The sequence below is a fragment of the Triturus cristatus genome, chromosome 8, assembly GCF_964204655.1.
Source record: "Triturus cristatus chromosome 8, aTriCri1.1, whole genome shotgun sequence".
NCBI classification, from domain to species: Eukaryota; Metazoa; Chordata; class Amphibia; order Caudata; family Salamandridae; genus Triturus; species Triturus cristatus.
In genome coordinates, this window is record NC_140591.1 from 855,847,303 (window position 1) to 856,123,637 (window position 276,335).

At 44.9% G+C, this 276,335-nt stretch overlaps 2 protein-coding genes across 3 annotated transcripts in view; one reads left to right on the forward strand and one right to left on the reverse strand.

The window, feature by feature from the left end:
- Positions 1–10,392, forward strand: part of DCBLD2 (discoidin, CUB and LCCL domain containing 2) — a 354,867-nt gene extending 344,475 nt beyond the window's left edge. Inside the window, exon 15 of the mRNA XM_085622359.1 lies at positions 9,398–10,392. Within this exon, the coding sequence (XP_085478485.1) occupies positions 9,398–9,840 (443 nt within the window). The 3' untranslated portion in view covers positions 9,841–10,392. The remainder of the gene's footprint in view (positions 1–9,397) is intronic.
- Positions 10,393–57,876: 47,484 nt separating this feature from the next.
- LOC146805169 (uncharacterized) lies at positions 57,877–240,308 on the reverse strand. Of its 2 annotated transcripts, none has more exons than XM_085622361.1 (9): positions 240,137–240,308; positions 225,403–226,092; positions 223,994–224,111; positions 181,815–181,933; positions 162,538–162,639; positions 124,592–124,827; positions 90,059–90,122; positions 89,206–89,268; positions 57,877–61,221 (listed from the first exon to the last, which is right to left on the reverse strand). In XM_085622361.1, the coding sequence occupies exons 2-9, from the start codon at positions 226,039–226,041 to the stop codon at positions 61,030–61,032; spliced, it is 1,533 nt and encodes a 510-aa protein (XP_085478487.1). In that variant the 5' UTR covers positions 226,042–226,092; positions 240,137–240,308; the 3' UTR covers positions 57,877–61,029. The 2 variants fall into 2 exon arrangements, with proteins under 2 accessions (XP_085478487.1, XP_085478486.1); XM_085622360.1 differs by having other exon boundaries at positions 225,316–226,092; positions 240,137–240,284.
- Between the last annotated feature and the right edge of the window lie 36,027 nt (positions 240,309–276,335).

The window sequence follows — 276,335 nt, forward strand, 5'->3', positions numbered from 1 at the left end:
CACCACTGTGATGTGCTACATCAACAAACAGGGAGAAGTAGGGTCGTATTGTCTCTGCAGAGAAGCTGTGCGACTCTGGTTCTGGGCTCAGGACCATCCGATTTGTGGAATTGCAAATCATCTTGTCCGTCGTTCTGCAGTCTCCTGTATCCAATATGGGGAGCGTTGGGGGATGCGTTTCAGTTAGATTGGGGCTCTTAGCTTCTTTCCGCATTCCTCCCATACCCTTGATTCCTCAGGTTCTGAGGAAGGTTCGTCCAGACCGGGCCCAAGTCATAGTGATCACCCCGGATTGTCCGAGAAGGGCGTGGAACACAGACCTACTTCACCTCTCATCGCACCCTCCACTTCATCCGTCTCACTGTCAGTGTAGACCTCCTCTCGCAGTCGCAGAGTAGGTTCTACACCCCCACCTCCAGAGCCTGCACCTTCATGCCTGGAAATGGAACAGGCAACCTGAGTTCTCGCTCTCTCCCACCGGATGTGTTGAATGTTATATTATCGATCAGAAGACACTCCACCAAATCTGTTTATTCTGGTAGGTGGGCTCTGTTTGTTTAATGTTGTGGAGAGGGATCAATTGATCTTTTGCAGGCCCATTTATCTGATATTCTGAGTTTTGCTCTTTCCTTGGCTCAACAGGGTTGTGCAGTAGCGACTTAAAGGCTACTTGTCTGCCTTGACAGCCTTTCAATGCTTACCAGACCAACCCTCTTTGTTTAAGTCTCCCATAGTCATGAGAATCATTAAGGGTCTTACTAACCGGTTTCCTCCCACTACATTTATCATGCCTCAATGGATTTGGAATTTAGTTCTTACTTTCCTGATGGGGTCCCCCTTTGAGCCACTGCATAGTTGCCTGGTGAGACTTCTAGCACTTAAGACAGTTTTTCTGATTGTGATTACTTCTGCCAGGAGGGTGAGTGAGCTACAGTCTTAGTTCTAAGCCTCCTTTTACCTCAATTCATGTGGATAAGATTGTTCTTAGGACCAGAGAGGCTTTCTTGCCTAAGGTGGTCACTCCGTTCCTCCTAGGTCAATCTATCACTTTACCCACTTTCTATCCTCCCCCTCACCCTTCTAATGAGGAGAGACTTTACCGCCTGGACCCTAAGAGGACAGTCAGCTTCTACCTGGACAGGTCTAAAGGCTTCAAGCTGGACAACCAACTCTTCATTGGGTATGTGAGAAAAATGAAGGGCAAGACTGTCCACAAGCGAACGCTGTCCAGGTGGATCATCCTCTGCATCAAGATCTGCTACGCCTAGACCCAAAAGGAGCCTCCTGAAAGTATTCATTCCACCAGAGCTAAGTTGTCTTCTTCGGCTTTGACTTGAGGTGTCCCTGTTGTCGACCTCTGCAAGGCAGCAATTTGGGCCTCCCTCCACACTTTTGCGAAGCATTACTGCTTGGACTCAGAGGTGAGGAGGGACGACCAAGTAGCACGTTCTGTGCTGCTAGATTTTTTGGGTATAAGTAGGTGGGCACCCTCCTCCGAGAGAGGACCTGCTTGGGGACTCAATTCAAAAGGTGAGGAATCTACAGGCAGATGTATCCATCAGTAGAACTAGTTGCATACCTTCGGTAATGCTTTTTTTAATGGATACAGTATCTGCCTTTTGATTCCTCACTGATTGCCTGCCAACTTATACTGAAAAGATCTTTGGCATGAAATTCTTGTATTTCATTGTTAATCAAAATTATGTGATTTTACATTTTTCTTTTCTTCTGTGTATACTTGAGGAAATGTTTTAAACCATGTATACTTGTGAAAGGTTGTCGGTTCACCCGTTCGCCTCGAAGGCATGGAAAAAATGGGTGGAACTGACGTCAGCATGCCGACGAGGTCTTCTTATGGCTCCGATGATGTCGCGCGGAGTCGTTTGCGGAGCCATTCCATTGTGGCGTCCTCGTCGACGTCGGAGAGCTATGACATTTTTTTCGGTGGAATGCTGCGCATGGGGTAATTCAAAAGGTGAGGAATCCACAGGCAGACACTGTATCCACCGGAAAAAGCTTAACCAAATGTAAGTAACTTGTTCATCCTTACGAAACCTCCTTACTGCCTTTAATCGGGGAAATATGGGTAGTTCATTGTGGTAAGGTACAGACTAAGTGGTCCAGCGAAAGACTGAATGAAAGCAGGAGAGCAGTAAAGAACTTCTCCAGTGTTAGAATATTACATTGGGCCTGATTGATAAAGTGTATCTCTGTGTGCAGTTGTGACTGATTCTTGGAGAAAATAAAACCCATATAAAAGAGTAAGACACATCCACCTCGCAGCAGATGCAAGTTTCTAATGAGCCAAAGAACAGGGCACGTAAAGGGTAGCAGATGTCCTATAGCCACAGGAACATTAACATGGGATAGCATGGTATAATAGCAGAAAATTTTATTTTTTGGCAATTTATCCTTTTTTCATTCTATATATCGGGCTCCAAACATTCTAGAGAAAACCCATCTATCCGGTGTAGGTACCATCAATTAATCCTTATAATCCAAATCTCTCACGCGACATTTTGGCATCTTTTAGCAAATCCAAAACCATCGCTCAAATAAAATGTATATTTCTCGCATTAAAAAACAATTTTGAATACAACCTTAATAGTCCTAATGCTCCAGTTGTCAGCATTTTTTTTTAAAGCAGATTTTCTAAATTATTTTCATTAAATTATATAAGTGCATTGGCGTAGCAGCATATATATATGACACTTCCGGACAAGAAATCTGTAGCTTTGCTGTCTCACAGTTTGTACATAGTGCAATAAATCTTTACTCATATCCCAGCTGATAAAATGACATTGGGCATGCTTCCTCTTTCCTATTCAAACTATTTAAACCGATATCATCTTACAAACATGTATGTGTCTATGGTAATTTGACTTTATTTGGTGTCTGGTGTATGCTGTTAACTCCTATGTGTTACTCCATGCTTATCCAGGCACAGGATAATTTTCTTCGAGAGCATGGTAGGCATTTCTCATCACTGGGCCAACTTCCTGGTAACATTTTTATTTTGTTGTCGTGTGTGCTGCCAGTCTACCATTAAGATGTCTGATCATTTTCTACATTGGAGTATCCTTGCTTGCAAGAGTGTTTTCTCAGATTGTATGACTAGGTGTGCCATTGGTCAACGCTAGTGGGTCGCAGTATCACTTAACTTATGCAAGTTTTATGGGAGAACCGCTCATCGTGGTTTCTGTCAATAGATGCCTGTACCATTACTTCCCAAGTGTAGCCGTATTCTCGGTTTCCTTTGCAGCATTCTATGTGCAATATTGTTCTCCCCAATTCAGATCAGTAAACCACTTTCTTTTCCCATCTTTTGATCTCTGGGGCTCCCACAGGCGTCCATGTTTTTGGTATGCATTGTTTGGCTAACACCACTGCTAAATCGCTCAATCTGTTACTCAGTTTCTTCAGTCTAGATTAGAGGCCCAACAGACACTTCTCTGGACTGTCAGGTGGAGGTCTCCAAGCTATTTCCTCAATGACTGATGTGACTGATGTATGTTGCCACAATAGGCAATGAGCAAATCATGGGGTAGAAGCCTGGTTTCCCTTTCCCATGTATTGGACAATATACAGCTGTATCCCAGTATATTTTGCCCACTCTCTTCAGGTGAAGTATGCCCTATGTAATATACAAAATTACAATAGTTTGAATCTAGCATTTCCACAAACCGTAGGGTAATAAGATACAGTTCTGACCTTTTACACTTGGATATCTGTTCACGTCCTCAGACCGTTTACCCCTTAAGACCTCTAAATCCCCCTTAGTGCATTCAATAAGTGAACAATATAATAATGTAACTGCTTTATTTCCTATGGCCAATATACTTTGCATATTAAAATTGCTGGGGTCCAAGAACTTCTCTCCCTTCCCCATGTTGTATGTAGTACGCCTATTATCGTCTCAGAAGTAATTGTCTGATTGACACCCCATTTGTTTGTCCTATTTTGAAACAATTATTTGATTGTGCCAGCTTAGTACCAGTCCCTCAATGTTCTAAATTAAGCTTCCTTCAAAAACAGCAGCATTTTTCTCCATTCCGGTCCATTTATCCCAGGTGGTCAGTTAACCATAATAAGTTTCCTTTAAATATTTTTATTGGTTTTAAGTACTGGTGGCGTAAGATTTACATTCCTACAAAATGAAGTATTGAAATAGCAAAACACGAGGGCTAGCAAGGTTGCAATCAATAGGATATTTATTTATTTATTTCACTTATAAAGCGCACAAATCACCCCATAAGGGTGTCTCAGCGCTAGGACCGCATAAGAGAACTAAGGAGACCGGATTAAAAGAGTGAAGTCTTCAACAATTTCCTTAAGGCCAGGTAGTCAGTGCATTGACGCAGGCAAATGGGGAGGTCGTTCCAAAGGCGTGGGCCAAGGTGATAGAAGGCCTTACCACCTTGACGAGACTTTTTAAAGCGTGGAATTAAAATCAGAGCTTTATCGCCTGATCTGAGGGGGGTCTAAGGGACACATAGTTAACAAATTTGTCATTGAGATAACTAGGACCTAATCTATATACTGCTTTGTAGGCCATACAGCTTACCTTGAAATTAATCCATTTGCGTATGGGTACCCAATGCAGTTCCTTCAGCAAAGGGAGTGAGGCTGTTCTTGGGGGGGCATTGGTCACCAAGCGAGCCGCGGTGTTATTGACAACCTGTAATCTGTTTGTCTTTTTCGTTGGCTGAGATCAGCGCGTTACAGTAGTCTAAACGGCTTAAAGTCAATGCTTGAATAAGGGTTTTTTTCGAAGATAGTGGAAGGAAAGGGAAGACTCTGAGCATGCTAAGATGGTAGTCGAGACATGGTCTCTCAGGGTAAGTTTTTGGTCCAGTCGGACCCCAAGATTTTTCACCACTAGTTTAGGACAAGGGGTGGGGCCTAGTTCCTCTGGCCACCATCTAGGCGACCACCTGACATTGGCATCACCAAATAGCATTATCTCGGACTTGGTGGCGTTCAATTGGAGAAAATTTGTTTTCATCCATTCCGCTGTTGATTTCATTCCTTCGCAGAAGAGTTCTTGGGTGTTTAGGTCTGATTTATCTAGTGGAAGGAGTAACTGGGTGTCATCAGCGTATGATATAGGGATAAAGCCCAATTTTCTCAGCAGACTCGCCAGGGGAGCAACATAAACGTTGAACAGAGTGGGGCTTAAACAGGATCCCTGGGGTGCTCCTTAGGTGACTTTGGTGGTTCTGGAGTGGTATGGGCCTAGGTTGATGGTCTGTGTTCTGTCTTATAGGAAGTTGGTTAGCCATTTCAGTGCTTTCCCTGTAATGCCTATTTCACCCAGTCTTCTGAGAAAAATCTGGTTGGATATGGTGTCGAATGCTGCGGAAAGGTCAAGCAGCACTAAAAGCACCGCCTGGCCCTTATCCAGCAGCATCCTGATGTTGTCCGTCACTGCTACTAAGGTGGACTCAGTGCTGTATCTTGGGCGAAAACCAGATTGTGAAGAATCTAGGCTGTTCGTGGATTCAATGAATTTGGAGAGATGTGTGTTGATGTGTTTTTCTAAACTTTTAGCGTGGAGGGGAAGAAGCGAGATAGGTCGATAATTTGTAACGTCTTCCGGTGAGATTTTGAGATTCTTTTTAATCGGGAGTATCTGTGCAGCTTTCCATTCAGGAGGGAGAGCTCCTTTCTTCTTAGAGCTATTGAGAATATTACAAATGGGGTCTGCAAGGTGGTAGTTAGTTTGGCCGGTATCAGGTCTAACGGGGACCCTGATTTAATGCTTTTTAAGAGAGCTTCTTTGTCTTCTATGGTACGTAGAGGAAAGTTTTCTAATGAGTTGGTGGCTGGTGGGATGTGTGGGGGATTGATTCGTGATTTAAATTGGGGATTAGTGGTTGAAGTGATTTTGTTATAGATTGAATCTATATTCTGTGTGAAATGGCTAGCGATACTATCGCATAACGTTTGGGATGGGACAGGTGCCGAGTCACAGGCCAAAGGGTTGGTGAAGGTTTTTAGAATCTGATAAAGGCATTTTTGAGAGCTCCCAGCTTGTTCGAGAGAGGCTGCGATATGGGTTTTCCTCGCATTTTTTAGATTGCGGTGGTAGTGGTTCAAAGCCACTTTGAATTTTTCTCTATCTGAGGCGTTTTGAGAGCTACTCCATGTTTTCACAGTGCAGGCGGCACCCGTCTGCACTTTTACAGGGGACAAGAGATGCCCTTGCAGGCGGGTGCAGTCAGTAACTGCACCCGCCTGCAAGGGGATGTCTGGGGGGGTTCATAGGACCCCCTTTACCCTGTGCAGAGGGCTGCTGTCAGGAGGTGCACTGACAGTGTGCCACCTTTTAAATTACACACCATCAGTGCGCCTTCTGAGGGCTTCTATGCCTCTGCGCCTGTAATATGGCGAGGGTGCAGTGTCAAAGGAATTCCCTCATTTGCACAAGGTACGCCCCTATGCAAATGAGGGAACAGCCTCTGAAGGTAGCGCTGGCGCTTTAAGTGCACCAGCGCTATTGGTACTAATAAAGGGGAAGCCCAAGCGTCTGCTCCCCCTTCTATAATACCAAAGTGCCCCAGGCCATGCAAAGCAGGCGCAAACACCTGTTCTCCACCCCCCTTCCCCCGGGCACATATTGTAATCCAGTCAGGGCACGAGTTGGAGGTACACGCGGGTGGACAGCGTCCACCCGCTATTTTCACAGGGTGAACACCGTCCACCCTGCCAAGAAGTTGGGCCCCACTAAATGTGCTGAAGTCGTCCTGCATAATTTTCAAACACCGGGACACTTTCAGCAGCACATGCACCTTGTCTGCTTTCCATCTGCAACAAGCAACAACGTGCATGCGGGGAGGGGCTCTTATTTTAGACTCCTGCTGGGCCCATGACAAAGGCCGAATTTGAGGGGTCTTAGGCCTCCTTTTGCTCGAGTCTCCTGGCTGGGAGCAGTCAGGAGCATCACACCTAGAAGCAAATGCTGCAGAGCGGAAATAAAGGTTAGCACTTCACACATACTTAACAGAGGCAGCTTTTCATGCTGCTCAGGCTCTGTTTCTCTCCCAGTATTTACACAAAATAAATGTAATTATATAGCGCTTACTACCCCTTAGGAGGCGTTGAAATAATTGAAGTACCACTATTTTTTCTTGTATGGATTGTCCGAGCGCTTTACATCACACGTACATATTAAAGTCGTGGCTTGTGATGCCACTTACTATGATGCCATATGTAATGTCATGTGCCGTGATTTCAGGCATCATGATGTCACACGCCGTGATGTCACTTGCATACTGCCTAACTAGGTTAGTCCCCCCCACTTCTTTTTTTTTTTTTTTAGGACTTGTGCCCTGAATCCGGCCCTAGAGGGGGACATCTAAAGTAGTCTCGTCCTAGGAGTTAAGGATGTGTCAATAGCGACATCAGCGCTTTTAAATGGTTTTTATGATTTTATGGTCTCTTTAGACTTATTAATTAATTTTAAAAAATCCCACTCTGTCGATTGGCTCGGGGAGAGCAAAAAGGGCGAAATTCTTCTGTAATGGGCAGGAATTAACCAAAGTTCAGTCCTTCCCTTATTTGGGGATTGCATTCGACGATAGATCATCTTGGGTTATACAACGCGCTCAGAAAAAGAACAATTTAGCCAGAGCTACTGGCGCATTGCTGGGCTTTGCAAAACGCATAGGGTGTAAACTGCTTCCTGCTCTATTAAAAATTTATAGCGCAAAGTGTTTGCCCATGGCACTTTATGGAAGCGAGGTCTGGGGTTACAAGGCTGCTCCTAGCATTCAAGTAGTCGAAAATAATTTCTTTCGGAAATTGTTGTCTCTCCCTCCCTCTGCTCCTATTTTTAACATTCATGAGGACTTGGGGATGGGATATGTTGCTGACCAAATAGCTGTTGCACCGCTATTAGGTTGGTTGAGGGTTTGGGCACAACAGCCACCAAACCTAAACCAACAAATTATCGAAGATTGTCTGTCCTTGGAAAAAGCCCTGTCTATCCCGTGGCTACTTTACATTAAAAACAATATGAAATCACTTGGCTGTCTGGATTTGTTCACCAGCCCTTGTGTTTTAAGTAAAGAACAAATTAAGGCCATTAAGCATCAGTTTTTGTCCAGAGCAATGTTGTCAAGGGAAGGTGAGGAACTGGGGAAACCGTTAGTTAGGAGGTTTGTTATGTTAAGTTCAGGGAGTGAGATTCAGCCCTATTTAACCTTCATTAACAAACCTTTCCACATGTTTTTGCTAATAAGGTTTAAGCATGGTTTGCTCCCTTGGCTCTTGGCTTACCCAAAAGGATTTTTTAAAGAGGGAACTTTGGGGCCCTGTCCTTGTGACAACATTTCTGAACAAAACTTGTTGCATATGTTATTTTTTTGTAAATTTTACTCTTCTCAGCGCAAAAAATTTATTCTGCCGATCTTGAAGAATTGTCAATTTAAGCAAGCGAGGCCTGCACTGATCTATTTACAAATGTTGGACTCTCCTTTGACTTGTTTCGGGGTTGCTTGTTTTATTGTGGGTGCTTTAAGAGCTAGAAACAGGGCCCTGCTTATATAGTCATCCACTAATGAGCATTGCTCTTAATATGTTGTTGTGGACAGAGCCTTTTTAGAAGACATGATTTTTTAGAATGTTTATTATCGAATGAATGAATTAATTGAAAAACATACTTTTATTGTATATTGCGCCAAACAGTATTGTATTTAATTTTTGTGTTAATTATTTTCTGTAATTGCATTTGCCTGTATCATGAATTTCTGTCCTGTGCTTTGATGGTTTTAATATTTTAACCGAATAAAGCAAATTTTGACTTTGACTTTGACTTTGAATAGCGACACATTTGAAACATAATTAGCCTCATGAGTTCCCCTAACAAAACTCCTATAGTAAGCTCTTTTGGTATGAATACATTAGCCATCCTATTCCATGACTCCTTCCTGATATTTTCATTGCTGCCTCTATTCGCATTTTGCTGGTAAATCTTGCACAGATGAAGAATCCGCAAAGAGGACAGTATCCTTTACAATGAAGTGTTCCATGCCATTGGATATGCCGGATCCGATCAATACAATGGTCTCAGCAGGTTGTTTGCCATCCTCGCTCTCTATTCAGACCTGTGAGCGCCTCGGAGTATCTGGGCGCCTTATGGAAAATCATATGTGGCCGGTGCTTTAATTCACTAGTGAGTGGTTGTACATAAGTAGTGTTTGATAGCAGAAAAAATATTCCTGAGTTTCATCCTCCGGGAGATTTACTTTCAAAGACAAACTATGGGTGAAAATCCACATCAGAGTCTATGTATCTGAAAGTACCTAACTTTAGTAGTCTCAATTGCTTAAACAATGTATTGACTGTTTAATTTTTATACACGTGCTTATTTAAATTTCTACATTTTTTTGCACAGAGTATGCCCAACCTCTCGTCGGAGGAGCAGTAAGCACGCTCCATCAGCGGTCCACATTCAAGCCAGCAGATGGAAAGGATCCGGCTTACGCGGACCTGGATCCCTACAACTCGCCACAGGATGAAATCTACCACGAATATGCGGAACCACTGCCTGCCAATGGACCAGAGTACGCCACCCCCATCATTGTGGACATGTCTGCGCATTCAGCTGGACCTATATGTATGCCATCGACGTCCACCTTCAAGGCGCCAGGGAACCAGGCTCTACCTTCGGTGGGCACCTTCAATAAACTTTTATCAAGGACTGACAGCTCACCCTCCGCGCAGGCGCTCTATGACACTCCTAAAGGGACGCAGGGAACAGGTCCCGGAAGTGAAATGGTGTATCAGGTGCCTCAGAATGTGCCACAAACAGCAGAGACGAAGGGAGAGTCGTCGTAGGACCTGCACGCTTAGTGGGAACAGGAACATTGTCTGAACCAGTTGTAAAGAACAAACCTTTCCCTCTTCTCCCACGGGACTGGCATTTTCACTTTGCAGCTGGATTCTTTCTGAATAGTAGTGTCAAAAGTCATTGGGTCACTGTAATGAAGGTGGGTGGAGAAAAATGTGATAACTCAAGTCGGAGAAAAGTGGTTTCTTATCATTGTTTGTGAATGTTCCAACACTTGCTTTTGTCCTTTGGAAATCTTGCCTAATCTGTCCTGCCACAAAGGCTTCTTGAACTTCAGGAGTTTTGAATTGTATATCGGTCCTGTGTTGCTCGTCAAGGCAACCAATGAGAATTTAACAGAAAATGATCACTATAATTTAGTAATGTTATTTTTACAGGTGCTTTTCAAACCAAGTATCAAAGAAACAACATTTTCTTTTTAAACAGGCCTTTGATTCCTACTATCAAGTTCCGTAAATCATCATGGATGGCTTGACTGTCACTAAGGTAGCATGCCAACGTTCTTGCATTGCTTCCCTTCCTGTCAAAAAGAAAGAAAATACGAATTATCCTCACCTAACCGTTAAATATCTGTGATCATGGCCCTTTATTAGTCAACTGAATTGAACACTGAGCATCAGCCTTAATAACAATGGGACCCAGCCCTGTTTCTCTCCTGACCCCCCTCCCTGGCCACAAGAGCAAGGCAGCCTCTGTGCTCATTATAAAGATAACATGCACCTTTCAGCATGTTGATTTCATTACCAACTCCAGTAATAGAAGGGCTTTTATTTGTGTACAGGAGCTAAGTTGATAACGGATAACTAGCTTGACTCATTAATCAGCAGTATTAATTCCTATTGTTGAATTAGTCATTTAATACATTTGATTTAATAATTAATAGCACCGCTATTCTAGATTTACCATGCAGTCCCTGGGCAAGATTGAGCATTTTACTCCTGTGCTCGTCGATTTATGGTACTTAATACAGTGGGAGAATCCTAGTAGGCTAGAGTAGTGCGCTGCCTTTGCTGCGCCATGGCATAAAAATATTCCAAAGGAAGCCGAACCCCTTCTTTTATGCACATATATGATTTTGCTGCTGCAGGGAAATAATACACCTGGGTACCTTCCCAGGCCCTACAGCGTTGGAAAATATAATGAGTTAATTTTCAGGACTGCCTATAAAAGCAATACTTAATAGCCACTATATTTTTTTCAATTAATCTTTCAAATCATTTAGCCCCTCCAGCTAAAACATCAAGGCAGTGAATACTACTCAAGGGAGGTGCCAACGGCTAAAATTAATTTAAACCCTTCCGTCCCTAAAACTCCAGTGTGTTTGGATCTCTTTAGCTGAGCTTTGGTAATTGAAGGGAGCCATCGCTGATTTCCAGTCGGAGTGGCGGTAGCATCCAGGATAATGTATTGCGGACCCTATCGTGAAGACCTTCGGTCCAACCACACGCAGGACCTCTAGCTGTATCCTGGTGTGCACAAGAGTTCAAATGGAGCCTGTTGTGCTCCGGGAAAAGTGGTTACCTGCTCAGCCAGCCATGTACCTTAGCTCTGGCAGTCGCAATTTTAGTGTTGTCTTTGGCTTAAGGGTCAAACGAAAAATTCCTCAACAGGACAAGAGTAGTAGCTCCCCACTCTCAGCGAAAAGTAATAAATAACTTCAAAATAAAAATATTTTCTATATACTTAAACATTCTTAGATTCCTTCCACTGCAGTAGAGCCCGAGTTGGACATTTCAGGACTAAAGTAAAGAATGTAACAGTACAATTTGCCTTTTTTACGCGTAGATATGTGTACTTTTATATAAACCGTTTCACCACAACAGCTTGTTTATATAGCACCGTCAGAATTAATTTATATTATTTTATTGCAGAATGTCTTAAGAACGTTCTTTATACTATTCCACATAGGCATGATGACACTGTTAAGAATGCTGTAAAACATACAAATGTGACATCAGTGTGTACACTGTAGCCCAGTTTTATGGACTTTTAAATGTAGAGTTAGTTTGTGGCATTGAAATGCATATTTTATCTTGCTCATATTTTAAACACCAAAAGTTGCTAAAGCTGATATAAAAGTTATTTAATGTGCAGTTTTCTGAATTTCTGAATTAAGAAATCAAAATAGGCAAATGTAAAACCTCTTGCGGCTTTGCCCTCTATGGGACATTTATTGGACCACTAAAGCCAGCCATGTAGCCACTGAAAATCAGCAAGTGCATTGAGCTGCTGCAGCTGTTTTTGCATCATGAAAGCCTTAAGACTAGCAAAATGTGAGTTTCGACTTTACTGCTTCTCATAGTCTTGCATATATAGAAAAATTCTGTGGAGCTGTGACATATGTTTATCGTTTTACACACAGGCACAATGTATTTGTTTAAAGGAAGGCCACAGCATTTTCTTCAAATGACTCATTAACCCTTTCCCCGCTCATGACGGAACCACTCCGTCATGAGCCACGGTTGCGCTGTGCTCATGACGGAGTGGTTCCGTCATGCTGCGGCCGTTGGCGGCCGCTCCTCCCACGCGGCGCTAATTCCCCGCCTGTGCGGGCGATTAGCGCAGTTGGCGGAGACGTGACGGAACCACTCCGTCATGAGCACAGCTCAACCGTGACTCGTGACGGAGTGGTTCCGTCACGAGCACAGCGCCACCGCACCTGCCCCCAAACCCCCCCAGCGCCGCGGCGGAATTCCTGCCGCGGCGAAGGGGTTAAGTGGATTAAGTTATCTGTTGTGTTTGATACATAGGTTTTCTCACTGCAGTTTGGCTTTAGGCCTACGTATTATATCAAAGTGAAGAGAAATTAATTATTTTCTTTTTTTGTTTTTTTAATGAAAAGACTGTCCAACGATGGGGTTTGTTGTGTTTTTGCACATGAAATAGTTGGTTCCTTATTAAATGTGAGACGTGTTTAGTGGCACGAAGCCGTGACGCGGATTTGCTCTCTGAAAAGAATAACTACACATAAATATAATTATGCAGTAATCAGACAAAGCTAAAAGTATTATTTGAACAGAACATATTCCAGTGGTGCTAAGTAAATTGTAGACTTGCTCTTAAATGAATAACATGTCATTGCCTTTGACTAGCTTTTCCCTCTCTATTCACCCTCACCCCCAACCAGCCTTACTTCTGTATATCCTAGCCAACCTGCCAATCTTCTTATCACAATAGTGTTTGGGCTCAACAAAACATGAAAATCCATTTAATGCAACCTAGCTGGACTATTAGTTCTATGCCTTAAAAGCCTTAAATTGTGTCTTGGGTTGCACATAAATCAATACTGCCTGTCATCGTTTCTCTCAGACAAATTCAAATAGTAAAAAAATAGATACAGGGAAAACATTTGAGCAATGCACGAAAGATTGCAATAAAACCTGGGACAAAGAGATGTGTGTTTGATAGCGTGAGATTAGAAAATATGATAATTCATGAAGGAAAAAGAAGAGGATGGAATAAGTCCTGGAGCGTTAATAAATTCGTGTTGAATGATGCATGAAAATGTATATTCAGATCATAAGCACAGCCTTTTTAATTTGCAGTGGTGGTCAAAACGGTCAAGCTCAAGGCAAGAAGTGTGGATTTCACTTTTCCTTCGTAAGTAGAGCATGTGGATTGTATTTTCAGACTCTTAGGAACAGAAAGCCCACGTGTGATACTCTGCTTCAAGAGTAACTTGCTGTACATGCAATGGCAACCTGCACTACTTTACAGATGTCTTTTATACTCAAAGTTTGTGACAAATCAAGCAAACCTTATTTAGAGAGCTGCTTTCTTTAAAAAGCCTGAACACTGGTCATTTACTTGAGTTGAGCAACAGGCAATGAGTTTCCATTTTTCTGTGCCAGTTCATTCTGTATTGAACACGTTTGGAATCATGTGTTGCTGCAAGGGATTTAGAGTGTCAAAGTATAATGTTGCTCAGTGGAAAGTGATAAGATTAATGGCAAAACATGGTTTTGTGTAACCAGACCTACACTGAAGTGTTGTTTAACTGTTATGTTCTCTTTCAAAGCTCTACTGGACTGCAAATGTGCATCAGTAACTGATTATTTTAAATGGACCTCACTTTAGTGAATGACAGTACAATAAGCTGTAGCCACTCTAATATTAATCTTTTTTCCACTTCATTCTTAGATCAAGGTCCACGTTTTGACCAGTTGTAACAGATAATCACTAAATATGGATGTGGTATCTTAGGCTATAAACCTATCGAACAGAAAAGGAAAAACAAACCTTAAAGTATTGATTCCTTTTGACCACTTTATTCAGTTTTTGGGGGCTGTTAGAGTACAGCTGAGTTCCATAAGGTGTATATTTCAGAGCAGCGCTATATTTAGAGATAGCCTTTAGTTACTTTTACAGTGTAGCGGAACTCTCTCCCATTCCAAACTTGTAGAAATTGTTCAAATTAAATCGACTAGTGTATGTGTTTCTCCATGTGTTTTGACTCGCCTCCTGTGAATGCACCAAGGTTCCTTGTTTTCTGTCCATCGGTTAAAACATGAACCTGCTTCACAACCTGTTTTTCCAAGTCTGTACCTCAATTGCTTTTTTGCATTTAATAATGTTTACAAGCATATCCCCCTTTGGACCTAACAGTGGTATAAGTACTGAGTTATGTGGCACTGGATAGTACAGTGCACTAAATGCTATGGGCAGTATTTAGAATGCAATGTTGTGCAGCTTACGAGCATAATGTTTCTCGCAAATCCCCATGAAACCGTTTTCCAGGAGCTCATTTGTGTACTGCATCAGAGTTACCTTGAAGGCTTTCCACAGGCCCCACCAAGAAATACACTGTAACAGCAAGCAATATTCATAGGAGGGGTATTTGGCTTAATCGTCAGGTGTGGTACTGTGGTCTGCACACAAGGCTCTGACAACATAGTTGTTTTAACTTTGCTGCTGACTTTGTAAGAACCGTGGTAAGAGACCTTTATCCTGAAGTAGCGTGCATATCCTAAGTGTAATTCAGCTTAGATGTTCACCTAATTATTGGCTTATACTGTGGGTGAGATTTGTTCCTCGAATGATCACAATAAAATCACACCAAACCATTTGCAGCCTCTTGATAACCATATCTAGTTTTTCCAGTGCAGGGGGGGATACTTGTGCATACCAATTATTCAAGTTGGAGCCACTCCTAATATTAGAAGATGTCCACAAAGAAATCACCTTGGAGAGCTACCCTTCATCTGTTAGTTGTCGATAAAGAGGTACGCTTTAGTATTGTTCTTGTATTAGGCAGATCATGCTATTCCCAAGTTTCTCATCAAGGTTTCTTTACCATTTACAAACAAAACGTAAAAGCACACGAAGGTTGCACCTCTTTAGCAGTCTTCACTATGTCTCCCTGTCCTTTTTCACATCTCAACAACAAAAAGGGAGATATACAAACAACCTTCTGTGTCTCGAAGCATCATTTTCTGGCATCAGAACTGAGTAATACAATACTCTTTGATATCAGAGAGAATTTCAGGAGCCTCAAGCCAAGGATCTTTTTCTGTGTTTGTCTTCAGATTCTATCATCTCTAGCCCAAGTATTATATCAAAGCTCCTCCACAAAGGATTTTGGCTCAAATAATGGTTTTGCTGTTTGAGACACTGGCTGGGCAAGGCACTTCCCAGGCACCAATTTTCTTAACTTGTTGACCATGCTAATTGGAGTTCAGTTCCACATAAAAAATCGGGATAGCCACTAGTTTCCTTAAAGATGTCTGCCGAAGGAGTTGATGCAAGATCCTGCCCTTTGATCAGGATGTTACCTGATGGTGCTCACCAAAGGGATTTTGGGTTGTTGCAAGTCGGATGCCAGTGCATTCATCTGTATCCTCAAACCTCGGCAACTGTCTATTCAGATTCTCCTCTCTAGAACGGTCCCTCTCAAACCTTTAACACATTCTCGCTTGCAGTTGGGCCCTGGTTAAAGATTACAGTTCATCAGTTTGATAATGACTTTCAGAACGGCTAGGAAATTTCGTCCTTGTGATATCTTTTGGGATTAAAGAAATACCATTCTTTATTATTTCATTTTCTCATTTGGTTATTTATTGCCTGCAGAGGATAAAGATCTAATGGTCTAACGTAAGCAAATGGTTTTAAAACTACAGAGAATAAAGGTAGACAGACTCTTGATTCTTTGTTCTCCTTTCTGATCAAAATTGATGGGCTCTGCACTTCCTCCAGCACCAATTTCTTCGTGTTTGGTAATTCCAGGGCTCTGGTAAGCACAGACCAAGAAGTAAAACATTCAAGTTCTAGAATCATAATTCTGGATAGTAAAATCTTCAAATAATGATTTTCGACTATAAAACCAACACCTCTGTAATACATACAAGGTATTAAGACCACTGGGTTCTAACCAAGTCTGCCAATTACCTCTTGCTTCTACAGCAAGGTCAGAATAAAATAGTGACAAGCTGAGTTATTGATTTCTCTGAAATTACTCCTGAGAGAAAAGATATTTGTCTGGAGTGCAGCTTCCTTGCATAAACCAGGAAAACTAGTGATTTCTGGGCCCATACAGCTTTTAAGCCACATACAGTTTTTCGCTTCACAATAGTGAGATTTGCTCTATTCCATTTCTCGTATATTGCCATCCTGATTGTTATTCACTCATGCTGGTGGTCATCTTTTTGCTTCAGTCTGGTATCCCAGCCCTTACTTGATGTAAGACATGGTTCTCTGTAGTTAGTCACAGACACTAGTTCACTAGGAAACCCCTTTTACATATTTGTTATTACTAACATTTGTGGTTTTTTTGTGTGGTTCCAGAAGTCTCACTTGAATAGGGAATCCATGTGCACTCCATAAGGAAAACAGTCTTTCCAAAGAATTTCTATTGAATACTTCAGCAATGGCTAATGCGAAATCTGCTCATGGTGCACTCCTTAGCGTGTTGATTTGAAGCCTGAATTCACACTATGCTGCCTTCACCTTCAGATATCCTCTGATCGATAAACTGTACTCATACGGTAGGAATAATAGAGCGATCTATACAAGTGTCTCTTGTAATCCTAGTACATAGGGTGCAGGTATTATCAGCCACATTTTATCGTTATGGTCTAGCTACCATCACCATTTTAGAAGTGAACAGTGGGGAGAGAATGCATTGAGGAATGGCAAGTAAAACACTTCTTTATTTTTTATTAATTTTTATGGAACAGTGAAATACTTTTTTCGAGATTTTACTAAATATCATTTGAGTCAAGATAAGGGATGGCTAACTTTGACCGTGCTTTAAGCCCACTTGTTCACTTTTTGCACTTTGTATTTCACAAATTGGTGTATTGTTCTTTGAGACCAATGGACTACACACAATCTTTTGTTTTGTAAAAGCTTCTGTATATAGAGTGGTTGTGTGCAAAATGTTCTTTTTTATACACGGAAGAGAGAGTGCTTTGTCTTACGTAAAATCCTTACACACCATGTATGTCTGGTGAGCTGACAAATAAGGCAGTAGTTATAAATGTTTTTATTAGTGTTTTAATAAATCAAATGTTGGTCTAAAAACAAATGTTATGTTTGAGCTTCCTGCACGGTTCAGATTTAGAGAAAGCAATTGTAAGTTGTGTTTGAACTGCATGGGCAGTGTTAGGACTGACATTTTCACACCACAGCTATTTGACTGGTGCTGAAATAAGATTTGCAACGCTTTGTAAGAGGTAAGAATGTTAAAAACAATGTCTATGTTGTTGGGTATGGTTAGTAGATCATGTTGGTAAAACTCTGTATGTATAATAATTATGTACATTTTTACACACAATCTAAATTATGTGGACGGTCGACAGAACATTTCATTTTCTTTGTTGGATGTGAAAAAGCCTTGGGCATCTGTTTTTGCAGAATGTAGTTTTCTCTTACCTTGGTATGTACTGTAGACACTATGTATTTGTATATTTTGCTAGAACTAGGATGTATAAAGAGAGTGAAAAGATGTTTTATGTTTATAAATGTGTTAAATAAATTGTTTACAAAATGTTTTGCTTGAATGTATTATAAGACGCTAAGCATGAAGCTTTTTTATGGAGCAATTGTTTATTAAAGCCTGCCAAGTACAGTACACCACTGTTCACCTACACCAATGGCCGGCAGCAGTAAGGAATATATTCATAGCACATATAAGATAGCTGTTTGCCTACAACCCTTGGGCAGGCAGCGTAAATCACGCAGTTTGGACAAGAAAAACAACCCATCAAACACCCCCCATCCCCCTACATCATTCAGCATTATATGGTGAGTGGCATGGGCCTCATTGGCCAATACATAAAAGGCACGGGGAAACAGAGGAGTATTTCACAACGTCTCGTCTGTGATAGGGGTCTCATGAAGAATCTAGCATAGTACCTGTTGGTAGTACGGGCAAGTAAATTCTCTAAACTCAGAGGAATGCATTTGGATTAGGGGGGGCCATCTGTCTGGATAGGAGGTGCAGCTCGGATCTATTGACAAGGACAGTTTCTCCATCCCCAGGATGAACCATAGATTGTGTAACCAAGAGATCTATCTGGAATCCTATTGGCACCCCAGAGTGAGAGGATCACCTGGTGTGCCTCCCACAGAGATAGTGCCATTTGTCTCCTCCAGGTGGAGCGTAGAGGGTAGTTCAAGGGGTTCAGGAGTCCAAGAATAGTGTGTGCTGGGAATCTTGGGATAGAAGTGGTAAAGGCGGTGTCAATGTCGGTTAGCACTTGGTCCCAGTACCGTGAGTTTTGGACAATGCCATAGGAAGTGGAGAAGGGTCCTGGTGTTTCGCATCTCTGCCAGCACTCATCTGAGCACCCTTTTTCCACTTGTGGAGTCTTGCCGGAGTCTGGTACCAATAAGAGGCAATTTTATATGTAGTGTCGGTGCTGGCCATATTGTGTATCATGTGGTGTACCCTATAGAAAATATCCTCCCATTATGTGATAAAGCCCTAATCCAACTCTGCTTCACATCGTGTCTGCCTCTTTGACCTTGCAGAGGAAATCTTGCTCAGAAGGGCATACAGTTCAGTTATGAGACGCTTATTGTATGGTAGTAGTGAAGTAGCAATGGAACCGCTAGTCCTCCATCGCGTTTCTGGCAGTATAGAACCTGCTGGCTAAGGGAAGGTTTTCTGCCGTCCCACACTAATTTGTTTAATATCCAATTGAAGGGAGAGTAGGTCATTGAGTGGAGGGTTCAGCAGTAGTGTCTGGAACATTAAGAGTATACGTGGAAGAACGGTCATTTTAACTGCCACTATCCGGCCTGTCCAAGAGAGTCGAAGCAGGTTCCTTGTAGACAGGTTCCCGTGTATCTGGGAGGTAAGAGCAGAATAATTATAAGCTAGAGTCTTGCAGAGAGTTCGAGACCACTTGATGTCTAAGTAGGGTATGGAGTCTTTCGCCCACTTGAAGGGTAAACTGGAGCGCAGGGCACGTTCTTGAGGAGGAGTGACTGATACGTTCAAAATCTAGGATTTTTGCAAGTTTACTTTGAAACTTGAGATCTCCCTGAAACACTAGAGTTCTTCAACCAGCGCAGAAAGCGAGGACATAGGGTCAGTAATCGACAGGATAACATTCATCGGCGTAAAGGCTGATGAGGTGGTCTCCTCCAGAGGGAATCCCAGTAATGGCCGGGCTATCCCATAGCCGTCTGCCACAGACTCGTACAGAGCAAAAAGAAGAGAGGACAAGGGGCATCCTTGGTGTGTACCCCATAGTATGTGAAATGTAGGGGATGAGAGACCATTAACCCTCACTGAAGCTCGGAGGTGTTAGACGCAACTGACCCATCTGTAAAATGTGTCACCAAGACCAACCTTTCACAGAGTCTCGAAGATAGGGCCAGTGACCGCAGCCAAACTCCTTTGCATCAATAGAAAGAAGCAGTTTCTACTTCCTTGACCTATAGGTAGGAGGCGTTTGGTATTATCGCTGCATTGGTGTGCTTGGATGAATCCCGCTTGGTCAGACTCTATTAGGCCCGGCATGAGTGGGTTCAGGCAGTGCACCAGGATGCTGCTGAACAGTTTGGTTTCTATATTTAAGAGGGAAATGGGTCTATATGACCCACAGAGGGTCAGATCCTTCCCCGGCTTCAGAATAACGGAAATGGCAGCCTCTACCACGGAGTCAGTGAGGGAGCCAGAGTCTGCAACGGAGTTGTAGAGACGGGTAAGCAAGGGAGATATCTTGTGGTAGAAAACTTTATAGAATTGGGCAAGAAAACCATTGGGTCGTGGTGATTTCATCAGTTTTAGGTGAGCGATCTCCAAGATCACTGCCTCGATTCGTAAGGGATGGTTCAGAGCCTCTGCAGCTGGGAGGAAAGCAAGGATGACCTCACGAAGGTAGTCAGAGGAGTCCCTCCTGCGGCCATCAGAAGTAGAGTACAGAGAATCATAAAAGGCCTGGAGAGCTGAGGCAATTTCTGCATCTCAGCGGACTCTGTAGAGAGGCCTGTGCATATCGCCTTTACTGTCGCAGTATGAATTTTACTACAGAGTTGATGCGCTAACATCCTCCCGCAGCGGTTACTTCTGAAGTAAAATTTGTGGTTAAGAGGTATCTGAGCATATTTCGCTTGGTCAAAGCGTTTCAGAAAGATCCTCACCTTTTCAAGCTCCCGCCATATTCTGGGAGGCCCTGTCCACTTGTGGATAGCCTTCAGTTCCGCGACCGATTTATCTAAAAGCTGTTGTTTGTCCTGGCATATATGGTTTTCATCCACGGAGAATGCTATGAGTTCTCCCCTCTGCACCAACTTCAAAGCTACTCAAACTGACGGCTGGGATATCTACTTACTGTCGTTAGCATGGCTATAGTCCATTATGATCCTTTGGAGGGAATCAACCATGGCATGGGACTGCAACAAGGAGTCTCTAAGATGCCAGCATGAAGACTGTAGTTGGGTGACATCTAGCGGAAGAGACAAAGAGGGGGGGGGGGTGCATGGTCATAAAGCACGGAGGGGCATGACCTCCTCTGAGACAAGAACTGCAAGGGTCGGAGTGGCAAGGAAATGATCAATGCATGCATATTTTTTGTGTGCTGTTGAATAAACGTATAATCCCTGTCTGATAGGTGCAGCTGGCGCCAGATGTCCTGCAGTCCACAGCATGCTATCCACTGCAACCCTTGCACGGAGATGGCCCCTGTTAGGTCAGAGCGCTGTCCCGAGTGATCCATGTCATGTCCATGACCAAGTTCATGTTCCCTCTTATCAGGATAGCAGCGTCAGGGGATCTGAGGGCAAGTGCCATGGAGCTAGCAATAAGATTCCTGGTGCTTGTTAGAGGCATAAATGTTCACCTGGGTGAAGTGGAAGGTGCCCAGTTAAAGCTGGGCTGCAAGGAGGCGTCCCTTAACCTCAGTAAATGTGGATAAGATTTCCCCTCTGAACCCTCGAGGGGTGGAGAATTACCCTGCCACCCTTATTTAAAGGGACAGGAAGACCAGAGCTGGCCTGGGAACCTGTGGGATTGCATTCTGGGTACATCTTTGGAGAGCAGGTGGGTCTCCTGTAGGAGACATATGTCGCTTCCGGACTGCTCTGAAAGTGAGATCATTTGGTGGGATTGTTTAGGCCTCATACATTGAGGCTAGTAACCTTAAGATCTTGGAAAAGAGGGCAAGGAGGAGGGAAGCTGTGAGGACTTCTCTACCAGATTGACAAGGCATACAGCTAAGAAACATCCCCAGCCAGGCTGAGCCCTGAGATCATACAGTGGAGAGCCCAAAGTCAGACCAGTACGGAGGAGCAGAAAAAAAACTGTATAAAAAAAAATAGCCTTTGAAAACATACAGAGGACATATAACACTAATAACAAGAAAAGTCTCTTATGGAATGGTGCAGGTCAGAGAGCATTAACCAGGCAGGTGTGGGTATATCAGTCATATTTACAAAAGTAGAAAATGTCTCTGAGGAGGGGGAACTGTTAACCCCTTCGATGCGCATGATGGAGCGGTTCCGTCATGCCCATCGGTTGCGCTGTGCGGATGACGGAACCGCTCCGTCATGGCCCCGCCCACGCACGAACCCTTCAGCACAGCGCAGTAATCCGCGCCACGCTGAAGGGGTTAAGGTGAAGCATATCCAAAAAAGAGCGTCCCATCCCCGCCATCATTTTACCTCCCTGCCGAAGAGACTGAAATAGTTGTGCAAGAGTCCCCTTGGCTTCATTGCACTTCTGGTTTGTAAGTGTCCACAGACAGTGTTTTATGGACAGATTGCCTCTCCAGTGCTAAAGTTTCTGGGTCGGGAATTGTATTAGCAGGAGAGCCTTTGGTGCCCTGCGACCGGGAGGGTTTACATTCTGCGCAAGCCTGGGAGCTGGGTTGGCGTTTATTTATCGAGGGGTCAGCAAGGCTGAGCACTCTGTAGGCTTCTGTAAGGGATCTGATTTGGTACAGATTGCTGTTGAGTCAAAAAATTATCCAGAAAGGATGGCCCCATGAGCCTCCCATAGATATTCAGTAATTAAACGAAAGTCTTGGTGCTTCTGAAGGGTTAAGGCCGCCAGGTCTTGCTATAACGCAGGTGTGTGCCATCAGAAATGAATTGGGTGGGTCTCTCGAGCTTTACCCAGGAAGCTCTCCTTCAGCTGAAAATCTTGTATGCAAAGCAGGATATCCGAAGGAGGGGCTTCGTCTGATTTCTGCAGATCTGCATGGTGGACCTGGTCCAACTTTCTTTGTCCTCTGAAGCCCCCAAGATGTGCTGAAAGAGGGCCCCAACATACTCTCCAAGGTCGGCTCCTTCTGCATGGGTGGGCACCCCTTTGATGCGTATATTATTACATCAGGAGCAGTTTTCTAAGTCCTCTACATGGGCTTTGAGTTCTGGGTATTGTTCTGTTATTTGAGGCGGAGAACCTCCTGCTGAAGGCAGTTCACCTCCTTGACCCGTCCGGACTCTTGCTCCTCCAGGGCAGAGACTCTACCGCCTCCAAGTCATGGCAAACCTCACCTAGATCAGCTGAGAGGGCGTTCTTCACTGCTTGCAGGTCATCTTGTAGCGACGTGAATAAAGCCTTCAGGAAGGACCTAGTCACCGGTCCCTCCGCGCCTTGTTGCCCGCTGCTCCTGCAGCAGGCTTAGTCAGCATCTCCCTAAGGGAGCGGTCTTTCTTCGTCCTGGCAGAGGACATGATGGGGACCTGTTACCAGGAGGAAGTCAGAGAGGATATCAGCCAGCAATGGTCTCCCTGAGGGTGGGGTGCATAAGACAGGACCCCCTGGTCCGGTGGACCACCTGCCCCTCCCCAGATAACAAAGCTGGTATAGTCAAGGGCGAGCATTCACCCAAACCTTGCGCCACAATTGCCTGCAGGTAGTGGGTCGATTTCCCCTAGGCCAAGAACCAAGCCAGTTCAAACAGCAAGCAGTGAGCAGCCTAGGTTCAGCCGCTAAGTGTGCGTGAGGCCGCGAGGACGCGTTCCACACAGGGTCCCGGACAGTGGGGCCTGGGCTGAAAAAAAGGACACCAGCAGGACTGACATCCACGTTGGCAGGCGGGGGTAGGCAGCGATGTAGATGAAGGGGCCACAAGCCTCTAGTTGCCCCACAGATACACCAGTGCGGAGCATGAAGCTTCTTCCTCCCCATGGCATGCAGCGGGGGTGGACCACCAGCCTCCATTCCTCCCCCAACCCAACGAGAATGGGCTGTAATCCACTGGGGGAACCTGACTACCTCAGCCTCGCGTAGTAGGGCCTGGAGGCCAGCCACTCCCTCATGGCTGGTGCCAAGGTGGGTAGACACTTGCAGCAGGTTCACATGGTAGGTGTGCCAGGGTTGCTTGTGTAGCCCACTCCTTTGAAGGCATTGCGGGCTACGATAATGGGTCTGTCCGGGCACTGAGCCCAAGGGGACAGTCTGAAGGGCCGCAATTACAGCCCAGGACAGCAGTCTCCATCTTGCCTTCGAGTGCTGCTCTCATCTCCTCCAGGCATCATACAGCAGGTTGGCTTCCACAGCTGACGGGGCCTACAGCTTTCCCCACTGTGTCCCCCAGTAGCCGCCACTCCGATACGGCCAAGGGGATGGTGTAAAGCTGGCAGGAAGGGTGCTTATTGATGCAAAGGAAGTGGAGGAGATGTAGAGACTAGAAAATGCATTTAACCGTCCGCCATCTTGGCCACGATCACCCGAAAGCTTTTTTTTAAAATGTATCCATGAAAGGCAGAGGAGAAAATCAGAATTCACAAATATAGTAAGTGAGAAAGGGTAGTAGGGTCGCATACAAACACACTGTAAGTAATATCCGTAATATTCAGCTAATGCTGGGTACTAACTTCCTTAAGAGAGATCAGGGTAGACTGCAGATTTCAGTTTCATTTAGTTAATGTAACTTAAAAGCCAGAAATCCTCCACATCGGCACCTGAAATAACATCATTGTGATGCCATAAAGCACCCACCACAGTACCCTGCCTATTCTTGTTGATGTATTTTCTTTGGTGCATTGTGTCTCACCTTAAGCATTCAGGATTCATGGTCTGCAGAGATGGTGAGGGCCATATGTCTATCACTGACATTCACAAAATCTGCCTTTGGTCCTTGAGTTCTGTCCGCAAGTCGAGGTCATTGAAACTTGTCAGAGTATGCACCCCCAGGCCAATAAAGAGAGGGAGGCCAAACTTGTTATGGCCAGGTCCAGATACGACCACCAGAGTAAGAGAAAGTCCCAAACTCATTTGTGGTCGCCCGAGCCCAACCTTCAAAGCCGTAGCAGGAGAGGAGACTCAAGCGTAAGAAGCAGATGAGGCACAGTAACGATATAAAACCACAAGAAATTAAGTTCCAGAGACGCTCTCTGACCCACAACAGAGTTGATTTCTTTGGAACTATTTGGTAATGATTCTGATCCATTGGATGTGCCAAAAACCGACAATGACGGTTAGTCAGACCAAAATCTGACCCCTAATCCTGATGGATACCAGATTCTTGAAGAGGCCAGTGCCATAGACACATCTGCTAATTTGGAGACCTTAAACCATATGGATCCCCCACTTCCAGAAGTTGTCTCCAATAACATATTGGTTAGGAAGTTTCTAGTTTCCTCCATGGAAACTAATTATATTGAATGAAGTGCTCCAGACTTCCACTAAGTCGAACCTCTTGCACCTTTTAATGATGCTCTACTGGGTTCAGTCAATTAAATTAACAAGCATAGCTAAGCAGTTGCTGGCCGATAAGGGAGCAGTAAGCATTAGGACCTGCGAAGGACACAACAGTTCCAGGACAAGGATGACGGAGACTATCACAGGGAGATAAATGAACCCTACCCCCACAGGAAGGCCCAATAGTAATTGGGCTCAGCAAATTAGAGGCATTGCACAGGAAACCCCAAGGATGGTACACAGCGGGGAATGTAGAATCTAGAGGAGAATAGATTCCAACCCCTATCCATGCAACTCAGGGAAAATTATCCCAAAGGCCGTGTCATCAGGGCTAAATAGCCAGTCACTGAATGACCTAAAATCAGCAGCGCACAATGATGTCAGAAGCCCTACACTTGCTGTCAATGTCCATATGGTAAATATACCCAAGCTCCCTTCTTTTTTTAAGTTATGAAGTGCTGGACTCACTTAAGAACAAAGTTATTCATTGGATATGCCATGTGAGGGGGTTGCAGGTCAGTCATTAGGGAGGACATCCTTAGTGCTAAAAAAAACGGACTAATTATAACCAAAAGCTTGACAGCATTGAAATAACCATGGCTGATAGAAAGCTAACCAATAGTCTGGTGGCTCTTGATGCCAGGACCATCCCTCTCCTGGGTTCCAATATTCAATTCAAATAACAATGGGCGGCCTACGGGTGCATAAACACTTTGTGCCATTTCCAACACCAAGCAGTAGAAAAGTTTACACTAGGGGACATAGATTGACTGTTCACATCATGCAAATTGTCCATATCCACCTGCTTCTTACACCAAAATCCCTTCTGTGATATTAAAGGGGCTAGTGCTGAGAGCCAGATGCCCACATCACCACCTGCTTCTCTCAGTGCAGGCATTGACACTAGAGTGAACATCTTTCCCTGTACTCCTGGACTGGCCAAGCTATATAAAAACATGGGAACTGCTCCTAGTAACATCGAGCAAACCCTCTTGGTTGATCCCATTCCATCATTGGACACAGACCCGGAGGCTTCTGCCCCTAGAATATTTATATCTTTACCTGACCCAGCTGTAGGGGCATGGATAGTCTCCTGGAACTTGCCGGTCTAAGGTCTAATCTCACCGTTTCCTGTTTGTTTGGCCGCTGGATTTAGTCTTCTCTTGCTGGTGCTGCCAGCTGCTGCCAGTTTCCCTGGTGGGACGACGGTTCCAGGGACAGCCCGCTTTTCACTCCACTGACGACGCCATCAAACTGGGAGAGGACTGCAACTCCCAGGGTGCAACTTAGCCCAAACAGCTGCCGCGAGTGAGGGCGAGGCGTGCCCATTGTGCATAAAGCGCTGCCTCTCCCCCAGCGGCGTGGGAGCCTAATTTCACAGTTTCCTGTTTGTTTGGCTGCAGAATTTCTATTTCTCTTGCTGGTGCTGCCAGCTGCTGCCAGTTTCCCTGGTGGGACGAGGGTCCCAGGGCCAGCCCGCTTTTCGCTCCACTGATGACGCCATTGCAACTTAGCCCAAACAGCTGCTGTGAGTGAGGGGGAGGCGGGTCCATTGCGCACAAAGCACTGCCTATCCACCCACGGCGCGGGACGCATGTGGAACGAAGCACGGACCAAGGGCGGGCCCGTCTGAGCCCGTCAGAGAGAGTAAAAGGCTGGGCAACCCCCCTAAGAGCTTGATTCTGGGACCCCTAACATACAGTTTTTGGTATTACTGTGTAAAACTATAATTATTGTCAAACATGAGTAAGCTGAAAAATAACAAAGGTCGGACTGCTGTAGGGACCTTAGATGCCTTTTTGCAGAGAGCAGAGTCAGTTCTTATGCACAAAATACAGCTAACCGAACGAAGGTTGTCTCTAGACCCTCCACCTCCTCAGAGTAGACTTTCCCTGACGCCCGCACTTATGGAATCATTTGTGGTGATTAATAATGAGCCATCCCTTTCACCGATTAGCACCCCGGCTCGAGCTGTGCCAGACCAAGCTATAGATATAGTTTCTTCCTCATCCTCTGATTCTGAGCTTAGCCCTGTTAGGCCTAGTCACCACTAGAGGGCAAAGGTTAAATGCGGGTTAGAACATACTGCACAACCCCTCCAAAAAAATAAAGGAAAGGTAAAAACGTACAAAAGCAGAGTAAACCTGTTCAGCGAACTATTGAGAAGAAGGCGAAAATCGCCACTGGCACGGGCGAACACAGTGAGGAACCATTCAATTTTGTAAAACAGAACGAGACAGATAAGCCTGCCGATGGTATGCAAGATGAGAACTTTTGGGGTAGACTTGAGATAAAGATGACAACCGATCATGTTAAAAATAACCAACGTAGAAGCTAGGCTAGCTAAGGTGGAGGAGCTGGTTAGCAGTAAACATTTAGCTATACTGGCAAATAGTATTAATCCAAGGGAATGTCCTCTGCCTAGTAGGGAGGCAGACATCGGAGTCGGACCATCCTCTAGCTCCACCGTTACTAGACAAACACAACACAGGAGTAACAACATTAAAACTAATACAGCTAATACCCCGTTCGCACCTGGCTATGTCCCCCTAAGGATGATCTTATTACAGTAGTCCCTAATAATTCTGTTGGTATAGAAAGAGGGGCACATATTGCCGGGAAGCATGATGGAAATAAAGAAACAGCACAGAAAGGTATAAACTTCCAGGAACAGCAAGATAAGCCCCATAGCCCACCGGTAAACTTAAATTTACCCCCAGAAACAACCCGTATACGGTAGTTTTGGCAAATGTTCCTCCTTTACATCAGAATGTCTTTGAACATTGGTCGACTCTAAAGAACAAGTCCCTTCAATATTTAACTATGAGGACTGGTTTAAAAAATCCCCTTTTTTCAGACTTTAAAATGGTGTGAAAAGATCGGGTGGGTCGTTCCTTCTGATAAGTCAGTGTGTGGAGATTGCGTTGTAATAACGTTCAGGTCAACCCTCTTGGTGCACATAATTTTAGAGAGGGGTAATAACGGGCTTGTCAATCTCAACGACATAAACATACTACCACGGGGATATTTTTATCGACCATTAAACATTCCAAAACGCCAAGGGTTCACATTTGAAGGAGACAGTCATATGGGAACTAGGCAGTTTAGACACTCCATTACAGTATATAAATCGTTTTGATGCCCTGTACTCCCTCGAAGACATTGATTGACTTGATCTTGGGATTTCTGCCTATCATAACTGTGTAACTTCTAGGCACGTTAATGGGGGTAATTTTAACGGGTAACGATGATGTCCCCGTTAAACGTTCTGTTGATAGTGATAGGTATGAGGTTTGTGGGCCTATGGACACGAAGACAGAGTCTCAGGCTGATCTCCAGGGTAATTCAAATGACTTCTTTCCATCTAGACATTTAAACAAGGTCTCTGCTAAAAGCAAGGGCGCCGAAGTACGAGGGCCTACGGCTTCAAAGAATGAGACACAGATCAATCATTAAACACCCTTTCTCCACTTAGACATCCTAATGAGGGTTTACTGGGGACAGCAATCCACCCTCATAATTGCTCCGTTGATGTAAAATCTACTATTTGTAACATTGTTTTGTGGAATATTGCAGGGATCTGTTCTAAGCTAAATATCCAATTGTGGTGGGAATTCATATTACAATTTGAGGTTCTGTGTTTCCAGGAGACATGGACCAAGGAAGTGATTCACCTGAATGGGTATAGGACATACTATATCCCAGCAGTCGAGTGTCGGCGTGGTAGGGCTAAGGGTGGATTGTGTATGTATATATCGAATAGCATGAACATGAAGAAAATAACAATGCTTGCCAATGATGATTATCATCAACTAATCAGATTGGATTTAGACTCAACATGTTCAATAGCTTTGGTTAACTTTTATAATAATATTCCTCCAGGACAAGTGGAAACTGTCATAAAAAACATGACACAATCGTTGAAACTATTGGGTAAAAGTAAGACGAAAGACATAATGTTAATACTCGCTGGGGATTTTAACTGTACGCTATGTGAAAATGCTGGGGATAATTTATGTGGAGTCCTAAGGGAAGAAGGAGCATGCTTATCTCATTTTAGGCATACTGTTTTGGGCGAGCAGCTAAATGAGTTTATTTTCAGTTTTGATTTAGGCTTTGTAAATGAATTATGCCCAATACCTGCCCCTTTGCCTTGGACGTTTAATGGCAGGGGACTTTGTTCCACTATCGATTACTTTTTAATATCAAGTAATCATGCACATAGCTTGCACTCCTTCTATGTCTCAGAGAACTCAGTTAGTGATCATTTTCCTCTTTGTCTGGCTATTACATTACCCTCTATTAAAATCTTTTGATATAATAATAATGATCAATTGCTAGAAAATATAGCCATTGGGAGTATTAGTGGGTACTCCCTCCGTTGGGCTATCGCAGATCAAGTAGCGCTGATCCACCTAGTGAGGAGTAAATGTAAAGAAGACATAGAGACATGCCGGAGTGAAAAAGTTGCCCCTGATAACATCTTAGCTTCATTTCTGGTAATTACCAACGTAATAAGAGAGTCTCATCAGACGTAAAAAGAGCAATGGATCCCAGAATGGGTTGTTTGACTCAAGGTGTACTCAAGCATATTCTCAGCTAAAAAAAGAGCTGCATAAAACTCCGAGAAATATGCTGGATATAAGGTCAGCTAGAGGGGCATATAAACCAGCATTAAGGGACAGGAAAATTACATTGAAGAAGGAGGCATGGGAGGCATTATATTCAGCCTCATAGCTAAAGACAGTGCAGCATTCTGGAAGGCAATCAGGGCACCATTTTTATCCAGAGAGGCTGCTCCGACGATCGAGATAGCCATAACCGAGGAAAAGTGGATTACGCACTTTGCTGAGGTATATAATGGTGAGGGAAATTCTGATACAATGGATAATAACGTCCAGGAGGTTCATGGTACAAATCACTCCTCTCATCACAAGGAATTAATGTTTACCCTAGAGGAAGTGGAGCGGGCCCTCCATGCGAGTCAGGGTGGCAAGACTCCTGGACCAGATGGGGTCCCCGTAGATATGTTTAAATCAAACATTCCCCTGTGGGGGCCGCTATTGGTACAGGTGCTCAACGCCAGCTGTAGCACTAACTTTCTAACCACAAGGGGTAGAATCTACTATTGTGCCCATTTTCAAAAAGGGGGACAGACAAGATCTGGGGTGCTACAGGCCAATTTCCCTGTTGGATTCCATAACGAAGGTAGCAGGCAGAGTTATATTGGAACGTCTTCAGGATTGGGCTGATAACTCTGTTCTGTCGGACCTTCAATATGGTTTTCGGGCCGGTGTGGGGACTGTAGAGTAGGGCTTGAATCATTCTCTTTTGGTGGGGAAGTACACAAGGGCTAAGAAAGGGAACCTATTTTTAGCATTCGTGGACCTCACAGCCGCTTTTGACTGTGTGGTCCGCACTAAACTATGGTCAATATTAGTAGTTATGGGGGTTGATGGAAATATTATTTATTTTCGTAAACATTTTTATAGTGATGCCAAGGCACGTGTGCGCTATGGTCTGAAGGGCGAGTGCTCTGCTGCCTTTCCGATCAGGAGCGGAGTCAGGCAGGGTTATGTCTTGGCCCCGTTCCTTTTTAATTTGTATATAAATGGATTGGGGGAGGCTCTCCTTACAGATAATCAAGACTTCCCCCAAGCAGCCGGTCGCCCAATACCAGCCCTCTTGTATGCAGACGATGCAGTGCTGATGTCTCTCCTCCAGCGCCTTCTGGATAGTTTTTCCCTGTTTATGAAAGATCTAGGTCTAGGGGTAAACTCATCCAAAACCATTATTATGCGCTGTGGTAATGGTATCAAGAAACATAAGGATATGTTTGTTGCAGGACAAAAGATTGGGGCCACTAAGAAATTCTCATACTTGGGCATTCTCTTTGCCCATAATGACACCTGGGCACAAGCAGTAGCAGCAAAAAAAACTGGTACTTCTACATACTACATCTGCCCTAACTGTCTTTTGCCCGAAAACTGGGCAAAAGACCCCCCCCGAGGAGCTCATTAAAATATATAAGGCAAAGTGTGTTTTACACAGTAGTTTATGGGAGCGGGGTTTGGGGGTTTGTTCCCAATTCAGAGAGTAGAACATTCCTCCTTAAAATATATTTTATCTGTCCCGAATGGTACCTCAGCTTGCATCTGTCATGCAGAGTTAGGACTCATTTATCTTTGATCTTATCAGGATTGAGCCTGTCCTATTATGCCACAGGCTCTGGACTAAAGGGGAGGCCAAACTGAATAGAGATATCCTCTTAGATATCCTCTTAGACATATTAAAACTGGAGGGTGCAATGAGGATACCATTGGCTAAGATATGTTTATAATATTTTTTTAATGATCTTGGCCATATAGAGTGTTTTACCAACCCTATTACTCTAGGGGCAATATCAAGGAAGGAATTAAGAAAATATGGTATTCTGCTACTAGATACCCTTAGAATGTCCTCTGAGATCCTAAAACCCACAGTCCTGCATAATGGTTTTAATTACTTTTAATATTCAACCCTATTTAACCTTTGTTCCTGGGTCATACAACAGGTTTTTATTAACTTGATTTAGGTTGGGGGTCTTTCATCGACTTGTTAATTTTCCCACTATGAACGAATGGTCTCGAGACCTCCAGCGTTGCCCGTGTGATAACACTTCCCCCTCAATCTACGATTCATGATACTCTTTTTTTGCAAATTTTACTCTGTTGTAAGGAGCATGTTTCTAGTACCCATTTTAAAACAGTATGGGCTCCGCCAATGTCGTCCTGCTTTCCTGGTACTACAATACCTAGAAAATGAGAATAGTGCTTTTAAGATAGCAATTTTTCTGAAAGGTTTTGAGCCAAAGGAAACACATGCTTACCTGATTGTTTTTAATAAGATGAGGGCTTCTGTAAGTTTAATACTGTATTAACTTTTTTGAATTGGAGTTTATGTAATACTTGTTATGAATTTTAATGTATGAAATGTCTAATGTATTTCTAATTGTGTCAGGTGCCATAGCAACATACTTGGCCCCAATAAGAAAATGGTCACAAGTAGCCCTCCAGTTGAAGGCTCTTACACTAGAATTGGGGCTATGGGTGGTCAATGGTAGAACTAAATCTGACAACAGAATAAATTGCACTAGTCGCATTGACTATGTCCTGGTCGACATGAGGCTGTGGCAAAATGTAAAGATATGTTAATCAGGGAAAGACTTGAGAGCAACCACTCTCCCTTATGCCTTAGTATGTTTATATGATTAGGAAAGCGTCCATCTGACCTTTTCCAATCTTGAACTACAAAGGATATTGTATTATCCAATGACAAGCGCCACCTAAAGTGGTGCCACTTTCTGCTACAACATGGCACTCTAGATCACATCCACCATGATTTACAAGCAAACAGACAACCTAGATGGCATTCTAGCAGGTGGTGGGGACGTAAAGGAAGTAACAAGCCGTTACATGCTTTTTCGAGCACATAGCTTTGATCCTTCCTAGAATCCTCTACATCTGCTAGAAAGAAAGCATGCAACTCTAACTTATGGTTCAATAAAGAGTGCAGGGTGCACAGAAAACCGCAGACCCTAGCTATAAGATCTAAACATCAGGGTCTAGTAAGTGTTGCGAGTAAGGCCTACAAGAAGACACAACTTAATGCAACAAGAGATTGGAATGAGGAGAGGTGGAGGGACCTTGTAAAAACGTGCTCAAGTAGGGACTCAATCAAATTCTGGTCCTTGGTTTCGGGGGGTAGCCCCACCAGATCCCAACCAACTAACTATATTACTGCCTGTCTGGACTAATCACTTCAAAAATCTGTATAACGAGGAAACCCAGACCCGGCAGAAGGTACCCCCTATTCTACTTTCACCTTTAGGGCAGGTGGATCTATTCAATCTAAGAGAAATTATTACTTCCATAGATGCCATAGTGTGATGCAAAGACTCAGGGCCTGACGGCATACCAGGGAATATTTTCCTTCACAAAAAATAAATTTGGACCAAATATTTACACATGCCGTTAATTGCAATAGCAATGGGGGCTTCTGTCCTTCGATAATCTCAGGGTTAAGTTTGTGCATGCACATCTTACCTTCTAGTGAACTAAATGCCTGCAATTCCTCTGCTGAGCAGGTTATCTTACTTCCATTTGGCTCAAAACGAGCAGAGGTCCTGCCCCCTGGTCCCAGCTGGGCGCGGACAGGCTTCCCTTTGGTGCGCCTTTGCTTTTTCCGATGTTGTGTGTGTGCGCTGCACTTTACTGCACACGTACAAAGAGGGAAAAGGGTTAAAGTCAGTCTATGAATAGTATTTTGTACTGGAAGGCTATCCTTACAGTACAAAACCTATGCTAGACTCATGGAGACAATCTTGCACTATGGTACAAAGGAGTCTCTGTGGTGCACGGCAGCTGATTTCAGCACCAGCGCTAGGAAGACTGGAGGAGAGTGCAATATTTTTGTAAATATGGCGCTTTCCTCCTCTCTCCTTTTCACACAGCGCAGCAATTGTGGCTGCCGCACACGCACGTTTAGGATGTTCCAGATGCTGTGTACACAGAACCCCTCTGACCACTCAAAAAATATTACGTACAGGTAACTATAGTTGGCTTGCATGCACAAACAACACTACTACGATGATAATACAGTTACAAACATCCCTGACCCCTATGGGCTTTTAAAAAAATATTTAATGCATGGAGTACCCATTGGCCTTGGGTTATGTTAATAATATTAAAAACCTTACTTTTATCAGTTTGGTTAAATGCAAGACCGAGAATCCCACATGACCCATGTAAGCAAGAGCAGCTCATGGCTGGGTTTCCTTTTAAAAGTTAAATGATATAGAAATCATGTATAGAAATATTGGTATACCCGCTTAACCACCTACATTGTAGTTTGGAGGTTTCCCAGCCGTTAATATCCAAGGCGGCCTCCTCTTAAAGGGAATTCAACCTGCCGTTCTCGTTGGCCAAACCCCTAGCCCTGCCTCCAATGCAACTACAACACTGTTCCTAATTCTTTCTCATTATTCCACTTTCACGATAAGTGATAATATACTCCCATCTAGTGGCCAACCAGAATATAAAATATCTTCGGAAATAATTTGCTAGTTTATCACAGATGATTTTAAAGAAAAGTTTTAAGCTTTATACTCGTTGCATCAATATACATGGCTGCAGGGCTTTAAGTGGGATGAATAAACTGGGGGGGGGGGGCTCACAAGGGGCGTGGCCAATGTAATTAAGGGCAGGGCTTAAAATCACCCAAGCTAAAAATCTGTCCTTAGCATAGTGTGCCGCCCGACTTGTATTTTGCAGCTTCTGTCGTTGCATCCAGATATATGATACAGCAAGTAACATCATACCTACAACAATTCAGGACTATTGGCTTTGTCTATGGTTGTTAGTTGCATAAGATAAATCAGCAGCAACTATGGCTCGTTATATGTAATATTGAAAAAGCTTCCACTTAAAGCCCTGGTGACTATGCCAATGTTGCTGCTCCTGAGTTTTCAAAAGAGAAGGGAAATCCAGAGAGAAAATAACTCTTTAAAGGATTTCCCTTCCCCTGCAACGCTCACTTGGCAGGACGGCATGCCGTAACCTCTCTTAAACAGTGTGAGCATGCGCACACCGATGTGCCTGCTGTCACTTCCGTCTGCTAAAAAACGGACGGACCGATAAAAGATCCCTTTTGATTACCCCTCCCCCCCCCGCCCCCCAAAAAATGCTGGTGCTCAGCATCGGTGACACCCGACCCACTTAAAGCCCTGCTGGAAATCTCTGGGACAAGCGGCGCAAGGCAGCTTCCGGCATCCAAACTAATCACTCTGCTACATCCTTCTGCCTGCGGTGGCTTGCCACGAATCAGCTGTTCCCCCCCCCCCCCCCCCCCAGCAATCTCGACGCTCTCGATCAGCCGGCGATTGACGCTGATCCAAGAATTGCTGGTTTCATCGGTCCCTACTATTCTAGGGAACCAGTGCCGCCGTCAAAGAAAACATCTGGCCAGATCCTCACCGTCACAGCAGTATACCTCACAGTCGGGTATGACAGGACACGGCGGGAAAGCTGCGAAAACGAGGGGCACTCAACCTGCTACGGCCATAGCAACGTACAGCCCCCCCAGCCCTCACCCCCCCCCCCCCCCGCGGAGACAAAAATGTCCCTAGAAAATCGTACCAGCGGCAAAATAGTGGATGAGCGCATCGACAGGGGGGAACAGTGGCCAAAACTGAAACCATCAAGAAAGCACCACAGACAAACCCCTGTGATGTAGAAGACTGTCAGCCGTTGTTTACTAAACACTTCGGTCCCACTGGGCTGGGTTTGCAAGTGACGGAGGGTCAGGAGAAGAGAAATGAGGAGCAAACTGTTGCCGATACCACATCTATCCCCGCAGTGGAAGCAGCGCCCAACCTAATGGCAAACCCTGGCCCGTGGAAGCAGGTTCGTGTTCAGTAGATTCATCGCTGGTCAGCAGAAGTAATTAAATAACTTTCTCACCGCGAGAATTTACTTCTAATGGCAATCCAGAATAAATAAATATTCTGCTCACCACAGGAATGCTGTGAAAACAGCTAACTCCATCAGGGTAAGAAAGTATTACCTAGAACGGATCACTTGCGCCATCGCATCACCCCTCTTGATGTGGTTAATCCTTACCCGTGTCGTTGATAGGGTCCCTACACTTAACTGAGAAGAACCGGTTAATCAGGAAGACTCCTGCACTTCAAGTGCGTTACAAGTGCAGCTGGTCCCCAGAACTCCCATCCTGAAGAGACCCCTTACCACGAGAGGGTGGATAAGTCATTGACAACTTAAGGAGGGAGAGTCCCGGCAGACACACAAATTAAATATTCTTATGTCTCCTCTTTTTGAAAAACTGTTATGCAAAATAAGAGATACTCACTTCGGCTGAAGTGGGTACAGTTTAAATAATTGGTCTGTGGGTTGTTGCTACGAAAATAACAGCCTAAACTGTATCATGGTTTATTTTCTCATTTTCTGTACAGTATTTAAATCACACAAGACTAAATTATTCCTTGCCAAATGTATATCAATGGATACAAATGAGTTCCTTGTGAACGTTTTCTTGCTTAATAAACCCTGGCACAGAGCATGCCTTGGATGCGAGAGATTCTGTCCATACAGACTCTGATCAGGACCTCACAAACGGTGAGAAAATAACTAAAACCAGTCAGGCAGTAACTAGAAACAGGAACCCTCATGGGGATATGGACATCAGGAATAAAGCAGCAAACACCCTATCACTACGGGCTAGATCTCCGGACATGCATGCAAAGTTCTACTCTCTGACAGATGAGTCAGTAATCTTGGACGCGAGCATATCAGCATCTAGTGAAGGAGAAGGGGCTAATTGGAACAGTAGCTCCGGGCCTGAATATTCATTAAAGGTACAAGGACAAAGGAAATCTTTAACAAAAAACAGGAGGAGGAAAGGCCTACATGAGACCTCCGACGGTGGCAGTATCGGAGATCTGAAACGGGACTATTCGACCTCACAGCTAACTACTCTAACAAATCAAACAGCCAGATCTGAAGGCAATCTCACGATGTCAAACAATGGAGAGGTCTCAGAGATTGGGAAACGGAACGATCCCTCCCTATCAATGATATTGCAATCAATCAAGAGCTTCCAGGAGGAGGTGAAGACGAACAGTCAGAGAGATCATTTGGTCTAAACAAAAAAAAAAAATAACTGTAGGGGGCAGTCAGGAAAGTAGGCAGAACATGCGTGGAGATAGCCGAAAGAATAGCTTCAGTTGAAGTCTGGACCGAAAACCTGGAAAAAGAAGTTGTGGCCCTAAAGACACAGAGCAATGCGCATGAAGGGATTGTTGAAGACATGATGTGGAAAATAGAAGATCAAGAAAATAGGCAACGCCATAACAAACTTAAATTTTTGGGTATTCCAGAGGGAGGTGAAGGGAAAGATCCCAGGAAATGCATGGTTTCCCTACTGAGAGGTGCCATTCTGGACCTGAGCTCTTACGACTGGGTCTAGGAAATTCAGAGAACCCACAGGTTTCCTTTAACGCCCCCAAAGGGTTCTTTGAATACCCCTGAGCAGCCACGGTCAATGTTGTTCTTATTTTGGAAATTTTCTGTTACGATAGGCCCTCTATGACCTAACTGGACCAACAGCTAAGAAGGCGCATGAAGGAGTGACCTTTTTCACCAGGCCGGATTTCGCACATGACAGCGTTGAACGGAGGTGGAGACTTAGGCAGCTTTTTTCCTCTTTTCAGCAGCTGGGGGTAGAAGTCTACCTTCAGAATCCAGCCCAATTAAAAGTTGTCTTCAGATGGTAACACGCAGCTTTATTTCAGAAATCCAAGCCCAATCATATCTAAAGGATATTTATGGTAGACCCAAGAACAGGGTCTAATAGGTCATTTAATATAGTACTATGGCACTTTGGTTTATGACTGTGGTGGTATCTCAATATGGTGGTTTACTCAATATGACTCACTGTAGTTCGGCAGATAAGTGAAATAAGTGATATACTGTTTTGGGGGTGGCAGGTGGGAAAGATTGGAGGAGTGGTGATGATGCGATTACGTGGATGACATCCACATGGCTTGGACCGAGCCAGGTCACCTCAGATATACGTGGTGGAAGGCGGGTGGGGGTAGGGGGGTAACGGGGGGTGGCAGGTGGGAGAGGTGTCATATAATTTTTCCTTAAGCATATTAGGTGTAAGGAATGGTCTATATACCTTTACCTCTAAGTGATGGGTAAAATCCGTATATAGCCACTATTAACATCAGTGGCCTTAATAACCCCAGGAAAAGATGAAATATTGCGACAGGGTTAAGTCTACTGAATGCAGATATCATATGTGTACAGGAGACTCATATAGAAGGGGCCCAATTGCCTCTTTTGAATTCACTAGGATACAGGCCGGTTGGGGGGGACGACACAGAACACCCGGTCAAGAGGGGTGGCAATTCTGACACGCAATACTAATCTGGAATTTATCCGAACATTTGCCGACCAATTAGGCCGATGGGTTATAATGTCGGAAAAGTACTGGAGAATCCTGTACTATCTGCTCGATCTATGGCAGTATCCTTGATGATCCAGGAGTGTTCGAGCAGGTAAACAGCGAACTTGTTGCCTGGCCTTTCCCTGTTGTTCTCTGTGGAGATTTTAATATAAACATACTTGCAATTCAGAAATTGAGCTCTGAAACAAACTGGACGTATCCTGGCAGGGAATCTAAAGTGTTTCAGGCACTTAGGGTGTTATGTAAAGATCATGGGCTAAGTAATTGTTGAAGCAAAATTAATCGGATCCTGGCTTTACTTTCTTTTCCATACCACAAAAAGTTCATGTCTGACTTGATTTTATGTTAGTCATCTATTCCCTGCTTCATGAGTGCATGATAGAGAAAGCCCCACGTATACTTTCAGACCACAACCCCTTAGTGGTTGAGATCAATGAAGATGGCTTTAAACCCAAGAAAAAAATCTGGCGCTTTGAGCGAGCCTTCCTATTTAATGAAGAATACTGTAATCATATGAGGAACTAGATCCCGCTGTTCCTGAAAGAAAATATAGGGAGTGCTGAAATAGATATTGTATGGGATACACTGAAAGCTGGCATACAAGGGGAAACTCTCAGATTCTCTCTGAACCTTAATTAAAAAAAAGCCGGCAGCAAATATACAATCTACAAATCAGGCTGAATCAAGCAGAGGAGGATTTAGTTAAAACTCTACAACAGGGTGAGGACTTGGAGGAAGCTCAGGCAAAGGTGGCAGTAGCAAAATCCTGTATCCTGGAAATAATAGCTAAAAACGCTGCAGATAGACTTATTTACTTGGCGAGAGAAAGCATATGAATGCAGTGAACAGATAGGGCACCACTTTGCGATGCACATTTCAGCAGTACTATCAAAACCTATATCAGGATGTTTTAAAGGGGATCCCTAGAGAGATCAAGAAATATCTGGACTCAACCACGGGAGAGCAATTTTCCTCAGAAGAATAACAGCTAGATGATCTCTCACAATGGATAGAAATATTACTATGCATTAATAGCCTTCCTAATGGCAAGGCTACAGGCATGGAGAGCATACCTGCTGAATTGTATAAAAAATTCTCGCAGCAACTTAAAGAATGCATGACTCAGCTGTTTGTTCATGTGTTTAAGGGGGTAGGCCTCCGAACTCCTGGTCCTCAGCAAAAATAGTCATCTTTCTTTAAAAAAAAAATAAGCCAGCAAAGGATCCTAGCTCCTATCGCCCGATAACTTTGATCAATAGTGAAAGCAAGATCTATTCCAAAATCCTGGCCTCCCGTCTAGCACCAATTATCTACAAGGTAATCTCAAACCGCCAGCATGGATTCATTCCAGGACAGGGGAAAATTGACCATATAAGGAGGGTTATCACGCTTTTAGATGCCATGTCAACACTTAAGGACCCAATGGCTTTAATTCTATTGGATGTGGAAAAAGCCTTTGACAGAGTCTCTTGGCAAGCTTTAAGGGAGGCCCTGTCAAGGGTAGGAATCAAGAAGGGCTTTTCGCAGGCCATTAAAATGCTCTGTTACCATCCAACGGCCAGGGTCTTTGTCAATGGAGAAATATCAGACTCTTTTGTAATAACTAGAGGGACCTGACAAGGATGCCCGAGCTCACCTCTTTTGTTGGTTGTATATATTGACCCTTTTATACGCAAGTTGGAAAACAATAGGGCCATTAGGTCTATTCTGACACATGATTGGGAAACAAAAGTGTTGGCATATGCTGACGACATTGGCCTTGTGACCCCTGACCCTAGAACCGCTCTTCAGGAATTAGAAAAGGAAGCAGAGAGGTTTTGGAGACTCTCCGGTTATGCTCCTAATCGCTATAAAACACAAGTGGTGGTCAATGGGGATATAACGATAAATGTCTTCAGAGTGGTAAAGTACGCCACCTATCTAGGGATCAATATTTCTTTAAACATTGATGACATGGTCAAGGAAAATGTAGAACCCCTATTAGTCAAAACTAAACAGACAGATGCATATTGTTTAATCTGAACAAATCCTATCGTGGGGAGATGTAATATAGTCAAAAGGCTATTTTTTTCCAAGATTTTATATCTCTTTTGCGCAATTCCATTAGAGTTTTAAAATAAATGGCTGAAGATTTTAGAAGATCTATTCTCTCGATTTGTATGGGCAACCAAGAAGGGCTTTTACATTTCTTCCATTGCCCAGGGAAAGAGGGGGATGTGCTTTACTTAATCTCAGACTTTACTATGGGGCCACCACACTATTGCATAGCCTGGTGCTGTTGAAAGAGAAACCGTTTGAAAGGAAGATTGAAGAGGTTCCGACCCCCCTCAAACTTATATGGGGGAAGAGGCCTGGGGGTGGCTGTGGCGATATTTAAATGATAACCATTATTAAAAAAGTTTGTTTTAAGACATTACTGGGGGTTTTTAAAGTGTGGAAACAGTCCGAAGATTAATTGGTTTTGGCAGGCTCAATTTTTATACACCGCTAACAACCCAAATCTACCATGAAGTTTTAAGGACCAAAACGACTAAAAGATGGGGGGGAGGCGGGTTTGACTAAACTATGGTCCTTCTTTTCTCTAGAGGGTTTTGTCTCCTTTGAGGATCTTAAACAGATGTTTGAGATAGATTGGAGGGATTTCTTCAAATAAGGGACTTTTTATTTAAGAAAGGAGGCAGACCAATAGGATTCTCCAGAAATGTTATAGTAGAGAAATTGGTAGAAAATAGGGATTTGTCAATACGGGTTATCTACAATCTCTTTAACTCATTGATGAAAGATGATTTGGAAAATTGGTATTTCGGAAGAAATATTCCAGCAATCATTTAAAATGGCACAGAATATTCTAATTCCTGCTTGGCTACAAACGCAATATTACAAGACCTGTTTTTCTCTCTATTACACACCAGTAGATAGTTATAGTTAGGACCGTGTTTCCATAGGAAATCCGCAACATTCTATTTGGAATAACTTTGGCGCCGATTGACGAATCCTCGCGAAATTCTCAAAATAGGTGGGGCGCTCCGCTCCGCTCCTTCCCTGAAAGTCTCGGGGGGGATTCATCAAGCGGGGGCTGAGAAAAAGGGGGGTCCCAAAACGCGTTTTCCCCATGCATTTTTCCATAGGACCTTTAGTCCGAGCTACAACCCGAACGGCTGAACAGAATTACTTGAAATTTGGCAGAGAGGTAGCCCTCAGGTCAGGGATGTGCCTTTTGAAGGTCTTGTGTAAATCTCTTCAGTATTTCCTGAGAAAATAGCATTTAAATCAATATATATATCTATAGGCGCGCTCCGAGCGCGTACCGCAAGCTTACCGTACGCGCACGCCGCCGTGCGCGAGCGCGATTCTGATTGGTTGTTAGATCTTAGTAAACATTCGAATCGGTCGAAACCAGGAAGTGTCGGCCGCCATTTTGTATCTCGCAGTCTGAGGGGGGGAAAAACAAAGGTGGAGAACGTGAAAAGGGGGCAGGGTGGACAGTTCCTGACCCCCTAGCCTTTGTCAGGGGGTCCCAGAAGGACCCCCAAGGGCAAAAATTAATTGTAATTTTTTTTTCCAAAAATCGCGGAATGCGCGTAGCTTACGCGCACGGCGTAAACGGAAAAATTCCGCGAACTTCGCGTAACGATTCCGCGACTACGTGTACCGTACGCACACGGCAACATTTTTTTTTTCAAAAAGGAGAGATTAAAAAAAATTGTGAGGTAAGGTTGGCTCTTAAAAGAGCCGTTGTGTTAATACAGGGATAGAGGAAAGAAAGAATGGGAATATTATGAACGTCTACAAACGTGCTGGTCTATCTTATTGTTAATAAGGGAAACACTGGTCTCCCCAAAAACAATAAGACCACAACACGTTGTACACCTCATTGAAACCCTCCGAAATTGAGGGTTAATGTCCAGAGGAGCTGAAGAAGGTGATGCTCCCACTTCAGAGGAAGGGCTCAGCTGAGCTGTCGATGTACTCGGCTGAGCTTCTGAGGTTGGGCTCCGGTGACTTACTGAAGAGTTTTCTTCAGTATGTCGAGCAAAGGTCCTGGGATGTTTATCCCTAATGTGTCTCATCATAGAGTGATTTCCAAAGGAATACTTCTTCCTTGGATTTCCTCTAGATAAAACACGGTCACAAAGTGTGCAAGTGACCAATGGAGCATTCACCTTTTTCTGCCCCTCTGGAAAAGTAAAATACTCCCACACAAAAGAATCCTTTTGTTTCCTCCTTCTCTGTCTGATGATGGTGCTGCTAGGCTCACTCTCAGAAGAGGACTGCTGCTCTGCCATTGTATCTCAATGTCAATTCAGCTCCTTCTCCTAGGGGATCTCAAGCAGTAATGAGGGGAATGGGTGTGGTGTTGGAAGTTTCTGGAACTGAAAGTAGTTTAAACCAATGAAAAGTGTTCTTTGTGGATCACATGACCTACCGTGCGCGATGTCATCAGTGATGTCACTGACCAGGTCATGAATGATGCAATATGTGACATCAGCAGTGCATTGCGGGCGTGCGAGTTATAGTTAGCAGAACTAACTATGACGGAGGAATTTCTATGGTTTTGTACGAGTGAAATGGCCAGCTAACTATAATACCCCTGAAACCTATGGTTTTTTCTGTGAATATATATATATTCACTGAAAAAACCATAGGTTTCACACACGTTATAGTTGGGAATTAGCATTTAAAAAACCTTGCAAATTCACTTAAAAAGCCATAGGTTTCACACATGTTATTAGTTAGGTGGACATTTCACTCGTAAAAAACCAATGAAATTCCCCCGTTATAGTTAGGTCAGATAACTATAACTCGCGCGCCCGCAATGCAGTGCTCATGACGTCACATATTACATCACTCATGACATGGTCAGTGGCATCACTCATGACATCACTGATGACACCATCCTTGTGATAGAGTGGCGGTCGCGCGAGTTATAGTTATCTGTCCTTGCATTGCCCTGCATGGCTTGGTAACTCCAGAGAATTGCAAGGCGCTGCCTTACGTTACTCGTGCCGTGAAGGAGTTACATGGGTGCATTATGGGCATTCCCATGTATCAACCCATATATTTTGGCGCATTCCCAGATTTTCCAAGACTGGTAAACCTGGGAATGAATCAAAATAGTACACCTTCCCTGTGCAAGGTGCAACGAGTAAAATATCTTTATTCCTCCTCCTTGTATGCTCGTTCTAAGTGCTGCTTTCTGCAGCACACTTAGAGCAAAATGCCTCGCCGACAATGCAGGCACCCTTGCACCATGATGCATGGTTGCCTGCGTTGGCGCTCAAAAGCACTCCGTGTTTTAAGTTTATTGTTTAGTTAATTAAAATATTAACAATTATGGCATGAAATAAAACAGATGAGAGTAAACATTTATCCAATAAGACAATTAAATTAGCTTCACATTAAGCAGAATTATTTGTGAGGGGACTGGACCAATGCAAGAATACATTGTTGAAAATGAATATTTAATGCTATCAAAAATAAAATCACAAGCATCAACCACTGTTTCTTCCTCTATTACAGGGATGACCTAGTCCCTTACAGAGCCTGATAACATTTTACGGTCGTTTATAAGACCTATAAAACCTTGATTAAACCTTGTAAACTGTTTATGCCTCATGTTCAGCTCTGGGACAGCCTGGGTTTCCATTATTGTAAAGTGCATATTGCTATCTGAGATTGCCACAAGGAATCGGACCTCCTTTCTTAACAAAACATTCTTGAGTTGTGGCATTTTCCTTTTATCCTGGGAAGTCTAAAGTGCCTTAGTGCATTATATTATCATGTAGTTACTAATCCCTTGCATAACCTGATAAAACTTCACAGTCAATTGTATGACCTGTAAAACTTATTTTAGACATTAAAAGCTGTTGGTGTCTTGTGATCGATTCAGACATAGCGGTCACCTAATTATTGCATTAAAACAGTGCTGATAATAAATTAAAGCCTAATGTTATGGAGCGTGCACCGGTGGCAAACAAGATGAGCGACAGCTAGTTTTTCTCCGCGGGAGCATAGGAATTTTCCTTCAGTCGGGTGGTTCTGGCTTGCGTTTGTGTCTCGGTGGCATAAACAAGCATCAGAAATGGCAGGGAGCAGCAAGGTATGTTTTTTGAACCTCTAACTGTTTTTTTTCTCATAAGTTTGGCCTGCAACTCCTGTCCTACAGGAATCATAGCCGCCGTTTTGAGTGGTCCACAGTCTGTCTTCAGAAATATGGCACAAAGTTTTTTCTTATAACTTTCTTTAAAAATCTTTTTTCTTTCTCATTCAATGGCATACACAGCTGTTATCCTTTTTTTGTCCTGTGGAGTAGCTCATCTCCCCTTCTAACGTGAATTTTCGACTACCTAGCTGCTATTCATGGCCATTTCCATTGCTGGTCATCTTGGTTACATTAACTATTAATCCTCGCTGGGTGACACTATAACACAGAGTCTCATTATGGATACTGCGCATTCCCCTAAGACTTTGTCTTTTTCTGTTTCAGGTGCTATGGCTCGTAAGGAGTCTGGAGGCAGCGCCAATAAAAGAGAATAGAAAGACCCTTCACCTACGAAATCTCCATTACCTCTAACAGTGAAAGATATTATGGAAAAGTTAAAGAATATGAAACCTTTCAACATATTGAGGATAAGTGGTCTGTTCTGGATTCAAGACTCACTGAGGTGGAAGAACGGGTTAGTGACGCTCAGGATATTGCTGCTAAAGTCTCTTATCTGTCTAAGGAAGTTACACAGCTTAAGCGACTGGCTGACTATTTGGAGAATCAAAACCCTCACAATAACCTACGCATTTACAGTATTCCGGAAGGATCAGAAGGTCAAGATATGATTACATTTCTTAAGTTACTCATCCCCAAAACTGTTGGGTTGAAATCTCCGGTGGAGCTGAACATTCAAAGAGCCCATAGGATCGGCCCCTCTCCCTCTGGAACATCGAACAGACCTAGAGGGATGATTGCTTTTTTTCCCTCAAAATTCTGATCTTATGCAAGTCCTTTTGATGGCCAAACAACGTAAGCGGATGTTCTGGTCGGGGCAAAACTTTTTTTTTAGCCAGGATGTGTCCAAGGTCACTGCAGTGAGACAAAAAGTTTTTGGACATGAGACCAGTTGTGAGATCCATGAATGCACAGTATGGGCTTATCCATCCATGTTTCTTCAAGGTCACCTACAAAGACAGGACGACTACCGTCGAAGAGCCCAAGGATATTAAGCAATTCATCCATGAGCATAAGGGAGAAAATATGGAGCTCAGCAAAACTTGATCTTTGTAATTTTTAATCTTGTTTTTGATGTCTCTTTACAGGTTCTACATTCCCTTGGTCTGTTGGATCGCATTGTGATGGATGTTGTCGTCCTTCCACTTTCAGTCTTAACATTTTGTGTATGCAGTACCAAGTCTTTTATCACGTGGCAGGTTTGTCCTGTGTCCCTTGTTTATTTGGATATGTGATATTCTCTCCTTTATTAGTTCTACACTAAGCCACTGTTCCTGACCTCATTTGTTGTTATTGATAATCCTCATGGCCTCCCTTTCAGGCTGGACATCTTATCTTGCCCCAACACTCTAAACTTGTATTTTTCCTGTTTCTCATTCTTTTCAAGGAATATGACTAAAGTATTTTGACTTTTTGTCATCTTTTTGCTTTTCTATACACCAGGGAGTTTTTTTTTTCTCCCTACTGTCCTGTGTTTTCTCTCCTATTCTCTTCTTTTACTTTATATTTACTAACCATGGCTCTATTCTAGCTTTTGCTCATACCCTCATATTCCTGTTTATTCCTTCAATCTACTTTACCTTTTACTTACTTACTTTCCTGGAACATAAAAAGACTTTGAAATCTTGTTAAAAACCAGAAGGTGCTGACTCACTTCTCTAAGTTGAACTGCCAGATTGCTTTTTTTACATGAGTCACATCTTAAAGATGGTGACATTGATTATATGTGCAGGCAATGGGCGAGTTATGTCTACAGTTCCTCTGCTGTTAATAAGAATGGTGTTTTAATTTTAGTTCACAAATCTCTGAATATTCACGTGATCGATGATGCAGGGAGGTGGTTACTATTGAATGTCAAAATTAATGATACTGCTTTTTCACTATGTAATGTTTACGGCCCTACATGTGTGGATCTACATTTTTGGGACAGTTTGTCTCCTCTCTTATCCAATTGTCCTTCAGACAACTTTATAGTGGGGGTGGGATTGTAATCACTTAATGGACCTCTTTATAGACCGCAGATCTCAGGTTAGATATATCCCTAATATAATGCAGGAATCTTTCCAGGGGACTATTTCCTCTAGAGGTTTAATTGACGGCTGGCGAACTGTTCACCCAGACGTGTTAAAGTTCACTTATTTTTCTCTTGTGCGTGCCTCACAATCCAGAATAGATTACTTATTTGTCACACAAATATTCTCCAAACGGTTTCAAATGTTGAGATTGATTCTATTCCGATTTTTGACCATGCCCCTATTAATTTAGACTTAGATACTCCTAACAATAACCCCCGGTCTAATAGGTGGAGATTTAACAATGTATTACTGCAAGTTAAACAGTTTACAGGTGCATTTACAGATTTCACACCAAAAAAATTGCTGGTAATATTGATTCCCAGATAAATTATATTTGGGATGCATTTAATGCGACTGCCAGGGGTACCATTATAGACTACGTTGCAGTGAAGAAAAGGAAATCAACTAAGGATTCTGTACAATTGCTTAAACAAATCAAAGCTTTGGAGCATGATTATTTTTCCTCTAAAACAACAGATACTCTGCCTAAATTAATTCGAGCTGAATTACAATATAACAAACAATCTTGTAATGATGCTTGTGGTATTTTACTTAAAAGTAATGCAAAAATGTTTGGTCGTCGTAATAAAGCAGGGAAAATGTTGGATAACTATTTGACAATTAAAAAACAAATCTAAAATTCATATTATCACAGACAAAGATGGTTTTAATCACACCACTGATACAAAACTTTTAGACTGTTTTACATAATACTGTACTAACCTTTATTCAGTAGAGTCTAATCTTCCAACGGACCAATTAGATACTTGTTTCCAATCTATCCCTAAGTCGACGAATCATATACTAGGCCTCTCTGCACTGAATGCTGACATAACTGAGACAGAGCTCTGGGAATTTGAAGAACAGCATTTCTAAGACAAAACTCCTGGTTTTGATGGTTTTTCTGTTCATCTTTACTCTCATTTTGCACCTCTCCTTCTTCCAAAACTAGTTCTTTTAATTTCCTATTTTGTCACTCACGATTATACACAAGGAACTTTTTCGCAAGCGATGCTTTGCCTGCTTCCCAAGAAAGGTAAAAACCTATCAACGTGTTGGAACGATAGGCCCATCTCTCTTATTACCACGAATTGCAAGATATTTGAAAAGGCCTTTGCAACACGCATCAAGCAGTTTATTCCAGATTTAATAGACATTCATCAATCAGGATTTGTGAAAGGGCGTTTTATTTCAGATAACTCCGGATCTTTCCTCAACTTTATCCATATGGCTTCTAAATCTGATATACCTTGTGCGGCTATAACTTTAGATGCTGAAAAAGCTTTTGATCACGTTATTTGGGATTTTATGTTTGGCGCTTTAAAATGACATCGTTTCAGTCCACACGTTGTTAGATGTATCCATCTTTTATAATCTCAGCCGTCCACCTCAATTTATGTTACTGGTAAACAATCCTCATATTTCCCTCTTTTCAGAGGTACAAGACAAGGCTTATGCGTCGCTTGGGAAATCTGATTTAAGGATTATCTTGTGTGATGCAACGGCAAAGCAATCCTATAATAAATTTGTCTCCAAGTCTCAAGAGGTGGTGTTGCATCACCTTCACCTGACAGTATCAATGCTGCACAAATTGGGCTTTTCCTTCAACGTATTAAAGTCTCACCTGGAGCCTGTTCATAGGGTAAGTAGTTGCCATTAGCCCTCAGATATTTCCAGTTTCCTGGTTTTAGCTCTGCTATATTGCTGGACGCTTTGTCAGTCACGCACTCTGGCACACTAGGGCTCTATAGTGGTGCCTCTGCAAGCAGTGCGTTCAATACAGCTGTGATTTCTGGCACTCCATAATGATCTTGGGAGGGACACTCCAGGGGATTTGATGTGCAGGAGAGCCTAGTTCAAGGGAAGCCCTTCTAACCTCCATAAGCAGTGATCACAGTGGTAAAGGACTCTTCACTCAAGCGGGGAGAGGGCTTTTGGAGGAGCTGGAGATCAGAGGCCTTTAGTCTCTGGAAGAGCAGATGCTACATATCAATCTACGGAAGCTGTGAGCAACATGGCTGCCAATCAAGGCCTTCGTGCAATCCCTTTATAGGCAGTCCATGAAAATGTTGGCTGGCAACATGGCCCTAATGTGGTATATCATCAAGCCAGGAGAAGTGGGGGGGTAACAGGTTACTTGCTTTCTGTAATGCTTTCTGGTGGATAATATAACCGCAGATTCCTCACCTTTAAAATATCAACAGGTACCAGTCTGGGTCCGGAAAGCATTCATAGCAGTGCTCTTGCATGGTGGTAGATGGTGCTGTGCAGGTCAACAGTGATTAATTCAAAAGGGGAAATTGGGTTAGCGCTCACTTGTCCAATGCACCGGTCGCACATCGGTGAGATCGACTACTTCGATTAGCTGTTTTAATGTCACCTCTGCTGCCTCTGTGTATTCTTTTCTGATCCCTGGCAATTCTGTCAGTAGGTCACTTACCTCTGTTTTTGCGGGCAGAATTATAGTAAACCTCTTATCTTTTAGCCTTGCCCTGAGCACTTGTATTAAATAGTGCTTGAACATTTTAATCTGTGTGTGAGGTTTTTTACTGGGGGTTAGGTGATCTCAAACAACGCTACTTGGGCTGCACTGCGGTTTATTAAAGACTCTTTCTGTCTGCTATTTGCATTTTCGCTTTTGCTTTGTCCCACTAGAGCCGCCATGTTAACCATGATACATTGTATTCTCTGTGATGTGCTCTGCTTACATATTACTTCTTTCTAAATGTACGTATGTGTCTTTTCGTCTCATTTTCCTATGGTCCTCCAATTTACACCTTACCTGCCAGCATTTGAAGATGTCAGGCGCGCAGTTTAGAGGGAACCATGTATGAGACCGGTTATTTCTTTCTTGGTGGGGCAGACCGGACTCCATTAAGATGATGTTAACGCCTATGATATTGTACATAATTTTCATGAATTCCAATTCGTATCCCAGACCTCTATTTTAAAAAGACAGATTCTCTTCTTTCAAAATTTTCATGGAAAGGTAGACCATCCCGAATAGCTTTATCCAGTTTAAAAAGAGGTAAATCTGATGGTGGCTTTAACTTCTCTAATTTCTGGCAATATCATTATGCCTTCTTAAAACAATCAGTTGACTGGCTTACTCACGCTCATACCCCTCACACTCCTCTGTGGGTGTCACTAGAAAAATCCAAAATCGCCCCTTTTGATATCAAAGAATTATTATTGTTTATGACACAAATCTCTTAATTACGTATCCCAGTTATTGCGCATTTTGACACCCTTACTTCCAGCTATTCATATTTCCATTACTAATTTTGAACAACAATCTTTTTGGCATAACCGTCTTATGCAAATCAATAATCATTGTATTTACTGGAAAACCTGGAGGGTTAGGGGAGTATGTTGGATATCTCAACTCTTTGACAACAACCAGATGTTATCAGTTTCTGGTGTTCCAAAAATGTTTTCCTTACCCACTACATTTCATAAACAAAATATGAACGTCTCTGTACCTCTATTAATGAACAAGTTACTTACCTCCGGTAACGATATATCTGTAAGAAACATTAGTTATGTAGATTCCTCACCTTAGAATATCACCAGGCGTAAGGCTGGATCCGGAAAGGTTTTTCGTCAGCAATACCCTTTGCGCGTCGCTAGGCGTCGTCTGCGGCTCGGCGTCCGTCGTCTGCGTCGTGCGCCGGAATGACGTCGGAGTACTTAGACGCCGCCCTTGCGCACTGACGTCAGTCCTTGTACATAGCTTTCCGCGCCAGGAACGCAGAGCCATGCAAGAGAGGGCTTTTGGAGGAGCTGGAGATCAGAGGCCTTTAGTCTCTGGAAGAGCAGATGCTACATATCAAATCTACGGAAGCTGTTGCCAAAAAAGTCGTATATCGTTGCTGAAGGTAAGTAACTTGTTCATCTGAAAGAAACACGTTAGTTAGATTCCTCACCTTAGAATAGATACCCCAGCAATACCAACCCCGGTGGTGGGTCTGCGAACCAAGATCACACCAGAAAGTCCTGGAGAACAGAACGGCCAAAGAAGCCGTCTCTCCGGACTTGGCTGTCCAGGCAATAATGCTTGGCAAACGTGTGCAGCTAGGCCCACGTTGCTGCCTGACAGATGTCCTGCAAGGGGACTCCCCGACCCAGGGCAGTTGTCGCCGCTGTGGCCCGAGTGGAATGGGCCATCAGCCCCACAGGAGGTTCCTTTTTAGCCAAGGAATAACAAGCTTTGATACACAATGCGACCCACCGAGAAATGGTTCGCTTGTGTACCGCCCTCCCCTTCTTAGCGCCCACGTAGCCCACAAAGAGCTGGTCATCCACCCGGAACTGCTTGGTGCGGTCCAAATAAAAGGACAGCGCCCGTTTTGGGTCCAGACGGTGGAGCCTCTCTTCCTCTTTCGAAGGATGCGGAAAGAAGGTGGGCAACGTGACAGACTGCCCGATGTGGAAGGCAGTCACCACCTTAGGAAGAAAGGAAGGACGAGTCCGGAGAACAACTTTGTCCGGATGGACAGAAAGAAAAGGAGGCTTAGAAGATAGAGCCTGGAGCTCACTCACCCTTCTAGCATAGGTGATGGCAACCAGGAAAGCAGTCTTACGAGTGAGAAGACGAAGGGGACAATTATGAAGTGGCTCAAAGGGAGCGCACATCAGATATGTCAAAACCAGGTTCAAATCTGGGGCATTACGAAAGGGACAGGAGGAAACATGTGAGTAATGCCCTTGAGGAAGCGAGAAACAACAGGGGATTTGAAAAGAGAAGGCTGATCAGGAAGCCGAGATAGCTGAAAGATAACCTTTAAGAGTGCCCAGAGCAGAGCCCTGCTGGGCCATGGAAAGAAGAAAGAGGAGAACCTCAGAAAGAGGGGCGGAAAGGGGATCCACAGCCTTTGCTGTGCACCATGCCACAAATTTTTTCCACCTGTAGGCATATACCGATTTTGTGGAGGGACGCCTGCCTGCCAGAATCACATCGCAGACTTCAGGAGGCTAGTCAAATGGCATAAACTGTCGCCGCTCAATCTCCACGCATGGAGGTGGAGACTGGACAGGTTCGGGTGGAGGACCGTCCCCTGCTGCTGCGACAGAAGGTCCTCCTGAAGAGGCAGTCGTATCGGGGGATCGATCGACAGACTGAGTAGCTCGGGATACCAGTACCTCCTTGCCCAGTCTGGAGCCACCAAGATGACTTGGGCCAGGTCGCGCCTGATCTTCTTCAGCACTCTGGGCAGAAGTGGTATAGGCGGAAAGGCGTACAACAGACCGCAACTCCACTCGCGACGAAAGGCATCCCCGAGCGAGTGCCGCCTTGGAAACTCCAACGCGCAGAACTGCTGACATTGCGCGTTCTCTTCGGTGGCGAATAGATCTAACCAAGGCTCTCCCCACTGCCGAAAGAGGCCTTGCGCCACGTCCGAGTTTAGACGCCATTCGTGATCCATCATGCACCGGCGGCTGAGTTCGTCTGCTCTGGCGTTCAGAGAGCCTGCCAGATGTTGACCCAACAGGGTGATGCCCTGATGTTCCAGCCAAGTCCAGAGGCGCAGAGCCTCCTGACAAAGGGTCCACGACCCCACCCCGCCCTGTTTTTGCAATACCACATGGCGGTGGTGTTGTCCGTGAACACCTGCACTACACTTTCCCGGACAACGGGAAGGAATGCCTTCAGTGCAAGTCGGATCGCTCTCAGCTCCAAAAGGTTGATATGGAGCCGAGACTCTGCCGGAGACCAGAATCCTCTGATCTCCGCCTCTCCCATGTGGGCCCCCCCATCCCAGGAGGGACGCATCCGTCACTACTACGTGCTCCGGTTGGGGGTAGGGAGAGGGATCTGCCACTGACCCAATCGCGGTCCGTGAGCCACCACTGCAACTGTCTCGCAGTGCCCTCCGAGATCAAGACATGGTCAGACAGGTTGCCCCGATGCTGGGCCCACTGAAACTTCAGGTCCCACTGAAGAGCCCGCATTCGCCACCTGGCGTGATGCACTAACAGGATGCAGGAGGCCATCAGACCCAGAAGCTGCAGCACCAACCTGACCGAAACCCGGGATAGAGGCCGAAAGATGGGAAGCAGAGCCTGAATATCCCAGACTCGCTGTTCCGGAGGATAAGCACGGAACTGCGCCGAGTCCAGAACCGCCCCGATAAAGAGGAGTATTTGGGAGGGACTCGGATGCGACTTCGGCACATTGATGGAGAACCCCAGCAAATGCAGGAGGTTGGCCGTAGTCTGGAGGTGGGAGACTATTTTCTGGGGCAAGCCCGCCTTCAACAACCAGTCGTCGAGATAGGGGGAAGACTGGAACCCCCGATCTGCGCAGATGAGCCGCGACCACCGCCATCACTTTCGTGAACACCCGAGGGGCAGTGGTGAGGCCGAAGGGGAGCACGGTAAACTGAAAATGCTCCTGACCCACCGTGAACCGCAGGTAACGCCGGTGGGCCGGCAGGACGGGGATGTGAAAGTAAGCGTCCTGCAAGTCCAACGCTACCATCCAGTCTCCAGGGTCCAGGGCAGCCAGAACCTGAGCTAAGGTAAGCATCTTGAACCTTTCCTTCCGGACGAAAGGCGTTGACGCTCCTGAGGTCCAAGATAGGGCGTAGGCCCCCTTTGCCCTTCTCGGGAACCAGAAAGTAGTGGGAATAACCACCACGTCCTACTTCTGGACCAGAAACGTGCTCGACCGCCCCTTTGACCAAGAGGGCCGCAACTTCCTCCCATAGAAGATTCAAGTGATCCCCCGACATGCGGTGGCACTGCGGTGGCATGGCTGGAGGGGTTGTCTCGAAGGGGAGGGAGTAGCCCCTTCGGACGATTTGCAGCACCCACCTGTCCAAAGTGATGGAACGCCAGTGGAGCAGGTGATGGCGAACTCTGCCTCCCACTGGCGTGGAATGGGCCTGAAAGCACGGACTAGGAAGGCTTTGAGGCGGATGCTGCTGGGTTGGATGTGGATGGACCGGCACGTTGTCCCCCTGTACCGCTTCGGCGGAATCCACGTCCACGACTGCGTGGAGGTTGCTTCTATGGCCTGTGGCTAGGCGTACGTGAGGGGGCGCTCCTTCCTTGGCCACGAAAGGGGCGAAAAGCGGAAGTTGGCGGGCGCGGGCCGAGAGACCCAAGGACTTGGCTGTAGCCCTGGAGTCCTTAAAGCGCTCCAGCGCACTATCTGCTTTGTCGCCAAAGAGGCGACTGCCATCAAAGGGCATGTCCATGAGGGTGCTCTGGACATCCCCAGAAAAAGTCGTGGACCGCAGCCAGGCGTGACGACGGAGCGCCACTGTGGACGACATTGCCCTGCCCAGCGAGTCCATCGTGTCCCAACCACATTGGATGGCATACCGCGCTGCGTCCCGCCCCTCGGCCAGAGCCGTGTCCGGGTCTCCTCCGGACACAGGGGCAGCACATCCTCCACCGTATCCCACAGAGAGTGGGAGTAACGGTCCAAGAGACAAGTGGTGTTAATAGACCGCAGCCCTAAACTAAGGGAGGAGAACAGCTTTTTACCAAACTGCTCCAGTCTCTTGGATTTCCGAACCAGGGGAGCGGACGGGAAGGAGGTCTGGGAAGTAGAGGCCTGGATAACCAGGCTCTCAGGCGTGGGGTATTCGGACAGAAAACTGGGGTCGCCCGGTGGAGGGCGGTGGCGCCGGGCCACGTTCCGGTCCACAGGAGGTACTGTGGAGGGCTTGGACCCAGTGCCCTTCAGAACGTCCATCAGTGCTTCGCTAAACAGCAGCAGAGGCTCCGAGGAGCTTGCTGACGGTTGGAGCACTTCAGTGAGGAGGTTAGTCCTCACGGCCACAGTAGGTAGCTCCAGCCCCAGGGCTTCGGCCGCCTTACGCAACGCCGTAGAAAAGGTAGCACCTTCCTCCGAAGCCACGGTCGGAGGAGAGATGAAGCCAGTGTCAGGGGAGGTGTCAAGGCCACTGGCATCCCCCAGCTCATCTGCCCAGTCCTGTGATAACTGACCCTGGCGGGTCAGAGGGTCATCAGACCCCTCCCAGTCGCCACCGTCATCCTATTCCTGATACACAGGGAAAATGATCGGAGCCGGGCGGAAGATGAAATGGTCACCCATCGGCGTCTGATGCGGTGCCGGGCCCGGACTGAACCAGGGAACGGCGTCATCCGGAGACGGTGCCGGGGGTGGGACCGGTGTCGACGCAGGTGGAGGAGGCATCGTGAGGTCGACCGGCAACGACCGAGATCCAGGCGTGGATCTCTCGGGAACCTGCGGCGTCGGGACCGAAGTCGACGACGGCGCTGGAGCTGCCGGCTCGCTAGGCCTCCCAGTCGAGCCCGCGGGGCCCGAAGGCACGCCGGCAGGTGTCGACGGCGGAGCCAGGCCCCTCATGGCCGAGAGGAAGGCACTGATCTCCGCCGGAGTCGCATCAGTCCCAGGGACCGGCGGGTATGGGGACAGACGCGGCTCCGGCGGAGCCACTGGGGTGGTACCACCCAGACCCTCGACCGAGTCGCGCGACCAGCGAGGGGAGTCCGAAGAGCGATGTCGTCTCTTGGACTTCTTACTATGCTTCGACTTACCCGAAGACTTGGAACCTGAGGAGTGATGGTGGCTGCGGCTCCACGACCGGTCCTTTGACCTCCTCCTCGACCGAGAACGACGTGGAGCCGAGTGCCGGAGCTCGAGAAGCTTGCAGGACCGCTCCTGCCTAGCTTTCGAGGTCAAGGCCCGGCAGTCGAGGCACGACTCCGCATCGTGGTCGGCCCCAAGACAGTACAGGCACCGGCGGTGGTGGTCCGTTATCGACATCAGTCGGTGACAGGAGTCACAGGCTTTGAAACCAGGCATCCTACCGGCACCAGTTTGAGTCGACGTGAATAGACAAAAGAGTCCAAAAAGTGACTAAAAGGGTAAGCTCTTCCCGGATCGGCACTGTTTGGCGCGGCAAAAAAGAAGAACTGACGTCAGCGCGCGAGGGCGGCGTCTAAGTACTCCGACGATGTAATTCCAGCGCACGACGCAGACGACAGACGCGGAGCCGCAGACGACACCTAGCGACGCGCAAAGTGTACTGCTGACAAAAAATCTTTCCGGATCCAGCCTGACACCTGGGGATATTCTAAGGTGAGGAATCTAACTAACGTGTTTCTTTCTGATAAGTCCATATTGAAACTACTCCAGCTGTACTCACCCAAATCTGATGTGCTATTTCCACTATTATCTGTCAATCCCAATGCCTATTTCATTTATAAAAATTATACGCTTTTCTAAAGATAGGCCTAAATAAAAAACTGAATTGTCACGGGAAACAGATTTATTGTAATGTAGGTCTACTGATCTGTGGAACAGAATTTGGATGAAAAATTCACAAATTCACTAGAGCTGCAAATACTCTACAAACCCTTTACTTCATTTATCATCGCTTATTGTTCAACCCAACATGAATGAAACGTTTCTCTAAAGACTTAGATCAGTTTTGTTGGTTCTGCAATTGCTTGAAAGCAGATTTAAAGCATATGTTATTGGACTGTCCCACTTTTTTGGAAACTGGTTTGGCACAAATTTAACACGATTTTTAAAGTCAGTATCCTTTTCTTGCTTTTCAATATTTTCTTAGATAGTATCACCCCTGATTGGTCTGTATTAGCTCAAGGTCACAAATCTGTTCACTGTTGCCTTTCATCTCATAACCTCTGATTGAAAACACGCACATAATGTAAATTTTCAATCATGGTGGTCCGCTGTATGTTTCAACCACAGACTAGATACTAGTTATCTAATTAGATACCAATTATGTCTCCCCCATTTTCATACCTACAAAGAGAAACTTGTTATGTCTTCTAATTACTAACTTTTTATCCAAATGTAGTTTACTTGCACATAAGAACATGTCCTTTCCTGCTAAAGTGCAGAAACTGCCATAAATTAGTATGTATAGTACCTATCTGTCTTTAGTCATGGATGTACTATTGTATTAGATGATGTTTGCTCATTTTTATAATGTGTTTACAATTAGCTTACTGTACAAATTATTTGATAACATATTTCCATCAATTTGACTCCCCCCCCCCCCCACACTTCCCTTATGTACTGTTATTTTTCATTACATTGTTCCACAGAAGTTGATGTATTTAAAAAAAATATATTTTCAAGTTCTAATTTTCTTCCACATTATCTGTTGTATATTTATCTTTGCATATTTTTTAATTGTTGTTCTTTATGTCATGATTTCTCATATCATTACTGAATTGCTGTTAAATGTAAAATTAAGGGACACACCAAAGTGCACGACATGGAGTTTAGATTGATTGAGGGGAATCAGAAGGAATAGCAAGTATGAATTAGGTGATGCTGAAACAGATGAGTGTGTAGGAAGGAGTAAAATAAAAAAATGTCTTCCTCCTCAACATTTATTTATTTTTAGAACTTCTCATAGTGACCAGAAAACAGATAGTCCAGGGTGTTACGTTATTTTCCGTAAGTGAAAGAATTCCAGACACATCCTCATAATACTGACTATCTCACGAAAAAAGTAGCAACACTTTGGTAAGGGCAGCCGTGAAGTGGCTGGGGCCTCAGCAGGCATTTGTATCTGTGGCAGAGAAAAAAACTACATGTGCTAAAGGCGCCCTGTACCATCTGAGTGGGACACAAGATTTGTTTTCACATATTTGTTGCTTGTGGTTATGCCATCAGGACCCAAACATTGGCCTAAAGATATTCATTAAAAAGAGCAGACCATGATGAACCAACCCAAAAGTATCAGAGAGAGAGAGGGTAAGGTCATGATAGGGAGTCTCATGGAATTCCCCATGCATTAGACTAAAGAATTTTCATATTAACATTGAAAGTATGATTGGGAAACACATCAATGGGTCTGTACTGTACCATGTGGCACCTAAACAAAATCTATAAAATCTGAGAAGTATGTGTACTATGAAGTAATTTGGGCAAACAATATAAAAAAATAAATGTTTACTTACATTGCTTCATTCATTCATTACATTGCTTTCAAACTCAAGTAAATACTGGAACCTCCTTGAGGCCCAGAGCCCAAATATATCATTGCTATATTTGGCTCGATCAACGGAGCCTTCGCACAAGGCAAGTGCAGATGTAGCAGATACGGGGACATGAGTATGCATTGGATCAGGCAAAAAAATATATATATATGTATAGCAATACAAATGGGGGCCAAATAATAATGAGCCAAAATTGAGAAAATGGAGCAAATCAAGCTGAAAATTTGAAGAAAACTGGTTCAAAACGGCATACCGAGTTTCTTCCATCTCTTTTGGAATGAGGAATAAAGGGATTCAGGCAGTGTAAACTGTGTGTGTGGAAAAGGGCAGGGGTGATTAAACCTGTCTTACAGAACCATTCTACAACCTGCATATCTTACTGAGATGGCCAAACAGTTAACATGACTGCATGGTTTGTATGAAAAGATTTTCTATTAAGCATGGTGTCACAGGGCTGACATTCTGTACATTTATAGAAAAACCTAAATGAAGAGGACAATGTAATAATATATATAACAATATACAATGCCATCAGGTACAGGCAAAGCAGCAGAAATAATTTTCTCTAGGAACACGACCTAGAATGATACTCATCCAAACTGTAAGAAGAATACACACAGTCATCAAGGAAAGGAAGTACTGTTTCTCTTTATTTGGTTAGATAGCAACTGCAGACTTAGTTGGGGCATACGGGAGTACTTAATGACCCAATGTCCAAACTTTCAAAAGGAAGTCACCTGAGCCTCTCCATTTGCTACACTGATATAATGGTGAGATTAAGAAAATCTGATGATTTATTACAACAATATGGCTTACTACATTACATAATTTCCACACTTCAGATCACTCAAAAGGCTGCAGCCCACGTCATCTTGGTCCATTATTGTCACACTTCTACACTGCCCCAATTTGTAATGCTTTGCTGGTTATAAACTGCCATACGCTCTTTCTTCAAGTGATTAGACTTTGCCACAGAGCAGTGAAAGGGAAAGGACCTCTCACCTGCAACAGGATTTTATGCTAAAGAACGGTCCCTTTCCCTCTATAGTCATCTTCCACCAATATTGCCACATAGCCTCATGTTTGCAACTCTCATCTTGGCGGTCTTTCATTCTCATTTCTGGTTGCCAAATATTAGAGCTTGCTACGTCTTTCATTTCTCCTTCTGTAGAATCATCTTACTTTTATAAATAGTCTGAGCCTCTATATTGAGCTTCCATCAAATCCTCTTCCAGGTGATTTTATTCCAGTCTGCCTAGCGCTATTACATCCTTTCTAAGGATTTGCGCACACTACGAATGCGTAGTCACTATATTGCATGTTCAGGAACCCGACATGAGAAATCCACTGTCCCTTGTAGGAATGAAGCACTTGATGACCCTTTCAGCTTGATGGATCAGGATCATGGAACATTGACCAGTCAACCAACTCAAGAGGTCAGACATTTTTAGCATCTGTCTGGCAGACCTATAGGACCTCTATCTGTAATCCCTAAACTTTTCCTAGCATCATTAAAGGCTTGGCAAGGATACCAGCCCAACTGGAGTATTGATTCTGAAAGAACATGCCTATCACAGTCACAGGATGACACAGATTCAAAATACTGAATATGATGTATGAAGCGGTACAGCCTTACCACCATCGGCCAAGCAAGGGCTCTCATATGTCATGTAAGAAGTACAAACCTCTCCGTAGGTCTGTCTTAGTGCATAATGACTACATCCATTTCACAGTTTTATTGCAATTAGGTTTGGAATTCCATATTAGGGTTTTGGGGACGAACTTTGAAGACCTGGACAGCCAACCTTACAGGCATGTCATGCTGCGTAGCAGAACTTGTTTAGAGAGTACTTCAGGACGTTGATCTATTTATTTACGCTCATAAATTGCCAGAACTATAGGTAAGTGTCCTTGGTTGGAAGTACAGAGGTTAATAAGATTAGCCCCTTACACCTGAAAAGAACATGTGCATTGAGTAAGAAAGAGTCTCATCCACAGCAACTTCTAATTTTATGTACAGGCTTTCAGACACAGAGGTGAGTTAGGGCTTTTCAAGATCTCCATGCCATTCCAGAACAGCCAGAAAACTTTTAGGTTGGACACACCATTTTCAGTTCAGCAATGAGAAGTGCCCAATCCTACTACTCGAGGCACTGCACCCAACAGTGTTCACAATGGGATTCTTGCTTCTGGTCAAGCAAAGCCCAAGTTAGCCATTTGGTGTTTCAGGCCCACATAACAGTGCAACACCTCTGGCTCATAGTCAGATGAGGTACAAGAAAGGTTCCTGTAAGTCCTAACCGTCACAAGAGAACCTCAAAGATCAATATGCTTCAAAGTATAGTAGACAGAGAGGCTCTGGCACCAGAGGTGTTATCAGTATTTGAAACACCAACAAGTATAAAGTTGCACATGCGATATATAGGTAGGTAGGTAGGTAGCAGGCAGCGATAAACAGAAAAAGGCATTGGCGTTTCCAGACTAGAGGTACTACCAGGAAGATTAAACATAAACAAAAACTGGGTAGCTACATTTTCAAATTGCGGTGGACAATTTGGCTCAAGAACAGCATCTGGTACTACCACCATGGACGAGACTCCATATATCACATTGCCCTGGAGGCTGGTGGTAAAGGGAATTTGTAGAGTGCTAATTTATGGTCCATCAATCTCCATTTTCACTTTTGAAGCAAAACAAGAGGAGGGGCTTTTGCGTGAATTTACCTTTGAAGCAATTAATGTGGCTTGATTGCTCTTTTTTCACCAAATTTGCATTTGTTTTATCAAGCCTTCATCTGGGAATGATCCTGGAGAAAATAATCATAATTTTTCATTTGACATATTGCCACCACCCCTCTCTGATACTGGAGAATTCAGAACTGAAAATCCACTGTATACAGTGAGGATGATCATGAGGCTATGCTCAGGCTGTAGTGACTCCACACATTTTGATAATGTACTCGATACCTAGCCTACAGAGGGATTTTCAAACAATTACGGATAATTTCACAGTATTTTAACACATCTATCTAAATGTATTTAATCATTAGAGGGGATTCGTGGGGAGGGCCAGCAATTTGCAAACATAACTGTCAGCAGTTAACCTGAATTCATAGGCAAAGGATGCTCACTTTGTAAGGTTCATGTGCCGACTATCCCTGATCTTGCAATCTGTGAAACGGAAATGCTTAAAAAATTCAAAGTCCATTTAAGGAAATAAACCTTGTGTCAAAAACACCTGCATGCCTGAAAAAAGTAAATAAACAATGCCTCACTACCACCCCAGAAAAAAGGCTATCCTAAAACTGCATGAAGATAAGAAACTAAGTAAACCAATGCAAAAGACATTTGTGTGATGGGTAGTAACGCATCAAGGATACCACAAGTTGCAGCAAGAATACAAAATTATTCAAAGGCAATTAGAGTCCAAGAAATGTTAATAAATCTTAATTTAAATTAGAACCTTCTATAAATTTAAACAGATGCATATCAGAAAACATGATAAAAAAGCTTACAGTTAATAATTCACAGAACTTTCAATGTTTCATAAACACTACATCCTTTGGGACCAGATAAAGAGATCTTCTCGTTAAAGCACAAGGTGTGCACAGTAACCTAAAATGTAGGAACAAAATTAAAGTGCAGAAGAATGCTGTATAAGCAATTAAAGTAGTATGCTGCATTGCCATAAACAAGTTTGCACACAAACATTTAACTCCCAAAGAAACAAAGGCACAATAAATCATTTCTGATTAAAATATATGAATGCTGCTGAAGGGTTTTCAGCCTAGAGTCTTTTGTAAACGTTGTATAATTTTCTCTCTCTCCATGAATATCTCCATTCGGCGCAAAATTCTTTCAAGTTTTCTGCGAAGACGTGGCTCTTCAAATTCATCCATGGGTTTTGAGGCAGCTATAGTTTCTTTTGAGGACTTCAAGCAGCATATTTCGGATTGGGTTTTCATTAAGTTCTCCTAGGACATATAAAAACATGAAGACACTATTTGCATTGGGATCTCAAATAGCAGTTTACTTGATTCATAATAGAGAGAAAAAAAAATATATAAGCTGCAACAATGATTTTCAGGTATGGGTGTCCTAAAAAAACCAATGTGCTTTTAGGAAACCCGCGCCACTACCTTTAGGATAAGGGCTGTACATACTGCTTGATTAAGAATCAATTTTTAACTATTACATTGCTGTAATTTACCCATCAACCAAGCCTCCCTTACCCGGTTTGTGCTTTCATTTGAGTGCCCACTCTCAACAGGAAAAGAAGTACAAATCCCATTCTTATTAACACAAACATTGGTCTTAAAAGCAGTAATGCAGGGCAATGTAATGTTTAAAAATTATTCACAGCGCAGATGGTTGCCCGCTTTGGGAAGAGTGGCTGCACCAGTCCATGTATGGCCTGGCTAGATAGGGCTGCATACAATGAAGGCAGCAAGCTTGCAACCGAAAGTCCATATATAAAAGTCATAAACGCTAAGTTTTGAAATATAGCTTTCTACCATAGTTGTGCTGTTTCATTACCCTGTTTCTGGATTTACTATGGTCTAACCCAGGGGTCTTCAAACTGTGGGGCGCGACCCCCAGGGGGGCCGTGGAGCGATGCAAAGGGGGTCGCGCCTTCCCAGTCACACTTCTGCCCAAGCGCTTCAGCCCCTCCTCTCACCCCCCCCCGTCCTGTGTCTCAGCCCGGGTGCTGCAGTGCAACTCGAGCTGCTGGGGGCTGGGCAGTGTCTGGAGTCTTATCTCCGGCGCACTGAGTTTTTCACAGGTCTTTAAAGACCATTTGCATATTTACATGCCTTTGTAAACTGGTTACAGAGGCTTAGTTTTTTAGGTCTCGCCTGAGTCAGCGCTTTAGCGCTGCTCTGGCGAGAGCTATAGAAAACGGGGATCTGGAAGTGCAAACGAGTGCTTTTCAGGCCTCCAACTACAGTGCATGTGCGCCGGGCGCGCGCACCATTTGGCAGCCTGAAAAGCACTTCGTGATCACTTTCACGGCCGCTTTGATGTCCTCAGTGAGCCGCGCGGCCACTGAGGACATCAAAGCGCCCGCGAAAGTGATCACCATTTGCCACCCCCTCCCTGCTTGTTATTTGTGTCGGCCGCCACTGGTATGAACATATTTCATTGCTCTTGGTCCTAAAGTGACGATTTCTCTAAATAGCTGCAAGCCGCGCATCTGACCGAGTTTAACTTGTAAAAATCATAAGTACAGGGGCTCAGAGATTTTCTTAGGGTCCCTTTCTAGCACTGCTAAACGCCAGGTTTGGTGAATTTCGAGGCTGCATAGGCTTAGTTCTACCTTATGTCTTTCTCTTCCACTACCTTAAACTGCCTCTATTCACTAGTGCAGATTGCTTGTCCCTGATTTGTGCCTTTGTCACTACTTTCCCTTCTCCTCTGCCCCTTATCTGCATTTTTGTCTATTGCTGGATGTCTGATGGTGAAAAAGAGGCCCTGTTCCCAAAAAACAGTAAAGGCAGACGCTGCCATCTAAACACCGGCCGTTAAACTAAATATAATTATTTTTCTTGTCCAATTTTTGTACAACATTTTCTCAGAAATTGGGATTACGTTTAGGTGCGGGGAGCTCCTTGGTGTAGACAGACAGATACGTCTTCACATTATAGATACGCTACCCTTCAGAAGGCGCTTATCCGGCACATGAAATGACCCTCTTTTCTACGACCGAGGCGATTCATGTGGCAAAATTGTCGTCTACTCTACGACGGAGGGAAAAATATATCTTGTTCTGCTGTGAGATGAGCTGTCCTCTTGCTATGGGACAGTTTTACCCTAGAAGCAAAAAAAATCTGCTTCGGAAAAAGAAAATCTTTCACCGAGCAGATGGCATTTGATAAGTCAAGGTTTTGCCATTTGTTTTAGTGCTTAAAATAAACATTATTTATAAGCCCACTTAGATTGTGATGTTACTTAATGAGGAATATGCATCATTGATTTGACTAGCTTAAGAGATCATTTAGAACTTGCCCGTTAACAAGCTTTAATCTGATGAGCGCACAATGACTTTGTTTAAAATTATCTTTTCGCTGCTGATCAATGGCAATAATTGTTTTGCTCCAATCGCCATTGAAATTCGCTAATTACTTTGAAGGGCAGCCTCACTTTATTAGATGGTTAAACGTGCACCTTGGAGGGAAAACATTCAAACTGTTGTTTTTTAAAATAAAAATGCACAGCTCAGCAGTAATGTGTAGGCCGGACAGTTTGCTCTGTTTTAAAAATCTACAAATGAAATTGCATTTTTTTCTTTTATGCATCAATTGATGATGCACGCCACTAAAGAAGCTGCAGTCATCTGCAGCAACATGAAGGGCTGCTATTGTACTGTACTTTTCTGCCTATTGTCTTCGAATAGTACTTGATACTACAAAAAGAGAATATTTTAGAAGTAAAGCCTGCTTGCTACACAGGATGATAGCAGCATGTATGGGTTAGGTACCTATACCCTAAGAATTAAATTTGGCACATACAGTCATGCGTCACAATTCCAACTAAATGTAAGAACTGCACCAGCTCAGCCTCCTCCATAGCAATCATGTCCATGATGCATAAGGCTAAAAACCAAAACTGGGCTTTGGCTCAAATGACCAGCAGAACTGAGCCGAAAACACTAAGAAACAAAACACCTTGTCCTGACTGGATTTAGTTTAACCAACCGAATATTTTCACACACTTTTGTGAATTGAAACAACAAAAATGGGGCTTTACGAATTGCCTGTTATTCAAAAAAACTTTTTGTTTATTTCACATTCTTTTTTTGTGAGATAAAGACAGAGCAACTGTACATAATACAAACATATATACTCAATATAAATGACAATACATTAAATAGCACCCTAGAAAATTTAAACATTCAATCATCTAACACACTTGGCCAATCCATTCATACCAAAAAACTGACTCATACTAAACTAAACTAAACTAAATGGTCCTTGCACCACTACTCCCTTTTGGGCGTAGATTGTTGTTCGTGTTTCAAACGTATTAAGACATTTATTTTCTTAATGAGCACTTCAAATCCCACATAAACATCAAGGGCAAGACTTTTGTGTGGAGTGTGTGAAGGACCAACTGGTCTACGCGTTTCAAACCTCGATCATTGTGAGGTTCTCATCAGGACCAATGTATTCTCAAGAATAAACGTTATCGTGTGGAATTGACCAGCTTTATGTCCAAGGACGATTCAATCAGCTAATGCCGGACTTTCCGCTTCGTTCCAAAGAGTTGATTTGACAAACGTTCAAGTGTTCTGTTTGTATTAAGCTCTCAGTCAACTGCTCACATCAGAGACCGTTGCCTTTCCTCACTGTAGGCAAAGGCATCTTTTTCTGCCATCGCACAACTGTCTCATAGGGTGAAATCAAAAACGTGTTTACACAAAGGACAACCAGTGAAAGACAAATAGACGAACATATAATTCACACACCACACTTGTCTAATAACAACAAAAGTTATCACAATCCCGTGGTAACTTACTCAGTAATACCACAGATATAGCCTCGCGAGCCCGCGCCCGCACAAGATGCTAAAAACCAAAACTGGGCTTTGGCTCAAATGACCAGCAGAACTGAGCCGAAAACACTAAGAAACAAAACACCTTGTCCTGACTGGATTTAGTTTAACCAACCGAATATTTTCACACACTTTTGTGAATTGAAACAACAAAAATGGGGCTTTACGAATTGCCTGTTATTCAAAAAAACTTTTTGTTTATTTCACATTCTTTTTTTGTGTGATAAAGACAGAGCAACTGTACATAATACAAACATATATACTCAATATAAATGACAATACATTAAATAGCACCCTAGAAAATTTAAACATTCAATCATCTAACACACTTGGCCAATCCATTCATACCAAAAAACTGACTCATACTAAACTAAACTAAACGGTCCTTGCACCACTACTCCCTTTTGGGCGTAGATTGTTGTTCGTGTATCAAACGTATTAAGACATTTATTTTCTTAATGAGCACTTCAAATCCCACAAACATCAAGGGCAAGACTTTTGTGTGGAGTGTGTGAAGGACCAACTGGTCTACGCGTTTCAAACCTCGATCATTGTGAGGTTCTCATCAGGACCAATGTATTCTCAAGAATAAACGTTATCGTGTGGAATTGACCAGCTTTATGTCCAAGGACGATTCAATCAGCTAATGCCGGACTTTCCGCAGTCCGGCATTAGCTGATTGAATCGTCCTTGGACATAAAGCTGGTCAATTCCACACGATAACGTTTATTCTTGAGAATACATTGGTCCTGATGAGAACCTCACAATGATCGAGGTTTGAAACGCGTAGACCAGTTGGTCCTTCACACACTCCACACAAAAGTCTTGCCCTTGATGTTTATGTGGGATTTGAAGTGCTCATTAAGAAAATAAATGTCTTAATACGTTTGAAACACGAACAACAATCTACGCCCAAAAGGGAGTAGTGGTGCAAGGACCATTTAGTTTAGTTTAGTTTAGTATGAGTCAGTTTTTTGGTATGAATGGATTGGCCAAGTGTGTTAGATGATTGAATGTTTAAATTTTCTAGGGTGCTATTTAATGTATTGTCATTTATATTGAGTATATATGTTTGTATTATGTACAGTTGCTCTGTCTTTATCACACAAAAAAAGAATGTGAAATAAACAAAAAGTTTTTTTGAATAACAGGCAATTCGTAAAGCCCCATTTTTGTTGTTTCAATTCACAAAAGTGTGTGAAAATATTCGGTTGGTTAAACTAAATCCAGTCAGGACAAGGTGTTTTGTTTCTTAGTGTTTTCGGCTCAGTTCTGCTGGTCATTTGAGCCAAAGCCCAGTTTTGGTTTTTAGCATCTTGTGCGGGCGCGGGCTCGCGAGGCTATATCTGTGGTATTACTGAGTAAGTTACCACGGGATTGTGATAACTTTTGTTGTTATTAGACAAGTGTGGTGTGTGAATTATATGTTCGTCTATTTGTCTTTCACTGGTTGTCCTTTGTGTAAACACGTTTTTGATTTCACCCTATGAGACAGTTGTGCGATGGCAGAAAAAGATGCCTTCGCCTACAGTGAGGAAAGGCACCGGTCTCTGATGTGAGCAGTTGACTGAGAGCTTAATACAAACAGAACACTTGAACGTTTGTCAAATCAACTCTTTGGAACGAAGCGGAAAGTCCGGCATTAGCTGATTGAATCGTCCTTGGACATAAAGCTGGTCAATTCCACACGATAACGTTTATTCTTGAGAATACATTGGTCCTGATGAGAACCTCACAATGATCGAGGTTTGAAACGCGTAGACCAGTTGGTCCTTCACACACTCCACACAAAAGTCTTGCCCTTGATGTTTATGTGGGATTTGAAGTGCTCATTAAGAAAATAAATGTCTTAATACGTTTGAAACACGAACAACAATCTACGCCCAAAAGGGAGTAGTGGTGCAAGGACCATTTAGTTTAGTTTAGTATGAGTCAGTTTTTTGGTATGAATGGATTGGCCAAGTGTGTTAGATGATTGAATGTTTAAATTTTCTAGGGTGCTATTTAATGTATTGTCATTTATATTGAGTATATATGTTTGTATTATGTACAGTTGCTCTGTCTTTATCACACAAAAAAAGAATGTGAAATAAACAAAAAGGTTTTTTGAATAACAGGTGTTGGACTTGGCCCTTCTGGCAGGTTCACCCCTGAACTTTTTTTTGCTTTTTACTGGTGATATTTGGTTTCTGCGCACTTTCCCTGTGTCCCAGAGGAAAGTGCGTGCGCATTCTGAGTGCATGTGGTGAGATAGGCCTGCCCTCCCATAGGAATGCATGGGGAATGTATGTGTCCCTAGTAGTTCCTGATGCGTGGGGTGTGCAGGCCCGAGTTTGGTATGTGCGGACTCGTGGGAGTGAATGCTGCGCGATGATGTGTGCGGCGTGCATGTACCTAGTGTGGAAGTGCCACTTCTAGAAGTGGGCACTTCTGTGTGCAGTGCGTCTGGCGTGTGATTGGCTGGAGCTGGCTGGTGAGCCTGGCTCCAGGAGTCTGGTTGGGTCTGCCCCAGTGGTGAGTGTGAGATTAGCATGCTGATGGCTGGGGAGGAGTGCACCTTGGACCTGAATAGGGCAGGGTTTTCCCCACACACTGCTGGCTCCGCCCCCTGTGGTGCGACTGACGACCCTAGCCCTGCCAGTGAATAGAGTGAGGGGCTGAGCACATCAAGGGTGCTCCCTAACCAGCTGCGACTGGTTTTCCCCCTCACCCTGAACCCAGAACAAAGGGATGTGGTGTATAAAAAGGGGCTGTGTCCCCTTACAAAATGGTCTTGTTCTAACTCGAATCTACCAGGGGCGTGCTGCTGCTGGGGCCCAGGGGAAGGCTTGCCTCCCTGGGCCCTGCCCAGCCCCTGGATGCCAGATGGACTTACTGGACCTTTTTCCTTTGCTGGGAGCTGCTGTGCTCCAGCTTCTGATGCCCAGGACTGCTTACAACTTATCCCTTTGCCAAGGCTTGTTACAGCCTGCCTAGCGCTTGGGGAGCGCTGTGTCTCCAAACTGCTGAGGAGCGCTTATGATTATGGAGGAGCGCTCCCCTGGTTTCCCCGAGCGCCCCTCTGCCGCCTGCGGTGCTGCGAAGTCCTTGGAGGGAATCCCCGGCGTAGGGATTCCCCCTCGTCGTGTCCTGTCACGGGTGCCCACCCCGCTAGTTGTGAGCCAACGCGGGTGCCACCCCACTTATGTTCATATTATTTCGGGTGCCCACCCCGCTGAACTGCTTTGTTTTATTGCGGGTGCCCACCCCGCGATTCTTGGAGATCACCGCTGCGGCCCGAGTCGCGGCCAAAAACGGAAGTCAGGCGAGAATGTGCCTGGCGGCGGGCGGGACTTCCGGTTTTGCGAAGGAAGTCCCGCGCACGCCGCCGCCTGAGAAGCTGCCCGGAGTGAAGGTGAAGGTGCCTGCCTGTGTGGGGCTCCCATGGCTGAGGGAGAGCCCCGCGGGCACCAGCAAGTGGAGACTGAAGGCGGAGGGGGCTCGAGGCACATTGCCGGTGCCTGCCCCCACCGCGTGCGAAGAGCGGAGACCGGAGTCCTGCCGCTGAACAGCCCAGGTGAGTTGGGCTCGCATTCAAGGGTGCCGGGCAGAGGTACACGGTCAGAGCGGCCCCGTTTGCGCAGCGGGCCGCTCCAACGTGGGGGACTGATTTGTTTTAGAGCGCTCCTGCGCTCCCACGACGGGTGCCAGTTCCTCGTGTGGGAACATGATTATTCTAGAGCCCAGAGAGGCTCCAATTTGGGGACATGCTTAGTTTAAAGCGCCCGTGCGCTCTACGTTTCAGGGGGCCATTTGATATTTAGAAGTCCCAGGGGGACTTGGGGACATGTTGTTTCTAGAGCCTAGAGGGCTCCCACGTTGTGACATTGTGTCATGGGCCATTTGAGAGCCCAGGCCCCTATTTACCTTCCACAGCTGCGCAGCACTTAGTGCCAGCTGCAGCGTTTAGGCCCTGCTTTGTCCCCAGCTGCCCAGCAAGTAGTGGGCAGCTGCTACGTTTAGGTTCTGGTGCGTCCTGGACTCTAATGTGATTGAGGTGTTATTGCGATTCATGCGAATGTGCTTTTGGGTGCTAGGAAATGTATTGTATATAGCATGTTTTGCGCACCCTGTGTCTGATACCTCTAAATGTGGTTATTTCTGCCTAGAAGGTTGTTTTACCTGCTTAGGTTGATGGTAGGGAGAATGTACTTCCCTGTGCGATGTGCGCCCCTAGTATAGTTATAGCTAGGTGGTTAGGTCTAATGAGTTAGACCAATGAGAATTGCATAATGTGATTTATGCCCCTGTGATAGATACAGGATAGGTTTTATACCTGATGCTAGTGTGATGACGCTGAGGTCATTATTGCGCCAGTAGAGACTGGTTGTGTTCTACAGTTACTTTGTGTTATGTTCTACGTTTACTATTGGTGATTTGTGCTATGTTCTAAGTGCTAATTCCTGACAGTGGTCCACGTGGCCCTGTCCCCTGTATATATAATCCCTTGTACATTCTGCCCGTGCCTGTTGGCACATTGTAAAGTGTGTGTTTTTATCTAATGTGTTGTGTATAATACAAAGGTTATTTTTATAGAATACCTTGTGTGGAGTTTCCTTTGTGGTGGGCCTTGGGTGTTGTTGCTGGGTGCGCGCGCAAACGCTTTACACATCGCCTCAGGGATAAGCCTGACTGCTCGTGCCAAGCTACCAAGGGGGTGAGCAGGGGTTATCTTTGGCGTGTAACTCCCCAGCCCTGACTAGAGTGGTGGTTTCTGTCTGGCTTTGGCGCGAGCCCTAGCCAACCAGAAATCCCATTTCTAACAACAGGCAATTCGTAAAGCCCCATTTTTGTTGTTGTTTCAATTCACAAAAGTGTGTGAAAATATTCGGTTGGTTAAACTAAATCCAGTCAGGACAAGGTGTTTTGTTTCTTCATGATGCATAAGGCGGCATCTCATTCACACGTGTTTCACCCTAATTCACCATGCAATCAAATACCTTTCTCAGGACTTTGTCCCCATTAATGCAGACATTAATCACAACGATTCTCCCCGGCCCCCATATGGACATGCTGTTCTAGAACACATAGCAATACAAAAAGATGATGGACGGAATGTTAGATATTCACCCCCAGTCACAGATCTGGGTTGAATCCATCGTTTTTTTGCTCACCATGCCAACTCCAGTGTGGGCCCGCCCATATACAAATCAGTCTTGACCCTGCTCCCCATGGGAGCAGTCCAGTCTGAGCTGCCAGGCCAGGTCCTCCCTGGCCCAGATAACAAGCCTCCTAGGACCAGTTTCGGGGTATCACACCTCCACAGCCAGGTTAGCTTGAATCCAATGGCATAGTGTACATGGGATCCATGTGTGGGCATACGATTCCCACTTAGGGTGACTATAACGTTTTGCACATGTCTGTGCCCAAACTGGAATGGCATGGTTAGCAAAAAACATGATGGATTTAGGCCCAGATCTCTATAATGGGGGTGAATGTTTGCCAATGTTCAGCATACCATAGATCATCTTTTTGTGTTGTTATAGTCGCCCTATTAAAATTCCAATGCAGCATTTCTAATTGTGCAATACTTCTGTGTTTTTTTTTTTAAACACAAACTTTATTGAGTACTGCGGATGTCTCAGGTATATTCATACAATCAAGTATACATTTTAGTTACTTTGTTTATGACTAGATGTTTACATCCGATAATCATTGTACGCCATTTGCATTATACATAACAATTACTAACACTAACGGGTGTGCAAACAGTACATTGACAGGAATATGGTCTAAGTATAGGACAGTAAACTGTATCAATGTGCATAGTGTCATAGTTATCAGTACCCGTAACCCCCCCTCCCAACAGATACCCATCCCAAAAAGAACAAGCATTTGCAATGCAATTGGTCTCGCAATTACGCAAGTTTAAGCTATTGGCATTGTAAATGATGCTGCCACACACTGCTGCACGCCACACACTGCTGCACGCCGCACACTGCTGCACGCCGCACACTGCTGCACGCCGCACACTGCTGCACGCCGCACACTGCTGCACGCCGCACACTGCTACACGCCACACACTGCTACACGCCACACACTGCTACACGCCACACACTGCTGCACGCCGCACACTGCTGCACGCCACACACTGCTGCACGCCGCACACTGCTGCACGCCGCACACTGCTGCACGCCGCACACTGCTGCACGCCGCACACTGCTGCACGCCGCACACTGCTGCACGCCGCACACTGCTGCACGCCGCACACTGCTGCACGCCACACACTGCTGCACGCCACACACTGCTGCACGCCACACACTGCTGCACGCCGCACAATGCTACACGAAACTGCTGCACGCCACACTGCTGCACGCCACACACTGCTGCACGCCGCACACTGCTGCACGCCGCACACTGCTGCATAACACTGCTGCACGACACTGCTGCACGACACTGCTGCACGTAGCACACTGCTGCACGTAGCACACTGTTGCACGTAGCACACTGTTGCACGTAGCACACTGCTGCACGTAGCACACTGCTGCACGTAGCACACTGCTGCACGTAGCACACTGCTGCACGTAGCACACTGCTGCACGCAGCTGCACGCCCCACAGTGCTGCATGCCTCACACTGCTACACGAAACACTGCTGCACGCCACACTGCTGCACGCCACACACTGCTGCACGCCTCACACTGCTACATGAAACACTGCTGCACGCCACACACTGCTGCACGCCTCACACTGCTACATGAAACACTGCTGCACGCCTCACACTGCTGCACGCCTCACACTGCTGCACGCCTCACACTGCTGCACGCCTCACACTGCTGCACGCCTCACACTGCTGCACGCCTCACACTGCTGCACGCCTCACACTGCTGCACGCCACAAACTGCTGCACGCCACAAACTGCTGCACGCCACACATTGCTGCACGCCACACACTGCTGCACGCCACACACTGCTGCACGCCACACACTGCTGCACGCCACACACTGCTGCACGCCACACACTGCTGCACGCCACACACTGCTGCACGCCACACACTGCTGCACGCCACACACTGCTTTTATGCAAGTTTATGCTACTGACATTGTAAATGACAATGCCTTTTATTTGTTTTAAAACCAAAACATAAATAAAAGGCATTGTAATTTTACAATGCCAATAGCTCAAACTCTTATAAATGCGAGACCTATTGCATTGCAAATGCTTGTTTCTGGGTTCCAGTACCCCCTGGGTCCCCACTCGGCCTATTCCATACATTTGTATTTTACATTTACTGCTGTGGTGTGAGAATGCATTTAATGAAAAAGAATATAAAGTAGGGTTGCCAAAAGAAAAATGCCTGCCCTGTTTTGTTTAAAGAGCCTGCAAAGACCTCCTCTTGACACTAAATAGACTTAGAAATAAAAAAGTATGTATGCATTCGTTATGTGACTTTTCTGTCTTGGTTCCCTTTCATTATCAGTCATGTATCATTCAGGAAGCCCTAGAACACAATTAAAAGTGCTTTCTATTTATATTTGCTGTTCGAAGTATGCACAGATAAGTGCTGACAATACAGCTTTAGGTGACTGCTTATTTGTGTACTGACTTGGCCATCAAAATAATCTGCTGGCAACCCTGACCATAGGACTGTAAGTTTGTTGCAGGATCAGCACATTATTTCCTTCACCCTCAATCCCCGATTAATGCCGCAATAGTTTAACTTAGATCTTGCACTCTACGCCGCCGCCAATAACCCGATGAGTTACTTCATGGGTGTGGGAATGCACCCTGCATTCAGACAACTCATTCCTCATTCTCGCCCTTCACTTTCACGCTCACCCTGCACTCACAGCGATCTCAATGCACCCACACTGATCACCATGCACTCACACCATTCACCCGCTTACCCTGCACTCACACTGATCATCATGCACTAACACCATTCCCCCGCTCACCCTGCACTCACAGTGATCACTCTGCACTCACAATGCACTTGCGCTGTTCACCCTGTACCTCACCCTGCAGTCACACGAGCACACTACTCAACCTGCACTCGTGACACTTCACTCAACTGTCCCCCTCACTGCTCAATATGCAACTCACTCAAACAAGCCCATCAGTAATCATACATTCATTCATCCCATTCTGAACTTGCATCCGCACCCAAATACATACGCCACATCACTCACCCTGCAGTCACTCCTCTAGCCCTACACTCAAACTGTTGCATCGCTCACCATACACTCACATGGGCACTCTTGTCACCTACACAGTGCAGAGGGTTAATGTGCCTGCTACAAAGAATATGTACCATGCAGATCACAGAAATGAGTGTGAGTAAACTATGAGTAGCGCTATAAAAAATGAAATGTTTGTCAGAAAGGTGCTGCAGAGAGATGAGGTGCATTGTTGGTGAGTGACAGTGAAGGAATTCATGGAGAAGGAGGAAACGGGGGTGGGGCATCAAAAAACACGATTGCACAGTGTGCGACCAGTGTTAGTACCAGCCCTGGCTGTGAGTGTTAGCACCCCCCTCCGAAGTTCTGGTCTAGTGACTCCCCTGCTTCTGCCTATTATTATTTTCATTTGTAGTGCACTACGGTAACCAAAAGGTGTCCTGGGGGTAATAGCCATCTGCTGCCTGAAGGCAAATGAGAAACACACAGAAGGAGAAGGAGAACCAGCCAAATGCCTCATAATTCCAGTAGCTCTGCCTACAGGTTTAGAATTTTTTGTCAGGAGGGGGTCCTTACGCCTCAAAATGTTGACAGGGGGGTCTCGGCATCCAAAAGTTTGAAGACCTCTGGTCTAACCTGATGCCAGTGAAAATATGGGTCCTTGAAGGATGACACGTGTGCAGTTCTTATTTTGAAATGTTCACCTGAGGATTACAAAGAGACGACTACAGCAGTGCTCAATTCACTGAGTAACCAGACTGGCAGGAAAAGAGAAATATTGAAGGCGAGAAGGGGTTTGATGAGTGACATCCTGCCATTAAGAAGTTTGGACCAGGGGAGGAGCCTAGCGCGCAACCAAGATGGCCGCGTAGGTGCGAGGCTCCCGAGGACCTCCGCGACCTCCTACATCTATCCTGTCTTTCTCCTGATTTGGTTGAGGGGACTTTATTGGTGACACTGAGCTGAGGTGGCGCCCGTTTTCCGTTTTGGAATTGGACCCTGGGAACCGTGATGGGCATCGCTTGAAGTTTGCGGCCCGCTTTCACTTCTGACCCCGGACTCGAGTTGAGGGGCGATCCAGTGGCAAAGTGAACAACAACGGCACGACGGACCTGGAGGGGCGCGCACTCCACACTTTCACTTTCGCTTTTGAGCCAACTCGCCATCATCGTTTGCGAGGTCTCGGCGCTTCCGCGAGGTGTGGTGGTTGGCCTGCTGGGGACACTGCCTATTTTGCCGGGACCCGGCCTATCTTTCTGGGGCGACCGCTGGGGTCTTCGGTATTAAACTGTTCGCCTGCCGCTTCTGGACTCGTGGGACACAAACTGCAGTGGGATGGCGACGAAGCAAGATGGAGAGAGGCTGAAGGCCAAGTCGACCCGACGCGGGGCCTCTACCCAGGCTAACGTCATGGACCGCTACACCTTGCCGAGGTGTTCTTGCAGGAAACACATACCATTGGTAATTCCTTCCGTGCCATGAATAGGCGGGGCTTTCGCCTCTTGGCTCACTCGGGCTTCACTTCTGGCTCAAGGGGTGTAGGCATACTGGTTAGAACCTCTCTTCCATTGGAGGTTGATGAGGTGCTCCATGATGACAGGGGGCGATACACGGCTCTGGTGGGCAGATGGGAGGGCAAAGTGATTGTGTTGGTATCTGTATATGTCCCGCCGTGTTTGCAGACGACTACTTTTGCGGACCTGGGGCGCCTTCTCCTTGGGCTGCCGGAGGGGGTACTAGTGGTGGGAGGGGATTTTAATGCAGTGGTTTCCGGAGCAGAGGATCGTTACCCTCCGCGGGACCTCCCCTGGGCCCAAACCTGGTTAGCTGGCCTCTTGGACACCCTGGGTTTAGTGGATTGTTGGCGGCTAAAACATCCTGCACAGACACAGTACACTTTTCACTCCGGGGCCCACGGTAGCCTCTCGAGACTTGATTATGTTCTAATGCCATCGGCCCAGGCGGGGAGGATCGGGGAGGTGCGACATCTTGCCCGGGGAATTTCGGATCACTCCCCCCTTTTGTTACACTTTGATATTGTCCTGGGTGCAGAGGGGAGGGTGGCCCCGATCAACTCCTGGTACCTGCGTAATCCCACTATTCGTGCAGGTCTGATTAACTCTCTTGAGCATTACTTTAAAGACAATGTGGGCTCGGTGTCATCTGCTGTTTCCCTGTGGGAGGCTTTCAAAACGGTACTCCGGGGAGAGGCCCTATCCCTCATCTCGAACTCCAAGAGGAGCGAGCGGGAGGAGGTGGTTCGTATTGAGTCTGAGATCTCTGAGCTGGAGGGTGAATTGGATGGGGGTGTTACGGAAGACAAATTGCATGTTCTTGGCCTCAAACAAGCGGATTACAAGGCTCTGGTCACTGAAGCTGCCAAGAGTATGAGTAGGGAGCAACAGGGGCGTCTGTATGATATGGGGGACAAGGCTGGGAAGCTCATCGCGTGGCTGGACAAAAAGGAGAGAGCGAGTCGTGTGGTGCCGCAGGTTCAGAGAGTGGATGGTGTGTGTGTTACTGATCCCGTAGAAATTGTTGACTGCTTCGCGGAGCATTTCCGCAGGGTGTACTCTCCGGTCTCCGATCGCTCGGAGGAGGATTCCCGCGTCATGCTCAGAGACATTGTGTTGCCGTCCCTTTCGGACGATGACAAATTGTTGATGGATGCGCCCCCGACGTCTGAGGAGATCGCCCTAGCCATACGTTCAGTTGCTTCCGGCAAGGCCATGGGTCCTAATGGCCTCCCCATCGAATTGTATAAGCTGCGTCCGGACACGTTAGCGCCCCACCTTCGCGACATGTTTATCGCGGCCCGTGCAGCGGGTTCCCTCCCGCTGGACCAACGTCTTGCCACCATCGTGGTTATTCATAAAGAGGGGAAGCCGCGGGATCAGGTCACGTCCTACAGGCCCATATCGCTTCTGAATGCGGAACCCAAAATCCTAGCCAAGGTGTTGGCTACTCGATTGGCTAGTGTGGTCTGTGATCTGATACATCAGGATCAGTCCGGCTTCATCCCCCATCGTAATACTCCACTTAATCTGCGGCGTTTGCATGGGGTGCTCGCGAGGGTTCCCTTTATACGTGAGCCGGCCATTTTGGCGTCCTTGGACGCAACTATGGCTTTTGATACGCTGGAGTGGCCGTATATTTGGGCAGCGCTGGAAAAGTTTGGGTTTGGCCCGGGATTCATTGGTTGGGTGAAATTGCTGTATTGTAGACCGTTGGCTCAGGTAGTGGTAAACGGTAGAGTGTCAGCTCCCTTTGAATTGGGCAGGGGCACGCGTCAGGGTTGTCCGCTATCCCCTCTCCTCTTTGCACTCTCCTTAGAGCCCCTGGCGGAATGGTTGCGATGGCACCCTTCGATTCGTGGACTCCGATGGACTCCGGAATATGAGGATCGTGTTTCTCTCTATGCGGACGATATGCTTTTGTACCTTGCCTCCCCCCGTGAATCGCTGATTGTGTTGGTGGATGTACTACGCTCCTTCGGCTGCAACTCTGGTTTGGTCATCAACTGGGCTAAGTCCTGCGTATATGTCCTCTCTGGGGAGGCCCCCATCCTTCCGCGGGGTTGCCCTATTCCGGTTGCCCAGCAGGGCTTTAAGTATTTGGGTATTTTTGTCACTCTGGATCCAGTGGCCCGGTATACGCAGAATCTACTCCCCCCTCTCCAGCGTTTGAAGGCGGATGTGACGCGTTGGCGGCAGTTGCCGCTTTCGCTGCTTGGCCGGGCGGCGCTGTTTAAAATGATGTCGTTACCGCGGTAACGACATCATATGCCTTGCAAAACACGATGGATGTCGTGCCTGCTAGTTTTTTTCGGGAGGTTGAGGGTCTCCAGCGCCGATTGTTTTGGGATGGGAGGCCGCGGATTGCTCTCGCCAAGCTAACGCTCCCGTGGTATGACGGGGGGGTCGCTCTCCCTGACATCAAACGTTATTATTGGGCCTCCCAGCTGGCGGCGATAAACCACGGGCTCTATGGGCCGGCCCTTAACCCGGCCTTTGAGATGGACAAACTGTTATTGCCGGGCAGCGACTACAATCGTGCGCTCTATTCCAGGTCGATTGACGCGTGCTTGACAGGCCCGACACGGGTTGCGATACGGGTGTGGCATGCGGCAAGCGCGGCGATGGGGTGGAGGGATCGGTTGACCCGGGTGACGCCATTATATGCCTCCGAGCGGTTGGGTTGTTTGTGGTCGACGAAGGGCTTTGAGAAGTGGGACATGATTGGCATCAGCAGAGTAGGTGACCTCTGGACGAAAGAGGGATTTAAAACGTTTGATGTGCTGAAAGCTGAGTACCAGTTACACGATAGGGAGTACTTCCGATATGTACAGGTTCGGCACGCGTTACGTTCTGTATTCCCGGAGGTCGCGTCTATCCCGGTGTGTTCCCCATTGGAAGATAGAGTGCTAGACGGGTACGTGCCGGATAGCACTATCTCACTGATCTACAAGAAGCTAATTAACGATCGATCGGGGTTGTTAACCGCCCTTCGTGATGCATGGGTTGCTGATGGACTGGAGCTGGATGACGAGGATTGGGTGTCGGCGGTGGCCTCCCCGAAAGAGGTGGCCATACCGGCCCGCCTTCGTTTCGTCCAGCTTAAGATACTTCATAGAGTGTACGTCACGGGACCTGGCCTGATGCGTATGGGTTATGCGGTGGATGGGATGTGTAAGCGTGGGTGTGGTATGACAGGGACTTTCCTCCATGTTCTGTGGGAATGTCCGGAGGTGACTCGGTTCTGGCGTGGTGTGCATGCTGTATTGCAAGCAGTCAAGCATGTTGCGTTGTTCCCAGAGGCGAGGAGGTGTCTGTTGAATGTATGGGAGCCGACTGATTACACGGTGGCGCAAATGTGGTGGGTGACGTTGGGATATATGGTGGCCAAGTGTGACATTGCACGTTTGTGGGGCTCCCAGAGGCCGCCCACGGTTTTGGCCTGGAAGGAAAATATGGACTGGTGCATGTTTCGAGAGAAGACGGTGTACGTGGCGAGAGGCAAGCCTGGGAAATGGGAAAAGGTGTGGGGTCCCTGGAACTCCTATCGCGGAGGAATTTGCACCCCGCCCCTCGTGCGGGATTTGGATGAGGCCTTGTCTCCTTAGTCTGGGCATTCCTGTGATCCTGTTCTACTGTGATAACCTTGTCTCTACCGCCTGCCCTCCTCCCCCCCTTCTTTTACTGTACTCCTATGGGTCCCTCCCTGCTGTGGGGAGCACATTTTGCTACTTAGATTTTCGCTGCCTTGTGGGTTTGTTTGTTGATTGTTTTTCTTTATCATCTTAAAATGAAACCGCTATCTGTGATGTCGCGACCTCTCAAAGCCGCCGGCGACACTACTCTGAAACCTGATAATTTATTGTCGGCAGCTTTTTGCTTATATTTGTGTGGCTATGATTATGTTGTTTGTTGGCGGCCGGCCTGGAGGTTGTAGGCCCGTGTCTGTATATCTTTGAAATTTGTAATAAAGGTTTCAAAAAAAAAAAAAAAAGAAGTTTGGACCACAGAAATAGGGAGGGGACTCCAGGCCTCCCATGACGCAACTCAAAGATGTGTGGAGCAGCAGCAGGAACATGGGCTGAAGGAAGAGTAGATAGATAGCCGTGGAACTGAGCAGGGTTACTGAATCGTCCCAAAACATTCCCAAAACCATTTGAAAACGTAGATCTAGGTGCTTTAATAATAATAACGGAACATGAGACCTTCCTAGGCTATGTAGTTCTTACAGTCCAGTATTCATGTTGCATTCTGGCATTTTAAGTCCTACAGAATCAAAGCAAAACCATAGGCTTCACGAGATACTCATGCATTGCCTTGATGCACCTCTTTTCTTTTTTAAATATGGCAGGCCTTCCTACGTTTTACTAGTGATATCTTGGCATTTTTGATAAATATGCCCTTATCACTCTCCAGGAAACGTGGCTTTAGTTAGATTTTGATGTAACTACTTCTGTAGTATATTCTTGTGCTGCTACCCCCGTTGCAGAAGGCTGACTGGCAGTTTCACAAAGATCTCTGTATAAAATGCATTTGCGCGTCCTGTCTTAAAACATTGAAGAATAATAATGAATCTAATGTTGGTTTGGCATCACATTTGGGCAGCCTCTACTGCCAATGCTTACAGTACAACAAAATAGACTTTGATGTTGAGTGCTACTAATTGTGCCATTTAAAAAAGTTTTTAGTTGTTGATTATGTTACATTTTGTCAGTTTTAATGAATTATGTTAAAGAGTACGGTGATTTATGCCAATAAACTTGAAAAACTTCAAAGCTCTGAGAAAAATCATTTTGTAATTTTGAGTTCATCATATTGTTATTCCTCTGGGGTAGGGCATTTGCACAGCCTCTAATTGACGGCAACGGTTATCGATATACTTTGTTCCTGGATTTTACTTGACTAACGACAAAGATTGCTTGTCGGGTACCAGTACAGACAACCTGCAGTTTTTGATGGTAGTAACTATTAGTTCACGGTGTTTGCTTTAATCTCACTGGAAGGTTGCAGCTTTCACTGAGGCCCTCTTCTGGCTTCTCTTTACAGCGACTGAACACTTTACTAATCGATTCCTTTTGAAATCCGAGCATCTGCATTAGGGGTATCTCTGACCCAGAAGGTGCTGGGGCTTAGCATTTTATGTGTACATGTTATTTTAGTCATTTTTTAATTACAAATATTAAAGACGATGTACTGTATTACACATGTCACTCATGTATTGTGGTTATCACGTGTTCACTCTGGCAATAAGGGGGCAACTGTGGGTGGATGTGAGAAAGTACCCTCTTTCTGCATGGTTGCCCCCACTTTTTGCTGAAGTGCTGATGTACTTCGACTGAGTGTGCCCTGGGCTCCTGCTAACCAGGTACCCAGGACCTATGTTCTTTCCCTAAAACTGCATTGAAGCTTAAACCCAATTGGCATCTCTGGCCACAGGTCAGCACCTGGTAAATGGTACCACAGGTACCCAGGGTACGGTGACCGGAGAAGGACTCTAAGGGCTGCAGCACTCATTGTGCCACCCTTAGAGGTCCTGTACCTTCACACTCACACACTGCCTTTGCAGGCTGCGTGTTTTGGTGCAGAACAAAGTGAAGAGTTGACACGGAACACATCCCTGTGTGCCATGCCTACAACCCACTGCCCTGGCATAGATAAGTCACCCCTCTAGCTGGGTGAACTATACCAGTGGTGCGGGTACAGGTGCATGAGTCTTGTACCCCTACATTATCTAAGTCCATTCTTAGGCATTGTAAGTGCAGTGCTGCCATTAAGAGTATATGGTGCTGGAGTTTGTCATTACAAACTCCACAGCACCATAATGGCTACACTGAAAACTGAGAAGTTTGGTATCAAACTTCTCAGCACATTAAATCCACACTGATGCCAGTGTGGAACTTCATGAAAAATGCACACAGAGGGCACCTTAGAGATGCCCCCTGAAAACTAACCTACCACTAGTGTCGATGCTGAGTGGCTGCTTTCAGCTGCCACCACCAGACAGGTTTCTGGACCCCTGGGTCGAGAGCCTGCTGTTCTCAGGGGCCTGAAACAATACACATCCTGGGACGAGTTGCCAAGCCTCATCCCCCAGGATGGGCAGGGTCCAGGAAGGGGAAGCTTCAAAGGCTTGCCGCCTTTGTGAGCTTCCCCAGACCACTTGCTGCTGTCAGCAACTGGTCCCCACTGGTTCTGACCCCTACTTTGGGCAGGAGAACCGGCAGGAAAAACAAGTGAGGAAGAGAGGTGTGCCCACTCTGCCAAACCCATCCCTCAGGTGGGGGAGGCGAGGTGAAGCACAACTCTCAGTCCCCACCATCTTGCAGAGGGGGGGCACTCAGCCAACCACGGAAAGGCTTATGCCCCCCTACCACCGGAGGGTGGCATAATAGGGTGTGTACCCACCCAACCTTTTACCTACCTGTAACGCTCCTAAATCTAGTATTAAGGGGACCCCTGAACCTTGCTTCCTCAGACCAGACCAAACTAAAAGAAAAGAAGGAGGACCGAACAGCCGTGCTAAGCTAACAAGAGGAAGACGCCCACTGACTTAGCCCCAGGCCTACCACCCTGTGCCTACCACCCTGCCTCCACCTCGAACTTGCTCATGCAAAATCCTGGTGTGTCCTGCAGCCAGCAACCTCGAAAACCCAGGAGGACTGCCTGCCTTCATCCACAAAGATTGTGTCTCCTGTGAAAACCAGATATGTTCCTCTCCAACCTCTGGCTCCAGCAGGACACCGCGAATCCGCACCACTATGCACCCGCTGCCCATGGCCCGAGCGGGCAAACACCACGAGGAGGTCTCCCTGGCAATCCTGACCCGAGGTCCGGCGACCCCTGACCTGCCTCAAGCCTCCAGCCTACGCCTGCAGCCTCAAACCAGAAGGTCCCCCCAACCGCGACCAGGAGCTGGTAAGATCCGAGCCTAAAAGGTACCCTTGCACCCGACGCCCCACGGCCTTGGGTGGCCAAACCGATGGTGCCTAACCAACCCCCAACATCCCAACTCACCTCTCGCAGTGGTGGTCGCACCCAGAAGACCTTAGTTCCCAAGCCTGCAGTGCCTTTGCAAACTGGAGGTTCCCCACTGCAAACAACAGGGTGCCCGAGTCGAAACAGCACACTGCACCCAGCCACCCTAGTGCTGCTGAGAGTGCACATTTGGTGCTACTTTGTTTCCCCATTTGCCCTGAGCTAAAGTCCAGGAGCTTTGCTCCCACAACCAAGTGCCCTGCTCGTCAGCAGCCACCAACCGGAGGTCCCCGAACCCCCATTGGATAACATTGGGCCTCAGCACCCAGCTGCCCTAGTGCCGCTGAGGGTGTAACAAGAGTGCATCCCTGTCCCTGGGGGACCCCTGAGTCTACCTCCGTAACCTCAACTCCCACTACCGAATACTTACCCTAAAACCGATAATACTATTTTCCTCCAGAGGATAACATTGACTGTTTTTCTTGGAACAAGTTCTTAAGTGTTGAGTTTGAAAACCTAAAGAAATTCCTTAAAATTGTACTAACTAGCAAAACGATTTTACTTACCCGTTTATAGAAAATGTCCCAGTGTAGTATCCAGTACATTTACAATTGCAATCCAAACTGTTACATTCTGTATATTTACTGCAAAGTACTTATCGCTTACCTGTGCCAAGCTTGCTTGGTTCTAGGAAAATAATTTAACTAAAATAATATTTTTATGCAAAAACAATTGGTCTGAAGTTCAGTCCTTGAGTGTGTGAATTCATTTGCTGACTGAGTGTGTACAACAAATTCTTAACACTGTCCTCTGATAAAGCCTTACTGCTCGACCACACTACCACAAATAAAGAGTAAGGTGTTATCCAACTTTACCTCTGCCTACCTTTGGGGTTCCACTGGACTCTGTGCACACTATACCTCACTTTGGTACAGTATACACAGGGCCAGCTTCCTACATTGGTGGATCAGCGGTGGGATACAAAACTTTGCATTTGTTGAACTACTTGGTTACCACCTGATCACACAACAGAAATCTTAAATGGTCTTTAGAATTCAGATTTTTTCAAATTGGCATTTTTGCAAAATTACTAAAAAGCCTTGTTAGGGCCTTGGTTAAGTCCCTTTAGAATTCCAGAAAAATAAAAAAAGTTACTTTAGCTAGGGGTAGAGGGGTTAGAAATCTTTTTTAATAATGTCTCAAAACAAGAACCCAGCTATTACTGAAGGTAACCACAATGTCATAGAGGAAATGGTTGAGGAGCTCGACCTCACCCCTTACCCTCACTTGTCTTTCAAGGAGGTAAGGTCCCTATGCAAAATTAAAAATCTAACCATGGAATTCCATGGTATAGTATATACAGAGTCCGCTTCCTACAGTGGACGTCAAAGCAAGAATGTGACTCCCAATGTTTTGCTCTACCCAATTTGTTGATGTAACCTGAATATTGTTCACTGTATTCAACAGACAACACAGTCTCAAACTAGTGATGTGGCCCTCCCTAAAGATCCTTCCCACAGTAGAAGCAAGACTGATGCGACAGGAGGACTAACAAGGACATTTTCAAGCCATCCTTGGGATGGCGGCTTTTTGACAATGGGGGGTACGAGACAGAACTGCATTTGAAATCAGAAGGGCCTATTGCAAACGTTAAAGTCAGACCGGTTGGTCCCTGACGAGAGGGTGTTTGAGGATAACCTTGATTATTTAAAAGAAATAATGAACAAAAAGGGAACGAAGTTTAGTTTACAGCAATGGAAAGTTTCCCTTAGTAGCTAAGAAGCCTGCAAACAACACAAAGAATCGCACATGAAGGTTATTAGTACAATCTTCAGTGGGCATTTACAAAGAGACACTAAAGTGAAATCTCCTAAGCAATCTGTCACAACTCCTAAGGCCCAAAAACGAATCCTAAGTTTTAGTCCCAAAGAAAAAGCAACAGCAAACATTAGGGCCATTTGTGCTCAAACTACAGGAGGTAGTCAAGTAAGCGTTGGAATTATTCTGCCCATTTTGCGTTTAACAAATAGTAATTGCACAATAGACCTTCTTCTTGAGTTTTGTGTCACACATGATATCAAGGTTTTTCATCTACAGGAATAGGAGGGCTCCTAGGTTCTCCTGGAGTAGACACAGCGTGTAAATAAATTATAAAACTACCAGTGCCGATATAATGAATGGTCAACCGGACGTTTTGATGCCATACAATCACGATCATGTCATGCCCCTTTCAACATGTTATAACATCAAAATCAATACGTTCTTGCATGATACATTTGGTAGAATAACTTTCATTAGTCATGGAGTGTACCTGGTCATGGTTATGCTAAATGGTGACAACTAAATATTACTAGGTGGCCGTATCCACGGACTGCTAATCTGTGAATATGTTTTTTATTTCTCATCCTTTTTAAGAGAGCGGTGCCTCACGCCCTGAGCTGTGGCCAGGTGAGGTGAGGAGTGCACCCGAACAATTACAGGCAAGCGTAAACTTGTTATACTTGTATATATAAATAATGTCCACGATATAGGTATAAGATACACCCTTAGATATCTAGCAATGTAATATTGATGTAATCGTGGAGCTTTTTACCACAGTACTTGTTTTCATATTCTCTTTACTTTTATCTTTGTTTTCACTGATTTCACTGTGTTACAAATCTGATGTCAGTGTATGTCTTGGTTTCTCTTCGAGGTTCTGTCCAAATTCCTGTGACATCTTAAAATAAGAATGGAGCCACAGGAAAATGTAGGTTGTATCAAATCCAACCACATCATTTGAGAATCTTGTACATATTTTCTTCTTCTTTTTTCAGTAGCGATATATTACCTAGGTCCCGAGGAATGCCGAGATCACATTTTGATCTATAAGGCTGAAACATGTAGACTTGTTTTTTTCGGACTAATGTAGTGATTTGGTTTATGCTGCATACGCACTGGTTTTAGTTTTGACACCAGGATAGATCAGTATAAAGGTGGTTTTCTTCCTGGTAGCCAATTTTAAGTCACTTTATCACTGCACGCACTGCAACCATCACCTAAAACATCTATAGTGCTTCACTTCGAGTGGATTTAGTAAATCCTAGCTCTGATCACCTAACACATCCCTGAGCTCCTCCGTCCCAGGGAGGGGGTTGTAGCCCTTGGTTGCACTAGGTTTTGCAACTAAGAGGAGGTCCAAGATGATAGACTTGGAGCCAGCCTCCTTATATTACAGTTCCCTGACTAATGAGGTTATCCACCATTTGACCTTGCATATATAAGGAGTTGAAAAAGGAGGGGCCTATGATCAGAAGGTCACAGGCTTTAAGGAAAGGAAATGGAACAAAAGGAGACAGAGGTCCTTCGAGGGCTGTTTGATGCTATGGAGCTTCTCCGTGTCCTGGGCGTCCATGTTGTTAGAAATGGCAGCAAGGGCCAAGTAATACAAAGCAAAGGTGGTCCAAGTATAGATGGAGAGAAGGATGAGAATAGTAATTACCTTTTTGATGACCATATCCTTGCAGGCAGTCCCCTAGGACAGGACAAAACATTCATCTATGTACCTTTGATGCATGGGGATGCCCACAGTTTAGATAGGGACGTCCCAACCTTTATGGAGGACCCTGAGAAATGTACCCAGCCCCTTCAGAGCATCATAATATTTTATAAGCCATCCTATCCAGACATCCTTGCATTGATGTCTGTAATACCGTCACATGACTTAATGGCAGAAAGTAAAAAAGGAAAGTGCAATGGCCCATTCAGCTGCCAAACCAAGAGAAACAAGATACTGGGGCTGCCGCAGACATGGTGAAAATGTTTAGGCAGGTCATCCTAACAGCCCTAGAAAGCTTGGACCCCAAAAAGACTGAGTGAACTTGGGAGAATGTGCTCTAACGGCTAGAGCGGTCGACCTTGAAGCTGGGGAACCGGGTTAGAGTCTTGGCAGGGATGCTCAACATCTTGTAATTCTGGTTAAATGACTTAATCTCCCCATGCATAACAAAAAAAATGAACGTGTCCATCTGTAACACAACTAATGCCCATGTAAGCCACTCTGATACCTTCGGTTCAAGTTTGCGCTATATAAAACTCCAACACCCCCCCCCCCCCCCCCCCAAAAAAAAGATTACTACTTGAAAGCAGGGCTAAGGCACGTCAAACTCTACATACAGTACATGGTTAAATAAAGTACTTCAGAGATATTCAGGGATAGAGGACAGAGCCTATAAAGGTCAAGCTGCTATAGTGGCGGCATTTCTTAATGGATTACAGCAGAAAACAAGAACCATTGATGGAGGTGCTCACAGGCTGACGAGGGAAGAACCTGTAGGAGGCCCTATATTATGCTGAGCCATTGCACTGCTGGCCCAGAACTGATGCAGCTTGAAAGCACTTTTAAATTACTCAGCCTCTAAGTGAGTATGGGAAGAGGGCTACCCCAAAAAGCCTGAAGAGATTTAGCAAAGAATTAAGGATAGCAATTGAGGTGTGGAATTAACGAAGGCCAGCACTGCAGAGTGAGACTTGACTTGGCCTGGGGTTCTCTCCAAATCTAGAGAGGGTTGCTGGATTCCCCCAACAACCACAATATTATTATGCAGCCTTGTTGTGGCTGCAGAGGATTGGGACATGGGAAGTGGTACTGTCCAAACTGGCATGGCCATCTTGAGCAGTCCCTTCTGAATCCACATGGGCCTTCTCAAAATCTAACGTCTGGTCTTGGGAATGCTTTCAACCCTCAAGGATCTTACCGCCAAATATCTATTATTGCTCTTGTCAAATATAAAGTACATCAGCAAATTGTGGATTGCATCATCAAGGGGAATGCTCTGGCAGGCTGGGCAGCTAAGGCAGCTCATTTCTTTCCCTCATGTTGTTGGATTCCTTTCTTCTGTATCCTCTGGAGACCAAACACTGCCTATTGGTTGATCTTGTGAAATTCGGAATCTCTAGATGGACCATAGTCCGAGGTCTCTTCTCAGTGTTATCAGCTTCTGATGCCTTGTGGACTTCCCACACTGGTAAAGGAGTGGCCCGGAGTTTCTTTCAGGTCTTACTTAAAGTACCATTCAGTGGCATATGTGAACCAAGAGGAAAGGGCTCGGTATTTTAGCTTCACTGGCATGTCTCCTCTTTTCTTGCAATAACTACACAGTACTGCAATTTCTGCCTTTAGCCCTGGACAAGCAATTTGAGTAGAGCAGGGAGCGCATTTTGGGACCCATTACTAAACATACAGATTGATGTTACTCAAATGGAAAGGTGCATTAAGCATCAGTGTGCCTTAGTTGTTGGATATCTGTTCACTAGGTGGGTGGAGCCGTACCATAGTGTACATGCAGATACTAGGGAAGGAGCCAAACTATTGTTGAAGGAATATATTTCAAGATATGGAATCCTAATACAGGTGGTCAGAGAGTATGTGACACATTTCACAGGCCAAGTAGTTAAGTAGGTTGGTAAAGTACTAAACATTACTCAAATTCAACCATCTCTACCACAGCCAGTAGTCGTGTAATGTTAAAATGGATTTTTGAAAAACAATGGTGAAGACAGGTGCAGAAATAAACCTGAAATGCCTCAATGCTCTTCCCACAGCCCTCAAAAATATGTTAAGTACAACAAATAGGATGTGCCTTAAAACCCATGAAGTAGTGATATACAGACCCATGATCTCGCAAGAGACATTGGTTAGTAATTTGCTTTTGGAGGATGTGATAATACTGGACTATTGTAAAGCATTGTTGAAGAATATTTGAGCTATTCATTCCCTGATATCAGCAGCTTTCCAATAGCCACCCACTGAGTTTTGCTATTAACTACAGCCTGGACACTGAGTCAGTGTGAAGTTCCACAAATGGGAGTCATTCTAGTAAGAAAGGTTTAATGGACCATTCGGGTGCTGCTAGTTGACAATACTGCAGTGAACTGCCAGAGAAAATTGGGTGCACACTCCTAACCAAAAGTGAACTTCGGAGTCTTCTGAAGGAAGACCAGGAGTGCAGTGCAAGTGCCTGTAAACCCTCCCCTCCACGTGCAGTCTTTACAGACAGGCTATGCAATAATGGAAAGTAATCCTCCATATATCACCTGCACTCGACAAAGAAAAATACAGGAGACAACAAGAAAAGTGGAAAGGATCGGTAAAGTACTGTATGTTGTGACGTTTACGATAGTAGTAATCGCCAGGGGACTTATATATGTTCTAATGGACAGGATATGAGATACCAACTCAATACCTATCTGCAACTGGGAGATGGATATGGAAAAATACTAAAAGTAAGCCAGTGCTTTGTTTATGCTCATGCGTCAGCCAATACTGAGGAAGGGTGGACAGAACAGGCCATTAATTCTAGCTTGTTCTGTAACAGGGAATGTCATTCTGTCTGCTTACCAATACAACCAAACCTTCCCAAAGAACTATGTAAGGGATGGTATGTGCGTTGATTTGGTTACCCAAAACGATTAAAAAATAACAGGTTTGGAAAGAGTAAAAACAAATAGACCTTTTTGTTTGGGCTACAATGTTTCTGTTCAGTTCCCGGGTTGGGCACATTAAAAAGAAGGGCTCTTTTTTTCAAGAATAATAGGAGCTTCTTTTAACTGACATTTATTCCATTTCAAAGTGCTCCCGATGTTAACAGATAAGGAAACTAAGACTGATCGAAATTTTCCATGGATCACACTCTGAGTCAAGAGGAGGAGCCAAAATAAATGTTAGTCGATTTGCTTAATGTGCACAGACTCGCATGAATTTCCCACCCTAGAACTACCACTTCCTGCCTAAGCCACTACATGTAGATTATCAGAAAAGTGGATAATTGCAGCCTTTGTTAGGATACACATCCTATATTAGAACAACCCTGGCCTAATCAGAGAGATTTATCAGAGTTCTGATGTGAGAACACCCTCCCCAATGACTTTTCCCAATATGGACAAATGTACGTTTGTTAAACGACAAGTAGATTTCGAATGCATCTGCATAGATTGAACCAGTATATTTTTATAAAATTCCACACCCCTGATCCAGTCCACCTCTGCTGAAAAATGAAGTACCAATGGAAGAATTCTGAGCACAAGTGCTACTTGCACTTATATATATATGCATTTAGGTTTTTGCACAAAACAAGTGTGCAGCATAGGCCTGTTTCATATGAAAACATTGTGAAATAAATAGCTTATAATTACACACAAAATGTCCACCTCAGTAAAGTACACTAGGCCGCTCTGGTTCTATGAATCATATCAAATTTTCCAATTGCCTTTAGCCACAGAGGCAAGCAAAATCCCAGCCCTTGAGAAAACACACACTGCTCCATTACCATGCTGTTCCTAAAGCTAGGGTATCCGTTGCTTGGGCATAAATCAGAAGGTTCCTAGTCATCCTGCTTAGCAGAGATAACAGCACAAATGTGAAGAAAGTTGGATATTCCATGCCCAAGCCATCCCATGAAGCATCTCAGAAAATCTGAGCTATCACTATAACTGATGAAAACATTAAATAATTATGATACATTTACTTTAAAAGTTAAAGGTTTTTTCATTTTAATATCATGACACTTAAGATAATATTAAGCCTGTGGTTTGGGTTACATTTTATTGGGACAGTTTGGAGAGAAGATTAAATGAATAATCAAATTCTGTTATACCATAAAGAGACTAGTCTGGAACACCCACTCTAACAGACCTCACCCGTACTCCAGCCTCTGGTATATACATTTACATTGATCACAGTAATGCTTCAGTTTGCATACTCATTGTTCGCAGAGCTTTACCTACCTCTGCATTGACCACTTCCTGTTGGAGGTTTTTAATTCGACATTTTAATCCATCCACATCCTCCTGCAAGGGAAAAAATTGAACATTTCCAACATTAAGGAAATAATTGCAAGCAAAATTCTTTATTGGCAGGGATTTTCTTAAAAGATAATGCTAATTAGGTAGCCCTTATTTTGTTTATGTTTGCACAGTTCCAATCTTGGAGTGGGCCGTCTGGAAAGGAAAGAAATAAAAAGTGACGTGGAGAGTTGGGGGGGGGCGGGCGGACAATGGAGAAGCTGGTGTGTGTGTGGAGGAAAGTAAACACTGCCAAGTAGCAAGACTAATGGAGAACAATTTAAGGGAAGAAACGGATTGGGGGGCTCAATCTGAAGAAAAACTGACAAAAAGCAGGGTAGGTTAGGGAGGGAAGCAATGGATGAGTTGGAGGCTATAGTGAGAGAACATGGGGGGAAGCAGCATACGGGAAGGTAGTTTGAAAGCACATACTCCCATGGAGTGCTAAAGTTGAAAGAAAAAAGTAATTTCCTAAATACGAAAAGTGGAAGGATACAAGTCATCGAATCAAAAGGACAGTAAAGAAGCTTTGTTCCATCGGAGGGGTAAATACAAGAAGAAGAAAAACTATCCAATAAGATGCAAGCAAATGAGTTTGACTAGAAAGCCAAATAATGGTAAACAGTAGGTTGACCTAGAGTGCACTGTAAGCATTGTTGACAATAGGTGTTTACCAACAGATAGCTTGAAGCAGTCTGTAGGTGAAAGCTCAAACTGCAGTGGGGTCCCGGTGTAACAGCATTTTGCAGAGCACACAATCCCAACCCCCCTGGACCATTCAACATGAAACATGTACCTGTGCTCGCAGTAGGGTGCATTCTGCCACCTTCACCCGATTATTGTACGCCTCCAACTTCTGACTGAAATAAATACATAAAAACATAATTTATTTCCCTTATTTCATGATTAAGCTACAAATCTTACTGAGTGTTATAAGGAGATTTGCTTCCATCCTCACAAAAAACCTTTATTTTGGAATTTGTACGAATTCATAAAAGATTATAAACATATAGTGCACAAGTATATAAAATCAACAATCAAATAGCCTTCTAATTTTGACTGCTACAGTTAAAAAAAACGGAACAATTAACTAAAAGGTGAATCAGTCAGTAATTGTAAAAACAAAAAAGCTGGCAAATATAATATCTTTCAAAGTGGAGTATAAAAAACACAAAAAATGATGAAATTAAGGGTATCCAGTGGAGAATCTAAATCGCAGCCACAAGGGCCTACACTTTTGACCGTAATCCATCTATTTGGGACCTTCAATAGCCAATGCAATAAAATTAACCTAAACCTTGTTAACAAGAAACCATGATTACGAAGGGTAACAAATATAAGATAAGGTTCAGTGATACACATTGCTTTTAAGGGCCTATACGCACGTATGGAAGGTTTCGGCAATTTAAATCTTTCTCCATCTGCTTGGCGCAGGGTGAGAAATGTTTAGCGGGTCCAGATCAAATTTTGAGATCTTTTCAGGGATAACAAATAAATCATGATGGCCCATGGAAGCAAATGAGGTCTCTCGATGTATTTGAGCCATGGGATCAACTGTGCTTTACCAAGGGACAGACAATCTGTCAGCAAATCACAATTCAGGTTTTGTCTCGGGCCTTGATCAGATTGCGGCCCATCTCAAATGAGGATGAAAAGCTAATATATCAGAAAGGTAACTTAATCCCAGTTCTTGATGTAATATGTAACTCAGAATATATTGTGGCACACTTAGGAGGCGTCTGGAGAATATATTTTCCATGGTTTGTAACAAAAAGACATCAATATAAGCAGATATACCTACTATATGCTTCTGCAGTCACACATTTGGACTGGTACGTTTTCATCAAAGCTTTCAAAGGATTTTTGCCCAAACGGGAGGCAAAATAAGAAACCAAGTCAATAGACTTCATAAGCAGATTTTACTTACCTCTTCAAAGGGGAGATCAGGTACCAGCACAGTCAAATACCGGTCACACCTAGCTATGAAAAAGAGTTGGCCCTACAAAAACTTGTCCTTTGACAAGTTATCTAGACCTAGTAGACCTAGGCCGGATCACCAGGTGATGCATCGATTTCTTACTGCTCCGGGAGGTCATGCATAGTTTCTCCGGACACACGGCCTCGGTTCCTTACTGAAGCCGAGCGTTGATGTAGAATTGGCGCACAGGTGCGATGCGTGGAAAATCCAGACACGGTGGAGTTGATGCAGTGGTGGCGAAACAGGTGCTGTGTCGATTCTCCCAGCCACAAACAGGTGATGCATTGATTTCTTCATTCGCACAAGGTCGGAGAGGGAGTATCGGACGTCAGAGACACTGTGCTCTGGAGTCAGGATGTGGAGGTTCTCTCAGCCACGGACAGGCACTGTGTCAATCTTTTTTGCCGCACCGCGGCGGTGCGTTGGTTTTTCAACAGCATGGCAAGCTTGCTGAGGGAAAAACGGAGCTGAAGGGCAAAGCGTGGATTTTGAGCTCTTCTTGCAGCAGAAGCTATCTCCACGGGCCCAGAACTGGAATTGGCACCACTTGGCAGGTCAGAACTCCCAACAGAGAAATTCAATGGCTGCAGGTGAAGTCTGTGATGGCCCTGAGACTTCTTAACAGGAGGCAAGCATGCACAAGCCCTTGGAGAATCTTCTCAAGCAGGATACCAAAACAAAAGTCCAGTCCTCGTCCTCTCCAAGACAGAAGCAGCAACTGCAGGCCAACCCAACAAAGCAACACATCAAATGGACAGTACCCCTCCTGACAGTTTTCCAGGTCTTCCTCTTGGCAGAGTCTCCTCTTGATCCAGAAGTGTTCCAAACATGTGGGGTTAGAGGTCAAATACTTAAACCTCATTTTGCCTTTGAATTAGGCATACTTCAAATGTTGGTTTTGTAGTCCACAGATCCTGCCTTGCCCGGTCTTGGCTTCAGACACACTACAAGGGGGGGTCGGGGGGAGTTTGTGGAGCCAGAATTGTAAGAGGCCAGGCACAGCCCTAATCAGGTGTCAGTGACAACTCCCCCCACCACTCTAGCTCAGGAAGGCACACCAACCTGGTGATGGGTTATCAGATTATGCAGGGCACACCACAGCTCCCTTTGTGTGACTGTCTAGAGTTAGTGCACAAAACAGCCTGTCAGTCTAAACCAGATATGGATTCCACAGGCAGAGACACAGAATGGAAAAGCAAGAAAATGCCCACTTTCTAAAAGTGGTATTTTCAAACAAATTATTTAAAAACCACCTTCATTAAAAGATGTATTTTTAAATTCTGCGTCGTCCAGGGAGCCCAAATTCAATAGCTCTATTGCTTCCCAATTGAAAGTTACACTTGTAAGAGGTTACAAGGCAACTCCAATGATAACCTATGAGAGAGAACGTCCTTGCAATAGTGACAAATTAAATTGGCAGTATTTTGCCACCAGGACATGTAAAACCCACAATCACATGTCCTACTTTTACCTACACTGCACCATGCCTATGGGGCTACCATGGGGCTACCTTTTGCCTACCTTAGGGTTGCCTTACATGTAGAAAAAGGGAAGGTTTGGGCCTGGCAAGTGGATGCACTTGCCAAGTTGACATGGCAGTTTAAAACTACACTCACAGACACTACAGTGGCAGGTCTGAGACATGTTTGCAGGGTTACTCATGTGGCCCATGAGTAGCATATGATTTACAGGCCCTGGGCGCACACAGTGCACATTACAAGGGACTTAACAGTAAATACAACAGGCCAATTACAGATAACCAATTACAATCACATTTTACACAGGGAGCACTTGCACCTTAGTACTGATCAGCAGTGGCAAAGTGCCAAGAATTCTAAAGCCAGCAAAAATAACATGCAGGACACAATAAAAAACAGGAGTGCAGAAGCCAAAAGACAGGTGAAAAACATGGCAAAGATGCAGGGTCTAACAAGGTAAACAAGAACAAAGCCCAGATGCCCCATTGACATGCATTTCTTTTAACATGGAATGTCATAGTACAGGAGCCATCGTTGTTATAACAAACAGCAGACATGCTCATTGAAGATCGTATAAAAACCACAATGGCTGCATCCACTCCCAGGCTCAGGAGCATGTTTCATAATGTGTCTCTATTAACTCTAGCAAAGGTTTACGTGAGATCCATAAAGGCCAAGTACAACTTTAAGAACTGATCATTTGTGCCATGTCTAAACTCATATTCTAGATCATGAGCAGTACCCCTGTGCCCTGGTAAGAGGCATCGTTTGGCTCCACGTGGCAGCGTCCGCATCCGAAGTGACATGCACGATGCCTATACTGGGGCCACCTAAGCACGCTGATTTTTTTTTTTTTTGCGACTTTCTAAGCCTGGAGTGCGGAGCCACAAAGAACACGGACCACTGGTGTGGAAAACTAGGGCCCTGAAAGGGGAAAGCCCGCTCCCTAGAAATCCGTTCGCATAGCAGGAAGGATGGGTGGGCCAGTAAGTAATCTGTTTACCAGATAAGGCGTTACCGAAGGTGTAGTAAGCTGGCTCTGTATATACTATACCAAAGTAAGGTATAGTGTGCACAGAGTCCAGTGGGTCCTCAGAGGCTTTACAGCGGCTAAAGCAGATAATTCTAAATACTCTCCTTTGTGGTAGTGTGGCCTAGCATTTAGGCTTATCAGGGGGCTGTGTTAAGCATTTGTTGTACACACATTCAGGCGAAACAATTATTACACACACTCAATGACATAATCCAAGACCAACTGTAAAAATATTACTTTTTGTATGTTTATTACTTAGAACCAAAGATACTTGGTTCCTATAAAATACGTTTTGTGAAATCATAGTTTTTAAGTATAAAAAGTGAACACAGCATTTTTCGAACAGTTCAATGTTAACCTATGGAAGGAAAACAATCATGCAATTTCAAAGGTAAGTACATGACTTACAAATCCAGTCTTCGGGTTTTAGGACCAAAACTGGGCAAGGGTTGGGTAAGTGTGGAGACTGCACCACCAGCGGCACTAGGTCGGCCGGGTTCAGAAGTCAAATTCAGTCACTGGGGCCCAATGTTAGTCAGTGGAGACTGGGGGCCGGTTGCAGGCAGATCAAATCGGAGTTGGGGGTTAACCTCCGGGGTTTAGGACCAGCACTGGGGAGCCACGAGGCAGCACCAAACACCCTCTGCGGCCCAGAGGAGGCCAGTTGCAGAGTGGCAGCAGAGCGTTGGTCGCCCAAAGCAATGGAGAGTTAAGATCTTGAACACAGGCTGCAGACTCGGACAAGTTGGCTGGACGAAGAGAACTGGTGGCTCTGGAGGTAAGTTGGGATGTTGAAGGGCACAGTCGGTCAGGCTCCCTAAGGTCGGGCTGCAGGTGCAGGGTTTTCCTTTGAGGTCAGAAGATCCTTACAGGAGCGAGTCACGGTTGAGGCTGCAGGCGTCGTGGAGTCCAGGAGAGGTCATTCTGGGATGACATCGAGCTCAGGACCGCTAGGGAACTGTCTTAGCACTGGTAGGCTACTTGGACTCTGGTCCGGAGGGCTGGCTGTGCGGTTCAGCAGGACACTAGAGCTCTTCTTGTTTTTTTCTTTGTGGACAGGGCCGATGTTCTCAGGAGTGTTTGGTCTTCAGTGAAGGCAGGCAGTCCTCCCAGGGTTGTGGAGGTCGCTGGGTCTGCAGGATGAGTTGCTTTTTGGAGCAAGTTTCTTCGAGGGCTGCAGACAGGAATCTTCACTGCTGCAAGGCTCTTCGGTCCTTCTTCTTTATGTCACAGGAATCTGAGGATCAAGATTCAGAGATGTCTCTAAATTCAGGGGTTTAACAGGTACTGGCAAGAAGTAGCCAATGGGCTACTTACGTTTAGGGTGACTACACCCTTTGTCTATCCACTCCCTTTGGGGAAAGGGACATACCCCTAATCCTATTGGCTAAAAGCCTCACATCCAATATGGAGGATTTTCAAAGGAGGGGGTCACTTCCGATCAGGACACCTTTGGGGTGGTCCTGACAGAGGTCCTGCTTACTAATTTTCCTGCTGACCTTGCCACCAAAAGTGGAGCTTGGTCAGGGGGGCAGGCATCTTCACTAGCTGGAGATGCCCTGGCTAGCATAACAAAGGGAAGGAAGCCTTTGAGGCTCATCACCCTTGAATCAAAAGAGACACAATTGATGGACGGAATGCAGGACAAATTAAAACATTCACCCCCAGTCAAGAGATCTGGGTTAAATCCATCATTCTTTTGCTCACCATGCCACCCCAGTTTAGACCTTGCCATATGCAAATCAGTCTTGACCCTGTGCCTCATGGGAACAGTCCAGCCCGAACTGCCAAGCCAGGTTCTCCCTGGACCGGAATCAAGCATCCTAGGACCGGTTTCAGGGATTCACTCTTCTTCAGCCAGGATAGCTTGATTCCAGTGGAACAGTGAGCCCAGGACCCACGTCTTGGCATACCTGGCTCACTTAGGGCGATAAATCAAAAGACACACAATTGATGCCACAGGAATCAAGCTATACTGGCTGAAGAGGGGTGAAACCCTGAAACCGGTCCTAGGATGCTTGTTTCCAGTCCAGGGAGGACCTGGCTTGGCAGTTCAGGCTGGACTGTTCTCATGAGGCACAGGGTCAAGACTGATTTGCATATGGCTGGGTTCAAACTGTAATGGCATGGTGAGCAAAAAAACGATGGATTTAGGCCCAGATCTCTGTACTGGGGTGAATGTATGACATTGTTCTGCATTCTGTCCATCAACTGTTGTTTTTGCATTCATCACCCTTGAATGCTATTCCTCCTTGGGGGTAGGTGTGAAGCACCTCTACCCAGAGTAGGCTTTGTTTCTGACTCACGGACTCTCACCTCAGGAAGTCAGAAACATGTGTGGAAGTGGCAGGCTGGTGCAGCTCAGTCAGCTACACACTCGCAGTTTTGTAGGATTTCAGGGGGCACAAATGAGTGCATTTATTAATAAATCCAACACTGGCATCATTGTGGGCCCCTTAATCTGAGATCTTTGGTACCAAGAGGTATTGTGCACCCTGCCTCAGGGCTGCAAACCCTGCTGTAGGGGTGATTTACCTATGCTTTTGGCAGTGCTGGCAGGCCTGGAACACATGGGTATGTGCCAGGTCGGCTCTCCACTTTTAGTTGCACTAAAACACGCAGGCTGCAGGGGCAGTGTGCATGTGTTTGGTGAGGGGTCTCTTAGGGAGCAAAATACATGCTGAAGCTCTTAGAGATCCTCTCGGGTCATAATGCCCTTGGTACCACTGGTACCGTTTACAAGGGGCTTACATGTGGGCCAATTGTGGAAACAAAGGTACAGTTTTGGGAAAGAATAGAAGCACCGGGTGTGGGAAGCTGGCTCTGTATAAACTATACCAAAATGAGGTTTAGTGTGCACAGAGTCCAGTGGAACCCCAAAGGTAGGCAGAGGTAAAAGTAGATAGCACCGTACTCTCCATTTGTGGTAGTGTGGGCGAGCAGTAATGCTTTATCAGAGGGCAATGTTAAGCATTTGTGGTACACACTCAATCAGCAAATGATGTCACACACTCAAAGACTGAACTTAGACCAATTTGTTTGATTCAAGAAGATTATTAGGTTATTTTATTTCTAGAGCCAAGTCAAGCCTGGTGCAGGTAAGTGGTTTGATACTTTGCAGTAAACAGTACAGTTGTAAATACTTTGGTTTTGGTAATAGATAAATCACTTAATGCAATACTTGGAAATACTGTACATATGTAGTATCGGTTAAATTGCTTTGCAGAATACTTTTCTTACACAGTGTAGTATACCTGAATACTACACTGGGACATTTCCTGAATAAAAGGTAAGTAATGCGATTTTGTTATTAGAACACAATTATATAGACTTCATAGAGTTTCCAACTCCACACTTAGAAACTTTTTCACTAGTAAACAGTCAATTGTATCCTAAGGGAGGAAATAGAGTTATTGGTTATCAGGTAAGTACTTTGTTGTGGGAGTTGGTTTTCTGAGGCTAGACTCAGGGATCCCCCAAAGTCAAGGATGCACTCTCAAAGCACCCTCAGCGGCACTAAGGCTGCCGGGTGCAGAGTGCTGAGGCCGAATGTTATCCAATGGAGGGGATAGGGGGCCTGCGGTTGGTGGCTGCCCACGAGCAGGCCACAAGGTTGTGGGAGCAAAGCTCCTGGTGTTAGGCTCAGGGTAAAGGGGGATCTGGTTTAGCACACAAAGTACACCCGCAGCGGCGGCTGGGTGCAGGGTGCTGATTTGGCGTTAGGAGCCCTAATGTTTGCAACAGGGATTCTCCGGTTTCAACAAAGACTGCAGGCTCAGGACGCAGATCTTCTGGAGGTGATCACCGGTTGGAGAGATAAGTTGGGATGCCCATGCTGGGACACCGTCGGTTGGGCCACCCAAGGCTGTGGTACTTCGGGTGCAGGGGTGTCTTTAGGCGTCAGGTTTTCTTACCAGCTCCGGTCGCGGGGATCCTCCAGGAAGAGACTGCAGGCAGTATGTCGAGGCAGGTCAGAGATCACCAGATCTCAGGTCAGGATCACCGGGGAGACCTCCTCGTGGTGTTGGGCCACTCGAACTCAGGCCGTGGGTGTGGGGTGCAGACTCACAGTTTTGGCTTGGGCCAGAGTCTGTGGGTGACCAAATCCGGTGCTCATGGGAGACAAAGTCTTTGGGGGTTGAAGGCAGGGCAGATCCTCTGGGTCCTCGAGCTGGCTGGCGGGGGTGTGTGTGTGTGTGTGTGGTGTGTGGGTGTGTGTGGTGTGTGTGGTGTGTGTGGTGTGTGTGTGGTGTGTGTGGTGTGTGTGTGGTGTGTGTGTGGTGTGTGTGGTGTGGTGTGTGTGGTGTGTGTGGTGTGTGTGGTGTGTCTGTCTGTCTGTCTGTCTGTCTGTCCTTGGTACCATTTACAAGGGACTGACATGTGGCCAGAGAGTGCCAATTGGGTTTTGTTTTTAATGCAGTTTTAAGGAAAGAATATAGGACCTGGGCACCTGTTTGGCAGGGGCCAAGGGCACACTCAGTCGAAGTAAATAAGCAATTAAGCAAAAAGTGGCAGCAACCATGCAAACAGAGGGCACTTTCTTACATTGGGAACCCGATGAGCAGGGACCCAGTGCACATTCAGTCAAAGTTGCATTCAGAGTCAGGCAAAAAGTGGGGGATAACCATGCCAAAAGGAGCACTTTCTTATAGAAGGTAAGTAACTTGTTCATCTGATAGAGACTTCTAGCCGCAGATTCCTTATCTTAGACTAGATACCCAAGCAATACCTACCCAGAGGTGGGCTTAAAGATCCCCAAATAGACTGGTGCAAAGACCGGTGTAAAGACGGAGGCCAATATGCTGGATAATTCTCGAGATACTGGCATGCTTTATTCCCCTACCGTGACTATGGTGGAGGGTGCGTCCTTTCAGTGGTGGCGAGATGAGTGGCTGAGGTCCTGGACCTTAGCCTGCCATCAATGGCATTCAAAATGAATGTGTTGACATAGGTGCTTCAGCCACGAGTGTCCCTCAGGATCCAGCAACCTCTTCCAAACCTCTCCAAGTCCTAGCCCATAGAAATAGGGCTTAATGCTCCGACCTGGAAGGCATGGATCCAGTCGGTGCCGAACACCCCCCCTCCAACTCCATGTCAGGGATCAGAATGGAGACGCTGGCGCCCGGAGCATCGGCGTCACGACAGACGCCGGAGAAGGTCGAGGAGGTATGACTGGTGCCAGTCCGGATCTATCTGTGAATCCAAGGGGCCTGACTGGTGCCTGGGCGGGAGCTCCCAGTGTGGAACCAGTAGGGGCTTATCTTGAACCCTCGGGCCCAAAGGCATGCTAGTGGGAAGGGGCCGCTTAAATAGGAGACGCATGGCCTCATACAACTCCGAGTTGATCGGGGGTCGCTCTGGCTCCCAGAAACTCATGCGCTGGCTCGACCGTGGAGCCTGGACTCAAATGGTGATACGCCCTTGTCTCGTTGGCCCATGAACGAGGCAAAGTCAAAGACCTCTTCAACTTCTTACTCTTTTTCTTGCGGTGGGACTTACCCAAGTGACTCGACAACTTCGAGTGTGAGAAAGATTTTGGGCTCTGCGTCCGATTCGGGGACCTTCTTCTCATACTAGACCGGGACCATCACAGCATTGCATGTCCAGCCACCAGGAACTTGAGAGAACGCTCCCTCAATGCCTTCAGATTCATTGAACAACAGTTGACACAGTTCTTAATGCCGTGGTCGTGCTCGAGGCACCAGAGGCAAACAAATTGCGGGACCAACATCAAGCAGGGACAGGCGTCACAGGACTTGGGAGGACATTCCTGCCACACCAGGAGATAAACTTCATACATCATACTCGTGTTCAGGGCAGCCCCAGGGAGCTGTGAGCCGCACTCCACATGGTGGGGTAGGGTGAGTCACTGACTCCTACAGAGAAGAAACAGGCCATTTCCGTACACTCCACAGAACGGGGTGCACTCTTATAATTAGTTAGGGACACCAGGGATGCCTGCTCTCTGCAACTGGATATCGATCTGTCCCTTTGGGCGGAGGGTGCATGGGTACTCTCCTGTTTTGATGTGCGATTCTTAGCATAGTGACACTGTTGCTGCAATAGATAGCAGTTGTATTTATAGTTTATCTACTATTGGGGCAGGGGTTAAGTGGCCATTCGGCTGCCTGTACATGGTGAAACATTGTTTGGTTAGGGGTGGACATGTTTACCCAGAGGAGGTAAGGGGACTGGGCAGGAGGCATGGGGAAATTCATGTTGTTCTACGTTAGCCAGGGACATCCTGCATCAAGATGTGGGGTCAGGCAAGGTGGGGTACAGTTTGAGGGACTGGAGAAGATAGGGGTGAGGGTTGGGTGGAAATGGAGGTGCAAGGAATCCTGGGCGTCGCCCAATCAGTGCTGGATCAAATGACCATGGTAGTGACAGATGTAGGGGGTAGCACGACAATTATCACCTAGAATGCTTGGGCACTTCAAAGCTACACTAAGCGATACTGGTTGCATACATATCTTTGGAGGTATAGGTTCAGCTTCAGTAGTCCGTCACCTATATCGTTAATAAAAAGTTGAATAAGTTAGACGCAAGTATGCAGCCTTGTTTTACGATGCACTTTAAAGAAAAACTGACCATCAGTTCTCCTTTTGGGCCATATTTGACAGAAGCTATATTATTATGATGTAATTGTCAGGCAGCAAAAACAAGTTTCTCGGGTAGGCTCAAATTGCGCAGGGTCTGCCACAGGATAAGTCTATTAACTGAATCAATGGCAGTTTTGAGGTCAATGAAGGTCACAAACAAGGTCATGTTCCTTAAGTAAAAATAAGTGAGGCACAAATTATACAGCAATATAGCAAGAGTGAGGGCCTGCACAACAAGGGGGCAGAGCACTGCTATTCAACAATATAAGCAAATCTCCCCTAGGGAAAGCACTGTGTTCCACATGTATACTTTGCACACACTGTCAAAGCCCTCTATAGGCCAACTATTACAGTAATACCAATCTGGTTAGAACATTATGCGCCATACATGATATGCTGTAGAGTTGCCATCTATCTATCATAGAGATATTATAACAGATTCTGTAAATGAAATACCTAGACGTGTTTCAGTAGACTTCCATAATTTTTTACACCTTCTTCAGGACAGAACATATAGTCTCCCATTGAATTGTCATAAAATACATAAAACCAAAGCGTGTGATTTGAAATTCCGTCCTGGGACCATACACAAATGTTAGAGCCCCCCAATCGCGTCTGTCTTTAGTGCTTAAATCTACCATAGGCCCACAGTTTATTCAAAAGGTTCTCAATGTGTGCAATGTGAAACCCCTTGCTGAGACCTATTAAGCGGGAATGTTAGAGTCTCCCATTCCTATTCATCTTTGATAGTTAATAGTGCAAAAGGCCCACAATTGGTCCAAAAAGTTCCAGTGGCACCATTGTTGTCACTGTAAATGTTGACTCATCAACCAAACTGTGATCCATTCTAAGGGAATGCAATTCTCCTTGATGCTTCGGCCGCCGCTGTTCAGTTTATGCAACAGCCTTTTTGTTTAAAAAGCAGCTGATCTCCCACAAAGTGAGAGCACAGTGGACACCAATATGCGTTTTTTTTTAATTGCATATTGGAGTGCTTAATGTTCTAAACATATTGGTACTACTGTAATAGCCAATAGTTTGCTGTCTTATGTGTGTATATATATATATATATATATATATATATTCACTGAAAAAACCATAGGTTTCACACATGTTATAGTTAGCGGAAATTTTACTGATAAAAAACCAATGAAATTGCCCCGTTATAGTTAGTGCTGGCAACTATAACTCACGCGACCGCAATCCTCTGCTGATGCTAATACTGTATTTAGACACTTATTTGCCCATGTCTTCTTCCATACATTTTTAGCTATACATATATTACAAATATTTTTTTTTCATAAAGACACATATGTCATCAGCAGAAGATTGCGGTCGCGTGAGTTATAGTTGCCAGCACTAACTATAACGGGGCAATTTCATTGGTTTTTTATCAGTAAAATTTCCGCTAACTATAACGTGTGAAACCTATGGTTTTTTCAGTGAATTTGCAAGGTTTTTTAAATGCTAATTCCTAACTATAACGTGTGTGAAACCTATGGTTTTTTCAGTGAATTTGTACGTTTTTTTAAATGTTAAGTTACTTTACGCCATTCGTGGCGTGCGCGCCCACTTAACGCAGTTCGTTCCGTGCGCGCACGGTGCGCTTCGCGCACCGTGCGCGCACAGTGAGCACGCGGTGCGCTTCGCGCACCGCGCAACCACTTTACGCAGTTAGTGCCGTGCCCACGTTACGCTAGATGGGCCATGTACGCACGATGCGCTTCGCGCACCGTGCGCACATGGAGGACATATTATGCGCTTCCTTGTGATCGGTAATCTGTTGAATTTTTTTTGGGAATTTCTGTGCTCTAATAAGCTATGCACAAATGGTGGCCTACGGTAAGCGTACGGTAAGCGTAATCGGCGAAATTGCCGAAAAAAAAATAAAACCTTTTTTGCTCTTGGGGGATGTTTGGGGGCTCCCTCAACATGACTATGTGGGAGGGAGTTGTCAAAACAGCCCCGTAACATGTTTTTGGCCATCAGGTTTGATAAACAACACTCAGTGCGAGAGACAAAATGGCGGACGCCGCTTCCTGGTTTCGGCCGATTCGAATGTTTACTAAGATCTAAGAGCCAATCAGAATCGCGCTCGCGCACGCCACCGTACGCTTACGGTAAGCGTACGGTAAGCGTACCGTAAGCGGGCTCAGATATATATATTGATTTAAAGGCTATTTTCTCAGAATCTACTGAACAGATTTACACCAAACCTACAAAAGGCACTTCCTTGACCTAGGGACTACCTCTCTGCCAAATTTCTAGTAATTCTGTTCAGCCGTTCGGGCTGTAGCTCGTTCTAAAGGTCCTATGGAAAAATGCATGGGAAAAACGCGTTTTGGGACCCCCCTTTTATCTCAGCCCCCGCTTGACGAATCCCCCCGAGACTTTCAGGGTAGGAGCGGAGCGTAGCGCCCCACCTATTTTGAGAAATTCGCGAGGATTCGTCGACCGGCGCCAAAGTTATTCAAAATAGAATGTTGAGGTTTTCCTATGGAAACGTGGTCCTAACTATAACTACCTACTGGCGACCGCCAGTAGGTAATATATATATATATATATATATATATATATATATATATATATATATATATATATATATATATATATATATATATATATATATATATATATATATATATATATATATATATATATATATATATATATATATATATATATATATTTATATATTTATATATTTATATTATCTACTGGCAGTCGCCAGTAGATAGTTATAGTTACAACCTAGATTCCATAGAAAATCTCAAAATTCTATTTTGAATAACTTTGGCGCCGGTTGACGAATCCTTGCGAAATTTTCAAAACTAATGGGGCGCTTCGTTCAGCTCCTACCCTGAAAGTCTCGGGGTGATTCGTCAAGCGGGGGCCGAGAAAAAGGGGGGTCCCAAAACGCGTTTTCCCCATGCATTTTTCCATAGGACCTTTAGTCGAAGGTACAGCCCAAACGGCTGAACAGAATTACGTGAAATTTGGCAAAGAGGTAGTCCTCAGGCCAGGCATGTGCCTTTTGCATATGTGGTGTAAATCCGTTCAGTAGTTCCTGTGAAAATCAAAAGTAAAATCATATACATATCTGGGCGGAGCCTAACCACACATCTCATTGTGAGATCTGATTGGCTGTCAGCACTTCATCCAAGAAGTGTTGGCAGCCATCTTGGGACCAATATACATGATAACACCTCATTAAAAAGCATTGCAGTTAATACAAGGTTTTAAGACTTTAGTTACATTATAAATCATTTGTTGATGGTACCATACTCATTTTAGGAATTGTGGTATGTTCTAAGGTGATTTTACCATGTGAAAAAGCCTTCTGCTGAGATATCATGAATCATGTTTGAGAGAAATCTATTTTCACATGCTTTTCCCACAGAGGTTTGGAAGGTGATCTATAAGCTAAACTGAGAGCATATTTTCTGTAAATTCACATTATCTTTCTCAGTCATGTGAGAATGAAGTCTGACATTCTCAGTAAAACATGTACATCCAACAAGGGCAGAGACTGTCAGTTGATTCCGTTGTGTTCTACTGCAGCTTCCCAGAGTGTTCCAAAGAACAACTAGAGCGCTAACAGTCTTACTTATGACAAAGATATGGCACACCTGAAGCCATCTTGATTGGAATAAAGTGGTAACATTTAAAACATTTAATTTAAAAAGGAACAAAATGAGAGGGTTCATTTTGCCATAGAATGTATGATTAGTGCTGCAGAAAGAAAAATTAGGGCACATTTTGAGTGACTTCTCAAATCCTCTTCTATTTCATTAAAGAATTCTGACATGCAGACAAACATGCACTTTCAATACCAGCAGCAGACTTCCCTGATGAGCAGTAGCTTTACTACAGTGATCTAATGAGCGACTAGAGTGCTAACATTCTGAATTTATGGCAAATGTGTGACACATCTGAATGCCTTCTTCATTGAATCAAAGTAAAAAACTGACAGTATGCCTACTGAGGAGACTGCAGTAAATGAGGAAATTAGGAATCTTCATAACAAGGTTCCCAAGATGGCCACCAGAGACAAAAGAGCCCAAATGTAGCACAAATATCACCGAGATGTAGCCCAAGTATAGCCCAATGACAGAAATCCCAGAGTGTTTTAAAGAACAACTAGAGTGCTAACAGTCTTACTTATGACAAAGGTATGGCACACCTGAAGCCATCTTGATTGGAATAAAGTGGTAACATTTAAAACATTTAATTTGCAAAGGAACAAAATGAGGGGGTTCATTTTGCCATAGAAATTATGATTAGTGCTGCAGAAAGAAAACTTAGGGCACATTTTGACTTCTCAAATCCTCTTCTATTTCATGAAAAAGTTCTGACATGGAGACTGAAACATGCACTTTGAATACCAGCAGCAGACTTCCATGGTGAGCAGTAGCTTTGCTACAGTTATCTAATGAGGAACTAGAGTGCTACCATTCAGAATTTATGGCAAATGTGTCACATCTGAATGCCTTTTTGATGGAACCAAAGTAAACAAGCATTGAAAATGCAATAGGTCTCGCCCTCGTTTAAGTTAAAGCAATTCTGTTTATAATTAGGTGGCTTTTTAGCTTTGCTTTCATTAGTGTTTTTCAAAATTTCATATACATACCATGCATATGTATATGTTTGCATGAATTTATATTTATATAGATATGCAGATTATAGGTTTATATATGTATATATATATATATATATATATATATACACACATACATATATAAATGCATATGCATATATATGCATATATATATGTGCATATGTGTGCATGTACAGAGAGGTAGAGAGGTAGAGGTGTAGAGGTAGAGAGGTAGAGAGAGGTAGAGAGGTAGAGAGAGGTAGAGAGGTAGAGAGTAGAGAGTGAGTAGTAGAGTGAGTAGTAGAGAGTGAGTAGTAGAGTGAGTAGTAGAGAGTGAGTATTAGAGAGTGAGTAGTAGAGGGAGTAGTAGAAAGTAGTAGAGAGTAGTAGAGAGTGAGTAGTAGAGAGTGAGTAGTAGAGAGTAGTAGAGAGCGAGTAGTAGAGAGCGAGTAGTAGAGAGCGAGTAGTAGAGAGTGAGTAGTAGAGAGCGAGTAGTAGATAGTGAGTAGCAGAGTGAGTAGTAGAGAGTAGTAGAGAGAGAGTAGTAGAGAGTAGTAGAGAGTGGTAGAGAGTAGTAGAGAGTGAGTAGTAGAGAGTAGTAGAGAGAGAGTAGTAGAGAGTAGTAGAGTAGTAGAGCGTGAGTAGTAGAGAGTGAGTAGTAGAGAGTAGTGGAGTAGTAGAGAGTGAGTAGTAGAGAGTAGCAGAGAGTGAGTATTAGAGTGAGTACTAGAGAGTAGTAGAGAGCGAGTAGCAGAGAGCAAGTAGTAGAGATTATGTAGTAGAGAGTGAGTAGTAGAGAGTGAGTAGTAGAGAGTGAGTAGTAGAGAGAGTAGTAGAGAGTGAGAAGTAGAGAGAGTAGTAGAGTAGTAGAGAGTGAGTAGTAGAGTGAGTAGTAGAGAGTAGTTGAGAGTGAGTAGTAGAGAATCAGTAGTGGAGAGTGAGCAGTGGAGAGTGAGCAGTAGAGAGTGAGCAGTAGAGTGAGTAGTAGAGAGTGAGTAGTACAGAGTGAGTAGTACAGAGTGAGTAGTACAGAGTGAGTAGTATAGAGTAGTATAGAGTGAGTAGTAGAGAGTGAGTAGTAGAGAGAGTAGTAGAGAGAGTAGTAGAGAGTGAGTAGTAGAGAGAGTAGTAGAGAGTGAGTAGTAGAGAGTGAGTGGTAGAGAGTAGGAGAGAGTAGTAGAGAATAGTAGAGAGTGAGTAGTAGAGCGAGTAGTAGAGAGTAGTAGAGAGAGAGTAGTAGAGAGTGAGTAGCACAGAGAGTAGTAGAGAGTGAGTAGTAGAGAGTGAGTAGTAGAGAGCGAGTAGTAGAGAGCGAGTAGTAGAGAGCGAGTAGTAGAGAGCGAGTAGTAGAGAGCGAGTAGTAGAGAGCGAGTAGTGGAGAGCGAGTAGTGGAGAGCGAGTAGTGGAGAGCGAGTGGTAGAGAGCGAATAGTAGAGAGAGAGTAGTAGAGAGAGAGTAGTAGAGAGAGTAGTAGAGAGTGAGTAGTAGAGAGTAGTAGAGTGAGTAGTAGAGAGTGAGTAGTAGAGAGTAGTAGAGAGAGTAGTAGAGTGAGTAGTAGAGTAGTAGAGAGTGAGTGCTAGAGAGCAGCAGAGAGTAGTAGAGTGAGTAGTAGAGAGTAGTAGAGAGTGAGTAGTAGAGAGTGAATAGTAGAGAGTGAATAGTAGAGAGTAGTAGTGAGAGAGTAGTAGAGAGTGAATAGTAGAGAGTAGTAGTAGAGAGTAGTAGTGAGAGAGTAGTAGAGTGTAGTAGAGAGTGAGTAGTAAAGAGTAGTAGCGAGTGAGTAGTAGAGAGTGGTAGAGAGTGAGTAGTAGAGAGTGGTAGAGAGTGAGTGGTAGAGAGTTGTAGAAAGTAGTAGAGTGAGTAGTAGAGAGTGAGTAGTGGAGAGTGAGTAGTAGAGAGTGAGTAGTGGAGAGTGAGTAGTAGAGAGTAGTAGAGCGTGAGTAGTAGAGCGTGAGTAGTAGAGAGTGAGTAGTAGAGAGTGAGTAGTAGAGAGAGAGTAGTAGAGAGTCAGTAGTAGAGTAGTAGAGAGTAGTCAGTCAGTGTCAGTCAGTCTGTCAGTGTCAGTCAGTGTCAGTCAGTCAGTCAGTGTCAGTCAGTGTCAGTCAGTCAGTCAGTGTCAGTCAGTGTCAGTCAGTCAGTCAGTGTCAGTCAGTGTCAGTCAGTCAGTCAGTGTCAGTCAGTGTCAGTCAGTCAGTCAGTGTCAGTCAGTCAGTCAGTCAGTCAGTGTCAGTCAGTCAGTCAGTCAGTCAGTCAGTGTCAGTCAGTCAGTCAGTGTCAGTCAGTCAGTGTCCGTCAGTCAGTGTCAGTCAGTCAGTCAGTGTCCGTCAGTCAGTGTCAGTCAGTCAGTCAGTCAGTCAGTCAGTCAGTCAGTCAGTCAGTCAGTCAGTCAGTCAGTCAGTCAGTCAGTCAGTCAGTGTCAGCTAGAGCAGCTCTGCTGACCTGGTTCTCTGGCTCTAAAGCAGCTCTGCTGACCTGGTTCTCTCTCTCTAAAGCAGCTCTGCTGACCTGGTTTCTCTGGCTCTACAGCAGGTCTGCTGACCTGGTTCTCTGGCTCTAGGGCAGCTCTGCTGACCTAGTTCTTATGCTACAGAGCAGCTTTGCTGATCTGGTTCTCTGGCTCTACAACAGCTCTGCAGACCTGGTTCTCTGGCTCTAAAGCAGCTCCGTTGACCCAGTTCTATGGCTCTGAAGCAGTTCTGCTGACATGGTTCTCTGGCTCTATAGAAGCTCTGCTGACCTGGTTCTCTCCCTCTAAAGCAGCTCTACTGACCTGGTTTCTCTGGCTCTGCAGCAGCCCTGCTGACCTGGTTCTCTGGCTCTAGAGCAGCTCTGTTGACCTGGTTCTTAGGCTCTAGAGCAGCTCTACTGACCTGGTTCTCTGGCTCTAAAGCAGTTCTGCTGACCTGGTTCTATGGCTCTAAAGCTGCTCTGCTGATTTGGTTCTCTGGCTCTAGAGTAGCTCTGCTGACCTGGTTCTCTGGCTCTAAAGCAGCTCTGCTAACCTGGTTCTCTGGCTCTAAAGCAGCTCTGCTAACCTGGTTCTCTGGCTCTAAAGCAGCTCTGCTGGCCTGGTTCTCTGGCTCTAAAGCAGCTCTGCTGACCTGGTTCTCTCCCTCTAAAGCAGCTCTGTTGACCTGGTTCTTAGGCTCTAGAGCAGCTCTACTGACCTGGTTCTCTGACTCTAGAGCAGCTCTGCTGACCTGGTCCTCTGGCTCTACAGCAGCTCTGCTGACCTGGTTTTCTGCACTCACGACGCACGCACCCGACTTCGCGAAAATATATTTAAAAATAATATAAGTTTCTTATAAGTACAAATATATTATTTTGATGAATATCTTACAAAATCTCTTGCCTTAATATGTATATTAAAGACACATACATATCATTTTGGAACATACATTTTTTTTGCGGGAGACGCGCACCCAGCGCGCCCCAGCATGTATATGATGTCACGTGGGACCCGCAAGCGCGCAAACATCTTGTACCGTAATGCGCATGTGTCGCGAATGCGCGGGAGCAGGAGTCACAGACTGGTCGCATACCAATCGCGCATATCACGTGATATTAAAAGTATATGATGCAACTGAAAAACACGCAGCCGTCGCACACCATACGCGGATCCTTCATGACTTTTCTAAAATGGCGGCTAGAATGCGCGCACCCACCATGATGTGTACACTTTGAGTGCGCGGCTGCGAAAAGAAATTGAATTTTTTTTTTAAAGAAAATGATCTAAATATATTAAAATAAAAAATGAAAACAAGAAAATTAATCAATATTTCAGTTTTAATTAAAAAATGTTTTTTGCAATTTTCAGAAAAAATATGTTATTTAATGAATAAAATATTTATAAATAAACAGTTAAAAAACTGTAGAAAATCAGTACAAAAAAATAGATATAACTACTATCACACTTAAAAGTAGCATTTAAAAAACCTTAGAAATTCACAGAAAAAACCATAGGTTTCAGGGGTGTTCTAGTTAGCTGCCCATTTCACTCGTACAAAACCATAGAAATTCCTCCGTTATAGTTTGTTCTGCTAACTATAACTCACGCGCCCGCAATGCACTGCTGATGATGTCACATATTGCATCATTCATGACATGGTCAGTGACATCACTGATGACATCACTGATGACATCTCAAATGACATCACTGATGACATCATCCACTTGACAATCCGATACACCACATCATACACTATTATAACCTTTCATCACTCACTGTAAAATACAGAGTACCATATTTGAAACCATTGACACACCAATACCAGTTACTACATACCCACTCACTGATTCCTAAGTCTACACACACAACTACCCATTCAACAACAGAATCATCTATACATGCAGTCATTAATTAATAGAACACTATCAAATGCACTTAGACACATATATAGACATTGACACATCAGCTGTCATCTTAGTCGGTTATGCAGTCATCCTACTCACTCATGAAAAAAATGTATCGCACTTAAATTTACTCACTTAGCCAATTATCCAACAACACCTCATTTATTCAAACACATAGTAACTCATCGTTAATATGTTAAAAAAGCACCATTACAATTATACACTCATTCATATATTTACTCACAATCACTGACTCTTACACAAACTTATTTATATACACCAACTCTCACATACAATGCCTTTTATTTTTTTACTTTGTTGAAGATGTACAACTAAACATATATTCGCTCACCAACACACAAATAAATACACTCAGTCACCCAAACAACTGTTTCCACATGCACTCTTAAACCCATACACCTAGTCAATCAACCATTCACACATTTATGCATAGAGTTACACACACCCCATCCAACCACACACAAACTCAGTGTCCCATACAAATACTCACCCAACTAATCAATAACTAATATACACACTCATGTAGTTAGTGACCAACTGAGGCAGCATGTTATACAACAACAGAGACAGTGCTGCACACATTCACATAGTTTCGTTACTAATCCATGTATTAAGTGAGACACTTTTAATTACTCACTTAAAAAGACAGTCAGACAGCTACTAAATCCTCCATCCAGACAGTTATATATCCACTCAATCTTCAATACAGATTGGTATATATATAATACATATTTAAATTTCAAACTAAACCACATTCAGTGGATGATGTCATCAGTGATGTCATTTGAGATGTCATCAGTGATGTCACTGACCATGTCATGAATGATGCAATATGTGACATCATCAGCAGTGCATTGCGGGCGCGTGAGTTATAGTTAGCAGAACAAACTATAACGGAGGAATTTCTATAGTTTTGTACGAGTGAAATGGGCAGCTAACTAGAACACCCCTGAAACCTATGGTTTTTTCTGTGTATATATATATATATATATATATATATTACCTACTGGCGGTCGCCAGTAGGTAGTTATAGTTAGGACCACGTTTCCATAGGAAAACCTCAACATTCTATTTTGAATAACTTTGGCGCCGGTCGACGAATCCTCGCGAATTTCTCAAAATAGGTGGGGCGCTACGCTCCGCTCCTACCCTGAAAGTCTCGGGGGGATCCGTCAAGCGGGGGCTGAGATAAAAGGGGGGTCCCAAAACGCGTTTTTCCCATGCATTTTTCCATAGGACCTTTAGAACGAGCTACAGCCCGAACGGCTGAACAGAATTACTCAAAATTTGGCAGAGAGGTAGTCCCTAGGTCAAGGAAGTGCCTTTTGTAGGTCTGGTGTAAATCTGTTCAGTATTTCCGGAGAAAATAGCATTTAAAAGCATATATATATATATATGCGCGCAGGGTGCGCGCACCGTGCGAGCACCGTGCGAGCACCCTAACGTGCGCGAGCGTAATTCTGATTGGTGGTTACATGTTAGTCAACGTTCGAATCGGTCGAAATCAGGAAGTGTCGGCCGCCATTTTGTTTGTTTTCAGTGCGAGAGTGAAAAAGGAAGGTGGCGAACGTGAAAAGGGGGCAGGGTAGAGAGTTCCTGACCCCCTAGCCTTTGTCAGGGGGTCCCTGAAGGACCCCGAAGGCAAAAAAAAAAATTTTTTTTTTTAAAAATCGCGGGGGTGCGCGCACAGTGCGCGCACCCTGAAAAACACACAAAAAAAATTTTTTTTTTTGCAAAAAAAAAAAAATAATTCGCAGGGTGAAAACCAAAAAAAATAATAATAATAATTTTTAATACGTAGTTTATTGTAAAATAAATATATAAAAAATACATAAATAAATTAGCATTTAAAAAACCGTACAAATTCACTGAAAAAACCATAGGTTTCACACACGTTATAGTTAGGAATTAGCATTTAAAAAACCTTGCTAATTCACTGAAAAAACCATAGGTTTCACACATGTTATAGTTAGCTGGACATTTTACTGATAAAAAACCAATGAAATTCCCCCGTTATAGTTACTGTAGGCAACTATAACTCACGCGACCGTAATCCTCTGCTGATGACATATGTGTCTTTATGAAAAAAAAATTTGTAATATATGTATAGCTAAAATTTAATGGAAGAAGACATGGGCAAATAAGTGTCTAAATACAGTATTAGCATCAGCAGAGGATTGCGGTCGCGTGAGTTATAGTTGCCTACAGTAACTATAACGGGGGAATTTCATTGGTTTTTTATCAGTAAAATGTCCAGCTAACTATAACATGTGTGAAACCTATGGTTTTTTCAGTGAATATATATATATATACACACACAAACACACACACACACACACACACACACACACACATATAAGTTTCATTTACATTTTATTTCTCTTTTGTGCCGAACTGTGATGCGTTATAAACCTGTATGATGATAATTTGATCACTAAACTATTATGCAACCTGATATTGAAACTTTCTGTAATGCTTGGAGCTTCTCTATATTGTTGTGGTACTAGTTTGATTGAAGGATTTTTGGTATACGATTGTCTTATACAGGGCTTTGACAGTGTGTGCAAAGAATACATGTGGAACACGATGCTTTAACAAGGGAAGATTTGATTACATTGAAAAATTTGACAGCCTCATCGCCTGCTTGACGCTTACTGTGAATTTTTCAAAAGACGGCCAAAAAACGTTGATATCCTCTTTTTCTCAATCCATGTTCCAAAACGGGTGAGTAAAACTTTTCCATAAATCTTGCCAACGCCATCTAGCAATGAAACTGAACAATAATTTTGTGGAGGGGTGCTATAAGTGCAGGCATCCAGGAGGCCGGCACAACCTCGGCTTCCCAACCAACGATGAATCCAGTTAAGGCAGAAGCGCATGTTGACGGATCATTGTGAAAAACATTGCTGGGCACTCCATCTTGTCTGGGAGCTTTATTTGATTTTTGCCTCAAAAGTGCTGCAAGGGTTTTCTCTTCCGTAAGCTCATGGACGGGTCACCTTAGGTTTGATGCATTTGTTAGCATGGCTAGAGAAGAAATTTTGCGGTGGAGTTTTCTTTTGCTAGAAGTAGAGGAGGAAGAAGTTGTTTCAAGCCAGTGTCATGGGCTATGGTTTTATACATTTAAGTGGACTGTTTGACCCATGCATTAGATGTGATTGATGTAGCTAGGTTTCTGGCTCGATCTTCACATACCCAGTTAACCAGGGTCCAAAAACTTAAATTGCCGTTGTCTCTTAATGCCTTTTCTAGATTGCCCAGACTTTGATATCTACATGTTTTTTATTTTATTTGATAAAGCGTTTATATTCCTATCTCAATGACTTCAGACATGCTTCACTATCATCTATGCTGTGCCTGGTTTGTAGCACAATTTCTAGGGCCTGTTTCAGCTTTGCACATTCAGAATCAAACCATTCTATTTCAAATCTCATGAGTGAAATCCTGGTTCCAGAGTCAACCTTAGCTGGACAGTTGCTCAAAAGTTGTGTTGACCTCATTAGTATATCAAACTTCTGCACAATGCCTAAGTTAGAGGTTTCCTTCAAGGACAGGAAGTCCTTTCGTTGTAGTCTGTTTAGCCAATCATGTTTTTGGGTAGGCATTTTAATTATTTGTTTATTTATTTTATAAAGCACTTTGTACAAGATTGAGGTAATATTCACTCCCGGGAACTTTTGTCCATTTTTCGGGACCCCTGGGAGAGGGACATGGAGCACTTGGACGGCGAGCAATGGCAGGAGGCTCTGGCCTCCCCTAGTGAGGTGGCCATCAGATCCCGCTTTACATTAATACTACTCAAAATTAACAAACTTAACCTGCACCACACTAGCCAAAATGATGGGGAGGTCTGAATCGGCGCTATGCCCTAGGGGATGCGGGCAGGAGGGTACCCTTTTCCACATGCTGCGGGGTTGGCCAGTACTACAGAACTATTGGGAAATGGTTATGTCCTGTATTCGGAATGTATGCAACATTATGATTTCCAAATCGCCAAAATGGTGTCTGAATACATGGGAAGAGATAGATCGAAACAGTAAGGAACGCCTCTGGGTAACATTAGGCTTTATGGTTGCCAAAAGTAACTTTGCTAAATTATGGATGACAGCACTGACCCTCACACTGAATGAGTGGGAAATGGACATGGCCCGGTGCATGTTACCAGAGAGGGCCGTCTATGAGAGTCGAGGCTGTCCCAATAAGTGGACTAAGGTGTAGGGGAAGTGGAATGCAGACCCAGGGATGATATGTGGGCCAGTGGTGCAGCGGGGGCCTATGGGACGCTGTGAGGGGTTCCAATTGGAGGAAGAAGACCTATAGGCAAATCGGGGAATGGTGAATGTATTTGTTGTCTTGATTTTCCCAAGATCAGACTACGGATCTAATGTTCTCTCATGAGTCGAATTGTCACTACATTGCTAGGTTTATTTTCTGCAATAAAAGGTTATATAAAAAAGGATTGAGGTAATACAGCATTAGGTGGTGAAGCACATTTAAAACAATTATCAAGTTCTCAAATAAGTAGCTTTCAGACTAAGCCAGGTTTAATCGCCTTCATAAACCTCAAAAGGCTATGCAACTGTTGAATCTCATCCGTCTACAAGTTCCACATATGGGATCCCAGCTGTGATGCCAGCCCCCTGCTCAACCATGCATGCAGCCCTGATAAAGCAGATCAAAAGGGTTGTATTGTTAGACCAGTAAATGTGGTTGGTTTTAAAAGGTTTTTTGTGATCTTGATTAATTGATTTTCTGTGCTTATTTAACTGAAACAAAAATGTGCTTTAAACTTAACAACAGTTGGTTTATAAATAAGAAGTGGAAAGTAGGCAGCAGAATAATAAACAAATGAAGGATTGCACTTTTGAAATTGCGAATGCATGGTGTCTGTTGGCCTGGAAAAGGAAGTTTGAAGACCTAAACCCAAAAGTCTCACCAGAGGACTTCCATTGGGATCTGTGGACTTCCAGCCAGGAAAGGGAGCTGCCTGAAGTTTTTATAAGGGTTGTAGGAAGCTCAATGATTTAGAAGTTGCATGTTCTTCCGGGTACAGAAATAGAGACTGTGTAATAAAAAAAAGAAAAAGAAAGAAGTAGCTAGCCAGCCTTGCTGCATTTTCCTCATTCTGTATTGAGCAGGAGATAGATCAGCACATTCCATTAAAGTTGAAGAACCACCATGGCTGACAAGGAAGCGGACTACCAAATATTTTCAATAGAAGAGGCTGCTGTGCCCTTTCTGTTCTCAGTGCTACAAGAGGAAGAGCATAATGAATATTTGATTATTGAGGAAATAAGTGATCCACAAACTGCACCGCCTGGAGAATCCATTGAGTAGTAATTGTGAGATTTTTCAGCCTGTATGGAAATATTAAATGCCCAAAAGTCACTTACAAATTATGTGACAGAGTCTTCCGTTGTGAACAATTTGGCAAGTACTCATATTGAACTGCAATCAAGAAGAGCCATTTGAAAACTAAGGACTGCCAAAGAACTCACACGAAGCAATTAAACGAAGAAGAAAGTAATATAACGAAAACACAGAAGGTATTACGAACTGGGCAATGCCCCTTACTTGTGTAATGTATCACTGTACTGCATGCGATGCAAACATTACATGTGGTTGGACGAGCAAAAATTGAAAATACAATCACATTATGATTTTCTTTTTTTATTTATTTATAGAGGTTTCATACCTCAGTGCATTTACTTGTGGTACTGGCTCCCTGACTAATGGCCTCAGACACTGCAGAGAAGCCTCGGATCGGTGTTGTTTCTCCTCCAACACTACACAGACCCTAGCCAGGCTGGGGAAATTTATCGATCAAATTCGAACCACTCTTCTAAACACAACAAAACGTACCAACACTAACCATAAAGCAGTAGACCTTGGCCTGCAGAAGCATCCCCAAACGTAAGCTCCACAAATTAAAAACCAAATTAGCATGGAGACAAAGGCCAAGTTACAAGATATCCAAAAACCAGTAATATTCAGTTTGGCACCCGTCCTTCAAATATCCAAAAGTTACAAGAGCTACAAGGGCCTAAGTCCAGCAAAGCAAGAGTTCAAAGTGCTTTTACAGCAAGCAACTATATAGACTCCATATGAACGCCTAAACAATACAGTAAGAAGCTCACAGACAGCATTTAGTTATGCTACAAAAATAACCCTCACCCTCCCTGAAAGGTACAAAGGAAGTCGTTGTTCCTGAAGGTAACATGCCGCATCAAACCAGAAAATCGCCAAGGATCCAAATTACAAGACATTCCATACACCGGAATACACCTGTCTGTCACCCAACAGTGCTGGATGTCCAATTTCGAAAACAAAAAATCAGAACCAGACCCTACAACGGCTATGTTGGAAGGAACAGTTAAGATCTTTATCAATTTTGCTTTACCACTGAACGTTATATTTTAAGTGATTTTACTAATGTGTTTTAATACGATACATTGCTAAGTCTGATTTTAAGCGTTTACATGTAATGTTTTTGAGTAACCGATCATGAGGAATAAAATTACTTACTTCCATTATTATTTGTTTAAAAAATAAATTCTTTATATAGGTATCATACCTTAATGCATTTACTTGTGGTACTGTTGTAAGGACTATTTTGTAGTTGATGTTCATGACTCCACATTTTGCAAAGAAACTTAACAATAGAAAAGTAGAAACAAAACAGAAATAACCAAAATAAAAGACTCTTGTACAAACCCCTCTATTCTGCATACATGAATGCAGTAATTTTTCTGTTATTAACCTGTTTTTCAATAGGGATTATATTATCTATTGTGTATAAATCTAGTACTATTGAAAAATAGTGTACACAAAGTTGTTGTTTAGTAGATCTCAGATAGGTCGCGTCCAAAATCTGACCAATCTATTATTAGTCGCATTCCAGGCACTGTATCCAACTTCTATGGAATTCAGACAAAAGGAGTGTGAAGCAGATAACTGACTGCACCTCATGTGCCCATATAATGCTGAGCAATGGGGACTAGACGCAAGGGTTTCTGGGTGCAAAACTTCATTGTGCACAGCGGGGGATGGATGCATGGGTGTTTGGATGCCGTTCCCAGGACTGGCTGCAGGCTAGACATTGATCAACAGGGGCTGGGTGCACAGTAAATCGACACGGTATACCGTCCAAAAAGTAAAATCTTTTTTTTTTATTTATTCAAGATGAAGTGATGGTTTTCTCTGCTCATAAGATGTTAAAGTATGTTTAAGAAACAGAACAATTAGATGGGAAAAATCAGACAGTTAAAGAGACACTATAGCTATGAGTCAAAACATAACAAGCGTTGGCAAAGCCAATAGGGCTGGTCTTGGCAAGCTGGTGCAATGGTCACTTTTATTTTTTATTGTAAGGATATGTTACATTATCACTTGCCGAGCCAGTAGGTCTTGCTTTTATAACTAGGGCCAAGCTATTGGCTTTGTTCATGCTTATTTTTGAAACATTGTTTAGAAAGGTAAAAGAAAACAACATACAAAATACACTGAATTCAATAATTTAAAACTTTATAAATAGTGTGTTTTTTTTTTTAAATACTTTTCACTCGGGAAAACTAAACAATTTAAAAAGAATAAGGAAGTTTAAAAGAAAATGCTTGCCATAGCCATCTTTAATTTTCACAGAACTCCGAAATGAAATATGGTCCAGCCATTTAGTCCTCTGCAGTAGGCCAGAGAGCAGATTTATGTGCATCCAGGAGAAGAAACTTCTCCTTTTCAGTCATGCTAATTACAAGTCTGCCTTAAATGCCAGCGGAGTGAATCCAACAGGGCCCCTCCCCAGTGCCATACAAATCTGTGGGCCAGGACCTGAGCTTTTGTGCAATATATGGAATGCAGGACATAAAACAACCCTATACCCCAGGCTCTTTATCACACCCTGGAAAAAATAGATCTGTTGCTGAGCTTTTGCAGATAAGATGGGATGGTTGGGAGTAACAGAGAGAATGGGGGGCAGTATCACATGTAGTGCTGAATGAAAAAGAAAAAGGTAGCAGCCTAAAGGTGGGCAGAGGTAGAACAAAAGTCAGACAATCAAAAGGATGGTAAAAAAGAAATGCCCCAGGCGAGAGACAACACAAGAATAGGAAGGTAGGTCATTGCCTAAGAAGCAAGCAGCAATAAAGCCAACATATGCATAACTCTAAGCCCACTTTCTGTTTTTGGTATGATGCACAAGAGGCTAAAAAGCTGTCTTGTATGCACAGATTTAAAAAGGAGAAGAAAAAAAATCATTATCTAACTGGGCACCTGAAACGGAGTCCCAATAAATAATTGTATTTAAATAAAATGTAAATCAGTTTTGCCATGGAAGAGAAAGGAACTGTTTTAGGCGATGTGAACAACGTGCACAGGATTTGCGCAGTCAGTCAAAGTGAAGGGAGCTAATGGGCAAAGTGGACTGATGGAGTTGCATGGTAGCTCTTTCCGGAAAAGAGAAGCTAAGTGGGAAAAGGATCTATCACCATTTCTGGCCCCCATCAACTGTGCTCTTTTCCCGAAATTGTTTCTGATATGTACTTGGGTACCGCCACAATCGGCTACTTGTGTACCCTTATAAGTCACTAGTATATGGTACTGAGGTACCCTGGGCATAAGTATACCAGGGGTCTCCCATGGGCTGCAGCAGGTATTATGCTACCCATGGGAGGCCACTTAAACTGTGATACAGGACTTCCATTGCAGTCTGTGTGAGTGGCTGCTTGCATCTCTTACAACATATATAAGTTTCCTTATATCTGAGATCACTGCACGTAAAACCTATAAGTCACCCCTATGGCAGGCTCGTCACTACTGAGGGTAGGGTGCTTGGTTACAAGTGTGAGGGGGCCCCTGCATGAGTAGGACGCCCCTACAAACCCCGGAGTCAATTCTCCAAGATTTGTATGTGTGGTCAGCCTTCTTAAGGTATATAGTGGACATCAGTCATTCCGAGAGGTCTAACTAAATAGTGGCTGCACGGAACCTGGTCATGTTTGGTATCAAACATGTTGGAATCCTACCCCAACACCGATTCAGCTGCTGGAAGTATGATCCCATGTACTGGGGGGCTCCCTAGGGGACGCCCCCTGTACTCCCGGTAACAGCCTCTCAGGGTCCAGCAAGCTAGTGCTGCTGGTGACCAGAGACACGATTCTGCCCTCCTCGTGCTGAGCGGAGCTCGAGCAGGGGTAGGTAGGACAATAGGTTTCCTGTCACAAGTGGGTGTAACCACATCCCAGACAGGACTTCGTGTATTGAGCTGGGGTGTGGGCGCTTTGCAGCACCACCAGACGGCTTTGAATGGCACATTTGGTGCCCTCTGTGTATACTACGGTTTGAACTAGTTCAGGAACCTTCGGTTCCCACTCTGGCACGAAACTGGACAAAGGATATGGGAGTGTCATCCCCTCTGTCCAGCCCCTCCTTTGGGAGGGACCCCAGAGTCGTCGCAATCCTTTCTCAAGGGTACTTAAGGGCTCCCATGTGGGTGCGTCCTCAGATTTGTCATGGGAACAGACTCAACCCTGAAACTAACTCACTTTTCAATTGTCTGGATACTTGGACTTCGACTGGAACCAAGACTGCACCTAGGAAGACTCCTGCTGCTCCAGCTCTCGCTGTTCTTCAAGTCTTCTGCATCGTCTGTATCTGTGCTTCATCCAGGTCTCGAAAAAGCCTGTGGGCATCAAGGACACCCGAAGAAATCTCCCTTGGAGTGAAGGAGTCACTCCCCTGCATCTGCAGGCACCGCAACGAAGCTGACGGGTCTGCTGCTCCTGACTTTCAACGAACATCCAGAGGCTCAGCAACACAGGTGGTGGTTCTGTGGCTCCATAGAGGCCTGACCTGTCTTCCCTGCAATTTGGAGGACAGTATCCCTCGTTGGGGCTGCTGGGACAGAAACCCTGTGCACTGCGTCGATTTAACATTACCAAGGCTTGTTGGCTCTGCACTCCAGAGATCTTCGGGCTACAAGAAGCTCCAGCACCTCACTTCCTGCAGAACAGAGTCCTGCCTGCATCATGGGCCTCGGACTTTGGTGAACTGCTTGAGGTCCTCTTGCGACTCCTGTGCCTTCAGCCTGTAGGTCCTGTTGTGGGTCTTCCTTTGCTTCAGTGGGCTCCCCTGCTTGTTCAGAGCGTGATATGACTCTCCTGCTCTATGTGAGTTCCTTGGACCTTGCTGTTCCCAATGTTTGCTCCTTCTCGTTCTCCATGCCAGTTGCAGCTACCAAGGCTTGTCGGTGCTCCCCCCGACACCGAACACCTAGACACCGACATCCGACAGCTTGTGCACGGCTCCTAGTCTCCCTCAGCGTCGCCTGGTCCTCACAACTACAAGGTCACAATTGTCTCTTCGTGAACCTACTGGCATTGGTGGGCATTGTGTTTCCATGCTTCCTGGTCACCTCCGAGTGGCATAGACTCTGTCCCCTCTGCTTGCAGGTTCTTCACTTCCAGACTCCACCCTTGGATTCTACCGGTCTCCTTCACAGTCTTCTCCAGAGGCATCAAAGATTCCCATTGTCGTCTACGGCAGGTTCCAACATCACTTCATCCCTATGCACCTGGCTTCCCTGGTGCAGGTAACCTGGTTCCTGGAGCATCCACGGGTGGGGTGGCTCTCCAATTTTCTGTCTTCCAAAGGGTTTCTTCGGGATCCTCCAGGAAGGGTACTGGTTCCTTAAAACTGCAACAGCGACTTCTCCATTGACTTCCAGTGGGCATGCAGCTGTGTTTCCACTCTGCACAAAGCGTCCGTGGGGTTCCTGGGTACTTACCTTGGGTGGTTCCTTGTGTTTCCAGCTTCTCTGAGTCTTCTGGTCCAAGTCCCTTTCTCCTTTGCAGTTCGCATTCCACTTTCTTAATATATGGATTGAGACCAATGTATATTTGTGCGACTTACCTGATTATTTCAAAGTATTCTTGTGTATTGTGTTGATATCTCTGGGTAAGAGATATACCAATGTTTAAGTGAGTGTGTTGTGTAATAAACAGACTTATTTTTATATACATACTGTGTGTTTCTTTTTCATTTAACTTACTCTATTGATTAAAGTTGGTAAAACAAGCTGCTTTACACTCCTACAAGATAAGCCTGAAGGCTGCTCTCCACAGCTACCTCTTTGAGAGCATTCTATGGTTATCAAAGACCACTAAAATCACCATAAGGGTTGTCTGGATTAGTGCAAGGTGCATCACTTGAATAAGTGTGCACCATCTACTAAGCCAGCCTCCTACAGGCAGTCTTAAGTTATGTAGACTTTTTAGGTATTCAAGGTCTTAAATAATTCCTTGCATGTGCTTAATGTGCCCACTGTGAGCCTCATACATTGTGTTCGTTCATAAAGTGATATCATTGGTGATGTCATGTGATGTCATTAATGCTCTAGACAGTTCTTCAGTGATGTCACGTGCAAGGAGATGCACTGTACATGTCGGGATGTTATGTTATGTTATGTTAAATTAAATTTATTAAGCGCACGTACGCCCGTAGGCTTCATGGCGCTGTGGAAGACTAGCAAAACATAACATATGACAGAAAGAAAGAAAATTTAACTAAGGATAAGCTTGCTTAAAGAGCCAAGTCTTAAAAGCCTGTCTAAAGGCTAACAGATCTTCGTGGAGTCTTAGTGGCAGTGGCAAGGAGTTCCACAGGGAGGAAGCTAGGAAGTGGAAAGATCCTCCTCCCTGGCGTTGTTTCCTGATCCGGGGCACGACTAACAAATTGTTTTGGCCAGAACGGAGAGCACGGGAGGGAGTGTAACTGACCAGCAGGCAGCTAATGAATCCAGGGCCCTTACCTTGTAGAGCCCTGAAGATAATGCATCCCGCTTTAAATGCTGCTCTCTGCGCTACAGGCAGCCAGTGGAGACTGGCCAGTCCAGGTCTAATAGACTGCCACTTAGGAATTTTACAGATCAACCTGGCCGCTTGGTTCTGAACCAGTTGGAGTCTCTTGAGCTGCCCCGCCGGTAGGCCCAGATATAAACTATTGGAATAATCCAAACGGGACAGCACAAGAGCAATGATGACCTGAATCAGAGCAGGGTGGATTAAAAGGTGGGCGATCTTCTTAATCTTGCGAAGTTGGAAGAAACTTGCAGATACCACAGTCCCTACCTGGCTTTTGAGCGAAAGATCTTCATTAAAAGTGATACCTAAGCTCTTAACTGTTTGGGATTTAGCTGGAGGATCTCCCATTTCTGGAGGCCAGAAGTGTGGTCCCCAATGCAGTTCACTCTTCCCAGGCAAAATCAGTTCAGTTTTGCCTGGGTTGAGTTTCAGATGATTTAGGCCCATCCATCTCTGAATGTGAACCATGACCTCCCGAAATTCGGTGGCAGCGCCAGGGGAGTCCAGACAGAAGATCAGTTGCAGATCATCTGCATAGTTAAAAATTAAGGCGCTAAACTTTTTTAATGAAAATAACAAGGGTCGTAAGTACAAATTAAACAAAAGTGGGGACAGGGACGAGCCCTGGGGGACTCCACATTCATTTTTGATTTTGGGCGCTGTAAAAGTTCCCAATCTCACTGCCTGGGTACGCTCCGAGATAAATGACTTCAGCCATCTAAGTGCCGAGCCTCTCAGGCCAGCCTGTTCGACACGGTCGACCAAGATGGTGTGGTCGACCGTGTCGAATGCGGCCGATAGGTCGAGAAGTACCAATGCTTGGTGAATGTCCCTATCTGCATTGCTTCTTAGTACATTCTGGACCGCCAGTGTCACCATCTCGGTTGAATGCCCTGGTCGAAACCCAGCTTGGTTATGCTCCAGATATCCAGTGGTTTCAACGAAGCTAGAAAGGCAGCTAGCAACGTGTGCCTCCAGGATTTTTGATAGGAATGGCAGCAGGGATATCGGGCGGTAATTAGATGGATCGTGAGAATCAAGACTGGGTTTTTTGATCAGGGGAATCAATAGAGCATGCTTAAATCCTGCCGGTACCTTTCCCTGGTTAAGTGAGTCGTTAAGCAGAGAGAGGATCCCGTGAGGGATAGAGTGCCCAATCTCTGTAAAAATGTGGGGTGGGCAGATGTCATCGGGTGATCCAGACTTAACCCGTGCCAGGAGAGTTGAAAAAGTTTTAGCATCTATAGCAGGAAGGGTGTCTAATGTAGTGGGGTTATTAAAAATATCATCTAAAGGAGACGATTTAGGAGAGCTAGCAATGTTGCGTTTTATATTTACAATTTTCTCTCTGAAAAAATCATTCAGAGAGTCACACAACTTCTGGGTAGGGGCTATTGATGGGGCTGTCCTATCATCGTCACAGAGCTCGTTGACTATGTTAAAAATATCTTTAGTTTTATTTGAGGAATTTAAAATTTTTTGAGAAAAATAGTCAGATTTATGTTGGAGCAAGATTTTTTGGAACTCCTTTCTTGCGGTACAGAACACTGTCCTGGCTTGAGGGGAGTAGCTTTGTCTCCATTTCCGTTCCTTCTGTCGAACTCCCAGTTTAAGATCTTTCAGTTCTTGGGAGAACCATTTGTGATGCAAGATACATCTCTTCTAAAACCCCAACACTGCACTCAGCAGTATTCCAATTCAAAATCCGGTTTAAAAAAATGACTCAAGAGCTCAAGCTATCAGAGAAAACAGCAGCCCCTCTCTCTTTGCTATGCCACTGCTGAGCTTTACTAATTACTTCTTCCAGAGACTAACAAGTCAAACCGTCATACCATCCTTCATTTACCCAGTCCTGCCAGGTACATGCCCATTACATCACCTGATCCCTACTTTGCCAAGGGAACGCTGTGTAAAGCAGATATAGGGTAAGGGCTATTTTGTTAAAAATAGGTTTAGAGAATGTTACAAAAAAAGTTGCAGGATGGTTTCCCTCCAAGATGATGTAGGGTCAGGCAATATACACATCTAAAACCGTCGGACACATTTTTGCTAAGCTGGTTAAGCTAGCTCACTTCACTTCTACTTACAGCATTAATAAGCAGAAGAGGTTAGTGGCACTTTGCATCCTGCAAATAATGTGGATAGTGATTTTAGATTCAAATCCAAACTGCCATCTGATTGGATAATGTAAAAATGTCAATAAAGCACAAACAGATCACTCAGAGTATGAATCCCGCGGTGACTGATACCGTACAATCAAATAGCGAATTAAGGTATACATGGGCAGATATATTTTATTTCCAGCCTACCAATCTAATCACATGACATTAAAGACTTGACAGAGTACATAGAGGTATTACCTCAAACACACCAAGTCATGGGTGTAATGCTTGAATTAATCTCAGCCACTGGCACTCACAAAGGCCACATTCTCTTTCATTGTTTTATGCAAATCAGTTATGGTCCTGCTTTCAACGGTGCAGCCCAATCCAAAAAGAAAGGCCAGGCCCCCTACTAGTCAGGAACACAGGCAATCCAGGACACGTTTCAGTCCACGTGTGGGACTCACTAGTGAGGTTCAGCTTGAGCACTATAGCACAGTGATCATAGAACGAACCCTGCATATATCTTTCCGACCTATATGGATGTAAGAACCAAAGCAAAATTCAAGTAAGCTCACTTATATATAAAAAAAAAAAAATTAATGAATTCAAACGTGAAAGAATTGTTTTTATTTGTTTCAATAAAACAACTGGATTAACATTTACTACCAGTGAGTATGACCCCCGCTATGCGGTTCCACCACTAAGTTTACCCAAGATCTGACAGGCTACTGTTAGTGAACCAAGTTAGATGCAAATCTATCCCCTTTTCTCTTTGAGTGAGCACATTTGAGTTGTGCTGTCTCTTGGTAATTATGTGCCTTTATCTTTACAAGCAGTGCCCCAAGAGGATCTTGTTCTCAACACCCAGAAGCAACCAATGCCATCTAGGAGTAGGTTATGCTATGAAATGATGGATCATCATCCCGCTTACGTGCAAGCAATATCTAAAAGTGATGAAACACAGCAAGTGAGTAAAGCCTTTCAACGGGGGGGCAGCCCCCCTTAAAAACAAGAAAAAAACGTAAGACATGCCGGAATAAAGTGTGATAAAGTGACTGTCTGAAAGTGTGTACTGGGTAGAAACTTTACACAGCAGAAAAATGCTTGTACCACAGAAGAAACCCTGTCATTCAGATACCTTTTGGTTAGGAAAAGAATAAAACTGTTATTTACAGCCCTGCAATAAGGTAGAATCCTAGTGACTAAAGATTTATATGAAAAAAGAATGATTTTCACACAATAGTAATACATTTTGGCTGCAGATTTGCTTTTGGTAAATAGCGATATTTATTCTAATCGACGCTCACCTGATGTTTTCTTCCATTGGTTGCTTTGGGATTGTGGCATCATGGTTCTTTCTCGTATTCATTTCTTTTGTCATCCTCTGCAGTTTTGCCCTTTGCTGATGCAGAACACACAGCACGGCTTGTGTATTTAACTGACTGAGCACATTCTCATCTCCCAAGGCTTCAACAGACTCCACCTGATGATGCCTACTTAGAAAAGATCTTCCATGTTTTATTACCTCATCATAGGTCCCCTTCTGTAAGAAAAGATGTCAAAGAAACATTTACAAATCTAAACGATGAACAAACCGGTCAGGAAAACTGGTTAGCAATTGTTTCCATGAAATCGCACAAGTTTAACTTGCAAAGATTGAAAGCTGGTGCACTGTGTTAGAATATGAATGGTACTCCATCAGTAACTCAACATATGTTTGAGCTGCAGTGCCCTTTAACTAGTCTTACGAATCATTGAATCCCTGCACATCCAGCTCTGCATCATCAGACTCGCAGATCAACAAAATAAAACTGAAAGCTTCTTCATGTAATGCAATCAGTCCTGTTGATCCACTTTTTTGCTCAAACAAAGAAGAGGCAAAGGCTGCTAAATTACCAGTTCCTATCCGAGGATTTTTATCATTCTGATTTGTTATTCCTCATCTAAGTGCCTTTATAACACAATAAATTGTGACACACCTCACAACATGCATTTCACTGCCCAAAAAGAAAATTTAAAAAGTGGACTTAGGGGTTTGTAGGGTCTAATCCCTTTAACCCCTTGTGCAAGGTCCTATGTATGGCCACCTACAGGACAAGTTGATATTTGCTACCACAGCCAGAATAGTCGACAGCTAAAGAAACCCAAATGGGTTGCAGGGAGTGGTGTAGGGAGGAAAGGTAAATCTGAGGAAAGTGAATAAGGCAATCAGTAAATAACCACCTCGCCATCATAGTCTTTGTCCTACTTCTACATGACATGATGAAGAATACACCAAAGCAGCATGCATGTTATTGCTTGAACCACACGCAAATATTTCTTGAACAATACTGATTAAATCACTCTTGCAGCACTGAAGGGCAAATTACTTACCTTGGGTAAGGCATTATCTGGATAGAGACAGTATCTAGCTGCAGATTCCTTACCTTTGACTTTCCCAGGCATCAGACTGGACCTGGAAGATTCTTCTTCGAGCAATACCCCTGCATGCCGATAGGTGGCATCGGTCGGCTCCGCACGACGCATGTTGCAAAAGTGATGTCCGTGTCACCTATACAGGAGCCACCTTGGCACGCTCACATCAGTTACTTTTCACAACTTTCCACGCCAAAAATATGGAGGCATGAAGAGTACTGACATTGGTGTGTTTAAAAACTAGAGCCCTAAAAAAGAACAACCCTGACCCTAGAAACTTGTCCACAGTACGGGGAGGATGGGTGAGTCGATAAGGAAACTGCGGTTAGATACTGTCTCTAGCAGTAAAGGCGTTACCAAAGGTTATCAACTTGTCCATCTGAAAGAGAAATCTAGCCGCAGATTCCTTACCTTTGAAGAAATACCCAAGCAATACCATCCCCGGAGGAGGGGCAGCAGACATGGTTCAGACTAGAAAGACCTGCAGGACCGAACAGACAAAATGTCCATCCCTGTGGACTTGACTGTCCAGGCAGTAATTCTTTGTAAACTTGTGTAGGGATGTCCATGTAGCTGCCTGACAGATTTTCACGACTGGGACTGTAGAAATCTGAAATAATTTTCGTTAGCATAAGCTGAAGCCATCTTGGTTGTGGCATCCATTTTGTTAGCTATGTAATTCTTCCGTCTTCACTGTTGCTTGCTTTTCTATTCTCCTTGTATCATCAGCTTTATTTAACTTATTCTGTACTGAGTCAAAGCAATTTACGTGCTGAGAAAAGGCCTGTAGTTGCTAAAATGCACCTTGTTAAAGATGTAACTGTCAATCATTTGTGCTGTTGTAAACAGTTCTGTTCTCCCTCCCACCTTGCTGACTAAGTGATTACCCATCTGCCCATGTCTGGCTGTAACTATTCCTGTGTAGGCTTGTACCTTCTATTTGTAACTACATGCTTACTCTGCAACAAACTCTGTATATAAGCACCATGGTCTGTGTATTCAATGTACTACATCAGGCAGCACTTGAGAGTACTGTGTGGACGTAGTACCACTCATGAGTGATTAATTAACTTGTAATTTGAATTCCAGCTTCAGTGCCAATCTCTATTTTGTTGGTCTACGGACCCGTTAACAGAGAAAGGTGACCCCTGCACCGGTGTGCTCATTAAAAGGCACATTTCCACAGTTGGCGCCCGACACGTGGGGTCTCATCGAGGAGGCGGCCGTTCGAAGGAGTGGTCTTGACAGAATAGTGGAATATTGCTGAGGAGACGTCCTGCATGAGGAGACCCTTGTCTTTGCAGCCAAAGTGATTTTTCCGGTTTTCTCGATTTGACCCTCCATGTTTTGGCCTGTCCCGACTGAGGTATCCTTTGGCGTTATTTTTGCAGTGACCATTAGGTCGACCAAGAGATTGGCAGTTGGCGGTTGGAGACTCTTGTTTGGCAAGGTCGCTGAAGCGGCACTCTTGATTTGCTTGGCCAAGATTCTGGTTTTGTTTGTTTGATGTATTTTTTGCAAAAGATAAAGGCAGGTAATGTGGAGATTTTTTCTCCACTTTTGAATATTTTGGAAAAGTAATATTTTACAAAAACTTGGTAGTATGCCTGTTTCCAGCACACTCCGTAGGTTGTGTTGCTGTCTTCGTGGTACCAATATGGATTTAGAAAGAAGTCAGCCGGCTCCCCCAGAGGAGACACCTACTAGACATAGGTTTATTAAATACAGTATTTCTTCCATAACGTATAGTACACTGTGGAACAAATATACGAAAAGGGATCCTGATCTACAATGGCCTGTGAATGGGTCATTTGAGTTAAAAAAAATTCAGTATGTAGAGCAGTGTTTGTTTAAATTGAAAAGTCAACAATAATATTAATAAACAAGTTTGTAAAGCGCATGGTTACACTATCTAGTGTGGCCCCGCGCTGCGGCAGATTAGACCATGTTCGGGCAGTGTAGAGAAAGAGAGGGAGAGATTAGACGTGTGGGCTTAAAGATGGAAAGAGCCAGGTCTTTAGTTTTTTTCAGAAAATTGTCTCCGAGGACTCCAGCCGGAGCCCTGGGGGGAGTTTACAAGATATGTTTGATTGTGTACGAATGTGGGAGAAAGAAGTGCATGAGAGAGTGAGGAAAGAAGAAGTTATAGCAGAATAAGAACAGCGAAAAACGATATATCAAAAAGCGCTAGAATTAAAAAATAAGGAGATGAAGGTAATAAAAGAAGACAGGAGCGTCATTTAGAGGTAACTGGCCAGTACCCTATTAGGCACCCCATCTATCCCATACTTAATAAACCTCAGGATGATTCCATCTTATTAGATCGACCCCCACCCCCGTGTAAGTTTCCCTCTGCCCCAGAGAATGATCTTTCAGACGAAGAACATCTTTCTTCGGACGATAAAGACAAAGATAAGTCAGATGGGCGACAGACTCGCTCTAATCTAACTAGTGACGAAAAAAGGCTACTATCAGATCCACTGTTCGTAAAGTAGCCCGTGGGATTACCTCTCCTCCAGATCTTGTAGCGATGGTTCAGCAGTGGAAAGATTTAGAGCAGTTATATTTTGCAGAGAATTTCGCTTGGGAAGTAATACTTAATTTTAGAAACCTTTATACAAACTTAAAGCCCACTGATATAAAATCTGATTATAAACAATTAAGTGATGGAACTTTTCTTTGCTCAAACATACCTGATCTAATTAGGCGAGTGGTTAAATTACGAGATTACACATTTCGTTTAAAAGCGAAGAAAAAAAGCAGCTGGTAAAACTAAAACTGTACAAGTAGCCCAACCCTCAGAACAGGCAGTAGAAGTTCCAGAAACAGATAATGGATTTAGTAGTACTGAAGTTAATATACGACAAATGCGCAAAGCTGCGCCTTTGAATGTTCCTCCGAAGGGTACGGGAACAGATGAAGATAAAGCTTCAGATGATGCAAATGGATATTTTATTTATAATTGGGTTTATACTCCTTGGAGTAGAGCGGATGTTATGGCTCTTAAAGCCGCTTTGCCCGATCCGCAGAAAACTCCTGCCGCTGCTATTAAGAAGAGAAGGGGCCATTAGCTCCTGCACTATGACCTTGCCAGATATCGATATGTTTTTTGGACTTATTTTGCCCCCCGATATGTGGAGAACGATTCGGAAAATAGATGACAATGTAGCATATGGTGCTACTTGGGTGCATTTAGAAGAAATAGATGCGGCCAGGGAGCCTGCGCAGAAACCACAGCAGGAGATATTAGATCTTCCTAAAGCTATTGTGACTACGTTGAAAACTCTTATACCCCCTAAGAAAATAGATTGGACTACATTAGCGTCTTGTAAACAGAAAGTGGATGAGTCAGTTTCTGATTTCTTTACACGATTTGAAGAGACATTCCATGATTTTAGTGGGCAGTCATTGACAGATGACACGGGTAAGCATTTGTTCGTTAACAAATTTGTCGCTAACATGTTGCCAGAAATAGCTAGTCGCCTAAAGGCCAGCAAGAGTTCTTGGACTATGTCTTCCCCAGTCTCCCTTTTGACTATGGCCCAGTATCATGAGCGTCAGGAATTGGACGCAAAAGGCAGGGAGGATAAGAAGGTAAAGGATTTAAAAACAAAAGTTATGTTGGCTCAAGTATATGGTCCACCATTCAGAGGTGGTGGGAAAGGCGGATGTGTAGTATATACCCCTGGCGTACCCCCTTTTTCTCGATCAACTTTGTCTTCTGATCAGTGTCCTTATTGTAAAGAAATTGAACATTGGCATTCTGAATGCCCCCTTTTGTGAGGTCGGCAATATCAACGGGGTAGGGGAACTATGAGAGGACTCCCAGGGAATTTTGGGAACAAAGGCGGCACAGGAACTCGTCCTAGATTTGAGGCAGTTCAGCCAGGACCAAATTACTCTAATACCTTTGATAGACAAAACCAATATCAAATGTATGACTTTCCTGCTGACAGTCTTGCAGATTCTGATTACGCATAGGAATGCCTAGGATGGGGTAAGGAACCGGTTGAGGTCCCAGTAGATCAGAAAGGTCCTTATGTTGATGCAAATGTCTTGGGCTCTACTGATCGGTTTCTGGTTGATACAGGAGCTACTCGTAGTGCTCTGTCTAAAAAATTAGTTCCTAGGGCTCCCCTGTCTGGCGCAATGATAACATCAATAGGATTCAATGGGACACCTACATCTAGCCCACTGAAACAGCCACTTGCATTTAGTCTTGATAAAGTCACTGCAGCATGTCCATTTTTGCTTTCCTCTAACACGCCGGATAACATTGTGGGTCGATATGCTCAGATATTTTTGTGCTACAATACATTGTTTCCCAGAAGGTGTGCGTGTTATCTTAAATGATAACTATCCAATGGTTGAGAGGTCTTGTCTCATTAAAGAGGATTTCGCTCTGGCATCCTTACCTAGTACTTTGTGGGCCAAATCAGATACCGATGTGGGTCAAATGATTATTCCACCAGTGCATTTTCAAGTGAAGGAAGGTGCTTCATTGCCTCGATTGCCCCAATACAAAATATCTCTGGAAGGTGAAGAAGCATTAACACACATTGTTCAAGATTTGATCAAGGTGGGGGTTGTGTAAGAAGTTTCTTATAACATTTGTAATAGCCCTATCCTTCCTATTTTGAAAAGATACACTGATACTAAAATTTACAGATTCATTATTGATTTACGAGAGGTTAACAAAATTGTGGTGCCCCAATACCCGGTAGTCTCTGACATTACAACACTTCTTACTATGGTTCCTCCTACTGCCACTACATTTAGTGTAATAAATTTGAAGAATGCTTTCTTTTCAATACCTATTCACTCTGACAGCCGTTATTTGTTTGGCTTCACTTTGAACAATAGATCACTCAGGTTCTGTAGAGCTCCACAAGGGTATACAGAGAGTCCTAGCATTTATAGCCAGGCATTGAAAAGGCAGCTTGATTCCTTTCCTGTACCAAAAAGGGTGGTTCTTATTCAATATGTCGACAACATCTTGTTGGCGGCTGATACCCCTGAACAGTGTGAAGAAGGAACACTGTTGTTGTTATCATTCCTTGCCTCTCATCATCATAAAGTCTCTCGGAAGAAATTGCAATATTGTAGACAGCAGGTAACCTATTTAGGTCACCTCCTGTCTAAGGAGGGGCGTGCACTCACACAAGATCGCATTCAGACCATTTTAGATACTCCTGTGCCCCGTACTCAGGACGTCCGTGCATTGATTGGCCTTACTTCCTTCTGTAGGCAGTGGATCCCTAGCTTTTCATATATTATTAAACCCTTGTTGGCCCTTTTGACTAAAGACACTCCGATGCCTCTCCCATGGACTACTGAATGCCAGAATGCCTTCCAACAGCTACGTCATGCTCTTAGTTCTGCACCAGTATTAGGAACTCCAGACTACACTAAGACTTTCATACTCTATGTACACGAGAGGGAAGGTTATGCCCTCTCGGCTTTAACACAGATACACGGTGATAAACCACGTCCTTGTGCATATTTTTGGGCTGTCCTTGATCCAGGTGCTCGCGTGCTGCCTGGTTGTTTCTGAGCAGTTGCGGCAGCGGCTGTGTGCATACGTCAGAGTGAGGGAATAGTCTTGTAACATAGATTGTTTGTGTTAGTACTTCATTCAGTTGATGACTTGTAAAATCAAACGAAAACACAGCATCTGACTAGTGCCCACTTGACAGAATATGAGTTGACACTTTTGGCCCCTCATATCACGTTGAAAAGATGTTTGACTTTGAATCCTGCTAAATACTTGCCACTTCCAGCTACTCAGTCACAGTCACAAGAGTTACATGACTGTATATCCCCTACTGAAGAACAAACAAAGGGTCGTGTTTACCTGCAAGATACGCCTCTCTATAATGTTGATGGAGAACTATGGGTTGATAGTTCTTGCCTGAAGTTGCCTGATGGCACTACATCTGCAGTTTATGAGATTACAACACTTCAGATAGTAGTTGAGACAGCTCGCATTCCACAGAAGTCAGCTCAAGCAGCCGAATTGATAGCACTGACAAGAGCATGTGAGATTAATACAGATTTGCTTGTTAACATTTACACTGACAGCCAATTCGCCTTCAGCGTAGCGCATAAACTTTGGAAAGAAAGAGGCTTCCTTCCTTCACATGGGACACAGATAATGCATGTGGACTTAGTCCATAATCTCCTTACTGCTTTGACCTAGCCTAAGAAAGTAGCAATTGTTAAGTGTAGCGCACACAAGACAGTGATCGATAAAATAGGAGCAGGCAATGCCTTTGTGGATTACACAGCTCGTGAGACTGCAATGCAGCGGAGTACCACATTATGTATGTAATTAAGTCACAGCCTAAGCGTTGGCATGATGCCATGCAAGAGGTGCTGGACATGCAACAATCTGCTTCTGTTGAAGAATTAGACCAATGGTCCAAGGAGGGAACATTGGATGATGAGTGCTGTTGAAGGAATAAAGAAATGACAAAATTGAAGTTACCCACAGCCTATTTACATCCCATGATTCACATGGCACATGGACTGGCACATGTTGGAGCATCCTTAATAACAAAGCAACTTATGCAAGCTTGGGATCAACCAGAGATTGCTGACACGGCTAAAAAGATAGTCCAGTCCTGTCTGATTTGTCTGCAGTATAATCCAACAGGAGGGTTTGCGATACCAACTGCACCTATTGAGGTCCTGCAAATGGACTACATCCAGTTTGAGTGTTGTAACAATCTAAAGTATGTCCTGGTCGTGGTTTGTGCCTTCAGTAAATGGGTGGAGGCATATGCTACGACGGATAATACAGCTCTTACGACAGAAAAGGTGCTCCTAAAGGAGTTTTTCCCCCCGTTTCGGCATTTGTCAAGTTTTATGGAGTGACAATGGACCCCATTTCATTGGGCAAGTTGTCAAATATGTCATGAAAGGACCCACAATCAGCAGGGCTAGTGGAGTGATATAACTCCACTCAAATTGAAATTGGCTAAGATACAAGCCTCCACATCATTGAAATTGCATGATGAGCTGCCTCTGGCGTTACCTATCAGATCGATACCACATTCACAATCTGGCCTCACACCGTATGAGGTGGTTTTCCGAAGGCCTATGAATATTTGGGGGATTCCTAAGCCACTCCCTATTCATGATGTACCACATGTGTTGATGAATGATTATTTGTCTCAGTTGAATGATAATTTGTCTTCTATTTATCAACAGGTTCAGGGAACCCTTCCAGACAGGTCGCAAGCTGAAGGCCACTGCTTGCGTCCTGGTAATTTTGTGGTCATAAAGTCATTCCAGAGGACCAACTCCCTAGCACCGAGATGGCGAGGCCCTGAGCACGTGCTACTGGCTACCAGGACTGCAGTTCGAGTGACCAATCGGAAGAACTGGGTCCATGCGACACTGTCGAAAAGTGTTGCAGGATCTAGTGAGCCCAGCTGCGCTGTCAGATCATCGCGATATTCTGGTCACCGAGAAAGGAAGAGCTGCGTCACCTGAAGGACCTGAGGAAGTTTTCCCGGACCACACTATCCCTGGTACATCCCGATATCAGCTTCGACCCAGGAGGAAAGACACTTAGTTGAAAAAGACTGTTTGAGTCACTGTCCTGGGTGGTTAAAGACTGACTTCAAAGGGGGGTAGTCTATTATTGACTACTCGACTCAATGTTAGTGAAGAAATCAACGCCTGCCCAGGACCTTTATGCAGTCAATAAATGTGATGTCATTCCAATAAACCTTGTGTCCCAGCATACATTGCTATCGAGTCCTGCTTGGACTCCCCGTGAAAGTGTTCCTTCTGATTAATACTACGCTTATTAATTAGTAGCCTTGGCTACCCGAGGAGCTTAAGGCCTCCCCTAGACCATTGTTCCCTTCAAACGTATATACTACCCCTGGTCTTACTACTGGGGTCCCCTTGTTGTTTATACATATCCTATGTGCAGTGGCTGCACTGCAAGGGTCACCACTTTCTCTAGTGGTTTTTCCTATTTATTACTTATTTGTTACTGGTTTTGTTCAGTCATTTCCATTTGATAAGCCACCTTGGCCTATACCTCTCCCCCCCCCCTTTTTTCCCCAAAGGATGTCTATACCAGTTGTTCCCACCTACACAGAAGACTACATTGCCAAAATTATAAGTGGCCCATCTCTGTTCCAAACCTCAGTACCATCAGTGGCACCTACTGATGCGGCTACAGACAAAATAATAACTTTAGAACACCTCAAAAAGAAGCACATCCGCACTCAACTGCATGCCCGCATGCTTACTGAATATTTAAAAGCTGATATAATACCCTTAGGCCTACAGGTACGCAACACTCCCGCAATCTTCCTGCTAGACCCAAAATCCAAGAACGGTTTCGCTCACATTGACACAACGTGCTCACGCCATTGGATGGTTCTAGTCATAAACACTGCTCTAGAACACAGCAAGAAAGAACTTGAGGAAATACGAGAATCTGAAAAAGCAATTCTAGAATTAGACAGCCTGTCAGATGCTAAAGCTATTCTTGACAAATTAGAAAAGACCATCTCTGACTTACAGAAGTTCGAACACCACAAAAAAGCTACTAAGGTAACAAGAGACATTAAAAACCACAGTAAGGAGAAGACTTACCCGTACTTCAGAGACGACTACTTCACAAATCCCCAAAACGCTCAAAGACAACAAGCAGGCACTTGGGGTAGCTTTAAAAACAGACAGCCAGTAACTTTTTCCGACTCATCTGCAGACTCAGACACCTCGGACCCAGGTGCAGGACCCAGCTCGGCCCCCAACAACCTTAATTTTTTTAGGGGAGGCCAGCCATTTCAACCAGAGAGAGGGAGGGGAAAACCACGATACAACTTCCCTCCAGGGGAGCGCCAGACACGACAAAAATTTTTATCAATGGGGTTACCAATATTAAACACTATTGGGATAGAGGATACTTTTTCCTCTCCCAATACAGAATAGATCCCCATTTTCAACCTATCCAGCTATCAACTATCTTCTACAGAAATCTCCCTACTTAGTAAAGGACTGTCTTTTGTCCCCACCGAAAAACCCGATTGGTTTAACATACAGACCGCGATTTTCCAATTTTTTAGGAAAATAAGACTCAAATCTTTTTTCTGAATATAGAGTCAACGCCCAACTATGACACCACAGGACTGCGCCCTAGATCAACCTTTAACCAACCCACAGGTTCTCTATCCCCAGAAGTAGTCTCCTTTGAGAATTTAGTACTGAAAGACCTTGAAAAGTTAAAAAACCAGCACAACTTCATCCCTTACAAAATCAGCTTAGAAGAGAAGAAATGGATCCTCAGATTGAAAAACATTATCAACATCATCATCAAGCAATGTGACAAAGGTGGGGAAATTACGATTTAAGATTAAACTGCGTATGACAACGAGATCATGTACCATCTGAGTAACACAACTCACAATGAACTACAGAGACATAACCCCCTTGCTGAGGTAGAAAATCTAATCCAAACAACCACCAAAGCAGCTGAAGAACTAGGCTACATTAGCCATAATGAGTTCCTTTACCTCAATAAATGAAACCCTAGGACACCAGTGTTATATACACTGCCCAAGGTTCACAAAAACGTAGAAAATCCCCCGGGTAGACCCATCCTTTCAGGATGTGGCTCCATCTTCGTACCACTGGGAAGATACGTGGACCTGGTACAAGACATCATAACCTATGTAAAGGACACCACACACTTTATCAACTTGGTGGAACGCGAAAAATTTGACCCCACATGCAAACTCTTGGTCACATTGGACATAGAATCCCTTTATACAAACATTCCGCAGGACAGGGGTACCAGAGTCATTGAGACTCACATCAACAACAGGCCCAGACCACACAAAGTTCCCACTGAGTTCATCTGTCTCTTGGCGATAGCTTTGACGAAAATTATTTTATGTTCAATGATAAGTTTTATAAACAGTGTAAAGGAACTTCCATGGGGGCAGTTTTTGCCCCTAATTTTGCTATACTGTTTGTGGACGACATAGAGAAAGTATTTGTCCTTAACCAGATCAACCCACATCGTAACAAAACCAAGAGCTGGCATCGATATATCGATGATGTGTTCATGATCTGGCAAGGGACCACGACTGAACTAGGCGTCTTTTGCACTTGGCTCAACAGCTGCCAGCCTGACCTCAAGTTAACCTATAGCTCAAGCAACGTATAGATAAACGATCTAGATGTCAATGTCAAAACAGCTGAGGGAGGGCTCTATACCACTCTATACAGGAAGACCACAGAACGCAACACCCTACTTCACTACAAAAGTGCCCACCCAAGAGCACTCAGGGACGGCCTCCCCTTTGGCCAATACTTAAGGATACGCAGAAACTGTAAGCTCAAAGAAGATTACCTTGAGGAAGCTGAAACGCGATGTGAGAAACTTATCAATAGAGGTTATCCCAGACGCCTTGTAAAAAGATCCATGAAAAGGGCATGGTACTCACATAGGGAACTCTTACTGGAACCTAAGCCCAAAAAGACCATGTCACTCATTGCTTGCGTCACCACGTTCTGCCCTGCCAGCAACAAAATAACTAAACTGATTAAAAATCACTGGCCCCTGATAACCTCAATAAACATTACCAATGATGCTCCCTTGTTTCCTTCAAATGAGGGCCCACCATTAAGGATCATTTGGTTAGAGCACAAATACCATCACACAAAGACAATAAACCTGCAGTCATGTCTAGGTCTCCCACCTGTAGTGGGCCATTTCAAATGTGGAAATGTTGCTGCATGCCCTCTCACAAAAAACACTAAAATATTTTAATATGGCACTGTCACACACAAACTGAATTTCTTTTCGAACTGCAATTTGTCTAATGTAATCTATTGCATCCAATGTCCCTGTAACCTCATCTATGTTGGCCAGCCACCCAAAAGGTAAAAGCAAGAATATGCCAACATAAAAGCAGAATACGCTGCCAAGTCATCACTGCACCACTGGTCGAGCACTTCATGGACAAGGGACACTCAGAACAAGACCTCCACTGGCAAGTTATTGACATTGTTCGTCCACACAACAGAGGCGGCGACCCTCAAACAATCCTCAATAGGCTCTAATACAAATGGATGTTTAATTGTCGCTCCATTGAAAACGTACTTAATACGCTCGACGAATGGAACATGATTCTGTAACAGCCTGCTAGTTCCTATAGCCCAACTGTATATGACATACCTGTACCTATTTCAATTTGTATATATTTGTCTTCCTTAACTATTCAAACCAACTAATTATGCCCACTTGGAGACTCTACCTTGGCAACCAACAGTCCTCTTGCAATTAAATAGCTGCCTTATTCATAACCTTTCATGACTTTTTTGTCCAACATGGATTCATTAGGATGGTGTAATAACTTGCTGGCTGATATAGCCTAACTCACTGATTTAATATGCCTTGTCTATATGTTTTCCTAAACCATTCATTTTGATTATTTCTGCCCTCTTGGGAATTCTCCTCTGGTTCCCAAACAGTCTTCTTGCTTTAAGCTGCTTTACTCATACTTTTTCTGTCCCCTTGCACTCATTAAACATGGCCGCCCAATTTGGGACGTTTCTTCTCCCTTGCGGTTCCAGCCCTACACCTTAGCTACTCGCCACACCAAGTGTGTCATTTTATCCAGGACTGGCGTTTTCTACTTGCACCTTTCGGACTCCTTCCCAAGGTTCACACCGATGCAGCAGATTGACTCTCCTGACCGGGACTTATCGCAGGTTCTCAAGTAAGTGCGCTTCCGGGTATTCTATCCGCCTGGATGTATCCCACTCGTCCTGTCCTGACCAACTTCACTCTTTTACAGATTGGTCCTCTCCTGCTGGCTTACTGAATCAACTCCCGGTCCCCGGACTTAATCCGAATTGCCCTGTAAGTATCCTTCAGGCTTTCCTTCTTCCTTGTGACGTTTTCCTCACGCAGAGGCCCCTCGTGATATTTCAAGTAAGTTCTCCTTCCCGTTGCCCTCCGTGCAATTGCCAGACATACCCACCCTGGTTCTTTTCTTGACGTTGTGCTTTCCCTTATTAAAGATTAACTTTACGGTCACCCTGCCTCTATCGTGGCCCTACGTTACTCACCCCTTAAGTGGATTCCCCATTGCTATAACCCATTCCACGCCTTGCAGGCTCCATAACAGGTCTGTTCCTCTGTAATACGGCGCCTAATTTTGCTTTACATAGCGCAGGATTCGCAGCGCACGCCTCCTGGCAGAGGATAGGCATTCCCTCTTTACCTTGCCTTATACTTTGATTCACTCCTTGAATCCAGTTCCGCCTTTTACAACCCTCCGTGACTTAGCTCTGTCCTCCTCTACTCTTATGCAGACAACTCAGCTTAGAGACTTGCTAGTACTTTGGATTCACTTCCTAAATTAGTGACCTACTTACTATGTCACCCTGACTCAGCTGTTCATAAGTTAGTACCTTTGCCTTCACATATACTGTCTTTCCTTTATTGTTTGCTCTAATCTAATTACAGATTTCGTAATTCTTCCAATTGTTCTACAACTCTTCACATATACTGTCTTTCCTTTATTGTTTGCGCTAATCTAATTATAGATCCCATAATTGTTGCAATTGTTCTACAACTCGGGACATATGGTTATTCCATTGTCTTCTCCTCCTATAGATTCTACTTGCTCACGTCCTGATAATGATCCTTAATTAATAAGATCGAAACGCCGTCGACCTCACAACCAAAACTCCTCCACTGTAATTGATTAGATTGGAGTTTTGAATACTGTTAAAATGCGATGTAAATTTTAAATGTCACTAAGCACCTTTCACTTCACGCACTTTCACTGTTTTGTGGGAGCACCAGAACTACTACCGTAAATAACTGAATGATACTCCATTTATGCTGTCAATAAATGTGATGTAATTCCAAAAAACCTTGTGTCCCAGCATACATTGTTTATCGAGTCCTGCTTGGACTCCCTGTGAAAGTGTTCCTTCTGATTAATACTACGCTCATTAATTAGTGGCCTTGGCTACCCGAGGACCTTAAGGCCTCCCCTAGACCATTGTTCCCTTCAAACGTATGCCCAGGACCTTAGGGCACCATCTGCTTTGTTGTGTGACGATGGAATGAATATGCTTGAGGAGAAGAAACCGGCTGTTGCGAGAATCTGTAATAAACAAACTATGGTTTCTACTGGACTCACTTTGACTGTTGTCATCGCTACAATAACTTGGGTTGTAGAGGAAGTAGCTCCTGTTCGAAATCTATTGAATGCTACTACTCCTGTCCCCATTGAACACCATTTCACTGTACCTTATCATGAGCAAAAGCACAGAATGTCCTACCTCAATAACACTTTCATTCAGATGTTGCACCATACACACAATGCTACGAACATTATCAACTGCTGGGTATGTGGAATGATGCCAGCTCATCAGAAAAAGGGAGAAACACCTTTTATTACTTTGCCGTTTTCACATAATGGCTCCCTCAGAGCCTGGTTTGCACTATTGTGGGCTTCTCATATCGCTATTACTAACTTTCATGTAGGAAGACTTAACGCTTAGTTGAATAAAGTCTGTTACCCTGATGAGGAAGGAGATCCACAAGCTAAAGGAACTGTATGGGAAATGGAGGAGCATCATCGAGGAAATTCCTCCACACACTATGTTTTCCCCAACACTCGACACATCAAGGGTAATGGACCTCCTGTTATTGCGGTTATTAGAGCTCAAGCGGATCTCTGCGTGAGCAGTATTGGCAATATTCCTGTGGGGAAAAGTGACTGTACTTCACTATTGAATATTACTGAAATGAACAATAGCAGTTTTCTGTCTTCACACAACACCTATTTTATTTGCGGAAATAAAGGTTATTACCATCTGCCCATAGGATGGTAAGGAATTTGCTACGTGTCCTTTTTGCTTCCACCTGTGTTCTTAGCACCTGCATCCTATCATAAAGACTATAAACTGTTTAATGACATTTCCAAAAATAGATTTGAGGACATTAAATAATGCTGAGGTGGATCAAACTGATACTGCACTACAGCAGTATATTGACTTTAATTTGGGACTATTCTTCTTTGTTCTAGCGGCCTTAAACAGTCGAAAGATCAGACGCTTGACACGAGTTGTAGAGGCTGTAACCAATCAGACAGCAATGGCGCTTGGTAACATCACAGAGGAACTTAAAATTGCGAGAATTGGGGCTCTCCAAAATAGGATGGTTCTTGATGTCATCCTCGCAGACCGCGGTGGTGCATGTCGCATCATCGGGAGTAGCTGCTGCGTTTATATCCCTGACCACAACCCTTCTGTTTTTGATGCAATTTCTAAGATGCATAGAATAGCCACTGAAATCCATCAGGATTCAGGAACATGGACTTTGATTGGATGGCTATGGAACATGTTTACATTTACATGGGGCTGGAAACTTTTATCAGCCCTATGTATAATTTTTGAGATTCTTTTCACTTGTTGCCTATGTATTCAATGCGGCCCAATGCTTTGTTCTCTTTGTGTTTCTACTTGTACCTCTTGTATACTGACTAAACAGAATGTTAAGAATGTAAATGCCCGCCGAGCAATAGATCAGTAAATTAGAGAAATGATGAAGATTGATGTCCATGATATTTTTCGTACTCCTTCAATAGCATAGGAAGAGTTCTTCAGCATATGCTAAAAGGGTCGTCTGTGGAAATCTGAAATAATTTCCTTTAGCATAAGCTGAAGCCATCTTGGTTGTGGCATCCCTTTTGTTAGCTATGTAATTCTTCCGTCTTCACTGTTGCTCTATTCTGCTTGCGTCATCAGCTTTAGTTAACTCCTTCTGTACTGAGCCAAAGCAATGTACGTGCTGAGAAAAGGCCTATAGTTGCTAAAATGCACCTTGTTAAAGATGTAACTGTCAATCATTTATGCTGTTGTAAACAGTTCTGTTCTCCCTCCCACCTTGCTGACTAAGTGATTACCCATCTGCCCATGTCTGGCTGTAACTATTCCTGTGTAGGCTTGTACCTTCTATTTGTAACTACATGCTTTCTCTGCAACACACTCTGTATATAAGCACCATGGTCTGTGTATTCAATGTACTACCTCAGGCAGCACTTGAGAGTGCTGTGTGGACGTAGTCCCACTCATGAGTTATTAATAAACTTGTTATTTGAATTCCAGCTTCAGTGCCAATCTCTATTTTGTTGGTCTACGGACCCGTGGACAGAGAAGGGTGACCCCTGCACCGGTGTGCTCATTAAAAGGCACATTTTCACAGGACTCAACGTGCTAAAGCAACAGTAGCATCCTAAGGTCTGGTGGAATTAGCTCTTAAGTCTTCAGGAGGCTGCTTCTCTGTCCTGATGCAGAGGATGACCCATCTGAAGATGGTCCTCGTCTGCACTTCCCGACCTTTCTTCGTTCCGACGTACCCCATGAAGAGTTGGCCGTCAACCCGGAACTCTTTTGTGCAGTCAAGGTAGAATGACACTCTTTTTGGGTCCAGACGGTGAAGTTTCTCCTCTTCTTTAGAGGGATGCGGAGGAGCATAGAAAGTGGGCAAGGTGGCAGATTGGCCCACATGGAAAGGTGTTACCACTTTCGGAAGGAAAGAGGCTCTATTGCTAAGCACCAACTTGCCAGGGAATATCATCAGAAAGGGAGGCTTGGACGAAAGAACATGCAACTCGTTCACCCTCTTGGCAGATGTGATTACCACTAAAAAACAGTTTTTATCGTGAGCAGCCGGTGGGGGCAATTGTGCAGCAGATCAAAAGGAGCACACATGTGAAATGTGAGAACCTAATTAAGGTCCCACTGAGGCATAATGAAGGAGGAAACATATGTACAAAGCCTTTTAGGAATCTATGTACAATGAGTCACTTTAATAAAGAGGGTTGGACTGGCAGCCTCAGGAAAGCAGACAAAGCAGATAAATACCCTTTCAAGGTGCCAGAACAGAGCTCTGGTGGGCAAGGGTGAAATAAAAAGTAAAACATCGGAAAGGAAAGCAGAAAGAGGGTTGATAGACTTCTTTGTACAATATATTATAATTTTCTTCCACTGGCAGGCATATACGGTCTTAGTGAGAGCCTATTAATGCCAGAGAATAGTCTGGAGGTGGGAGACAACACCCTAGGGCGAGCACGTCTTCAACAGCCAGTCGTTGAGATAGGGGAAGACTGGCAACCCTGATCTCCGCAGATGAGCTGTGCCCACCACCATCACCTTGGGGAACACCCATGGGGGCGCTGGTAAGGCCGAAAGGGAGCGTCTTGGATTGAAAGTGCTTGTGGCACCTTGAATTCCTCCAAGCAATTGAGGGCCCTTGTCCTTTTTCGGGACATGAAAGTAGCGGGAATATCAACCAAAGTCTACTTCTGGTGCTGGATCCCTTTCTTTGGCCCCCTTGGCCAAGAGAGCAATGACTTTGTCTTGGAGAAAAAAACAGATGTCCCTCTGTCAGTTGGTCGAAGGATGGAGGCTTGGAGGGGTGGATAGTCTCGAAGTGGAAGGAGTAGTCCCTTCTGATAAACTGAAGAACCCACCTGTCCGAAGTAATGTTTTGCCAGTGGTGAAGGTGATAGCGGATCCTGCCACCAACTGGATGCCCATGTTCTTGAAGGGCAAGACTATGAGGATTTGGATGCTGAAAAAGCTGCTGGGATGGTGGATTGTCCAAACCTCTGGCTACCTGATCTATGGGGTCAGAACGAACCGCGCCCTCGTGCAGGAGTTGTGGAACTTGCGCTGCTTGGAGGCTGGGGTAGGGCTGGCGCTGTAGAAAGCTCCTTCCATAGCCACGAAAGGGACAAAACGCAGACTGGGGACAGGCGGCAGCTGAGAGGCCCAAGGGCTTGACCTTAGCCTGTGAGTCCTTAAAGTGCTTCAGCGCCGTGTTTGCCTAGTCTCCGAAGAGATAGGTGCCATCAAAGGGTATGTTCAAGAGCGTCCTGGACATCCCCCAAAAAGCCAGATGCTCTGTCAGGCATGGCGGTCGTGTCTAAGCAACACCGAATGTGCAAACTTTGCTGGCTGCATGCCTCCCACCTGTTACGGCTTGGGAGAGAATGGCCCAGACATCCTCAGGGACCTGTTGCAGCCCCTGCACAACGCTTTCCCACAGACAATAAGCATGTGGTGTTCACTGACCGCAATGCACGGCTGGTGGAAGAAAACATTTTCTTGCTTTAACTGTTGGATTCCCTGTCTGGCGGGAGGTAGAGGCTTGAACTAAGAACTCTATGGGGTGGGGTGGATGGGGAGGAAGTTTGGGTCGCCCAGGGCAGGGCAGTGGTGGCAGGCAATTGTCCTGCTCACTGGAGCCCCGGTGCTGGGTTTGGACCATGTTTGCAGAATGAGTGCTTCATTAAAAGGGAGCATGGGTTCCGAAGAAGCTCCCGGCTGTAGCACCTCTGTCAAGATGTTAGTCTTGACAGCCACTGAGGGCAGCTGGAGGTCAAGGCCCTCAGCTGCCCTACACCATTCGAAAGATACTCCTTTCTCCGTAGCCATGGTGGGGGGAGAAAGCATGCCAGTATCCAGTCTGCTTCCTTCACCCTATTTCTCATACTAGTCCATGTCCTGTTCATAAGGCAGGTCTTCTAAAGGATCCAGGAGCCCCTCCCATTCTTCTCTCAATCCTAGCCTTCCAGAATAAGGCTTAGGAGATGACCTAAGACCTGTTGGTTCTGTCGGCACCAGATTCAGCGTTGGTCGATGTGGTACTGGCTCGTCAGGATGAGAATAGGACTGTCGCTGGGGAAGGTCGCAATGGCTGGATCCAGGGGGTGGGAGGGACATTGGCATAAGGGCCGCAGCCACCGGCACTGAACCCGATGGAGCCACCACTGACCCGGCGGGGCCTGAAGGTACGCCGGAGGGGTAAGGCCCCTCAAAAATGATGCGCATGGCATCATAAAATTATTTTAATTGAGAGGGGGTTACTCTGGCTCCCAGCAAAGTGGGAAGGTACAGAGTCGACTCAAGCGCAGGTTCCAGAGACCAAGGCCTTGAACGCAGAGGCTCCCCATCACCTCAGCCGACGGGCGGGGAGAAGTCGAAGCACGCTTCGACTTCTTGTTTCTCCTACCAGTGTCCTGAAGATCGTGAGTGGGACAAAGAGGACTGGAGACTCATGGGGCGGCCCTGGGACCTTCCCCCCCCCACCCCCCCGTTTGGGACCGAGATCTCCGAGGTGTCTAGCATGGAGTAGCCTGCTGGGCCCCAAGCAGCTTTAGGGACTGCTCCCTCGAAGCCTTTGGAGCCATGGCTGGTAGTCAGAGCACAAACTGGAGTCGTGGTCGTGATCTAGATACCACAAACAAACCAAATGCGGGTCCATCACCAACATGGTGTGGTGATAGGCATCTCACGGCTTGAATCCTGGAGTCTTCCAAGACATGACTCCCATACATAGAGAAAAAAGGGTCGACAAAAAAAGATAGAAAAATCTGGTCAAAAAGTGACCAAGGGTAGCGCTCTTCACGGATCAGCACTTGACTGGTGTTGTAAGAAAAGAACTGGCATCAGCACGCCGAGGGGGCGTGGACGTCACTTCCGGCGACTACATCACGGGGAGCCGACAAACGCCCCCGACCGGCACGCAGGTGCATTGCTTAAAGAAAAATCTTCCGGATCCAGTCTGATGCCTGCGAAATTCAAAAGCTATGGAATCTGCTGCTAGATGTCTATCAGATGAAATCACTTACGCCAAAGGGTATTTGACCTGGTTCACATATGACCAGCTTGTTGTCTTGGATGACAATTGAGGGCAGGAATTAAGTCATGGCTCGATTACGGTCTTGTAACAAAGTTTCACTAGCATGTTCCTGGTCAGTACACACCGTCCTTGTGAACATACCAATGGCCATGCCCATTAAGATCTATTTGAATCAAATAATTGGTCAAGGAAAACAGATAAAGAATAACTGTGTATGGTGTAAAGCATTTCTTGCCCTTGAGAAATTGGGAAAAGAACATCGCAATATGCAAACACCACAAACCTGCATATGGGTCCACACTGTTGGCTTAAACTCAAGGGTGTGAAGGAGCAACATTTCCATGGAAGATAGAGATTACAGATATGACTAAACACCTCGGACCAAGTCAGGATCAGACCCCAGAAACAAGCAATCTGGGTACACCTGCCAGATACAAAAGCATGGAAGACTCCTCCTCTAAATGTCATGCAGATGTGATTCACAAAAAGGAAGTAGGGTACAGAATCAAACTAAAATTTTGCATAAGAAGAGTCACTGTGAGCCCAAAGCGATGAATCTCTAGAGCATGCAGTAATATGGGTAAGCCACATGGGGGTGCGAGGGGTTTAGCAAAAGCCCGTGCCCAATACAAACCTCAAACATCCAAACCCATAGTGAGTGTTGGTGCCCAGACTACTCCAGATATCAGCAAATGGCTGTATGTTTGAAACTAACATACTGTGTCAGAGCAAGTCCCTTCTGAAGGAACTGGCAAATCAAGGGGAATTTGTAATCCTATGGATGCAAAAATGGGAAGCAGTGAGCTGCATTGATCTGTAAACAGATTGATGGTGGATGACTGAACCACTCATATTTCTGCTGATAGGCTAAACTCCTGCTCTGCCAGACTGCAAGAGTACGGCCACGCCCTCCTGTATACTAACATGAGGCTAATAGATGCTCCTAAACACTGTGCCTGAAATGCCATGGCTGACAGAGATCTGAACCATATATCTGCCTGCCTTTTCAAAACAGCCTTGTTGATTAAAATCTCCAAACAAAAATCCATCGTCTTACTCTGTAGGAATCCCTAAAGGCACAAAAGCGCATGCAACAATTCCTTCCAAACTGGTGAATAATTCCTTTCCAGGTAAGACTAGTGACACCGAGTCAAGTATGAAACCAGTGTTTCTCCCTAAACACGGCGACTGGCATCCGTCCTGAGAACTATGGGTAATAGAAATGAAAGAGGCCCTGTCAGGGTTCTGCCATTCTGCCTGGCCCATGCTGTCCCTCTCATCTACGAGAATCCTAGAATCCTCTTCTGATTGAGCTGCAAATACGGTCTCCAGAAGTACGAACGATGATTCGGCTTGGACCCAGATGTGTCCTGGTCAGAAGTATCATGAATATTCAATAGGGAAAGGGAGAGAGACCTGCAGCAAGGATTGTTTGAGGAAACTGTAGAAACTGTAGTCCAAATACTGTGTTTCCCTCAGTGCTTAATTTGAGCCAGTGGCACCAGCACCTAATTACCAACACCGGCACGTATGACAGTTTTCCACATGGTGGCACTCTGTCTTATTTAGAGAGGAGCACAACAACAGTTGTTTATTAATTCAACATGAATTAAAAATGGTAATTATCGGGAGGAGCCTAGCGCGCAACCAAGATGGCCGCGTAGGTGCGAGGCTCCCGAGGACCTCCGCGACCTCCTGAATTAATCCTGGCGATATCCTGTCCTTGTTGAGGGGACTGTGTCGGGGAACCCGAGCTGAGGCGCCACCCGTTTTTCGGGCTCGAATCGGACCCCGGACACCGGTGGGAGCACCGATCGAAGGTTGCGGCCTTCTCCTCGCCGGCCCCCCGGATTGGAGTAGTGGGGCGATCCGGGGACACAGTGAACAACAGCGGCGGGCAGGGCTGGGCGACTCGCGTACCCCGCACTTTCACTTTCGCTTTTGCGCCCTCCTTGCACTCAAGCGAGGTTGGGTTGCGGAGCCGGGTGCGGTGGTGTGGTCTTGTCCAGGAGCCCGGCTGACCCGCCGGCGGTGGGTTGACCTGCGGTTCGGTCGCCCCCGCCCCCCCCGGAGCCCGTGAATTGGTATAGCGGCCCGTTCGAGGAGATTGGCACGGCGGTGGGAGAGCAAGCATGTCCACCAAACAAGATGGCGACCGGGCGAAGGTGAAGACAACCCGCCGTGGCACGGCGCACCAAGCTAACAGTATGGACCGCTACACGCTCCAGAAGGGTTCTCCGGAGACATTGAGCGCATCCCCGGTGGGCCCGACGGAGGCATCTGCTCATCCGGTGGATCTGACCCTCCGGGACGTCATGGGCGCCATTGCAGAGATGAAGGCCTCGGTGGACCAGCGCTTCGACACCCTAGCGCAAAAAATAGACTCGGTCCTGGTGGATGTGAGCCTTGTGAGGGCAGACTTGTCCAAAACGAACGACCGGGTCGATTCCCTGGCCCACACCACAACGAGCCTCACGACGGACGTGGTGGCCCTCCAGAAGGAGGTGCGCCGGCTTGGCCAGGCGAGCGCCCTGATGGACCGGCGACTGGAGGATTCCGAGGGTCGGGCCCGGAGGAATAATGTCCGTATTGTGGGGGTGCCGGAGGGACGAGAGGCGGAGGCGGCGGATCTTTTTGTGGAAGAATTGATCCTGACCCATCTCCAGCCCCGGGGGCTGAGTAAGCTTTTTGCGGTGGAGCGTGCTCACCGGGTCCCTGGGGGCAGACCTAAGACCGGTGCCCCGCCGCGGCCTCTCATTGCCCGGATTTTTAATTTTCGGGACAGAGATGCTATCCTCCAGACCTCCAGGCAACAGGGACCGGTCAAGCTTGACAACATGGATGTGCATTTCTACCCAGACTTTACTCCGGCGGTTCAGAAGCAGAGACCGAGTTTTCTTGGTGTTAAACGTCGCCTACGGGACCTGAACCTCAAGTACTCAATGCTTTTTCCAGCTAAGCTGAGGGTGGAGGTGGATGGTCGCACGCACTTCTTCGACCGGCCCGAGGCGGCTGGGGACTGGTTGGACACTCTGCCTGGAGATCGGGGCCGGGGGGGCGGGGGGGGCGCGGCTGGCGAGGAGGGCCCGCCGGATCAGAATTGAGGGGTGACTGAATAGGCCTTGCTCTGGACGATGTTCCTTCACCATTTATTGATTGCATATGTTCCCCTCCTATGGAGGTCATGCGGGGTCTGTTGGGGGCTTCCCTCCTCCTCTGGGGGACTAGTTAGTTTTAGCTATGGGGCGACAGGCACACTGCACTTTGGGGGGGCTGTCTGGGCTCATGCAGGGGTGCAGGGAGGGGGGAGTTCTGTTGGGATGGGGGGGTGGGGGGGGTGTGTTGTTTGTTTGCACCGCAAGGCAAACCCGCTACTGTGTTGTTGTTCTTAAGATGCTCGGTGGGGGACGACCGATTGTCTCGACGTATGATGGGGGGTAGGGATTTGACTGTGTTGTCATGGAATGTTAACGGCCTGGGGGATAGGATTAAGCGTGGTGTGGTCCTGCAGTACTTAAAACGTATTTCACCAGATGTTGTCTTCCTGCAGGAGACGCACCTTATAGGTAACTCCTTTCATGCAATGAATCGGCGGGGATATCGTTTGGCGGCCCATTCTGGCTTCACTTCGGGCTCGCGGGGGGTGGGCATTATGATCAAGAACTCGCTCCCGTTGGAGATTGATGAGGTGCGCCATGATGAGAGGGGACGCTACACTGTTCTGGTGGGAAGAATGGAGGGTAGAGTGTTTATTTTTATATCAGTGTACGTCCCGCCTGGGTTACAAGCCACCACATTTGCGGATCTGGGGCACCTCCTTCTGGACCTTCCGAGTGGCCTGCTGGTGGTTGGAGGGGACTTTAATGCGGTAGCTTCTGGGTCTATGGATCGCCATCCCCCTAGGGACCTCCCCCGGGCACAGGCGTGGCTGCCCGGCCTTTTAGACACGCTGGGCCTGGTGGATTGCTGGCGATTAAAGCATCCCGCACAGCGGCAGTACACCTTCCACTCGGGTGCCCATGGTAGCCTCTCGCGGCTTGATTACATCCTTGTCCCGGCGGCCCATGCAGGGAGCGTGGGGGAGGTGCGCCATCTGGCGCGGGGTATCTCAGACCACTCCCCATTGCTGTTACATTTCGATGTCTTCCCGAGGGGGGATGGCAGGGTGGCTCCAATCAATGCATGGTATTTGCGCGACCCCACCATTCGTGCCGATTTGATCAAATCCTTACAGCGATATTTCGACGAGAATGTGGGGTCGGTCCCTTCGGCCATCTCCCTGTGGGAGGCTTTCAAGGTAGTTCTTAGAGGGGAGGCCCTCTCCTTTATCTCCCATGCCCGGCGGCGCGAGCGGGAGGAGGTGACCCGGGTAGAGGCCGAGATTGCAGAACTGGAGGGTGACCTGGGGAGCGGGGTAACAGACGCCAAGCTGCATGTTCTACACCTAAAGCAGGCGGCCTATCGGGCCCTCGTCACGGAGGCGGCCAGGGGCCTCAGTAGAGAGCAGCAGGGGCGATTGTATGATGTGGGTGATAAGGCTGGCAAATTGATTGCGTGGTTGGATAAGAGGGAGAGAGCGAGCCGCGTGGTTCCTTTGATTGAGAGTGTGGATGGTGCGTGTGTCACCGAGCCGGAAGCCATTGTCTCCTGCTTTGCGGACTATTTCCGCGAAGTCTACTCCCCGGTTTCCCCCTGCTCGGAGGAAGATTCCCATGCCCTGCTTCGGGACATCGCACTGCCCTCCCTTACGGTGGAGGACAGGGATTCGCTGGACGCTCCTCCCACCTCGGACGAAATTGCCTTGGCTATTCGCTCGGTTGCATCCGGCAAGGCCATGGGCCCCAATGGTATTCCCATTGAGCTATACAAGCTACGCCCGGATGTGTTGGCGCCCCACCTGCGCGCGATGTTCCTGGCGGCCCACTCGCAGGGTTCCCTCCCGCCGGACCAGCGTCTGGCCACAATTGTGGTGATCCACAAGGAGGGGAAGCCCCGTGAACGGGTCACATCCTATAGGCCGATCTCGCTCCTGAACGCGGAGCCCAAAATCCTCGCCAAGGTGTTGGCCAACCGGTTGGTTGGCGTGGTGGGCGATTTGGTCCACCAAGACCAATCTGGCTTTATACCACACCGCAACACGGCGCTCAATCTGCGGCGCTTGCACGGGGTGCTCGCGCGTGTCCCATTTGTGCGGGAGCCGGCCATCTTGGCGTCCTTGGACGCCACCATGGCGTTTGACACGCTGGAGTGGCCATACATCTGGGCGATGCTGGCGAAATTTGGATTTGGACCGGGCTTTATCAGCTGGGTCAAATTGTTGTACTCGGGCCCATTGGCGCAGGTGGTGGTGAATGGGCGAGTCTCGGTCCCATTCGCGCTGGGGCGGGGCACGCGACAGGGTTGCCCCTTGTCACCTCTCCTGTTTGCACTGACCCTGGAGCCCCTGGCGGAGTGGCTGCGGTGGCACCCTTCCATCCGTGGTCTCCGCTGGACCCCCGAGCATGAGGACCGTGTGTCCCTCTATGCTGATGATATCCTCCTGTATCTCGCCTCCCCGCGTAAATCACTGATCGTCCTGGTTGATGTTTTGCGCTCATTCGGTCGCAACTCAGGACTTGTCATCAACTGGGCGAAATCCTGTGTATACGTGCTTTCCGGGGAGGCTCCGGTCCTGCCACGGGACTGTCCGATCCAGATTGCCTCCCAGGGGTTTCGGTACCTGGGTATATATATCACTCTTGACCCGGAGGCCCGCTATGAGCGGAATTTGCTGCCCCCCCTCCAGCGCTTGAAGGAGGACGTGGTGCGCTGGCGGCGTCTGCCGCTTTCGCCGCTCGGCCGAGCGGCCTTGTTTAAAATGATGTCCTTGCCGCGCTTCCTCTACGCCCTCCAGAATACTATGGACTTGGTTCCAGCACGCTATTTCCGTGAGGTGGAGGGCCTCCAGCGGCGCCTGTTCTGGGACGGGAGGCCGCGCATTGCTCTAGCTAAACTGACGCTCCCGTGGTACGATGGGGGGGTCGCCCTCCCGGACATTAAACGGTATTACTGGGCCTCCCAACTGGCTGCAATTAATCATGGCCTTTACGGGCCCGCCTTGAACCCGGCGTTTGAGATGGACAAGATGCTCCTGCCCGGTGGCGACTACAATCGAGCGCTCTACTCTGCCGCGCCCGACTCCCGTCTGACGGGACCGACGCGTGTCATGGTGCGTGTCTGGCACGCGGCTAATGCAGCCATGGGGTGGAAGGACCGTTTGACCCGAGCGTCACCGCTGTACGCGTCTGAGAGGTTGGGCTCCCTGTGGACGTCGAAGGGCTTCGAGAAGTGGGACACGATCGGAATCAGCACAGTGGGAGATCTCTGGACGAGGGGGGGATTCAAGACTTTTGCGGCGCTGCAGACGGAGTTTCAGCTGCAGGGCAGTGAGTACTTTCGGTACCTACAAGTCCGCCATGCGCTGGGCTCCGTCTTCCCGGATGTCGCGTCCATTCCGGAGTCTTCCCCCCTGGAGGACAGAGTGCTGGATGGCCATGTCCCAGACAGCACGATCTCCCTCGTATATAAAAAACTGATCAACGACAGATCGTGCCTGCTGACTAGTCTCCGCGAGGCCTGGGTCGCCGACGGGCTAGAGCTGGACGACGAGGATTGGATTTCCGCGGTGGCCTCTCCAAAAGAGGTGGCCATCCCGGCTCGCCTTCGTTTCGTCCAGCTTAAGATCCTTCACCGGGTTTACGTGACGGGGCCAAGGCTTCTACGTATGGGCTTTGCTGGTGACGGAATGTGTAAGCGTGGCTGTGGTGCGTTGGCAACTTTCATGCATATACTGTGGGAGTGCCCAAAGGTGGAGCGATTCTGGCGTGGTGTGCATGAGGTCCTGCGTGTGGTTACGCGTGTCGCGCTGTTGCCTGAAGCGAGGAGATGCCTGCTGAATGTGTGGGAACCAAATGACTATTCGGTCCCGCAGACGCGGTGGGTGACTCTGGGATACATGATAGCTAAGCGTGATATTGCTCAATTGTGGGGATCCCAGAGGCCCCCTGCGGTGTTGGCTTGGAAAGAACATATGGATTGGTGTATGTTTCGTGAAAAGGTGGTGTATGTGGCGAGGGGTAAGCCTGGGGCGTGGGTGAAAATCTGGGGCCCCTGGAACGCTTACCGCGGGGGTATTTGTGAGCCGCCACTGCTACCGGCTGCCTCGCCTGCTCCGTCTCCCTAGATGGCCCCCCTCCCTCGGCCGTGGGCACGCGGTCCCCCAGTCCCTGATCTACTCCCATTCCCCTCGTCAGAGTTCTGCTGCTGGTTTGGATCCCCCACTTATGGAGCACGTGCTGTCACTTTGGATCGCGGGTTGCCTTGCGGGTGTGGTTTTTCGTGTTGTTTTGTTTTGAGAAAAGGGAACCGTACTGTGGGCATGGAGCTATGCGGCCTGCAACATTGATATCTCCTGGTTCGCTACTCTGCACTGCCAAGAGACTCTTACTGTATGTATGCAATATGCTTTTGTCACTCTAGCGGCCGGCCGGGTGGTTGTAGGCCCATACCTGTAACTTTTACAAACTGCAATAAACGGTTTAAAAAAAAAAAAAAAAAAAAATGGTAATTATCTCCCACGGAAGCCATTCTTATAGCTTTGGGGGCGTAGAAAAGTCTGCACTGTCAGACGTGTAGGAATGTAATGGCTAGTAGGTGTGTTTGTACTGCCACCAGTAGCAGGGGCAATGGGTGGTGTAAGCTGCAGAGGGCTCCTGACAAGGGCCCTGGCACTTATTTCTTTTAAAAATTAAGCACAAATTAAGCACTGGTTTCCATAGGAGTGAATCTAATCTGACAACCTGTGACTCTCACTGTAAAAGGCAAAACAGCATCTCAGTAAGTCTGCTCTCAATTAAGAGATAAAGGGTCAGTTCAGAACAAATCAATTAATTCACCAAATGCAGGTGCAGCCTGAGCTCTTTGTTGCAGAACACCCACACTAATGGAACAGTAACTTTGTGAATAGCATGGGGGAAGACTGTAGATCAAAAGGAGAGCACCTGGAATTGGAATCCGAGCAACAAAACAGGCTTATGTAAATAGACATGCATCTTGATGGTTGAATTAAATCATCATAATCTCTGGTTGAGAAGAGTTTTTGGAATCAGCCGGAATGGATGGTCTGTATGTCTAGTTTAATCCAATGTCCTCCCATCACTCGTCAGATATATTAGAAGCCAATATTCTTCCAAGACATTCAGAAGGAGAATACTACCCACAGGTAACTAATAGTTTTCTTCATCAAGATACCTTCTAGATCATTGACAGTACATCCCGCTAGATAGAATGTCAGGACCATATTTTCTGCACTATCAATGCATGGAAGCAAATTCTATGGAACAGACCTTACTGATAATTTTAACAACCAATTGGGCAGATCATTTTTTTCTGGTCTGGCAAATAGAACATCAACTTTTTGTGCATAGGAATACCACTCAATTCAGATGCTACATTGGGTGAGAGATCCTACTGGCTACATTATCTAGCATGCCAATAAACCTGGATGGCCGATGGAAAAGCCATGAGTCATGAACCTATGGATCATAACTTTACCTGAACCCTGCTATACTCACAAAATCAGCTTTCTGACAAACTGGTGTACTGACAGTTTAGGAACATATGGGTGCACCGAATGCTTACAAAGTTTCCAAAGTGTGCAGGCCCAAATTCAAGCTTAGGTAGTGCAGTACTGAAGCCACCATCTACTTTCATCAAGTCAGCACCAAACCTGAATTCAGATCCCATTCCTCCTAAATATGCTCAGGAGAGATTTGGATGCAAGTAGATTATTTGTTTGGATAAGGCAACACCTCCACAAAGTTAGCTATCCTATCTCTGTGACTGATTTGCAGAGATCCTACTAGAGGATAATCTCTTCTTGTGACAATAGGGCTCATGGAGGATGACAACTAGGGAACGGTGTCTATCAGCTACTCTGTGGTTACTTACTCTCTAGTGCTCTGGTTTCTCTTGTGGGCAGATCCACTGCTGTACCAAAGACAACAAGCTTATATTCACCAGTAACTTCTGACAAAATAATTCTACCATGCCAACCTAAACTGCAGATCAATAAACCCCATCCATTAACACACTTTAGGAGCCTGCTATCTCTCGGGGAGAGAGAGAGGGGGGGGAGAGAGAGAGGGGGGGGGGAGAGAGAGGGGGGGGGGGGGGGAGAGAGAGAGGGGGGGGAGAGAGAGAGGGGGGGGGGGGAGAGAGAGAGGGGGGGGGGAGAGAGAGAGGGGGGGGGGAGAGAGAGAGGGGGGGGGAGAGAGAGAGGGGGGAGAGAGAGGAGAGAGGAGAGAGGAGAGAGGAGAGAGAGAGAGTTACTGGGGTGGGGTGAAACCCTCCTTAAGTAACAACCACAATTTCTGTCAAGGTGAAGCCATAAGAAACCCCATATTAACCTGTGTGTAACTCTCTGGTAGCTTCGTACAAAAGTATTCAGGCTTAACTTCGAGGCACTTTAAACAGTAATAAAGCAAAGACAAAAAAAATCCCACACCAATTTAGAACAATAAGAGTAAAACGTAATTAATTATTTCAGATCAAAACAACAAAAACACAATCAGTAGAACCGGAGATATGCAATTTTAAAGATTGAAGTAAAAATTGTCCTTAAAAGCACAAAGTTCTAACTGTGGTTATCTGGTCGCACCAGACTGGGACAAAGTCACATGTTTAGGCTGTCCACGATGGAACGTGGGTCGGGTACAAGGACCCAGTTAGGCCCACTGAATATAGTACCCTAAATCATGGTTCTGGAGTGTTGTGAGATCCTAGGTTGAGGCTGTGTCACGCAGTGGCGGTTCAGATGAGCTGCGGTCCTCGAAGCGAGGTCCTGCATCTAGGAGGCACCATGCAGTGGTGGTTCCAAAAGAGCCATCAAAAAGGCTTGCACTGCGAGACCCTGCGTCATTGTCGAGGACACGGACGACAGAGACCTGCGATGCAAAGTCCTGTGTCTGAAAAACGCTGCGTTGCAGCATTTCTAATGGGCTGTGAGGCGAGGTCCTGTGCTGGGGATGCACCACGTAGTGGTGATTCATATGCAAGGGGATGAGTCGCACTGCGTTTGTTATGCCTAAGAGATCACAGCTGGGCTGGCAGAGCACCTTCGGGTCCACTTCTAAGGGTTCAGGACTGGAGAGCAAGACTCACAGCAGGCAGAGTCCAGGAGCTGGGTTTAAAGTGGTTGGAGCCTTTTTTGTCCCTGAGGTTCTGATCCAGAAGCCAGTCCTTGGGTCAGTCTGGTGGTGCTAGGTTCAAGATGCAGGTCCAGTCCTTTTCACAGGGACGCAGAGTAGCAGGACAACAGTGTAGCAGTCCTTCTTGCAGCAGAGCAGCATAGTAATCCTTCTGAGTCTTCCACAGGTCCTGAGGTGTATGGAAGAGTTGGGTCTCAGGGTCCAATATTTATTCTTGGTACCAGCTTTGAAGTAGGAGAAGGTTCTGGAGATTTCCACCCCCAGAAGTGTTTGGAATTTCCTGCTTTTCTGCTCTGGCCCCTGCTTGTCTCGGGTGAACAACAAACTGATGTGAAATGCTTCGTGAGTGTGCTGAGGCAGAGCCTTTGTGATATGCAAATGTGGTAGGTGACAGCTCCTCCCCCTATCAGGTCAGAGATGGCCCATCCTGCCAACACTAGTCTGCCTTTGAGTCACTGTCTGGGAGCAATTCACTAAGCTACACCTAGTCATGTGCCAGCTACACCAAGTCATGCGATCCAGGAAACAGGTTGCAGGCACCAAATGTGTGAGAAAAGAAAATGCCAACATTGCAAAAGTGGCATTTTCATAAGTGTGAGTTAAAATCTGACTTTACCTTTAAAGTGGGTGTTAAATTAAAATTCTTTAGACACCAAACTTGATATTCCTACCTGCTTCCCAATTGAAAGTTATATCTTTTTAAATGTAATAAGGTAACCCAATGTTATCCTATGGGAGAAGTAGGCCTTGCAGTACTGAAAAGGGAATTTAGGAATTTTTCTATTTCAGAACATGTAAACATTTTAAGTACATCTCCAACTTTTTAAAATGCACTGCACCCTGCCCCATGTGCTCTTTAGGGCTAAAAAGAAAGGTTTAGGTCTGTCAAAAGCTTTATTTTGCCAGGTCGAAATGTTAGTTTCAAACTACACACACAGCCTTCAATGGCAGGCCTGATGTAGGAAATTAGGATCTGCTTTTATGGTTACCCCCACGTTTTGATGGTGTCAGTGTGTTTTGACCTAGTTTGACTGAGATCCTGCTAATCAGGACCCCAGTCACTGTGCTTTCTCCCCTAAATTGACCATGGTAAGTACTTTTGTACCTCCACAATTGGCTACTGGTGTACCCTTGTAAATCCCTAGTATATGGCACTAAGGTACGCGGGGCATAGGTACACCAGGGGTCTCCCATGGGCTGTAGCATATATTGTGCCATCCACAGAAGTCCACTTAAACTGTGACTACAGGCCTGCTATTGCAGCCCGTGGGAGTTGGTCCTCCCATCTTACACAACTGATATGTTTCCTTATATCTGAGGTCACCGCACTTAAAACCTATAAGTCACCCTATGGCAGACTCATCTGTCCTGAGGGCAGGGTGTTTGGTTCTAAATGCAAGGATACCCCTGCATGAGCAGGACACCCCTACAAACCCCGGAGTCGATTCTTAAGGCTTTGCAAGTAAAGTCAGCCATTTTAATACATATAGTGGACATTAGTTATTATGAGATGTCCAACTATATAGTGGCTGATCCCAACCCGGTCATGTTTGGTATCAAACATCTTGAAATCATACCCCAACACCAATTCCACTGTTGGAAGTATGACCCCATGTACTGGGGGGGATGCCCTTGGCTACCCCCTGTACTCCTGGTAACAGCCTTTCAGGGTCTGCCAGCAAGCTAGTGCTGCTGCCGACCACAAACAGGATTCTGCCCTCCTTTTGCTGAGCCAAGCTCGAAAAGGGGAAGGTAGAACAAAAGGTTTGCTGTCACAGGGAGGTGTGACCACCTTCCAGACAGGACTTAGCGTATTGGGCAGGAGTGGGGACGCTTGCCAGCACCACTACACTGCTTTGAAGGGCACATTTAGTGCCCTCCTTGCATACTCCAGTTTTAGCCAGACCCGGGAGCCATTGGCTCCAGCTCTGGCGCGAAACTGGACAAAAACATGGGAGTAGCCTCCCCTCTGTCCAGCCTCTCTTCTGGGAGGAACCCCAGAGTTGTTCCGCCCCTTTCCTTAGGATACTTAAGGATTTTCCTGTGGGTGGATTCTTAGATTTGTCGTGGGACAAGACTCAAGCCTGAAACTGTCGATCTTTGACTGTCTGGACACTTGGACTTCGTTTGACTTCGACTGGAACCGAGACTGCACCAAAGAAGACTCCTGCTGCTCTTGGTCTCACTGCTCTTCAAGTCTTGATCGTCGTCTGTGCCTGTGCCTAGGGCCAGGTTCTTCAGCAGACCTGTGGGCATCAAGAACACCCGAAGAAATCTCCCTTGGGGGGAATGAGTCACTCCCCTGCATCTGATGCCAGTATGCCTCATCGGAACCGCTGGGACCAAACCTATGTGCACCTGGCGACTTACCGTTGCCAAGGTTTGTTGGTTCTGAACTACAGAGATCTAGGGCTACAAGAAGTTCCAGCATCTCTTACCTCCAAGATCAGTGTCCTCACAGCATCTTCTGCACCATGGGCCTTCATCTTTTGTGAGCTGCTCGAGGTCCTCTTGCGACTCCTGTGCCTTTGGCCTGTGGGTCCTTCTGACGGTCTTCTACTGCCCGAGTAGGCTCCCCTGCTTGCTCGGGGTCTGCTCTGACCCTCCTGCTTTTGGTGAGTCACTTGGACCATGCTGGTCCCAACATTGCTCATTCTTCATCTTCCACGCCAGTTGCGGCTACCAAAGCTTTTTGGTGCTCCTGCCAGACACCGACCACCTAGTCACCGACATACGACAGCTTGTGCATGCCTGCTGGTCTTCCTCAGTGGCGCCTGGTCCTTACAGCTGCAGTGACAAGGTCACCGTCAACTCTCCTGAACCTCCAGACATCAGTGGGCATGGTGTCTTCGTGTCTCCAGGTCACCTCCGAATGGCATAGACTCGGTCCTCTCTGCTTGCAGGTTCTTTGCTTCCAGAATCCACCCTTGGATTTCACCGGACTTCTCCACGTCTTCTACAGGGACATTTTCTTGTAAGTCTTCCATTGTTGTCTACAGAGATTTTGGACGTCTCTTCACACCTACGCAACTGGCTTCCCTGGTGTATGTAACCTGGTTCACAGGGGCATCCACTGGAGGGGGGGGGGGGGGGGCGGGTACTTCCCTCGGGTGGTTCCTTATGTCCCCAGCTCCTCTAGGTCTTCTTGTCCAAGTCCTGTTCTCCCTTGCATTTCACAGTCTACTTTTTTAGTATATGGTTTGGTTTGGTTCAGCCCCCCCCTCCCCCCCCCCCCCCGGAGACCACTGTGTTTTGTGCTACTTACCAGATTGCATTTGAAGTATATATACGAGTAGGAGTTATGCCAATGTTGTGAGTGTTGTGTAATAAATATAAGTATTTTATATAAACACTGTGTGGTTCTTTTTCATTTAACTTACACTACAGATTAAACTGGTAAAACAAGCTGCGTAACATTCTTTTCAAGATAAGCCTGAAGGCTGCTCTCGAGTTTTCAATGGTTATCAAAGCCCACTAAAATCACCATAAGGGTTGCCTGGATTAGTGCATGGTGCACCACTTGAATAAGTGGGCATCATAAACTAAGCCAGCCTCCTACACCGGAGATGTTTAAAATAGCTACTAAAGTGGACAGCACAATCACTGCTGCAGACCCACTGCACAAGTTAATCATCTTCGCTAACACCTTATCTGAGACATGATCTAGCTGCAGATTCCTTACCTTTAAATTTCCCAAATGACAGGCTGGATATGGAAGACTTGCACAAGCAATACCCTTGTGCGCCGTTAGGTGGTGTGGGTTGGTTTTGCGTGATGTCGTTTGTTTAGTCCCAGACCAGAAGTGACATCCGCGTTACATATTTAAGCGCCACCTAGGTGCACTGACATCAGTTACTTTTCACAACGTTCCACTCCAGGAGTGCGGAGCCATGAAGTCGAATTGAGGATAGAGGCTGAAATAGCTGTATCATATCCTTAATATCCTGGACTCGCAGCTCAGGAGGATAGGCCCGAAACTGCACTGTGTCCAGAACAGCTTTGATGAAAGGGAGTGTCTGAGAAGGAATCAGGTGTGACTTCAGCATGTTGATAGTGAACCCCAGCCAAGACAGGAGGCTTGCCATAGTTTGGAGGCGGGAGAGGACAGTCTAAGGCGAGTTCGCCTTCAGCCAGTCATTGAGATAGGGGCAGACTGAAACCGCTGATCTGTGCAGATGAGCGGTTATCACCGCCATCACCTTGGTGAACACCAGAGGGGTGCTGGTAAGGCCAAAGGGGAGCGCCGTGAACGGAAAGTGGTCTTGGCCTCCCGTGAACCCGCAGGTAAACGTCGATGAGCAGGTAGGATGTTAACGTGAAAATAGGCATACTGCAAGTCCAATGCTTCCATCCAGTCTCCGGTGTCTAGGGCAGAAAAGACCTGAGCCAGAGTGACCTTTTTGAACTTTGCCTTTTTGAAGACGTAGTTGAGGGCTCACAGATCTAGGATAGAACAAAGGCGCTTGTCCTTTTTCGGGACGAGAATGTAGCGGGAATAGCAACAACAGCCTTCTTCTGGTGCCAGAACCCTCTCAATGGCTCCCTTGGCCAAGAGAGTTCTGACTTCCTCTTGAAGCAAGTTCAGGTGGTTTTCAGTCAGTCGGTCTTACGTTGGAGGCATGGAGCGAGGGATAGTCTTGAAGGGTAGGGAGTAGCCCCTTTGGAATATCTTATGAACCCACCTGTCCAATGTGATGTTTTGCCAGTGGTGGAGGTTCTGGTTGATCCTGCCACCAACTGCCCATGATCTTGAACGGTCAGATTAGGAAGGTTTGGAGGTTGCGGGGGGAGGAATCAACTGAACAGACCTCTGGCCGCCCGACCCACAGGGTCAAGCAAAGTAGCGTTCAAGGCAGCGCAGAGTTTGTCGAACTTGCATGGTCTTGTGGATGGGATATGGCTGGTGCAGCTGAAAGCCCCTTCCATGGCCACAAAAGGGGCAAAAGGCAGACGGGGGACAGATGGCCACTGAGAGGCCCAAGGACTTGGCTGTGGTTCACGAGTCCTTAAAGTGCTCAAGGGTCATGTCTGCCTTGTCTCCAAAGAGACAGGTGTCATCAAAGGGCATGTCCATAAGGGAAGCCTGGACATCCCCAGAAAAACCAAAAGTTCTCAGCCAGACATGGTGTCGAACAGCCACCGTCGATGACACTGCTCTGCCCAGGGAATCGGTCGTGTTAAGCCCACAACGAATAATGAACTTTGCTTCATCTCTCCCATCTGATACGGCTTGGGAGAGAATGGCCCGTACCTCCTCTAGGACCTGTGTCAGCACTTGTGCAACGTTTCCCACAGGAGTGGGAGTAACGGCCCAATAGGCATGCGATGCGGTGTTCATGAACCGCAATGCAAGGTTCGAGGAAGAAAAAATATTCTTGCCCCAACTATCCAGCCTCTAGGATTCCCTGTCCAGGGGTCCAGAAGGGAACACAACTTGCGAGGTAGAGACTTGGACCACCAAGCACTTGGGGGTAGGGTGGTTGGTGCTGAATTTTGGGTCGCCCAGTACAGGGTGATGGCAGCGGGCTATTGTCCTATTCACAGGAGCACTTGTGCTGGGCTTGGACCAGGTTCCCAGAAGGACATCAGTCAAGGCCTAGTTGAAAGGCTGGAGGGGTTCCGAGGAGGAGACACCGGGCTGCAGAACCTCTGCCAAGATATTCATCATGACCAGGACCTCAGCTGCCCTTCTCACAACCATAGGATATGAAGCTCCTTCCTCCGTAGCCACGGTAGGGGGAGCAAAGCAGGCCGCTGGCTTCACCGATTTCCTCATACTAGTCCACTTTGTGCCCAGGTTGGTCTTGTAAAGAGTACAGCGACCCTTCCCAATCTTTCTCCAGCTCTACCCTTCAAAAAAAGGCTGAGGAACTGACCCAGGCCCCAAGGGCGCAGTCGGCACTGGAATTGGCAGGCGCGTATCCGGCTCCAGGTCTTCAGGGAAAAGAACTGGGCTGGCACCATGGGGTGCCAGAAGCATAGGGAGTCTCGGCATGAAGACTGGGGAAGGTCGCAGTGGCACAAGTGGTGCGGGAATGGATTCATTGCAAGATCTATTGGGGGGGGGGGGCATTAGCATTGGAGCCACCGGCCCTAAATGACGTCATACATTTTTTTAAGCTGGGTGGGGGTCCTTTCGGCTACTGGCAAGGCAGAGAAGTGCGGAGCTGACTCAGGCGCAGGTTCCACAGAGCGAGGCCTAGAGCATTGAGACTCCTCCGTCAAGTCGGCTGGCGGACAGGGGAGAAGTTAAAGCACGCTTTGACTTCTTGTGTTTCTTATGCCTCTTAGCAGACTGACCGGACAACTTTGAGTGGAAGGATGAGGACTTAGGACTACCTGAGCGGTGTCCGGACATTCCTCTCAACAGGGGCCTATAAAGGGACCACCAGGGCAAACAGTGTGGTAGCGAGCGCCGGGCACGATCAGCAGCTTTAGGGACCGCTTCCGCAAAGCTTTCGGAGCCATGGCCTGGCAGTCGGACAACTACTTCGAGTTGTGGTCGTGCTTCAGGCACAAGAGACAAATTAACTGTGGATCTGCCACCGACATGGCAGGCGCCGCACATTTTAAAACCAGAAGTTTTCTTCGGCAAGTTTGCAAAAAGTCTACACACCAAAAATCGTCAACAAGATGTCAAAAAAGGCCTGTTAAAAAGTGACAGAGGGCAGCTCTCTTCACGGATCTGCGCTAGCTGGTGCGGAAAGAAAAGAACGGATGTCAGTACGTCCAGGTGGCACCTATATAGGTGAAGCGGACGTCACTTCTGGCGCGGACGACACCAACAGCGTCACATGGAGCCGACCGACGCCACCTACCGGCGTGCAAGGGTATTGCTTGAGCAAAAGTCTTCCGGATCCAGCCTGACACCTGGGAAATTCAAGGGTAAGGAATCTGCGGCTAGATATCTCTATCAGATAGCAGCATTTAATTTACAGGCCCTAGGTGCATGCTGCACCAATTTACTATGGACTTATAAGTACATTAAGCGTACCAATTGGGTGTGAGCCAATGTTATCATGTTTTAGTGAGTGAGAACACGCACTTTAGCACTGGTCAGCAGTGGTAAAGTGCACCGATTCCCAAGGCTAACAAAACCAAGAACAGTCAAAATTGAGGAGTAAGGAAAAAGTTTAGGTGAAGGCTACCCTAAGGCTGACAAGTCTAACAACCACCAAATAATAATATAATTGTAATAATGATATAATAATCAAACGTGAGGACCTGTGTATCACATGAGGCTTTCTAGTATGAGTGGAGAGGTGTGGTGCAGCGGCCAGGGCAGCTGACTCCGGAGCACAGGGTTTACGGTTCGATCTCTGGCTCCGGCGGCAGCTCAGCACAGCACCATATGACTCTGGGTAATAGCTTACTTAATTTCCAATACAGCCCCCAGCGCCTTGAGACCTGAAAGGGTGAGTAGCTTGCGCTTTACAAATACGGATTTACATTTTACATTTAGTATGCCAGGAAAGGGAAAAACTGGTGCAAGTATGTGCAAGCCAAGCATGTATATACCTGGAAACCATCCAGCAACACTTTTTTTCGGGTTAGGTCAGACATGACTCTCGGGACATCAATCAAACATGGAGGCCAATCATTTGCCCGAACATTAAACTCCTTTAAGCGGACTAACCATAGCGTGAATACATTTATAACCATGCTAAACTGCATAACAGGAAGTACACTTTAATCGTAACGCATATTCATGATTTTACCATGGACTATCACTGATCCAAATGCTGTCAGTTTTGTTTTTTGAGTACCAGAAGTAAAAAGAAACCTAAACCATAGGTTACAGATAATAAAAAGTTTGTGAGAGCAATTAATGTTAACATTCACCAGATAGCTAATTGTAGAATCATTTTGCAAGACAGTTACTGGTTACCATTTGCTGGATGTCCTTCTTAACATTGTCTTGCACTGCCAACATCCCTTCCTTTTCCCAATGCACCTTCATAACTTCATTTCGAAGACATAAAAGTTCCTTCTGTAAAATAAAAGTATGTTGTTATATACAAGAAGATAAAGAGTAAAACACTCCAAATTGTATAACCATAAACTGGAAAAGTAATCTAAAATAACTGCTTCATTCTTGATCATGTTTCCATATGGCACAACGAACCCCAGAAATACAATGCACAACACCTGGTAAATTGTAGTTAACTTTGGCTTCAGCCACTGGGTCAATAATGCCATTCATAATGGTGATCCTGATCCACTTTTAATCGTAGAAGGGAGAGCGGATGGAGGGACAGTTGTACACCAACCTGAACCAATCTCTAGGAAAACTCCAAAGCCCACAGTTTAGCAGGACCTCGAAGGAACAACAGCACTTATCATGATAAACTCTCAAGGAAGAACAAGTAGCCGCCACAAAAGGTCATCTGGGACCCCATTAGAAAGCAAGAGGACCACCAGTCCCACCCAGGACCCCAGCGATGAGTGCGGAAAAGTGACTATTTGGCAGCCTGGATTAGCAGGTGCTTTGTGTGACTGGAGTTCAGCAAAGCGTCTGTGTGTAGCAGACTAGTCAACCTTAGTATGGTGGTATCTGGATAGAAGAGGACTAAGTGTACAGAGTGAGTTGGGCTGAGGACGTGTGTGTTAATGGGATGGTCGGGGTGCAGGAGAATGGAAAAGACAAGAGGTGCCACAATATTAAACAAAGAACATGGCAAAGACGTACCTGGAAAACGTTTAAATTCTACCATCAGGTGTACCTAAGCCCTAGCTCGGAAGAAGAAATGCCTTGGATCAAAAACACAGTTTCAGCAAGCAGACAAGGTGCTGGCTGGGGGTAATTAGCCGAAGGAACACTGTAGACAAATCTTATTCTATATCTAAGTTGGGCTTGACAGGAAAACTCAAACATTCAGGAGCCAAAATTGAATTCCAGTGACAGAAGGGGACTGGGAAGGAGTCCAACAATCTAGCTTATGAAAAAGGCATCTGTGAAACAGTGGGCTAGATCAAGAGGAGAAAGCAGTCCAGACTCAATGTAATTGACAAGTAGGGCACTACAGGGCAGACCCGCCAAGTTACAGGGCAGACCCGCCAAATTACAAACAAAACCTGTTTCTAAAAAGGCAATGTTGCACACAAGATCAATGAACACGTTTTATGCACCATTAAACAACTACCTTAAACTATTTTAGTGATAGCATTCTGTATTTGGTTGCTGTATTACATGATGTTCAAGTTTGTTATAATAAGGACAATTCAGAACACACCTATAGCCTTTGTAAGGGGTCTCCTACAGAGAGGCACAGATCTCTACAAAAAGGGTGAGCACTGCCTACTTGACCCCATGGGTGAGGTAGAGAATCTTTTATACCCAGCCAAAAGGCATGGTCAATGGATGAATGAAGGAGTCTACCCCACCTATGCAGCTCTAAGGAAGAGTCTGGGAGAGGCTACACTGCCTCTTGGAGGTTTCAAGAGAGTTGAGGGCAAGCCACAATGTGCTAATGGATACAGTTGGGTTTTAGTTAGCAAAGACTACCCTCACCCACACTTGACAGGGTTGGAGGAATGAAAGTGTGAACACAGGTTGCCCAGAAGGTGGGATAAAATAACAAATAAGAGTGACTGTCAGTGGTGATTAATCTAAATGTGAAGACCCACATTTTGAACTGTGTCATTTTTTCAGTCAGGAGGGGCAGAGAAATGGAATGTGGTCCGGGAACTTGAAATTGTTCTCAGATTCTCAAAAAATTAATGTTTTAATGCCAGAGACAGTAACTGGGCAGCGAATAAAAAACTAGCAGGAATGCAGAAGAGTGGCAGACACACAAATAATTCAGGGACGACTTATACCGTTGGAGCAGAGGAGCGTCGCCCCACTTAAATAACGCCCAAAGAAAGATGAAAAATAAAATGGTAATTTACTACCATTTTATTTTTGACTCTGGCAGGGTGCTGCTGAATGACAGCAGCAGGGAGGAGGGGGGCTGATGGTGCACTTTTCAAAGTGCGCATGTCCCTATGGTAGTCTGTCTTGTGACGGTCAGACACACTTACACACTTTGAAACAAGACCACGGCAGTACCATAAAGGTTTCAAGGATCAAAGTAAGCAAACAGAAAATCATTGTGGTTTGTTGAGGAATGATCTAGAAAACAGAAAATCTGAATTGTGCCCCAATGATCCACACACTGAGGAAATTAGGCACAATTGGGCAAAGACATGGACTCAAAGCTAACAGGCAAATGAAAAATGTCTTCACAGCAAATCCACAATTCACAAGCAAACAATTCTCTCTCTATACGAGTTGCTTCAAGTGCCACAATACCAAACTATTAGGGCCAGTACTGAAGATGAATTTGTAAAGTACTCTATTTGCCATTGATCTGGCACAGAACGCAGGACCACTTTTTGTGTAGCAGAAAACAATATGCATGATGTTAAGCACAGTTGTGCTGCACCCTCAGGGCTACATGACCTAAACATCCAGATGCAGTACTTACCTTCACAACCTATAGAGGGTTTTGTCCCGTATGGCTAGTATAGTCCTGATCATGCCACTTATGAACATCTTAGAGGTCAAAATCATTCCCAGCAGTGTACCAACCGTTTTCACACAGGTCCAGGAGACCCAAGAAAACAGAATCTAATGAATCCAATCTATTGCAGTGGTTTGTAACCTTTTGAGTTCTATGTACCCGCACTACATCATTACTGGAACCCTAAGCATTTTCGAGTATTTGAACCTTAAACAAATACATTAAAAGACAGAAACAAGCTTTCATCGGACAAATACAGAAATGATGACAAAAGAATGTAATTCACCAATATATATATTATTTTTTAAATCACTATTTTAATTTTCATGACTTTTCTAAATTCAACTGAAGCCACTTATTGTGAATACTATATTATGTTTGATGCCCTTCCACTTCTCCCGCAAATCAATGTGAGGATGCTAACAATTTTTAGGCTCCAATTTAACATTCCTTCACATATACAAAACATTAAAAAATTTAAATGTTGCTGTTTTATTTATACACGTATTAATAATCTGTTATTATTACTTAAATTTATAAGCCGTCACAGGCCCCACAGTAGGCTCCATGGACCACCAGTGGTCCCCAGACCACATGTTAAGAAACACTGATCTAGAGGATTACCTTCTAGCAAGATGGTTCTGTGAAGAAAAGAACAAAAATGGTGTGGTAGTGTCACCTGGCCCTAGGGACAGTCGTTTTTCACTAACTCAGCATGAGCACGCTGCAGCCTGCCTGCTTCTTTTGTGTACGTTACTACACACCTTTCTTTTTGCAATATTTTAATGAACGCTTTCACATGAGAACTCATCGCTGTGTTCACACTCTGCATGTTCCTGGGATTTTGACTGAACGTTATGTGCAAGGTCCAACAACAATGCCCCTTGTTGTTTTGTTCTGGCCAGACGTTAGACAAAACATACTGATGCAGCTGTTGTTTGGACAACGTACTTTGGTTTCTAGTGGGGTACATGAATTAGGTGTCACACTTGGAGAGGGACCTTTCCAGGGAGAAGAGCGAGACAGCGCCTGTGAAGTAGATCTACCATCTATAGGCTGAGGTATGGGGTCTGCTGACAAAGCCCAGAGATCTTCTAATATATAATATTACTGCTTGTAGCAAGGGGAGGGAGGATACGCTCCACTGTCTTTTTATGATGACATCTCCCTTCATGATTTATGGACTAGCTGCTATGCTGACTATATTTGTATTGTGCATTTTCCTGCTTGTTGTGGAACATATAAGGCATGTTAGAGAACGTTAGTTAAAATAAATATTTTAAACGATTTCTTGACTGTCAGATCTTATTGTGGATGAGTACAAGAGTGCAAGCGAAAGGATGTGTCTTGTTACCGCGATTCCTGAGAGATCAGGGAGTGTGGTATTCTGGGGTATCTAATCATTTCCTTATCTGTGAGCAGGTGAGACACTATAGCTAGTCGGTCCTGGGCTCGTGGGTACTAAGGTGGTAGGAAGACTCAGTCCCAATACACAGAGGTCCCATAATCATGCGCACAGTTCTGTGTTTGTGCAGAATCCCTGCAACAGTAGCCTAGTGTAACAACGGCTCTATGATGTGCATTGCGCTTGTTGTAAAATCAATAAAGAGAATTTACATTTAAAATGCTATGGAGGTGGACAAGGCGCCAGGACTGTCAGACCACATTTGGGAGATGCACCATGTGGCAAGGAGGGGTTGCTGGATTTGAACTAGATTGGGTGAGGTTGTTTGCGTTTTTTGTAAAATCAATAAAGAATTTAAATAAAAAATGCTGTGGAGGTAGACAAGGCACAAGTACTATCAGATCATGTGGCATGGAGGGGTTACTAGACCTCATTGGATGGAGTGAGGTCGTCTGCCACAGATATTCCAAGGTCCATCCAACTATGGATTTGCAAACGGGCTAAGTACAACCCCTTAAGCACTTGACTCTCAGCTGCAGCCATGTCGAGAAGTCACAGGCTTCTCAAGGAGGTAAGTGTGGGGTTGCCCAAGCTTGGCACTCAACAAACATACATTAGCACAAGCACTGGCAAAAACCAATAGGTTTCGCTTACACAAGATTTACTGGCTTTGCCCATGTTTATTTGGACATCTTGCCCAGCAATGCAAGTTGCTGTGAAATATGGCTTAAAGTAAAGTAAACCAAAGCGCAATGACACAGCCAGAATTGACCAAGTCATAGCAATTGTTTTTTCTTTAAACCATTTTGCACAGCAGCTCGACTGTTGTGCAACATGTCTAAATAAATATTGTCGCCAGAGCTATTTAGCTTTCTTAATGTCTTTTTTTGTGCCCGATGTGTGGGGGGCTGCAATACAACGGCCAGAGCTGCTGACACCAGGGGAATGTAGATTGACCAAGCATAGACAAAGAAAACATTCAGCTGTAGACCCCATGCTCTCCATCTGACCTAACTCTATAAATTGCTGTCTCCCACGGCAATAGCTAAGAGGAAAGAAACTTCTCAACGTGTGTGAGCGCTTAACCACTAATTGCAAATGAAGTAGACTCTGGTTAAACAGCGCCACTTACCATTAGCGGTGGTGATATATGTGCAGTGTGTCCGCAAGCATCTGCAAAAGTCTGCCACGCCTTTTTCATTGCTTCTATGTTTATCAATACAGAGCAGATATGGGGTTTACGTAGGACTCTTTCAAACGTCTTTGTAGTCATGACGACCATAGACCCTGCTCTCCCTCCCCTTAATGCAAGTTTTTTCCCTTCAGCGGTGCCCTAGGGGTAACAAGGCTTTCATTGGCTCTGATAACATGCACAAGCCCATCACCTCCATAATTGTGCTACCGATTGCATACAACAAAGTTTCACTCTTGTTCTCAGTGCCCCTCAGGCTCATCTCAACTGCTTAAATCCGCTGAAACATGTCTTACACTTTCGCGTTTCCAAGCTCGCAACAACAGACAGGGAAGTAAGTAAAAAAAAACGAGAATGAAAAGTAAGATACGGGAGAGGGTTTAGCGCTAGAACTGGGGAACCAGCTTACTGTATTGTTGGCTCAACATCCTGCGATTCTGGGCAAAATCAATTAATTTCCCCGTTCATAAAAAAGGAATGTGATCTAGGCGTAATGTTAACTGTTGCTTCTGGAAAAGCACTCCAATGCCCTCACGTTTAGTGGTGGTATGTTTGCCCATCCCAGCTGGCTCTCCTAGCCCCAGAACCCCAGGCTCCTCCGGTCACTCTTTGCTCATTTGAAGCAGAGCACAAGAAGCTGCAATGCGGGAGCCGGGCATCTCGCCAACGGGCATGAGCACAGAAACAAGTAATTTTTAGGTCAAAATGGGAAGACAGGAATAGTTAAATAATAATACAACAAACAATATATCTCACAAAGCCAGTGCTAAATAGACCAAGGGACTTGAAAACACAACGGAGACCCAGGGGAGAGAACAACTTGAGGGGGGGGGGAGGAGAACAATGGAGAGCGTGGGGGGGGGGGGGGGAGGAGAACAATGGAGAGCGTGGGGGGGGGAGGAGAACAATGGAGAGCGTGGGGAGGAGGAGATGGGAGGATTTTGGGGGTCAAAACACAATAGAGAGTGGGTTGAGGCTTCACAACAGAGAGCGAGAGGAGGGTGGTGGGTGGATAAAAATACAACTGTGAGCGGGAGGAGGGCAGGGTGGAGGAGAGTGCATTTGCAAAAGGAAATAAAACAGTACCTGTAGGAGCCTGGTGGACAGTGGAAGGACACTGCCTAAAGGAAGCAGTACTTGGTCCAGGCTCCATGGCATGGACGAAGATTTCCAAGTCCAGGTGGAAACCAGAGGCCAGTAGGAGCCACTTACCAACAGGAAGTTAGGAAAGAAGAGTGACGTAGGAGCCAAACAATGGTAGGCGAAGGAAAGTAATGGCCCCTTTATGATTTTTTGTTTTTTATTTACAAGAGGTTTTGCAAGCACAGCTGTGCAGGCGAAACTTAATAAATGACTGTCCACGTAGTGCTTTACTTTCAAGAACAAAAGTACTTTAATGCACATTAGAAATAAATTCTACTCACACACACACACACACATACACACACACACAACATGAACAAAATGAAACTTGGAGACCTGTGCTGTGCTATTGGTGGTCTGCACCATTGCCCACTATTCTGTCCAGTAACCCATTAGGTTCCATAGGGTTCCCTTCCATGGCCAAATGTCAAGTGTGATGAGGATCAGGTGCAGATTATCCCTGTATTCTCTCAATGCACAGAGTCGCTTTCACAAGTCATTTTCTTTTATCAAGCGAGATGTCCCAGTATGTGTTCAGGTAATTGAATTTGGGTGGCCAACCAGTCCAGGCACCACTTCCCACATTTGAGAAAGCGCGAGATGGCAGCTTGTGTCAGGGCTTCCCTGGGCAGTAGTGTCTTTAACGAGGCACCTGCTCTGCGTCCTCAAGGGACTGTGATGGCTGTCCTAAAAGATATTGGAACTCACAGAGATTGGGTAAGAATTGGGCTTGAAGACAGGTGCAGTCCCACTTGGGCTCAGTGTGTCCGGGATTGTGCATCCATGAACAGGCCAGCCTCAGTCATGCAAAAGTCTGCCTCAGTAAGATCGCAAGGCCCCATAGAGGACTAACTATGGGGAATGTGACCAAGGTCACACTGCGATTTACTCTTGGGAGCAGTGGCTGAGGTCATATCGCAACTCTTCTTTTGGTACACAGGCTCAGGTCATGCCACGAGGAATCATAGCCCCAACTGGACTCTGGCAATCGTCAGTCACACCGCACAATTCCTGTGAGGAATGGCAGGGTAAGAGACTTCCTCATTGGAATCTTCCTCTTCTGGTAGAGTCTATTGAGAGTCTTGTGAAGATAAACAGAAGAACCCTACTGGTCCCTGATGGACTACGCAGGAGAATGACATAACCAGTTGGGTGTGGTTAATAAAGTTTATGACACTATGTGAGCAATTAACTGTTGCATTATGAAGAATAAAGAGGTGCACTACAGAGCTCCATGCCCGTCATTGCCATTTGCATGCTACCAGCGTGGGGAGGATGCTACAGAGCTTACCAAGCCAGGATTATGCGGCACCTCACTTCTACTGAACCGTCACTCCTCCTGCAGGGCTGGTAGGCATCATCCCGCAATATACCTGCAGTCAGTTTGGCATCATAGCGATTTAGGACAGGTGAACAGCTCATATAGAAAGGGGTAAACTCAGGTGATGTCTTCTCACCTTTAGGAAGTGGATTGTTAGGGAGGCACCAGCTCCCTTCCTTGGTCATAGAGAACATGGAACAAAAAGTGAATCAAGGGGTAAAAGACTTGAGAAGTGAAACCATTATCTGCAGTTTCAGAACAGGTTTGAAGTGGTTTTCCTTTTAAGTGTCCTTTCCATGCTGCTTTACAGACACAACCTGTGCGTAGAGTGATGCTTTGTACAGCAGGGTTGTCTCAGCATGAAGCACCCACAGCAAATAAGTATAAGGCTTCTGCACCTGACTAGACCAGCTAAACTGAACAGCGTGATCAGGGAAAAGTCAAAAGGTGGGCCCCACATCACCTCCATCCTGTGCAGCAAATAACTCTTGGGGCACGCCACACTGGCTTGCTTCCGCACATAATGCATGTACAAGGAAGGCCTAATACACAAAACAAACATATGCACTTGGGATTCTACTGCTAAGGCTGGGTAAGGCAATAGAAGCGGATCAATAAAATGAACAAGCCAGTGGGGGACTGCCAAAGGGGATTTAACGGACAGGAAAAGCATAGTGAAAAACAAATTAAAAATACTACCACTTCGAATTCCAATAAATATTTGCACCAAAAAAAAAAAAAAGATTGTGAATGAGCGTACCTACCCAATTTAGATGGGAGAGAAAATTATTTGCTTTCACACATTAACCTACCTCACACAAATAACTTGTGTTTTAAAGAAACTCAATTGCAGATTAACTGAAGCATATTTTACACTTCTGCTGTGCAAGACCCCAGTGTGGCAAGATACAGTGGCACATGCTAAAAGCACTACAAGTCAGAAATAAATTACACGTTCTGATTTCCAACAACTTCACATGTTTTAATTATTAGTAATGCCTCCTAAACTCTTCCAACTCACGCAAGACAGCCGTGCGGGCTCATGTCGTATCCAGAAGAGATTTTGGTAATGTGCTTCTAGCTGGAGTTCCCAAATTAGATCCGACCACAATCAAAGCGGACTTTTATTTGGCATCGAGACTAGTTCATAATGCAAAACAAATGTGACCACATCACTCCAAATGTTATTGACCTCATTGCATTCTATACGAACTAGGATCGTTTTTAAGCTCTATGTCTTAAACAATAAGCTCATACATGAAAACTGTCATCTATATCTGGCAGAAATGTAACGATTTCAGGAGAAATGGGCCAGAGAAATAGACCCTCTTTTGCTAGAGGTTTCCACATTTTAAACTACCACAGCCAGAAAACAATTCTTCTCTGAAGCAGCTGTAACAGCATTGTGAGAAGTTGGCCTGGCATATGCTGGTCACTGGTTATAGTGGCCACCTTGCACCAGTCCAATTCGACTCTTATGGTAGATAGGTTTAAGACAACCTTTTAAAGAAAGCTATCCTAGTGGTAGCTGTGGAGCGCAGCCTTCAGGCTGAGTCTCAGAGGAATGTAAAGCAGCTTGTTTTACCTTATAATCTCTTGAATTACCAAATGAAAGGACACCACACAGGTATATATATCAAATATATATGTATTTATTACTAGACACACTCTACTAATCTCTTTATGAGATTAGTAACCAGGTACACATTCAAATGTTAACGTTTCACAATAAATTAAGCACAAATATGGCTGGAGCCCTAGGGGCGTACCAGACCATATACTAAAAAAATGGTATAAGAATGTCGACTTGCAAAATGACAAGGCCTAGGGCATCGCTGCGGCTTCACTACTGCAGTGTTAGCAGGTAAGTAACAGGCCCACGGAAGACGCGTGCAGTGTGTAAACACAGCTGCGGGTTCCCTATTGATTATAATGGTGCAAGTTGCGGTTTAATTTTTAAAGTTCTAGGGTACTTCGAGGGAGACTACAAGCAAGCCACTTACAAGGTAAGTACTTCGAGGGCCAACACACACTAGAGCACCGGAGTGCACGAGTTACCTCACTCAGGGAAGCCGGGTGCATAGGTGTCTTTTGGTGTCGGATCGCGTCGCTGTTTTCTATGGAGACCAAAGAAGACTTGCTGCTTTCGTCGACTGAAGAAGTGTCCGGTGGAATCCAAGCCTGGATTCAAGATGGAGAAGACCTGAAAATTGAAGGGACAGTGTTCAAAGTCACTTGCCAGTGACCGGTGGCCAGGAAGATGGATGACCACGGATGTTGGGTGATTTCAGGTCGTCAATGGTGTTTTGACTCTTCGCTCACGAGGTCCAGGAGAGTTCGACGATAACCAACAGCTGGATTCGGAGTGTTCCACGACGTCTGCAGCTGATGGCGGTGTCGGCAACCGGATTGGAGCCAACAAGCCATGGCAACTGCAAGTCTCCTGTAGACTGAAGAAAGTCGATGGTGCAGACCAGCAAGGTCTGAGGGACTCACCCAGCAAGGGTAAGTGAGGGCAGGCCTGGAGCAACCAGGGGAGCCCTTTGAGTCGATAGGAAAGTCTTCGGGAGACCCACTAACCAAATGGGCAAGTGATCGCGAAGATGCCTAGTAAGGAAATGCTTCACAGGAGCCCACGGTCACTAGGGACAGGGTAGGCCACTGATTTTCGCTGCAAAACCTGCTAGAGGCTTGGGCCACAAATGGTCCAATGCACAAGTTCGTAGAACGTTGTTTAGGGTTTGCACTCGACAATAGTGCACGGTCCCAGTGTATTGCTGTCCCTCGTCACTCGTGGGGTCCACTCGCCACAGCTTCGCTGGGGACTCACAATGGCCATCGAAAAGTCAGGAAATCCACTTCCGGGGCAGCAGGGACTTCGAACTCCGGCGGGAGCGGGAAAGTTTGCAACCGTTGATTAAGGTTTTTTGGTGCCTGCCAAGCAGGGGAGTCACTCCTTGACTCCAAGGGAGATTCTTCTGTCTTCCAAAGGTAGTGGAACGTCGAAGGGCCAGGATTTTTCTTTGTAGAGCGTCGTCCAGGGTTATCTGAATTGCAATGGCAATGCTTGCTATCTTATAGTGAAGATAGGGGAGGGACTAGCTCTATGACCACTCCTCTAGGAGGGTCAGGGGAGGGGGTGGTTACACCCACTTCCCTTTGTCCAGTTTCGCGCCAGAGCAGGGGCAGGTAGCCCCTGAACCGGTTTGAGCTGGCATATGCACAGAGGAGCCTACTGCTCCCCCAGTGTAGGACTTCAAAGCACTCTAGGAGTGCACCCACCCAGCCCCAATACACTCAATCCTGTCTGGAAGGTGGTGACACCTCCCTGTGACAGGATGCCTTTTGTTGGGCTTCCTCCACTGCGAGTTTCAGTCAGCAGCAGGAGGGCAGCCCAGTGCTGGTGGCATCCATTTTGTGATGCCAGGGCTCTATAGGATTTCTATCGTTTTATATGTCGTCCCCTCTAGAAGGGTGGGGTCATGCTCCCACATCATGGACTGATGTGGGGGTATGATTCCAAGTAGTTTGACACCTAACACGACATGTTTTGATGCAGTCATTCCAAAGTTAGCATTTTAATGCACTTAAGAGTATATGGTTTAACCGCATCCACAAACAGCCATAGAGAATAGACTCTGGTAGCTGCAGAGGGGCCCTGCTCAGGCAGAGGCAACCCTCTCATTGTAAACCACGCACCCTGCCCTCAGGATTGAACAGGCCTGCCATAGGGGTGGTTTATATGTGTGTGTATGGTGAGATATAGGAACCTATACCTCAGTGAGGAGTGCTAACACTACCTCACACAGGCTGCAGTAGCAGGCCTGTTGTGTCAGATTGAGTCTGCTTCCCAGGGGTGGCATAATACATGTTGCAGCCCCTGGTAGGCCTGTGAAGTACCTATGCCCTAGGTACCTAAGGTACCATATACTAGGGGCTCATAAGGTACCACAGTATCAAATCACTAGTGCATCCAATATGCACACCAAGGGCCATATGTAGGTAAGCCATGTTTTGCGATTCTCTAATTGCAATTTTTAGGGAATCGCAATTAGAGATTTGCAAAACGCTATGTAGGTAGGATTAGCAAAATATTTTGCGAATCCCACCTATTCCTTATTTGCGATTCTCTAATTGAGATTCGCAAATAAGGAATACCTTGCCATTCATTCCTATGGGCCAAAAGGCCCATAGGAATGAATAGGAAGACATTCTCAATTTGTGATTCTCAATTAGAGAATCGCAAATTGAGAATGCAATTTCAAGGTTGCAAGGGTGTCAATAGGACACCCTGTTGCACCCCTGAAAAGAGCATGGGTGCACATGTGGCGCACATACATGCCCTAAGGGCATGTGTGTGCGCCACATGGCACTTTGAAAAATGCAAAATAGTGCATTTATCTAAGTAATCGCAAATTACCACCAACCTGAAGTTGGTGGTAATATGCGATTCCTTAAGCCAAAATCGCACAACTTGGGTGCTTCCTACATTGCATTTAAGGAATCGCAATTTGGGATTCCTTAAATGCATTAGCAAAATAAGGAATCTCAAATTTTGCGATTCCTTATTTTGCATATGGGTTTGTGTGTGCTACATAGCACACTGCCCAAATTGCGATCGCAAACGCTGAAATTCGGCGAATTTCAGCATTTGCAATCGCAATTTGCCTTCCTACATATGGCCCCAAGTCGCTTAGAGAGAACAGAGAGACTGGGGCCCTGATTAGCAGGGACTCAGCCAGACTATAGCCAGAAACCATTGTATACATCAGAAAAAAAGTGGGGGCAACATAAGTGCAGATCCTACTCTCCTACAAGCATGGAACTATAAATAATAGAAAGTTCATGCCTCTCACTACTTTTAGGAAACCGCCCAAAACACATCCAGTCAAAAAATGTCTGACCATATGCTAGCATATTCTAAAGGTGATACACCAACATAGATAATGTGATTAGCTGTTTGGTATTCAATCTATTCAATCTGAAAAAAAGCTATAAATTAATTCTCCCCTTGCCTAGCTTGATGTATTCCTGTTACTAGTTATTTATATGTAAACCACCAGTATACCTCCCAGGCCTGGTCGCGCGATATACATACTCTTAAAATAAAACCCACTAAGAATGGAGAAAGTCATGCAACAATCAATGTAGCAGGCTTTCTAAGGATTTTATCATGAAAAGGGATGTCGAACAAGAGACATAAGCAATGACAGAGGGACATTGGTGGCTGGGCGGCCCTGATTATATTAGATTTATCGGCGGCCTTCGACACAGTGAACCATGATATACTGGCCAACAGGTTATCGGAGTTAGGGATAAGAGGAACCGCCCTTAAACTGGCTAAATCATTTCTATTTAATAGGGTGCAATCGGTACAGACGGGAGCTTTCTCATCTGAGCAATTCATGCTCCCATGTGGGGTGGCACAGGGCTCTTCTTTAAGCCCTAAATTGTTCAATCTCTACGTTAGCCCCTGGCTAAAATTATCAGACAGTTTGGCTTCTCAGTTGTCTCTTACGCGGATGATACACAGCTAGTGGTGTCAATCTCCAGTGATGTGGAAGAGACTGCAGATCAATTCAACTGCTGTATGGCCCAGGTTAACCAGTGGATAAGTCCAATTGCCTAAATTGAACGGTGGAAAGACGGAGGTACTCTTGTTGGGTACAGATACCTTCTTTTGGTCACCTAGATGGTGGCCTTCTAGTTTGGGAGATCTTTCAATCCCAGTCAAGAAGGTGAAAAACCTAGGTTTTATATTTGATGACAATCTGACCATCAAAGATCAGATCCGTACTCTTACTTCTGCAATCTTCTTCACATGAAAGATGATCAGGAAAGTTCGCCCTTTCATACCGCCTGACACTCTTAATACACTTGCAACAGCATTAGCCCTGTCCAGACTGGATTATGGCAATGCCCTTTACGTGAGCATCCAAACGCAGTACTTACATTAGCTACAGCGTCTTCAAAATGCGGCAGCCAAATTGCTGCTGGATATTCCTAGATTTCGGCCAGTCTCCTATGATCTGAGACCTCTGCACTGGCTCCTAATTGAAAAAAGGCTTACATTTAAATCCCAATGCTTAGCATTTAAGGCATTGCATGGTGTTGGTCCCTCAACATCTGAAGCAGCATTTGATCTTGTTTGTGCCCTCCAGAAATCTAAGATCGTCACATAGCAAATTCATACAGACCCCCAGATTCAAGAAAGCTTGCTGGGGTGGAAGAAGTTTCATCTTCGCTACAGTTAAAACTTGGAACTCGCTTCCAGCCGGAATAAAAAACAACCCAACGCTGCTATATTTTAGAAAATCACTAAAAACTTGGCTCTTTGCCAACTAAAAGTCTGCTCATTACTTTTCTCATCGGCAACCTTCTGGGTCCCACCAGCTCCGAGACGCCCTTGGGCATTTGTGTGCTATACAAATGTTCAAATCAAAATGGACGATGTTTTGTGGACAGCCAATAAATGACCTCTTCCCCCTTCTTTGTCCTCAAATTACTTTGCCCCAATAAAAATTTGCATTTTTGCTATACCTCCTACTTGAAGAGAACTCATCTCTGTAGAAGGTCCTTGACCTCTAATGTGCATTCAGCGCTTTTTTTAATACATGATTTTATTCTAATACCATTCTTTACCCACTTTTACTCCTAACAATTTGGCTCATTAATAGTTTCTAATTGCCTTCATTTGAAGAAATCTTTAGTGGGACCAGAACATGCTTCTCTCCCTGAGAAAATATAAGGTAAAGAGTGAAGCCAAGATGTACTCAATCAAAATGGCCATTGCTACAGATTTATTCATGCAGTTCCAGCCTTAAATTGTTTGCCGAGTCACTGTTCCGCTCTCGCCTTACCAGTGGGTTGAAGGACTCTGAGAGGGTTCTGGGTCATAGTATAAGATATGGAACGAATAGGAATTCCACAGACTCAAAGTCAGCAGAGGCCAGGTTCTCCAGAGTTGGCACATGTGCAGCAGTTCTAAAAATATGCCACGATTTAAGATATTGTGTCTACCCCTGGACCCGTATTCTGGGGGTAAGGATCGTATGCTGGCTGTGGCTTAAATGCTCAAGCATCAACGCTTGTATGGCACGCACTTACCAATTTGAGGGATCATTCCAACTTTGAATGTGGGTCGAGAGTACCTCTACATTCATGTTCTGGACACATGCAGCCACTTGAGTTTGTGGAGAGGCTGGTGCATCATAATGCCTCTGTGTGATGTTGTATTCTCTTTTTAGGGAGATTGCCTGAATGGGGACCTTTTCTAGAGTGGTTGTCGATGTAGCACTCAAGACTTCAATGTTCATTGATCACATGCACGCACTGTAATGTGTGTGCCTTACTTGAGGCTATTTCTGCGGAAACTGATGCTTTGATGACAGGCTCTGCGAGGACCAGGCTAGATGTGAGCCGAACAAGGTTTGAAAATGAGGGCCTACTTGTGACAGATTCAGAGTTCTAAGAAAGAAAAGCATTACTAAGTAAACCGGTATTGTCTGACCGTTTGTTGAATATTGAAAATAGCTTTATTTTCTTAAGGGAGTCCCTCCTGGCAAAGGATGCTGTTACTGTGGCGTCTTCAAGTGACGCCATTGTATATGTCACAGATTGATCTGTGGAACAACAAGAAAGATGGATGACTCTTTTATATTCTGTTTCTGGCCTAACACTGCTTCTTCCTTTATTTTTTTTCCATTACATTCTCTAGCGTAATTTTAAAGCCAATTGATTTGTCTCATTGTCCTCTGTGCAATTTAAACTGTTTACAGGGAATACTGGTGCCATGTTTATATTCTGCTTTTCTGAGGGTTCTATTGACCCCCCCCCCCCCCCCCCCGGGTACCGACTGTATTTGAGATCTATATATAAGATATGGGGGAGCACTACGAGTGCTCCCAACTCAGCCCCCACTCACCGGGACTACGCTGGAGCCTCTGGCGGCACCAACGATGTGGTCAGCCCCTACTCACCGGGCTGCTTGGGACGCTCCTCTGGTCTCTTCGGCCAAACAGGAGAAAAGTGCTCACCCGGCACTTCCAGCCATGCGGGTCTCCGTTGCTGCCAGAAGACGGGCGGACCGGTCCTCGTTCCTTTGCGACTTCCTTTGGGTCACCGCAGACTTCCCCCGGCACCGTCCAGTGCGCGCGGGGGGGGGGGGGGGGGGGGGGGGGGCTCCTGCATGGATTCTTCCGCTTTGTTTCCTGGCTCCTGGTCATGGAGGCGGAAATGGAATCTCTTGAGGCTCCGAGATGTAGGCAGGCCCCGCCCACGGTCAGGAGGACGCGCCTGGCTTCCGGGTCGCCGCACAACCGCGGCGGCCGTTTCTTTTCTCCTTCTTCCGGCAATACGGGGTAGGCTCCTGTTTTAACTGAAGTCACTTGCGGAATGGGTACCTGCTATGTGTATCTAAAACAAAAAGGCACAGATGCGAGGTGGGCACCCGCTTGGTGCACAGAAATGCGGGGTGGGCACCCGCTCCGCTGGGCAGGAATGTGGGGGAATCCCCACGTCGGGATTTCCCCCAAAAGCAAGGAAGCTTCGCGCTGTGAAGCCCCAGCCCTCTCCTCTTGGGCAAATCAAAAATAAAAGCGCTCACGGTGCGCTAGCAAGCAAGCAGGCCAAAGAGTCCTTGGTGCTGGGTAGACCGCAGCAAAGCCAGGCAGGCCAGCACGCAGGGACCCCCAGGAGACAGCAGCTGGGTCCCGCGGCGGTTCCTCCTGGCAGAGGGTCCCCTTCAACTAAGCACAAGCACAGCACTCCTTCATGGGGTCACAGCCCCTGCATTTATGATTAGTTTTTCTTTGTCAGCCCTGGCACTGGGCTTGGGGAAACTGGTTCTGGAGCACTCGGTTTACCAGGCTCCTCTTTCCTATTGTTAGGTGGGGGCTCGTCATCAGACACACCACAGGGGGGGAAGGAGCCAGCATTCACTAGGGCAAGCACTATCCTATTCAGAGACTAGGGATTTCTCCTCCCACCACTCCAAATGCAGATGTTCCATTCAGCCTAGCGCTGACTCACCCTGCCCCTCCCGGAGCCACACACACCTCACCAGCCCCTGTCACTCAAAAGCCAGACATGCAATTCACATCAGGCAGGCAGACACATAGCACACAGAAATGCCAACTTCTAAAAGTGGCATTTCTAAAATAGTTATAATAAATCTGCGCACACCATTGTGTAGCATTTATTATCACTATTCCAAACATACCAAACTTGATCACGCTGCTCCTCTCATAACAGGAAATACCACTGAAACACTTATCAGGGAATCCCCAATGCATTCCTATGGGAGGGCAGCCCCACAGTAGTGAGAAACCAAAATGGCTGTTTGTCACTACCAGGATATGTCACACACTTAAGGTACATGTCCTATCTTTTACCTACAATGCACCCTGCCAATAGGGCAAGCTAGGGCTGACATGTAGTAAAAGGGGAGTCACGGACATGTCACACACTTTAGGCGCCACGTCACAGCGTCAGTCACACTGCGCGCACAGGCCCTGCAATGGCAGAGGCCTGAGACAGGTTTGAAAGGCTACTTTGGTGGGTAGCGCAATCAGGGCTGCAAGCCCACCAGTAGCATTTAATTTACCAGCCCTGGGTATATGAGATACCACTTTACAAGGGACTCACAGGTAAATTAAATAGGTCAAAACAGGTGTAGACCAATCCTTATCATATTTAACACAGAGAGCACACACACTTTACACTGGACAGCAGTGCTAAAGTGCCCAGAGTCCTAGAACCACCAACACCATGACAGAAAAAATGCTAGGAGAAAGGCAAAAGGTTTAGGGATGACCATGCAAAAAGGACCAAGTCCAACAATTAAATAAGTAAAGACAGTACAAATATGTCTCCATTTGACAAACGAATTATGTTATTTGTGATACTGGGTGACTACCAAGGAACTATGAGCTTAAATACTGCATGGAATTGAATGCTTTAAAAGTAAATGTTAAGACATGCAGGATACTTGATTTACGCCATTTACGCCATTCAACCATTATAATAGGTTGACAATGTATTTCAGGCACCAGGAAACATTTTAATTATACATTTCTTTAACATACCTCACACCCTGGCAGAGATTTGTATTTGTATTTGTAGAGCGCAGCATTCATCCCAAGGGATATCAAGGCGCTAAAAAAGAAAAGGCTGCTGAGGTTTATGCAGGAGGGGTTAGTATTTGGGAAAGAGGTGTGTTTTGAGTTTTTTTCGGAATGAAAGAAGGTTTACGGTATGTCTCAGGTCAATCGGTAGTTCATTCCATCGTTTGGCCGCCAGGTGGGAGAAGGCCCGTCCTCCTGTCCTTGTTCTATAGATGCGCTTAGGTTTTGCTAGGGCTGAGTTAATGGATCGCAAGTTCCTGTTTGGAGTATAAAATTCAATTTTCCCTTGCAAGATTGTAGGGCCTGTTTTGTGGAGGGCTTTGTGCGCATGACAAAGTAGTTTGAATGTGGCACGCTGGCGCATCGGAAGCCAATGGAGTTGTTTTAGGCATGCTGATGCCGAGTCACGTTTGCCTTTGTTGCATACCAGTTTAGCAGCCTGGTTTTGCAGAACCTGTAGGCGGGAGAATAGCTGCTCTTTCATTCCTTCGAATAGAGCATTGCCATAGTCCAGGCGGCTGACTAGGAGGGCCTGGGTAATCGTACGACGACAGTCGAGTGGGATCCAGGTGAAAATCTTAGCGAGGAGTTTCAGGATTGCAAATCCCTTACCCCACAGTGTGCGCACATGATCTTTCATAGATAGTGCGTCATCCATCATAATGCCTAGATTTCTGGCGTATTGTTTCGGGGTCGGGGCTGTTCCCAGTGACGGTGGCCACCATGAATCGTTCCACGATAGTTTGGCTCCTCCGAACAGCAGGATCTCAGATTTTCCGGCATTGAGCTTGAGGCAGTGGTTGCGCATCCAATCTGCCATTTCGGAGAGGCAACTGTGGAGTTTATTTTTGGTTGTTTCTGATCCTTCCGATCTTTCATCCATGGTCACCATCAGCTGCGTATCGTCGGCATATGAGCAGATGCCGATGCCCCACTTTCTTCAAAGTCAGCATACTGCAGAATCATTGTGGGATGAACAATGAATCCCAGTATCATCCTCCAACATATGAGATCTTGTATAAAATTGCGCTCTCACCAATATCACCGACGCCCTCATATGATCTACAGATTACGGTCCTGACTTCAGTCTGCCTGAACGTGAGTAAATCTGGCAACACAGGACACATTATTAACTGTACCATTAATATGTGCCAACAAGCCTGAAATTTTGGGGGGGCAGGTTGTGCACACTCGGGGATGGTTTCAGAACCGTGATATAAGGTGCTGTTTTTCCATGATAAATTATGCCAGTGAAAAATGTACAAAATTGCAAGGAGAAAATCCCTGGGAAAAAAAGGTAAAATATGCACAATTTGGGGCATTAAAAATTAAGACCTCTGTAAGCTATGCTTCATTGTAATAGAATACATTTGTAAAATGATACATTTACTCCACCCAAACATACTGTACCCAAGACTAGCATTACTTAGATGCAGCAAATACTACCCCAATTCTGCAGAACAGGAAGATTTTACCTTCAATGCCTTTGCTTTCCTCTTGAATTCCATTTGCATCAGAAATTCCAAATCTTGACTTTGCAAATTACATCCTGGCAGTCTTCTAAGCACTCTAGACACTCTTATCTCACTAGTCCCTGAAAGGAGCACACACAAGGAAAAACACAAATAAGGCTTTTCGGTTAGAATGGAAAGAAAGAAAAAACTTTTTTAAACAAATACCTAAGTGTAAGGAAACACACCATTAGTTTTGTGACTTGCACACATTTGCCCTCCACTGGGAACCAAACACCCCATTGTAGCACTGGACTCTCTCATGGTAGCAGAGCAGTCCAACTCTTACTCAAAGGAGGTGGTGTGAGCCCGTAATCACCATTCACTAGCATGCAACAATACAAACTCAATAAATATTTCTCCAGCCTGTGCTTTTTCTTTAGAAAAAGGAAAAGTATATTTATTACACACACTACTACGCAGTAATTTACAAATATATATGAGGCTGGTGGAAATAACTTTGATGACATTGCGTAGTCACCTGTGACCACCTAAAGGGTCATTATAAATACATCAGGTGAGTCTATTGACTTGGTCAAAGATTTAAGTTCAACTAACCACGTCAGAAACATCATCATTTTAGGAGTGAATACAATAAATCAATAATAACCATGTGTAAACGCACTTATTAATGTTAATAAAGTGTATGCACGTTGATCAGTAATCACGGTCAACATTATTATATCAATAAAGCATTTAAAAATTAACATCATGTCTGTGTGCTTTTTATATACTTTCAAACCATGAAAACACAATTATAAAAACAGCCCCTAGAGGGCATCACATTCTGATTACACAACATGGAACAATAGACATGGCCCCCCCAGGGGGTGCTGTAAAAAAAAAAAAGCATCTCTCTTTAGACACATTCAGGACACAATAACAGCAACCACAAACTTGGTCCCCGGAGGACGCTGCATTGTATTCCCAGTTGTTCAGCACATGCTCCAGCCTGGGGAGTGCTTGAGCTGAACAGAAAATCCTGGCTGGGTCGTTCTCTTGGAGACCCTACAAACTTAGGGTCAGTACTTTTTCAAAAATTCTTGCCTGGAAGGGAGCTGCTGTGGTTCTACAGCTCCCCCGTGCTTTCCTTCACTAATTGGTGGTGGACACACTATCCTTGGGCCACCACATGCAAAAAAAGAAGGCTTGATCGGTTTCACCCCTGCAGGACATTACGGGACGCACTCCTATTAATTTGATGATGAGTGGCTCCAGCCGCTTGTTCCTACTGTGCGGTGTTTCCTTTTTGTGTTGGTTTCTTTTTCTTGGGGTGCCCCGTACCACCCAGGCACCTCGCAGGCTGGTGCTGGTTGAAGACAGCTCAGGGAGACAACCCCTAGCTGTCCCAACTGGCATTTCCTTCGCTGCATGCGGAAGCTAGCAGCTTCGCTCTTCGTGCCCGCTCCTGCAGGCAGGGTGCTGGACTCCGTGGTGGCTACCTGCGCCTCCCAAACACAGGCATGGGGAGCGGGGTAGGCCCACCACTAATTGGGGGTATGGCGTTGCTCCCCCAGCACTAAATCTCCTGTGGGGCCTGGAATTGGGTGTCCCGGGACCCTGGTTTTACCGCGGGGACCCTACAGTGCTCTCTGTCTTCTAGAAGTGATAGGGGCCCAGGGTTGGTGGTCCCAGAGCCCTGTCGTGTAAAGCCTGCCCAGGGGTTGGGATCACCTTGCCAGTGGAGCTCTGGGGTGGGAGGGGTCACGGCTCACACCGCCTCCCTGGAAATTCTTTCGCTATTCTCCTTGCAGCGACCCCCAGGGAGTTCTGACAGCCAGCAGCGGAGCTCCATGTGCTCCAAGCAAACTTGTGAGGGGGGTGGGGGTGGGGGTCGTCAGAGATCAAATCCTTTTCGATATCTCGGGCCCTGTTGGGTTGTTTTTCTCCATCTTGGGCTCGTTGTGCTCCTGATGGAGAGTCCTAGCCACCTGGATCACTTCCCTTAGGCCTTTTGGGCTCTAAGGTGGCAAACTTTTCAGGGGGCTGGTTTCATTGGCTCCCTGCACGAGCCTTCCAGCACTTTCTCCTCTGGTGCCTCTCTACTCCTTGGCACAGAAGTCCAGTTCTCCCCCCCTCTCCCCAACTAGTCCTTAATGGAGGTAAGGGGACCAGCTTCCCTGGTCCTGGGGAGAGCCCCACTGGTCCTAGAACACCTGTAGTCGGAGTTCTTAGTACAGATGAATATCAGGGGTTCCTCCTTCCAGTTGTTTATGGCTGCCACCTCCAGTCCTTGTGTCCAACATACAATCACAACCAAGCGTGAGCTCTCCTCCTTGCACAGGATCTTTTAAGTAGAGGCAGAAGGTTCCAGAAGCGAGGCACCTGTGGCCTATTCTGGGGTGCCACCATCTCTCCGCCCCTGTTGCAACCCTCCTGCATAGCAAGCTGGGACAATTCAAAATGGTACCACCTAGGGGTCACTAGTCAGAACTCTCCTGGGGGCCATTGCTTTGCTCCCAGAAATCTTCAGAGGGTGCATGTGAGGGCTGCACGGCTAAGATTCCTGACATTTGCAGCCTGGTAACTGTGCACAGTTAGCCCAGAGCAGAGGGGACTGTGCAAGATTGGATATTGACCTGGGGTAGGCCTCATAATGTTGGCATACACTCATAGGGAAAGTCAGTATGGTTTACTATCTTGTCTGCAGTGACACTACATTTTACACCTATGGGGAAGAAGTGCAGTTTTGCTTCCCTTTGGCCTACAGAGACCAGTGACGTATCAAACTTGGGTGTAACTTGTATACCAAACCCAAATCTGAGAGTACTAAGATGAAATCTGTCCAATTTATGGGTAATCCAGTATTGTCATATTTATCTAGCCCAACTCAGGATTAGAGCACAGGCTTTTTTTTGTTCTGCACAGCCAAGTTAATTACATTTCTCTTCAGCAGCAGGAACAAATGCCTCCTCACACAAAGGGAGCAGTTAACTGTGCTTCGTTCAGCTCCTGAGGAGGAAAGAGTGGGGATGAATGATCTGCAATCAATCAGGTGTGACGCTGTACGAGGGTTGGGCCAGCCCAAGCCCACTGAACAAAGGGGGGAGCCCAGGCTTCTGGAGCCAACAAGGGAGGTGGCTCCCCTTTAAACAATTAGTGGCAAAGGCACTGGCAGTGATGTCAACGAGGGACAGAGCAGAGGCACCCAGAGGAGATCTGACCAGTCACTCCTGGGTCACGCCATTTTGAAATGTATGGACCAAAAAAAGAGGGCCTCTGTTAAAAGAAATAAGGGGTGCAGACCAGGGTAACAGTACATTATACAAAACAAACTTGATTTCACCGGTCCCACATTATTTATAAATTGCTCATAGATCGCTAATACAATAAACCAAAATAGAATAATGTTGAGTCATGAATTAAATATTTAAGTCCAGCTTTTCTTGATTTATACACAAATATATTTTTCATATATATTACCTACTGGCGGTCGCCAGTAGGTAGTTATAGTTGGGATCTATTTTCCATAGGAAATCCGCAACATTCTATTCCCAATAAGTCTGGCGCCGGTTGACGAATCTTAGCGAAATTTTCCAAACTTTTGGCCAGCTCCGGTCCGGTCGTATCCTGAAAATCTCGGGGTGATTTGTCAAGCGGGGGCCGAGAAAAAAAGGGGGGTCCCAAAACGCATTTTCCCCATAGGACCTTTAGCCGCAGCTACAGCCCGAACTGCTGAACGGAATTACACCAAATTTGGCAAAGAGGTAGTCCTCAGTTCAGACTCGTGCCTTTTGCTTAAATGGTTAATCTGTACATATATATCTATGGCCTCGGAGGATCCACGCACCCTATACGCACCCTGAGCGCACCCTCCCGATCACGCGCTGAATGCTAATTGGCTGTCAAGTGGTTGTCAACATTCGAAACCAGGAACTGTTGGCAGCCATTTTGTGCCTTGGTAGAAGCGAGGCTGAAGAAGTAAGGGGAATAAGTGTGCAAAACATATAAAGGGGGCAGGGTAGAAATACTCTGACCCTCTAGACCTGCTTAGGGGGTCCCAGAAGGACTCCCAGGACCCCTTTCTTTTTTTTTTTTTTAAACGGAAAAATGCACGCTGGGTGCGCTGATCCGGCCGTAAAAAAAAAAAAAAATTTTTAAAAAAACTCGGGCTTCCGCGGTCCCTTAATAATTAGCCCCCAGGGGCCCCCCATCCCCGGGACCGCTACCCCCCGGGGCTTTATTTTTTGAGGGAAGGGGGCTGCGTGGCCCCCCTCGAGCCCTCAAGGGTCCTGGGGACCGGCACACCCCCCAGGGCTGGCTCGTGCAGTGTCCTGGGTTGCCCACCCCCAGGACACTGTTTACTATGGGAGGGCGGGAGTCTCCCGCCCTCCCATAGCAAACTTCGTTTGGATTTTGAAAGAGAGAGCAGTGAAACCTGCTCTCTCTTTCAAAATCCAAACCATATTGCTTTTCCACACGGGGAGCTGCATGTCAGCAGCTCCCCATGTGGAAAAGCATTGCCGGCTCCCGAAAGACGCGGGGAGCCGGCTGGGACTGTGGGGGCGTTGGGGCTTCCCCCCACGGTCCCCAACGTTTTTAATAAGCCCCAGGGGATGGGATCCCCGGGGATAATAAAAATTTGTGATAGAGGCTATTTATTTTTTACGGTAAGATTAGGAGTCGCGCATCCCCTGGTGTGCACGCGTTGGATGCACGATTTCTCACGCGTAGGGTGCACGGTATCACGTTGGGTGCACGACTCCAAGCAAAAAAAAAAAAAAGATTTTTTTTTAGATAAACATCAAGCTTATGTGTTTTGTTCTTGAGTGGCTCTAAAAAGAGCCGTTGTGTTTATTGAGAGTTTTTGGTACTTATAAGTAAGCCTAAAGTCTAAAGTTGTTGAGGAAGACTCTGTTTCCTTCATCAGTAAAGTGTACACCATCTCTCCTATAGATCTCTTGCATATGAAAACGCAGATTGTTATTGTAAATGGACCCCATTCTATAGTCTCGGAGAAAAGCAGAAACAGATTTATTCACAAGTTTCCTAGCTTTCTCAATCAGTGGACAAAAATGATTCGACCGGTTCCATTTCTGCCTTTGGCATATGTTAGAATAGGTAAAGGCAGTTTGGGGGAAAAAGTGAAATAAATTCTGCAAAGGTGTCCTTGATAAGCATTTCCAGACCGACCCCAGTCAAAGTGCCTAGGTCATTGCCACCACAGTGCACAATTATGAGGTCAGGGTGTTGGAGATGCAAAAAGGATTTTACCAATAGCATCAATTGGTGCCACTTTAACCCTCTCTGTCCAATCCATTTAATGTCTACATTTGGCAAACCTAGGTCTTTGTGAATGCCTTTGTTTTCTGCATACCGTTGGCTCCAGAAAATATAGCTGTGTCCCACAATCCACACTCTAAGCATCTTGAAGGGAGGTCTGGATGCACTCTGTAAATGAATTGGCAGTTTGAAAAGTAAGATTTTTCTAAAATGGTGGATAAGATGCAGTTTTGAAAAAAGAAAAGAAATGATTGGTTGTTTGACAACATTCCACACTGAAAACTAGGGTGCATGTTTCTGTTTTTTAAACGCATGATTCTTATTGGTTAACGAAAACCGATTGAAAGGAACATTTTATATTATAAGCTAATATGTTGAAAAGTCAAGCACACTTGCTGTTTTGATTAGACACATTGTGTGATGAACTTGTGACCTGTGTGCTCAGTTAAGTGTTCCATGAACTGTGTCTATGGTAACAGGCAGATTGGGGGTAGGGTTCAAATTTATGTCATTTGGAAAGGGTTGAATTGTTTAACCAATAGAAATGTGTGTTAGCTTTTGAATTAATGTGGGAAGGAATGTGATTTGATGTTTACATGTATATGTGTGCAAAATGAGAGGGAAACTTTGCCATTCTTTGGTTTTGCGGTCAGGTGCACAGTGCAGAGATTCTGTATAAGAAAATCTGGTGTGTGACTGACATACTTCTTAATCTACAAAACAACTTGAAAGGTGAGTTATTTAATTGTGAGGGGATGTATGTGGACTATTTTGATTTTAATAAGACTAATGTATTTCGCCTGCTAAAGTGCAGGGAGTACTTTTTTTTGGTCTACAATCTTATTGTCAGTGTGTGTGCATTTAGAAACCATTCTGTGATAAGTATTTGTGTTTTTCATGTGTTTACAGATAGATAACTGTGCTGATTTCATGTTTTGGTACAATTAGAAACCAGTCATTGTTTACGTATTTGCAAAATGAGCCACGTTTCTACACTAAAATGTAGTACTCCTTCAAGATTAAGAAATGTGTTTTGATACATTGCAAGGGATAGTGTTGTTTGTCTAGAATCACACAGTGAGTGAGTGCATTTAGGAATCATTTTGAGAGAAACATTTTGGTACTAATGTGTAGTAGTAAATTTTCTGCAATGTGTGCAGTCACCTTATATCTTGTAGACTAGTAAATGTATTTTGTACAAGGGATAGTTGGTTGTCTACAATCACACTGAGTCTGTGTGCATTTGGGCAACTTTTGTGAGAAAAGCATTTGGTAACATCATGTATTTGCTGGCAGATAACTGCTTTAAAACCGGTTTTGTTGTCAAGTTTGAGTAGCATTAGAGGCCAGTCATTGCTTATGCAATTGCAAAGTGAGTCAGGCTTTCACAGTAGTGTGCAGTATTGAAATATGTAGAATGTGTGCTGTCACCTTACCCCTTCTAGACTAGTAATTGTGTCTTGGTAAAGTACAAGGAAGAGTGTTGCTTGTCTAGAATCACACTGTGAGTCTGTATGCATTTGGGAACCACTGTGAGAGAAGCATTTGGGTACTTCATATCTTTGCATACACATAACTGCTTAAAAACCTTTCCTGTTCTCAAGTTTTGGTAGAATTAGAAGCCAGTCATTGCTTATGTATTCAGAAAATGAGTCAAGCTTTGACACTAATGTGCAGTACTGAAATATGTAGAATGTGTGCAGTTACTTTATCCTCTTCCAGAGTAGTAAATGTTCTTTGGTAAAGTACAGTGGATAGTGTTGCTTGTCTAGAATCACGCTGTGAGTCTGTGTGCATTTGGGCAACCATTGTGAGAAAAGCATTTGGTTACATCATGTATTTGCTGACAGATAACAGCTTAAAAACCTGTCATGTTGTCAAGTTTTAGTAGTATTAGAAGCCAGTCATTGCTTATGCACTCACAAAATGAGTCAGGCTTTCATATTAGTGTGCACAATGGAAATATGTAGAATCTCTGCAGTCACTTCAGCCCTTCCACACTAGTTAATGTGTTTTGGTAAAATAGAAGGAATAGGGTTGTTTGTCTAGAATCACACTTTGAGTCTGTGTGCATTTGGGAACTAATGTGAGAGAAGCATTTGGGGGTTTCATGTTTTTGCAGACACATGCGTGCTTAAAAACCTATCCTGTTATATTTTGGTAGAAATTGAATCCATTTATTGTTTATGTTTGTAAAATGAGTCAGGTTTATACACTAATGAGCAGTAGTAAAATATGTGAAATGTGTGCACTCGCATTACCTCTTCAAGAATGGTAAATGTGTTTTTGTAAAATCCAAGGGATATTGTTTGTTTTCTAGAATCACACTGAGTCTGTGTGCATTTAGAAACTGTGCTAAGAGAAGGATTTGGGTATTTTATGTGTTTGCAGACACATAACTGGTTAAAAACCTATCCTGTTCTCATACTTTGGTAGAATAAGAAACCAGTCATTGTTTAGGTATTTGTAAAAGAGTCAGGGTTCTACAATTATGTGCAGTAGTACAATATGTGGATTGTGTGTACTCTGTTTACCAATTCCGGAAAAGAAAATGTGATTTGGTAATATGTATGGGATAGTGTTTGTTGTCTAGAATCACACAGAGTCTGTATGCATTTAGGAACCATTTAGAGAGAAGGTTTTGGGTACTTATGTCTTTGCATACATATAAGTGCTTAAAAAACTCTAATCATTTAGTCAGTACCCAAGTACTCCTACACTGAGCGAGGCCTTAGCTCATGGACTGTTTCAAACGTCTATCCACTATGCATGCAGGCCTCTAACCACCTACACACTTGTCTTTCACACATTCAATACCCTAGTCAGTATTCATACAGTTCCTGCAAACACCCTGTCACTCCCCTTACACTATTCCACTGATTTATTCAGCACCATGTACTAATCCATTTACTGCGCCAAAAACACAAACACTTATAAATTCACCCAGGCACTCTCCTTGTAATACTCTAATGGAGTGAGGCAGGCCTTAGCACATGGATTGATTCAAACGCCTATCCACTATGCATGGAGGCATCTAACCACCTACACAATTGTCTTTCAGACCTTCAATTTCCCAGTCAGTATCTATAAACTCCAATAAACACCCTGTCACTCGACTTGCACACCTCCAGTGACTCATCCGGCACTATGTACTAATCTATTCACTGCGCCAAAACCCAAAAACGTAAAAAGAAACCCGGGCACTCTCCTTGCAGTACTCTAATGATTCAGTCAGTACCCAGGTAATCATGCAGTGACCCAGGCCTTAGTCCATGGACTGTTTCAAATGTCTATCCACTATGCATGCAGGCCTCTAATCACCTACACACTTCAGGGCTCGACAAATCAAAAAAATCTTACTTGACCTGCAGGTCGAGTGAGTAGACTTTTGTACTCGACCTAACATCAATGCACTCGACCCACAAATTGATCGCATATGAATTTTTTTCAAAACATTTGCAGCGCCAACAACCCAAGAAAACGTTGGCCAACCAAATTAACAGCAAATTTTATTAATTTATCACCCAGTACCTCCCTAAGATGTGTGTATCAAAGTGCTGTGGTGAACGTTTCTGCGAACAATACATGGCAAACAATACCCCATAAACTTTAACATGCCACTGAAATAACATCCATGACAACATATCAGGCACTTACTTGTTAGTGAAGATGCTGATGCTCTGAGCTAAGGGCTGTGTTCTTCATATGCAACGCTGCCTTCTGTCCTTGCTATTCTGTCTTGAAATAACTTTGTGCAACAGGACCAATGTACCTGTATCAATCGAGGTTGAAACAGACAGCCATCGGTATTTATGGCCAGAGATCAAGTGCTTGTTCTTTCAAATATAGGGACAGTTTTGCATATTCATGGACCTGGAAGGCTGCGTCAATATGATTGTCATTGTCCTGTGTTTCCTCTCAGCGAAAGCACTACTGTTCGGAATGAAAGTGTCAACTTTCGAGCTGTCCACTTGTATTTGCATTAGCGCTCCATCAGCTTTGAGGCAGAATGTAGCTCATTTTGTAATCAGTTTGTGCTGCCAAGTCCTCAAAGTTTCGTTTAGATTGCTGTAGCTGTGGCAGTGCTTAATTTGTATTAAAAAAAAGTGCCAGGGCCTTTGTAAGGAGTCCATTGGCTTGGCAGTTCGGGCTGGACTGTTCCCATGAGGCACAGGGGTCAAGACTGATTTCCATATAGCCAGTCCTGAACTGGGGTGGCGAACAGTGAGCTAAAGAACGATGATGGATTCCACCCAGGTCTGTGACTGGGGGTGAGTCATGTCTCCAAAGTAGACAAACAGCAGTTCCACCATGGCAAATTGTCAGAAGTATCATTGACAGACACCAAACAGTGAATGGTAAAACACAACGCACCAGCATTTACTAACTTTTTAAGGAAAATGGTGCTGATTTGAACATAGAGAGTAGCAATAAACTCAGTCGCTATCTTCTGACTCAGTAACAGTCTTGTTTTGACAAGGATGTTTGTGGCCCATAATACGTCTTGTTCCTGGATTTGCTGAAAGCCAATGCAAAACAGCTGGGTTTGGATCAAAAGTGTCTAACTCCTGCCCTTCTACTTGGATTTGCATTAAAGCAGACATGGTGTCACGTTTAAGGGACATACAGAGCTCATTTTTTATTCGGTTCAGCTGCTAAACCCCCGTTCACATATTGCTGTTGTTGGACTGATGGAAAGCATGATTTCTAAAATTGGAAGGACATTTTTAACTTCTTCTGGGCGTTTTTTCAATAGCTGAGTGAAGAGGTATACAGGCTTATGCAACGTCGTCATCCGATGAAAGACGTACAGTTTAACAGCTAGTCACTCTCCAGTGGCAGACTGAATTTCTTAATCAGTAAGTACCTTTTTGTAGCATGTAACAAGGTCCTCAAATTCTTGATCCCCAAAACCTCTAATCTTTTCAACAGAGTCTGGCCACAAAGTAAAATCAAAAATGTTAAACAAAGAATGCGGCTTGCCTGAGATGTGCTTCAGAAACCGGTCACTTATAAAAGAAAGAGCATTCTCTATTAACTCAGTAGTGTCTTCCTTGACACTAGTTTCATTAGAGCTGCCTTTTCTAGCAGGCTTTGCCTGTGTTAGTAACGGGACCCCTGCAAAATGTCCATCTTTAAAAAGCAATTGAAATTGTGTTAGTGCTTTTCCTGGCTTTGTTTTCAGCTGTATTAGCTTCTGTTGAAGCACCTCAATCCTTCTTGCAACTTCAGAAATAAGACTGACTTCTTGTTGAAATGCCTTAGACACTTGCTGAAGCAGCTCTGTGAAGTCTATCATGAAGTGGAAGAAATAAAGAAACTTCTCTGATTTCATGTCATGAAGCAATCCTTTGGCTTTGTTTGAATATTAATCACTACCAGTAGCAAGGTGCTCAAGATGAAGTACTGTAGATTCCCAGTTTGTCTTAAGCGCTGTTACTGCCCTGTGCTGACTTGCTACCCATCTGATTTGCTGCAAGCCACCAAAATGTTTTAACTAACCTTCCAGATTATCAGCTATCTCTTTAAGTTCCCTTCTCCGCTAAGGTGAATAATAATATAGTTTGAAACATCCTTTGAGCACCTCTTCAAATTTGGATATGTATGAACTTTTTCTTTTAACATCACACACAGCAAGCTCTAGATTTTGAGCTACACAGTGCACAACTGCAATGTGATCGCAATTGTCCCATCGTTGATGTTTGAAGACTTCGTCCAGTAGCTGCTTCACAGCACCAGATTTACTACCGAGGTTCACAGCAGTTCCATCTGTATTCAAACCAATGCATTTCTGACTCAGAATATCCAGAGATATGCCCATGCTTTCCAGGCCAACTATTTACCAATGCAAAAGTTGATGTTGTTGCACCAAGGATATTGTGCTGCATAAATACTTATAAGGTCCCAAAGGCGAGACTATGCTTGTTTAGGGGGGCAGGTTACAGTACATTTGTTGGCCAGTGGGCAATGCAAGTGAGCAAGCTCAAACCACCCGGGGGTCTCTGCAAGAAAAACAGTAAAATAATGGGGCCAAATTGTGCATTTGCAGCCCTTTATGTCAGCGAAACGAGCAAAAACTAATTTCTGATCATCTGCTACTCATAATAAAGTTGCTTTGTGCAAGCTCACTCCTCTCAGTTAGTAGTGTTATGGAAATTTCCCAGCCCTCATAACAAAACTCACTCTCAGACTGCCCTCAGATACTTGCACAAATATACACTTGCATTTGCTCCTCAGTGATGCAGATGCACTTGTGCCATTTTAACAGTTTGCTCTCATATGGGACACACAAGTTGTTCCGAATTCCCAAGACAGGATTTCCGCTCCATAAATAAACTTACTATCAAGGTGTACTTACATCACAGCAATGCACCAACAACAAGACTAACAAAAGAAAAGGAGGCACGGTCAACTTACCCACCACAGACACATGGGCTCACCAGGGCGCCAGCTGCAACACTGCTTAAGCCAGGCAGGCACGCACATAGCAGTTAAAACGTCTCCGGTCAGGCACACTTACTGTCCCATATTAGAAAATCCTGCTCCCTAATAACCAGCAGGCAGCAAAAATAAAAGCTACCAGGTCTCTCTGATCTGGAAACAACCTTAATCATTCCAAAAAGTACTCCTGGCTTAGGCACTGACAAAACCAATAGTCTAGTAAATGTGACATTGGGGTCTGCCCTGTGGATTCTAGCAGCTGAGGCTGTTCCCTGCAATTGCGCCATCTTTTTACGGAAACAACATCTACGATAGTGAAGCTCACTCCCCCCGCCCAAAGCCTAACTCTGGGCCTAAACGTACTTTTTTGGGGGAAACTGGGGGTGTCGTAATTAGCGGTCACACAATCTGCACAATCCGCACCTTAGAGGTGATGTGGGACACTTTCTTGCGAGCAAAATCAAGCAATGAAGGTGAGGGAAACATACAAATATTCACAAATTACACCCACTTCAGCTGCGAGAAACAGTTGGGGGTCCCTACGGGATTCTTCAGGTGAGCCTAATACAGTATTCTCATTACATGACCCCCAGGAGGCCCTCTCCTCTGCATGACTTCCTGGTAATGACCTCGACCACAAAGACCGGTTGTGGGAAAAGTTCCATGCCCTTGACTTGCAGGACTTACGCAAGGTCTGGAGCTTCTATTGGTGTTCGGCAACATACATCTTCGCTTCACAATTCCAGATCACTTTCGGCTGCACAAGGGCACATTTTTTGCACAAAAGAGTTGCGCCAGTAGTTGAAACAGCAAGGCATACATTGTGCAAGTCCCTCACTAACAGCTGTTCCCGACAGTCAAAGCACGGTTTGAACCTTGTAGTCTTCGTTGGGGACATAATTCCCTTGAATACCAGAAAAGCAATTTAGAATTGGTCAACAGATGAAAAAGGCGTTAAAAGTTGCGACAAGAAAGGTATGTTGATGCGTACGGATGGTGCTTATACGCTGCTTTGCGACGTCACTTCAGGGGACGAACAAGGCCAATCCGGAGCTTCACAGCGCCACCTAGCGGTGATTTGAAGCACAGATGTGTGAACCTCTAGATCCAGTCTGGGGGAATCGTCTAAAGGCGTGGAATCATCGGCCAGAAGTAGCCATCAAACAACATTCCCAGGGCTCTTCTCTCACCAAGTAAAAATGCATTTGCTAAGCATACTTTTCTGGATGATTACTACTAATACAAACAAGGCCAATGATTCAGGTCTAGAGAAGTTGGGGGCATTTACTGGCAGAGTTCCCAAGGGAGACACCCAGCAGCAGGCAGAACTGCCACCATTAAGGGGCCAGACTAGGGCACACTTGTTGTGTGGTGTGATCGGACATTCACACCACACAATTAGAACATTGAATGTCCGATCACACCACACAATGTTCTAATGCAACTTGCATAAGCAGGATTATTATAAGCTCTGGGAAGACATTTCATTTAATTTCCCGTTCTCCTGTCCAGATTTAAGTGAAAGGGGCTCTCTTTAAGATCCCAGAATTAGCTACGGCCAGTGAGTGGTAATGAATTATACCTTGCTGTCACTTGAAGTTGCAAAAAAGTACGCCTCCATCAATTAGGCCGCTTCAAAATTGCACGACGGAGGGGTATAGGCGCAGAATGAATGTTATTCTGTGTTATGGTGGCACATGAAAGGATACATTCACGCAACCTTTCATTACTTATTGCAAACCTTACTTACAGTCCTTAACTTTATTTGTGAAGGCTCTTGCACTGACAGAAGTACGGACGTTTAAGTGCAAGTATACATGGAACCCTACGCCGCATAAACACCAAAATCAGACTCTTCATCCGGGAAAAGCGTCACAAACCTGTTTTTAAACAGTTTCTATATGGGCGCACGCACTGTAAACAATTGCAGGCCCCTGCTGCTGGAGAAAGCGCTTTGCCGTAATTACTGTGCAGCCCAAGCATCGTGAAGAGATTAGGGAAATACTAAACGCACGGGCCAAATGCAGCACTAATGAGAAACCACAAAAAAGGACCGGACGCTTTCAAGAAGAACAAATAATAATTAAAAAGTCGGTCAAAATGCAGCCCTTTAGCACGATGTTCCGAAAGGGGGTTAAACTGAAAGGGGTTCTTGGTCTATTCTTAAGTTATTATCGGGTCGAGGGAGATGAATATTTAATGTAAGCCTAGCCTGCACAATTATTGGTTCCAACTCAGGTGCTTCACAATATTGCCCACAACTTTATAATTTACGGACGGATTCCAAGGTAGCGCTTGTCTGGTCACTCATCTTAACTTCCCCGATAAAAGTAAGGCCCTGTTCCATTTCAGGTATGCCCATGGACTGGTGACCTAAAGGGCTAGAAACTGGCACCAATGACAAAGTGTTACCTTTTCATGTGCCACGATAGACTATGCACTATGAACCCTCTTGTTGTAGCTAAGGCCCACAGCCAGTTAGAAGGCCAGCAGCATGCCTCAGTGAGTCAAATGCTCACCTCTCTCTTGTACTCTGTATGTCATGAATGTGGAATCTGGCGAGGCCAACTCAGCCTTCCATCGGTTAGAGATATGTAAATTTGGTACCATGGATTAATATTAAAAGTAATACTAACAACTGTTATGTACAGTGCTCAGAATTGTTGGAAACACTACTCTGTATGAGGCATTATGTGAGAATATCCCCCAACATCACCATAATCATATATACATAATGTAAAAAAACTGCGACTCACCTCTCTTAGACTGCAAGCCAAATCGTCCTGCACTCCCGACTCCACTGAAGAGAACGCGTGGTGGCGTGCTGGGTCACTGCTGCACTTTAAGCAGCACAGCGCGGGGGCAGGCCAAAATGATGTCTAGGGCCGTCAATGGTAGCGCTTTCGCGCGCTACATGATTGACAGCCCTGGGACCCACAAAACGATGGGCAGCGCACCACACCACCACCACTAAGTTAGGTGATGCGTGCACTTGATTGGCGTCGTACCCTGCTGCCCCCTAGAGCCTTCACCGCACATGGCACCACCACTTGATTGGCGTCGTACCCTGCTGCCCCCTAGAGCCATCACCGCACACCGCACCACCACTATGCTAGGTGGTGCGTGCTGCCCCCTAGAGCCTTCACCTGCTACTGCAGTGGCAGATAGCACTCGCCAGGCCGGTCAAGTAGGCCTGAAAATTGGCTCGCCCTTCACAAAAATCACTCGCATTTGCGAGCGGTCGAGTACATTTTTCGAGCCCTGCACTTGTCTTTCACACCTTTAATACCCCAGACAGTATTCATCCAGTTCCTGCAAACACCCTGTCACTACCCTTACACTCCTTCAGTGACTCATTCAGCACCATGTAGTAATCCACCCAGGCACTCTCCTTGAAATACTCTAAACATTCCTGTACTATCCAAGTACTAATGGAGTGAGGCAGGCCTTAGCACATGGATTGATTCAAACGCCTATCCATTATGCATGCAGGCCTCTAACCACCTACACACTTGTCTTTCACACCTTCAATACCCCAGTTGGTATTCATACAGTTCCTGCAAACACTCTCTTTACACTTCTCCAGTGACCGATTCAGCACTATGTAATAATCCATTCACTGTGCCAAAACCCAACCAGTAATAAATGTACCTAGGCACTCTCCTTGAAGTACTCTGATTAAGTCAGTACTGAGGTACTTATGTAGTGAACCCAGCTTTAGTACACACACTGCTTCAAACTTCTATGCACTATGTATGCAGGCCTCTAACCACCTATACACTTGTCTTTCAGACCTTCAATACCCCAGTCAGTATTCATACAGTTCCCGCAAACACCGTCAGTCCCCTTACACTCCTCCAGTGACCCATTCAACATCATGTACTAATCCATTGACTACACCAAACCCCAACCACTTATACATTCAGCTAGACACTCTCCTTGCAATACTCTAATGATTCAGTCAGTACCCAGGTACTTATGTAGTGAACCCGACCTTAGCACACGGAGTACTTCAAATGTCTATCCACTATGCATGGAGGCCTCTAACCACCTACACAATTGTCTTTCACACCTTCAATTGACCAGTCAGTATCTATAGACTCCAATAAACACTCTAACACTCCCCTTTCACACCTCCAGTGACTCATCCTGCACCATGTACTAATCTATTCACTGTGCAAAAACCCAAACCTTTAAAAGATTCATTCAGGCACTCTCCTTGAATTACTCTAATGTTTCAGTCATTACCCAGGTACTCATGCAGTGAAGCATGCCTTTTCACAAGGACTGCTTGAAATAACTATCCACTATGCATGTAGTGGTCTAACCAGTTTCACACTTGTGCTTCAGGCCTACATTTCCAGTCACTATGCATACACTCCAGCAAACACACTGTGACTGCTGTTGCAAACCCATAGTGAGTCCTTCAGTACCATGTAGTAATCTATTCAGTAAAGTAAAACTCAAACAACTGTGAATTCACTCAGTGTCTCTCCTTATAGTACTGTAATCATTCAGTCAGCAAGCATGTCGTCTTTCAGTGAGGAAGACTTTAGGGTATGAACTGCTTCAAAGTAGTATGCACTATGCATGTAGTGGTCTAACCACCTTCACACTTGTGCTTCAGGCCTATAATTTGTTAGTCAGTATTTATATACAATGTGTTTGTATAGTAATAGAAAAGTATAATATATAAAGATATTAATATACATTTTTTTGTGATTCATTTTTACAGATACTGTTTATTACCATTAAAATAGAGAAATCATGTCGGACAAAATAAGAAAAAGAAAAGAACAGAAAAAGGACAGTTACTTGAAGAAAAATCAACCACAAGTATTGAATGAACAACATAATGTGGCTAAAAAGAAAAAATCTTCTTGTAAGATCACAAAGCAATTTATTAAAAATGTTTGTAGGACCAGACAGAATGCTGAAACCTCTGAGAATGCTTCAACTAGAAAGAATATTCAAAATAATAGGAAAAGGAAATGGACAGTCAAAGGAGACGAAGTATGGTAAAAAGACAGAATCAGTATAAAGAAATACTCAAAACATTATTTTACAAGAGAGTAGTACATAATTTGCTGAAAGATGTGAAGAAATATAAAAAGAGAGCTCTATTTTATAAAAAGAAGAAGCATATTGAAACCATTGTTGAAAAGGCTTTTGAAGTAAAAAGGAAACTATTCATTTTAGTATTAAACAGAATTCGATCACTAGATCAACCAATCCATTTAATGAAGGCCAAAAGTAAGAGGAAAAGAGTAATTAACATAACAAATTTTTGTGATTTTTTTTTGGGTAAATGGAAACACAGTTCATGTTCAGAGCCTTTCTTTAATGAAGAGAGTTATTTACAGAGCAATAATTTATTGCATGCAGTCGACACCAGTGGTCGAGGTTACGAGGTTAGAAATGGTTGTCCAATTGACAAAGTGAAAATGGTTCAAAGAAATGCAGAAGAAGTGATTGCTGATGAAGTTCTAGGGAGACGTCCTAAAGACCCTGTGTACACTTGGGATTGCAGTAGTATTTGTAGTGTACGACAAGAATTTATTGATAAATTATGCAGTTTCTTATCTTACAAGCATATAGTAAAAAAAGTGTTAAACAAAAGATTAAGGTGTTGCAAGGACTAGACCCTTGCAGAGTGAGAAAAAATACTGGTTTGCAAGGTCATTCTCTGGCTTGTCTTTCTAGGAAAGTTTGTCAAAGTGTTTTTCACCATTTCAGGATGTTGGCAGTACATCATACTCAAATGCGGAAGTTAGTGAGAAAATTGTATTATGCAAAAAGTCCAGCACTAAACTTAAATGAGTTGAACAGTGCTCTTTTGCGTGGGTCAGTATCAGATGTGAAGAAGGTTTGTGATGATATTGAGTTTTGTTATTTTGGTCCTCAGCAAGAGAGTGCAGAAACTGACACATTAATAGAACAAAATGTTGAAGACAATGTAGAACCCGTGATTACAAAAGATTTTGAAGTTCAAATCGAAAAGTTTAAGGTGATTTCAGGTGAAAGACCAAATGTTTCTTGTATTTGTTGTCGGCGAACTCACTTTAAAAATAAGACTAGGAGTGTCAATCTGTATTTAAAATGTGAAACAGAAAATAATGATAAGTGGAAGGAATTTGCAACTTATTTGTTGGTAGAGGATTGTTTTGATTTGGGATCTGAGCAGCTTATTTGCAAATATTGAGCCATCAGCATGCTAATCTCCCTATTCACCACCGGGTGACTCCTCCTGACTCTGGGGATTCCCTAGCTCGTCACATGACCTCAGCCAGCCAATCACGTGACAGGCAGTCCCTGCACATTTATGCCAGCGTCTAGAAGTGGCACTTCCACACTAGCTACATGCACGCCGCACACATCATCGCGCAGCATTTAATCACACGAGTCCGCACATACCAGACTCGACCCTGCACACCCCACGCATCAGGAACTACCAGGGACACATACATTCCCCATGCATTCCTATGGGAGGGCAGGCCTATCTCACCACATGCACTCAGAGGGCGTACGCACTTTACTCTGGGACACAGGGAAAGTGCGCAGAAACCAAAAATCACTACCACCAGGTCACCAATAAAAGCAAAAAGTTCAGGGGTGAACCTGCCAGAAGGGCCAAGTCCAACAATTGTTATAACAAATTAGATGAGAATAAAATGCCTGCTAGAGCTGTTCATAATAATCTAGAGTTGGTTGCTATTCCTCCAGAGCTGATAGATTTAAATACCTATGAGTCTATTCTCATTCAATGTGTGCACCCGTTTCAGGCTATTGTTCGTATGGAGCCTAAAACAGGTAAATTGCCTCCATCAGACTTACAAAGAGGATTGAAAGGAAGAGTTGTGTATTTACCGTTAGAGTTAAAGAAAAACATTGAAACTATTGGTGTAGACCAGGGGTACTCACAAACTTTCTCTTGGGGGCCAAATTTACAGTGTGGTTTGTGGCCGAGGGCCGCACCTTGGGGGCGGGGTCATTGGGGGAGGGGGCGGGGCTAGAGCAACACAAAAAAACTGTGACCATGAGGTGGAACACAGGTCCCTGCAGCGGACACCTTCGTCCACTGAGCCACCGGACCCGGCATACACATATCTCTCTCTCTCTCCCGCTCTCCTCCGTCTCCCTCCGTCCTCCGTCTCCCTCCATCTCCCTCCCTCGTCCATCTCCCTCCCTCCCTCGTCCATCTCCCTCCCTCGTCCATCTCCCTCCCTCCCTCGTCCATCTCCCTCCCTCTCTCCTTCTGTCCATCTCCCTCCCCCTCTCTCCTTCTATCCGTCTCCCTCCCCCTCTCTCCCTCTCCCTCCGTCTCCCTCCCCCTCTCTCCGTCTCCCTCCGTCCTCCCTCTCCCTCCGTCCTCCCTCCGTCTCCCTCCGTCCTCCCTCTCCCTCTCCCTCCGTCCTCCCTCTCCCTCCCTCCCCCGTCTCCCTCCCTCCCTCCTCCGTCTCCCTCCCTCCTCCGTCTCCCTCCCTCCCTCCTCCGTCTCCCTCCCTCCTCCGTCTCCCTCCCTCCCTCCTCCGTCTCCCTCCCTCCCTCCTCCGTCTCCCTCCCTCCCTCCTCCGTCTCCCTCCCTCCCTCTCCGTCTCCCTCCCCGTCTCCCTCCCTCCCCGTCTCCCTCCCTCCCCGTCTTCCTCCCTCCCTCTCCCTCCCTCCTCCGTCTCCCTCCCTCTCCGTCTCCCTCCCTCCTCCGTCTCCCTCCCTCCTCCGTCTCCCTCCCTCCTCCGTCTCCCTCCCTCTCCGTCTCCCTCCCTCTCCGTCTCCCTCCCTCCCTCTCCGTCTCCCTCCCTCCCTCTCCGTCTCCCTCCCTCCCTCTCTGTCTCCCTCTCCGTCTCCCTCCCTCTCCGTCTCCCTCCCTCTCTGTCTCCCTCTCCGTCTCCCTCCCTCTCCGTCTCCCTCCCTCCCCGTCTCCCTCCCTCCCTCTCCGTCTCCCTCCCTCTCCGTCTCCCTCCCTCCCTCTCTCTCCCTCTCCGTCTCCCTCCCTCCATCCATCTCCCTCCCCCTCTCCCCATCTCCCTCTCTGTCTCCCTCCTCTCTGTCTCCCCCTCTGTCTCCCCCTCTGTCTCCCCCTCTGTCTCCCCCTCTCTGTCTCCCCCTCTCTGTCTCCCCCTCCCTGTATACCCTCCCTTCCTGTATACCCTCCCTTCCTGTATACCCTCCCTTCCTGTCTACCTCCCTCCCTCTCTCTTTCCGTCTCCCTCCGGCTCAGTCTCCCTCCCTCCCTCCCCACCTCTCTCCCTCCCTCCCTCTCCCCGTCTCCCTCCCTCTCCCCGTCTCCCTCCCTCTCCCCGTCTCCCTCCCTCTCCCCGTCTCCCTCCCTCCCCGTCTCCCTCCCTCCCCGTCTCCCTCCCTCCCCGTCTCCCTCCCTCCCCGTCTCCCTCCCTCCCCGTCTCCCTCTCCCCGTCTCCCTCTCTCTCCCCGTCTCACTCTCTCTCTCCCCGTCTCCCTCTCTCTCTCCCCGTCTCCCTCTCTCTCCCCGTCTCCCTCTCTCTCCCCGTCTCCCTCTCTCTCCCCGTCTCCCTCTCTCTCCCCGTCTCCCTCTCTCTCCCCGTCTCCCTCTCTCTCCCCGTCTCCCTCTCTCTCCCCGTCTCCCTCTCTCTCCCCGTCTCCCTCTCTCTCCCCGTCTCCCTCTCTCTCCCCGTCTCCCTCCCCCTCTCTCCGTCTCCCTCCGTCCTCCCTCTCCCTCCGTCCTCCCTCCGTCTCCCTCCGTCCTCCCTCTCCCTCTCCCTCCGTCCTCCCTCTCCCTCCCTCCTCCGTCTCCCTCCCTCCCTCCTCCGTCTCCCTCCCTCCTCCGTCTCCCTCCCTCCCTCCTCCGTCTCCCTCCCTCCCTCCTCCGTCTCCCTCCCTCTCCCCTCCGTCTCCCTCCCTCTCCGTCTCCCTCCCTCCCTCTCCGTCTCCCTCCCTCCCTCTCCGTCTCCCTCCCCGTCTCCCTCCCTCCCCGTCTTCCTCCCTCCCTCTCCCTCCCTCCTCCGTCTCCCTCCCTCTCCGTCTCCCTCCCTCCTCCGTCTCCCTCCCTCCTCCGTCTCCCTCCCTCCTCCGTCTCCCTCCCTCCTCCGTCTCCCTCCCTCCTCCGTCTCCCTCCCTCCTCCGTCTCCCTCCCTCTCCGTCTCCCTCCCTCCCTCTCCGTCTCCCTCCCTCCCTCTCCGTCTCCCTCCCTCCCTCTCCGTCTCCCTCCCTCCCTCTCCGTCTCCCTCCCTCCCTCTCCGTCTCCCTCCCTCCCTCTCTGTCTCCCTCCCTCCCTCTCTGTCTCCCTCTCCGTCTCCCTCCCTCTCTGTCTCCCTCTCCGTCTCCCTCCCTCCCCGTCTCCCTCCCTCCCTCTCCGTCTCCCTCCCTCTCCGTCTCCCTCCCTCCCTCTCCCTCCCTCTCCGTCTCCCTCCCTCCATCCATCTCCCTCCCCCTCTCCCCATCTCCCTCTCTGTCTCCCTCCCCCCTGTCTCCCCCTCTCTGTCTCCCCCTCTGTCTCCCCCTCTGTCTCCCCCTCTGTCTCCCCCTCTCTGTCTCCCCCTCTCTGTCTCCCCCTCTCTGTCTCCCCCTCTCTGTCTCCCCCTCCCTGTATACCCTCCCTCCCTGTATACCCTCCCTTCCTGTCTACCTCCCTCCCTCTCTCTTTCCGTCTCCCTCCGGCTCAGTCTCCCTCCCTCCCTCCCCACCTCTCTCCCTCCCTCTCCCCGTCTCCCTCCCTCTCCCCGTCTCCCTCCCTCTCCCCGTCTCCCTCCCTCTCCCCGTCTCCCTCCCTCTCCCCGTCTCCCTCCCTCTCCGTCTCCCTCCCTCCCCGTCTCCCTCCCTCCCCGTCTCACTCTCTCTCTCCCCGTCTCACCCTCTCTCTCCCCGTCTCACCCTCTCTCTCCCCGTCTCACCCTCTCTCTCCCCGTCTCCCTCTCTCTCCCCGTCTCCCTCTCTCTCCCCGTCTCCCTCTCTCTCCCCGTCTCCCTCTCTCTCCCCGTCTCCCCCTCTCTCTCCGTCTCCCCCTCTCTCTCCGTCTCCCTCTCTCTCTCCGTCTCCCTCTCTCTCTCCGTCTCCCTCTCTCTCTCCGTCTCCCTCTCTCTCTCCGTCTCCCTCTCTCTCTGTCTCCCTCTCTCTCTCCGTCTCCCTCTCTCTCTCTCCGTCTCCCTCTCTCTCTCTCCGTCTCCCTCTCTCTCTCCGTCTCCCTCTCTCTCTCTCCGTCTCCCTCTCTCTCTCTCCGTCTCCCTCTCTCTCTCTCCGTCTCCCTCTCTCTCTCCGTCTCCCTCTCCGTCTCCCTCTCTCTCTCCGTCTCCCTCTCTCTCTCCGTCTCCCTCTCTCTCTCCGTCTCCCTCTCTCTCTCTCCGTCTCCCTTTCTCTCCATCTCCCTCTCTCTCTCCGTCTCCCTCTCTCCGTCTCCCTCTCTCTCTGTCGCCCTCCCTCTCCGTCTCCCTCTCCGTCTGTCTCTGCCTCTGTCTGTCCCTGTCTCTGCCTATCTGTCTCTGTCTGTCCCTGTCTCTGTTAGTCTCTATCTGTCTCTGTCTGTTTCTGTCTCTCCCTACTGCCCTGTCACCCTCTGTCCCCTTACACGACTCTCACACCCTGCTGTTCTCTTGTCATTCTTTGTCACCACTCCCCCCAAACCCGCCCCCCCCCCCCCTTTGCTTGTGTGGCAGCTGAGGCAGCTTCCCTTCCAGGGCACGCACACAGCCCCACCAGAGTACTTCACAGGTCTTTAAGAGACCATTTGCATGATAACAAGGCTTTTTTGTATTTCACTTCTTAGCGCCCCAGCAGCTTCACTCGGACTATCGCTTGAATCCACGGGCCCCCACAGAGCAGAGTCTGTGTTTGCTGACACTGTTAAAAAAAACCAAAAAAATACCGGTACGATGTCTGCAAGGTCCGCGGGCCGCCAAGAAAGGCTTGCCGGGCCGCTGGCGGCCCGCGGGCCGTACTAGGAGTACGCCTGGTGTAGACCGTGCAGAAAATGAACCACTAGTCATTCTAGTTAATGGGGTTCCTACTAAGAATAAGAAAATCTGGCAAGAGTTAGTGGATGTTAGAAAAGTGCAAAAGGCAACATTGTATCTGATAAAAAATAATGAGCACATTAGAAATGTGTTTGTAGGAGAAGAAGAAATAGATTTAGCAGAAGATACTGAAACATTAAGTGGACGAATTGAAAAAGTGGACATGTCCTGATGTGAAGAAATCTATGAACATTACAGTGTACATCCACTTCATTCCAAAGAGGTGATAGGGAATACGATTGAGTTGTTCCAAATGAAAAAAGCAAGAGGGAGTCCCATGAGTCAATGGGAAGAGAGCTTGGAAGCTTGTTGTTTCCCGCAATTGTTTCCAACAGGAAAAGGTGGACGATATGATGAACGTCCTGTGCAGATTCCTGCATCTGAATATCGGACAACAAGATTATATGCAGAAGATCCAAGATTTCGACAATGTATCCCTTATATGTTTCATCTTCCGTTTGAAAGTGACTTGTCTGGACTTTCATATGCAGTAAATCACATTTGAAAAACTAGACTGCAAAATGTAACTGCAAAGGATTTTATGGATAAAGTGCATCAGAGATATGATCATTTAGAATCTCAGTTGATTAATCTGATTGCATGTCAGCGTGGGACTAATGAATATTGGTACCGACGTCATGGAGAACTGAAATGTATGCTACGGAACTTAGGAACTCCTACATGGTTCGTTACACTAAGCTGTGCTGAGTATGCTTGGGATGATTGACTTGAATTTCTTCAAGAGGCAAATTCCAACATAAAAAATATTGAATACAAGACACCTGGAGAATTGTGCTCTTTGGATCCTGTTAATGTATGCAGATATTTCAATCATAGATTTGAAGCTATGATGTCTTTCATCTGCAATAAAAAGAATCCTCCTCTTGGAGAAGTTGTGGATTTCTTTTGGAGAAAGGAGTATAAAGCCAGAGGTGCTACTAATATACATATGCTGTTATGGATCAAGGACGCCCCCAAATTTGGAACAGATTCAGATGATACCATTTTGTCTTTCATTGAAGACTATGCCACATGTGCTGTACCCAATAGTAGACAAGATAAAAAAACTTAAAACAACAAGTCTTAAGATTCCAAAGCCATAGATGTGAAAAATACTGTCGATGAAAGTACAAGTCTGAGGATAAGTTCTATACTAAATGTCGTTTTGCATTTCCACGTCCTGTATTATCCAAAGGAAGAGTGAACAGTTTTATGTTAGCTATGCGACATACCATCACAAGAAAGTCTCTGAAAAATACCTACAACTTAAGAAGCGAAGAGTCAAAATACATAAATGACTACAATCCAGTTATTTTATCCATGTGGAACGCTAACATGGATATTCAGTATGTTGCGGACAATTCCATTGCTGTTGCTCGATATGTAACGTCCTACATTACTAAATCAGAAAAGACGGAATTGAAAGAAATGTGGGAAGAGATTTCTCACGAGAAGACTCTGTAAGAAATTATACAGTTTCAGTTTGAAGATGTTATCGCATCGTGAAATTGGAGCATATGAATGCTCAGATCGGTTATCATCTGCAAGTCTATACTCCAAAAGTAGAAGAATCATTTGGGTGAGTCTAGGTCTTGCAGCAATGCGAAATCGGGTACTGAAATCTGTTCAAGAAATTGAGTATTTAGCAGAAAAAGAACCAGAAAGTACAGATATTTTGAAAACGAATATGTTGGACACATATTACCCAAACAGAAATCATCATCTTGAGAACATGTGTCTCTATGAAGTGCTGCAAAACTACACTTTTAAAAGGAATACTACAGAGAACATCAATAATGGAAAATATGCAGGGATTGGTCCCGAAGGCTGTTTGGTGAAACAAAGGAGAATAAATTTAATTAATCACAGGAAACTGAGTTGCGACACTGCTGATAAAAGGGAATTTGACTATTTAGCCCTTTTGCAAATGTTCAAACCATGGCGTTCAGAACTGGAATTACTTGGAGATTTTCAGAGCTATGAAGTTTCATTTAATGCTTGTAAAGATAGCATACAATGCAGTGCTTTTGCAAATTATGTGAAAATGTTGAATGATTAAATTGATCAAGAACCTACAATTGCAGCTGAGATTGCTAGATACAGTTCTCAAGACAGTCAAAGTTCTAATGCACTGAGTCAAGATCCACTAGGACAACCAATTGTTGAAAATGAAGCAGCAATTGCCATGAATGAGGTGGAAACAGCAATGCATCAAGCTCAAGATGTAGTAATGCAGTTAGGAAACTTGGAAGAACAACTAAATGTTGAACAGAAACAAATATATCAGCAAGTGAAAGAACAGATTGACCATGGATTACTTCATGAAAAGAAAGAGTGCTCATGTATATCATTTCAACCTATCCGAATGTATGTGAGTGGTCAAGCTGGAACAGGAAAAAGTTTCTTAAAGTAAAGTAATTGCAAGTTATCTGCAGAAAACAACTGAGTCAAATTTGTCTTGGGTTGTCACTGCTCCAACTGGGTTGGCAGCACATAACATTAAAGGAATTACTTTACATCATTAACTAATGCTACCAGTAGAGCATGAGAACAAATTGGAATACCCCAAGCTATCTGGAGAAGCTTGTTGTGAAGTTTCAAGAGTCCTGTAGAAAATGAAACTTCTCATTATTGATGAGGTAAGCATGATCTCAAACTTGATGCTTGCCTTTGTGCATTTAAGAATGCAGCAAATTTTTAAAACAGAGTATGACGTGTTATTTGGAGGAAAACATGTCATAGTTTTTGGAGATCTACAGCAACTGACTCCTGTAAAAGGACAACCAGTATTTAAAACACTTGCGCATGAAGATACCAGAAAATCTCTGGGTAGTGTTGGAAACGTGAACATTTGGACATATTTTGAATACAAAGAACTGACGAAAAATATGCGACTGGCAAATGATGCTGAATATGAAAGTATTCTTCAAGATATAAGAATTGGACTTCTGACAGAACAAGGCAAACAAGCTTTGCAGAGTCTATTACTTTCCAATTTGTTTCCAAATGAAAATGTAGTTGCTGAGAAAATATACATGAAAATTGCAGAAAATAAAAGAGTGATCTACTTGATGCCAACACTGCGTGAGTGTTCTATATTCAACGAGGAACTATTGAAACTGGAAAATGAAGAAATTATAAAAATGGAAGCCATCGATAAAATAGAGCATGAAGGAATCACTATTATTTTGACGGGACAAATTTAACTAATGTTTTTAATAGGATTGGGCCAAATAGTTTTCCAGCATCATGGGCCACCTCAATTATTATCCCGGTATTTAAAAAAGGTGCTAGGCAGGATCCTTCTTGTTACAGACCTACTTCTTTAATTGATTCCTCAGTAAAAATATTAGGCAGAGTGGTCCAGCATAGACTGAGTGAGTGGCTGGAGGAGAGAGGGGTATTGTCTAATGCCCAATATGGTTTTAGACCTAATCGGAGTACCATCGATCAGTGCTTAAACCTGCATCTTTTAATTAGCAAGTATACGGTGGCTAAGGAGGGGTCCCTATATATGGGGTTTATGGACCTCTCCTCTGCTTTTGATCTCGTAAATAGATCAAAGCTCTGGAATATTCTTCTAGACATGGGAATTGACGCATCCCTTGTACACCTCTTAGCAGATCTACACTCGGACCTATCGACTAAAATTAGAGTTAATACTGAGGGGCGATGCACCAGACATTTTAGGTCAGAAAGGGGTGTCAGACAGGGATGCATTCTGGCACCCCTGCTGTTTACACTATATATAAACGCCCTTGAGTCTCAATTGGGAGAAGTCTCTTTGGATATTCCGCGTATAGGGGAACTGGCTATACCAGTTCTCCACTACGCGGATGATGCTGTCCTCCTGGCACGTACAGGGGTAGGATTACAAAAGTTGTTGGATGCCTTTGGAAATGTTATGGAGAACCTGGATTTAAAAATAAATGCAAAAAAATCCCAGGTTCTGACTGCAGGGAGGGGAAAGCGGAAATCCAAAGTTAAAACCTTTCTCTGTAGTGGGGAAGTGGTTTGCAGGGTACCCACATTCCCCTATTTGGGGGTTGTCTTTGATGAAAGGGGAACTTGGTGTGCACAAAACAACAGCCGAAGTGTGGCGTTTGCAAGGACTATTTCAGGGCTTAGGGGGTTCACTAAAAGGTTGGGGGCCAGACCAGTTGAAGCTCTCCTAAAGGTTTACAAAGCAAAATGCTTGGCCGTTGCAATGTATGGTTGTCATATATAGGGTTATACCACCCACAATAAAATTCAGCTAATAGAGAACAAATTTCTGAGAGATGTTATCTCTGTTCCTCAGTCCACCCCCACTTTTTCTACCCATACAGAAGTGGGGGTTGGATTTGTAACTGATCAAATCAAAATTGCACCTTTGATATATTGGCTAAAGATTTAGTTGAATGAAGAAATTACCCTAAACCATACTATATTGAAAAACTGCCTAAAACTGGATAACGCCAACAAAATCCCATGGCTGGCTTATATAAAATCTGGTCTCCAAAAAATAGGGCGCGATGCCCTTTTCTCATAACCTGAAGCTAACAAGAAAGGACCTTGCACCAATAAGAAATGTCCTACAGGTTATGTTATCTTTAGAGCGAGAGGAGACAGAACTGAAAAAAACAATAGTAAGAGCTAACTACGCATTGGTTAGCTGTCCAGGCCCTGAGCCATATCTGACTGTTGTGAATACCCCATACCACCGGTACCTTTTAATCAGATTTAGGTTTAACCCGATACATTTTTCTTTGGGTTTTTTCCGAACATGGTGTTCTATGGAATGTGCTGACCCCTGTAAATGTGATAATTTTTCAACACAGGATACCCTTCACTTTTTTATGTTTTGTAATTTTTATAATGATTGTAGAAGGAAGTTTTTGTTCCCAATCTTGAGGGATGCGGGATTTATACAGGTTAGGCCAGCACTTGTGTACCTACAGCAACTAAATTCTCCACGAATAAGGTTTCATGTTGCTAGTTTCCTGGCTGCTGCTATTCGTATTAGGAAAAAAATATATATTTCACCGCCGGATTAAAGTGGTTTTAATTAGAATATTTCTTGCATTTTAAAATGTGCTTGACGCATAATTTTATGGTAGTGGTTTTTAGATCATAGTTATGTTTGTGTTAGATTGGGTTCAATAGTCTATAATAAGTATATTATGAACTTTTTATATATTAAGATTTTTTAATTATGAAATTAAGTGTGGTTGCTTATGATTGTATAAATGTCTTTTATGATATTGAGTTATCGAATAAAGGAATTTGACTGACTGAAAACAAAACTAGATTCTTTAGAAAAAAAGATATCTAAAACGGCTGATTTAGAAAAGACTCTATATGCATGTATAAACTGTCGGGTAACTTTAAGGCGTAATTTGGATGTAGAAAAAGGTTTAGTTAATGGAGCAATGGGTAAAGTGGTGGATTTTGTTAATTATCAGAAAAAAGACGGATTGAATTTTTAAAAAATTTAATTTGATCAGATTGAAGAAGTTAAAGAAATTGGTCGTTGTTCAGTTTGTTCTTTGCTTGTTAAAGATTTATATGTCTGTAGGAAACAATTTCCATTTTCTCTGGCATACGCAGTGACTATTCATAAATCTCAAGAGTTAAGTGTAGACAGTGCATTGGTGAATATTGGATCTACTGTGTTTAAAGAGGGTATGGCATATGTTGCTTTGTCGCGAGTCAGAACATTATCTGGTTTGTTTTTGATTGATTTTAATGACACAAAGGTTACTGCAGATGCAAACTGTGTAAAATAGTATAATAGGTTAAGAAGAGCGTATGCTCCCAATTTAGGTAAATATCCTGTATTTGCAAAGCGTGTGGTTGGTCGAAAAAGAAGGTATGAGAATATCTGTACTGAAAGTGTAGAGAAGGGAAAAGAACAACATAATGTTGTCATTGCACGCAAAAAGAAAAAGGACACTGTTGAAGAGATTGTTGGTTATCAGTTTGAAAATAGTTCAGGCGTCAACTGCTATGCTAATGCAGTGGTCAATGTTTTTTATCTTGAAGGTTTGCAACAACAAATTATGCAGAATAGGGAAAAAAGATTTTGTTCCTTGTTGCATTCTGTTTACGAAAAATTGAGAACAGATACAAGTAAAATACAAACTGTTTCAGATGTTCGTAATCTTTTGGATGTATGTTCTGGTTCTACACAATTTACGCAAAATATCCAACAAGATTCTCAGGAATTTTTAATGTATATGCTTACCGTTTTTGAAAATGAAGGTGTAGAAATAGAAATTATTTTTGGCCTTTGTTACAAATGGGAACATCTTTGTGAAAATTGTATGTTTACATCTAGCACTAATGTAGACACTGAAAGATTTCTATATTTAACATTACCAGTCTGTAAATCAGTGTCTTTCAATTAATTAGTTAAAGCTGCAAATCAAAACATGGAGTGTAGCCAATGTAAATCAGAAATGTTATCCACATTATTTTAAAAACAATATGGACAATATATAATTTTAATGATGCAACGTTGTACAGCTGATGGAAGAAAATTGGACACTTTAATAAAGCAATTTGTAGCAACACAACTATCAATATCAGGAAGGACTTTTGTAGCAATTGCAATAATTTTCCATGATGGTCCTTCCACAACATCTGGACATTACACTGCCTATCTAAAATGTGACAAAGGCTGGACACTTTGTAATGATGCCCAGTTGGTTTTCAAACAACGTTTGCCTAGTAAATGACGAAATTCCTACCTAATTTTTTTAAAGCCAAAGTTTTAGGAAGATAATTCAGTCTCTGAGGAATTATTGTAATCTATTAGGATTACCATTGGACAATTTACATAAACAACAGTGCAAAAATACCATTTAGCCTCAAGGAAAGGTATATGTTTGAATTATGGACTTTTTCTTACTCTGACTCGGTGAATATTTTAAAGCGACAACATTTACAGTTTTTTATAAATTAAAGTTATTAAATTTTGTTAGCAGAAAGCATTTTATATATGTGTGATTTGTATTTTCTGGTATTTTACTGAGAATAGAATGTTAGTTTTTTTAAACAATCTTTTTGATTGTTTTTTGCCCACTGTTATGTGAGGAGTACAATTGAAATCACTATTTCTAGTGAAATTCAATATATTCTGAGAACAGCAAAAAAGGCAAAAAAAGAAATACTTTGTTTAAATTATGCTGCGTTGTTTATTATTACATGTTAAAACAATTTTTTCTTTTATTTCACAGATCCTAATTCTTAAATAAGCAATTTAGCCCAATTTAGATTACAAAAAACATCTGGAAAAAAGGAGTACCATTTTTTATTTCTATTACTGTGAAGGTAAGTTTAATTAAGTATTAATATGCACAATGGGCAGATCAGCAAGAAGCTACAAAGTTTGAATACGTTTTTCAAAACACCCTGTTTATACCTATGTAGTTTTGGAATCTCCCTGTGATAGGATGTCATATGACCTGCAAAAAAACAGATTTGAGTGGTTCATAATATTTCCCATTGTACCTATTGAAGGATCGTAATGATTTCAATCATTCTTCTTTGAGCACCTTTGCAGACAAAACTGTGTGCTTACCTCTGATCATTCACAAGCAATTTTCCAAACAGAAATATGTCACTTTTTGTAACATAGTTATGGCGCCAGACACTCCTTCATATTTACAAAGAGAGGAAAAGACACTCTGTGTACCTTTTCTTCTCCATGTAAATACGACCTCATCATACACACCACTTTGCGTCGAAAGGGTGTTCTATAAGTGTTGCTGTGCGTGATTGCACAGAATACTCATAGAACAAGACATCTCCAGATTTATCAAAAATCATAAATCTGGACATGTGTGTGAATGCTGCACCATCCTCCAATTTTTGTAGCAAGGCACAATAAGGAGAATTGTTTTCATTTCTCCTCATTTTTTATCTTTCAATATATGCTACAATGTCCAGCATACATTGAAGGAGAAAAATGCCTTTACTGATTGTGCTTGCGCAAAAACAAACTCCACACGACACAGATATCCTTGCACCATGGTGCAAGGGTGCCTGTGTCACCACATGGCTGCAGTTTAAGCAGCTGTGCAGAGGGAAGCATAGACTTGCAGCATATTTATGTACATATATTGCATCCCTGTGCTTCAGAAGTACCACAGCACACTGCAGTTAAAGAGCTTACTGTGTGATGCTGCCGGACTTACTCATAGATCTGCACTTATACTTTCACCATACACTACTAATGCATTTGTTCAGTCAATTATGCACTACACATACATTCATCTAAACTTTCACACACTATCATACAAATATAGCTCTTTTTTAAACAGAGAAGTTAGTTCTGACAAGAACTTTTTATTTCTTCTTTTTTGTTTTATTTTATTTTGTGCTTTTTTCAACAATGTTGTGTTTCTTTAAAAAAAAATTTAAAACAAAAAAAGCGAACAGGATGAACAAAATAGTGAACTTTAGGAAAAAAAATAAACAAAAGTTTAACACTGGTGGTTTTTCTGCGCTCTGCAGATAAGCTCAATGGACTGCTTTCCATAGCAGAGCAGTTTGTTGCATTTAATGCAACTAATTTTAAGTTGTCCGAAATCGGGACGTATGTTTGGGTGACCGACAGATGGCAATGCCGTAGATGTACTTGCCACTGCTGGCGGAGGGTTGTGGCGCATTCTTCTGCACTCTTCCCTTGCCAGGTTGACGGGGTGCAAAGTCCTGAGGTGATTCATCATACTTGCGGTCCCTCAAGAGTACTTTTTGGTTGGATCACCTCTCGACAGGACCCTCTGGCAAATTTTGCAAGTGACTTTAGTTGCATTCTGTTAGAAATGGGATTTCTGGTTGGCTAGGGCTTGCGCCAAAGCCAGGCAGAAACCACCACTCTAGTCAGGGCAAGGAAGGTACACGCCAAAGATAACCCCTGCTCACCCCCTTGGTAGCTTGGCACGAGCAGTCAGGCTTATCTCTGAGGCGATGTGTAAAGCGTTTGCGCGCGCACCCAGCAACAACACCCAAGGCCCACCACAAAGGAAACTCCACACAAGGTATTCTATAAAAATAGCCTTTGTATTATACACAACACATCAGATAAAAACACACACTTTACAATGTGCCAACAGGCACGGGCAGAATTTACAAGGGATTATATGAACAGGGGACAGGGCCACATAGACCACTGTCCGAAATTAGCACTCTTAGAACTTAGGAATAATACTTTAGAACATAGCACACAATAACATATATAACACACAATCAGTAACTCCTGGTAACCAGAAAGTACCACCTACGCAACCCTAACCACCTTAGGAAAATACTGCGCAGGGAATCAGGACCTCACCAGCACCACCTGTACTAGGAGAAAAACAGCCACCTAAGTATCACAATACCTGTAGGGGTAAACGCACATTACACATGACGCATAAAAACATTCAGAGGTGTAACACAAGGCACATGACGCATAAAAATACATTCAGCGGTGCAGGTTAGGAACACAATTGCGCAAGAACTCACATAAGCCACCACCTGTGGCAGTCCCTAGGCCAACTGGCCTTGCTGGGGCTAGGACACCCTGTGTCCAGCAGAGTCAGGGCGCGCCTGCGCAGGCTGCGCAAACCAGGCGCACAAGTCACAACCTACACGTAGCAGTTGCCCACCAAGTGCTGGGCAACTGGAGAGGCTGGGGCACCACTGTGCCTTCCTAAACAAATATTGCAGGGGTTGGAGCCTCCTAGGCTCTGAAATGAATAATGTGCCTTTTTGGGAGCCTTCTAGGCTCTTTCAATGATGTGCCCCCTAGAGCGTTCTAGCGCTCTAGAACAACGATTGCCCTCCTCGTTGGAGCGGCCCGCTGCCTTCCGGGGCCGCTCTGCGTACCAAAGGAAATGCCCCCGTGTGCGTTGGAGCCCTCGCCGGCTCTTCAAAACATAATCACCACGTTGGAGCGCCTCGCACTCAGAAACCGAGGAAAATGCCCCCTTAGACGTTGGAGCCTTCCCGGCTCTTAAACAAAATGCGCCCCGTTGGAGTGGTCCGCTCTGGAGCGGGGCCGCTCTGCTACCGCCTCTCCCCACCCGGACTCCCTTTAACTCTTACCGGCTGGGGGAGAGGTGGCGAAGGCAGGACTCCGGTCTGCGGGGCTTTCACTCGCTGCACTCGGGGAGGCGGGGTAGGCTCCCGTGCTCTCCCGTCTTCTCTTCTCGGTCCCGGCGCGGACTCTCCTCTCGCAGGGCTTCCCTTTTTGGAAGTCCCGCCCACGGAGTCCCCACCTTCCGGGTCGCGCCAGGCAGAGGCCCGGGGGAATCCAATGCGCGGCTCGGGCCGCGGCGGTGATTTTAACTTCACAAGAGGGGTGGGCTCCCTCGCAATAAGCAATATACGGCGGGGTGGGCACCCGCCGTAGGGAAATAATTAAATAAGCGGGGTAGGCACCCGCAAGCGCACTACAATGCCGGGTGGGCACCGGCCTCCAGAATAAAGCGCTCCTAGCGCTACGGCCAAGGTGAAAGCGCTCTAGAAGCGCTGGGGGCACCAAATAAATCGCTCCTAGCGCTAAGGCAAATAAGAAGCGCTTCCAGGCGCTTTGGGGGACACAAATAAAGCGCTCCCAGCGCTTTAGGATAAAAAGAACCACAAAGTCCAGCAAAGTTCTTCCCTGCATGCAGCAGGGCAGGGGTGGGGGCAAGGCTGGACCCAGAGCCAGCTCACTGGGCCTCCAGGCAGGGAGGTAGTCCAAGTGGCGGTCCTCTGGTCCAGCAGCAGCAGCAGCCCCCCTCAGGTAAGATCCTGGCAGAGAACAGTTTCTGTGGGGACACAGCCCCATTTTTATACACTAAAACCCTTTGTTCTTGGTTCAGGGTGAGGGGGAAAACCAGTCGCAGCTGGTTGGGGAGCACCCCTTGATGTGCTCAGCCCCTCACTCTATTCACTGGCAGGGCTAGGGTCGTCAGTCGCACCGCAGGGGGCGGAGCCAGCATTGTGTGGGGAAAACCCTGCCCTATTCAGGACCCAGGTGTACTCCTCCCACCCATCTAGCTGCTGATCTCCCCATTCACCACTGGGTGACTCATCCTGACTCTGGGGAATCCCTAGCCCGTCACATGACCTCAACCAGCCAATCACGCGACAAGGCACACATTTTACACTGCACACCGAAGTGCCCACTTCTAGAAGTGGCACTTCCACACTAGGTACATGCACGCCGCACACATCACCGCGCAGCATTCAATCACACGAGTCCGCACATACCAAACTCGGGCCTGCACACCCCACGCATCAGGAACTACTAGGGACACATACATTCCCCATGCATTCCTATGGGAGGGCAGGCCTATCTCACCACATGCACTCAGAGCGCGCACGCACTTTACCTTGGGACACAGGGAAAGTGCGCAGAAACCAAAAAATCACCACACCAAGTCACCAGTAAAAAGCAAAAAAGTTCAGGGGTGAACCTGCCAGAAGGGCCAAGTCCAACACATTTGTTTTAGTTTGTCCTTCAGGAAAGGAAAAAAAATGCCAAACCACTGAGGTGTATCGTTCAGGGCGTGGAGGTTCAGGAAGAAACCCATCAACTGAAGAATGTTCTGAATCAGATGGTGGCTGCTGTCCAGAAGCCATTTTCTTCAGATTGAAATGAGTAGCAGATGTGGAAATCTCCCAAAAAAAGTTCTTCTGAGGTACGAGATGTTTCTCCAAAGAAGCTCAAAGAAGAATGATGGAAATGGGTGGGGTCCTTCAATAGTTACAATGAGAAATGTAATGAACCAATCAAATCTCATTTTTTCAGGTCAAATGGGGTCCGCACACCCTGCGCATAGGCAGCACACACCCAGCGCCACTTCGCGAAATCGTATTAAAAACTAATATAGGTTTATTAAAAGTAAAAGTATATTATTTTTATGATTAGGTCAGATATTGTCTTGCCTTAATATTTATATTGAATACATATATATATCTTTTTCGACAGTAAAACTTTTTGCAGGAGTCGCGCACCTACCGCGTCGATCACGATCCTTGCGGGACGCCGCAGATGACTTCGGTGGCCGTGGAGCAGAACGGGGGGAGGCGGACTCTGTGTTCTGCCGGCGAGGAACGAGATGATCCACTCCAAGGCCTTGCCTTGGATTCCGATGTTGCTGAGGTGCTGTACTAGGGTGCGGTGGCAAACGGTGTTGAAGGCTGCTGAGAGGTTCAGGAGGATGAGGGCAGTTGACTCTCCTTTGTCGAGCAGGGACCTGATGTCTTCGGTGGCAGCTATGAAGTCGGTCTCGAGGAAGGCGGAGAGTTGCTTGTTGACGGTCTTCTCTATGACTTTGGCCGGAAAAGGGAGGAGCGAGATGGGGCGGAAGTTCTTGAGGTCCGTGGTGGGTTTCTTCAGGAGAGCGCTGAGCTCGGCGTGTTTCCAGCTCTCTGGGAAGGTGGCAGCTGCGAAGGAGCTGTTGATGATGTCCCGGAGTTGGGGTGCGATGATGGAGTCGGCTTTATTGTAGATGTGGTGTGGGCAGGGATCTGTAGGGGAGCCGGAGTGGATGGTGTTCATCGTGCGGGCGATGTCTTCGGTGCTGACCGTGGTCCAGGTGCGGAGGGTGGTGGTGGGGGGCGCCTGATCGGTGATCGGGTTCGTGGTCTGTGTGCCGAATCTGTTGTGTATGTCGGCGATCGTGCGGTGGAAGAACGAAGCGAGTGAGTCGCAGAGGTCCTGCGTGGGTGTGATGTCGTTGTTGCAGGCGCTGGGGCTGGAGAGCTCTTTGACAATGCTGAAGAGTTCCTTGGTGTTGTGGGAGTTGTTGTCCAGGCGCTCTTTGAATGCAGTCCTTTTGGTGGTGCGGATCAGTTGGTGGTGTTTGCGGGTGGCGTTCTTGAGGGCTGTCATGTTATCAGTAGTCTGTTCGTGGCGCCAGGCTTTCTCAAGGGTGCAGCAGGTTTTCTTGGAGATTTTGAGTTAGTCGGTGAACCAGGGGGGGCTTTCCTGCTGCTGTGTCTGCTGGGGGGGTTCTTCAGTGGTGCGAGGGCATCGGCGCAGTTGGTGAGCCACTGCGTGAGGTTGCAGGCTGCTTCGTTGGGGTCCGTAGTGTTGGTGGGGGGGTTCTGGCTGAGGGAGGTGGTGAGCTGGACGGCGGTGATCTTGCTCCATCTTCTGCGGGGAACCTGTTGAGGGTGGTGGTGAGTCGTGGTTCTCCTGAAGTTGAAGTGGACGCATCTGTGGTCTGTCCAGTGTAGTTCGGTGGAGTGGCTGAAGGAAAAGTGCTTGCTGGAAGTGAAGATGGGGTCAAGCGTGTGGCCGGCGTAGTGGGTGGGGGTGTTCACCAACTGCTTGAGTCCGAGGTTGGCGAGGTTGTCCAGCAGGGTGGCGGAGTTGCGGTCGTTGTTGTTCTCCAGGTGGAAGTTGAGGTCTCCTAGGAGGATGTAGTCTGAGGAGGTGAGGGCGTGCGGGCTGACGAAGGCTGCGATGGCTTCACTGAATTGTGTGCGTGGTCCTGGGGGTCGGTATACGAGGGTGCCTCGGAGGGTGGTCTTGGGGTCGGTGTGTATCTGGAAGTGGAGGTGTTCGGCGGCGGTGAGGGAGTCGTCGGAGTAGGTCGTGATTCGGATGGAGTTTCTGTGGACGATGGCGATGCCTCCTCCGGCTTGGTTGACGCGGTCTTTCCGGGTGATCTTGTAGCCATCCGGGATGGCTGTGGCGATGTCGGGAGCTGAGGAGGCGTTCATCCATGTTTCTGTGAGGAAGGCGATGTTGTGTCGAGGAGGTTCCAGAGTACGACGGCATGTCTGTGGACGGAGCAGGTGTTGAGCAAGATGCACTTGAGGTGATTGTTGCTAGAGTCTGGCTTCGCGGGTGCGGTGTGGGTGCAGGTAAAGTTGCAGGCGTTGCAGGTGAAGGCTCCGTGGGTGCGCTTCGGGGTGGCTTGGTAGCAGGCTGGCTGTCGGCCGGTGTTGAGTGCGAGGAGGGTGGCGGCGTCATATCTGTCGTGTTGGCTGGGTCCGACGAGGACCAGGGGTTCTGGCGCTGGGCGTGGTCCAGGCGTGGACGGGCGCAGAAGGGCTTGCCTTTGGCGCGCAATCGGCGCGCCCGCTGCACGTGACCGCTGCGCGTTCGCGTGGTCCCCGCCATAAATGGCGAAGTGGGAGGGAGGAGCAGCTGGGAGGCGGGATCGGGGTGGCCAATGGGAGAGGGAACAGAAGAAAAAAGGGGGCGGGGCAGCGGAAAAGGCGGCGGGAGCACAAAAACCAAAACCAGGGGCAAAAACAGCAAATACAGAGTCAGGGGCACAACAGTGGGAGAAAAAAAAAACAAGAAAATACAGGCACAACATTAAAAAACGAGGGAAAAGAGAACCTCAGCCGCAGGGGCAGCGGCGACCAGGCGGCGGCAGCACTGGGGACCGGGTGCACTCAGGAGGAGCCACGCGGCGGGTGGAGCGACGGGCTCTGACGAGGTCAGGTCATATTTACTATATACAACATTATTCACTAACCCATGTATTCACTAAGATATACTTAGTCAGTTATACAATCGATTTTTCATAAAAAACAATCAATTTAGACACTTATATACTCATTTATTCTTCCATCGAGCTTCAGATGTACATATATAAAACTTATTTCATTAAAAAAAAACACATTCACTGGATGATGTCATCAGTGGGGTCATCAGTGATGTCATTTGAGATGGCATCAGTGATGTCACTGACCATGTCATGAGTGATGTTGCTGGAGCGGGTAATTCAAAAAAATGTTGTATACCCTCCCCATTTTGCATGTTTATGCTAATTAAATTAATTAATTAATTATAATCGAACTAATGGATTGAAGTGGAAATTATTAATCAATCTTATTAATAATTGAAATACACGTGGGATTGCTTTACATGACTTTATTAATTTGTAAACTAAATTATGTACGCATACTAATGATAGACAATTAGAATATTGTATGATATATGTGGCTTTTGTGATGTATTTGTGATTTGTGCTTTATTCAGTAAGTATAAACCGCTTGAGTGTTGCTTATTGCTAGATAAATACATACACATATGGGTATTAGCAAGGGAATAACATTTTATTAGTTATTTCTATGTATTAATTGCTTTTTGTGTTTCTTTTGCTTAAGTTGACCATTTGGGCCTGCCACAAAATGGCTGCCTCCGGTACCTAACTTGACTGTCGACGCTACACGAGGTTTTGGGTGAAGTGCGCCTGGGCCAACGCCAGCTACAGTGGCCTCGTCATGACCCTAACCAGACTGTACCCACCAAGGTCGCCCTGGGAAGCAAGCCAGCTTTTCAGATGAACAATAAGACGCCTCTTAAAACCGGAACAAGCAAGACTGATGATCTAAGGGACATTATTTCATGAGAACCCTGTCAGACGATCGCCGATTGTCCAATCAGAGGAGCTGGAAACCAATATTTGTTACATTTTGTCAATGATTTTACTTTAAATTATGATAGAATAGAGAGGTTGGTGCTGGTTCGTTTAGGCTTTTCTCATTTTCCTGACGTTATGCTGACTGAGAGGACGGTGACGCTGCAGGACAGCTGTTTCCCTGAATCTTTGACGGACTGAATTAATGCCCAAACTCCTGATGAACTGAAATTACTAAATTTGATGGGCATAGATTTGCGAGACTACAGGATTTGACTTAGAGGACGACAATTAGCCAGAATAGGTAAATATGATGATTGGCGGCTTGAATAAACAAATGATTTAATTTGCATTAATTAGATAAAGATTTAATTGATTAACTACCAAATGAGTTGGGTTGTTTATTCATTGAAAATGTATTAATTTAAAGGTAAATTAGAGAATTGGAAGTCAACCTAAACCAGCAACTAACTGATCAATCCCAATTTAGGAGAGGAATACTAAGGGTGAAGTTCAGGGCCTAATGAGTATCAGAAGGTTGTGTAGATTTGTTGCTCATTAGGGTAAAGAGGTAATTCCTTTCATGTCAGCGTTTGGAAGATAATCGCCTCCCGAGAAACACAGATTGATGGTGAGTGAATGTTGGTGTTATGGGCCCCACCAGCGAATGTATGGTTAGTGTGTGTTTGTGAGATCTTTGGTCTGTGACGGAAGGAGGGATTTGTATTCCACGCTGCAGCAAAGTAATATGTGACGTCATCAGCAGTGGATTGCGGGCGCGCGAGTTATAGTTAGCTGAACTAACTATAACGGGGGAATTTCAATGGTTTTGTACGAGGGAAATGTCCAGCTAGCTATAACGCCCCTGAAACCTATGGTTTTTTCAGTGAATTTCTAAGGTTTTTTAAATGCTAATTCCTAACTATAACGTGCCTGAAACATATGTTTTTTCAGTGAATATATATATATATATATATATATATATATATATGCAAAAAAGAAGCAGAGAACTCTAGGTAGTTCTCAAATTTAGGTGGAAAGCAGCTCCTGTATGGAGCACTCTCAACACCAGTGACACTCTAGATCTGCTCACCTCAAATGTCTGTTTTTCTATCAAAATCTTTAAGCATAGGATTAGCACAGTGCCATCCACGCCGAGATAGAAAAAGACAAAGTCTTTTGCCATTTGTACAGCAAAGTCTTTAAGCATAGGACTACCACAGTGCTGTCCTTGCCGAGCTGTAAAATGACAAAAGCTTTTTACCACCCCAGGCACAGTATTACAGCTTTGAATTGGTAAAAATACCAATCAAGCCAACCTGAAATGAGGAAAAGCAACCCCTGACACAGTGTTACGCTCTAATTAGAGCTCGTCACTCTATGCCAGAAAGGGTATTTCTTTGACTTATACTGGGTGCTCCCTTATGTCTGGACAAAGCTATACCTCTCTGAAGAGCTCTAATTAGAGCGAAACACTGTGTCAGGGGTTGCTTTTACTCATTTCAGGTTGGCTTGATTTGTATTTTACCAATTCAAAGCTGTAATACTGTGCCTGGAGTGGTAATTGGCTTTTGTCATTTTACAGCTCGGCAAGGACAGCATTGTGGTAGTCCTATGCTTAAAGACTTTGCTGTACAAATGGCAAAAGACTTTGTCTTTTCTATCTCGGCGTGGATGACACTGTGCTAATCCTATGCTTAAATATTTTGTTAGAAAAACAGACATTTGAGGTGAGCAGATCTAGAGTGTCGCTGGTGTTGAGAGTGCTCCATACAGGAGCTGCTTTCCACCTAAACTTGAGAACTACCCAGAATTCTCTGCTTCTTTTTTGCATAATTTATTCGTCACTCTATGCCTGAAAGGGTATTTCTTTGAGATATATATATATATATATATATATATAGAGAGAGAGAGAGAGAGAGAGAGTTTATCATATAACTTAATACATGTAAGCATAAAACACTGAAACTTCTCTACTTAATCAAGATCATCCATCCCTCACTTCCACAACCTACTCACACATCAATAATTAAGACCTCCATATACTCATTTGTCTCATTCATACCCCATTCATACTAAAATTACTCAATATCTTTCACCCAACTAAAACCTGCACAAAAGAATGAAATTTCCAGGCCTAGCAAATCACACAATACAAATATGTTCTACATTACATTATACATGAATACATTTCTTTTGACATTTACATACGAATTACAGTAACTCAACAGACTGACCCTGTAGGAAAGTTTTCCTTTTGGTATGATTACCCCCCACCTTTTGCCTGACTCTGATGCATCTTTGACTGAGTGTGCACTGGGGTCCTCCTAACCAGGTTTACAGTGTCTGTGTTCTTTCCCAAAACTGTACCTTTGTTTCCACAATTGGCGCACCTCTGACACACATGTAAGTCCCTTGTAAATAGTACCAGTGGTACCAAGGGTCTTGTGGTCCGAGAGGGTCACTAAGAGCTGCAGCATGTATTGTGCCACCCTAAGAGACTCCTCACCAAACACAAACACTGCCACTGCAGTCTGCGTGCTTTAGAGCAGATAAAAGCGTAGAGTCGACCTGGCACACAACCCTGTGTGCCAGGCCTACCAGCACCACAAGAGGCATAGGTAAGACACCCCTTCAGCAGGCCTTACAGCCTTAAGACAGGGTGCACTATAACTCTTTTGAGGGCATAACTGCATGAGCAGATATGCCCCTATAGTTTTTAAGTCCATTCTTAGACATTATAGGTGAACAGTGAAGCCATACTGAATGAATGGGCTGAGAGCTTGTCAATACAAGTTGCACAGCTCTGTGATGGCTTCACCGAATTACCAGATGTCTGATACCAAATATCTCAGATTAATGAACCCACACTCATGCCAGTGCTGGATACATTAACAAATGCACTCAAGAGGGCTCCTCAGAGGGGCCCCCTGAAAACCTCTAGTGTGCGCCCGACTGGTCAGCACCATCCTGCCACTTCTAGACAGGTTTCTGATGCCCTGAGGTGGGCGCCTTTTGCTTTAGTGGGTCAGAAACAAAGCCTGCTCTAGGTGGGGGTGCTTCACACCTACACCCAAGCAGGAACAGCATTGAAGAGCGGTGAGCCTCAATGGCTTCCCATCCTTTGTTATGCTGACCAGGGCTGACTCGCCCCCCTGACCAAGACCCACTTTTGGCAGCAAGGTTGTGGGAAAGTTAGTAAGCAGGATTGGTGTGTCCCCTCTAGGCAGGACCACCCTTAAGGTTTCCTTGGCTGAAGTGACCCACTCCCCTCCTTTGAAAAGCCTTCATTTTGTTTTGGAGGATTTAAGTCAATAAGGTTAGGGGTATGCCCCCTCCCCAGAGGGAGTGGACATACAAAGGGTGTAGTCACCCTAAAAGTAAGTAGATCATAGGCTACCTTCTGACCCCTGTAACGCCCTAAAACATTAAGGGGCACCCCAAACCTTAATCCTCATATTACTGATGACCTACAAAGAAGAGGACAAAAACAAGCCATGCAGCAGCGAAGACTGAAGACACCAACTGACTTGGCCCCAGCCCTATCGGCCTGTCTGCAGCCATCAAAGCCCCTGCTCTAGAAGAGTGACTTGTCTGCAAGCCAGTGATCTCAAGAACCCTGGGAGGACCGCCTGCCTTCTAAATAGACTCCTGATCTCCATGGACAGCGGACCTGTCCAAAAGAAAAGCAACTAAAGACCAAAGCGGTGCCTTTGGAACCGCCAAGTCAACCACCTCTGCACCCAATGCCCAAGTCCAAGAGTCAACTATTACTAAACACTTCTAGTAAAATACTGGATCTATTACTTTCACCAATGCTTATTCTTTTTGACTGGGAAACTGAAAAACAAAACTGATACAAGCTAAACTTCAGCTCTCTGGGGCCACATTCACAACCATGGGATCCCGCTTGCATCCCATGGCCCTGCTGTGATGGCCAATGGCAGGACCTGGAACATTTCCTCCCTCCTCCAAACTAAGAACAGGGCCGAACTGTTGCACCTCTTCTCTTGAGGCTAATCTAAGCTCTCAGTATTCACATGTACAATATCAGCACGTGTACCCCGACCATCGAGAGACAGGTTAATTGAAGCAGAAAAATACCATACATAGATCAACTTGGCAAATATTTATCAACAAATTAAGAACTTACTATGAATTGGCACTTGACTTATCCTCATCTTCTTGGAAGATTTTGCCATTCTGGTTGAGTATCTTGAAGCCTTAGTAAAAGTAAGATTCAGGCTTTCCGTTGCTTCATCCGTGTTTTCCTATCAAGGGAAAAAGAACAATTGTTTTTTTTTTTTTAAATAATGGTAAATTAAAGTTAATCTAATGGTCAGTCTGCACTTGTGCTACTTACTCTCGGAGAAATTGATAGCAGTGTTGGCCCAGTGCTTAGTCTAAGATGGTGGTTTCCGGTGCTTGGCACCAGCACTTTATGGTCAACACCGGCACTTATGACAGCCTGCCACATGGTGGAACTGTTTGTCTAATTTAACGATGAGAACAACAGTTGTTTAATGATTCAATATACAATAAAATGACTAATACTTGCCCCCCAAAAGCTATAAGAATACCTTGGGCGCCAGGTATAGTCAGTTTTAATGTATAGTAAAAATCTAAATTGTCACACTTGAAGCAATAGTCAAGTTAGTACTGTAAGTAGCAGCGCTAGTAGGGGCAATGGGAGATGCAAGCTGCAGTGGCCTCCTGAGAAGGAACGTGGCACTTAATATTACTATTATTATTTTTCTTTTTAACAAATTAAGCACGGTTTGGCCTGCTCTTAATCCCAGTCTTATATCAACAATGGCATTTCCACTATATTACAAACACTACTGCACTTAATAATAAAACAACCCAAAGCCATCCAAATGGCAAAAAGATCCTGAAAACAAATGTGTTTCTATAGTGGCAATTGCGCTATCGGCAAAGTATCAACCTATCTACATCACAACCACTGAGCTACTAATTTAACATTAGAAACTACAGGTCTATTATTTTTCTAAACAAAGGCAGGAATAATGCTTCAGACAAATGTCACACATCCATGTTTATTTAGCATGACCTGATTTGGTGTCATTTTTTTGAAGCATCATTCCAATATAAACTAATGTTGGCAGACAAAAAAGAAAGAAAAATCATTATCTATAAGATTCACAAATGTAAATGACAAAGTTTAGTAGGCAATTTCAGTTTTGCTATTATGATGTTCTCATAATGAAAATGAAGCAATTTCTATCACAAAATCATTGGTTTGCTCCTAGAGGTACAATCCCAATAACAAATTACCGATTTTGAGTTTAACTTTTTCCTTGATGGTCTTCCGTTCTAATAGTCTCTCTACTCAGCTTCTGATTAGCAGCCAGTTGATGACAAAGGATTTTCACAATGCAATAAATAACACAAATCAGTCTCAAGAAACCTTTCGGATTCTATCAACACAACGTTGGAGGCGAGAACATTTCTTACCAGATTCAGAGTAGCAGAAAGCGGTTCCATTTTGTCCTTGGGAGCTGTGCTACTCACCTCCAGCAAAGACAAACATGAAGAACTTACATGGTGATGTTGACACCAAGTTGTTCCAAACGAGCCACATGCGCTCAAGTTTTCTTTGCATACTTGGCCAGAATCCTCAACTGCCTTGATGTGTTCGCATTCTGGATGACCAGACAACATTTCTTGTCGCAAGTTATCCTCAACTGCCTTGATGTGTTCGCCAGACAACATTTCTTGTCGCAAGTTATCCTCACAGTGGAGGCTATCATCTTTATGAACTAACAGAGCATTTTGGTCATGGTTCTTTGCAACAAGAGGGGTGCGTGGCAACTGTCGACCAGTCAGAACTTTGTTACCCGATTGCAAAACAGCACTAATATTTGTAAACCCGGACACAGAGACCGAGGTGTCATCTCTTCCTTTTGATGGAGTGTTTATTTGTGAGGGCAAAAGTTCCAAACACTTCAAGAAAGCGGGCTGAAGCATCTTCTGACTTAAATGATGGATATTCCCTGAAACTGGATCAATCCCCTTATTGGTTTGTTTTTTCTTTCCCTTTTGAGTTTCATTTGATTTGCTCTCTTGGGAAATCTTTTTCGAATAAACTGCCCCCTCAAAAAAAGCTTCAACATCTTCTTTGTTCAGGGCAGTTCCAGAAACACTCCACCTTGAATCCTTTCCTTTAGCTTCCAGAGCCATTCTGTCCTGGACCAATTACTAAAGGACAAGCACTTTTATACCATCCAGTAGCTGAAAAAAAGAAAAGATCATATTAATTCAATATTTAAGGGAAAGAGTGACTGCCTACACAGCTATAAAAACATGGTAGTACAACAAGAACGAGAACCAAAGAAATAAAAGCAGAGCACAACTAATTTAACTTGTAGCAGTATCTGAAAATAATTGTGCATTTTTCTGCAGATAGACATCACCAAATATTTCTATTTATTTGGATGAAAAGTGAAACAAATTAACTCATACAATCTTAAAAATGATTAACTGCCCATACGAAATGTGGATTTCCTGGTAACTGAACAAAGCTCAAACGCTGCCTGGGTGAGACATCAAAAACCACAACATTTATACTCATTGATGCGAACAATTGTGTATTTGATACATGTTAGAACAATGTGCCTCCTCTTATGAGATGTTGCAGAATTTGTGGGCAGAAACAACTCAACAAATGACTATACTAACACCTGATAACAGGGAAATATGTTAAAGCAAGGGGAGATGCCAATCACATTGCATTTATGGGCCTCTCCAGCGCATTCTATCTGGTTGGTAGGGACAGGTTAAGGCATGCTCTATCAGGCAGGTATCAATAACTCCTTAATATCCCAAAGCGTTTGCACTGTGGGAAAAAAACGTTCAGGTTCGATGTGTCCAAAACGGAGAATGTACTGTCCCCCATTCCCCGACCTCCTTTTAGGTCTAGTAGAGAAGTCAGATAGGGCTGCATTTTAGCTCCTTTTTTACATGAAGTCCCTCGACTCAGTGCCGGTGATAAGAGGAAAGTGCCTACCAAAGGTAGGGAGCTGCCCAGTCCCCATTCTATTATCTATACGCAAACAGCTCGGTTTTAATTGCCCATATGGCTAATGTCCTGCAAAAGGCGACTTGACTCCTTTAATTAATTTACAGGGCAGCTTAAATTAAAAGTTAACCACCAGAAATCATATATCAATCTGTGGACCAAAAAATAAAACACGTTCACAAGCACAATACAGGTGGAACCCCAATCTCCAAGGTGCAAAGATTCAATTATCTTGGCATGTTGGAAGGAAATTTGAGATGGGATAAGCTGCTGACTCGGAGAGCCTGTAAATTCGCTGGGGCAATTGATGTACTTTCTAGGAAACCTATAAATGACCTAATTTTATTGTATAAAAGCAAAAGCCTTTTCCTGGGTATGTACGGGGCGGGTGTGTGGGGTTTTTCTAGCCCAAGAACCTGTAAATCATAGAAAACAAATGTTGGTGCAGGACTTTTCTGCAGAATGGAGTGTGGGTTGTGCCCATCATGGCTCAAGATTTGGCATTCTTCCCATACCAAATTCTCCCGATTAGTTTCATACTTGAACGCCTTGAGATAGTCCTGATGAATAACTTTTTTGACTTCAATGGATCCACATACCAACAAGTAAAGGGCACCAGTATGGGAGCTGTGTGTGCTCCTAGCATAGCGAACACCTATATGGGTGAGTGGGAGATCAGAAATGTCTTCAATGAGTCAGCTCCATTTTTTGACAATGTCTTTACGTTGAGACGGTTCATTGATGACATTTTCTTTATATGGAAGGAGACCGTGACACTTTGCATGAGTACATACTGTGACTCAAAGCAAGTGACAACAATCTGAAGTTCACTACCAATACGAGCCCTACCAATGTGGAATTTTTGGACGTTTTGATCACTGGATCCAACAATATCCTTGAAGTCAGTTTATTCAGGAAACCGACGGCTAAAAATACGATATTACAATATCGTAGTTCTCACCCGTCATGTCAGAAGGACTCCATCCCCCTTGGGGTGTTTTTGCGGGCGAGGCAAAATTGTACTAACATCTCTGATTTTCACATACATGGAGACGCTCTAAAAACAAGATTACTAGCTAGAGGCTACCCTCATAGACTAGTCAGACATGCTTACAAAAGGGCGAAGTATTACAATTATGATGCCCTATTACAGGGAACACATCGCACTTCTCAAAATCAAGTGGTATGTGTTATTAATCATTCGCCACTCAACTTCAAAATCAAAAACATCATCCAAAAAAATTGGAAAATTCTGAATACTAATGAAAATGAGACCGGTTAGAATTGCCCTTGATAGCATATCGGAGGAATCTTAATTTGCGCGACATCTTGGTGTACACTAGACTGCTACCATATGGCAATTCACGACAGAGCACTATTACCGGCTTACCTGCTATCTTAGGCAACCACAAATGTGGGGCTTGCCATGCGTGTGACACTGCTATTGTCACAGAATATCTTTTGTATCAGGGACACAACATAAAACTAAGATCTTAGAAATTATAGGAACTAAAACATTATATACATGCTGCTGTGCCCTTGTAAGTTGGCATACATTGGGGAGACATCTCGTGAGTTTCGTACAAGATATAGCAAACGCAAATCAGCTTTTCGAACAAGGAAGGTCACAGCTCTGCTTGTCCAACATTGTTTGGATACGCACCACTCAGAGAAGGACGTCATGTGGTGTATTTTGGAAAAGAATCAAGCTGGTACACCTATTGATATTATACGCAAAAGAAGAGAAACCTTCTGGATTTTTACTCTGGATAGTGTGAAGCATGGACTCAATGAGGATATTCAGTGGAGTGTTACTAGACCTTGGTAGATGCGATTACATTGATCTACAGTCGCATGGTGTTCAGAAACCGACTATAAAGAAAAGATAGGAAAGACTGTTGCTCTATTGTAGACTGCGCCATCCTGGCCTCAGAAAACAGTGATTAAAAGGGAAAAGTATGGTCCATATTAATAGGTAGCCACATGACCCACTAGTAGACAACACGAAGGCAGACTACCCTTCTTGAGCTCATTACTCTTAATAAACTAACTCTATGTATCTAAAACCAGATAGTGAGGATATAGCACTAAGAGGCTCAATATTACAATCCCATCAATATCTGCATATGACTATGCTATACAGCAATTATTAATACAGTGATGCCCTCCTACCTATAATTCATGTGTTCACTATACCCAACACTGCTGTTTCTGTATATTAGGGAGAAATACCTATCCCATTCCTGGTCGTAATAAGGAATATCAAAAAGACACATAACAACTAGTGTGTGTCAAAGAATAATTTATCTGCTATCTATAATAAATACACAAGAGAAATAATCTCAAAGATAATTTATACAATGAGACCGATCGGCTATATAACCAACTTCTAAGGATTTTCCTTTCTAAACTACATAGCAATTACCATTGCAGGATGGTGTTATGTGTAAAGGCCCTGCGCTCAGGAATTAAGAGAGTCTGTTTTGATGTGAATTATTAGCTGCAACATGTGAGGGTGCCTTTACAGTAACATAGAAGATACCTGTTCAGTCAGTCAGTCAATTACTTTTATTCGATTAATAAAAATCAAAAAGAGACACAACAAACAGATAGTCACATGAAATACAGGGCAAAAGTTCATCAATTACACTAATGGTTATAAATAACATTGTCAAAATTAAAATGAACATATTTCATAAGTTCAGTTCAAAGTTAAAAGATAAATATAATACATTGGTATATTTACAATATAGAAGAGTCTGATAAAAAAATAAAAATTAACTCCAAAAATAGAAACCCCCAGCCCATCTCACCAAGTCAAATCATAATGGGGCTTAGCCGTACATTGACACGCTTCTTGTTTATACGAACGGCCGCAACTAAAAAACTTGCTACATGAAATGCAATACTAATGCTGGGTAAGAGTTGCAAGAACAGGAGCGCTGGCCTGACTTGTAAAAAACCAGCCTCCTTCAGGATAGGTAACAAGTATTTTTTCCTAATCTGTGCGTAGTGTTCGCAGAACATAATAAAATGTAGCGTGTCTTGGGTGGAAAAGTTATCACAGTCACATAGGATTGCATTTTCTGGGGTAGCCCATGTGGGGTAGGAGCCAAGCAAAAAGTGTATCAAATTAAAACGAAATTTAATTAAAAGAAACCGATGAAATGGTCTGGTTACAAAAGCCAAATAGGGTTCAAGACCGGGAACAGTTATTAGTGCGTAGTTCCTTCTAACTAGTGTCTTTTTTAATTCTGATTCCTCCCTCTCTACCGTGAGTAGGGTTACTAATGCAGATTTAATCACCGTGACATCCTTTTTGTTAATACAATCGGGGGAGTAAAATAGCTCTGGTCGACCCACTATTGCAAGCGTCCGTTTGACGTAGACCAGCCATGGGATTCTATGGGCTCTGTCCAAGGCAAGACAATCTTTGAGAATCAGGTGGGTTAAAGAAATTTCTGGTTAAGCCAGGTTTTTAGCCAACAAATTACAGGGGCCACTTTTATTAAATCTGTTACCTACCCCACACCCAACTCTGAGTGTATCGTAAAGGTGGGTGTGGACTGAGGGATGGACAACAGGGATCTTAAAAACATGTTCTCCGCCCTCTGGATGGTATCAGTATTTGTGTATCCCCGGATGGCAGAACCATAGGTGGCTATAGCCAAAGATTTGGCTTTATAAACCCTTAGAATAGCCTCCATTGGGCGTGCTCCCAACCTTTTGGCAAAACCTAATATAGCTACCGCAGATCTTGCCACAGAATTGCCTTTTAGTTTTTGTTGGGGACCCCACGTTCCTTTCTCATCAGAAATGACCCCCAGGTAGGTAAAGATGGGGACCATTTTTACCTCGTTACCTAGGCAAAAAAATGTTTTGGGTTTCTTTTTCCTACTGGCCAGACCAGTAATCATGACCTGGGACTTTTGGGTGTTAATTTTCAGATCCAATGAGGTCATGAATTCGCCAAATGTGGCCAGTAGTCTATTAAGGGCCACACCTGAACGGGCCAGAAGAACGGCGTCGTCAGCGTAAAGGAGAACCGGAATCTTGGTCTCTCCTACACGCGGAACGTCCACCGCTGAGTTGGCCAAAGCTGGCTCCAGTGCATTTATATATAGGTGTGAAGAGGAGGGGGGGCCAGGATGCACCCCTGCCTGACACCCCTCTCCGACTTAAAGCAACTGGTACACCTTCCTCCCTGGGTGACTCTCACCGAGGCTAATAAGCCGCAGTGTAGGTCCACCAAGAAACCAACCAGAGGGGGATCAACCCCCCTATCCAGGAGGATCCTCCACAGCTTTGACCTGTTCATCGTAGTGTGATGTCGTTATTATGTCCCCTTTGAGTCATTATGCACATTGCTCCTTTGAGTTATTATGCACAATGCCCACACAAAGATGGCGCGACTTTTAACTGTGCACTAGTCCTTTCTCAGTTGCGGAGAGGACATTATGTAAGCACGATTAGTTTGCGCGCGGGTTTTGGCGTTTCCCGGTTGGCTGTGTGTCGAGCTCGTGAGAACTTTGTTGATGTGGACCGAAGGTAAGAGCCGCTGCCATGCTCCGTAGTTTTAACATAGGGCATTGTACTACTTTGTGCTTTTCTTGAGGAGAAAGTTAGCGATTGTACTTAGATGACAGTTATTGTGGAACTGCTTAGGACTATCATTAGTAGCCGTAGGTCTAAGTTCCTGTTGAGTCGGATAGAGTGAAAAAACCTTTCGTTAATGCCCTTTTCTAATCAGTGTCGCCTCTTGAATATATTCAGTATGTTGTGACAAACTGATATTGTTAATAGTACAGGTAGATGTAATTGAGCCAGCACCTGGCTGAGTTAAGATGGTCCTCTGTGAGCCACTGCTTAAAACATTTGCAGGTTATTCGAGCAGTAAAGTACGCTGTAGAGGAGCACAATAGGACTTGCCTTATGAACTCGCGTCACTTCTAAGGCTTGCATATTTCTATTAGGAACAGAGATGTCGGGAAGTTACATTTTGTTTGATTACCTACTAAGATTTAGCCTATGACTTTAAACACTAACATTGTGTTATCTTTCTTGTACCATTCCGGGATTGAGATTAATACATCGTTATGTACATTTTATCCGTGATGCGGCCATAATGGATTGGCATAGCATGATAATGTAGGAATCATAGACTCTTCGGTAGTGACTCTATGAGGTAGGCTGATGTGTAGTAACTTAGTAGAATAGTAGTTTATATCGGGAAGCTTTGGCTCCATATTTTTGGACTTAATATTCTTTCTATACTACACTCATAGGACACAGTGTTCCCTCGATAATATATTTGCATTGATGCCTCATCTAATACACAGCGAATGAAAGAAAAATTTGGTAAGACATCTGTGACCATTGCTAGACCCTAACTGTGGTATAGAATTTGCTTACCAGAACTTATGTGATGCATTTCAGATCACTGGTGGAGCAATAGTGGTAGTAAGTACAATAGAAGAGCCTCTATCCGGAGGATAAAAAAATGTAGCTTATTCTCCCATAATGTGCTACTAGTACACTTGTCACTATAGTGGTGTTCTTACTCTGGTCCACTCTCGTATTGTCCTGATCTTTGAGATACATCTGGGGTGGTGGTGGCACAAGAAAAATTAATATTGACTCTTAGATTCTAATAAGAATATTCCCTGAGTAAGTAGGGGCAGGATAAATTGATATACTTGTGACAGATGGGACTCACCTGTTGGTTTTGTGCACTGTTCGTTTATACATAGTATGTCCAGTCACAATCTACTGCACTTGTAGATTGTAATCCGTGTAAGAAGGTCCAATCGATAAATCATGTTATAAATCATGGGCTGTGAAACTTATTGTACCTATACCCTTTCAGGTACCCCCTGGGTTAGCGAGATTGGTCTGTTATCTGGCTGGTCCTGAAGAAGGTGGGGTTATCCATTCTCCAAGCCACCGAAACGCGTCGACCTGTGCTGTTCAGATCCTGCTTTTGGCAGTTGCTCTTAATGGTCATGGACACTCAAAACTATCTCTTGTCTCCCACCATCCAGATATATGTATTAGTGACTGTAGTGTGAGTGGTATGAGTGTAACTGAGTAGGTATGTATGTGAGAGTTTGATTGAATGGTCTCTTTTTTGTTTTTCTACCCGGGGTCTTAGGTGTTGACACATGAAAATGTCATGTCATTATATTGCTAATTTGTGTGTAATTGTTGATGAAATGGATTTTATATGTAAAAAGATGTAAAAGAAAGTATAAAAATAATTTTCATAAAACAAAGGAAATCAATAAATTGTCAAGGTTTATAAATATGCTTATGTTTTTTAATTGTGTTACTGCTTAAATCTATTTCAGCCCATGTGGAATTCATCTTCAATCAGATAAAAGAAATATAGGTCACGAGGGAGCTTTCTCTGATAGTACCGATTTTACTAACAAGCATTGGCCAAGCCAATAAGTCTCGCCTACGCAAGAGCTATTGGCTTTGTCAATGTATTTTACACATGTTGTACACAAGCATGGCTAAAAGATAGTGGCATAAAGGAGAGTCGCGTGGAGGGTCGTAGTGTGGAATGGCGAAGAGTGGAGTGGCAGAGTGGATTAGTGAGGATTTGCGTAGAGTGGTAGGCACTGGACTGGCATAGAGTAGAGTGGACTGGTGTAGAGTGTTGCAGGGTATACTGGAATAGAGTGCAGTGGCATTGAATTCAGCGGCATACAATGCAGTGTTGTAGAATGCAGTGGTATAGATTAGAGTAGTTCGGAGTAGAGTGATGCATAGTAGAGTAGAGTGGTGCATAGTAGAGTTGAGCGATGGAAAGGGCAGTGGTGTTGAGCGGCATAGAGTGTAGTGGTGTAGAGTGCAGAGTCGAGTAGCATAGAGTGCAATGGCATACAGTGGTGCAGACTAAGGAAGCAGAGAGTGGTGCACAGTATAGTGTCGTAGAGTGCAGTGGCATAGAGTGGAGTGGAGTTCAGTGTGGTGAGTGCAGTGTTGCAGAGTAGAGTGCTAGATTTCAGTGGTGTAGAGCGCAGTGGCGCAGAATACAGTGATACAGAGTAGAGTGCAGTGACAGAGTGCTGTTGTATAGAGTGCATTGACCTGGAGTGCAGTGGTTAAGAGCAGAGTGGTGTGGAGTAGAGTAGCGTAGAGTAGATTGTTTCAGAGTAGAGGGAAGTGGCGTGGAGTGGTACAGGGTAGAGTGAATTCACGTAGAGTGGCATAGAGTGTAACTGCGTAAAGTAGTTTAGAATGTAGTGGCGCGGAGAAGACTAGAGCGGCGTACAGTGGATTGGCGTAGAGTGCAGGGGCATAGAGTTAAGTGTTACAGAGTAAAGTACATTGGCGTAGAGTGTACTGGCATAGAGTGCAGTGGCGTAGATTGCAGTGCTGCAGAGTGGGTTAGAGTACAGTGGCGTGGCGTGGAGTTGTGCAGAGTAGATAGGTGTGGTCTAGACTGGAGTGGTGTAGAGTGCAGTGGCAAAGAGTGCAGTGGTGTGGTTTAGAGTGGCAAAGAGTGCATTGGCACAGAGTAGAGTGCTATAGGGTAGAGTAGAGAGGCGTAGCTTGAAGTGGCATAATGTTCAGTGGCATAGAGTGGAGTGGGTAAGAGTGCAGTGGTAAGAATAGGTGTAAACTAGAGTGGTGCAGAGTAGAGTGGAATGGTGCAGAGTGGAGTATGCGTAGTAGACAGTGCATTTTCAATTGAAATGACCATTAATTTTGAACATACATACAGTTTTACTATTAAAACTATACAGTGCACAGACGAAAATGGAAATTGCACCACCTAATGTAATGATTTGTTTTGAGCATATTAAAGTATTTTTTTCCAACACACTTCAGAAAAACAAAAAATGTGCTTCATTTGTGTTCCTAATTCCGATATATACTGAAATACTTACATAGTTCATTTAAATGTTGTCGTGTGCTAGAACAAAACCTCTTTCCTACCCCCCAGTATACAGCAAGATCATCACATAAATCCTCTCACTTTAAAAGTCAGAGAAAGAAAAGTAATCAAACGCCCTCGGAAGACAGCACCTGACGTTTGGCCCCGGTCTTTGAATGCACAGCAAACGGGACAAGATAAGAACAAGATTTTAAGGCCTGTTTGAAGAAAGAGAGTTCATGGAAGAATACAGTAAACAGTTTAGGCAACGGGAGGGAGGAACTGAACCTGGCGAGCCTAAAACACATAAAGCAAGCAAATAGAAAAAGTCAGAAAGTGTGAGTTACAAACCACAAAGCTAATGGTAATCAACTGGCAGAATCCATTCCTAGGTCAACTTTCTTAAAGTCCTCACGGTGCCTAAAACAAATCAGACAGCTGTGCTGTGTGGTAGGCTGCGACCTAATAAAAAGAAGATATTCTGTTGCACAACTCCTGTGTACATCACAGCTAGGAGCTAGGCTTCTCTGTGCGTGTGAATGCCTGAAACAAATGATACCAATGCACTGACAGATGAGAGCAATGTTAGCCTAGGACTACACCCGAGTGGGCACGATAGGTCTCAGGCTGTAGCTACAATACTAAAGTTTGTTTCTGTTTTAGTCTCTTGTTAAATTCGCAAAGACAGGGAGAAAAAAAAGCAAAAACACCAAACTCTCCAAGGTCAACAATGCAAACGCTGTTTAAAGTCTTCACCCACTACTACAATACCCATTCTTTTTCATCAAGGCAACTATTTCAGGAAATACTCTATTTCCTCCAGGATTGTCAAAGGCCCATACCTGACCTGTGGGTGTGATGGGACAAGGCAGGGAAAGCAGAAACATCCCTCTTCCCCACAATGGGAAAACTATGGATTGATTCCATGCCCACTGTAAGCTAACAAAATTTCTCGCAAGCAACAGCGCATGAACTGTCTCTGGGGAGACTTAAAAAGTAGCTCCAGAGCTGACCAAAGTTGTCACAATTCTGTGAACCGCAAATGTGTGTCTATTTCTCAGACTTCTTCACCTATCACTCCACTAAGCCTTGCCCCCATAACACGGTAACCAGTGGTCAACGCACATGACATGAAAATACTTATTATACAGTCCTGTTAAGTGCAACGCATCCTGTGTTGTGTTAGAGTAACGCTTGGGCGGCCATGTTCCTGCATCACTGCGGAGACAGAGATTATCATGAAAATTAGTTGAGCTGAAGAGCTAAAAGCGTTATGTTTCTCCATCCCTTGCAGTGGTCAGCTTTACTGTATTCCTTCAGATAACAGTGACATAAACCAGCTAGCTTGCAAAAGCCAATAGGTGCTCTACTAAGTTTTGATATTGCTCACCCCACATTGGACTGTTATTCTGTAGCCACAAACACTCATGTGCCTCTTTTCAGTGCACACCATGCCTACCAGCATGAGTTACAGTTGTGAAATCCGTGGCATATAATGCGAGTAGAACACATACGAGCAATCCATAGATCAGACGTTTTTTTCACCATCATCGCTTAGTAAAGGAGTCAGTGCTGAAGCCACTGATGGGATAATGTGGCCATGAACATCTGCGAAATCGACATAGCACCTGACCAGAGGTCTCCAATGGCCCACTGTGATTAGAGCCACAGCTGTATTAGAGGGCCACACATATTTGTTGCACATGCCGGTGCACTGAACACAGAGGCCGATCGGCACCTGAAAAGAGCTGTGTTGTGCCTCAACAAGGCCAGAGTGTGATATGTATCAGTATAAAGGTAAGACTAATCATTATGGGGTGTTCTGGATAGAGCCGCTTGAGGGCTCTGGGTTGACGCAGTACTGCCAGCGCTACTGTAAAATTAGAACGTCACCCCTAAGAAACTACTTTTGGGACTGGGAAGCAAGCATAAGGAACAGTTATCAGAAATAACGAAAGGCTAGCTCTAAGAGAAAAAACAAAAACATGTATGTGTTTACTTTACTCAGTTCAAATCCTCAAATGTAAACCTTGCAATTGCAAACATGCTAGTGTTTAATCACATGAAATCAATATGGGAAAATCAGGAATGGGTGATAACGCAGTTCTTTTTTAAAGGAGTTTTGGAGGTATTACAACGCCCTCACACATCCACTCAACTATTTGTTGGCTTTGACGTTTATTAACATGTTAAAATATTTAAAGAGATTAACTTAATGCACTTTCAAGAAGTTCTGATTTTTTTAGGGAACAGACCATAGCTAAAAACAAGCATTTGCAATGCAAAAGATCTCGCATTTATGTGAGTTTGAACTATTGGCATTGTAAATGGCAATGCTTTTTAAGTCTCGCCTACGCAGCGTGCATGCGTTGCATAGGAGGACCTTTAGCCGTCACTCTTCCCTTTTTGCAGCACTGCACTCGTGCTTGTGGCGGCATCCACCTTGCAGGAGCGCGCAGGGCCGCGCCACAAGCATGAGTGTATTGCTTGAAAAGTAAAGACTCTCCCAAGAGCACGCCCACCTCTCACAATTAACTTTCGCGGCCGAGGCTGCGCTAGTGTTTCAGCGCTTGTTTGTTTTGCTAACCTGCACTTTCCCATGCCTTATAAGAAAACAAGTATATTTAAACGTCAATCGACCACATTTTCATAAGCACTAAAAAGGTCTGTCCAGCCCCTAAAGCACTCGAATGTAAACACGGGCTCTATTATATAACACACCGCAGAAGTTATCCTAGTGGGATCAGGTCCTGGATGTTCACGGCCGTGATTATGTGAGCAACTACAGCGCACAACTGCAGATTCACTGATAAACGGTGCCCCCCCCTCCCCCCATCAACATCTGCGCGTTTGCTTCGGATGGAAAGCCCAGGCAAGTCATTAACAACTGCTGTCAGATCGGTTTGATGCGGCACACGCAGAATTTTCGACGTGCCAAAATGAAAATAAACCTCAGCCTCTCGCCCCACCACGGAGAGCTTCGACAAGGAATGGTCCCAAAAGCACAGACCATGGAACAGAATCCTCTGAATCAAGGAGGTTACCAGCTCCGTGCAGGTCACAAACACCTGGCAGTTACCTAGAAATGTCCAAAGCAATACAGCGCGGGCATACGTTTTATGGCAGCTTACTCGTGCACACTACCTTACACAGGCTTCTGAACACGAAGCACCAAAAATACATGCTTTAGCTGCTGACAAAGACAGTGACTGGAGCACAGGCAGGGACATATCATCTAGAAAGGCAAATAATTACACAGCCCAATCAGCAACAACATAAGAAAATAATAACATAACCTGGCGTTTGTGTAACTGCGTGCACGCACTGACATAACCCCTTGGAATAGGTGAACTGTGAAGCTACAGGCCAGTGCCTACCACCGGCTATGTTTCTGCAATCCTCTCAGTAGGAACAGAGCTCACATCATATATTCCTAAACTTCGACAACATCACTTGTTCTGCACATCTAGAAGGAGATTGCACAGGTGGAAATACTCATAATCCAATCAAGTATGGCTTTGAAAGCAAAGGACACACAGTATCACCAAGAAGTACTGTGTAAGCTGTTAAAAAAGAAAAATATTATTAGACAGTTAAGCCAGACTCAGTAGTCTTAGCCCCCAAAAGGCACTGCAGGATAGGAAAGACGCAAAGGATCCTTAACGTAATAAATGATTAGGTTGTCTATCAGAATCCTTGCTGCAAACATCCTTTAGGGATAGTCGTGTTTAGTACTTTAAGTCCCGCGTTTATTAAGAATAACTATCAGGCTAATTGTACCACCACCTGAGTGTACATGAACTAATAGACTAAGATTAACAAACCTGGCTGCATCAGTGATGTACTGCGACAGAGAACTGGCATCTTGAACACAAGCTTGCCCTTGTGTAGGGATGAAGGATGGGAGATAGAATTACTACCTTTATGCTCGACTGGTGCATTTCCAACAGCTGCACAAAATGTTTTCCACCACGCAACTTTGTGAAACAAGCATTGGCATAGCCAATAGGTCTCGCCTTTGGGACCTTATAAGTATTTAGTTATGCAGCACAATATCCTTACTGCAACAACATTAACTGTTGGATAGCTAAACACTTATAAGGTCCCAAAGGCGAGTCCTAATGGCTATGCCAATGCTTGTTATTTAAAGCCTATAGAGCAACAGCATATGTTACAAGGGGTGTCGCCATGGGAGGTTACAAAATAATACAAGGCGGGACTACTAAGCCTTTTGACCAATGAACAGCCACAGTTTACAGTGGATAATGAAACAAGACAATGAAGAATGTGGGCAGAGAGTGGGCGGTGCTTTAAGTCCCTACCTCAATACAGCATGCCTCGCAGAGCAGCTGATGAGCTGCCCAGGCTTGACCTGAAAAGTGAAAGTTCAAATCTAAGAATGCAACAAGCTATTGCCTACAAACGCAACTGCTAGCTAATATCCTCTTGCATAATGACACATGGGTTACTTCAGACAGGTCTACATGACAATAACTCATCGTTGTCCTGGCTTTATGTAGTAGAAGTACGGGTGCCAGTCAGAAGTTTCAACTCCTTAGAGTGGCATAAGCGGGGCCTGACAGTTGCAACCATTTGTCAGCAAAGTAACTTTCACAGAAGCAGGACAATGCATTTGTTGTTTTAAAACCAAATGTTCATTTTTAAAAGATAATTTAAGTAATTCAGAAATATACTTTTTTTAAATTCTTTTTTCTGACCACGGGGAAAGCTATTCAATCAGAATCCTTTTTTAATATAGTGTGTGCATGGTAATTAAATAGTTGTCAGATTAAAGTGTGTTAAGTGACAAATGTCGTCCACCAGTCTTAGTTATATAGCTAATAGCACTTTAAATTCTGGGACCTGTAGTTGCACTTTTCTCATTCGTGGATTGGCTGTTAGCCATATCAGCCTAATGCTAGTACGGACGGCTGTATTAAATGCATCAAGTGAGTCACATAGTGATTGATGTACAACAGCGCTAAGTTCATATGATCCCATTCCTTCGATCGTCAATAAAGGTTAATGTGTTTCTAAAGCAGAATTATTTTATGCCTTCCGGCAACAACTAACTCCCAAGTAAACAAATGCTAGTACTCTCACAGTCATTTATCACGTTGCAAATCCAAGACTACAAGTTCTCAAATGGAAAAGGTCAAACGGCCTGATAACTTAATCACGCACCAAATGTGAAATATGAGAGCTCGGAGCCTAAGCCTTCACCGGGGTCCGCATTACCCTGCACCGCCCCACCAAGCCTCAATTGAAGCAGAAGAGCGCAGTTTCAACCCTAAACAACGCCGTAAAAGGTTCCACCACCGCCTTATCATGCCGTCCCAACTTCTCATCGGAGTTTAAATTTTCTGCCTTACCTCATTTTTTCAGTAGTAAGGCATTCGAGCGTGGTGCAACTCTCTATTTCTCGCTACCTTCCACTGATTCAGATTGAATACTGGCGCCACTGTTCCTGAGTAGCTCATTCGTTCACTCCATTGCAGCTCATCACGCTCAGCTGGGAGTACGTAGGCAGGGCCGTGCTCGCTTACAAACCTGGAACACCAACCACGGTGAAGGCAATTTGCAAGTTTCCTGTAAAGTTAGCACAAACTACCACAACCAAAAGTAAAACTACGGTTTAAACAGTCAACTAGAGCATTGACTTTCCTTTCACGTATAATGTTAGCGGTCAATAAGTTAAAACCCCTGTATTTATTTTTGCATCTTGTGTAAACGAATTAATTCACTTCATATTTGATAATCAACCTAACATTTCACTGTGTTGGAAAAAATATATATTTACGACTACTTCATATTATAGGCAATTCAATATATCATGGCCGCCATGTTCAAGAGAATGCTATGGGTTCGCGCAGTTATAGTCCTACTTCTGTTACACTTTTGCTACTGACTAACTTCCAGTTTGGTTCAGTAATTTACACACTGTGGGTACTCCAAATGAGTTTCGGTATGTTTTTCTGTCCACAAAAAAGGTACGAGGAGGCGCATTATTTGTTTTAAGCATCAGATGAAAACATATTTTTTTTCTTCAAAAGTCCAACCCTTACAGATTTACATCATCATATCATCCATCAAATCTAGCATTTTAAAACGGGAAAGTGGGAGATTTTGAAAAAGAAAATCGGGGGAATGTATTTTCTACATTGTAATTTATTGTATTGCAGTATAGAGAGCCCACTACAACTATGCGGGGGCACTGATGCGCTTCCTATGCACCATGTAGGGTGTGCGGTTGGAAGGATGTTGTTTTTGTGTGAAGCATGTGTGAAAAGTGTTTCCATGGCCTGTGTACTGACCACCAAGATGCGATTATCGTGCTGTGACGCAGCGCTACGCATAGATGTGTATTGGATGATGAAGTGGCAGAGACAGTCGAACAGTTTTATGGTTCACCGTATGCCCATAGATGCTTATAAATCAGAACCTGCACTTTGTGGACCCATTTTAATACAAGTATGCACAGTAGGGGCAAAAGGTTATATATCAGCGACATAAGCAGAAAGTACTATAGTTCCAATTTTTAAACAAGCTTTTGCAATGCAATAGTTTCGCATTTACGAGAGTTTAAGCTATTGGCATTGTAAATGACAATGCGTTTTATTTATGTTTAAAAAACCAAAGCATAAATAAAAGGCATTGTCATTTACAATGCCAACAGCTCAAACTCGCGTAAATGCAAGACCTATTGCATTGCAAATGCTTTTTTGGCATGTGCTATACTGAACTGATGTGGACCGTGCTGCAAATTAATTAAATAAAGCAGCGCGGCTGCTAAAGTGAAAGCGGACCGTGCTGGAATAAGGAAAGACCATTAAAGAAAATAGAGCCAACCCACTAAATAACAGAGACTGTGTAACGAGCCAAGTAAAAGTTCCAGTCATTATGGGCGATAACAAATGCAGACAAGGCGGTACCAAGGCGGGACTAACAAGCCTATTTATGAATCAGAAGCCAGCATTTTCGAAGGACAATGACACAAGCCAATGAGAAATATGGGCGGAGAGTGAGCGGGGCTTCCACTACATAACCTAATATGGCATGTGTAATGTGCTGTCATGATAAACCCTTGCCAGTGTCCCTTTCCCGCTCCCGTCCTACCTATTGTGTCTGTGCGCGTGGTTCCCACCGCGCGGTTAGAACATTCATGCGGGAGCGGGAGGGAGCCGTTAGTTAATGGAAATCTGTGAGACGGAACAATAAAGAAGGTAGCTTTTCTAACCTCCGCCTGTCGCCTCATTACTACAAGCTCCTTTTTGGCGACAATTACGGGATTGTTGCAGCGCAAAACCCCAGGTAAAAGGGAAAGCAAAAATCCGTACCGATATCCTCCCTGCGTCACAGACCCGGCATCACATTAGCTCATTCACACATGCAGTCATTGGTGGGGCCCATAACACCAACACTCACGCTATTTTTTCTCTGGTCTGCAGGCACAGGAGGGATGAGTGGTTCAAGCGCTGGACATGTAGGGAGAATACCTTATAACCTATAGGGAGAAAAAAGTTATTTTACAAATCTATACATTAATACCCTTTCGCCTACAGATCTCAATCCTAAACATCAAGTCACTCCTCCCACATGGTCAATGGACCATTTAGTTGGATTGGTTGATGGTGATCTAGAACCAGCTAAAACACATTTCAAGATTTAGATCTTACCTTTCTTAATAAACCACAAACTCGTTTCTTGTTAATCAATATCTGTTTATCTAAAATTTCATGATGGGTTAAATTCGCATTTGGAAAGTTTATATCAAATTTCATGTAAGTCGCGGAACATCATATTTACCTAATCTGGCTATCTGGAGTCCTCTAAATCATTGGCTCTGCATAATCAAATTTGCAGTCAGTCGTCCGAAAGCAGACCAAAGTTCTTTGCTCAGCACGCTACAGTCCCAAAAGATCGGCAAAGGACCAGAGACGTTCAAGCTTCTATCAGGGCCTGTAGAATTTTGAAAAGTTCGCAGTCATCAGATAATCGGGCAGCATCCGGACCCTCTAGGATTCAGGAAACACAGCAGTCGTCCTAAGTAGCATCCATTCCTCTCTATTCTACCATGCATTTTTAAAATAAAATTGAAGCAAGAAGATACATTTGAATTTTTTTTAGCACAGTCATGATTGGCTGGTTGAGATCGTCCGATGTAAGTTTTTGGAGTCTTAGTACAGTTCGAGGGGTAAGGTCATGAGTTCATGTAAAAGTCAGTCTGTTCCGGTTTATTGTAAAGTCGATTGTTTTCTGTCTTAGCCGTCTTCCCACTGTGTCCTTATTCGGGTACATGGGGAACAAAGGTTGTGACGAGGTTTAGGAGATTTCTTGCGCCTGCGCAGGTCACGCCGCGCCTCATGGGACAGTGGCCACTTCGTCGTGTAGCGTCAGCGGCCATCTTTGATTTAGGCCCAAATGCGAACTTAAGCAAAACAAACACAAAAGAGTAATTAATACATAGAAATAATTAATCTAATGTTAACCCCTTACTAATCCCTCTATGAGTTTGTATTTATCTAGCATATAGCGACATTTAAAGCAATTCTATTCACCTTTTCGATCCTCCTCATGGGCAACATTACAGAAACATTACAAAAGCAACATATATCATGCAGTATTCTGTTACCACATATACTACCGTTAATATGCGTACAGATATTAGTTATAAAGGTTTATTTAGCCATGCAAATGCAATTCCCACGTGTAATTCGGATATTAATAATGTTGGTTTAATACACATGCAAACTCGTTTAATAATATTATAATTAATAGATTATATAATTAGTATTATCATGCAGGATAGGGGAGGTATACAACATTTTGTACTACCCGCTCCATCAATCCCCCCTTTGGTGATTTTATCACCACACCATTAAAATTTTGTATCAATTTGTCATGAAAGCAAAATGAATTCTTTGTTTTAATTCACATCTCCGTTTCCCCAATTTCTTCTCTTCTTGCTGTTTTATACATACTTTCTTTAATTTCTTCTAATTCTACTTCTTCAAATTCCCTCTCTTGTCTCTTATTCTGTCTTCTTTTAAAATGTTCTCTTTTTAACTTTTTCTGAATTTTCTTTCTTTTATGACATAAACATCCTAGTCTTAAAATTAATACTATAAAAATCACACATACTAATGGGAATAAAATCCTACCTATAAAGGTACCACCTAAGTTTAATAAGAAATCTTTAATAGAAGAAAATTTCTTTCCAATCTTTTCCCAAACACTTTCAACCTCCAGTGGTGCAAATTCCTCATGCAAATCAGTTATATTTTTAATGTAGACTTTCAGATCTTTACTTTCGTCAGGAATGTAAGTACAACAATGTTGAACTTTCAGCATTCCACAGACTCCACCCTCTTTTGTCAATAATATATCAAGGGCAAGTCGATTTTGCATTACCATAGCACGCATGGCAACCATTTTTCGGTATGTATCATGGCATTCACTGTTCCCTACAAAGTAATTATCATATGCAGTTTGATTTCTTCTAATACATAACTTTCCTTTCTGAGGCCAATCTAAAGCCATAGTTGAACTAGCTTCTCCTTTCAAATGTTTTTCCATTTCAACATCCCAAACGGCCTTTTCTTCTTTTCCTTCATGTACTTTCCTTTGCATTTTTAATCTCCTTTCTTCAACCATATCTAAAAACATCTTTTCCTCTTTCTTTAAACTGCAAGTCAAATTGTTTCTAAATATAGATTCTAATGTTAGTTCTTTAGTTTCTAAGACCTAACACCTTTGCAGGCTTTACTTTATTCAATTAGTTAATTGCAGGTACTTGTGAAAATATGTTATCTACATCTGAAAAATAATATTCTAACTTCCCTATTTTGTAAAACAGACTAGCTATTACACTACATGTTATTCCATACATTACTGGGAAGTGATGGTAGGTCACTCCCTCCGATACAGATGCAGGTAGCTGGATACAAACGTAGCAATTCCTCACATCCATTGTCTTTACGTATTCGTACAGAAGTTTCGAAAATACATTGTTAGAGAAATCATTAATAGACCTGTCTTTATGTAGATAATTTCTATCTATTTTAGTCTGATATACCTTCTGAATCTTTTCTATATTAGTTTTATTTTCGCTATGTCCTTCTATTGTCTCTAAGGTAATCTTAAATGAGATCATCAAAGCTAACACACTCCATAGAAGCATTAGTAATCCTGTACAACAACAACACATTTTAAACCATCGTTTTAGAAATACACATTTAGCTTTTCTACGTTCTGTGTTTACCATTTTTGTAAAATGATCAGTGACTTTTGACTTAGCCTCTTCTACTTCACAACTAGTTTTGTCTAACCCAAGGCTCTAAGCACCTATTTGGTTCTATCAGTTATGTCTTTGCCTGTATTTTATTGTTTTTCCATTATCAGCAGTTTTGTCTCGTTCAGTTTGGCATTTGATCGTCTTTCACTTTCCTCTCATAATCTTGATACAGAACTTCCTGAACATCCGTTTCTTCTCCAATATTGGACAAGATAACTCTCCGGATTTCCGATCCTTCGTCTTCCTCAACCACTTCTGGTACAGTCACCTCTGGGTTTTCTTGGCTATCCACCTCTTCTCTTATTTCAGGCAGGGCCACATATGACCATTCTGGCGACTTATACTTCTGGTTAGGTTTCCTCGTTCTTTTGCTTTCCTCTACTGTAGGTACTTTCTCGGTCTTCGATTTTTCTTGACTAAATACTTCATTCACTTTTTCTTCTCTGGGTGAATCCACTCGTGTCAACCGATATCTCAGACTCTTTATCTTGTTTGGCCAAATTTCATCTCTTGCTGACCTTTTCAGTTTACTTCCTTTATCATTCTTTTCAGCTCTCCATGCTCTCTTTCTCAGGACTCGACCTTCTGGTACATCCCCTTCACTATCCTCTGATTCTGTTTCAACTTGCTTTTTGCTTTCAACTGTTCTTCTTTCCACCACTTCTTTTGTTTTCCCTATTTCTGTCCCTCCACGTGTTTCTTGCACAATATCTTCCTGCTGATTAACTGTCCCTTCCTCTAACTGGATGTTGGAATTCCCTACGACTCCTCGGGGGTCTTTCACAGAAATCTTTCCCTCATTTTCTGTATCTGGCACCTGTTCATCTACTTTTGTTATTTCAGGGGGAATTTCTCTCAGTTTTTCATCAGGAATTTCCTTATCAATAATTTCTTTGATTGTCCCTTCACTGCTTTTCTCTTTTCCCGAGCGTACCGGTATCTGTTCAGTCTCTGAGTCTGAGCTGGTATCAGAAATCTGCAACCTCCTTCTCAAGGGAATATTCTCCGGGGCAAATGTCAAGGTTGGCTCTGTCTCCCGCCTTTCAGGATTTTCTCTTGTTCTTACTTCTTCAGCATCCGATTCAGAACTACTTTCTGAGTCTTCATAATATTCTCGTTCTTTGTTATCCACTGGATTTGGGATTCTCAATGTGTGACTAGAATGGATCAAGTTCATAATCCTAGCACACTTCACAGCTGTTGTTGTAGTCAAAATCACTTGTCGTGGTTTTCCCCAACGTGGGACCAAACAGTTCCTCCTTCTGTGTACTTTAATTCTCACCCAGTCTCCTGGGCTCTGATCATGAGCTTGCTTCTTTTCAAGGGTGATGGCATCCGATCCAACCTGATGAAATACAGAATGAACTGCGTCAGCCAGCCCCTTACAGTAATCCAACACCAAGTCATCAGTTATAGGCAACAGCTTGTTGACTGGTATGAATACATGGCGCATTGCTCTTCCCATGATAAGTTCATGGGGACTCAAACCTGTGTTCCTATCTGGAATTGATCTAATAGTCATGAGTACCAGAGGCAAGACATCAGGCCATCTCAAACCTGTGGCTAAACACATTTTTCCTAATCTGTTTTTCATGGTACCATTTACTTGTTCCACCACACCCGAAGCCTCTGGGCGATAGGCACAATGTAGTTTCTGTTGTACATTCAATGCTTCACAAATCAGTTTCACGATCTCATTATGGAAATGTTTTCCTCTATCTGACTCAATTGTGACTTGTAACCCGAATCTGGGAATTAACTCCCTCAACAGTAATTTAGCTACCGTTATTCCATAACTTCTTCTTGTGGGGTATGCTTCTACCTATCCAGAAAACAAGCAGACCATTACTAGAACATACCTCAACCTGTTACAGGGAGGCATCTCAATGAATTCTGCATTCTGGTGAAAGGTCCTCCTTCTCGAGCTATTGTTCCTAGACTTACCACTGTTTTCCTTCCCGGATTGAACTGTTGACATTTAAGGCATCATTGACAAAGGCTTTCAGCTACAAGTCTAAATTTTGCATTGTACCATGTCTGCTTAAAGGACCTAATCATTGCGTCTCTCCCTATGTGTGCTTGTCCATGATACATCCGTGCCATGGCAGACACCATGCTATCAGGCATGACTGGTCTTCCATCCCGATCGACCCATACATGATCTGTTTCCCTTGGTGCACATCCTGCTTTTACCCACTGTCTAATTTCCTGCTTCTTCCTGCAATTGCTCACTTCCTCCCATGTACTCACAATGTTAGTAAACAATAGAGGACAAGAATTAATTTTCCTCTCTTTTGCCCTGTTGACCGAATTTTGATTACGTGCACAACGTTGAGCCATATCGTTGGCGTATCTGTTTCCGACCGCGATATAATCGGCGGTTTGCGCATGGGCTGCACACTTTACAACAGCCAATTGCTTAGGCAGCTGTATCGCCTCAAGCAATTTCCCTACCACTTCAGCATTCTTTATGGGAGTTCCACTTGAAGTCAAAAATCCTGTCTGCAGCCATACCTGACCAAAATCATGCACAACACCGAAGCCATACTGACTATCGGTAATCACAGTCACTCTCACATTCTTTCCCAACTTGCATGCTCTAGTCAACGCTACAAGTTCAGCAACCTGGGCTGATTTTACTCCCTTCAGGTAAGATGCTTCTATTACAACTGCAACTGTGCATACTGCATATGCTGCACTCAGATTTCCTTCGTCTGTTCTCAAGCATGACCCATTTACAAACATCTCGCAAGGCTTACATTTGTTGCACCTAATATGACTTTCTCATATTTAGTCAGCCGACTATGTGTCATGCACTGAGTGCTGCCCCTTGTTAAAAGGATTGCCATTACATGAGGTACAAACACTCGCACAGGATATCCCATCACAATTCCCTCACTCTGTTCCAGACTCTTACAAGTATTATATATTCAAATAAGTTAGCGCAAACCTACTGATAGAGAATTGAATGTAACACTTTAAACAAAGTACAGGATGTTGAAGTGTGCTACTCAGAAACGAGGAGGCCCACCTCGTATAGAACAAATGAAGCTGCTGGTGAATGATCACCAGTATACCGAGTGCACAGCAGAATCGAATAGAATACACTTATTTTTCTATGAATTGAATACACAAGAAACTTCAATTAGTTGATGGAAGACAATTGTTCAACAAAAAACTTCACAATTGTATCAAAGAAATGTTATGTATATATGTGATCCAAATAATCACAATGCAAACAATATACAGCATCAATAAATGAAAAATTCAAGAGTTTGGGTCGTCTGGGATGAGAAACGAATAAAAAACTTCTCATTTTTTGGGTGATCCATGACATTTCTTCTGCATGATCAAGGATTTGTGAAAAGATGTTTTGAAATGAAGAATTCGGGTCTTGTTCAAGTTTTAAATAGGTGGTTGTGTCCTGAAGATGAAGAAACACTTTTTGTTCGTAGAGCGTGCGATCCATAATCACTAATGCTCCACCCTTATCTGCTGGTTGAAAAATAAGTCTGTCGTCTCTGGCCAATTGGTTAATGATAGCTACTTCATGTTTTTTCAAATTTGTTTGAGTAGATGTTTGAAGTTTCAACTTAGACAGGTCCATGCGGATTAGTGTTTCAAATGAATCAAGAATTTTATGAGAAACGGGAGGCATGTATGTACTTTTAGGTTTAAATGCTTGCAGTTCAGGATCAGAATCCTCTGATTGACCAACAAAAGATTCCTGGTTAGGTACTACGTTAGAAAAGAAATGTTTTAATCTGAGGTTTCTCATAAACTTAAACACAGAGAGGGTTTCAGTATTCGCAGTTTGAGAACTTGCGGTAGGTGACTCATCTTGAAGCGTAACTGGTAAACGTGTGGCCTCTAATTCACGATCTGAGACTACGGATTCTTGGGAAGAAGTGTTAGGTTTTTGAAACGGTCTTCTGCGGGCATACACTTCAGCCCAGGTGTAAACCTCATTCAACTTGTAATCGATCGTGTCTCGACGGAATTTGCATAACTTACGCTCTTGAAGTTCTTTGCCATACGTTTCCAATTTGTTGTTGATGTCGTCCAGGGTTAACTTCCAGTAATCTGCCGCGCAACGTGAAGATAAGTCAGATTTGATAGAATCAATTTCTTCTTCAAGTTCTCGAATGGTTCGTGCAAGTTCTTCAATCAGTAACAATATTAAATCAAGAGAACATTTATTTAGCACTGCCTGCCATTTCTCCATGAAAACTTTATTGAATTGGATCTTATACAAGAGGGGTTTGATGGGCAGCCGTAATCCACGCGGAATGCGTTGAGCTTTATGGTACTGAATGAGCGTGGAGGCATGTAACCTTTGACTAAGAGCCCTACGTGTGACAAATTCAAGTTGGCGGATTGGTTGAGATACAGATCCACTCTGGGCATTGAAGGGCGGTGCATCTTGGATTAATGAATAGATGTCATTAACTTGAGATGTAGAATATGTGAAAGTGTCCGCCCTATTGTCAGTCAGATTAGCAATACTTTCAAACGACATGATTGAGTTGGTGGAAGGGTGCCAGCTAACTAAGAGTGGGCTATTATAAATGCTATATATTCAAATAAGTTAGCGCACACCTACTGATAGAGAATTGAATGTAACACTTTATGGTTTAAATCTGTTTATTGATTTGTACAAACAATAAAACAAAGCCCACGACTCCGTAGGCACAGTGCCAATGAGACAACCGAGTTGCCCGTCATACCGTTAATAAGCGTGGGACAGACCCAACAAATAAAGAAAATAAAATAACTTAAAAAGGATACAAACATTCAACAATACCCCCCCTCCCTCCTCCCCTCCCTCATCCACTTTAACCATAAGAGTAAGGACATCGTTTAGGGATCAGCGCCGTCGCCTACGGCAGTTCTGGGAAGCGGCCTCCGGAATCTGTGTATCCGCGAGGCGCAGCAATCGCAGGTAGCGGGAGCAGGTCAGCTCCCAAAACTCGGACACCAGCAGGGTTAGGAAGGGCCTCCACAACTCCGGAAACTAGGACCCCCTACCGGCCAAGGTGAGAGTGAGTTTCTCCATGCCCAACACCAGCCAAAGCCTCTGGAGCCATCCGGTGAATGTTGGAAGCTGGGCAGATCGCCAATGTATCAGTATGTTTTGTGTCGCTGCACCTAAGGCAATAGCAATCAGCCGGCCTCTCCGGGACTTGAGTGGATATGTCAGCGGGTTGGGCAAGCCCAGGAGGACATAAGCGGGGAATCGAGGGAGTTGCGTCTCCAGGTGGAGATCAATTTCGTCTAAGACTTGGGCCCAGTATGTTTGGAGGCAGGCACAACTCCACAGAACATGCTCCAGGGTACCCACCTCCCCGCACCCCCTCCAACACAACGCACTCCGGCTAGAGTCAAAGCGATGCAGGCGCTCCGGCGTGTAATACCAATAGGTGGCGAGTTTAGTCATAGTCTCTGTAAGTCCCATGTGGTATGCCGAATGCCGTGCTCTATGGTATATGCCTTCCCACTCTTTATGGCTGAGAGATCTACCCAGGTCCCTCTCCCAACGAGTCCTGCCTGCATTATATGTGTGTGTGGTAGTGTCTAGAAGCATTTTGTAAATATCAGAGATGATTTTCTTACCGGACTTGCGCGTTACCAGCCACTTTTCGTAAGGGGTCAACAGGCGCTGCGCCTGGGGTCGGACCTGCGGGTGGAGTGCCCAGTGCCTAACCTGCAGATAAGCCAAGCGTTCAGACTCCGGAAGGCCATAATGTTCTTTGAACTGCGGGAATGTGATGATGCCGTCAAAATCAAATAGGTGGCCTAGTGACCTACAGGAGGAGGAGGGCCAAGCGCGAAAGGCCCGCGAATCTGCCCCAGGGTGGAATTCCGGGTTATCAAATAGTGGGGTAAGAGGCGACGGGAAGGACGTCAGTCGGTGGGTAGTGTTAGTGCGATCCCAAGACTCCAAGACAGTGCTTGTAATGTAAGAGGTGTAAAGATTGGGGGGGTCGATGCTGTTTACGAAGAAAGGGGATGCCCTGTAGCGGCCTAGCCGCCACCGCCTGATCCTGGAACAACCAGTGCTTCTCCGACTCCAGTTGATGCCACTCTACTAAGTACCGAAGCTGCGAAGCGTGGAAGTATAGCTGGAGGTCAGGGAGCCCCATCCCTCCCCTCTCCGGCGGAAGAGCCACTACCGCGTGTCGGAATCAGGGTTTGCGGCCATGCTAGATAAAACGCGCTAGATCCGCCTGCGTCTGTTGGATCCAACCTGACGGAGGGCGAAGGGGAAGGGTCTGGAAGGGGTACAAAATCTGCGGAAGCACTGTCATTTTGGTGGCCGCTATCCTGCCTAGCCAGGAGATGGTGCAGGTTTTCCATCTGCTCAATTCTTTGCGTATGTGGGACCGGAGGTTAGAGTAATTAATGTCCGCAGTGGCCTGAAGGGTTGGGGCTAGCTGAATACCCAAGTAGGGGATCGAGGCAGGCGCCCAGCTCATAGTTTGTTCCTCCTGAATATGGGCCAGCGTGGGTGGGGAGAGTGAGATGTTAAGCGCCATGGATTTGTCTAGGTTGATTTTAAACCCTGATCCTCGTGCAAAGCCATAGAGCTCGATGAATAGGGCACGTAGAGCCGGGATTGGGTCGGACAGGGAAAGCAGAATATCATCCGCATAGAGACTAATGGTATGAATATCCCCTCCAAATTTAATCCCGGTGATAAGAGGGTGTCGTCGGACTCGAAGGGCCAAGGGCTCCATGTAGAGTGCGAAGAGGAGGGGCGACAGGGGGCATCCCTGCCTAGTTCCACTCCCGATGGGAAATCGGGAGGAGGTGTAGCCATTATCTCGGACTGTTGCCTGGGGGAAGCGATAGCAGTTTAAAATTCTGGTGCGTAATTCCTCCCCCAACCCCGCCTTTATCAAGACCATCTCCAGATACGGCCAATGGACCCTGTCAAAGGCCTTTTCCGCGTCGAGGGCCAGAAGCCTATACTCCCCTTGTGTGCGGAAGGCCTATTCAATCAGGTGGAGAATACGCTTAGTGTTGTCGCTCGTTTGCCGCTGAGGGATAAAGCCCGCTTGATCAGGATCGACCAGCTGGGCCATATATGGAGCCAATCGAGCCGCTATTATGCTGGTGTACAGTTTAATATCTATGTTCAGCAAAGATATGGGCCTGTAGGCGCCACAAGCTGTCCTGTCCTTCCCAGGTTTGGGGATAACCACAATCGCTGCCTCCAACATATCCCCCGGGATGGCTCCCAGTTGGTCAACAGTATTGAACAAGCTTGTCCGGAGTGGGGCCACTTGGCTGCAAAAAGTCTTATAAAAGGCAGCCATGTACCCATCTGGGCCAGGTGATTTACCCAGCTTGAGGCGCGAAATTGCTGAAATGACTTCCTCTGTCTGAATAGCTCTATCTAAGTGCTCTGCTTGCGCTGGAGTGAGAGAAGGCATGTGGGCCGCGTCTATGTATGCAGCACTGCTCTGGGCTTCCAGGGATTCCCCTGTATAAAGGTCCGCATAAAATTCGCGGAAGGTTTCGGCTATAGCTGCGTCGTCTGTCACTTCCTCCACCCCGCGTTCCGAAGTGCGTGGACCCCCTGCTTCTGTCTGGGTTCCCGCAGTTTGTTTGCCAGCAGGCGACCGCATCGATCCCCCCCGTATAGTACGAATGTCGGAGCCGAAGGGCCGCAAACTCCGCCCTGTCCTGGTCCAGGGCTGCAAGCTGCTTTCGTTCTATGCATAGCTGTCGCCAAGCGTGAGAAGCGCCAGTTCTCCGAGACGCGCTGGGAAAGCTCCGCCCGTTTGCGGCTACGCTCGCGGTTTTGGGCAGAGGATATGGCTATGAATTCACCCCTCAGGACTGCTTTCAGCGCTAACCACTGCGTTGCCTTAGTCGTGTCCGAATTAGCGTTGTGAGAGAGGAAATTTGTGATAGCCTTCTGGAGCTGGTCAATGACTGAATGTTGGTGTAGCAGTGTGTCGCGCAGGCGCCAGTGTCGGAGAGGCTGCAGAGAAGGCGGGAGCCGGAAAGTGGCCAGCACCGGGGAGGGATCCGAGAGGGAAGCCGTTAAAATTTCAGCGTTCAAGGCGTGGGCCTGGAGGGGCGAGGAGCTGAGAAAGTAATCCAAGCGTGCGTACATTTTGTGTGCTCCCGAGTAAAAGGTATAACCCCGACTGGTCGGGTGGAAGTAACGCCATAAATCCAACAGTCCCACATCCCTAAGTCGAGCCCGCCCGGCAGCTGTGAGAACCCCCGTTTGCCCGGTGCGCTGACAGGAACGATCTAAGGTGTTGTCGAAGACAATGTTGAGGTCGCCGCCCAGCAGCAGACGGCGGTCCGCTGTCGCCGCAGCTTCATCAAGTGCCTTGAGGAGAAATACGGACTGCCCTTCATTGGGCGCATATATGGAACCCACCCCGAAGGTCACCCCCCCCCCCAATAGGAACTGATACGTGAGTAAGCGGCCCTTTATCTCCACCCCTTTATGTAGGACCCTGCCAGGGAAGGATCGGGATACCAATATAGCTACCCCCGCTGATTTGGAGTTGGCCGAGGAGAACAGCTGCGTAGGAAAAGCCCGGGATTGCAACCTATGGTGGTCTTTGGCCAGAAGGTGGGTCTCCTGTAGGAGGCAAATGTCTGCTTTTGTGTGTTCCAGATAGTTAAGGATTGCTCTTCGTTTGACGGGGTTGTTCAATCCCCGCACATTTAGCGTAAGGACTTTAAGAGGGGTGTGTGGCATCTAGGGACCAGAAACAGAGCCAACGGCGATATAAGCTGTTGGCCATGCGAAACAGATGGGAGCTACGCCCCGGATTATCGGATCGGGTGCGTGATAACTCTGAAGTGCAATAGAGAACAGTGGACGAGGGAACCCCTACCCAGAACCAACCCCCTAACACCCCTAAGAAACAACTGGACCAGCGATGAAAACCACTGGTGAAAGTAAACAAAAAAATCAAAATCCAAAGGTATTGTCCGTCTCCTTGGGTATACCAGGAGAGCGTCCATGTGGGGACCATAGTGTGACCAAGGGGGAAGAGACTCGGCTCCTCCCGCCGTCCACCGGGCAGACCCGGACCCATTGCGGCAGAGTATGCACGTCGACCGCTCACTTGCCACCCGGACCCGCCCCTGCCAGGGCGTCCGTCGCGGAGGCCAATGCATCCCGTTGACTCTGTGCAATGTCAGTTTTGTTGGGCTTCCAGGTTCGTCGACGCCCTCCCTGGCGCCGCCACCCCGACGCAGAGGGCTCGGGTCCAGAGCCCGTACTGTGAGAATCGTCATCTGCGCCCGGCAGCGGGAGGCCCAGCAACCTGCAGGAGTCAGAGAGTGAGCGGAGCTGGTGTAGTTGGCCTGCGAGTCTAAAGATGAGGCGAAAGGGGTGACCCCACGAGTACGGAATACCCTGCTGCCGAAGATGCTCAGTCACTGGGCGGAATTGCCGGCGGCGTTGTAGGGTGATCAGGGCCAGGTCTTGATATAGCACCGGTGATTGCCCCTGGTAGGAGATAGGGTGGAGGGTTCTCGCCTTCATGAGGAACGCCTCTTTGGTTTTGAAGTCCTGAGCGCACACCAGTATGTCTGCTGGAGGGGCGTTAGGCCCCCGAGGCGGGCCAACTCTGTGCGCCCTGTCCAAGACGATCTCAGTGCCTTCTGGAGCGGCTAGGATATGACGGAAGAGGCCCGCGGCGAATGCAAAGAGGTCTTTGGTGTCATCCAATGCCTTCACTCCCCGGATACGGATGTTGTGTCTGCGGGATCTATTTTCCAAATCTTCCATGTGAGTTTGGACATCCAGCTGTTGGTCCTGCAGGCGGAGAATCTCCTGTTGGAGTGTGGCGATGTCCGACACTGTGGCATCGCTCTTTTCCTCCAGGGTCGCGACACGGTCCCCAACTTCGTCGACATCACGGCGGATCTCCTTGATCTCAGCTGTGAGGTCCACCTTCACCGTCTGAAGGTCCGCCCTGAGCGTTTGAAAGAGGGATTCCATGTATGCTTTGGTGATCGGCTCTTCCCCATAGCCGGGAGGATGCTGAGGGGGCACCATCGTGGGGGTCCCGCCGGCAGGGCTGGGGGCGGAGTGTGCGCGCCCAAAGATGTCCTTCAGTGGTTTCTGCTTTCGCCCCCTAGATGAGGGCATAGTCATGGGGGCACCACTAGATATCCCGCACCTGGAGGCACGTCAGGTCCAGTGCAGTGGTCAGGGGACGCCAGTGAGTGAGCCCCTGCTGCGCCACCGGAGAGTCTTGATCCGGCTCCAGGCTACTGTTGCCCACCACCCAGCAGGACTGTGAGGAAGGCCTCGTGGGTGCGGCGCGCCGTCCCGGTAAGATAGTAATGTAGAGGGGCCCTGCACCCCATAGGGGCCAATGTCCAGCAGCGACAGTCTCTCCACCCCGTGGGGCCCTCCTCCGGGCCCCCTCCCTGCCGCCGTGCTATCCTCTCCGGGCGAACGTAGGCCTTGTCGCCCCTCAGGCCGACTATCCCCTGCTCCGCCAGATCAAAGGCGACTCTCCGGATCCTCCCCAGTCAGCACACCAGAGGACCGAGCCCCCCCAGTCCCCCGTCGAGCGTGGGTGTCTCCTACCTGGTTCCGGCTGCCACGCGCCACCAGGCCCAGCCAGTCCACACCATGTGCCGCTACTCGATGCCAGGCCGGGGATCCGATCGGGCCTCCGCGCGACGGAAGAGCAGCCGGACAGGACGTGTCCACGGGGGGGCCGAGGTCCCCTCCACCGCCAGACGCCCTCGGGAAAGCAGCCGGAGGTCGCCCGTGGGGGCGCAGAAGTATGGGGAAGGCCGCCCACTCCAGGTCCGGTGTCCGTAAGATGCTTTGTCCCTCCGCTCCTTCGGGCGTCCACAGGGGGGGGCCTCCCGCGTCGGATCAGGCTCCGGAACGTCGGGGGTGCGCCGCGGCTCACCCCGCTGCCCCGGTCTGGGTGTCTACCTCCGCTGGGCCGTTGAGCGCTCCGAGGGTCCGCGGAAGGCCCACTGCGGGCGCGCAGATGGATGGGGAGGGCCACCTGTTCCGGGCCCCCCAGCGCAGCGTCCCGTTGGCCCCTGGGCTCCGCTCGGTCCGGTCTTCAAGGCGATGCCAGGGGGCGGCCTCCCGCGCCGGGTCCTCGCCTAGTCTGCTGCGCCCCAGGACGGAGGCTGCCGCGCGGCTGCCGGCGGGGCCCAGGAGGCTCGGAACCGGCCCGCCTCTCTCTATCTCCTCTGTCGCCGCCGCTCCACGGCACCCGGGCTCGTTCTCCTCGCTGGACGACGGGTCTCAGGACAGAGGCCGGGAAGGAGGAAGCTGGCCTCGACGGCTCCCGCCCGGGTCGCCGCTCCGCTGAAGCCTTCGTGGAAGCGCCCGGCGGCGCTGGTCCGGCCGCCTCTCCACCAACCAGCTCCCAGCCGCACAGCACGGTTGATCGCCGCCGAGCTCCACCGCAGTCCGGTCAGCCTCTCCCCTGGCGAGCTGCGCCAACGCCACCGGCTATTCGTGGGTCCCACAGAAGCTGAACAAAGCTAATTTCGGTGGACGGCGGGCAAGAGCTTCAGCAAACGCGTCCTACCTCGCCGCCATCTTGGCCACGCCCCCGAATGTAACACTTTAAACAAAGTACAGGATGTTGAAGCGTGCTACTCAGAAACGAGGAGGCCCACCTCGTATAGAACAAATGAAGCTGCTGGTGAATGATCACCAGTATACCGAGTGCACAGCAGAATCGAATAGAATGCACTTATTTTTCTATGAATTGAATATACGAGAAACTTCAATTAGTTGATGGAAGACAATTGTTCAACAAAAAACTTCACAATTGTATCAAAGAAATGTTTTTTATGTATATATGTGATCCAAATATTCACAATGCAAACAATATACAGCATCAATAAATGAAAAATTCAAGAGTTTGGGTCGTCTGGGATGAGAAACGAATAAAAAACTTCTCATTTTTTGGGTGATCCATGACATTTCTTCTGCATGATCAAGGATTTGTGAAAAGATGTTTTGAAATGAAGAAGTCGGGTCTTGTTCAAGTTTTAAATAGGTGGTTGTGTCCTGAAGATGAAGAAACACTTTTTGTTCGTAGAACGTGCGATCCATAATCACTAATGCTCCACCCTTATCTGCTGGTTGAAAAATAAGTCTGTCGTCTCTGGCCAATTGGTTAATGATAGCTACTTCATGTTTTTTCAAATTTGTTTGAGTAGATGTTTGAAGTTTCAACTTAGACAGGTCCATGCGGATTAGTGTTTCAAATGAATCAAGAATTTTATGAGAAACGGGAGGCATGTATGTACTTTTAGGTTTAAATGCTTGTAGTTCAGGATCAGAATTCTCTGATTGACCAACAAAAGATTCCTGGTTAGGTACTACGTTAGAAAAGAAATGTTTTAATCTGAGGTTTCTCATAAACTTAAACTCAGAGATCTCCAAATTGAGAGGGTTGGTGTGATGTACAGGGACAAAGGACATCCCTTTGTTCAAAACTTTTTCTTGTGCTGTTGATAAAGGAACAGAAGAAATATTTATAGCAAGGCTTTGCCTTTGCTCCTCAAATTGCGAACCTCTGATTCCTTTTCTTTTGCTCCTCCTGGTTTGTTTGGGTCTGGTGGCGACCTGAGGATGATCCGCTGGCTAAAAAAGATGTTGATTGAGCGAGGGTTTCAGTATTCGCAGTTTGAGAACTTGCGGTAGGTGACTCATCTTGAAGCGTAACTGGTAAACGTGTGGCCTCTAATTCACGATCTGAGACTACGGATTCTTGGGAAGAAGTGTTAGGTTTTTGAAACGGTCTTCTGCGGGCATACACTTCAGCCCAGGTGTAAACCTCATTCAACTTGTAATCGATCGTGTCTCGACGGAATTTGCATAACTTGCGCTCTTGAAGTTCTTTGCCATACGTTTTCAATTTGTTGTTGATGTCGTCGAGGGTTAACTTCCAGTAATCTGCCTCGCAACATGAAGATAAATCAGATTTGATAGAATCAATTTCTTCTTCAAGTTCTCGAATGGTTCGTGCAAGTTCTTCAATCAGTAACAATATTAAATCAAGAGAACATTTATTTAGCACTGCCTGCCATTTCTCCATGAAAACTTTATTGAATTGGAACTTATACAAGAGGGGTTTGATGGGCAGCCGTAATCCACGCGGAATGCGTTGAGCTTTATGGTACTGAATGAGCGTGGAGGCATGTAACCTTTGACTAAGAGCCCTACATGTGACAAATTCAAGTTGGCGGATTTGTTGAGATACAGATCCACTCTGGGCATTGAAAGACGGTGCATCTTGGATTAATGAATAGATGTCATTAACTTGAGATGTAGAATATGTGAAAGTGTCTACCCTATTGTCAGTCAGATTACCAATACTTTCAAACGACATGATTGAGTTGGTGGAAGGGTGCCAGCTAACTAAGAGTGGGCTATTATAAATGCTATATATTCAAATAAGTTAGCGCACACCTACTGATAGAGAATTGAATGTAACACTTTAAACAAAGTACAGGATGTTGAAGCGTGCTACTCAGAAACGAGGAGGCCCACCTCGTATAGAACAAATGAAGCTGCTGGTGAATGATCACAAGTATACCGAGTGCACAGCAGAATCGAATAGAATACACTTATTTTTCTATGAATTGAATACACGAGAAACTTCAATTAGTTGATGGAAGACAATTGTTCAACAAAAAACTTCACAATTGTATCAAAGAAATGTTTTTTATGTATATATGTGATCCAAATAATCACAATGCAAACAATATACAGCATCAATAAATGAAAAATTCAAGAGTTTGGGTCGTCTGGGATGAGAAAGGAATAAAAAACTTCTCATTTTTTGGGTGATCCATGACATTTCTTCTGCATGATCAAGGATTTGTGAAAAGATGTTTTGAAATGAAGAATTCGGGTCTTGTTCAAGTTTTAAATAGGTGGTTGTGTCCTGAAGATGAAGAAACACTTTTTGTTCGTAGAGCGTGCGATCCATAATCACTAATGCTCCACCCTTATCTGCTGGTTGAAAAATAAGTCTGTCGTCTCTGGCCAATTGGTTAATGATAGCTACTTCATGTTTTTTCAAATTTGTTTGAGTAGATGTTTGAAGTTTCAACTTAGACAGGTCCATGCGGATTAGTGTTTCAAATGAATCAAGAATTTTATGAGAAACGGGAGGCATGTATGTACTTTTAGGTTTAAATGCTTGCAGTTCAGGATCAGAATCCTCTGATTGACCAACAAAAGATTCCTGGTTAGGTACTACGTTAGAAAAGAAACGTTTTAATCTGAGGTTTCTCATAAACTTAAACACAGAGAGGGTTTCAGTATTCGCAGTTTGAGAACTTGCGGTAGGTGACTCATCTTGAAGCGTAACTGGTAAACGTGTGGCCTCTAATTCACGATCTGAGACTACGGATTCTTGGGAAGAAGTGTTAGGTTTTTGAAACGGTCTTCTGCGGGCATACACTTCAGCCCAGGTGTAAACCTCATTCAACTTGTAATCGATCGTGTCTCGACGGAATTTGCATAACTTGCGCTCTTGAAGTTCTTTGCCATACGTTTTCAATTTGTTGTTGATGTCGTCGAGGGTTAACTTCCAGTAATCTGCCTCGCAACATGAAGATAAATCAGATTTGATAGAATCAATTTCTTCTTCAAGTTCTCGAATGGTTCGTGCAAGTTCTTCAATCAGTAACAATATTAAATCAAGAGAACATTTATTTAGCACTGCCTGCCATTTCTCCATGAAAACTTTATTGAATTGGAACTTATACAAGAGGGGTTTGATGGGCAGCCGTAATCCACGCGGAATGCGTTGAGCTTTATGGTACTGAATGAGCGTGGAGGCATGTAACCTTTGACTAAGAGCCCTACGTGTGACAAATTCAAGTTGGCGGATTTGTTGAGATACAGATCCACTCTGGGCATTGAAAGACGGTGCATCTTGGATTAATGAATAGATGTCATTAACTTGAGATGTAGAATATGTGAAAGTGTCTGCCCTATTGTCAGTCAGATTAGCAATACTTTCAAACGACATGATTGAGTTGGTGGAAGGGTGCCAGCTAATTAAGAGTGGGCTATTATAAATGCTATATATTCAAATAAGTTAGCGCACACCTACTGATAGAGAATTGAATGTAACACTTTAAACAAAGTACAGGATGTTGAAGCGTGCTACTCAGAAACGAGGAGGCCCACCTCGTATAGAACAAATGAAGCTGCTGGTGAATGATCACAAGTATACCGAGTGCACAGCAGAATCGAATAGAATACACTTATTTTTCTATGAATTGAATACACGAGAAACTTCAATTAGTTGATGGAAGACAATTGTTCAACAAAAAACTTCACAATTGTATCAAAGAAATGTTTTTTATGTATATATGTGATCCAAATAATCACAATGCAAACAATATACAGCATCAATAAATGAAAAATTCAAGAGTTTGGGTCGTCTCCAAATTGAGAGGGTTGGTGTGATGTACAGGGACAAAGGACATCCCTTTGTTCAAAACTTTTTCTTGTGCTGTTGTTAAAGGAACAGAAGAAATATTTATGGCAAGGCTTTGCCTTTGCTCCTCAAATTGCGAACCTATGATTCCTTTTCTTTTGCTCCTCCTGGTTTTTTTGGGTCTGGTGGGCGACCTGAGGATGATCCGCTGGCTAAAAAAGATGTCGATTGAGTGAGGGTTTCAGTATTTGCAGTTTGAGAACTTGCGGTAGGTGACTCATCTTGAAGCGTAACTGGTAAACGTGTGGCCTCTAATTCACGATCTGAGACTACGGATTCTTGGGAAGAAGTGTTAGGTTTTTGAAACGGTCTTCTGCGGGCATACACTTCAGCCCAGGTGTAAACCTCATTCAACTTGTAATCGATCGTGTCTCGACGGAATTTGCGTAACTTGCGCTCTTGAAGTTCTTTGCCATACTTTTCCAATTTGTTGTTGATGTCGTCGAGGGTTAACTTCCAGTAATCTTCCTCGCAACGTGAAGATAAGTCAGATTTGATAGAATCAATTTCTTCTTCAAGTTCTCGAATGGTTCGTGCAAGTTCTTCAATCAGTAACAATATTAAATCAAGAGAACATTTATTTAGCACTGCCTGCCATTTCTCCATGAAAACTTTATTGAATTGGAACTTATACAAGAGGGGTTTGATGGGCAGCCGTAATCCACGCGGAATGCGTTGAGCTTTATGGTACTGAATGAGCGTGGAGGCATGTAACCTTTGACTCAGAGCCCTACGTGTGACAAATTCAAGTTGGCGGATTTGTTGAGATACAGATCCACTCTGGGCATTGAAGGACGGTGCATCTTGGATTAATGAATAGATGTCATTAACTTGAGATGTAGAATATGTGAAAGTGTCTGCCCTATTGTCAGTCAGATTAGCAATACTTTCAAACGACATGATTGAGTTGGTGGAAGGGTGCCAGCTAACTAAGAGTGGGCTATTATAAATGCTATATATTCAAATAAGTTAGCGCACACCTACTGATAGAGAATTGAATGTAACACTTTAAACAAAGTACAGGATGTTGAAGCGTGCTACTCAGAAACGAGGAGGCCCACCTCGTATAGAACAAATGAAGCTGCTGGTGAATGATCACCAGTATACCGAGTGCACAGCAGAATCGAATAGAATACACTTATTTTTCTATGAATTGAATACACGAGAAACTTCAATTAGTTGATGGAAGACAATTGTTCAACAAAAAACTTCACAATTGTATCAAAGAAATGTTTTTATGTATATATGTATATATGTGATCCAAATAATCACAATGCAAACAATATACAGCATCAATAAATGAAAAATTCAAGAGTTTGGGTCGTCTGGGATGAGAAACGAATAAAAAACTTCTCATTTTTTGGGTGATCCATGACATTTCTTCTGCATGATCAAGGATTTGTGAAAAGATGTTTTGAAATGAAGAAGTCGAGTCTTGTTCAAGTTTTAAATAGGTGGTTGTGTCCTGAAGATGAAGAAACACTTTTTGTTCGTAGAACGTGCGATCCATAATCACTAATGCTCCACCCTTATCTGCTGGTTGAAAAATAAGCCTGTCGTCTCTGGCCAATTGGTTAATGATAGCTACTTCATGTTTTTTCAAATTTGTTTGAGTAGATGTTTGAAGTTTCAACTTAGACAGGTCCATGCGGATTAGTGTTTCAAATGAATCAAGAATTTTATGAGAAACGGGAGGCATGTATGTACTTTTAGGTTTAAATGCTTGTAGTTCAGGATCAGAATCCTCTGATTGACCAACAAAAGATTCCTGGTTAGGTACTACGTTAGAAAAGAAATGTTTTAACCTGAGGTTTCTCATAAACTTAAACACAGAGATCTCCAAATTGAGAGGGTTGGTGTGATGTACAGGGACAAAGGACATCCCTTTGTTCAAAACTTTTTCTTGTGCTGTAGTTAAAGGAACAGAAGAAATATTTATGGCAAGGCTTTGCCTTTGCTCCTCAAATTGCGAACCTCTGATTCCTTTTCTTTTGCTCCTCCTGGTTTTTTTGGGTCTGGTGGGCGACCTGAGGATGATCCGCTGGCCAAAAAAGATGCCGATTGAGCGAGGGTTTCAGTATTCGCAGTTTGAGAACTTGCGGTAGGTGACTCATCTTGAAGCGTAACTGGTAAACGGTGGAGCATTAGTGATTATGGATCGCACGTTCTACGAACAAAAAGTGTTTCTTCATCTTCAGGACACAACCACCTATTTAAAACTTGAACAAGACCCGACTTCTTCATTTCAAAACATCTTTTCACAAATCCTTGATCATGCAGAAGAAATGTCATGGATCACCCAAAAAATTAGAAGTTTTTTATTCGTTTCTCATCCCAGACGACCCAAACTCTTGAATTTTTCATTTATTGATGCTGTATATTGTTTGCATTGTGAATATTTGGATCACATATATACATAAAAAACATTTCTTTGATACAATTGTGAAGTTTTTTGTTGAACAATTGTCTTCCATCAACTAATTGAAGTTTCTCGTGTATTCAATTCATAGAAAAATAAGTGTATTCTATTCGATTCTGCTGTACACTCGGTATACTGGTGATCATTCACCAGCAGCTTCATTTGTTCTATACGAGGTGGGCCTCCTCGTTTCTGAGTAGCACGCTTCAACATCCTGTACTTTGTTTAAAGTGTTACATTCAATTCTCTATCAGCAGGTGTGCGCTAACTTATTTGAATATATAGCATTTATAATAGCCCACTCTTAGTTAGCTGGCACCCTTCCACCAACTCAATCATGTCGTTTGAAAGTATTGCTAATCTGACTGACAATAGGGCAGACACTTTCACATATTCTACATCTCAAGTTAATGACATCTATTCACTAATCCAAGATGCACTGTCCTTCAATGCCCAGAGTGGATCTGTATCTCAACAAATCCGCCAACCTGAATTTGTCACACGTAGGGCTCTTAGTCAAAGGTTACATGCCTCCACGCTCATTCAGTACCATAAAGCTCAACGCATTCCGCGTGGATTACGGCTGCCCATCAAACCCCTCTTGTATAAGTTCCAATTCAATAAAGTTTTAATGGAGAAATGGCAAGCAGTGCTAAATAAATGTTCTCTTGATTTAATATTGTTACTGATTGAAGAACTTGCACGAACCATTCGAGAACTTGAAGAAGAAATTGATTCTATCAAATCTGACTTATCTTCACGTTGCGAGGCAGATTACTGGAAGTTAACCCTCGACGACATCAACAACAAATTGGAACCGTATGGCAAAGAACTTCAAGAGCGCAAGTTACGCAAATTCCGTCGAGACACGATCGATTACAAGTTGAATGAGGTTTACACCTGGGCTGAAGTGTATGCCCGCAGAAGACCGTTTCAAACACCTAACACTTCTTCCCAAGAATCCGTAGTCTCAGATTGTGAATTAGAGGCCACACGTTTACCAGTTACGCTTCAAGATGAGTCACCTACCGCAAGTTCTCAAACTGCGAATACTGAAACCCTCACTCAATCGACATCTTTTTTAGCCAGCGGATCATCCTCAGGTCGCCCACCAGACCCAAAAAAACCAGGAGGAGCAAAAGAAAAGGAATCAGAGGTTCGCAATTTGAGGAGCAAAGGCAAAGCCTTGCCATAAATATTTCTTCTGTTCCTTTAACAACAGCACAAGAAAAAGTTTTGAACAAAGGGATGTCCTTTGTCCCTGTACATCACACCAACCCTCTCAATTTGGAGATCTCTGTGTTTAAGTTTATGAGAAACCTCAGATTAAAACATTTCTTTTCTAACGTAGTACCTAACCAGGAATCTTTTGTTGGTCAATCAGAGGATTCTGATCCTGAACTACAAGCATTTAAACCTAAAAGTACATACATGCCTCCCGTTTCTCATGAAATTCTTGATTCATTTGAAACACTAATCTGCATGGACCTGTCTAAGTTGAAACTTCAAACATCTACTCAAACAAATTTGAAAAAACATGAAGTAGCTATCATTAACCAATTAGCCAGAGACGACAGACTTATTTTTCAACCAGCAGATAAGGGTGGAGGATTAGTGATTATGGATCGCACGTTCTACGAACAAAAAGTGTTTCTTCATCTTCAGGACACAACCACCTATTTAAAACTTGAACAAGACCCGACTTCTTCATTTCAAAACATCTTTTCACAAATCCTTGATCATGCAGAAGAAATGTCATGGATCACCCAAAAAATGAGAAGTTTTTTATTCGTTTCTCATCCCAGACGACCCAAACTCTTGAATTTGTCATTTATTGATGCTGTATATTGTTTGCATTGTGATTATTTGGATCACATATATACATAAAAAACATTTATTTGATACAATTGTGAAGTTTTTTGTTGAACAATTGTCTTCCATCAACTAATTGAAGTTATTCGTGTATTCAATTCATAGAAAATTACGTGTATTCTATTCGATTCTGCTGTGCACTCGGTATACTGGTGATCATTCACCAGCAGCTTAATTTCTTAAAAGTATTAGCCACTGCTTTCAAACAACCTGGTAATGCTACAGCTACAGGGTCTAGCATAGCAGAAAAATATGCAATTGGTCTTCTCAATTTTCCATGTTTCTGTATTAATACAGAGAATGCACATCCATTCCTCTCACTGCAGTACAGCTCGAACTACTTCTCATAATCAGGCATTCCTAATGCTGGCGCTTCACACAGACCATCTCTCAATTGTTTAAAGGCTGTCAATTCTTCCTTACCTAATTCAATGGGGTCTCTCACATCACTTCTCGTCAGGCGTACCAAAAGTTTTGCAATCAGGGAAAAGTAAATCCACTGACGACAATATCCAACCATTCCAAGAAACATTCTCACTTCTCTTTGCGTCATTGGGGCTCTCATTCCTTTTATTATCCTGATTTTGTCTGTTGTTATCTTTCTCAGTCCCTTTTGAATTTTATGGCCTAAATAGTGTACTTCCTTTTGACAACATTGCAATTTCGATGGTGACACTTTAAGTCCTCCATCTGCCAAATGATTTAGCAATGCTATGGTGTCCATCACATAAGCTTCTCGGGTTTTCGACGCCACAAGCAGGTCGTCGATATACTGAACTAACACTGAGTTCTCTGTCATTTCTAGATCTTCTAAGGACTTCTTCAATATCTGATTAAATATTGAGGGGCTTTCTGTATACCCCGGTGGGATTCGGCACCATGCCAAAATACGTTTGCCAAAACGGAACGCAAACATTTGCTGGCTATCATGATGCAATGGAATGGAAAAGAAAGCGTGACATAAATCAATTACTGTATACCATTCTGCATCGTGAGGAATCTGATACAAAATCACTGATGGATTTGGTAAAATGGGACAGCATGACACAACAATTTTGTTTATCTTTCTCAGATCTTGCACTATTCTGAACTTTCCATTAGGCTTTTTCAGGCCCATTATCGGCGAATTACATGGACTACTCATTATTTCTCTCAAAATTCCTAGTTTAATCATTTTCTCGATTATAGGGGTAACTCCTTCAATTATCTCAGGTGTCAATTTATATTGAGGAACATTTGGGTAACTTATTCCTTCCTTCACTGTTACTTTTACGAGATCCACATTTTTCATCAATCCTAAATCTTCTCCTGTGAAATCCCAAACCTCTGCTTTTACTGTCTGTTTCAATTCTTTTGGTAATTCGTCAGGGTTGAATACAGCATAGGCTTCAGTAATCTCAGTTTCCATATTAGCCATAGTCATTTTATAGAGTACATCTTCATCAGGGGTCTCAAATGCTATACCATCAGGGGTACAGAATATAGTGCAATTCATTTTGCACAATAAGTCTCTTCCTAACAAATTTACGGGACTTCAATCGCACACAACAAAGCGGTACATTTTGGAAAATTTCCCTATACTGACTTTTACTGGTTCTATGAGATACGTTTTAATCTGTCTGTTGGATACTCCAACTACTTGGATTGTTTCATCCGAGTGAGGAAGATTCTTAACATCAGCTGACCTAACAGTTGATCGAGTAGCACCAGTATCTACTAGGAAAGTAATATTTTCATAATTTACCTTTCCGTCCACAAAAGGTCCTGTCTGGTCTACTTCTAGAGTTCGCACTCTTCTTCCTCCCCTCGGCACCGTCAATAATTTTCTTCTGACCCACTCTCATAGCGTTGTAGACAATACTGCGAAACAGTGCTAGCGCGCGGCAGCTTAGTTACCTGTTGTTCCTTGTAGAATCCTGTCTCATTATTGTATTTCTGTGAATTCACGCTCTGTGGAAAAGGCGGTTTTGGCGCCTGATTCTGTTGGCTAACAACCTGCTGCTGTCGCTGCGGTTGACCACTCACCTCATTCTGCACCTGCGGATTCAATGATGCATTATCACCATTAGTATTCAGGGGAAATTTACACTCGGATTTCCAGTGCCCTATTGTTCCGCAATTATGACATGGCCATTTCTTTTTGGCTTCTTCTATATGAAATTGTCCCTTTCCTTTTCCAGCATTAAATTTAGGTTTTGGTCCTGCACTATTTGCTTGTTCAACTGTGCGTCCTGTCTTTCTGCCACTTTTACCTGTGCCCACATAGCTTGTTCTTTTAATTTACACTGCTTGGCTTCAATTTCATCACTAAAGTATTTTGCATGTCTTAGTACTTCATCTATTTTCTTGTTTTGCCAATCCACAGTATGCTGCTTAATCATTTCACTAATTTCTGGGCGTAGACCATATACAAATCTGTATACAAAATGACTCAAATCCTTCTCACTTAAATTTTCATCACCACTAAACTGCTTGAAGGCAAGTATTAATCTTTCATAATACGCGTGCACTGACTCCTTAGTTTCCTGATGAGTTCGGTCAATTTTTACCCAAACAGTTTGTTTGGGAGGTACTATGTTTTTCAGAAAAGTGATTACTTGTTCATATTTTTTCATCACCTCGGGATCAGGGGCACCGGTCTTTGGATCTCTAGGGTATTCTTTTGTAGGCCAATCTATTAGTGGAGAAGTGTGGCTCAATGGTTAGAGCGGCAGACCCTGATGCAGAGGTCCGGCCCGAGACCAGGGTTCAATTCCAGCTTCGACAGGTCTTGGGCTTAATTTCCTCGGACCTGATATTTCTCGCCTCGGTGCCTATTCTAATCATGGGTCCCACTCTGCAACTCTGGGCAATAGCTTGCTTAATCTCCACAACGGCCCCAACAGCGCTGGGGATGCCTGGCTGCACCTTGGGGGTGCCCAGGAGTGGACACTTCACAGGGAAAGCCAGGATGGGTTCCTCTGTGGTATAAGTACAGCGCCGGGACACCTCCGTTGGTAGGTAGCTGCGCGCTTTACAAATGCCAGATTATTATTATTTATTATTATTACAATTTTGCACTCTGTCCATAAATCGTCTGGTACTATTATGTCAAATAGACTATTTAAATCAATCTACAAAACTTTTGATAATTTTACAAACCTATCCACTTGCCTATACCACTCGACTGGCTTTTCGCGTAGTCGAGGGAAATCATTTGTAAATGATAAAATATCCTGCCTAGTCCAAGAACCATGTACATATCCTCCACCTGGAATTTCTCTCATAGGGCATTCTGTTACTACCTTTTCCTTCTCTCTCATTGGGAAGGCTGCAAATGTTTTTTCTGAAGCATCATCTCGTTTTCGGTACCACCTACTCCTCCATTTATCCACATCTCCCCATTTTCTTAACAAAATAATTATGTCTTTAATCTGAATTATTCGTCCTGTGGTGTTCAAATTTTCAATATCTTTCTCAGTAAAGTCTACTCGATATGGTTTTTGCAAAGCTTTTACCTTCTCGATATCTATACCCATTTCATTTGCCACTTCCTCTAGTCTTTCGTGCAGATTCTTTGCTCTTCAAGTTATACTTTTGCACAAAAATAGTAATTCTTCATCCTGATAGGTTTTTAACTTCTTCGTGGGGATAGTCCCTACTATTAATTCTTCCAGAACCATCCTTAGCTTGGCCACATCTATAGATTGAGATTCTCTGTCTTTTCTCTGTAAACTCCTTAACCATTCACTTAATTCTTCTGACATTGGACCTACTGGTTTTTCCTCATTACCTCGTTCTGAGTCTTTAGGAGTCTCCGATACAGATTCTGTATTCATTATCAGTCTTTCCACTACACTTGGGTTTACTGTCAAGGTTTTTAGGCATACGTTGTTCTAATGTACTTACTGTTTGACTCCACAGGTTCTCGTCTGAACTTTTCCTTGGTCTCTCAATCTGTTTATTACTGTTATAAGGGACCGTCAAACAATGCTCACTATCCTTCTGTTTGTCAAAAATAGGCATCACAGGGCCTATAGTTACAGGGACAGTCACGGCTTCTAAGTCTTTAGTCAATTCCCTGATCTTTTCAGTTAACTCTAAAGTGGTTTTTGCTAATTCTGCCGAATTTTCACTATTACAATTTACCATCCTGTTTTCTCTCTATTTCTCTGAAAGAATTATTTCTCCCTATCTCTTGGGGTACTGGTTCAGTTTTAATGTTTCGCAAAGTCTCTCTCATTGGGGCACTTGGTGTTAACATGTCAGATTCTGGTTGATACGGGGGTGGATTTTTATAAAACATGTCGTCGAGAACATCATCCTCCGATTCATTCACTCCATACCCTCCTGACTCTATATTATGTCTCTTTTCCGTACATTTTCTACCACTAACTTCTTCAACATGTCTCACAGGAAACAAACCATCAGTCATATTTGCAATTCGCCATCTCCTCATTCTGTCATCATGATTCTCCTGTCCATGTATTCTACCAAACATGTACCTATACCTTCCGCCACTCCTCTGTCTTTCTCTGTCATGCATCTCATCTTCCCATTCTGTCAATGCTTCAAACTGTGTCGGTCTAGGTCTCGGTTCTAGATTCATCATTCTCTCTCTCAAATTTCTCAAAACCGCTAAATTGAACGAACCATGCTCTGGAAATGCCAAAACTCCATCATCCTTTGTATACTGTGCCCAATTGTCCAACCAAATGCATGTATGATATCCGTATTTCGCAACCATTAAGGATGCGGGCGATTTCGGTGGGGGAAGCAATTGTCCTTCCCTAGTCACAATCGGTTTATCCTTTTTAAATAAACTCTTAATCTTTCCAAACCAGGTCTTTTTCTCTTTTTCTGGTGGATCGTAATTGTCAAGTACCTTAGCAGCTTCAACGGATTCCACAGGAGCAGATGCTGGATCTCCACTCCTCCACTCCGCTACCGCCAGCTAATAGCTCACGAGCAGCAGAGCGGGGGAAAAGGGGAATTGGACAGAAAAGAGAGACTGCACTGTGTCTTCTTTCTTGGACTGGATTCGGAGCTTCTTCCTCCCGACTCCTGCAAAGAGAGTTACTCAACAACTGTTCTACTGTTAATTACTCTATTAGTTGTGGTACTATTACTCACTATACCTGTCCTGACACAGTGGGTTGCTACTCTCTGGTTTTGTTCGACTGATGTCTTCTAAGGAGCAGTGGAGTTGAACAGGTGGTGTGTGAAACCCTGCAAATAGAATCACATGTAAACCCAATTACCTACTACCTTGTTCCCCTCCCTTCACCTTGTCTTCTTATACCTGTCTTTCCCTTAGAAGAACCCTGTCCATTTACTGAATGCTCTATAGTTCCAACTTGCAGCCTAATCCTCTTGCTGGATTCAGAACCAAACAGGTGTTGACCGTTGGTAGAAACCTTATATATATATATATATATAATTGCATCTACATGGAGATACAGGAAAGTCTTTAAACTCTTCAATCTTTATTCTGTACTCTGTCTTGCTGATGGAAGTCTTTACTGCTGTTACTTCTTAAAATGAAAATCTTATTCATGAGACTCTTACTCTCTCAAATTTCAGTTCAAGTCTTTGAATTTAAATCCTTGTCCTTCTATAATACTGTCTCTGGAAACTTTTGCAGAGCGCTGGCAATTCCACGAAAATATTGATATAATTGAACTTACTTCTCAAGAAGAATGTTCGCCAGCCTTACTTCTTGTTTACCTCTCAACTAGGGCGCTGTGAGGCACAGGTGAGTCCTTAGTTCTTCCACACTCTTGTGGACTGCGCCAAACTTGCAGAATGAATAGGAACTCTGAAGAACCCTGGAAACTCTGGATTAACTGGGTACCAAAGGAGCCCTAAACCCCTTGAAGACACTCTGACTGGAACCTTAACAGAAGAAAGTGCGGAGCTCTGAGAGAACACCGCCTTCACAGAAAATTCGACGGTTGAAGTGCGCCACGCTCAGAGCGAGCGCGCGCCACATCAACCCAGGATGCCTGCACCGCTGCCAGAGTGAGACTGAGGAGAAAGACTGACATCGCAGCGGCCATCTTGGGAGAGGGAAAAAGACTACGCTCGTAAAGAACGGAGGAAGGCAGAGAGCGATCTCACTGAAACCACTCTTCGTCTCCCCCCTAGGCGCCAAGCCCGACTCCTGGGTTGTATACTCAACCTGGGAAATCTAAACCTAGCCTCTCCAGTCCTGACAGTACCCCCCACCAAAACCCCCCTCCTCTCCTCTTTGGGCTTGGTGGGGTGAGTGCGATGAAACTCTCGGAGCAAACGTGGAGCATGGATATTGCATTGTGGCTCCCAGGACCTTTCCTCTGGCCCACAACCCTTCCAATCAACCAGATAGAAGATCTGCCCTCCTTGTGGCCTAGAATCAAGAATTCTTTTTATCTCAAATTCCTCCCTTCCTTGCACCAAAATTGGGGAGGGGGAATTACCAGCCCTCAAACCCTCTGGACTACGCTGAAGTAGTGAAACATGGAAAACTGGATGTATCTTTAGCCGGGGTGGAAGCCTAACCCTTACACTGACTGGGTTTACCATTCGCTCTACCTGAAAGGGACCCACAAACCGTGGCTGAAACTTCCGATTTCCCTTCAGTCGTAAATTCTTTGTAGAAACCCAGACCTGATCTCCCCTTTTATAGACTGGATTTGGGCGTCTCTTTTTGTCTGCCTGCTTCTTATAGGAAAACTTAGCCTTAGACAAATTCCTAGCAGCTAACCGAAAGGCCTCATGTAGATCTTGTACTATCGTTTCCACTGCAGGTACATCGCTGTTTTCTTTATCTACTAGAGTGTTGGGATGACGACCAGAATTTAAATAGAATGGGGAGTAACCAGTAGAAGCATGCTGAGCATTATTATAGGCAAATTCTGCTGCCCAAATCAAGTCTGGCCACTCTCCCTCCTGATCCATCAAGAATAGACGCAAGTATTGCTCCAAGTCCTGATTTACTCTTTCCGTCTGTCCATCTGTCTCTGGATGGAAGCTAGTGGACAGACGGGAGTCTACACCCAACCTCTTCAAGAAGGATCTCCAAAAACGAGAGACAAACTGTGGGTCTCTATCTGAGATGACAATCTTTGGAATACCATGTGCCCTTACTATGTGCTGAGTGAACAGTTTGGACAACTGTGTAGCGTTAGGGAGAGCCTTTAGAGGGATAAAATGGCTCATCTTGGAGAAATGGTCCACAACCACCCATATGACTGAATAACCACTACTGGACGGGAGTTCTACAATGAAATCCATGGAAATGGTATGCCATGGGTATGGGGCTAAGGGCAGGGGCTGTAATAGACCTTGTGGAGCCCTTCTGGGAGTCTTCCCCTTGATACACACCTCGCAAGTGGCTACATACTGCCGCACCTGAGCTTCCATCGCCGGCCACCAGAACTCTCTTCGAATCAGCTCCAAAGTCTTCTTCACCCCTTTATGCCCAGCCAATGGCTCGTCATGGAAATGTTCTATGATTTGTCCTTGTAGTTCCAGATCGGACACAAACAACTTGTCTTGGTAGACGGGTCTCCCTTTCTTGACTTGGAATTCTTTCCCTTTAGCCGTCCAATCCCTCTCCTCTTCCGGGGACAACAAACTTGGGAGCTTCTTTTCAATGTCTGTGGAAGTGAGTGTTCCGATTATTCGATCCACTGGAATAATTACACCCTTTTCTGCCGTTGGGACATCGGTGCTCACATGTAGACGAGATAAGGCATCCGCCTTTCCGTTTGCCGAGCCAGGTTTGTACGTTAAGACAAAGTCATAATCCGCAAAAAATAGGGACCATCTCAATTGACGAGGGGTAAGAGTTCGGGCAGATTTCAAAAACTGGAGATTCCGATGATCAGTAAAAACAGTGACCACATGCTTGGCCCCCAGTAAGTAATGCCTCCATTCTGAGAACGCATCCTTGACTGCCAATAGTTCCTTATCCGCAATTGGGTAATTTATTTCTGCCGCAGTTAATTTCCTTGAACGAAATGCTACTGGATGTAACTGGCCCGTCTGCTTATGGCGCTGAGACAAAATCCCACCAATGGCCAAGTTGGAAGCGTCTGCTTCTACAAAGAATGGGTCATCCGGATCTGGATGGAGTAGCACAGGAGAGGACACAAAAATTCTCTTGAGCTCATTAAACGCTGCTTCAGTTTCCGCGTTCCACTCAAACTTGATCTTCTTTCTCAGTAGTCTGGTGAGTGGACCCACTCGCTCAGAAAAGTTGATGATGAAACGTCTATAAAAATTGGCGAAGCCAAGAAAACTCTGAACTTCTTTCACTGAACGTGGAGAGGGCCACTCCTTGATTGCCTGCACCTTAGATTCATCCATCGAGACACCATTTGGAGACAGAACAAATCCCAAAAACTCTACTTGCGTGGAATGGAACACACACTTCTCTAATTTCACGAAAAGTTGATTCTCCAACAACCTCTTCAAGATGGATCTGACGTGCTGGATATGTTCCTCTAAACTGGCCGAAAAAATGAGGATGTCATCAATGTAAACCACTGCAAATCGGTCCAGAAATTCTCTCAAAACATCATTGACAAAATGTTGGAAGGCTGCCGGAGCGTTGCATAAACCAAATGGCATGACCTGATATTCGAATAATCCAAAACGTGTACGAAAGGCCGTCTTCCACTCTTCTCCCTCGGCCATGCGTACCAAATGATACGCACCTCTCAAATCTAGTTTAGTGTATACCTTCGCTCCCTTGACTTGGTCCAAAAGTTCCGAAATCAAGGGTAGCGGATATCGATTCTTCTTGGTTACCAGATTGAGGGCACGGTAGTCGATACAAGTCCTCAGTTGGCCATCTTTTTTAGGAATAAAAAAGAGTGGAGATGAGACTGGTGACTGTGACGGGCGGATGAAACCATTGGCCATATATTTGCTCAGGTATTCTTTGAGATGGACATTTTCAGCTTCCGACAGCGCGTAAATTCGGCTACAGGGCAGGGAGGCGCCAGGCTCCAGCTCGATTCGGCAATCATACTCTCGATGGGGAGGTAGACGTTCAGCCTCTTTTTCATCAAACACCGAGGCGAGATCTTCATACTCTGGTGGAATCTCTTGGGTGTCTACGGCACAAATGGTCTTTGGAAAGCTTGCCAAGAGTTGGGATTGCGAAGCTTCCGATGGTTCTGGAATAGAATGAAAGCAATGATGCATACAGTAATCTGAATTCATACGAATTGATCGTTTTGCCCAATCAATTTGAGGATTATGCTCCGTGAGCCAAGGCAGACCCAAGATTAATTGAAATTGTGGAGCATCAATTAAGCTGAATTGCAAAGAACTAAGATGTTGTCCGGGTCCACACAATAAAATCTCCTCGGAATCAAAAACAATCGGCCCAGAGGACAGACTAGTTCCGTCCACAGCTCGTACTGGCTCTGGCCGCTCTTTCCTCAAAAAGGTAATTCCAAGTGACTTGGCAAATCCTATGTCACAAAAATTCCCCGTGGCCCCTGAATCAATCATGACCGAAATTCCTTCCTTGACCTTCCCTCCAAACCTTATTTGGACAGATAAAATTAGATGTGGAGCCGATGATTGCAGGGTGTTAGCCACTAATTGCGGATCTGGAGTTGACTGTTCCTTCGCTTCCACCAGGGCAACCCCTTCTACTGGTGGAGCCGATCTTTTACCCAGGAAGGGTTCTTTGGCTTCTTAGGACATTCCTTCACGAAATGACCGGAGTTCCCACAGTACATGCACAACTTGCCCAAACGTCTCTTCTCTCTTTCTTCCTTAGACAACGGTCCTCTGACCGAACCAATCTGCATAGGCTCATCCTCTGTACACGACTCCTTAGACTTGGGTCCCTCAGATTTCATTCTGTCGAAACGGGGTGGTATATATCTAGTTTCCTTTCTCCTCTCGTTCTTCCTCTCACTTTGACGCTGATCAATCTGCAGAACCAAGTCAATTAATTCTGAGACCTCAGTGGGACGTTTTGGGATCTGTGATAACCCATCCTTCAACTCATCCTTTAATCCACGATAAAATATGGCAGCTCGTTTCTCCTCTGGCCAACTTGTTTCCACAATTAGCTTGTTAAATTGAGCCAGGTAGGCCACTAGTTCACGATTCCCCTGCTTAAGATCTAATAACTCATTATCTGTGGATTGAGAGATGGACCGTCTGTCGAATATTCGTAGAAATTCTCTCTTGAACCCTTCGAATTCATACAAAAGGGGATCATTGTTGTTCACCAAAGGCATGGACCAAGCGGCGGCATCTCCACTCAGGTACGACAGCATGAACGCCACCTTTCACTGGTCTTCCTTAAAAATGATTGGCCGACAAAGATAATGTAAAGAACATTGCGTGAGGAAAATTTGGGCCTTGTGTGGGTCCCCACTATACCTTTCTGGAGCGGCCAGTGGAATTGTAGGAGAGATTGCGTGAATCACCTGCGTAGTGAGTTCTGCCGCAGAGGGGGCAGGGGCAAAAGAGGGCGTCTTTTCCTCCTTTACTGCTGAACGGGAACCCCCAGAAAACTCTTCAAACTGTTGACGCAAATAACTAGCATCTTGGGCAGACTTCCTGACCTCCTCTCTAAGGGACTTGTTTTCCTCCATAGTATCACTTAACTGCTTTTGTATGCTATCTAAAACTGTGGCCAAGGCCTTTACATCAATTCCTTCAGCCATCGTGCTCAGGTGGAATTAAATTGCGGGCACTTCAATCTGTCAAGTACCTTAGCAGCTTCAACGGATTCCACAGGAGCAGATGCTGGATCTCCACTCCTCCACTCCGCTACCGCCAGCTAATAGCTCACGAGCAGCAGAGCGGGGGAAAAGGGGAATTGGACAGAAAAGAGAGACTGCACTGTGTCTTCTTTCTTGGACTGGATTCGGAGCTTCTTCCTCCCGACTCCTGCAAAGAGAGTTACTCAACAACTGTTCTACTGTTAATTACTCTATTAGTTGTGGTACTATTACTCACTATACCTGTCCTGACACAGTGGGTTGCTACTCTCTGGTTTTGTTCGACTGATGTCTTCTAAGGAGCAGTGGAGTTGAACAGGTGGTGTGTGAAACCCTGCAAATAGAATCACATGTAAACCCAATTACCTACTACCTTGTTCCCCTCCCTTCACCTTGTCTTCTTATACCTGTCTTTCCCTTAGAAGAACCCTGTCCATTTACTGAATGCTCTATAGTTCCAACTTGCAGCCTAATCCTCTTGCTGGATTCAGAACCAAACAGGTGTTGACCGTTGGTAGAAACCTTATATATATATATATATATAATTGCATCTACATGGAGATACAGGAAAGTCTTTAAACTCTTCAATCTTTATTCTGTACTCTGTCTTGCTGATGGAAGTCTTTACTGCTGTTACTTCTTAAAATGAAAATCTTATTCATGAGACTCTTACTCTCTCAAATTTCAGTTCAAGTCTTTGAATTTAAATCCTTGTCCTTCTATAATACTGTCTCTGGAAACTTTTGCAGAGCGCTGGCAATTCCACGAAAATAT

Excerpts from the sequence above, each read along its gene's own strand:
- LOC146805169 (XM_085622360.1), bottom strand. The coding sequence starts at position 226,041 with ATGGCTCTGGAAGCTAAAGGAAAGGATTCAAGGTGGAGTGTTTCTGGA. Across the intron at positions 181,934-223,993 it reads AAGTCAAGTGCCAATTCATA|GGACTAGTGAGATAAGAGTG; the intron begins GTAAGTTCTTAA and ends TGCTCCTTTCAG. Across the intron at positions 162,640-181,814 it reads GGAAAGCAAAGGCATTGAAG|AAGGAACTTTTATGTCTTCG; the intron begins GTAAAATCTTCC and ends TTTATTTTACAG.